General features: G+C 40.2%; 3 protein-coding genes across 4 annotated transcripts; all 3 read left to right on the top strand.

Annotated features, from left to right (window-relative positions):
* Window positions 1-38465: 38465 nt before the first annotated feature.
* Window positions 38466-154756, top strand: EPSTI1 (epithelial stromal interaction 1). 2 transcript variants are annotated; one of them, XM_081082750.1, is made up of 12 exons: window positions 38466-38636; window positions 67079-67137; window positions 69277-69360; window positions 72574-72647; window positions 73312-73395; window positions 87888-87961; window positions 110510-110603; window positions 117302-117334; window positions 119863-119946; window positions 142576-142649; window positions 147233-147332; window positions 154220-154756. In XM_081082750.1, exons 1-12 carry the CDS (start codon window positions 38470-38472, stop codon window positions 154226-154228), a joined length of 936 nt encoding a protein of 311 aa, XP_080938876.1. In that variant the 5' UTR covers window positions 38466-38469; the 3' UTR covers window positions 154229-154756. The 2 variants fall into 2 exon arrangements, with proteins under 2 accessions (XP_080938876.1, XP_080938877.1); XM_081082751.1 differs by lacking the exon at window positions 117302-117334 and having other exon boundaries at window positions 154220-154752.
* LOC308512991 (COX assembly mitochondrial protein homolog) lies at window positions 60109-60361 on the top strand (the record flags this gene model as incomplete). Its single annotated transcript, XM_081082755.1, is given in 3 exon segments — window positions 60109-60181; window positions 60184-60204; window positions 60207-60361. Coding segments are annotated over 3 exon segments (249 nt in total).
* A 24876-nt stretch (window positions 154757-179632) lies between the features above and the next one.
* On the top strand, window positions 179633-180066 carry LOC308512992 (non-histone chromosomal protein HMG-17). The gene has a single exon (XM_081082756.1). It carries the CDS (start codon window positions 179668-179670, stop codon window positions 179938-179940), a length of 273 nt encoding a protein of 90 aa, XP_080938882.1. The 5' UTR covers window positions 179633-179667; the 3' UTR covers window positions 179941-180066.
* Window positions 180067-209286: the final 29220 nt, after the last annotated feature.

Here is a 209286-nt window from a genome sequence, read left to right as displayed (position 1 = left end):
TTAACCAACAAATGAAGCCTGTATACTGTTTTCCAACTCCTGTACCGACTTGGCAGGATTTTTGCCCTTTATACCCATTGCAAAAGCAGCTTACAAGAAGAGAAATAGTTCTTTTTTCTATTCCTGAATTTAAAGTTTGAGGGTCTGCTAACTTATTCATTTAGTTACTATTATTAGCAAACCCAATAAGTTAGGGCCTATAAGAATTCACAGTCTCATAAGGAAAATAACACTGACACGAAGTAATAGCAATACATGCCAGAACATGAGCACATGCACTGTACAGAGAATAAAGAAAACTGGACTAGGAGAATGGAAGAAATCCGAGTCCAGTGTATTTTTTTTTTCTAGGCTTGTTCCTTGAGGATTCCCATTAACCTCTTCAAATTTCTCCTTATCTGTGGAAAGTGAGTAACATTTGTTCAATAGTTTAACTCAGGGAAATTATAAGGATAAAATGTACAAAATATATGGAAGTAATTTGTCCTATTGTGCAATGTACTTATGAAGAGTGTAACTGCTACAATGCTATTGGCTTTTATGGGAGGAAATGGCCTCTTTTAACCAGGGTCATCTGAAAAGGTTTGCTGGAGGCTTAGCCATTGAGATAATCAGTAAAGAAGGGGTAACATGCAGCCGGTGTGGCTCAGTGGTTGAGGGTGGGCCTGTGAACAAGGAGGTCACTGTTCGATTCCCTGTCAGGACACAGGCCTGGGTTGGAGGCTTGATCCCAGTAGGGGATGTGCAGGAGGCAGCCAATCAATCTTTCTACCTCTCTCTCCTCCATTCATCTCTCTGAAATCAATAAAATAATAATAATGCCATACAGACACCCACTATCTAAAAAAAAAAAGAAGAAGATGATGAGGTAAAATGTTTTTAGATGGAAATTATAGCTGAAAAGAAATTTAGAAGGTGGTATGTAGGACTGGGTGAAAAACACTCATCAAGACTCTTCAGAGGGAAGGAATTGGTATGTGCAAATTGCCAGTTATAAACAGTCACAGGGATGTAGACTACAGCATAGGGAATGTAGTCAATAATATTGTAATAACTATATATGGTGTCAGATGGGTACTAGACTTATCAGGGTGATCACTTCATAAGTGATATAAATGTTGTATACTGTACATGTTGTATCCTTTATTATCCATTCATTCATTTATTCAATAAGTATTTATTGAGCACCTGTTAGGTATCAGGCACTATTCTAGGCAAAGGGCTTAAGTGTCAAGTACCCAAACAAGATCTCTGATTCTTTTTGAGAGGAGTTAGAAACAGGGTTAGGCAGACAGGGTTAGGGGTAAAAGAAAGAAGGAAATATAGATGTGACCATTGGAGCCAACTAAAACTAAAGGAATGCTGGTCTTGCAAAAAGACAGAATGCCACAAGAATGCTTATCTTGCAGGTACAGAAGGTTACAAGAAGCAGGACTGGAAGAATAAAAAAAGTGTGGACATAACTGTACGGTCAAGGAGGGCCCAGCTCCAAACCACAAGAATATTTATCGTGCAGGTTCAGGATGTTGCAAGAGACGGGGCAAGAGAAAAAGAAAAGAGCCCCTTTTCTTTCCCCCTCGGAAAGAGGAGGTTGCTTTTGAAATGGTTGCTAGGCAAGAAAGGTAGAAGAAGCCAGTCAAAGAGTTACACGGGTAGACAAACAGTGGACTCAGGGTATAAAACCCCTAGATGAGTGAATTCAATGGCAACCCTTTCTTGGGCCCCCTCATGTGGGGAGTTTGTATCCACTTATAATAAATTTCCACGGTTTTGCTTACATCTTCTGGTCCATGATTTTATTCTTTAACTTCATGAGACACGATCCCGGGAAGAACATTGGCTTGCCGTTTGGGTATCATTTGGAGTTCACAGTCTGTGGGTTGGTTACAGTGTACCCAGCAGCTTGGTCCTCACAGCCACAGGCTGCCAGCCTGGACCAACTGGAACAAGACCCTCTTAGCGCAGCTGATGCCCCTGCTCAAGAACTGAAGCTTTTGGAGCAGAAGTCAGGCAAAGGGGAGAAACGAGAACTGGGCCAGGAAGAGGATAGCAAGTTGGAGGGGAGATAGGCTCAGCAGGATTGCCCCTCAGCTTAGATACAGACTTATTGAGAGCAGTTTGCTGGCTGTTCATAGACTTGACCCCTGTTCCACTTCCGCTTAGGTTATTTACTCCTATACCCGTAGCTTTAAAGAAAAATTGTCCACAATGACTATTCTCAGCCTTTGGTTTTTTGCTCAGGTCACCCTCATCTGGAAAGAAAGGATAGAAACAAGCAAGTAAGTCATCTGTCTCCCCACAGGATCTCTTCCCAACCTAGCTAAACTCACTTTCCTGGCTTCCCTAAGAAAGAAGAACAATTTTCACTGGCCAATTGTTTTAGTTATACCACTAACAGATTACATTATGTTCAGTAGAGTTTTTGAAAGAAAAGGAGACATCCTGAAATATCTCAGTAAAAAAAAAAAGTCAACATTTGTTGTTTTAAAAGACTTTTGGGGGAGGAAATATATATATATACATATATATATATATATATATATATATATATATATATATATATATATCTCCACCTCTGTGTGCCTCAGTTTCCTTCTCAGTAAAGTTGGAGGAAATAACAACACCTCCATTTTGAGAATTAAGTGAGTTTACTTTTGTAGAGCTGTTAGAATAGTGTTGGATACCTAGTAAGTTCTACAAAAGTGTTAGTTACTATTTTCTTTATATTACCTCTTTCACCTACTTGTTTCCATGTATATTTTCTCCTTGCTGCCCCCCACAACAGTTGTGTGTTTGTCTTATCTTTGAAATTATACAATTCAATTAAACATTACATAGTGATCTACATATATAAAACCCTACTATGCAAAAAACAAACAACCAAACAACCGGTCACCATGATGTGCACTGACCACCAGGGGGTACACACGGAACATGGCAGGCATCAGCAGCAGGCAGAAGAGTGCAGAGCCTGCAGGCATTGGCCACAGCGGGATGGTAGAGCAGGTGAGTGGGGGTGCCAGACCAAGGCAGGGTGCCAGTCGCTGTCATTGGGACAAGTGTGTGGTGGTTACTGAAAATTCTTTGCTCCTGCACGCCACAGTCCCACCTGGCGCTCACACCTGCTGCCGGTGCTGGCCCCGCTCACACCCACTACTGGTGCCCAGCACAGGCCCCAATCACTCAGGGCCATCAGTGGGTGTGAGCGGCGGCTGCCAGCCCTGATTGTCCCTCAGGGCTTCTCCACCTCCCCCTGTTCCTGAGGGGCGATTGGGGCTGGCAGCCACTGCTCACACCCACTGACAGGAGCTGGCCCAAATCGCTCTGAACCATTAACAGGGGCGAGTGGGCCGGCACCATCAGCACATGGGAGTGGCGGAGGCGGGAGCGGGGCTGCCAGAAGACAGGGGACTGGGGACCCCAGTGGGAGGGGCTGGGCGGGGGCACAGAGGATGGGCCAAGACCCACCCCTGTGCCCACTGCAGCCTCACAGCCCACAGTTCCTTTCAAGGTGCACGAATTCATGCACTGGGCCCCTAGTAAAGTATAAGTGTGGGGGAGATTATGAAAATGAAATTAAATGTTTTGAAATGACTTGATAAAAGCAAAATTTTTTTAAAGCTGTCAAATGGTGAACATGGGAAAAGAATCCTAAAAACTGAGTGTGATTCTTATACTGTTTACTTTTAAAATGTCTTGTTCCTAATTTATTTTAAACAAACATTTAGAGGTTAGATTATCACTGAAAAAAATTCGAAGCAGAATGAATCAGAGGACACACACCAAAATAAAAGGCTCTTGGCCCTGCAAATATGCATAGATTCCATGAATAGCTATCACGTATGTTTTTGTGGTATTAAAATTTCATAGGGGGCAGGGAAGATGGTGTCATTAGAAAAATGTCTAACAAAACTCCTTAGGGTAGATGATAAAAACAAAAGTTTATGTGATGTTTAAAAAATAATGTTTAAAGTATGTATTATGATTCCAGTTTTAATTGTTTTTCTGTTTTGTTTTCATTTGTTTTTATTAATCCACAAACACTATCCTGGTCTGGTCAGAAAAGAGAGCGCTACTGTATGACAAAGCACAGAGGGCACAAAGGAGAAGGGGCCTGAAAAGACCAAGGGAGGAGTCAGAGAAGATTGTACTCAAGTTGACCATGGCAGGATGAATACAAATTTGCTGGACTGGTAAGAATGAGGTAGGCTTGGGGGAACAAGGTATGAGAAATCATTGTATGTAAACAGGACTACCAGTAATTCAGTTTTACTAAAGCTTAAAGTATAAAGAAGACATTAAGGTTGGATAAGGGTAAACAGATAACCAGACAAAGGCCAGATATTGAACAGCTTTATTTAATAAGCAAAGGCATTTAGAATTTATCCTATAGATGAAGGCAAGACATTAAAAAATGTCAAATGTGATAGTGACATGATCAGATCTACATTCTAGGAAGGTCATTCTGGTAGTGAAATGGGAGCGATGGCCCAAAACTAAAGAAGGATCAGTAAGAAAGTTATTGCAATTCTCAGTGTGACCAGAATGAAGGGGTCCATTTACCTGCATGCATCAAAGCCCAATAATACATGAACAAGAGTTTGCAGCCCACCCTTCCCCCCCCCCCAAAAAAAATATAAGAATTAATTGAGGAGATGGCACCATGCCTGGAGTCACAGATGAGCTAATGCCCAAAGACCTGGCTCCCCAATGGCTTCTAGGGGATGGATTATACAGTATAGGAAAAAAATCATTAGTCACGGTGACTAAAGGAGTAGGGTCATGATCTCTACTGATTGGTAGGGTAGTAGGTAATTGACTATTGTGTCTGGTCTTTATGGCAGCCATAGAGTCTTTCTGTCTGATTTCTCAAAAGATCATTCTGCTTCCCTCTGAAACTAAAGGACAACTGAGGCCAAGATGTTATCTTTAATTTGATTAAAAACTCTGTCTCGGTAGTCAACAGACCCAGAACCTTGCTTCTAAGGCTACTGGATGCTGACCAATATCTCATTGTCCTGAGGGCTCAATGATTAAGCAAGGGAGAGGGAGGTGGGTGAGTCAGGGTGCTGGGCAAGGCCAGTTTAAGTCAAAGGAAAAATAAATAAAAGGCCAGATTAAAGAAAACAAGGTTTCTTCATATTACATCTGCGTAAGGGATGTTGAGGCCTAAACTAGGGCAGTGGCAGGGAATAGCAAGAAGAGGTGTAGTAACCGTTATTGGTTTCCTTTCCACACTCAGTTTCTCTTGGCTTCACCCAACGAGGAGCCAAGGACTGACTTTGTCCCCTACGCTCAGGGAGAGCCCTGATTGACAAAAGCCAACCGATGTATCCCATCATTCTAGGCTGGTGATGGTCTTATGGATGGGCATTTACCCCTTCTGGAAAATTGGGTTTATAGGAAAGGTTTGCTGGGTGCTTCCGGGAAAACAGCTTCATCTCTCTTCAGCTGCACATGAACAGCTGAAGCCCTAATTGTGGTTGGCAGTCCTTTGGCAATCATGGTGACTGTTTAATTTATCATCCAAAACTAGGTCACATTTAAAAGAAACATAATACTATAAATTATTACATTAGGGCAATAGATGTAACTGGGATTTCCGTAGCAAACCAGGATATATGGTGCTCCTACTGTTAGAAAGATGGTCTTAGATAAAGCAAACACCATTGAAAGCCACAACAGTATTTTAAATAAATTATGAAGTAAAAATTCCCCTTTTTAAAATTTATCTTTAATTGTGTATTTAAAACTCTAAGCATTTCAAAAACAGTATAATGAATCCGCACACACCAAATCCTGATTCAACAATTGTCAAGGTTCTGCAACAATTTTTCTATTTTTTAATGAGTATTTTAAACTGATACGAACAGATACTACACTTGATCTTAGCCAAAAGGCCGAGAAGCGATATTTTAATGAGTATTTTAAAGCAAATGAAGATATCATGTCATTTCACTCTTAATAATTCAACGTGTTCCTACTAAATATGAACATTTTATAACATATTGCACCACTGTAGACCCTATTAAAAATAAAATTCAACTGAGTAAATTTGAAGATCTTATTTGCTTTACCAAGTGAGTAATGAATTGGGCAGCATCACATCTAGCAACTAGAAGGGTGCCCTGAGGGTTTGTACAACATGGAAGGTTTTCATAGGCAGACAGAGGGTGGGACTACAAAGTTAAAAGAGTGTATTTTTACTGGCAACAATACCTTCCCTTAGGGGAAGGCAGGGGGTTTTATCAGGCAGATTACTTAATTCTCATGGATCAGGAAATTTCAGACTGAAATTGGTTTAAAATTCCACTCCCAAGTGAAGCAGAAACTGCAATTAGGTTGATATCATGGCTTTTGAGGACAAGTGAAGCCATTTGGGGCCTGTGGCTTTTCTTTTTAACATACCCTACAAAAAGTATTAATAATAACTTTTTGTGTTACTTAATAACCAAGTTCTTATCTAAATTTCTCTGATTGTTACCAAAAAAAACTTAAATAATTGGTTTGTTCACATAAGGGTCCAAAGTCCACAAAATGGCAGTTGATGTTTATGTCATTTTAGTCTCATTTAATCACAAAAATTCCTTTCCCCACATTTATTTATGCCCTTAACTTGTTGAAGAAACTGTCACCCAATATTTAAGCTAGGTTTTAGTTGTGTTTTCTGTATTTGCAAACAAAGCATTCTAGAGACAGAGAAGAGATGGAAGTCAGGAGAATGGGGTCATGGAAACCAAGGAAATTTCAAGAAGAATGGAATAGTGAAAAATGCCAGATACCTACAGATAAATCAAGTAAGATAAGGATAAAATATGCCCACTGAGTTTGACACTGTTAAGCTGAGCAAAAGGAGTTTCATCCTTACTAGGGAGAAAGTGATTATCACTCATCCCACATTCTAGAATATTATAGAATATATTATTTTAAAAAAGATATAAGGAGAGCAGTATGTAATCCTATTTCTCCAGGTATAGATATCAGAGAGTTTACACAGCAGGAAGAGAAGGAAAAACTAGCTAATTTGGATTTTATCATCAATCAGATGATTAGGTTTGGAAAATGACTACCTCACTTTTGGATATTCATTAAAATGTTCATGAACTTGAAGTAGGAAGACAGTGAAAATCTCTGCCTTCTTTCCCTTAATATTTCACTAAACTACCTACAATAAGGAAACACAGCTGATGAGTGGTTTCAGGCAGGACTTTATTTCTAATCTTACAGGAGATTTAAAAGACAAAGAAAGGAACTTAAAAATCACTAGGGGATAAGCCAAAAAAAAAAGTGTTCTCACCTTTAACTTCAACATGCATTTTCAGTTGCAGTTGCCTGACTGCCAATAGCTGGCAAGCTGGCTTTGGCCTATGTCAAAAGCAGTAAAGTAAGTGCCATTCATGGGGTTGTCATGGAAAATGGGTATCTATATTATGTAGATTTGCCTAATGGTCATCCAGAGCAGCATCTTCTGCTCAGGTGCCAGCCAGAGATAATCCCATGAAAGAAAAGCTGGCATCAGTACACACATGCGATTTTCTGGAGCCAATTTACATTTTGTGCTTTTGTCCATCTGAGCCAAAACAGCACAAACAATGCCAAACTCACTTTTCTGATTATTTCCAGGCTGATTGAATCTGGCACATGACATGGTTTTATCTAATTAACCCACATGTGGTACAAAACAAAAACAAATTTGAAATGGAAAGCTCTTTCTGCCTTTATTGAAAGACTGAGGTGAATATATAATTATTTTGTCCTTGTTTCTCAGCCAAATTTAGTTGAGAGAGCTCTTTTTCAATAGATAGTAAAACAAGTTTTGTATATTACCTGCCTATTTTAATTAACATGTATATTTCATATTTTCCCAAATCCAGTCCTTCTCTTTCTCTCTCTTCCCCAAAAGGAAGAAAAATGTGTCAAAGACATGTTCCAGTAGGTAGTTAGCCATGATAGGCCAGGTGCAGAGAGTTACCAGGGGGGAAAGCCCTGGGTGCCTAGAAACAGGCAAAACTGTAAATCCTTGCATGACCACTCCCTCAAGCATAAGCCCCTGGAAGATGATGTCTAGGCTTCAGCTGTGTTTCAGTTCCAGGCCCATAGAAGCTGCAAAATCAGATGGAGTTATACCATGGCCAACATTAAGACCAATTAGTGGAGACAACGACGGGGGCACACCTGGAAAGCTGGTGAATTTTATATTGGGACTAGAGGCCCAGTGCACAAAAGTGGTGCACTGGGGGTGGGGTCCCCCTGTGCCCTCTCGCAGTCATAGGGAGTGGGCCTGAACCCTCTCACAATCACAAGGAGTAGGCCTAACCATCCCTCTCGCAGTCCAGGATCCCTTGCTCCTTACCGCCAGCCTGCTCACTGCTCCTTAGCGCTGCTGCAGAGGCAGGAGAGGCTCTTGCCAGCTGTGAGCCCGACTTCTGGCTGAGCTGCACTCTCCCTGTGGGAGCACACTGACCACCAGGGGGAAGACGATCAATGCAGGAGCTGCCCCCTGGTGGTCAGTGCATATCATAGCAACCGGTTGTTCTGGTTGTTCCACCGGAATGGTCGCTTAGACCTTTATTATATAGACTAGAGGCCCGGTGCACAAACATTTATGCACTGGAGGGGGAGGGGGGGTGGAGGGTGTCCCTCAGCCCCACTTGTGCCCTCTCACAGTCTGGGAACCCTCAGGAGATAACCACCTGCTGGCTTAGGCCTGCTCCCTGGGTGGCAGATCCCTCAGTGCCTGCCCTGCCTCCCCGGGTCGTGCACACAGCAGGGCCAATCTGGAGGTTGGGGCGCCACCCCGGGTCAGGTCGCACATATTAAGACAAAGAAAGGAACTTAAAAGTCACTAGGGGATAAGCCAAAAAAAAAAAGTGTTCTCACCTTTAACTTCAACATGCATGTTCAGTTGCAGTTGCCTGACTGCCAATAGCTGGCAAGCTGGCTTTGGCCTATGTCAAAAGCAGTAAAGGATCGCTGCTGCCCCACCCGGCCACCCCGGGTTGGGTCGCACACGGACACTCGCTGCCCCGGGTCGCAGATAGCAGGCCTGGATAGTGGCAGGGCAGGCGGGATGGCGCTGTCCCGCCCCACCGTCCAGGGTCACAAATAGCAGGCCTGGATAGCGGCAGGGCAGGCGGGATGGCGCTGTCCCGCCCTGCCTGCAGTATGCAAATTAGCCGTCATCTTTGGTGGCAGTTAATTTGCATATCACACTGATTAGCCAATGGGAGGTGTAGTGAAGGTACGGTCAATTATCATGTTTGTCTATTATTAGATAGGATTCTCCCCTGAGGCCTTCAGATAAAAACCCTTGGTTATAGGGACCCAGTGAGGCTCTCCCTATAGAGCATTCCGAGCCTTGCCCCAATCCCTTTCCCCAGGTGTGTTTTTCTTCATCTCTTTCTCCTAAGCTCCAAGGGCCCTTCTTTTACCTCTGTACTTTGTTTCCTGAGCCCATTTCTTCTACCTCTGTGACTTTCTAAATAAACTCTCTTACATTTTGAGCCTTGGATCTGAATTCTTTTTTAACCAGAACTTAAGTACTGAAGTTGCTGAACCAAAGTATGGTCTGACTCCACTTTTCTAACACCTGGTGCCTTTTTCTGCAGCTATCAGTAGTAGTATAATAAGAAATATATTTGGTCTTTGTCCCTGGTTCTTGGCACAAAGCTCATAAACCCCTTTGAATTTCCAGAGTAATATATGAGTGTCTTTTGTTATTCTTAAGAAGCTCCTTTCAAGCACAGTCTGAGTATATGCTAATGAGTGCCTGAGGGTGAGGGTCCTAGCTAGTTTTGTTGTGCCCAGATTTCAAGATTCCCAAGAACCCACAGGGAGCCAGCGAGTCCGATGCAAAAGCAAAGAGTCCTTCATTTCGAACTAGTTCGGCTCCCCGACCACACTCACCGATGCAACGGTAGCCCAGTGGCCGAGAGAGAGTGAGGCCTGATGGGATTGTGGGTTTTCTAGTAAGGGCAGGGGAGGGGACTGTGGGCCCCACCGATTGGCCAGGCGCGAGTCGGGTCTTGTTACACAGGATGTGGTCATCTCTCTGGCGTGCACGTCCCTTGATTGTCATTGGTTAGTTTAAAGAAATCCTGGGCGTGACCAGCAGGGGCCTGGGCTTCCGGGAAGAAGGCACTCTCCTGAGCACATGGCGGCCGCCCCAAAAATGGAGGACGCAGGGCAAGATGGAGGGCACAGTCCTAGCCCCACCCCCAGGGCGAGCTGAGCCCACGCTGCAGGGGCCAGTCCGGTTGCCGGGGGTCCAGCAGATCGACCAGTTCCAGACAAGACAGGAAGTCCACGTCCTCCGTCTCGTTCCCAGGGGCTCCGGCGATCGCCTCCTCCTCCATCTCCTCGGGCAAGGGCACACGCCCTGCCCGGCCACCGCTGCCGCCGCGTGGGTCCGGTCCGGGGGCGGCGGGCGGGTGGCGGCCTGCGCTGGGCTCCCGCCATGGGCTGGGGAGTCTGTGCCCAAGGCCGCCAGCAGCGTGGTCAGGCTGTGCCTCATGGGGCCCGGCGGCCGGCCCATGTAGGCCCCGCGACGACTCGCCCTTTCAGTTTCAGGATGGGGCTGGTGGCCAGAAAGACTAAGTTATTAGAAGGTTGGAACAAGGTAGAGTCTGTGCTTTGCTCACACTACCTGGTGCCCATATTTAAGCACCTCAGAGACTCAATTAGAAAAGGTCACCCAACAAACTGAATGGCTACGAGAAATAAGAAAAGACCCAGCTCCATGGCTGATTCACCTGGCTGCCTTCGAAGTCACGCACTTTGTTTGATCTCTTTCACAGATTGTAATCATGATGTTGGTAGGTTTTCTGATCCTTTTTGTAGCATTCAAACTCATAGTCTATTGTCTTTCCCACTGCTTGAACTCATCTGCTCAGACTAAAAGTATGGTGGCACAAAGAATAGAAATGATCTATCAAGCCCTATCTCCTTTTAATTCAGGTGATTTGAACACTTCCTGCTATACATAAATTGCCTGCATATACATTTGGATCAAGAAAATAGACTAACTAGACCTTTAATTCTGATTGCCTTTCACCAACTGATTTATTACTTAACGCCTGCACCTTAACTCAACAAGGTCTGTTATCCATCTTAATACAAACGGAATCTGAAATGGCTGTAAAACAATGGCCAACTATAATGGATGCAGAAGTCCGGGCCAAACTCCTGTGAGACTCTTATTGCCACACTCACCTTTGGAAACTTTTAGATGGAAAATGAAACTTATGACATTGTATTTTACTTTATTTATTTTTTAAATGATTGAGCCTTTTGTTTAGGAACTTTAAAAAATGTTTTCTTTTTCTTTTTTTTAGAGAGAGAGAGAGAAAGAGAAAGAGAAATATCTATGTGAGAGAGAAACATCTATCGGGTGCCTCCTGCACATCCCTTCTGGGGATCGAGCCCACAATCAGAGCATGTGCCCTGACTGGGAATCAGATCTGCAACCTTTTGATGCATGGGATGATGCTCAACCAACTGAGCCACACCAACCAGTGTGACATTGAATTTTATTAGCTCAGGCACCCTTGCTAAATCTTAACTAAAACTCTCAATCGTTTAACTGGCTGGCATAGGAACTATTCTTAATAACATTCAGGTACTTCCACTGGGAAGTAAATGGATCATATTAAAAAATAATAGTACATAGGAAACTCATCTCATTGTCAGTCATGAAAATCAAAGAAGTAAATGGTTATGCCCTCACTTTATGAAATTCTAAATTCACCAAAACCCGATCTATTTTATCTATTCCAATAAATACTAATATATGATACATGGGAAAGGGATGTTTTTGTTGGGAAGGATTAAAGAATTTCTCTGTGATTGGTAAATAACTTCTATTGTAATTGATACTGCTATAATTGGCTAGTTATTAATAACCAGAGGCCTGGTGCACAGAATTCATACACCGGTAGGGGGGTCCCTAGGCCTGGCCAGCAATCAGGGCTGATCAGGGCCTTCCAGCTGCTGGCCGGGGCCTTCCTTCATTCCGGGGCACCCCCTGGTGGTCAGCGCACATCATAGCAAGTGATCAAACTCCCAGTCTCCCAGTAGAACTCCAGAGGGGACACTTTGCATATTAGCCTTTTATATATACACTAGAGGCCTGTTGCACAAAGAGATTCGTGCAATAGGCCTTCCTTTCTCCTGGCTGCAGGCACTGGTTTTCCTCTGGCACCCCGGACCCAGGCCTTCACTCTGGCCAGAGCCGCCTTCCGTCCTCCGTCTTTGCGGCCCTGGCCGGAGCCTCCTTCCGTCTTCCATCTTCGCTGCTCCGGCTCGCCTTCAGTCTTTGCTCCACCGCTTGGAGCTTACGTATGCAAATTAACCGCCATCTTTAATCTTTGTTGGTGGTTAATTTGCATATTGAGCTGATTAGCCAATAGGAGGCTTAGCAAAGGTACAGTCAATTACCCTGTTTGTCTATTATTAGATAGGATAGAATTGGAGCAAAGGAGAAGGCCAGACATTATAGGCATGTCATTTGGATAGCTTCACCAGGAAGCTGCAGCTTTGCGTTACCCAGGGAACCATCAGCCTATTTATTCCTTGCAGAAATGCTGGGGGAAGGGATCCAACAAAGAGAAGATACACACATGCCCAGTAAAGTTGGGGTGATGTTAGGGTCCAACCCTAGCAGGTCCAGGGGTTCCCAAAGGTGTGGACGGAGCCGACGAAGAAGAAATGACATGGAGACAGCGTTCAGTTGATCAGCAGCCTAGCCAGGTTCTCTAGTCAAGTTCTCCAGCTAGGTTCTGTCTTTATTCTCTTATTACATCTGTATTTATACCAGTTGATTTTAATCCTATCCATTCTATTCTAAAGGTTAGGGCGTTTGTTAATCTAGTTCTATTGAGTTTAATCCTGTCTAGGTTAATCTCTGTGTTCCACTATAAGGGCTATTCCAAGGTCACTGCTCTATTGATAAGCTACAAGGAAGTGATTGAAGGAGATTATCCTACCCAGTAAAGGTTATGTCCTCCCAGCCTCTCTGCTTGCCTTCCCAGGGGTATAGGCTTTGGTGCTTTCCCTGGTGGGCAGACCCCTGGGGATGTGGGCCCAACAAGTACCAAATTTATTGCCAACAGTCTTAGTCCAAGTTCTTCATAAGTAGTACATGGTATTCCTGTAACACTAGGGGGATTTACTGATTTATTCTCTTCCTTAGTCCTGTTAATCCCTAATTCCAGGGAAAAAATCCTCACCTGGGGAAACAACCTTTCTCGGGGATGTGGTCTTGTTTAAAACATATAGTGCTAAAAGGGGGAGCAAACATATTAAGAACAGTATGCCATATACGCCAGGTCCCTTTAAAAACATGCTGTGCAGATGTTTCTTCCCTGCAGTGACTGTGTCAAGCAGCAAGGATGGACCGGCTTCTGGCAAATTCCCCCTTTTTTATTTTTTAAATGATAGCGCATGTAAATCAGTGGCCCCTCTCGGATTGGGTTGTTTAAGACTCGGAAGAAGACTGGCAAGCAATGTCAGTGAGTATAGCTGTAAACACAGTGGATGGAGTGCACACGGAGCCTTTTTCCTGTAGAAGGTTGCTGGCCTCTTCAGTCAAGGGGTTTCAGCTGTTCCCAAGTCAGTGGTTTGGTTGTCCTTGTTGATCTGGCTAGCGGGCGGTGTCATTGGAGACGGGCTTCCCGAAGTGTCAGCGTGTTGAACGGCTGGGTCAAAGGGTCCATCAGGGCTGTGCTTGATGGTGGTGTCGGTGTCCGGGGAGGAGTCAGCTGTGTCCTCTGGGTCTGCCGATATGGATGATACCAGGGAGGAGGATGGAGGGGGGTGAGACATAAGGTCAGACTAGACGGTCTGAAATCCACACAGATGAATATGCGTCCTGTGGAAATATACAAGCATATCCTTGCCCCCAGGCTAAAAGTCCTGAAACTAATCCTCTCCATTTGACGAGGGAGTTGTTAACTTCTTCAGCTCACCCCATGTTGGTACCTCAGTCCCTTGCATAGCCTTCCTTTTCTTCTTTTTTCCGCTTTTCTGTCATCAGGGCAACTCTAAGTCTTTGGAACGATGGGACAAGGAGCTTCTCTGGGTCCATTGTGGTGATGCACGTAATGCTCTGGTGCCCAAATTGTCTGCACTGCTCCTTCTGGAAAGATACAAAACACAACCTCTTCCCTACATCATTACTAAATCTGGTAAAACTCTTGACTGGTTTGTGTATCCTTCTACCAGGCTGAGTCGGCAGAGGCTATTGTACAGGAGGCCTGATGCCTTTTGGCTGCTGTACAACCCTCTGCATTGTATTTTTTTAAAAAATTCAACATATAACATTCTTCTCCCCCTTTTTTGTTTTTATAGAAAAGGTTTATATTGATGGAATTGTCAATTTTTCTTTTTGTGTCAAGAGCTAACTTTGATGTGTTAAAACTGAGTAAAATGCATTTACTCAATCCAAAGCAGGCATTAAAAAGAAAAACCCCAAATGCTCTCTTGTATCCATTTTAAGAGAAGGATTGGCGCTTTCTGCTATTACCTGAGTCCTGATCTATCATTTACCTTTCCTTCCTCAGAAAAGCATGGACATACTTCTTGTATAAAATGTTCTGTCTGACTGGGAGTAACCTTAACTCCTCTGCTATCAAGCATATGTTAAAAGATCAATACGGAGTCTTCTTTCTTTGGACTCAGTATGGCACATCTTCTCAATCTAAGATCCGTACTATCCACCTTCTTACCCTACTTATCCTCTATAGGGGGGTCTGCAGCACCCTGGTGGAGTCCTATCCATCCTGAGTGTGGGGGTTCTCAATGGAGGGGGGGCTTACCTAGGGGAATCCTGTTCGGGCGCCATATGTTGGGGTCCAGCCCTAGCAGGCAAGGATGGACCGGCTTCCGGCAGGGTGACATAGGAAAGGTACTTGTCTATCAATCACACCTGGGAACAGAGATGGTTGGCCACAATGGGCGTGGCCACTGCAAGCAGGGAAAAATTTGGGAATACACATTCCTAAACAAAGGAATCCTCTATTGCTTTTGTTGCCCTTGACTCTTGGTTTGTGGAGCTCTTTTGCTCCTGCTTCCTTGCAATTATCACTATGGCCCATGGCCATGCAGACCTCATATGCAATGGACTAATGGACTACAGCAGGGAAACACAAATTAAGCTAGCCTGGTGCTGGACTGGATCCTGCTCCAACATGGAAAGGAAACCCTGGACACTGGCTCTAATTTTAGCTATACGAAGGCACAGCTACACTTCTTTCATGACTGGACTATGGTAAATAGGATTTTGGAAACCCAGGGGTATAATTCCACAGAAATAAAGCTTTCTACTATATCTCATCCTCCAGTGGGGGTCTCCGGAAATGCTTATTCCAGCAGCACCTCAAGAACCCCACTTCCACAAGCAACTGTGGGAGACGAGCCCCTCTCCTATCCTGTAATATAATGATCCTAAATTTATATTAAATGCCACAGGAATATCATACGATATTGAGGTTATTGGTAAAGTAACTTTGAGGCTAATAAAACTTAAAACAGTATTAACACTGAAATCAAATGTACTGGCAGATTGAACTCAATCTTGCCCATAACGTTATTTCTATGGAAACTGATTAGCCAGAACTTTTAGATCATGAAATAACTAAAATCCTTTTGTACATTGGCAGAACCTATCATAAGGTACAGATGTCAACAGATGAAGGAGGAAAACACATTATTAGTTTGATAAAAAAAATATGATGATGTATGTGAAGGGTTCTTTGTTTACTCCCCTTAAGCTCAGCCTTACTTAATATGTCACATTATGTTTCTAATTTATGTTACTGAACCACTGTTTTTATGCCTCTTTTGTTATGTAAATGCTATACTAGATGCATAAAGTAAAAAATTTACTTGGATGCATAAAGTAGAAAATGAACTTGCAACATGATAGCTCACAGTTTAGAAATGATCCAGATATCTTACCTAATAATAGACAAACATGTAAATTAACCATCCCTCTGCTACGCTCACCAGCCAATCAGGAGAGTATGCAAATTAACCCAACAAAGATAGTGGTTAATTTGCATACATAGGGGCAAAGCGGCAGAGCGAAGACTGAAGGCTCCATTCGGAGCGAAGACCTGGGTGCCGGGTGCCGGAGGAAAACCGGTGCCAGCAGCCAGGGGAAGGGAAGGCCTATTCACGAATCTCTTCATGCAACAGGCCTCTAATTTTTAATAATAAAGGCCCATAGGACCTGACCACCTCCCATTTACTTATCCTTTCCCTTTTGGGAAAATTTGGCCCATGGTCATAGTTTTGCCCCATCCCCAATGGTCCATTATTTCAACAAGACAAAACTGACACTGTGACTTCCTAGGAGTGAACCTTCCTATCACCATGGAACCACATTATCCAACTCTTTGGGGTGGCAAGAACTGCATCAGCTCTTAGACCAGTGGAGTCAGGGCAGACTTGGGTTCAGAAACCTTGGTACATACTTAAGTCTGGCTAGGAAAGAATTCAGAGCCAAGACTCAAACTATAGGAGAACATTTATTTGGAAAATCACAGAGGTAGAAGTAATTCATGGAAGAAATGTTCTTAGGAAACAAGTTATAGAGGCAAAGGAAGGGCCCTTGGAGCTTACAAGTGAAGAAGGTAAAGGTGAGGATCCTGGGGGATGCGGGAAAGGGAAAAGTGTGGGAGTGCTCCCAGGAGGGAGAGTGAGTTGTATTCTCTGTCCTAAGGGTTTTAAGGGTGGAGATTTAGGGGAGGTGCCAGGGGAAGATCTCATTAGAATATTCAGCAGCTTTTCAGGTGTGTCCTTTCAGGGTCTGGGTTTCCACGGATTGATTCATCAGTGGCAGGGCAGGGGAGTTCTTATTTAAGTACCTGGTCCTGAGGTCAGCCTTGCTTTGCTTGTCTGGGTTTTGTTTTTCTGGGCCTGGAGCTGAAAACACAACTGAGGCCCAGATGTTACTAGTATCTCTAGGGAGGAAAGGTCAGGGGGTTCAAACCTCATGACCAGGAATATGCTAAGGGCGGAAAGGTTACCCTGGAGATGAGATCCCACCCTACAATTGTCCTTTGCTAGGCACACAGGCCTTTTTGTCCTTCTGTACCTGGCCCATTATCCTTGCTCTGCTCATGTGTGTCTAACTGCCTACCACACAACCAAAAGTTTGCTCATCAATGAATCTTCAGATTGATTTATGACCAAACGGGCAAATTGTGAACAAAAAAGGGGCTACCTGACAGACTTGACAAGTTCAGGGATAACTGGCTGTCATGGCCACCATGGGTGAAGAGGTCTGGGTTTAGTGTATGATAGAGTCTGGGCAGGTGGAAACTCAACCAGTGAACTTCTGAGGGGCCAAGGCTGAAGAGAGATGACCCACATGGTGAATAGATTGTTAAAATAAGGGAGTTAAGCAAATAAGTAAATATTTTGGAGATTAGGAATCAGGTTATTAATTTTTGAAGGTAAGATATGAAAAAAGGGAGATTAGAAAAATGTGCTATTTTATCAGAATTAGTGTAAACTCATAGTTTTATATTTATATCAATGTCTACTTGTATAAGTTTTCTATTGCTATTGTGACAAATTATTCTAAATTTAGTGGCTTAAAATGACACCCATTTATGAGCTCATAGTTCTGTAGGTTAGTGTGGATAGAAAGGGGCCACATACTAAAACCTGACAAACTCCTGGAAGGCTGCATGGTGGCCTTACAAACTCAGAGACTTAAATAACCACCTAAGATGGTCTAAAATAAAAACTTTTTAACTAAAGCAGTTCATGGTGGGTAGTCATGTTCTAAGTCAGTATTTTTCCCTAACAAAAGTCAATCTTTACCCTAATTGTTTATTGTCTTTTTGCATCTGCATAGCATACCTTTGGAATGTCAAAGTAATTTCCCTTTTTTGGGACTTCTCAAAACACAGGTACAGCATCAGAGCAGAGACCACAAATCCCCTCATTGTTATTGTTATCATGTTAATTGTTGACTGTTAACTATACTGTATTCAACTGTCTCAAAGAAGTGTATGTCTATCATTTTACTTCTTATCCAATCCCAGAGGTCCCCCTTCCCCCTACCCCAAATCTATCACCAATCACCAATGGATTTCATGTAACCCACTTATGTCTTCTTTTCTTATTGTAAGATACACTAATAAAATTAAGTGCATGAGTGTCATTCTCTGGAGCTTAATCTCAATCCATTGAGGTTTTGCTTTCCAGCAATTGTCATCAACTTGGCTCAAATAAACTCTTAAAAATTCTCTACAAGTTTGAATGTTTCTTACATTGATATTAGAAATCCAAGGAGCACTGGTCTGGGTTCTATTCTCAGAACTCTAGGTGTTGGTCAGGCTGGGCTTTTCATCTGTAGGTCCTGAGAAAGAATTGGCTTAATCCAGGTTGTTTGCAATTGTAGGACTGCAGTCTCTATTTTCTTTCTGGCTGACAGCCAGGGCCATCCTTAGCTACTGGAGACCAGCTACATTTTTCAAAACATTGCCCTTCCATCTTCAAGCCAGGAACAGCATGTCAAACCTTGTGCTTCATGTCACTGACTTCCTTTCTGCTTCCTGATGAAAAAAACAAAAAACTGTTTTTAAATGACTCACCTGTATAGACCAGGCTTACCTGAATAATCTTATTTTGAGGCAAATGACTTAGAACTTTATATCTGTAAAATTCCTTCACAGCAGTACCTACATTAATGTTTGATTGACTAAAAGAGAACCAAGAATGTTAGGGAAACTATCTTCAGAATTCTATCTACTATACTATTTGTCAATGGACCAATAGATATCTATATGAATACAGATAGAAGTAGATATATATATGTATGTGTGTTTGTGTATATATGTATATACATTTATTTCATATATATATATATGTGTGTGTGTGTATATATATATATCTCCTATATATGTCTCCTGAAAGCCTAGAAGCAATGATACTTCAGTAGAAAAAGAGCATAAATCTTGCACCAAATGTTGGTTTCTAGATACCAGTCCCCACTAAAATGAAACAGGACTCCTTGGAGAAATGGACAATTCCATGGCTGAAGCAGGGAATGTACAAGATTAGCCTGGAACATCTTGTTATACTGGAAAAAAAGAAGTGCTATGTACATATCTGTCATCCACATACCCATGGAAGACTTGCATGTGATTTCACTATATTTGTTATAGTCTGAATATGTGCGTCCCTCATGTGCCCTCAATTCACATGTTGAAATTCTAACCCCAAAGGTGATGGTATTGGTAGGTAGAGCCTTTGGGAGGTACTTAGGTCATAAGGGTGGAGCCTTTATGAATGGCATTAGTGCCCTTTAACACACAGAACTCCTTAGCCCAGTCTGCCATTTGAGGACAAACAAGAAGTCTGTAACTTGGAGGAGGGCAGTCACCAAACCATGCAGGTGCCCTGATCACAGACTTTCAGCCTCCAAAACTGTGACCAATAAATTTCTGCTGTTTATGTCACGCAGTCTGTGGTATTTTGTTATAGTGTCTGAATGGACTAAGATGGCATCTTTTAATCGTTATCCCTTTGCTACATAAGTATTTCCTTTAAAATGCCCAATGTGATTAAACAGAGCTAGGTAGTGGAGAGAGCAGTAGAGAGTTAGATGAATTAAATTTGAAGCCTATTTTGGAACTAACGAAACAGGTTAAAGTGCTTATCAATATGAGACACACAGTAGTAGCCCAGTAACTCTGTGTGTGTGTGTGTTTGTGTGTGTGTGTGTGTGTGAGCATGTGCGTGCGCATGCACATATGCATGTGAATAATTCTGAGTTGCTTACTTTACCTTTAAAATTCATAGATTATGTCAGGATAAATAATGAGATAGCAACTGTAAAACTCCTTTTTAACCTCTCAATCCTCCTTTAGAGAACATTTATATTACCTGTGAAAATATCACCATTTCACAAATACCTGCTACAATACTACTTGCAGATCCAAATTGTGGAGTATGCTATTGTTAACTTGTTAAATAATAACTATAAAAACTCTTTATAATTTCTAGTATAAAATGATCACATTTTGTTCCAAAATCATGTAAAAGCAAATGGGTAGGACAGATGTTACAGAGAAGGAAATTGAGGTTCAGAGGCGTTGAGTAGTTTGCTGAAGATCATGTAGCTAATAAGAAGAGACAATATGGATAACTTTCCTGTTTAAAATTCATACAATACCAATGTTAGTCATCCCTTAGAACACAATTTAACATTCTGACCAGAATTAAACATCTGGTTTGAAGCAAAAATTGTCATGGTGCCTGAGAACTAATCCACCTATTACTATTTATAACAGCATATATTTGCTTAATTTATTTTCCTAATGGTTTAAAATTTGACCTTGGCATTTCAAAGCCCAGAAGCACATTTTTCTTGGATTAAATGCACCCTAAAAGGAAATAACAGCATGATGATCCAAGGCCATTTGCCTCAGGGGAAAAAAGCATTGCAGGAAAACACAACTACTAGGAAATACGGAGTAAAAAACATTGTGTTTTCATTTGGGTATCCGTTTTGTTTTGTGGTCAGATTTTTTGTGAATATGTGAGGCTTTGAGAGAAAATATGTTGAATTGCTTTACCTAAATTGAGCCCCCAAACCTCTGTTTAATACTGACATAGAACAAACTGTACTACTACTTTAGCAATTTACTTATTCTTCCTACATTCTAGTCAAGTTACTTTATGAAGAGCAAAATGGTGATGTGGGTTTGCCCTTCAAAATACTTTCATTTTTCACCACACTGTGTCGCAAAACCCATTTTGTGGATGTGACGTTCTTGCACTCCAGCAACAAGATTTGTGTGTGACTTCTTCAGGGTCAACTGCATGGGGTACAAAAGGAACAATAGTCTGACAAAGCGACATACTAGAAATGTGTTTGGAAGGAGTTCTGAAAGCACTGTCTAAACAGCTAGAAATTTCTTACATCAATAAACCATTTTTATATCCTCACTTTTCCCACATCCTGAAAATTGTCAGGTATTAAATTCAGTACCATAGCCTAGGTTTGAATACATCCTGTGTGCATATTTCGTTATTCTTTGCTCACAAACTAGCTGATGATTTTTCTGCTGTCCTCCACGATATCTACTGTATCACAAACTACAAAAAAGTCCAAATTGTCCTTCTGCTTGCATACAGCCCAATGTTCTGAGAAATGACATACTAGAAGCAATTTATAATATATAGAGTACACAGATGTCAAATTATATTGTACACATGAAACTTGTTAACCAATATTACCTCAATAAAGATTAATTTATTAAAAATATGTTTAAGACCTCTTTACACTTTGTCTACTATTCACCCTTCTAAGCTGTCATACTGTTACAGGTTAGTAACTTCTCTCTAAAGCAGCGGTTCTCAACCTGTGGGTCGCGACCCCTTTGGGGGTCAAACGACCCTTTCACAGGGGTCGTCTAAGACCATCGGAAAACACATATATTAATCATTATGCTTTAATTATGTTCAAGTTGTAACAATGAAATTGGGCGTCACCACAGCATGAGGAACTTTATTAAAGGGCCGCAGCATTAGGAAGGTTGAGAACCACTGCTCTAAAGTCTTCTTGAGCACAAAGCAAAGAGCTGCTCCTAAAAGGGCTAATAAGGGTAACTTATTAATTGTAGTGTCTTTCACCTACAGTATAAAAATAATGTAGTGTTTTTCATTTACAAGGCTGATTCTCAACCTTGGCTGGGCACTGCAATCCCTGGTAAGCGTTTAAAACTCCCAGTGTCCTGGCTGCACCCCAGACCAACTGAAATAGAATTCTGGAGTAAGACCTAAGCCTCAGGGATTCTAAAGCTCCCCAAGTGATTACAAAATATAGACAACACTGAGAATCATTGAGCTAGAATATAGAGAGCTGGATTACCAGCTGCTAGTCAACAGCTTTTCTACCTTGTCTAGGACCATGCTCCTGATGGACTTGAGATTTAGAGGTTCATATGAGTCTGTTTATTCTTACACTCTCAGTGTTGACCCACACCCCTGGGACATTGGGTTAGTTCCATAATACCCATGCATTCTTACTAACTGACCAGCCCCAGCCTGGGACTGGAGTGATCAGGGAGATAATTCTAGTTACATTTCAATGTCTTTTCTTCTCTTCTACCACAGTAATAAAACTACTTCTATAATTTAAAGCTAGGAACATGGACACCCAAATTCTTTTCTACCTAAATTCACTTGCTAGTAATCTCATCCGATCACTTGGCTTTCAATACACTCTGTTGGCTGGTGAGTTAAAAAAATTTATATTTTCAGCCTGGATATCTTCCCTGAACCCACACTTGTGCTTCAAGAACGTAACCCTCAACTTGGATGTCTAGTAGACTTAAAACTTAGCAAATCCACAAGTGAACTCATGCCAATACCTCCTCCTCAACACCCCTACCAAAAATCCCCCTTTCACAGTCTTCCTCAAGTTTGCTGATAGCAACTCCATCATTCCAGCTACTGATACCAAAAACCTTGACAACATCCTTGATTCCATAACTCATATCCAATCAGTTCTTGTTCATTCTACTTTCAAAATCCTGTCCATTATATTTTTAAAACCTATCAAGTATTGAGAAATTTCTCACTATTTCTACTTCTGTCATGCTGTTTCAAGACACCATTATTTCTCATCTGGATTATTGCAATAGGCTCTCAACTTTCTTCCCTTCTTCTACCTTTGGTCTCAGTCTATTCTTCTTTGTGGACTTTAAATAAATAATTTTTTTATTTTTAAATTACAGTGGATGTACAGTATTATATTAGTTTCAGGTGTACAATGCAGTGATTAGACATCATATAACTTACTAAGTGATCATCCCAATAACCTACCTTATACCATACATACTTACTTCAATACTAGAGGCCCAGTGCATGGATTCATGCACCAGTAGGTCCTGTGCCCTCTCACAATCCGGGACCCCACCTGTGCATGATTGGGGTTGGGGAGGGACCACGGGAGGGCTCCTGGGCATGTCCAGCTTATCTTGCCCAGTCCTGATTGGGCCAATTGGAGCCATCTCGCCCAGTCTAATCCGTGCCGATCAGGGCTGGGAAGGGATTGCGGGAGGACTCCAGGGTGTTTCCGGCCCATCTCGCCCTGTCCTGATTGGTTGGACCCCAGCAGCAAGCTAACCTACCTGTCTGCCCCCTGGTGGTCAGTGCATATCATAGCTACTAGTTGAATGGTTGAATGGTTGAATGGTCACTTAGGCTTTTATATATATTGACTAGAGGCCCGGTGCATAAAAATTCATGCACTGGAGGGAGTTCCCTCAGCCCAGCCCGCCCCCTGTCACAGTCCAGGAGCCCTCAGGGCAGGAGGTGACTCAGCAATCAGGGGAAGGTGACGCCCCATCACACCTCTGCTGCTGCCACTGCTGGCAGCACAAGCCTTGGCCAACCCTGGTTACCTGAGCCTTGGGTGGCCATGGGTGGCTGGGCAGCTGCCATCAGAGGCTTGCCTGTGCTTCGGGCCGACCCTGGGCAGCTAGGGGGCTGAGGGGACTGGGCGCCACCATCTGTGAGGGCAGGGCAGTCAATTAGCATATTCTCTCCTTATTGGCTGTGGGCGTCACCATCTTTGAGGGTGGGGCAGTCAATTAGCATATTCCCTCTTTATTAGATAGGATTATTGACTATACTAGAGGCCCGGTGCGCAGATTCGTACAGCAGTAGGGTCCCTCAGCCTGGCCTGCAGGGATTGGGCCGAAGCTGGCTCTCCCGAGTGGTCCCAGATTGTGAAAGGGTGCAGGCCAGGCCGAGTGACTACAGCAGTGCACAATCGGGGCCAGGGAGACAACACAGGAGGACTCCAGGGTATGTCCGGTTTGTCTCTCCCAGTCACGATGGCCCAGACCTCAGCAGCAAGCTAACCAACTGGTTGGAGCATCTGCCCCTGGTGGTCACTGTGTGTCATAGTGACTAGTCAAATGGTCAAAGGATTGGAGGGACAATTAGAATATTAGGCTTTTATATAGATAGACTAGAGGCCCAGTGCACAAAAGTTTGTGCACTCGGGGGGGGGAGGGGAGGGGATTCCTCAGCCCGGCCTGTGCCCTCTCGCAGTCTGGGACCCTCGGGAGATAATGACCTCCTGGTTTAGGCCCGCTCCTGGTTGGCAGAGGGCAGGCCCAATCCCTAGGTGCAGCCCCTGGTTGGGCTCAGAGCAGGGCTGATTAGAGAGTTGGGGTGCCGCCCGCTGTCATGCACAGAGCAGGGCGGATCGGGAGGTTGCGATGCCACCCTCAGTCACGCTCAGGGTAGGGCCGATTGGGGGGTTGGGGCACCGTCCCCTGTCACACTCAAGGCAGGGTCGATGGGGAGGTTGCGGTGCCACCCCCTGTCATGCACAGAGCAGGGCCAATGAGGAGGTTGGGGCGCTGCCCCCTGTCACTCAGAGAGCAGGGCCGATCAGGGCGTTGGGGAGCTCCCCCCTCTCACTCACAGAGTAGGGCCAATAGGGAAGTTGGGGCACCGCCCCTGTCACACACAGAGCAGGGCAGATCAGGGGGTTGGGACGCCGCACCCTGTCACACTCAGGGCAGGGCTGATGGGGAGGTTATGGCTCTACCCTGTCACACACAGAGCAGGGCCCATGGAGGGTGGGGGGGCTGGAGGGCCGCACCCTGCCACACACAGACCAGGGCCGATCAGGGGGTTGGGGCACCGCAGCCTGACACACACAGAGCCGCAGGGCGATCAAGGGGTTGGGGAGCTCCCCCCTATCAGGCACAGAGCAGGGCTGATCACGGGGTTGGGGCGCCTTCCCCTGTCACGAACAGAGCAGGGCCGATAGGGAGGTTGTGGCCCCGCCCCCTGTCACACACAGAGCTGCAGGGCGATCAGGGGGTTTTGGCGCTGCCCCCTGTCATGCTGATCCCGATGCTGGGAGGCATATTACCCTTTTACTATATACGATAGAGCCCTGGTGCATGGGTGGGGGCCGGCTGGTTTGCTCTGAAGGGTGTCCTGGATCAGGGTGGGGGTCCCCACTGGGGTGCCTGGCCAGCCTGGGTGAGGGAATGATGGCTGTTTGCAGCTGGTCACACACCCTTCAGTGTGGGGGTCCCCACTGGGGTGTCTGGCCAGTCTGGCTGAGTGGCTGAGGGCTGTTTTCAGGCTGGCAGGTGACTGAAGCTCCCAACCGCTCCTTTTTTTCTTTTTCTTTTTTTATTCTGGGCCAGCTTTAGCTCTGAGGCTTGGCTCCAGCTCTTAGGCCTCGGCTGCTGAAAGCAGGTATCTGGTTTGTTTGGGTTCTATAATCGAAACACTGTTTCAACTCCAGCTCTGAGATCCTGGCTAGCTGAAAGCAGGTTTCTGGGGTTTTGTTTAGCTTCTATATTTGTAACAATGTTTCAAACTGCAAGCTCAGAGGCCGGAGCGGCAGGCGGGAACGTTGGAGTCCTCGGTCACTGAAGCAAGCAAGCCTCATGTTTGCTTCAAGCTGCCTGGCTGCCAGCCGCCATCTTGGCTGGCAGTTAATTTGCATATTGCCCTGACTAGCCAATTGGAAGGGTAGTGGATTTACGGCTAATTACCATGTTTCTCTTTTATTAGATAGGATTCCCAATGCTGTACTTTACATCCCTATGACTATTCTGCAGCTACCAATTTTTACTTCTTAATGCCTTCATCTTTTTCATCCATCTCTCAAATCTACTCCCATCTGGCAACCATCACAATTTTCTATCTATGAGTTTGTTTCTGTTGTGCTTGTTAGTTTATTTGATTTTTTAGATTCCACATATAGGTGTAATCATATTGCATTTGTCTTCCTCTGTCTGACTTATTTTACTCAGTACAAAACTCTCTAGGACCATCCACATTGCTGCAGATGACAGGATTTTATTCATTTTTCTGGCTCAGTCATATTGCATTGTATATGTTGCACCACTTCTTCTTATCCACTCATCTATTGATGGACATTTAGATTGCTTGTATAACTTGTCTATTGTAAATAATGCTGCAATGAACATATTGATGCATATGTTTCTTCAATTTCATGCTTATGTTTTTTTGGATAAATACCAGAAGTGAAATTGCTGGATCCTTCTTTGTCTCATTATATAGCTTTTTCCTATTTTATCTGATATAAGTATTGCTACCCCAGCTTTTGTTTGTTTGTTTGTTTCCACTTTCATAAAATATCTTTTCCTACCCCTTTAGTTTCAGTCGGTGTGTCTTTCAATCTGAAGTAAATATCTTGTTTACTGCATATGTAAGGTTCTTGTTTTTTGTGTTTTTTGTTTTTAATCTACTCAGCCTCCATATCTTTTGATTGGAACACTTAATCCATTTGCATTTAAAGTAATTGTTTATAGATATGTATTGATTGCCATTTGATTATTCATAGTTTTGATCTTTCTTTTTCTTCTTCTTCTTAAAGAAGATCCATTAACATTTCATATAATACTGGTTTGGTGCTGAACTTCCTTAGCTTTTTTTTTTTTCTGGGAAGTTCTTTATATGTTCTTTGATTCTAAATGATAGCTTTTCTGGGTAAAGTAATCTTGATTATTTAGACCCTTGTTTTTCATCATTTTGAATATCTTGTGCCAATCTCTTCTGGCCTTCAAAGTTTCTGTTGAGAAATCAGTGAAAGGAACTCCCTTGTAGTCAACTAACTGCTTTTTTCTTGCAGCTTTTAAGATTCTCTTTGATTTAATCTTTTGCATGTAAATTATGTGTCCTGAAGAGAGCCTCTTGAGTTTATCTTGTTTGGGACTCTTTGTGTGTGCTTCCTAGATTTGTATGTCTATTTCCTTCACCAGGTTAGGGATGTTTGCTATCATTATTTTTTTAAATAGGTTTTCAATCCTTGCTCTCACTCTTCTCCTGATGTAAATGTTTGTACCTTTGAAATTGTCCCAGTGGTCCCTTATACTATCCTCATTTGTTTGGATTCTTTTTTTCTTTTTGCTGTACTGATTAGATATTTTCTGCTTCCTTATCTTCCAAATCTCTGATTTGATCCTCTACTTCATCTACTCAACTATTGATTCCCTTAAATGTATTCTTTATTTCAGTTAATGTATTCTTCATTTTTGACAAGTTCTTTTTTAAGTTTTCTCTCTTTGCTATATATATCTATACAATTTTATCGCAATTATACAAATGAAGTTAGTGTGTGGGAAATTGAAATGAAACAGTACGGTAAAAATAGCAGAGAACTGAAAAATCTAAAAAGGAAGTACACCTAAACCATGAGAATTTGACATTCATTAGTGTTTCATCTTCAGTTTTGATTGATTCTTGATGCTTTCAAATTTCAAAACTAACTTTGAAATCAGTATGACTATTCTGAGGAGATTGCAGCACCAACATTAAGATTTGTACATTCAGCTGGTTTGTCATTATGTTTCCTATCTTTTTGTTGAAGTTCTCACTAAGTTATCCACTCTTCCCCTACATTGATTGAGCATCCTTATAACTAATGTTTTGAACTCTGCATCTGGTAGACTGTCTTGTATCTTGTCTTCATTTTGTTTAGTTCTTTTTCTGGAGTTTTGTCCTGCCCCCCTCTTTTTCCCCCCATTTAGGACCTGTTTCTTTGTCTCCTCATTTTGTCAACCTCCCTTGTTTGTTTCTATGTATTAGAACTCCCGGGCTTAGAGTGGCCTTATGTAGTAGGTGTCCTGTAGGTCCAATGGCAAAGCATCTCTGATTACCAGAGCTGGTCACTCCAGATGAGTCCCCCAGAGGGAATATACCCTCCTATTGTAGTTGAGCCTTGATTGCTGTTAGTATCTCAGTGGGTTTGTTTACCCCCAGGCTGATTGGCTTCAAGGATTGGCTATGACCACCATGGAGGTTCAGATGTGTAGTGGCCAACACTATAGAACAGGACTTACATTATTGGGGCTCTGGTACCTGGCATGAGCTACAAAAAGAACTTCAGATGGCTGCTTCTTACGCTGGGCTTAGAGGTACCCAGGAGAGGCCAAGCTGTGAACCAAGGCCATCTGCCATGAGTGCTGGATCTGGGGCCACTTAGAGAGTACTATGGGGCATGCTGAGACCAGAGGCTGCTTGCTTTTATTTGTTTGTTTGTTTGTTTTGGTGGGTTGTGTGCATGTGTCTATGTGTGTGTGTGTGTTTTCAACCACAGTTTATATTCAATACCATTCTGTACCAGTTTCAGATATACATCAAATTGGTTGGACCATGAACTCTACAGAGTGTTCCCCAGCTGCCCAAAGCTCTCATCTAGCCCTGTTATCTTGACATTATTGACTATATTATCCACACAGTAGATGGAATGTCTGTGGCTATTCTGCAACTACCAATTTGTACTGCTTAATCCTTTAATTTTTTTCACCCAGTCCTCGAACTTCCTTCCCGCTGACAGTTGTCAGTCTGTTCTCTGTATCTATGAATCTGCTTCTACTTTGTTTGTTTATTTTGATCATTAGATTACACATATAAGTAAAATCATATGGTATTTGTTTTTCTCTGACTTGACTGCCTGCTTGTTTGAGAGATTTTAGGACAGTCTGAAGCATGAGTCAAGACAGGCCATTTGTATGGAAAAGCCACTGGAAATGGCTTGGGTAGGCCCATAACATGGGTTGGGTGAGTCTCCGGGTGGGGCAAATAGTGTGAGATAGTTTGATGGAGACTCAGATATGGTGTCAACCTGCTGGCTGGGTTGGGGAGGGCTCAGCAAAGGGACAATGCCAGCACTTCTATCTGGGAGAAAGCCGGTCCCGCAGCTGTCACTCTGGTGCCAGATAATTCAACTCCTCCAAGAATGTCCCCAGTGCTTTTTGAGCTGCTGTCCTAGCACTGGAGCTCTGAGCAAGTGACTCCAAGTAAGTCTGTGTATGGGCCCTTTAAGAGAAATGCCTGATTCTCCAGCTACACATCATTTTACATAGCCACAATCCCTGCCAGTCTTTACAGCCAGAAGCTATGGGGACTTCTCTTTCTGACATTGGAACCCTGTGCTGGTCTGTTATTGGGCTGGGATCTCTGACTCCTTAGCAGGAACCTTCTCAATCAAGATACCACTTCTGATTGTTAACCACCACACACGGGTGTGGAACTTGCCTGTTGCATTTCTCTGCCCCACTTACCAGTTTTAATGCAGCTTCTTCTTTATATCCTTAGTTGTAGAATTTTTTTCAGCTAAATTTCAGGGGCTCTGAATGATGGTTGTTCTGTAGTTTACTTGTAATTTCTATGTGGTTCTGGGAGGATTTGAGTACTGCATGTACCTACACTGCTATTTTGACCAGAACCTTCCTCAGTCTATTCTAAAGAGTCATTGGAGGCCACCTTGGAAGCCAGTTAACACAATATGCCTCCTGGTCCTGAAAGACTCTTATGTCTCCCACATGCAAATATACTAACCTTCTCCCAAGGCTCCATGAGTCTCATCCTATTAGAGCATCATCGAGGCTCCTCACATGTATCCAACATAAAATGGTGAGATATGCATAGAACAACCAATATAGATAAGGGGGAAAATGGGAGGCAAGTAGGTGCCACTGTATAGCAATTCTGAAATCCATCAAGGTACAGACTAGCACTTCCTTGATTAGTACTCAAGGCATGGGAATAATTCTTTGTGGTATTTGGTTACCAATCTGGGCTTTAAGTTCTGCCCTTTGAGTCATTTTTCTCCTTTCACGAAAGGTAGCCCCTTTGTGCAGTTGTACAGTTTTCTAGACTGATTTCTGTCAGTGCAGATTTCTGTTTATTTTGTAATGTAGCTCACTTTTATTCCAAACTGGTGACGATTCTGCAAATACAATTCTCTTAAAAAGTCTGAGGGTACTTTTATGAATCTCATTTGAGTTTTTCTATTGAATAAAACACACCAAGACTTTTGTATACTTTGGGCTTCTGCTGACACTGTTGAAGGAAAGTTTCTGAAAATTTTATTCTTTGATTGATTGATTCCCTGAGATACTTATTTCCTTAGATCATTCTGTCTTAACAAATGAATGAGCAGCCACTTTTTTTAGCTTCCTCTTTAGATAAGGCTTTCTTGATGGTGCTCTGAATTTATCTCTTCCAGGAGCCATTTTTTTTAATTATTATTTTTAGCATAGTTTGCCACTTAGAGAAGTTGGGAACTTTTAAATGCAGTAAGTCTGGCTCTGTTTTAAAGAATAGTCTTTCATTTAGGTTATCCCTCTCCTTTCACATTTTATTATATGCAGCAAGCATAAATTAGGAAGGATCTTCAACATTCTGCCTGGAAATCTCTTTAGTTAGTTCACTCAGTTCATTAGGTACTCTTTCCTATCTTCCTTCTTTCCTTCCTTCTTTCCGTCCTTCTTTCCTTCCTTCTTTCCTTCATTCCTTTTTCTTTTTCATTCTTCAAGTTATACTTTATTCTATTTTTTGTGTGATTTTAAAAAAAGTTTTATTTTTTGAAAAATTTTTATTTTCAATTACAGTTTACATTCAATATTATTTTGTATTAGTAGGTATTTTTCTATTTTCTATATTACCATAGGTAGTGTTGCTAACACAGATCCCTTACTCTTCAGTTCCTGATAAAATTTTCTCTAATCTTTCATGGGCAGCCCCCTCAAAGACTAATAGGTTTCTACTAACAATCTGTTTAATATTCTTAAACTTGTGTCAACATTCTCCTCAAAGTTCTTCCTGCTTCTGCCCTCTGATCAGTTCCAAAGCCAAGCCCATATTTCTTTTTTCAAAAAATATATATTTTTATTGATTTCAGAGAGTAAGGAAGAGTGAGAGAGAGATAGAAACATCAGTGATGAAAGAGAATCATTGATTGGCTGCCTCCTGCACGGCCCCTACTAGAGATCAAGCTTACAACCTGGGCATGTGCTCTGACCAGGAATCGAACCAGGATCTCTTGACTCATACATAGGTTGATGCTCAACCACTGAGCCACAACGGCGGATGCCCATATTTCTTTTTTGTTAGTCTGCACCACACTTCCAGGTTATAAAATCTTTCTTAGTTGTCTACTGCTACCTTACAATTTACTTCAAATTTGGGGTAGGAAGCAAGAATCACTGGAGGTCATCTTGAAATCTGACTACCACAGAACTTGACAATATCTAACACACTACACATTGTACTTATTTACTTTGTTAATTACCCATATAGAATGAAAGCTTCATTGTGTCAGAGCTTTTTGATGGGTTTATTCACCACTATAGTTCCAGGGCCTGGAACAGTGCCTGGTATATTCTAGGTATTCAATGAATATGTTTTAAATGACTGAATTAAGATTATATTTCTTGGCCTTTATGTAATTAGTTTGGCCATGTAAATTTTGACCAGTGAAATGTGATCAAAAGTGATGAGTGCAATCTCTAGGTTGTGCACTTAAAGAAAATGGACTTGTCTTCCAGCTTCCTTTTCTCCCTGCTCATTTGCTAGATTATTTATACATTAGGTGAAAATAAGGGAAACATCCTAGAGAAGTAACAATAACATACGGAAGCCTGGACCCTTGACACCATACAGTTACTATGCTAGCCATGGCCTGCATATGCCAGGACTGATAACAGAGAAAATTTCCAAGCTGCTTAAACCACAGTCACTATGAGTCTCTGCCATTGTAGATTAGTTACACATATAGTTTAACTAGTATAAGTTACATAAGTGAGTGGGGCCTAAATAGAAATACAATAATACCTGAAAATAGCTCGAGAAACTAAAATAGTGGCCAACTAGTACCTAGAGAATAACAAATATAGGTCTCCTCATATATAATCTCACATTGTAGGGAATACTACAATTTATTCATCTATTGCTGATAGGCATGTGAGTAGTTTCTAGTTTTACACTCCTATGAATTAATGCTCATATAAACATTATTGCGCATGACTTGGTGAGCACATTTACTGTGGATTGGCTGGATATGTAAAGGTTCAGCTTTAGAAGATTGTGCCCAACAGTTTTCCAAAAAGGCTGCACTACTTTACAAGCCCACTAGCAGACCACAGAATTTTACTTGTTTTCTTCTTTTTCACTTTATACATTCTGTTAAGTGTGTAAAGGTATCTCATTGTAATTTGCATTTCCCCCATGACAAATGAAGTGGAGCTCCTTTTTATATATTTATTAGCCACTTAAATATTTTTCTTTCTGTAAAGTTCTTGTCCAACTATTTTGCCCAGTTCAATTTATTTTTTTGAGTTTAAATAATAATGATTACTATGTTCATTGAGTATACCATGTTGGATATGTGCTACTAAGCAGTTTTTACTTAATGTATACAACAACAGTATTCAGTAGGTCTTATTACTCTTATTCCCATCTTACAGTTGAAGACTGAGCCCCTGAAATGTTCAATAATTCACCCAAATTCTCAGTTGTAAGTTGTAGAGCCAAAATCTAAACATAGGCCTATATGACAGCCTAAAGTTTGAATGGCAAACCCTTGGTAGAAAACATACAACTCACTCCCTTTCCATAGATTGCAAGTAACTTCATTATCTTAACAATTTTAAGGGATTCTCTTACTGGCACCGTAAGAAAAGTAGCCACATAGTTGGTGGGCTGCTGAGGACTACTCAGAAGAATCTAGAACTCTAGCCTATGGTGTCTGTGGGGGAATTCTCACCCTAATCACACTCCTGGAGGCATTCAAAGGCCATGAGAATTTCAATATGACTCCTTCCCCAAGTCAAATGAAATAGAGCCCCAGGTTTTAGTAGCAGAAATGAAACTCTCGTCAGCTTCCAGAAGATATTAGGGTTGAAAAAGTGTTCCAAAATGTCTATGGAGTGCTCAGTGCCTTCTAGTTATGCCCAAAGAATCCCAGCTTCCCTGGGGACTGCACTCCTAGGTACTTATATGTTGGTAGGAGGAACTATAAATATTGCACTTTTTTCTATTCCGAAATGGATTTCAAGAAAAAACACACTCAGGATATAACTCTGTAATGTTTTAGCAATTGAAAGCCAAGAGCTGCTGAAATTGAAGTTAAGAACTCTTTTAGGACAAATTAAGTATTATTAGAAAACATATATAAAGCTCTCCCATTTCTTGGCATCAAGGTACAATTTATGATCCACTTTCACATGTTATCTCATTTGGTGCTCACAGACCCCTACAGGGAAATTGGACAGGTGGTGTTATTATGATTAATATTTCCATCTCACAAATGAAGCCACCAAAGCTCAGAGAGTTTCAGTGGTTGCCTGAGCTCACAAAACTCTTAAATGGCTCTTCCAGGGTTCAAGGTCAGGTCTACTTTTTTCTTCTGCACCACATATTCTCTTACATACCTGGTGACATTTAGAAAAGACTGAATGCTCACAAAAGAGTTGGCTTAGAGATAAAACATCACAACAATTAGGAGTTCCCTAAGAGGGGGAATTTTTGGAAAAGGCACAGTGGTTGGGTAAAACATGAGCAGCACTGTGAAGAGTTTCTGTTTGACTCATTTATCACCGCTAAAGAAACCATTCAGGGGAATCTGACAGTCTTCAGAAGTTTTTCCAAACTCAAGGGAAATTTCTTTTATCCCTGCAGCCAGCAGAGATCTGTGACAGCAACTCCGCAGTGCTGGAACCCAGAGATGGAAGCATCTGTCTATCCCTCAGATGTGAATTTACAAACAAAGAGATTGAGTCACCTTCCAGAGTATAGGAAGTATCATTGGAAGCACATTTCTACATTCCTCATGTCCCCAAGTGACAGTACACATTGTCATCAGAAAAATAGAGGGAACAAATGGACATCTTCAGTAGAATTCTTTACCCAATGCTATAAAGCTTACTATTTTAGCACTATTAAAGAAAAAAATTCTAACCAAATTAGTGTTCGCTATTTATGAAAATTAGACAAAATCATTTGATCATGTAATTATGGAGAAGAATATTGGAATGTTAATGTTGATTCGATAGGTTTAGAAACTTTGACATACTGTTTTGGAAAATAATACATGGCTGCTCATTGTGAAACTTGTAATAAATGAAAAGCATTCCAAATCCTGATTTTTTTAAAAAAAAATATATTTGTCAAAATCATCTTTCAAAATGTGAATTTGGACTCAGACCTAAATTCAAGTTCTGGTTCTGCCACTAATTTGTTAGACAGTGCTGGCAAGTCACTTGACTTTGATAAGTTTTTGATTTTCCATGTCTAAGATGAGTAGCTAGATGAACTTAAACATGGATTTAGAATAACCAGGTTCTGTTTCCCATTTTGGCTGTAGGGTCTGAAAGAGTGAGTGGCATGTGCTTATCATTCACTAAATATTTCTTGCATGAATTTAAGGAGACTTATAGTTATAGTATCCCAAGGTTTTATGTTATAAATTTGAAGAATTTCTAAAGAATATGAAATTTTCAAGATACAAATATGCACACACACATACACAAACACTTAAAATTAGACGATGTCAAGTATTAGGGGAATTTTACATTACTCCTTTGTTAGAAGAGGAAAAAAAGCCTTAAAATAACTGCTATCCTTAATCTGCTGGATTAGTCTAACTTTTCACTGCAGAATCAAATTTAAGGAGGCATGACTTAGAATTCTCAGAAACTGTTTTCATTGAGATACTTCATTCATACTAATGAAGGAGTAATTTAAGGCAAATAATATACATTTACTTCCTTGGAAGATAAGACACACTTGGATATGTTAACCTTAGACCAAACTGATAAAAGTTTGTTTGTTTGTTTGTTTTTGTTTTGTTTGTTTATTTATTTATTTATTTTTATTTTAGCTTAGCTCACTGGGCTAGCTGAAATTGGTCAGTGTTGTCCTGAATACATTGTAGCCATTTTCCATCAATGTCTCATTTTACACTTTCCTTTGCACATCTTTTTAAATCATTTTCTTTAAAAAAATGTTTTATTGATTTTTAGAGAGAGAGGAAAGGAAAGACATAGAGAGAAATATTGATCAGGGATGGAGCCTGCAACCTGGGCATGTGCCCTGATCAAGAATTGAACCAGTGAACTCTTGGTTCATGGATTGACGCTCAACCACTGCACCACATTGGCCAGGCTTTGAATCCTTTTCATTCAGCTTCCCTCTTCCTTAACCAAATTGTTTTTGCTCAGATTACACTCCTTTACCTAAAGGAATGAATACATGGTTAATTCCTAGAGGTAGTTATAACTTAAAAGAAAACCATTTCTTAAACTAATCTCCAATTGACCAAATTTCAGGCAATTTAACAATCTCACTGGATTACAGGTGTTTCTCATATCCCATACAACATTTAGGCAATAGTCTGCTACAGTGGCTCTTCAAACTTGTGAAGCCATGCAACTCCTGTTTTAAACAAAACCAGACAGTAGTCCAGTTGATAGAGGAGATTGAGATGAAACTACTTTGGTGGAAGCAGGGGTGGGAATCCAGAACCTTCCCCACTCATCCTACTTCTTTCTCCAGCCATTGCTGTATAGTGCTCCCCCTCCCCAGCATCCCAACAGCCCTGGTAAAAGGCCAGCCCGGGCTCTCACATCAATGCACACACCAAGTGAGAGAATGGGTGAGTGATATATAAGTAGGCAACTTTCCAGCAGCCTAAAGGACACTTTAGATGCCTACTGCAATAATAAATCACATTCACATTTTTTATCACTTTGAGAATGTGGTGAAAGGAGAAGTGAACAGAATAAGCAACTTAGTTTTTGCCTATTATTCTCTATTTCTGTCTTATGTTTTCAAGTTTGGTGTATTACATGGTTGTGTTGTAAGATAAATATGGACAACTAAGTGTATTCCTGAAGTCAGTGATACTATTACTAGCTCCTTTAATATGAATGGTTTTCCCTTAATTTGGGTTTTCCCTTACTGGTATTTTGAATTTAATCCAACCACCAAAGCAATTGCAAAACTTCCAGCGGTGTTTTCCTAGCAGTAAAGAGTTTGAAGATGGCCTCCAGAAAGACCACCCAGATCCAGTTTTTTTACATTTCTCACCCTGCAGGCACCTCTAACCTAATAGTTTCCAAACCAAACTCTTTCACCTTCCCCCAAAACCTGTCCCTCCTCTTGGTTCTGCCAATGATCCATTCACAAAACTAAAACTTTAAAGGCACCATAAAAACAGCACCATTAAATTATAGGGGCTCTAATATAGGCATATTATCTGTCAATCAGAATTTTTCACTTCAGCACTATTGATGTTTGGGGCAAGATGATTCTCTGTTGTGGGGGCTGCCCTGTGCATTGTGGGTGTTTCACAGCATTCCCAGCAGTCTCCTCTAGGCTGCTGGAAAGTTACCCACTTATATATCACTCACCCATTCTCTCACGTGGTGTGTGCATTGATGTGAGAGCACAGGCTAACCTTTTACCAGGGTTCTTGGGGGGCGAGTAGGGGGGGCGATATACAGCAATGGCTGGGGAAAGAAGTAGGGTGAGTGGGGAAGTAGGGTAAGTGAAGCAGCCTGACCTCCAACCCCTTCTAGGCTTCAGGATAGAAAATGCTTCCAGGCATTGTTAAATGTCTGCTGGAGACAAAATAAACTCTATTTGAGAACCACTAATGTGGATTGTGTCTTTATTCTTCACAATACCCAACAAAGGAAGTATTTGTAACTTCATTCCACATTATAGAGATGTGGAAACTGGGTCTCTAAGAAATTAAGAGACTTAGCCTTGGTCATGTGTCTAGGATGTGGCAAAGCTGGGTCAAAGTACTGTACAAATGGTCTCCCCTTCCCTCTGGGCCTCTGTTGCTCAGTTCTCCTTTGCATCTATTTTTTTCTTTTCTTTTTTTTTTTAATTTAATTGTGTTAATTTTTCACTGGGAATGTCTTGATTTTGCCCCATTCTTTCTATTTCCCTTAGCTCAGACCTGTATTTTTATTACCTAGATTACAATAACTGGGCTCTTTATTTATCTCCCAGATTTCAGGTTTAGTTTCATTCTCCCTTTTACATTGCTAGCAGATAGATATTATTACATAACTGTCCCATTGAAAACCTCCCTGTCTTCCACAGTGCCTATAGCAGTGGTCTTAAAGGCAGTCCTGGCACCAGCAGCATCCCCTGGAATCTTGTTAGAAATGCAAATCCTTGGGCCTCATCCCAAACCTATTAAATCAAAAACTCAAGGGTTAGGGCCCAGAAGTCTGTTACAACACATCCTCCAGGTGGTTCTGATGCTTGTCAAAGTTGGAGAACCTCTGGCCTTCTTGATAGAGCTCTAATGCCTTAGGCGCCATGCAAACCTTTGACTTCCTCCCTCCCTTCCTACCACCCCCCCCCCCGCCCCCTGTTCCTTGCCACTTACCTTCTCTCCTCCTGTCCTACCCATGCATTTACCCTGCCTGTGCTTCAGTTTCATTCTGTCACCAGCTGTCAAACATGTATTTCTATTCTAAGCACCGTAATATAACAAGGCAATCCAGCTCCTGAATGGCTTGCAGCTGGGCTGGGGTGCTCCAGCTATACTACCCCACGTGGAGTTAGGTATACATCCTGCCATTTTAAGCCACAAGCCTCTGCCATTGTGTCTCTTTCCTGGTGAACTCCTATGTCTTTCATGGCTCATTCTCAAATGTCCCTTTTTCTTGAATTACTCAGGCTATTCCCCAGTTTCCTTGAGCGCTCACTAGCTTCACCACATCCTCTTGTTATTTCACTTGTTCCCTGGTGGCATTAGCTTCTGTTTACCTGTCCCCTAGAATACAGGTTATGTGAGAGAAGAGCCTCCTCTCATCTGTGTATAGCCAGCTTTATGACCAGGGTGATCAATGCAGCACACATCAGAATTCTCTGAGAGCTTTGTAAAAATGCCTCCATGTCTACAGGTGCAGAATCTTGCAAATCCATATGTTAAAAAATCCCCACACCGTAGTTGAATCACCGCCCAATGTCTTGCACAGAGCAGGTAGCGAATCAACATTTATTGATGTCTAATCAATTACTTAGCAAGCTTGCCTGGAGAATCATCTCTGCCCTACCCCTCAGCTTGCTTCTCCCGTTGTGTGTTTTCTCTGCTTTTGATTTCAGTTTCCATTTCCTTTAACTTCCAAGTACTTGCACAACAACCAAAGAGCAGCCATCAGTGATTTCTTAGATGATTGTAAATACTGACCTAATTTCCGGCATCTCAAGGTCTGCAGTCTCAAATACCCAGCAGTAACCTCAAATTAGGGTAACCTGTTGAATAGTCCCTCAAGTATCTCTCAGGATTCTAGCCACCTTGCGGCTACTCACTCACAGAAGAGTTACCTTTATTATCCTCTCAGATTGGTTGTGGGACTTTAACCAGACTCCCCCATAGAGGCCAAGTCAGCTCAACTCAGCACCCGGGGCGGGCGCGGCCAGAGCCGGTACCTGTGATAAGTAAGGTTGGAGGTGCCAGACTGGAGCACGAAAGGGGAAGGAAATCCCCGGGGCGGGCGCAGTTTGCAGCTGGTAGCAAGAAATCGAAACTCAGCTGTTAAAACCGCTGCCCCTGCTCTTCGGAATCGCAGCTCGAGACTCGCTTAGCGTCCCGGCACGCATCCCTCCTGCAGCGGGCCGGCCGTGGACGGAGCCATGTACACCCACAGCCGGGAGCTGGGCACCTCCCCCGCCTCCCGCCCGGCCCGGGACCCCTCTGTGAGGCGTCGGGAGCCGGACCCGCTGCCAGGCCCGCGGCAGGTTTTGGAGGCGACTCCGGAGACCCCTTCGCGGGACGGACCGGGGCAGGCGGACCCGGGGCTGTAAGTATTTCACAACACCCCTTGGAGGGCGGAGGGGGCAGGAGCCTGACCCCAAACTTACCCACCGCAGACACCTACCTTCTTCATCAGTACAGTTTGAAACCACAGGGGCCCAATAACAGGGCTTTTGAGAGAAAGGAAGTTCATTTGCCTAAACAAAAGCACATGTAAATGGAATGTGTGAGTTCTTTACATATTTATCTGAGCCCCTATTCCTTCCAAGACCAACAGTCCCCTGATTCTGGCGACTGGCTCCAGGATTGAAATACTGGGCGTGGAAAAACTGCCTTGGCTTCTTCCTAATTTCCAGGTATCTTCGGAACTCATGCTCGTTAGAAAAAAATGTCTTACTGTATCAAACATCGGTGCCCTAAATGTTGTCTCCACATCAGCTGCAAGGTCAGGGAGAAGGGGGCATGCACTAGGGGGTTGCTCCAAATGCTGCCTCCCAAGGAAACTCGAAACTCGCAGATAAATTAGTCCAAGGAGGACCAGAGGAGTTGCGGGAGAGAGTGCGGAAGTGACTGCAGTTCCTGTCCCTGACATTGATAAGTGCTCTTCATATTTACTCTTGATCTTTGGTTCAGGGACTACAGTTGGTATCCTGGAAACATTTGTTATGCAAAGTGTCAGCGGTTCTCTCTTTCTGCCCAATAAAATGAGCTTCTGTAACTCAACAGTATGATTTGTAAAGACATTATTGCTTTTGAAGTGCTGCCTCTGTGAATTGGAACTGTCCAAATGGCTTCATTGCTAGCTCCCTCTTTTCATCAACTTCCAGTCACGTGAAAGACAAATGCTGGTTGCTAAGGAACAATATATAACCTTATGACCAATAAGCAGATTTTCTTTCATCCCTTAACTTTAGGGAGAATTCATAAGTACCAGGCTTTTAATATTATTCAGTTTAGGGTTAACCTTAGTTGAGGTAGATGAGCTAGGTGGTTTCAATGCGAGATTGCTACATTTTTCTCCTCAAATAGAAGCTCATTAATTTTAAGTAACCTATATCTCCTTAAGCTGTAGCATTTAATGTATCAGAGGTCATGGGCATTTAGTTTCAGGTTGATGATAAATACCCTCTACATGCTTCATTTTCTATTAAAAATCATCTACTAAGGTACAAAGCAAATAAACACCCAGTAAAATATTGGGTGTTGATGGCCTTATGTTTATTGAACATGTTTATTGACCAAGTGCTATGCTCTTATCCTGAGGTGGAGTGTTTGTGCCTTGTAAAAGCATACTGACTTAAAACACCCACATATAAATATAAATAAATAGAATTTAAGGTAGTCTCTTAAAATGATTCCTGAGGACTGTTACTAGTAGACTCCAAGGCAAGGCTGAGTTCTTGACTGTATTTGGATTTAAATAGTTGCAAGTATATTTACTAATTCATATTGGCTTTCCCACTTATTTTTAGTTGGTAATTTTATCTTGTCTTTAAAGATAATAAGCTATCTACACAGAACTAAAGAGAAAAATGTTCCCACAAACTTCTAATCCAAAATAATTTTTTACCCTTCCTTTCAGTAGTTTGCTTGTTTGTAAACATCTTACTCACTTATTCATAGCTACATAAGTATAAGACTAAGGCCTGGGTTTTTCTGGAAGGGATTTTTACCTTGCTTTACCCAATTCTCGGCATAGGCTCTTGCCTGTGATCATAACATAGGCAGGTTCACTTCTTTCAGACACTTGAACTATACCTGGAAGTGGCCTTTTGATGCGGTTTGAAGGAAAGACATACTGAAAATGAACCCATACTTTGGAATTTTACTAAACAGTTAACTTTAACATATGTATGTACAAATTCAGTTTACCTTAACATATTTGTAGCCTGCTTTATACTACAGGAGTTTAAGAACTGTAGAGAGTTAGAGATGAGCAGTATTAATAGCAAACACATGTTGTGCTTAGTATGTGAAAGTGCATGACATATATTAACTCTTTCAGTCCTCACGGCAACCCTATAATAAGAGAGGATTTCTAACTCTGGATATTTAATTAAAAATATAGGGACAGATAACTACTCAGCAAAAGACAGGCACTAAGAAGCTTACAGTCTAACTGTTGGGGCAGACACTTATCAGATAATTACATGAATAATTCTTTACATGTGTTATAAAGGAAATCCAGGGCCTGAGCTAGACTTGGGAGCAGGAGGTGATGTTTCAGTGGCAAGTCCACAGTATAATTAGGAGTTGTGTGGGGTTTTTTTTCTTACTAATAGTCATTCCAACAACAAATAACTACAGTTCAATTCAATCCTGACTCTAACTGCTCAGAGTTAGAACAGATGCCACAAATTAAGGGTTTATTGCCCTAAGTCTGCCCCCACTTTAGGAGCAAGCCACAAGTGGGGTCTCCAGGCTACCAACATTTCTTCCCAGCTGACTACAAATTTGGGGTTCCCATCACTTTTCTCTACCTCTAGGTTCAATAATTCACTAGAATGAATTACAGAAATCATGGAAACTACAATATTTATGATTACAGTTTTATTATAAAGCATATAACTCAGGAACAGTCAAATGGAAGAGATTCATGGGGCAAATATATGTACAGCTTCTATACCTTCTCGGGGTAGGTCACCCTCTTAGCACCTTGTGTGTTCAAGCTCCCCAAGCCTCATTTTTCATTCAAGAATTTTTATTCAGGCTCCACTGCAGCATGACTGATTGATTATATCACTGGGTAGTGTGATTGAGCTCAATGCCCCAGAGGTGGAGGTGGGGTGGGGAGTGGACCTGGAACTTCTAACCATTAAATCACATGTTTGGTTTTTCTGGCAAACAGCTCCCATCCTGAAGCTATTTAGAGGCCCCCACCAGGAGTCATCTATTTCATTAGCATATAATCCAGGCTTTTGTTAACGTGAAAAAAAAAAACATTCAAACCCGTAAATAATTTTTGTGAGTTTATTTGAGTCAATCTGTTGCCAATTGCCAGGAAGCAGAACATTGAGATAATGCTCCAGAGAATGATAGGTTACATCTATATTTATACATTGCAATCAAAGGAAGGATGTAGGTGGGTTACATAAATCCATTGGTGATAGACTAGAGAGGTGGGAGAAAGGAAAGTGGGGGTTGGGGTGGGGGGTATGGGGGGAACCCCTGGGATTGGATAAAAAGTAAAATGATAGACACATACTTAGGTGGGTGCAGGAACAATTAACATGATAACAATGAAGGAATTTGTGGTATCTCTCCTGGAGTCCAGGCACATTAGGTTGTGCCCCAAGAGGTCCAGCAAAAGGGAAGTTACAAGTTACCCAGACATTTCAAGGGTATGTTATTTTAGATGCAAAAAGACAGATAGGCTCAGTTAAGGTAGAGGTTGACCTTGTCAGTGAAGATCCCGGCCTAGGATGTTACTACCCACCATAACTGCTTTGAGTTAAAGCTTAATTTCAGACCATCCTTTGTGGTTACTTTAGGGCTCTGAGTTTGCAAGACTGCCATGCAGGCCTTCCCTGAGCTGTCAGGTTAGCATGTGGCCCCTTTCGTCCACTCTTTTATCATTTGTAATTTCAGTGATTTTAGGAGCTCTGTGCCAGGAACCAGGAACAAAGACTAAAATATTTATTTATTTTTATTAACAACAGGAGTTTAAGTAGCGTCTGTGACAGCCAGGGAAACTTGCTATGCAGATCCCCATCAAAAGGACTTACTGTGAAGGGCATAGCCAATTGACAGCCTCTGTGCCACCCTTTTGGAGCCATTACACCAGTGGTTCTCAACCTTCCTAATGCCGCGACCCTTTAATACAGTTCCTCATGTTGTGGTGACCCCCAAACATAAAATTATTTTTGTTGCTACTTCATCACTGTAATTTTGCTACTGTTATGAATCGTAATGTAAATATCTGATATGCAGGATGTATTTTCATTGTTACAAATTGAACATAATTAAAGCATAGTGATTAATGACAAAAACAATATGTAATTATATATGTGTTTTCCGATGGTCTTAGGTGACCCCTGTGAAAGGGTCGTTCAACCCCCAAAGGGGTCATGACCCACAGGTTGAGAACCACTGCATTACACCCTTTGCTCTGAGAGCACACTTATTCTGTACTCTTCCCAGCCAGTGACTGAGCATTCCAGGGTATTAGTAACAGCCCATTCCTGCCCATGTGGAACTCCTCTATTGGTCAGCTTTTGCCAGAAGACTCACCATTGACCTACCCAAGATCCTCAGAACTGTATAGCAGCAGTGTGAGGCTCTTCTCAATCTCCCCTCTCTCCTTTCATAGATATTAGACCTGCTCATGTTCTCAAGGCTTTCCCTGCCTGCTCCTGCTTATTCCCCTTTTATCTTTCACAGGCATCCCCCCCCTCCCCCGCCCCCCCCCCCCCCGGAAATCTCTCATGTCTAATCCCATCTTGATGTATCTTTGATGTCGGCTTCTGGGAGAACCCAAGCAGACAGAGTCTTTAAGATGCACCTACCCCTGACCACACAGCTTCCACACTGTGTCTGATGGACTGCTTTATATGTGTACTGGGGAAACCCACTCCTTTTTCTCATTTCCTGCCTTAGAACTCGGGGGACATTCCCTAGCTTTCTTTAACGTCAGTACCTGTTTTTGGTTAATCCTCACCCGAGGATATTTTATCCCATAGATTTTTTGGAGAGAGTGGGAAGAAGGGGGAAAGAAAGAGAGAAACATTGATGTGAGAGAGAATCTACTGGTTGCCTCCTGCATGTGCCCTGATCAGGGCTGGGGATTGAGCCTGCAACTGAGGTATGTGCTCTTGACTGGAATCAAACCTGTGACCCTTCAGTCCATGGGCCGATGCTCTACCCCCTGAGTAACCTAACTAGGGTCAACACTTTACACAGCTCATTGTGCTTAGAAAGGAAATAACCCTGGTAACTAATACTCTAAGCAATGAGCCACACAAGCCAGGGCACTCATGGATGTTTCTATCTCTCCGTCTCCCTTCTTTGCTCTCTAAAATCAATGAAAACATATTAAACTAGCCACATAAAATAGTCTTAGAGTTCAAGCTTCTACAAATTTATGAGAGCCAATAAGAACCGTTTACTGTTTCTCCTTCACTGCAATGCTCCAGATTTCACTACAGTCTCTTCATATGACTGAGAAAATAAGCTTTGCCTATAGATGCTAAGTAGCATAAAAACATCAGGTTATTCCTTTTCCCTGGGAATGGAGAGCTGAATAATGCCAATGTTCCCTTTCGTGCTCTGAAACAATAATACACAAGGAGAGAAACATCTGTGATTGATTCTGATGAGTACTCTTCTTCTTCTTCTTTTTTAAATCCTCACCTGAGGATATGTTTTCATGAATTTTCAGAGAGACAGGAAAGGAGAGAGAGAAAAAAAATTAGTCAGTTGCCTCCCATACACACCCTGACCAGGGACTGAACCCACAATCTAGGTATGTGCCCTGAGTTGAATCAAACCTGCAACCTTTTGGTTTAGGGGACAACACTCCAACCAACGAAGCCACCCCGCCAGCTGAAGAGTACTCTTCTAGATGGCTCAATATAGGTGGCTATTTATTAAGGGGCTATTTAATCCAGTCTCCACGTAGGACTCATAAGTATTCAGGAAGTTTGTAAGATAACAGGTAGTATTTAACAATACTGTTTAATGATTTTCTAACTTTATGATAATGATATGGCTCAACGATTACCAGACTCTACTTCCAAACTAATCAGTGGAGCTCTGCCTGTTTAACTTATTTTTGAAATGAGAAATGCGACAAAGCATTGCGATACTGTGGTAGCATAGAGTGAGTTAGCAGTGACCTGAAATAGTTAAACTGAGAGACTAAACCAAAATAACAATCAATAACGTAAACTTTTATGTCTGGAACTCTTAATCATGTGCTAGACCTTGTGCTAATCATATTATATACTTTCTAAAATTTTTCTCTTCACAATAAAGACATTGTTACTTTTTAGATAAATAAACTGAGTTTTGAGAGATTAATTGATGTCCCAAGTCTCAGAACCAGCATTCAAACAGGAGTCTACCCACCACAGGCTGGATCCTGAACATGTTGTAGAGCTGGAGAAAGGACTGAAGTGCAACTAGTTAATTTCCTATCAATTGTCATATGTTCACATCAAGAAAATAGAACCCCTATAGGCCAGGGTTACTATAGAAACAGTAATGTGACATTTGTTTACAGCTTTACAATGATTTGGGTAGAGAAGTAGTTTATAAGAGCAAATTTTCTGTGGGATTCTTGCTGTATGTGATAAATTCTTGACATTTTTTTTCTTTTTCTTCATTAAAAGTAAATTTCCCTTTAGTGGGTGACTACCTACAGTTTGAAAAGCACAGTTCTATGCATGGCAGAAGAGATTATTGGAGTGAATGGAAATAAAAGCCATTTTTGTTTGATTAGATCAAATTTACTTTCCTGTTTATGCGGGAGGGTAGAAATCATGGTCCTGCTTAGAATGAATTTCCAACTCTCTTGCACTAGATTCCACTCCTCAGTATGGTATGAAATTGCAGCCTGCCAAGTCTTAGGGAGTAATCATTTTTATTCAAATACAATATCACCAAAAATGAGTGGGCATTTCTCAAAAAGCCTTTGACAGCTGAAACAGTGAAACAATAAATCAACAGGATGATGAAAGCTTGAAAACATGTAACACCTATAATAATCAGTAGATGTGTAGCAGAAATGAGAAAAAGAGAAACAGTTCAATTACACAGTAGGTTACTTACTTCAAAGTCAGTACAGTGCTGTAAGGTTATACATATTGTTAAGGTTAATTGCATCTATTCAGAATGTATTTGAATCTGAAACAAAAGCTTTACAGGAAAAAAAAAATCAAAGGCAGAAGACCGCATTTGAAGTGTTTGTTGTATATCAGAGAATCAACAGATGATGGTTCCTTTGTTCTGTAATGTTTGTAATCCCTCCACCCCCATATAAACACTTAAAAGGCAATCCATTACAGTCTTGAAAAACTGAAGACATCTGCCATCATTAAAACTCTAGGGCTAGTATTGCCCAGTGATTGTTTTACTATGGAACCAGTGAGAGCAGAAATTCTGTGCTACCTAATCTTGTAAGAAAATGTGAGCTCTAAATCTTTAAATGTATTTTTCATTTCAAAATCTTTGGAATATTTTTTCTTGATTATAGAAGTGAAGTCATATCTGCATGTTACAATCACTCAAACATTGTAAAAATAATATAAAGTCCTCTGCAATTCTAATCCTTAGAAATCAACACTTCAAACATTTTCGTACAAAGACATTTTTATTTTTAATGTGTAGGTTGTGCTTTTTGACTCTTTTATGCCAAGTAGGAAGTCTTAGGACCATTATACCCTTTGATTTCTACTGCCAATAGGAGGTGACAGGTATAAGAAGATATGTTCCCTTTCTAATCTTTATTTTAAAATGTGATTGCTCTATATCATATAGGCAGATACTGTTTTTTACATTGGTTTATTATTTATTTGCACAAGGAAACGACTCTAGTTCTAACGGTAGAATCTTGGATAATATCTCCTATGTGGTACTATTTCCAAAAATGTTTAACCTAAATATTTAATTGTGTGGGAAATCATTTCTCAAATTCAGATTGTGAGACATTTTATAAATTCTGTAAGACAATTTACCTGGTGTATTGGTCAGGGTTTTTCAGCAAAATGGAACTAATAGTATATATATACACACACACACACATACATACTAGAGGCCCGGTACACAAAAATTTGTGCACTTGGGGGGGTCTCTCAGCCCGGCCTGTGCCCTCTCTCAGTCTGGGACCCCTCGGAGGATGTCCACCTGCTGGCTTAGGCCTCCTCCCCGGGGGATTGGGCCTAAGCTGGCAGTCAGACATCCCTCTGGCAGCCCAGGAGCCCTCAGGGGATATCCACTTGCCAGCAGGGAGCAGGCCTAAGCTTCAGTCAGACATCCTTAGTGCTGCTGAGGAGGCAGGAGAGGCTCCTGCCATCACCGCTGTGCTCGTAGCTGTCAGCCTGGCTTGTGGCTGAGCAGAGCTCCCCCTGTGGGAGTGCACTGACCACCAGGAGGCAGCTCCTGCATTGAGCATCTGCCCCCTGGTGGTCAGTTGTGTCATAGTGACCAGTCATTCCCAGTTGTTCTGCTGTTAGGGTCAATTTGCATATTACCCTTTTATTATATAGGATAGAGGGCTGGTGCATGGGTGGGGGCTGGCTGGTTTGCCTTGATCAGGGTGGGGGTCCCGTTGGGGTGCCTGGCCAGCCTGGGTGAGGGGCTGATGGCTGTTTTCTGGCTGGCCACAGCCCCTTCAGTGTGTGTGGGGGGGTCCCGCTGGGGTGCCTGGCCAGCCTGGGTGAGGGGCTGAGGGCTGTTTTTAGGCTGGCCATAGCCCCTTCAGGGTGGGGGGCCCTACTGGGGTGCCTGGCCAGCGTGGGTGAGGGGCTGATGACCATTTTCAGACTAGCTACAGCTGTGGGCTGGAAGCAGGTATCTGCAATTTATTTATCTTCTATAACTGAAACTTTGTAGCCTTGAGTGGAGTTCAGGGCCGGCAGGGCAGGCGGGAAGCTTGGCTTCCTCCATTAATGGGAGCAACCCAAGCCTCCTGTTTGCTCCAGCTCTGTGGCTGCCACCATCTTAGCTGGGTTAATTTGCATATTTGCTCCTGATTGGCTGATGGGCGTGGCTGGTGGGCATGGCTTGTGGGTGTAGCAGAGGTATGGTCAATTTGCATGTTTCACTTTTATTAGGAAAATATATATATATATGATTTATTGTAAGGTGTTGGCTCAGTGATGGAGGCTAAGAAGTCCCACGACCTGCCATCTGCAGGCGGAAGACCCAGGAAGGTGCAAGGCGCAAGCTTGAAGGCATGAAAGCAAGAGAATGAAAGTGTCTCCCACTACAAATCTCAAGGCTCAAGAGCCTAGAGCAGTGGTCAGCAAATACATTAGTCAACAGAGCCAAATATCAACAGTACAATGATTGAAATTTCTTTTGAGAGCCAATTTTACATATATATATATATATATATATATATATATATATATATATATATATATTTATTATTAGTTAAGGTAATACAAATGTGTCCTCATCCCCCCCATTAACCCCTAACCTCCCCCCTCCGCCCCACACACTCATGCTCCCATCCCCCTGTTGTCCATGTCCATTCGTTTGGCTTATATACATGTATACAAGTCCTTCGGTTGATCTCTTCCCCTTACCCCCACCCTCCCTTACTTTCCTTCTGGGGATTGATAGCCTGACCGCTGTTTCTCAGTCTTTGGGTCTGTCCCTTTTCATCAGTCTATGTTGTTCTCTATAATCCACAGATGAGTGAGATCATGTGGTATTTATCTTTCTCTGACTGGCTTATTTCACTTAGCGTAATGCTCTCCAGTTCCATCCATGCTGTTGCAAAAGGAAAGAGTTCCTTTTTTTTTTTTTTTACTGCAGGATAGTATTCCATTGTGTAGATGTACCACAGTTTTCTAATCCACTCATCTGCTGATGGGCACTTAGGCTGTTTCCAAATCTTACCTATGGTGAATTATGCTGCTATGAACATAGGGGTGCATATATCCTTTCTGATTGGCGTTTCTGGTTTCTTGGGATATATTCCTAGTAGTGGGATCACTGGGTCAAATGGGAGTTCCATTTTTAGTTTTTTGAGGTAGCTCCATACTGTTCTCCACAGTGGCTGCACCAGTCTGCATTCCCACCAGCAGTGCAGAAGGGTTCCTTTTTCTCCACATCCTCTCTAACACTTGTTGTTTGTTGATTTGTTGATGATAGCCATTCTGACAGGTGTGAGATGATAACGCATTGTCATTTTGATTTGCATCTCTTGTATAATTAGTGACTTTGAGCAGGTTTTCATATGTCTTTCGGCCTTCTGCATGTCCTCTTTTGAAAAGTGTCTATCTAGGTCCATTCCCCATTTTTTTTTTTTATTGGATTGTTTATCTTCCTTTTGTTGAGTTTCATGAGATCCCTGTAAATGTTGGAAATTAAACCCTTATTGGTGGTATCATTGGCAAATATATTCTCCCATGTAGTGGGTCTTCTTGTTGTTTTTTTGATGGTTTCCTTTGCTGTGCAAAAGCTTTTTATTTTGATGTAGTCCCATTTGTTTATTTTCTCTTTAGTTTCCATTGCCCTAGGAGCATTATCAGAGAAGAAATTCCTTTGGCATATGTTTGCAATTTCACTGCCTGTGGATTCCTCTAGTATTTTTATGGTTTCCCGTCTTACGTTTAAGTCTTTTATCCATTTTGAGTTTATTTTTGTGTATGGTGTGAGTTGGTGGTCTAGTTGCATCTTTTTGCATGTATCTGTCCAATTTTCCCAACACCATTTATTGAAGAGACTGTCTTGACTCCATTGTATGCTCTTGCCTCCTTTGTCAAATATTAATCGGGCATAGTGGTTTGGGTCGATTTCTGGGGTCTGTATTCTATTCCATTGATTTATATGTCTGTTCTTGTGCCAGTACCAAGCAGTTTTAAGAACAGTGGCTTTGTAATACAGTTTGATATCTGGTATTGAGATCCCACCTACTTTGTTCTTTCTCAGGATTGCTGCAGCTATTCGGGGTCTTTTTTTATTCCAGATGAATTTTTGAAACGTTCGTTCTAGATTTGTGAAATATGCCGTTGGTAATTTAATGGGGATTGCATTGAATCTATAGATTGCTTTGAGTAGTATGGACATTTTCATGATGTTGATTCTACCAACCCATGAACACGGTAAGTTCTTCCATCTGTTTATGTCTTCCTCTATCTCTTATTTCAGTGTCCTGTAGTTTTTGGCATATAAGTCTTTTACCTCCTTAGTTAAGTTTATTCCTAGGTATTTTAATTTTTTTGGTGCAATGGTAAATGGGATTGCTTCTGTAGTTTCACTTTCTGTAAGTTCACTATTGGTGTAAAGAAATGCCATTAATTTTGTATCCTGCTACATTGCCGAATTCATTTATTAAGTCTAATAATTTTTTAATGGAGTCTTTAGGGTTCTGTATGTACAGTATCATGTCATCTGCAAATAAGGACAGTTTTACTTCTTCTTTTCCAATCTGGATGCCTTTTATTTCTTCTTCTTGTCTGATCGCAACGGTTAGTACTTCCAGTACTATGTTGAACAGGAGTGGTGAGAGGGGGCATCCCTGTCTTGTTCCTGTTTTTAGGGGGAATGGTTTTAGTTTCTGCCCATTGATTATGATGTTGGCTGTGGGTTTGTCATATATGGCTTTTATTATGTTGAGGTATGATCCTTCAATTCCTATCTTGCAGAGAGTTTTTATCAAGAAAGGGTGTTGGATTTTATCCAATGCTTTTTTTCGCATCAATTGATATGACTATGTGTTTTTTTTTCTCTCAATTTGTTTATGTGATGTATCACATTTATTGATTTGCGGATATTGTACCATCCTTGCATCCCTGGGATAAATCCTACTTGGTTATGGTGTATGATCTTTTTGATGTACTGCTGGATCCGATTTGCTAGGATTTTGTTGAGGATTTTGGCATCTATGTTCATGAGGGATATTGGCCTAGAATTCTCTTTCATTGTATTGTCTTTATCTGGTTTTGGGATTAGGGTGATGCTGGCTTCATAGAATGAGCTGGGAAGGGTTCCTTCCTCTTGGATCTTTTGACACAGTCTGAGGGAGATAGGTTTTAGGTCTTCCTTGAATGTTTGGTAAAACTCCCCTGTGAAGCCATCTGGCCCCGGGCTTTTGTTTGCTGGAAGCTTTTTGATTACTGTTTCAATTTCCTCCATAGTTATTGGCCTATTGAGATTTTTAGATTCTTCCTGATTAAGTTTTGGAAGGTTGTATTTTTCTAGGAATATCTCCATTTCCTCCAGGTTGTCTAGTGTGTTGGAGTAGAGTTGTTCATAGTATTTTCTAACAATCCTTTGTATTTCTGTGGGGTCAGTTGTTATTTCTCCTCTTTCATTTCTGATTTTGTTTATTTGGGTCCTCTCTCTTTGTTTCTTGGTGAGCCTGGCTAGAGGTGTATCAATCTTGTTTATCCTTTCAAAGAACCATCTCTTGGTTTTGTTGATTTTTCGTATTGTTTTTTTGGTCTCTCTGTCATTTATCTCTGCTCTGATCTTTGTTATTTCCTTCCTTCTGCTTACAGTGGACTTTTTTTGTTGCTCTCTTTCTAACTCTTCGAGTTGTAGAGTTAGGTCATTTATTCTCATTGTTTCTTGTTTCTTGCAGTAGGCTTGTAGAGCTATGAACTTCTCTCTCAAGACTGCTTTTGCTGTGTCCCATAGGTTTTGGATTGTTGTGCTTTCATTGTCATTTGTTGCCATGATGTTTTTTATTTCTCCTTTGATCTCACTGGTAACCCAGTCGTTGTTTAATAGCATGCTATTTAGTCTCCATGTCTTTGATTTTTCTGGATTGTTTTTGTTGTAGTTGATTTCCAGTTTTATGCCTTTGTGGCCTGAGAAGATGCTTGATATGATTTCAATTTTCTTGAATTTGAAGAGACTTTGCCTGTGACCCAATATATGGTCTATCTTTGAAGACGACAAATGTACACTTGAGGAGAATGTATATTCTGTGGCTTTGGGGTGAAATGTTCTGAAGATGTCAATTAATTCAATCTGATCTAGTGAGTCATTTAGGATTAATGTTTCTTTCCTGAGTTTCTGTTTAGAGGATTTGTCCAGTGGTGATAATGGGGTGTTAAGGTCCCCTACTATGATTGTATTGCTGTCAATCTCTCCCTTGATCTTCTCCAGAAGATTTCTTACGTATTTGGGTGCTCCTATATTTGGTGCATATATATTTACCAGAATTATTTCTTCATGTTGGACTGCTCCCTTTAGTATTATGAAGTGGCCTTCTTTATCACTTTTTATGTCCTTCACTTTGAGGTCTAATTTGTGATGTAAGTATTGCTACCCCGACTTTTTTTTCACTTCCATAGGCCTGAAAAACCTTTTTCCATCCTTCACCATCAGTCTGTGTGCGTCCTTTTTTCTGAGGTGGGTTTCCTGTAGATGGCAGATATATGGGTCATGTTTTCTTATCCACTCATTTACCCTATGCCTTTTGACTGGGGAATTTAATCCATTTACATTTAAAGTTATTATTGATAGAAACTTGTTAGTCGCCATTTTTGTTCTTTACCGCTGCATTCCTTCTTTGTTTCCTATTTTTTCTATTTACAGCAGACACTTTAGCATTTCTTGCATTGCTGGTTTGGTTGTAATAAACTCCCGTAGACCGTTTTTGTCTGTAAAGCTCCTGATTTGACCCTCAATTTTTATTGATAGCCTTGCTGGGTACAGTATTCTTGGATTCAGACTCTTCCTTTGCATGACTTTGTATATTTCATTCCATTCCCTTCTTGCCTGATGTGTTTCTGTTGAGAAATCGGTCGCTAGTCTGATGGGGGATCCTTTGTAGGTAACTTTCTGTCTCTCTCTGGCTGCTTTTAAGATTCTTGCTTTGTCGTTGGTGTTTGCCAATTTACTTATTATGTGCCTTGGTGTCAGTCTTTTTGGGTTCATTTTGTTTGGGACTCTGTGAGCTTCTTGGATTTGTGTGAGTTTTTTCTTCCCTATATGAGGGAAATTTTCTGTTACTATTTTTTCAAACAGGTTTTCTATTCCTTGCTCAGTTTCCTCTCCTTCTGGCACCCCTATTATTCGGATGTTGTTTTGTTTAGCATTGTCCCAGAGTTCTCTTAGGCTCTCCTCCTGCTTTTTAATTTTTTTTTTCTAGAAGCTGTTCTGTTTGGGTATTTTTTCCTACCTTGTCTTCTAGCTCGCTGATGCGGTCCTCTGCTTCTTGTAGTCTACTGTTGATGCTTTCTATTGAGTTCTTTATAGCAGTGATGTCATTTTTCATTTCTTCTTGGTTTTTCTTCATTTCCTCTTGGTTTCTACACATATTGTTGAATATGTCTTCCATTCTTTTCATCCACCTTATGGCCATTTCTCTGAATTATTTCTCTGACAGGTTGCTTGCCTCCATTGCCTCCATTTCGTTTACTTCCTTTTCTGATGATGCCTGTTTTTCTTTCATATGTGGGTTGGTTCTTTGTTTCACCATGATCTCTCTTCTCCAGGTGTTTGGTTATGTAGTTCTCTCTCTGCTGCATTGATTTAAAGGCACAAAATACAACACAACAAGGCACAACGTACAAGGCACTGAACATAAATGTATTCACGATATTAATAACCCAAAATAAAGGTGACCACCCGAGCGAAGAGAATTAAGGGATAAAGAAGAAAAAAGAGAAAAAGACTAAAGAGAAAAAGAAAAAAACAAAAAGGAGTGCCGAAATGAGATTGGGAAAAGGGAGAGAAGAAAAAAAAAAGTAAGAGAGAGAATGAAATAGAGGTGGGGAAGAGGCTATTTGTATGGGGAGAAAACTCTAATAGAACCACAACTAATCTCAACGAATTCCAGCAGCAGATCTCTGGAGATTAATGCAACTACAACCAACCACTAATATCAAGCGAGGCAAGGGAAAAGAGAAGCACAAAAATAATCAGAGAAAGAAAAAATAAGCAAAACAGAAAAATGAAAATGAAAAACGGAACAATCTCCCAAACAAGCATAAAAAAACCCCAATATAATATAAATCAAGCAAACACTAGCAAAACGACAGAGAGAGAGAGAAAAAAAAATTGGATAGTGAAGAAAGATAAGAGAGAGGTGTATATGGATTTAGTGCAAGGGATTGGAAATTAGATATATAAGTAGGGTGAAATTTAGACAGTGGGTAAAAAGAAGGAATAGGGAAAATCTAAAGCAGGAATAGGGTAAGAGAAACAGGACAACAAAAGGGGAAAAGTGAGGAAGAGTGTTTTGGCTTAAGGGTAAAGGTGAGATAGAGAGAAATGATGCCAAAGGAACGATGAAAATAGAGTGTAGAGCACTAATCCCAAAATAAAATAAAGAAAATAAAAAATAAAAATAAAATGACACTTGAAAAATAGTAAAATGATAGCAAAAATACTGGTTAAAAAAATGTCGTAATTAAAAAGGCAAAATCATGTGATAAAAAAATAATAAAATGGGTTCTTAATGATAAAAGAATTAAAAATATATATAAAAATATGCAGTAGTGAAGGTGCTTCAGATCTTCTACTCTTCTTTTTGGCACGCCTTAGTCCTGCCAGGCATTCAGGAGAGTGTTGAATTTCCCTGCAATACACTGTCCCTCCGTGCTGTAAACCACAGTCCTGATTTTAAGGCAGGTTGTATTTGTTTACCAGACTGCCTTTATTTGTATTTACAGAAGAGATAGTTCATGGCTCTGCCTCTGGGTGGCAGTGTGTCTGGATTGACCTCCGAGGCTATAAGTCCTCTCTTTCAGTAGGGTTTATTTTCTCTATGGTACTTGAAACTGGTTTGGGAAAGTCCACTGCCCAGAGCTGGTTCTTTAATCGTTACTGCCCGCTCTGTTTCCCAGGCTCCCCAAAAAGAACTTTCCCCTACAGGCTCTGCGAATGACCCCAACTGGGGAATCCCATGCACTGGGTTTAATAATCAAACGCACGGATCTAAGGGGAACTGTAACAAGAGCCTGATACGTTGTGCAAATTCGCAAGCCTCCACCTTCCAAGAAGCTGGCACACTGGCAAAATCCGAGGCTGCTTTTTTACATCCAGTCCAGCTATGGGCTTATTTTTAGCGTTCCCTTCTGCCAGCAGCCCTGTGGGGCCCCTTCCCCACTCGCAGGTCACGTTGGTCCCAATGGCTGTGGACTCTGTGGAGTGCAGATTTTGCCCCGCACGCGCAGTCCTCTCTCCAACCTGAATTGCAAACCGCACCTTTAGGGGAAGTCTAACCTTTCCGTGAGAAGAAGCAGTGCTCGTCTGAGTTCACGTAGTCATGCTGCTTGAGATCCCTTGTTTCCAAGTTAGTATCTGATCTCTGGATGCCAGTACAGCCACTCAAGATAGTGCGGTCTCCGCTGCTGAGCTGGTGCACCAGGAGAGGTTTCAGTCGCGGTCTCCAACCGTCCTTTTTTTTTCTGGGAGTTCTCGGTCTTTTTGAGAGCCAAAGTTTTTAAACTTAAACTATATAGGTAGGTACATTGTTATTAACTTAATTAGGGTACTCCTAAGGCTTAGGAAGAGCCACACTCAAGGGGCCAAAGAGCCACATTTGGCTCGTGAGCTGCTGTTTGTCGACCACGGGCCTAGAGCACTGAGGGTGGGTGAGGATCTTTGTGTCAGCTTGACAGGCAGGCAGAATGGTTTCCACCTTCCTCTGCCTTTTATTTTTTTTTTTCTATTCATGAAGGCCCTCAGTGGATTGGATGACGTCCACCCAAATTAAAGAGGGGCGTTTACTGAGTTTATCAGTTCAAATGGTTATATCTTCCAGGTAAATCCTCACAGACATATGTGACCCAGTTAAGTTGACATATAAAATTAATTATTACACCTGGACTCTTCAAAAATAAAAATGATTAGATTGTAGGAGTCTAAAAGGCATGCCAAACCATAGGAGTGTATATTTCATGATTGGATCTGGGATTCAGTAGGAGTAGGGAAGAATATAAAAAAAATTGGAGCAAGTTAGAAATTTAAATATAGACTGAATACTAAAATTCCTGGGGTATGATAGTTCTATCATGTTTAAGGAGAACTCTTTGTTCCCAGGAGATATATGCTGAAGTATTTAGGGGTGATGTGTCATGACTCTGCAGCTTACAATCATATGGTTCAGAAAAAAAAACAAATGAAGAAGAGGAAAGAGAAAGAGCAATGTAACAATTGGTACAATTAACAATTGGTAAATATAGATAATAGATATGGGTTTTTATTTTCCACAATATTTTAATTTTGCTTATAGGCTTAAAACTTAAGATTAAAAGGTGGGGGAAAGTAACTTAGATAATATCCTAAAGTTTATGGTACCTCTCCTCCCTCTTTTGCCATTATTCTTTTGGAATCTGGATAAGTTAAAAGAAGGCTTGTCATGGAGCTGTATATTTTAAAATTTGTACAGTTTACCCTGGGATCAGAACTGTGCTATTTTTAAAAATATATATTTTTATTGATTTTTAGAGAGAGAGAGAGGAAGGGAGAGGGAGAGAGAAACATTAATTGCCTGCCTCTTGCCCACCCCTCACTGGAGATTGAGCTCACAACCCAGGCATGTGTCCTGACCAGGAATCAAACTGGGAACTTTTTGGTGCACATGGCAATGCCCAACCAACTAAGCCACACTTGCTAGGGCAGAATCATACTATTTTTTATAGTAGAAAACTGTTTAGTAATCTTTAATGAGATATTATTTATCAATACCATTTTGTTTCAGTGATTCTTATTACTCCTGGGACACAACAAAGAAAAGGAAAGAATCAGGAAACGGGATATAGATGTGAGAGTGAAGAACCAGAACTAGGGATGTAAAAAAATAATCTTAAAAACTATATATATAAAACCCTAATATGCAAATAGATCGAACAGCTGAACAACCAAATGACCAGTCATGATGATGTGTGTTGACCACCAGAGAGCCAGTGCAGAACATGGCGGGCGTCAGCTGTGGTGGGCGGGATGGTGGAGCAGGGGTGCCAGACCAAGGCAGGGCACCGGTTGCTGAAAATTCTTTGCTCACGTGCACCATGGTCCCACCTGGCACTTGCACCCACTGCCAGCACTGGAGCTGCCACTCGCACCTGCTGCCATCTACTTCCCCACTCACACCTGCCATCAGCATAGCCAACACCATCAGCGCATGGGAGTTTGCAGCAGCAGGAGTGGGGCTGCTGGCAGACAAGGGACTGGGGGCTGCAGTGGGAGGGGTTGGGCAGGGGCATGGAGGATGGGCCAAGACCCACCACTGTGCCCACTGCAGCCTTACGGCCCACAATTCCTTTCAAAGTGCACGAATTCGTGCGCTGGGCCCCTAGTATTACAGGTATTGTAGAAGAAGCAGCAAAGGATTCAGTCACAGCATGAAAAAGGAGATGTATTAAGTGATTCAGGACCAGAGTCTATACCAGGGGTGGGCAAACTTTTTGACTCGAGGGCCACAATGGGTTCTTAAACTGGACCAGAGGGCTGGAACAAAAGCATGGATGGAGTGTTTATATGAACTAATATAAATTCAAAGTAAACATCATTACATAAAAGAGTACGGTGTTTTTTTTTTTTTTTTAGTTTTATTCATTTCAAATGGGCCGGATCCGGCCCGCGGGCCGTAGTTTGCCCACGGCTGGTCTATACTGTATCAATAATAATAAAGGTGTAATATGCTAATTAGACTGGACAGCCAAACTACCTTCTGGACATCATTCCAGATGTCCTTCTGGATGAAGCCATGGTGAGGGGGGAGGGGGCCGAGGCAGAGGCAGTTAGGGGCGATTAGGCAGGTAGGCAGCGAGCAGTTAGGGGTGATTGGGCAGTTAGGCAGAGTAGTTAAGGGTAATGAGGCAGGCAGGCAGAGTGGTTAGGGGTGATGAGGCAGGCAGTCAGAGTGGTTAGGGGCGATGAGGCAGGTAGGTGAGTGGTTAGGGGTGACCAGGCAGGCAGGCGAGTGGTTGGGGGCGATCAGGCAGGCAAGAGGGTGGTTAAGGGTGATCAGGCAGGCAGGTGAGTGGTTAGGGGCAATCAGGCAGGCAAGCAGTTAGGAGCCAGCGGTCCCGGATTGTGAGAGGGATGTTCGACTGCTGGTTTAGGCCTGATCCCTGCAGCAGTCGGACATCCCCTGAGGGGTCCCAGATTGCAAGAGGGTGCAGGCCGGGCTGAGGAACACCCCTCCCCTGTGCATGAATTTCATGCACCAGGCCTCTCGTGTATAAAATAAAAGTCTATTAAATTATATATGTTATATATAACGATTATAATTACATACAATAGAACTTATATCCTCAAATAGGTGTCTTAATAGATAGCTGTATTTATTTGTTTCTCTCCTATAAAATAAGTCTGAAAATAGGTAGTCTAGGGCTGATATAGTACAATTGGTAGGCAACCATAATAAAACATTTCTTTCCAAGCACTGTTTTAGTTTAAGAATTGAGGAGTGTTAGGCATAAGAGCAGAAATTAATTAAGTGATCACATTGTCTCTGGATTTTGGAAATGTAAATGGGATATTTAAATGTAATCCATATTCCTGTAGAGGACTGATTTTAGAGGACTATTGGAGTTTTCTTCTAGATATTGTGCTGTGCAAAGCTATGTTTTACACTTTGTACATCCTGCAAGATTGTTTATAATAGTTAACAATTGACACAACTGAAATGGTAAAGTGAATAATTATGTTATGATACATCTATGTTGTGAAATATTATGAAGCCATTTAATATTAAGCTTGTTTCATGTATAATTGGGAAACCACTTATAAATGAAAGAATACAGAATTGAACTTAAGATATGATTACAACTGTACAATAACTTGTACAGAATATGGATTGGGCTGAAATGTACCCAAATAAAACTGTAATTGAGATCTCTAAGGGGTGGGATTATGAGTGACTTTTAAATGTTTTAAGAATATGCATTATTTTCTATGAGCTTATGTTTCTTTTTAAAAAAATGTTTTTATTAATTTCAGAGAGAGGAAGGGAGATGGAGAGAGAGATAGAAACATCAATGATGAGAGAGAATCATCAGAATTATTAATCAGCTGCCTCCTGCATGCCCCTTATTAGGGATTGAGCCTGAAATCCAGGCATGTGCCCTGACCCCTGACTGGGAATTGAACCATGACCTCCTGGCTCATGGATTGACACTCAACTACTGAGCCACACCACTGGGTCATATGTTTCTTTTAAAATCAGAAATAAATAATGAATATCATTTTAAAATGTTCTATGCAAAAATTAGATATAATTTTCTATGTCTTGAGTTCTGATTTTTTCCTTTAAGTTACAGATAAAATTGAGGAACTTTGCTTTAAGTTATAGATAACCTTGAGGAGGTTATAATGTAATTTGCATACATAATTAGATCAGAGCCTTTTAGTAATAATAAAAAAGAAAATGTATAGCCCAGGTTTTTATGGAAATACCAATTTCCTTTTCATTCAGCTATCCTTAAAAAGAATGTTAATCCTGCCCTGACCGGTTTGGTTCAGTGGATATAGCATCGGCCTGCAGACTGAAGGGTCCCAGGTTCGATTCCGGTCAAGGGCATGTACCTTGGTTGCGGGCACATCCCCAGTGGGGAGTGTGCAGGAGGCAGCTGATCGATGTTTCTAACTCTCTATCTCTTTCCCCTCCTCCCTGTAAAAAATCAATAAAATATATTTAAAAAAAAATGTTAATCCTAAATATTCTGTTGGAAAAGACAGCCTTTCTTGGACTTCTTTCACTTTGATATGTCTTGCTGGGTGTGTGCCAGGACTGCATCCCTGACCATTTTTTATTTATTATTATTATTATTATTATTATTTATTTATTTATTTATTTTACAGAGAGAAAGGGAAAGGGTTAGAGAGTTAGAAACATCGATGAGAGAGAAACATTGATCAGCTGCCTCCTGCACACTCCCCAGTGGGGGTGTGCCCGCAACCAAGGTACATGCCCTTGACCGGAATTGAACCCAGGACCCTTGAGTCCACAGGCCGATACTCTATCCACTGAGCCAAACCGGTTAGGGCTCCTGACCATTTTTTAATCTGAACAATTTCTCGGAGTTGTTATGCAGCTGGGAACTTTGAAAGATGAACCATACTATTCCCCAGGACAAGGACCAGTCTCCAACTCAGTTTTCCTCAGCTGTAACGCAATCACAATGTTGCCCCCATAAGACTTGGGGCCAGAGAGAACCGATGTAAATATGCTGGTGTTCATGTTGCCTGCTATGCCATGAGTATTAAGTTCCTTTGTTTCTGACCTAGGAGTCTCATGACTTCTGCCAGCATCCAGGTTAGTTTTTGGGGTTAAGATTATTTTGTCAGTAAGGTCAAATCAAGTCCCCAGACCTATATTGATATATTCTGAAAATATGGATTTCTTATAGTTATTTATACTGAGGGAGCAAGTTTATGCATTTTGCAAGTATAACTATCAGTTGGTCCCCATCTCTACTTCCATCCTTGATTGGCTTTTGATGTCTAAAAGATGATGAATCTCTATAATATTGTATTTTATATATATTCTTTTTATCCTTAGAGTGAATCTTTCTTTCTTTCTTTTTTTTTTTCATAGCTTTTATCACTTATGTGTTTTAAGTGAAGAAATTTGACATTCTTCAGGTCCACCCTGTAAAATTGTGCAGGCTGCTAACTGCACAAACTTGTTTGGCTAGGGTGGTAATTTGGAGCTGAAATACAGTTGACCCTTCAACAAGAAATCCACATACAACTTTTGACTCTAGTCAGCCCTGTGCATTCATGGATTCAACCAATCATGGACCAAAAAACAGTATTTTCAGCCTTTCTCTGTCACCGAGATGGCACTTGACCCGGTAGGATAAATCCTGAGAAGTGTGTTTGCTGGGTCACATGAGAAGCATCTCAGTCATGTCAAAAAATATATTTTGATATCTAAAATAATGAGAGAAAAGGCCCAAGAGAGATGTTCTAAAGAAGTTCAAGATTTGACCAAATGTTGCAAGGAGTGTGAAATCCTATGGTAGTAAAATGTTGGAAAGAAATTCTGCATTGAAAGGATGTCTAGTGGCTTACTGTAATGATCCTGCCTTTTATGAGGAATGCAAAATGAAATACCTTAAGGAAAGGGAAGAATTCAGAAAAACTGGAATTCCTACGAAGAAAAGGCTACAGAAACGTCTAACAAGCATGTAGGCAAATATTTAAATGATAGATACCCAGTATCTCTGTTCATAGAAACTATAATTACCTAAAATAACAGACTCAAGGAAGTGTGTTTGCTTTATTCTAAATTATGAACATATTATTTTAATCTGAAATAAAGATTTTCTAGTTAAAGCAAAACAAAACAAACAACAACAACAACAACAGTATTTTCAATTAGAGGTGGGATTCCATGCTTGGGAGTGCAAAAATACTGTTTTTTATTTGTGATTGGTTGAATCTGTGGATGCCAAGGGCTGACTGTTTTTATTGAAAAACAACAATAACAACAACCATATATAAGTTGACCCATGCAATTCAAACCATTGTTGCTCAAGGTTCAACTGTATATACCAAACCATGTGTGTGACATATTTTTCTCATTTGTCTAAGTTTACTGTGTCTCATGAAGCCATGGGCCTGCATAGGAGCCCTGGTATGGATATGTCTGTGTGTGTGGACTTCTTTCTAGTTTCCACAAAGGCACCCCATCTACAGAAGCTCCGATGACCTGATGATCCTTGTTTGTTTATCTTTCCCCTTTGGGTATCTATTCAGCTCTCGAACAGAAGCTGTGAGTTATAGAACGAACCAGCTTCACGTCAGCCTCTTGGGTGTGCAGACAATGTTTTCGACTCTGTGCATTCTGAAACCAAAGAACATTCATGAGTCCTTCCACACGGGTGCTGTGGAGTGCTGGATCAGGGCTGGTGTAACAGACTTAGGGGTCAAGGATGATTTACTTGGCCTGATCTTGTTATTTTATGTTTCTTTTGGGAATATGATGTGTTTATAAAAGAACTTTTGAAAGCCTGAATGCTTCAAGTTTTGACTGAGGCTGGCTAAAAACAGTAAGGTTCAGATTCCTGCATTGAAGATCATTTAGTAAAAAACCAATATGGAAAGCCTTATCTAGAAAATAAGTCTCTATCCAGTACCTTTGATTAACCAAATCCTTCTTTTTTACAATTTCATCCAAGGATAAGATTTTCTTAAACTATGAAAACCTCAAACCAATTGTGTATAGGACAGCAGACTATGTCTATTTGTCTGCGTGAAATTACGTTTGTAACACAGTCTTCTTACTCTTTCTGAATGTTTGCTCTTGGCTGTGTGTGTGTGTGTGTGTGTGTGTGTGTGTGTGTGTGTGTAAGTCACCCAGTATTGTTCTTAATTAGAAATTTAAATTACATCTGCAGTTTCTACACACCAGGATATATATTTATGTAATACTGTTAGACAGCCAGGATATTTTTCATAATTTCAACATGACATTTTTTCATAGAGTGCTTATTGATGAGCCTTCATAAAAATTGTGCAAGAATGTATGCAGGAGAAGCAGTTGTGTAGCTCAGGAGAGACCTCACAAAGAAAACATTTCTTCAATATATTTATTTTTTTTTTTATGGTGCAGGAAAAAATTTTTTCTTTTGTGCTATTCTTTTAGATATTCTCCCTTAATATATGTCACTGCTATGTGCTGTTGGAAAGTGAAAACAACCTTACAAATTGAGAAATTCCATTAAATTTCAATGAGGTAATTAAGGAAACTCATTTTCAAAGATATACATTTATTTCAGTAGCTTGAATGTTGCTTAATCAGGAAATGACCGGAATACTAAACACTGAAAGGTTGGTTGTGCTTGTGTAGATCAGTTGCTTTGAGAGTCAGATGGTTGAAAGGGATGACATGGAGGTTAAAACAGCAGAGGCCCTTGTTGTGGGTGGAAACTAATTGGCTGAAAGCATGAATAAGTTATATGTTATTCATGTCAAGGAAAAGCTAGGAGAAAAGGGATGAATATTTGTATCTACCAAGGCATTATGCTCTGCCATATGATATAAAAAATAAAAAGCAGATCCTTAGATTTATGCTCTTCTTCCTATAGGAAGTAAGAGGAACAGAAGCTCAATTCATCGGCAGTGCTTTCTTCTGAATAATACGTTTTAGACTTGGCATTTTCAGCCAATAAAATATTACTAAGACGGTTGCTAAGAAATTCACTAACATAAAACATTTATTACTAGGACGATTGTCCTTGATCCTGGGATTATGTTTAAGTGCTTTCAATTAAAAACCTCTGATTTGTGGCTAGACAATTCTTTTCCTCTTTTCACAGCCCTCTACCATGTCTGGGTATCTGTAGCCTACACATTGGCCACAGATTGACCATAGTCCTATTTCTAAGACTAAAGATTCTAATATGATGTTATTAGACTTGAACTTAATCAGATTAGATATTGTAGAATGAAATCTTTAAAAATCATATTAATTTTACTTCCCAAATCTTTTGCAAAATTTTTATGAGACCCATGAAGCTTGGAAAATTCTCTACGAAGCTGCTCTTAGCAAACAAACTTTTTTTTTTTTTTTTTGCCATTTTTAGAGCCTATCTTTTAAGCCTCAATTTGCTATTCTTCTCTGCAGTTTTCTACCCCTCTGGGATCTCTGACTCTCCTCCACCTTGGATCTCTCACTACTTCTTTCATCTCACTTTGATGGTTGTTTGGATATCCTTGTGGTGTGTTCTCGTGGTTTCATGAATTGTTCCTGACTAAAGCATAAGCTCTGTTAAAGTGGTTGGTGTCTGTGCTTTGGTATTGTCCCTAACACGACAAGTCTATAGGTGCTCAGTTAAATTAAGTACACTACTTTGTTTGGAAATCTATCAAGAGGCTGAAGTTATGCTTTCTACACTGAGCTGAAGAGTTAGCTGCATACACCTGACAGGTCTGAGTCAAAAGTCCTGGGTTTGCATCTCTGCACTATTGCTTAAATAACCTGTGATCTTTAACATATGTGCCTTTATCAGTGGTTTCTTCATCCCTAAAATCCTTTTAGTGCAGATGTTCAAAGTTAGCTTGACTGATCTATAGCAGTGGTTCTCAAAGTGTGGTCCCTAGACCGAGAACACCAGCATGACCCAGAACTGTTAAAAATGCAAGTTATCAGACCCCACCCCAGACCTACTGAATCAGAAACTCTGCACTTTAACAAATCTTCCAGGTGATTCTGCTGTGCACTAAAGTTTAAGTATGACTGATTTGCAGTATAGTCAAATCCCTGGTATGATGAGAAGCTCCGTACTACAATCTTAATGAACATTGAGGATTGTGCCATCATTTCATGGTTGGTGTGTAAATCCATTATGTCATGTTTCATCTTTAAGACTCTGCAGAATGGCTCACTTTTGTGTCATATTCAAGTCTGCAAGGTACTGTCCACAGAATTGTAGCTCTCAGGCTCCTATAAAGTGTTGGTAATTGAGGAGTGAAAAATCTTTCTTAGGGTGAACAAAGAATATGCTGTGGACAAGGGATTAATTTTCAGCAGCAGCAGCAGCCTCCTAATTTTGTATTCATAACGTTGCATGTATGCTAGGCTACACATGCAACATCTGCTGATATACATTAGGTAATTGGGCATCCAGCAGCCCCATTTGTATGCAAAGGTGGTTGCACACCTCCATTTACAAGTCTAAAATTAAAGCCCAGTTTGAAGCTGGCTGAAGGCTCGCTGCTAGGAACAGAAATAGATAAGGAAGAAATGGCTTCTGTTAATCAGTGCTTTTGGCCTCTCCTGTTCAATCTTTGCTAATTTGTCCTTTGAAATTGTACATTCTGTGTTGAAGAGAGAGACTTCTAAGATTACCTGTTTTTGTTGTTTTTCTTTAAAGAAAACCTACATTTATAAACTGGTTGTGTTTACACATAGCATTGTCCCTAACACTGTAACCACATGTATGCTATAGTCTGTTGCTGAGCTATATTTTTGCTATATGAACTACTCATGCTCTTGTGGAACCACATGGATCATCTCAAAGAGACACCCAGCACAGACTCACAGACTGGGTGTTGGCATAATTTCATTTTAATTCAGCCCACATCCGTCAAGTAGCTACATTGTATTAGCGTTTTGCCAGAGGCTGGGCATAAACATATCCATCAAGCAGTTTCTGCCCTCAAAAGCTCACAATATTTTAACATCTTCTTGATATCCCAGAGTTGAATATTTTTGCATAAATGAAGGCTTCTCTGATAATCTCATGAATTGAAGTGACTCCTTACTTCTCTGAGCTCCTGATTATGCTCAACCAGTGTCCCAAGAAGAATGAGGGATCCATGCCTGAAAGGCTCAGAGCTCAAGCACAAGGCTGTGGCCAGTGAGCACTGAGATGGGTCATCAGGAAGAGATGGCCGCACTAATTCACACCCTTATGTTCATAACAATGTTATTTACAGTAGCCAAGATTTGGAAGCAGTCCAAGTGCACATTAGAGGATCAGTGGGTAAAAAAGCTGTTGTACATTTACACAGTGGAATGCTACTCGGCAGTAAAAAAGAAGGAAATCTTACCTTTTGCAACAGCATGGATGGACATGGAGAGTATTATGCTAAGCAAAGTAAGCCAGTCACAGAAAGACAAGTACCATATGATTTCACTTATATGTGAAATCTAATGAATAAAGCATACTAACAAAAAACTAGTAGCAGGCTTATAGATACATAGACAGACAGCTGTCAAAGGGGAGTTGAAGGGCTCAGTAAAAAAGGTGAAGGGATTAAGCAAAAATTAAAAATGAACAAACAAAACCCTCATAGACAGACAACCATATGGTGATTACCAGAGGGAAAGGGGGTGAGGAGTGGTAGAAGATGATAAAGAGGGGGGTAAATGATGATAAAAGGAGACTTGACTTGGGGTGGTGAACACAATACAATATACAAATGGTGTATTATAGGATTGTACACTTGAAACCTATGTAATTTTATTAACCAATGTCACCCCAATCTAATCTAATAAAAGAGAAACATGCAAATTGACCACACCTCTGCTAAGTCCCAAGCCATGTCCACCAGCCAATCAGAGAGACTATATGCAAATTAACCCAACCAAGATGGTGGCCGGCAGCCATGGAGCTGGAGCAAACAGGAGGCTTGCTTGCCCCGGCGATGGAGGAAGCCAAGCCTCCCACCTGGCCTGGTGGCTGCAGCCTCCACTCAAGGCAACAAAGTTTCAATTATAGAAGATAAATTAATCCCAGATACCTGCTTTTAGCCAGCCTCCACTGGGAGCTTGGATGGCTGGGGGCCATGGCCAACCTGCAAACAGCCATCAGCCCCTCATCCAGGATGGCCACACACTCATAGGGTGAGGGTCCCTGCTGGGGGGCTTGGCCAGCCTGCAAACAACCATCAGCCCCTCACCCAGGCTGGTCATACCCTCACGGTGTGAGGGTCCCCGCTGGGGGGCTTAGCCAGCCTGCAAATGGCCCTCAGCCCCTCACCCAGGATGGCCAAGCACCCCAGTGGGGACCCCACCCTGAAGGGGCTGTGGCCAGCCTGCAAACAGCCATCAGCCCCTCACCCAAGCTGGCCAGGCACCCCAGCGGGGACCCACACCCTGAAGGGGCTGTGGCCAGCCTGCAAACAGCCATCAGCCCCTCACCCAGGCTGGCCAGGTAACCCAGCGGGAACCCCACCCTGATCCAGGACACCCTTCAGGGCAAACCAGCCAGCCCCAACCCATGCACCAGCCCTCTATCCTATATAATAAAAGGGTAATATGCAAATTGACCCTAACAGGAGAGCGACTGGGAATGACTGGTCACTATGACACACACTGACCACCAGGGGGCAGATGCTCAATGCAGGAGCTGCCCCCTGGTGGTCAGTGTGCTCCCACAGGGGGAGCTCTAGTCAGCCACAAGCCAGGCTGATGACTGCCTGTACAGCAGTGGTGGTGGGAGCCTCTCCTGCCTCCTCAGCAGCACTAAGGATGTCTAACTGCAGCTTAGGCCTGCTCCCTGCTGGCAAGTGGGCATCCCCAAGGGCTCCCGGGCTGCCAGAGGGATGTCTGACTGCCAGCTTAGGCCCAATCCCCTGGGGAGCGGGCCTAAGCCAGCAGATGGACATCCTTCGAGGGGTCCCAGACTGGGAGAGGGCACAGGCTGGGCTGAGGGACCCCCTCGAGTGCACAAATTTTTGTGGACCGGGCCTCTAGTCATAATAATAAAAGGCCAGAGGCATCATGACCAAAATGACCAAACAACTGGTCACCATGAAGTGCATGGAGCACCTCTCGGTCCCTCCCCCGTGGCCCACAGGCTCCAATCACAGCAAGGCTGGCAGCTGGTGGGCCAGTGGGGCAGCAGGTGGGTGGGACAGTAAGGCAGGTGTGGTGAGATGAGAATGGGTAGGTGGGGCACGAGCGTGGAAGGGTGGCGGGTGGGTGGGGCTGCATGATTTTGTGTGCTGGGCCTCTAGGAAATTCAATAAAATTAATGTTAAAAGAGATGGCTGCATTGCAAATGGCCCATATTCATAGTTTGTGGGAACAAAGAATGCATGAGTGTTTCTTTTACTCCCCATATGGGCCAGGCGTGTGGAAGAGGATGCCCATCTAAAGCCACCTCAAAGAGATTTGCTCATGAGCATCACCTAGAGGAGCGGTGGGTCCCTGCAAATAGAATTTATCAGGAGCCAACAGTGAAGCAGTCACTTGTCACTCTGTATTTGTTTTCCTTTGACAACAAGATTGTAAAGCTTCTGGAGAACAGACCTGGGTCTTAATAGGAAGAGTACCTTCCAAAGCACATATTTGATGGTGATGATAGTAAATAGTGTATCAGCAGGAAGAATGTTTGGTGGTTTATAGGCATTAGTAGTTTCTCATGATAACAAACAATTTTTCCCTCTTCATTCTAGCATAGGTGCCTACACCTTGATAGCACCAAATGAAAACCGAAGAAAGCAGTTACAAAGGAGTATGTATATTTATTTAACATTCAGAAAGCTTCTCATGTTCTTATAGAGTATAATTGATTTGTTTTGGTCTAAAGTATTTTTATTTTCTGATTTGAATATACTCACTAGATCTCTTCAATTTTTTTCTTTAACTTTAGCAGTTTTAATTCTACCTTTTAAAATTATATACTGTTAATGCTTCTAAACTTGTTTCTCTAGGTTAAAAGCAGAACTCATTGCATGATTATAAACCTTAGATTTCTGTTGAGCTTAAACAGTTTGCCAATAGACCTTTTTCTTGTTCCTGTAAAGTTGGGTTGACTGCAGATATTTTTATAGGACTACTAGAGACCCGATGCATGAAATTCGAGCAAGGGTAGGCCTTTGCAGCCCTGGCTGCCTCTTGGCCCCTGCCCCCTGCCTGCACCCACCTTGGCCTGGCACTGCTTGCGTCTGCCACCACACAAGTTCCCTACTTCCGTGGAGCTTCCCGATCGATCGCCCCCACCAATCACCCCCCAGCTGGTGGCCTGGGCCTCCCTCTGTGGGGCTATCGTGGGGCAATGACGGGCCCCCCGACCAATTGCACTGCACCCACCTTGGCTGGCCTGGCACCAGTGCGTGTCATAGCATGGACGTCCGGAAGGTTGTCCAGACGATCTTTCTGCTGTTCGGTCGTTCAGTCGATTTGCATATTATGCTTTTATTATTACAGATGACTACTTTTGAGATAGACAAGTTATAGTTATATACTTAAAATAATTATCTACTTAAAATATATATTTGAAATAACTTGTCTCTTTCTTGATATGTTTTATCCCTTCATAATGGAATTATTTTTAAGTTTCTGTGCCCCCATACTTTTGTTACTATCACAGTCTACTCTGTTATTTTTATTTGTGTAAAGTAAGTATATTCAATTCACATTGTTTTTAGGTTCTGCAATTTCAAGTGAAACAATGTATAATAAAACCAATTTTACCATAGGCTACTTGATATAAACAAAAGCTTAGTTCCTATGGCATCTCATCAACATTATAATAAAACAACATATTGAAGGACCTGCTGTACTTTAATTTTTTTTTTTTAGATTACCACATCTTTGAGGAAGGGACCACACTGTACTCATTTTTGTGGATATTAAGATATTTAATTGAATTGCACAGCAAAATAAATGCTGTCATTTAAAATTATAGCATTATACACTCAAGTTGGAAGAAGAACTAAAATTTAGTTCACAAAGAAGTTATGAAGCTTGTTTAAGTCAATTGTGGGACTATCTCCTTTATTAGATCTTTGTAGGAAATTTAATTTTATGATTAATGATGGACATAAGAGCACAACAGGAAAGCAAACAGCTCTCCTCCTGGTGGTAAAACTGGAGGTTTCCTTTTAATATTCAGTGCAGAATATGACAAATGCTGCTATGTAGTGAGTGGGCACTGCCAACAGTTGACCAACAGAATTCCAAATGTTTTGGCATCTCACAAGCCTTTGATTTAAATACTTAAGTCTCAGTGTGCTCCGGATTTTTGAGGAGTTTCAGAAAGTTTTTTCTCTAATAGTTAAAAAATGTTATAAATGGACATTTGGAACCATCAGGTCTAAGTGGAGATTCGGGCCTGCATTGGAAGTACTGAACTAGAATCTCTGGCGCCCCCTGCTGTCACTGAGAGTATTTGGGGGAATGAGCACTGCTCTCCCAAGTGCCAGAAACCAGAGCAGGGTTGCCCAGCGGCAGTACAGAGCTCTCACATGGTATAGTTGCAGTAAGATTTGGGAACACTTAAAATAAAGAATGTGGGCATCAGAATTACTTGGGAATATATATTTACCTATGTGTGAAAAGCTCTTATTGACATGATTATTCTGGTTTTGCACACATTCTCTAGAATGGGAAGAAAAATCTTTTATTTTAGTAGGAGTTCAGGTTCTTTTCCATATTTGAACCTCCCATGCAGAGACATTGCCACAGGGGTGGGCCCAGGGTGACTTCAAGGGGTTAGGACTGAATGGTGTCTTCCTTTCCCGGATATCTCATCCACCCATGCCTGCATGTATTTAATTGCCCTCTAATGGTTGCTTTTAATGCCTTAAAGGGACCAGTTTCCTTTTAACATTCTAATGATTGATGACTTTATATTTCTCACTTGGCTTAGTTGCTGAGAAAGAGCTGGAGAACCTGGAGAAGTGGAAGGAGCAACATAGAGCGAAGCCAGTTAACCTGGTACCAAGGAGGCTAGGTAAGCAAGCAAAGTGGTCGTCTGGATAGAGGAGGACAGGGCATGTATCAATCCTGTTAGCACCTTGCCTAGGTCTGTCTTTCACTGTATCTTACAGGTGGTTGGGTCACTGTGCTTCTTGGAATGGACTGCATTTAAAATTGAAACAAATATGCAGATATATTGTTGTTCCTAATTTTCTGCAAGTAGTAAACATATGATGCCACACAGTTATGTGGGAATAAAGTGATGACTTAATTGCCAAACAACTTAGAGCCTCTTAGATGATCAACTCTGAAGAAATCTTACCTGGGGCGCTGCGTATGCCCCATCACAGCACTAGTCAGGATGGGAGTAAAAGCTGTCACAAGCATATGAATCATGGCTCTTGATGCTAATGGGGAAAAATGAATGGAGAGTCAATTCCAAAACTAAGACAGGAGTGAGCTGGGGGCCCAGTGGTTGGTATAAAGGGAAGCATCCCTTCTGTTTGTATTCTACAGATAGAGACCTTTGGGTCTCTGACACATGCTGCCAGTGTGATGAATTGTCTTGGCTGCCTTTGCCAGTGTTTGAATCTTCCAATGGGGAGGCCACCTAATGGGAATCATTCAGTCCGTTCTTCCCTTTTCTTTTCCAGCAGCAGCTAAGAACTTAGAGGGCTGGGTACAGTTTCCACAGATTTTGTTAATACAAATGTGTCAAGCAACAAGGGCCACTTATTGTCACAATAGTTTCAGAGAAATTGTTTTTCCAGGATATAGGTAAAAATAAGCTAATTTGGAAATCATGAATGGATGAAAGGAATAGTAACCATACCCCCACTATGTTTCATGAAAAGGGTTAATCTTAAGTGTAACCTGTACACTGAGTAAGCCAGATGTGAGAGGTACAGCCGGGAAACAGCTTTGTCCCTCCTAAGTGATGCCCTCAAACCAGCTCTGTGGGACTAGTTTGTCCCTTTAATATTTGGATTAGATTAGCTCTTTTTGATCTTTCTCAACTAATAAAGTTGTTCATCTAATTCTAGGCATAAAACAGTGTCATTTCAGTAATTAATCTTCAGTCCTAGCTACTGGGCAAAATTGTTACTAATAAAGATTAGAACTTCCTCCACGTTCAGCCCAGGTATATTTGGGGTAGAAAGATAGCAAAGGAATTGGGGCATAACGGAATTTTTCTCTCCAGACTGCTGTTTCCATATTCTGACCCCTCCAGAGTCAAAGGGAGAAGGGGAGGGAAGGGTGATAGGGGTCTATGGTGCACTGATCCTGGTTTCTTAGTCTTGGTATATACTTACTGTGCATCTCTCCCACTCCCCCCGGGGTCCTTGGAGTTCTTCAGATACCCTCCTTGCCTTCGTTCATCTTTGACCTAGATTTCCCTGGTAGAGATGATAAACATTCCTTCTGTCACCGTGGCTTCACCATTGGCTCTTGGTAGGTAGACTCTCTCTGTAGGGCTGCATTTGTTTCTCCAGGTGGCTCACATGGGCAAGTCCCTTTAGGACAGCTTTAGGTGAACATTCTCCTTCATGACAACTCAGATTAGGAGTACAGGAAACACAAACTCTTGGAAAACAGGCCATTTGCCATGCAGCCACCTCTTGTTGATGACCCATTAAGTAGACAACTGACAACAGCCTTTGGGCTCTGATTTTTCTAGGCATGGGTCCACTAGGTCCCTCAGTCTCTTGGGGAAATACATTCAGATCATCAAATGATTTTTCATTCAACGTCTCTTGTTCATCTTTACGTGAAGAATCCTCCTTCCCCAAAGACAGAGAAGATGAATCCACAAAGACATCCTCTGATTTCTACCTCCCTTTGACCTATTCAACCCTTTTTATAGGCTGAAGGTAGTTGTTACTACAAGTTTTCTAAACTTGTTCAGTTACCTACTTGAAGATCCTGCTTAGGGATCCAAGTACCTTGTTTTGGATTTTGGAATGGTTGGCTACTATTATCTTCAGACCTTAGCTAAAAAAGGACAGAATCTCATTTTTGACATATCTAGAAATGGCCACAGATATCTGTGTGGAAAGAGGCTAGGGGGTAGAAAAAAAAGTTCCAGAGTGTATTAAACTTTATGATGATTTTTGAACAAAACCTGTAAATGCTTTGTATATATCTGACTATCTTCATTTATTTTTATTCTAAGCTCTTCCCCTCCCTATTCCCCTACTCTTTAAAATATTGGAATAGTTTGAGGAGATTCTGAAAGTGGCTGAAACATTATATAAAAGCTTTAATAGCCCTCACTTTTTCTTTCCCTTTCCTCCATCCCCCACAACAAAGACGAAAGGGCCCAAACCAAACAGGCTTTACGTATCTTTTGGGACTCAGATGCGAAGTCCCTATGGTGTCTTTATCAGTTCAATTATAAAAACTATGGTGATGCAATTTGTTTTAATGCATCTTCTGTGAGAGGGAATCAGAGAACTGACACATTTAGTGACCAAAACACCAGAGAATTATTTCGAAGGGATTTTTATAATACACATATCATGCTTGCATAAACACTAAGAAATCCCTAAATAGCAATTCTTACTAGTAGATGATTATCAAGCTGCATTCTGGCTCCTAATTATTTTAGGTTTAAAGAGGGAGCAGGCAAATAATCTAACATTCATATATTTTTCATGAATACCTACAGAAAGAACAATAAATAGTATAGATTGACAATCAATTATGAATAATAATATTTCTACTGTACTTTTAAAAACTGGGTTATAAAGACCCCATATTTGTTTAGTGGCAAGAGCCCTGAGGGTTTCCTGAGCTTTGCCACTTGAATCAGGACAATCGGGTCAGAAGAAGAAAAGCAAGTGAAGCATCATTGATAATAATCCTTATCATGGTTAAGAAATGGTCATACTTAAGCAGGAGGAATGTTCTAGAATTTCCAAAACAAGCAGTATTTCTTATTATTTAGTATGGAACTTGCGGCATGATTTCCATCTAAAGGAAAACTTGAATATTGGCACAACTGGAAAACTCAAGTAGGATTGCCTGTTCTTTTAGGAATATGGTCTATCTGTCTAGCTCGGTCTATCTTTTAAGTGATGGCCATTATTTAATGTCTTATTAAGAAAACTGGTTATGTCCTTATTTCTAGAGGTATAAAATGTTAAAGAAACTCATTGTGTAGTCATATCATGTATTAATTAGTTTTTGATGGCTGACATTTCAGGTTAACATTCAAGTTTCAACTTTGTGACTTTTTTTTCCTTAGGTGGAAGCCAATCAGAGGCGGAAGTGAGGCAGAAACAACAACTCCAACTGATGCAATCTAAATACCAGCAAAAGGTCAGAATCCATCTCTTTTAGTTTAATTTTGGCAAGGAATTTGAGCACCAGCACTTTCTAGTAACTATGAAATAACACAGTAACTTACCAGAAACATAAAACCTTTCAAGCAATTGCAAAAGGGAACACTCAAAGGCAAAGAAATCAGGAGCTGAAGAGAGATACATCTAGAATTTCCATCCACGCCATACATTAGTCAAAGCACCCCTGGTTCAGGGATTTTTTTCCTAGTTTAACTCTACTGTGTTTTGAATATTTTGCTTTCAACAACATGGATTTGTTTACTGGATAGCAGTCATGAAATTATTAAAAAAAGAAAATATTTAAGGCGCTTAGTGATTTTTTATAAGGCACGTCATGAGTTTTATAATCAGGGAAAATTATCTGCCCACTCTTTTTCCTCCCCAACCCAGATTGGGGGAGGCAGGGTGGTGGGAGAAGACAGAGGAGACCAAGGAAGAAATACAAAGAGAAATTTCATAGGCAGGAGAAGTAGCCTGGCCAGTCTCTGTGCTCTAAGTACTTGAAATACCAACCTATAATCATGGTGAGGTAGAGCACAAACAATACTGTAATTTGCCTTTCATCATAATTTTGTGTTCCAGAGATTCAGACTGAAAAATAGTAACTGTTTTCTGTCCTCTGTAATCTCAATATATTTTAGCTAAAAAGAGAAGAATGTATAAGAATCAAGAAGGAAGCTGAAGAAGCTGAAATCCAAAAAATGAAGGCAATTCAGAGAGAGAAGGTAAGATAGCGGAGAAGATGATTAGTTAATGTTGACTGAGGGTATTTTATGTGCCAGGTTCTCTTCCAGACATGGTCATGTACAAACTCATTTAATCCTCACAATATGGTAATCCTACGAAGTACACATTATTCTTATTAGCCAAGTTCACAAATGAGGAAACTGACACAGAGAAGGTAGATAATTTGCCCAGGGCTCACAGCTGGTAAATAGAAGTAGGATTCAAATCCAGGCTGATGGGCCTCAGAGCTAGAGTTCTTAGTCACAACACTATCTTGACTCTCAGGCAAGTGATCAAAGTAGTCACTGTATATTTGTCTATAAGCAAAGCAGTTAGTAATAATGGGAATTAGCAGTGGACCACCATATTTATATCCAAACTAGAGGCCTGGTGCATGAATTTGTGCACAGGTGGGGTCCCTCAGCCAGGCCAGTGATCAGGGCCAATTGGGACCAGCCAGGAGCAGGGGGTGTGGGGAGGGGACACGGGAGGTTGGCTGGCTGTGGGAGGTTGGCTGTGGGAGCGCACTGACCATCATGGGGTAGCTCCTGCATTGAGCAGATGCCCCCTGGTGGTCAGTGCACATCATAGCTATGTCCAGTCATCCGGTCGTCAGGTTGTAATGGTCGCTTACACTTTTATATATATAGATACTGACTTTTCCAGGGTGAATGCAAAATAGGTGAACATACTCTCTTACTGATAGAAGAGAAAGTGTACATTTGCATTTCAGTATTAGGGATATGATCCAAACCTCAAAGTGTTTTTAGTGTTGATACTTATTCTGGGTTTGGGGAAATAAACCTCCTAAACTTGTTCATTTGCTAGAGGAGAAGTAGAATGTAGTGTTATTCCCCCTTACGCCTGTCTCCTACTGTCATTCCTCACAAAGCCCTAAGGTGTAGTAGGTTTTAAGTGCTGAAGGTTTAGGGGAAAGGGGTTCACTCATGATACTGACTACCAAGTATGACACCTGCTGCAGGTGTAAGCCATGGAAGCACAAGTGCTATTCCTGCTGTCTGTGTCTCTCTCCCCCTCCTTCTTTTCTCTTTTTCTTTTAAAGATTGAGTGTTGGTCAAGATCTAAACCTGGTTACCAAACAATAAATATTTTTACCAGTTAGAGTTCATGAAGCCAAAAGCTGATGACTTAGAGAATGTGTGAGAGAATATGAGCCTTTTCTTCCCCTGAGGACCTTCTACCTGCTGGGGAGCAGACTGAGTTTTTCTTGGAAGTGTCCTGTTGTGCTGTGTGACCTTGAGCATGCTGTACCCCTCTCTCAACTATTCCTGTAAAATGAGTCTATAAGCCCCACCTCCTCTTCTCCCAAGGCCCAGTAGCATCTGTAGATTTCGATGCTATAACTGTAGAGGTGTTGGTGCCGGGGAGGAGATAAGACCGGACTTATGCATGTGGAACTGTAGTGAAATGCTGGAGGTATAAGAAAAAAACATATAGGAACTTGGTTTACAAAATTTGATTCAGTAATCTATTTCCAACTGATCAGCCATTATACCTTCACTGAAAACATCTTTATTACAATAACATTTTTTAACCCATCTTTCTCTCTTTCTACTTCTCTATTTCCTACTCTTTTTTTTTTTTAAATCCAACTCCCCTCCCCAATTTCCTCCTTCAAAGGAAGGTTCACACATTGTGCTTGTAGAGGAGTGTCCCCTCACATAGAAGAAGTCTATGTGCATTGCAGGCAGAACTAAAAAATCATTAAATCATTACCAGGAACTGAATGAAGAAGTGTGCAGATCCTGAAGAATTAGTGTTGCAACCTCTTAACCTAAAAGTCATTTATTAGTTGTCATTTAATATCCAGAATCGACTGGCTTGTGGGTCATTTATAGCTCATTTCTTCATGGCTCAAGTAATGTATACAATTTAGAAATGTTAGTGGCTGAAATGGTTTCCTTTAAAATTGAGTAAAAGCAGCATTTTCCTACTGCCAAGTTATACCATAACACTAGCTGTCCAGCAATCACTAACTATAGAAATTTTAATTGGGTTGGCTTTTATAATATGACTAGAAGCCTGGTACATGAAATTTGTGCACTGGAGGTTGTCCCTCAGCCCAGCTTGCACCCTCTCCAATCTGGGACCCCTCGGGGGACATCCCTCTCACAATCTGGGACTACTGGCTCCTAACTACTCGCCTGTCTGCCAGCCTGATCACCCCCTAACCACTCCCCTGCCGGCCTGATTGACGCCTAACTGCTCCCCTGCTGGCCTGATCACCCCCAACCGCTCTCCCCTGCAGCCTGATCACTCCCAACTGCCCTCCCCTGCCGGCCATCTTGTGACAATGTGGGGGTGGCCATCTTGTGGTGGCCATCTTGTGATGACATCAGGGTGGCCATCCTGTGACAACATGGGGGCAGCCACCCTCTGATAATGTGGGGGTGGCCATGTTTTGACAACATGGGGTGGCCATCTTGTGATGATGTGGGGTGGCCATCTTGTGATGACATGGGGGCGCCCATCTTGTGACGACATGGGGGCGGCCATATTTTGACAATGTGGGGGTGGTCATCTTGAGATGTGAGGGCATGAGGGTTAATTTGCACATTATCTCTTTATGATATAGGATAACTGTAATAATTATTAGTATAAATTTGCCTGAAAGTGTGAGAAGGGAAGACAAGAGTTGATATGTATGTCCTTTCCATTCAAAATGTGGTCCCAACTAGCAGCACTGGTATCACTAGTGAGAAATACAGAATCTTGAGCCCCACCCCAGACCCTCTGACTCAGGACCTGCACTTTCACAGGCTCTCCAGCTGATCCTCATGCACATAAACATTTGGGGAGCATTAATCTAAACTACCTTACAAGAGAATGAGCAGCACTCCCGGGTCCTTGCACAGACTTGATTTCCTGGCTAATTGGCCTAGTGTTTCCTGTTGTCTATAAATCTGTGACTTTCATACTGAATGTGAGCCTATTCAGCAGCTTGCCTCAGATGTAAGAAAAATGGACATTAGCCATCTAGAAATGGTGTACTTCACATTGCCGTGTGAAAATGGCCAAGGGAAGTGATAATGGCTGTACTTACAGAGCATTTGTTTTTAAAAATGCACAAAAAACACACTCCTGGGCACCAGCCTGCAAAATACTGTCCTCCTCCCCTGGCAAATGGCTGCTGTCCAGGAACTCTGAGCCAAGTAGAGTCCAAGAAGCCCATGGCCACCTGAAAGCCTCTAGCTTGGCCTCAGGTCTTCACCCCCTTCCATTCCTCCTGGGTCTCTTTCTGATTGGTCAGCATCAGTGAGTGAATGAGGGGAGAGTAAACTGCAGTCTCTGCCAACACATGTGGGTGTCCTTTGGTCCTTAATAAGCACAGAGGTGTGATTGGCAGGCAGATATTTAGCAAGAGGGCCCAGGTAGGTGGGGCCCAGGAGAAGTTAATTCTGAGGGTGAAGGGGGGACTTGCAGAGACGCTAGTATGCTTCAAACGCATGTTCCCTATCCTAGAGTATGCTGCTGCTATGTGGTTTTCCCAGGTGTGCTGGAGCCTCCTCCTTCTGGTTCAAGAGAGTGGATGGTTACATTCTCAGAATTTTTTTGAACTAGTTGGCTTTATGTTGGGAGCTTGAAACTAACCATGTGGGAGTATTTTCACCATGGAAAGCAGTAAATAACTTTTCTCAGACTTTCATAATGCCCACAATCCACCTGCCTTCCTCCTCCCTGCTAGAGCCCGTTGTTAAGTTTATCAGCACACCACTGCTTAGTCCTAAATGAAACAAGTTCTCTCTACCCTCCCCTACCACCCACATCTCAAAGCCAAGCCTCAGAGGGCTAAGGAGGGCAAGGATTTTGTGAAGTATCTGCCACATTATGTGTCTAATACTTATTTATTTAACAATAGATTTAACCCATGTGGTAGGCAGGATATTGCCCCCTTCCTGTCCCTCCACATTCTGATCCCTGGAACCTAGGACTGTGTCATGTTACATAGCAAAAGGGGATCAAATTTGCAGATGGAATTAATTTTGATAATTGACTTACCTTCAAATAGGGAGAGTATCCTGCATTATCTAGGTAGGTCCAATGTAACCAGGAGGGTCCTTAAATTGGAAGAGGGAAGCAGATGATTGAGAGCATGGAAGGATGGGAGCAGGAGAAAGGTTTAGCCTGCCATTGCTGGCTCTGAAGAGGGAGGGAGAGTCTCTCTAAGAAGGTGGAAAAGGCAAGGAAACAGATTCTCCTCTAGAAGGAAGGCAGACCTGCTGGCAGCTTGATTTTAGCCCAGTGAGACCCACTTTGGACTTCTGACCTCTAGAACTGTATGATATTAATAATGTCTGTTACTTTAAGGCACTGTTTGTGGTGAATTGTTCCAGCAGCAATAGGAAGTTAATACAACCCGTGTGGTTTTATAATGATGTATTAATGTGTCTTCCTGGAAATCTGTAAAGCAGAGAAAATATCTCTAAAATATTTAGAGCATCAGAGTGGAAGAAAGTTATTAAAAATAATAAAACGGCAGCATACCAGATGCAACTGCTTTCTTTGCCACTGGATTTTACAGCACAAGTAGACGAGTTTTCATAAATCCTTGCAGCAGTGTTTCACTGGAATTTAGTGCTGTGGGAGTGAACCTCCACCGTGCTTTCCCGTCATGATAGCCCCTCATTTTTCTCAACTTTTATATTGCCCACAAACTTAAAAGTGAAAATCTTTCAATTCTATGTAAAAGACACTCCCTACCTCCTGGGTTCATCTTATTCTGCCTTCAAGCTACTTGTGCTTGAAATAATATTATAAAGTGCTATGTGGTTTACAAATACTTTCCCTTAATTCTCCAAACCTCTTGGGGTATCATAACCTCAAAAGGGGCAAGAAAACAGGGAGAGATCTGAGTGGCATCCAAAGCCTTTTCTTGTTCTTTCCAATAAACCATGAAGTCATATTTGGAGCACAGGAGGTCACAGTGTTTTATGCAGACAGTAGGAACTGTTACTATTTTTAATGCTATAAAGTGAAGTGGGAACTCACCAGTAAAAAATAAGGTGTACATATCAGATGCAGAGATGCATGCATATACATATTTTTAAGGAACCACATTTGCTATTTATGTCTAAGAAACTAGTAGTCACAAGGGCTAAAGGTTTAAGAACCATTTTAGGGGTAAAATTCACATTTAGAAAATTATTTTAACATTGTTTTTATAAACTAGAAAAACCAGCAGTTCCCAGAAATATGTTTCCTACATCATGTATTCCTTTGTGGTGCATTGGTGTGGACATTAAGCCTCTGGTTGTTGAAATGCTGTAGGACCCTATTAATTAACCTCATAGAGTTGGGATGTTAATATCTCTAAAATGCAGATGTAGTACTAAGAGGGCAAGCTGTTAGCTTCTTTGTGCGTCACTTTCCTTATCTGTAGAATGGGTATAATAATAATAATGGGTATAATAATAATAATAATAATAATAATAAAACAATGGGACCAGTTGGCTTAAAGGATACAATGACTAGCACTTAGTAAACACTCAATGAGGGTGCTCTAACCTAATTAATTATGCCTGTGAAGATCCCACTACTAGGAATATATCCCAAAAGACTAGAAATATCAATCAGAAAGGATATATGCACCCCTATGTTCATAGCAGCACAATTTACAATAGCTAAGATTTGGAAACAGCCTAAGAGCCCATCAGTAGATGAGTGGATTAGAAAACTGTGGTCCATCTACACAATGGAATACTATGCTGCTATAAAAAGGAAGGCACTCCTACCATTTGCAACAGCATGGATGGACCTGGAGAGCATTATGCTAAGTGAAATAAGCCAGTCAGAAAAAGATAAATATCACATGATCTCACTCATTTGTGGAATATAATGAACAACATAAATTGATGAACAAAAACAGATCCAGAAACAGAGAAGCATGGATCAGACTGTCAAACCTCAGAAGGAAGGCAGGAGAGGGTGGGGGGGAAAAGGGGAGAGATCAACCAAAGGACTTGTATTCATGCATATAAGCATAACCAATGGACACAGACACTAGGGGGGTGAGGGCACAAGGTGGGGAGGCAATGGGAGGGGGGAATAAGGACACATATGTGATACCTTAAACAATAAAGAAAACAAATAAAAAGGAAAAAAAACCCAGTGGTACATCTACACAATGGAATACTATGCTGCTATAAAAAAGAAAAACTCTTACCATTTGCAACAGCATGAATGGACCTGGAGAGCATTATGCTAAGTGAAATAAGCCAGTCGGAGAACAATAAATATCACATGATCTCACTCATTTGTGGAATATAATGAACAACATAAACTGATGAACAAAAATAGATCCAGAGACAAGAGAAGCATGGAAGAGACCGTCAAACCTCAGAGGAAAGGCAGGGGAGGGTGTGGGGAAGGGTAAGAGATCAACCAAAGGACTTGTATTGCATGCATATAAGCCTAACCAATGGACACAGATAGTAGGGGGGCAAGGGCACGTGCTGGAGTGGGGGCAGCTGGGGAGAGGTCAATGGGGGAAAAAGGAGACATATGTAATACATTCAACAATAAAAATTTTAAATTAAAAAAAAAGAGGGGACTCTTCCCCCTCCCTATGAGGGAGTCTGTACTTGTTCTTCAATAAATCTCCATCTTTGCTATAAAAAAAAAAAAAGAAGTGGTTTAACACTATAGCAGTTGACTTTAGTATATCAACCTCTTGTGTTGAACCTCATGTGAATTAATTGGCTCAAGTTTTTCATTTCCACCAAGCTCATGTGAATAAGGTTGCTGGAGAAAAGAAACAAATGAACAAAATACTCATGAATTTTCTTTTCTTTTTCCACACCAGACTTCTAGGCTTCCTTCTCAGCTAGGTCTTTAACAATGCCTAATGCCTGACATTTTTCCTTTGCAGTTTAGGCTCATTTCTAATTACCAAGGTTTTTCTCCCTTTTTAAAAATCCTCTTTTTTCAGGTTCATCTCATCACTTACCTTCTAGGAAGTAAAGGCCATCCAGTCATAAGTACCTTTGTTTTTCCATTTTCTTACTCTTTCTTTGTTATTCCTACCCCTGCCTCATCTCAGGAGGAATAAGAAAGTGATTTTCCTTGCTGCTATAATGAATTCTGCCTCCCCATCCTTACCATCTCATCTGCCCTTCCATCTTCTCAGGAACCTTGCTGCTCTATCAGTTAAGCCCCCCCTTTTCCCTGTCACTTTCTTGTTTTTTAATTTATTTTTGGGATCTCAGAATAATTCAAGTCTCTCATCTTTAAAACAAAGTGTCTATTTCTATTTTGGTTTGATTTCAACTCCTCCATCCCAATCATCAAGACTCAACTTCTGAAAGCTTGTCTACCACATGTGGTTTCCATCTGCCAGCCTGTGGACTAACCCTAACAGTCACCTGTTAGTGTTCCCAGGTGATGCTGAGCTTAGCTGGCTCAGGAATTCAGCTTCTTTGAGTCTTCACCTTTACTTCCTTGGTGGGCTGAATTTGCCTTCTGTCTCTAGTACTTCATTGGTATTAATCTAGTCAAGATCACCAATGGTGCTCTTAATTGAAAAACCCCATGAAAACTCTTTAATTTCCTAACATATTTAAACTCCTTGTAATATCCTGTCTAATAAAAGAGAAACATAGTAATTAGCGTACGACCCCTACCCTTCCCATTGGCTAATCAGGGTGATATGCAAATTAACTGCCAGCCAAGATGGCGGCCGGCAGCCAGGCAGCTTAAAGCGAACATGAGGCTTGCTTGCTTCAGTGACAGAGGACTCCAACGTTCCCCGCCAGCCGCTGCAGGCCTCTGAGCTGCAACTCTAAGCAACTATGTTACAAATATAGAAGCTAAACAAGACCCCAGAAACCTGCTTTAGTCCACCGGGCTTCAGCCAGCATGATCGCAACATTGTTTCAAATACAGAAGGTAAACAAAGGCCAGAAACCTGCTTTCAGCAGCGGAGGCCTAAGAGCTAAAGCTGGCCCAGAATAAAAAAAGAAAAAGAAAAAATGGAGCAGTTGGGAGCTTCAGTCACCCGCCAGCTTGAAAACAGCCCTCAGCCCCTCACCCAGACTGGCCAGACACCCCAGTGGGGACCCCCACCCTGAAGGGTGTGTGACCAGGTGCAAACAGCCATCTTCCCCTCACCCAGGCTGGCCAGGCACCCCAGTGGGGACCCCCACCCTGATCCAGGACACCCTTCAGGGCAAACCAGCCGGCCTCCACCCGTGCACCAGGCCTCTATCCTATATAGTAAAAGGGTAATATGCCTCCTGGCACTGGGATCAGCATGACAGGGGGCAGCGCCCAAACCTCCTGATCGCCCTACAGCTCTGTGTGTGACAGGGGGCGGGGCCACAACCTCCCTATCGGCCCTGCTCTGTTTTGACAGGGGAAGGCTCCCCAACCCCCTGATCAGCCCTGCTCTGTGCCTGATAGGGGGGAGCTCCCCAACCCCCCGATTGCCCTGCGGCTCTGTGTGTGACAGGGTGCGGTGCCCCAACCCCCTGTTCGGCCCTGCTCTGTGGGTGATAGAGGGCGATGCCCCAACCGCCCCCCACGGGCCCTGCTCTGTGTGTGATGGGGTAGAGCCATAACCTCCCCATCGTCCCTGCCCTGAGTGTGACAGGGTGTGGCGCCCCAACCCCCTGATCCGCCCTGCTCTGTGTGTGACGGGGGGAGCTCCCCAACCCCCTGATTGACCCTGCTCTGTGCGTGACAGGGTACTGAGCCCCAACCCCCCTGATGGGCCCTGCTCTGTGAGTGACAGGGGGCAGCGCCCCAACCCCCTGATTGGCCCTGCTCTGTGCGTGATAGGGGGTGGCGCCGCAACCTCCCCATCAACCCTGCCTTGAGTGTGACAGGGGTCAGTGCCCCAACCCCCCAATCAGCCCTACCCTGAGTGTGACTGAGGGTGACATCGCAACCTCCTGATCTGCCCTGCTCTGTGCATGACAGGGGCGGCGCCCCAACTCCCCAATCGGCCCTGTTCTGAGCCCGACCAGGGGCTGCACCTAGGGATTGGGCCTGCCCTCTGCCACCCGGGAGCAGGCCTAAGCCAGCAGGTCGTTATCTGCCGAGGGGTCCGAGACTGCGAGAGGGCACAGGCCGGGCTGAGTGACACCCCCCTCCCCCGAGTGCACAAATTTTTGCACTGGGAGAAGGTGCAAGCCGGGAGAGGGACCCCCCACTGCGCAAATGTTGTGACCCGGGCCTCTAGTATGATCATAAGTCCCTTGGGGAATCAGAAGAAGGCTATGATCCCAATCTGTAAAAACGAGCATACTCCTAACCCACAGTTCATCCATGAACCTGAGGTTAGAAAGCATGTTCCAAGTGTTATTCAACTACATAGTAGTCCAGCATGGGGTCTGCTACTTAGTAGGCACTGAAAGAATGTTTTGGGAACTGTTGAAAGCATTTTCCGATGACCCACTTCTGTGTTTTTTCTATGTGTTTGTATTACATTATTTGTAAACCTCTATCTTCTCATGTATTTTACATACTGCCATCATTGCTTTCTTGTCTACGTCCCCACATAACTTCTGAAATTTTTCAGAGTAGGCACTGTTCTGTTCATATCTGCATTCCCAGCATCTAACATAGTACAGGGATATATTAGGCATTTGGTAAGTGTTTGTTGAGATTCAGTGATATTAAATGACTTAAGGTCACTCCGTCAGTGATAATGAACCTAAAGCTGATTCCATAATTTTTTCTTCTGGATCTCATGTTCTTAGATATTTTACATTTCTGCATTTGTGTATATATGTGTAAATATTTTTGGGCGATTCCTTAACTCATTGTAAAACTGAAAGAAATAAACAGTCTAATTAGGTCCAAGTAGTTGGGTACCTGTACATTGGTAGGTATTGTATACAATTTTTCAAATACTTCGATATTTTGCAAAATATTTCTCCTATAAACTTCTGAGGAGTAAACAGAATATATTTTATTGATTTTTTACAGAGAGGAAGGGAGATGGATAGAGTCAGAAACATCGATGAGAGAGAAATATTGACCAGCTGCCTCCTACACACCCCCCACTTGGGATGTGCCCGCAACCAAGGTACATGCCCTTGACTGGAATTGAACCTGGGACCCTTCAATCCGCAGGCCGATGCTCTATCCACTGAGCCAAACCAGTCAGGGCGACAGATCTTTGTTGGATGGAATTTAGCTACTTTTTTTTGTGTGTGTGTGTGAGATGAATTCAATAATAATCTATTAATGAAGAAATTAAACAATTTTTAAATTTCTAATTTAGCTAAAGGAACCCAGCCTTGGTCTCTAGATGCTTGTGGTTCTTCTTCACTATTCTCAAAGTAGCATTACTAATACTGGTTTAATCAATACCTACTGCTTGCTTGATGTCTTTTACCCTTTTCCCCCCTCAGAGATGTAGGAAGTTCATCACAATTGACCACTTTGGGTTTCATGAGTCAGGACTTTTTTATAGATTGGGATCATATTTATTCAGTTTTATAATTCTCTATTAGTTTTTTTCCTAGAACTATGTTTCATTAATAATCCAGTTGCCTTGTATCATAATTGATTTGTATTGGCTGTAGTAAGTTTCCTTTGTTTTTTTTTTTTTCTGAAACTGAAATCATCCACTTCACCTTCCAAAATGGGACTAGTAAATTGTTCTGCATGAATGAAGAGTTTTATGGAAATGAACAATATGAATATTTCTACCTCTTTGAAAGGTGAATCCAAACTGACATTGGGGTTTGGAAGTGATGATTTCTATCAGTTCCCTTTTCCAGGTCCTCCTGCTGGGCAAACCCAACTCTTTTTTTTTTATTATTATTATTTAATTAAATCTTTATTGGTCAGATTATTACATTTGTTCCTCATAACTCCCCTCCTTCCAGTTCCCACCCCACCCTCCGCCCTCACTCCCCACCCACTGTCCTCATCCATAGGTGCACAATTTTTGTACAGTCTCTTCCCGCATTTCCCACACCCCTTTCCCCTGCAAGAATAGTCAGTCCATTCCCTTTCTATGTCCCTGATTCTACTATAATCAACAGTTTATTCTGTTCATCAGAGTATTTATTCACTTGATTCTTAGATTCACTTGTTGATAGATGCATATTTGTTGTTCATAATTTGTATCTTTACCTTTTTCTTCTTCTTCCTCTTCTTAAAGGATACCTTTCAGCATTTCATATAATACTGGTTTGGTGGTGATGAACTCCTTTAGCTTTTCCTTATCTGTGAAGCTCTTTATCTGACCTTCCATTCTGAATGATAGCTTTGCTAGATAAAGTAATCTTGGTTGTAGGTTCTTGGTATTCATCACTTTGAATATTTCTTGCCACTCCCTTCTGGCCTGCAAAGTTTCTGTTGAGAAATCAGCTGACAGTCGTATGGGTATTCCCTTTAGGTAACTGAGTTTCTTTCTCTTGCTGCTCTTAAGATTCTCTCTTTGTCTTTTGCTCTTGGCATTTTCATGATGATGTGTCTTGGTGTGGTCCTCTTTGGATTCCTTTTGTTTGGGGTTCTCTGCGCTTCCTGGACCTGTAAGTCTATTTCTTTCACCAGGTAGGAGAAGTTTTCTGTCATTATTTCTTCAAATAGGTTTTCAATATCTTGCTCTCTCTCATCTTCTGGCACCCCTATAATTTGGATGTTGGTATGCTTGAAGCTGTCCCAGAGGCTCCTTACACTGTCTTCGTATTTTCAGATTCTTTTTTCATTTTGCTTTTCTGGTTGGGTGTTTTTTGCTTCTTCGCATTTCAAATCTTTGACTTGATTCTTGCGCTCCTCTGGTCTGCTGTTGGGAGTCTGTATAGTATTCTTTATTTCAGTCAGTGTATGCTTAATATCTAGTTGGTTCTTTATCATAACATCGAGGGTCTCATTCGATTTCTTGAGGATCTCATTAAGTTTATCGGCGGCTTCTAGACAGTTCTTGAGAGACCTTAAAAGTGTGGTTCTGAACGCTATATCTTCCATTGACAATTTTGTCCTGTTTCTTTGTCTCCGCATTTTTTTTATGCAAACCACCCTAGTGGTCTTTGTGCACAATCTTGTTGTAGTTAAGCCTTGATTATTGTAGTTAATACTGGGGGGATTTGACCTCCAGGCCAACTGGCTGTGAGAATCAGCTGTGTCTGCAGTGGGAAAACTTCTGTCCTCTGGGGAGGTGCTAATCTAGCCTTTGCCTGAGGCTATCTGGCAAATGGCTCTGTGCAGGGCTTGGGCGGGGCGGGTCGCACGGGATCAACAGAGCGGGTGGAGGGAGCAGTTATGGCTGCTCTCAGTCCCATCCCCAGAGGCTCTGCCTCTCAGAGTCCCAGCAACCGCTGCAAAACTCGGAGAGAAAGCTGCCCTCGCATTCTGACCGATGCCAGACAGTCCCGCTTCTCCCGTCTGAGTCCAGGTCCCTAGAGACTCGCCCAGAACTGGAGCTCAGGGCCTGAGACTCCCTCCCGATTGAAAATGACAACCGCGCCCTCAGCCACCAGCCTGCTCCGCGCGTACCTCCGCACCTTTGTATTTTCCACACTGCGCCTCCTCTGTGTCTCGGTATGCTGTTCTCTTTCCTTCTAGTTGAAGAATTTCCCCTCAGCCAGCTTTCCTGTAGTTCTGGGTGATGTCCGTTCCGTCTTTTAGTTGTACTTTTGAAGTGGTTGTGCGAGGCAGCATTCTCCGGTGTTTACCTATGCCGCCATCTTGGTTCTATATCCCAACTCTTTATATTAAAGCAAACACAGCTGCTCATGTCTCCCTTGGATTCATTTAAAACTTCAATATCTCCTGTGTTATAGAACTTGTTTCAACTCCCTATTAACTTTGTTGTCTAGGAATTTTACTTGTTCATAGGCAAGATATTTTTTTAAAGACAGTTGTGTCATAGCAAAAAAACCCAAAAACAGTTCTTAGTTATTTAAGTTGGATTAAAAATGTCAGAGCCATAGTGACAGTAATATCAAATATAAAGTTCTTTGTCTCTAGACTCTCCAAGCAACCACTTTATTTATTAACTATGGGCCCAGTGCACGAATTTGTGTACCTTGAAAGGAACTGTGGGTTGTGAGGCAGTGGTAGCACAGGGGTGGGTCTTGGCCCATCTTCTGTGCCCCTGTCTGGCTCCTCCCACTGCAGCCCCCCCATCCTCTGTCTGCTGGCAGCTCCATTCCCTCCACCGCCGCTCCCACGTGCTGAAGGTGCCAGCCCTGCTCACACCTGCTGACTGCACAGAGTGACTGGGGCCGACGCCAGCAGTGGTTGTGAGCAGGGCTGGCACCATCAGCAGGTGTGAGTGGCGGCTGCTGCCCCGATCACCCCTCAGGAGCAGGGGGAGGTAGAGTAGCCCTCAGGGATGATCAGGGCTGGCAGCTGCTGCTCACACTGCTGATGGTGCCGAGTGATTGGGACTGGCACCAGGCACTGGCAGTGGTTGTGAGCGGCAGCTCCGGCGCTGGCAGCGGTGCGAGCACCAAGTGGGACTACAGCATGGGAGCAAAGGATTTTCAGTAACCCCCAGAGGCTCACCCCGATGACAGCGACTGGTGCCTGCCTTGGTCTGGCAACCCTGCTCACCTGCTCCACCATCCCACCATGTCCGACACCCGCCATATTCCATGCACGCCCCCTGGTGGCCAGCGCACATCATAGTGATGGGTTGTTCGGTTGTTCCAGTTGTTCTGCTGTTCGGTCTATTTGCGTATTAGCCTTTTATTATATAGGATTTACTTATTTATTTATTTATTTATTTATTTATTTATTTATGTTTAATTTTTTTTATTGATATCAGAGATAGGGGGGAAGAAGAGAGAGATAGAAACATCAATGATGAGAGAGAATCATTCATCGGCTGCCTCCTGCACACTCCACACTGGGGATCAAGGCTGCAACCCAGGCATGTGCCCTGATTGGGAATCAAACATGGCCTCCTGGTTCATGGGTTGATGCTGAACCAGTGAGCCACACTGGCCAGGTACCAAACAACCAGTTTATAAAAAGAATTCGTTTCTATTTAAGTGATGGCTTTTTAATGGCATTTTTTCTGTTGAGTCTCTCAGCAGCTTTAAGTGTCTGATTCTAAGTCAGAAGGGAGTTGGGTTGACTCACTGAAAATCTTTTTCTGAATGTTTTAGTATATGTAAATGTTGTCTGAACTATTTAACCATTTATTATAATTTTAATTTAACATACTTGGTGTGGAAATTTCATGTTTTCCTTAGAACATTTTAAAAACACTGCTTAAAATATAAATGTTGTTGTCATTTAAACTAAGGAATAAAAATTTGAAATACTGATTGTGTAATTATACCAATCAGGTTGAAAGAGGGGGAGCCAATGAAAGAACTGGCTTCTCCTGGCTTTCAGTGTAGTACCCATGGGCCGTAAGAGGGATGCCATCTTGGAAGCCCTGGTAGTAGCGTATTAGACTATTGAGGCCGCTAAAGCCTAATGATTTTGGCCACTGGGTAACGTGAACACCATGATTCTGTTTAAGTTTCTCTAATAGATTACATTTTTATATTTATAATTTCAGAGCAAAAAACTAGAGGAGAATAAAAGACTTCAAGAAAACCTCAGAAGAGAAGCATTTAGAGAGCATCAGCAATAGTAAGTTTATGCTTTCAGAGCTTTGTACCTTTATGACCATATTATTCGTTCTGCTAGGTGGTGGTAACTTTTCAAAACATCTGGTATTTGATTATTGGCTGTTATATTAATTATGTAATTGAACTTCTTCATTATGTAAGCGAGGTCCTAAGGTTGGAAATATCTATACTCACCCAAGTATTAAAAAATACTACTAAAAAGTAGTCATTTGATTAGAAATATTACTGCTAACTCTAAGGAATTCTTCATTATAAATAACTTGGAGGGCTTTATTTTTTGGTGACTTGGGGTACTTCTGATTATATTGAATTTCAAGACACTGACATAAGGAAGTGGGTGTTTGAAAAAAAGAACCAACACAGAATCTAAACTAACTAGGCATTTATCTGATGGATTGAGGACTATCACACATGGGTATTTTTGTAGACAAGAATTGAGAAATTAATTAGAAATTATTGGCAAAACTGCCAATTGGTGGTCATACACTAAGGTACTTTTTCCAGTGTGATTTGTGAATAACAGCAGCTAACACGTACAGGACAACTAACTACTGTGCTGTATGATGTAGATAATCTACTCTGTTATATAGGCTTTAAAGATAGGCTTGTATGCTAACTCTATGTAGTTAGGTTACCTGCATACTGCTTAAAAGAGTAGACAAAACCAAAGGAACATATTTCCTTTGGTTAATTCCAAATGTGGTAGAATTCAAACCAAGCTGATCTGGGTTCAAAGTCCTAGTGCTGTTTCCAAGATAGGACCCTCGACAAAACTACTAAACCTCTTTGAACTTCATTTGAAAAAAAATTAAGTAGGTTTGATAATCTCCCTACATAGGCCTATCTGTGAGGATTAAATAAAATATCTTCTGTAAAGGGCATAAAAGTGCCTGTATATTTTAGGGACTTGAAACTTTTTATAGAGGTCCTTGTTGAATGGGATCAGACAACTTTGATTTTGCCAGGACTGTGCAGAGATTTTTGGCCCATGAGACCTAGTCATTGGCCTAGTACACTTTCACATGGATTGCTCTCTGACTCCCTCCTCTCTTCTCTTCCCATCATTGTACCTCCTTTTCAGAATTTAAGGTTATTCTGGTGTTGGGGTGAGCATATATAACACCCTAAATCATGCTGCTCTTATAAGTACAGCGTGTTCTTGTTTTCTCATTTCACTGAAATTATTCTGCCTCTTCAGTAAGCAGCTCCGTCTTGCTTTAAGACTCAAGAGGTAGGAACTGGGAAAGAACATTGTCAGTGCTTCACTTTGCCCCTAAGCAAGTTAGGTACTTGGCCTCTAGTACCCAGGCTAGAAAATGAGTGGGGGATGAAATGGGGTTGGGTGGAAGTACTAATGAATGACATTATCTTTTCTAAGTTAAAATAGGCATTGCCATTTTAGCCGGTTTGGCTCAGTGGATAGAGCGTCGGCCTGCAGACTGAAAGGTCCCAGGTTCGATTCCGGTCAAGGACACATGCCTGGGTTGTGAGCTCAATCCTCAGTGGGGGTCGTGCAGAAGGCAGCCAATCAATGATTCTCTCTCATCATTGATGATTCTATCTCTCTCTCCCCCCCCCCCTCCTCTCTGAAGTTAATAAAAATGTATTTAAAAATATAAAAAATAAAATAAAATAGGCATTGTCATCATTTGAGACATAGAATTCACACCTTGTCTTTCCCTACTCTTCTTCTAAGGTAGGCATGTGGGGTGAGGGAGCTGGTAGAAAGCTAAACACCAGAAATTCTCTGTCTTAGAGAGATTGCAGAAGAGAGGCAATAAATGAGGGACTCTATTATTGAGCTCTATTTATGGGTAGAGAATAGATGAGAGTTGTAGCCTAGAGATACAATAAGAACAAATATATTTATCCTGTGGCATCCTAGTTTTACACTAGGAAAAGGGGAGGCATGCTTACCAACGTGGGGTTGTAGGTAAGGACTGGGAAGTTGAATGAGTCCTTTTCCTAGAGAGTTTTAACATGGTAAGGTGAAGGATGAGCGATAGTTTCAAAGGACATAGAGATTGTGTCACCCAATTCCTTTCTTTCATAGTCTTCCAGCTTCTTGAATTTGTGCTTTACTGAATGCCAGAGATCAATCATCCTTTTTCTTTGAAGAAAAATGTTATACCTGCAGCCACCTCACAACCATCAGTGGAGCTGAATTCAATTACACGCACATTTCACTCTTGATCTTTCTTCAGCTTATTGTGAGAGTCCCAGTTAACCAGGGAAAAGAGAAGTTGGCTAAAAATGTGAAGTATCTCAAATTGATTTTTAAAGCCTATTGAGAAACACAAGGAGTGTATATTTATAAGTTTTTTAAAGAGTATTTTTAACTATTTTGACATTAAAAAGACCAATAGTTCATGAAAGGAATGACCATTATAATAACTAAAAATATGAAAGGGACTTCTTAGAAAAGATGGAAACTCTGTATGAGAAATCTTTGTAATACCTTCTTAGAGTCAGTTTGTGGGGAAAATTTTTCTAGGAGAGCTGTTAGAATTTTAATAGCGCAGAGATTTCACCAGGCTGTTCTTCATCTTCCCCCCACCTTCCTACCCCAAAATTAGATTCTCATAAAACTGTCAAACCAAAAAACACAAAATAGAAACACAAGTAAGAAATTCTTTCAAACTAGTCAATACCTCATGTCCTTACCATTTTCAGCGTGCTGTGATATGTGGTTCAAATAGCAAACAAGAAATGTTTTTGTTGTTGTCCTTGTTGTTTTTCTGTAGAGAAGGGTGATCATGGACTTGAGCAGACTGTAAATCCAAGTTGCTAGCGAAAAAGCTCATGATGGCATCTTGGGGCACCACCCCGGGAATCTTAATGTGCTCTTTCTTAACACCTTGTTCCTGACTTCGTTCATTTGCTTCTGATTATTTTTAGTGTTGTCAATTATTTAGCTAACAGGCAGAAAACTAGGCTTTTATTGACATCCAAAGGGACTCTCCTGAGTGTAATAATGAAGGCAGTTTATTGAATGCCTGTGAGGTTGCTTTCTAATTGTATGCATTAATCTGCCCAGGCAAGCTGGCTGAAAATACCCCAGCAGATTGCACGTGCAGATGGAGCACACAGGATGGTTTTTATGAAAAGACCTCTGGAATGTACTTCTGCAGTACTCTCCTTTCCTTAAAAATCAAATGACTGTGAAAATTTCAATTGGCAGCTGAGAACAGACCAGATTAATGGTGCATTAAGTCTGCTACTGTGGCTGGGACAGACTCAAATTTCACAATTTAGCATTAGTTCTAGGATTCGTGAGCATGAAAGTGAAGGGTAGAAATTGACATTTAACCTTGGTGTAGTTTTCACTATTATTTTTACTCTCTGTATATATTTACTATTTATAAAAAGTCAAATGTAGTACTTTTCAGCATGGCCTTTTCTATTATCAGTATTACTAGGTTTGAGGTTTTTGAAGCAACAGTTAGTGAAACTTTTGTTGTGGATATTTTTTTATATATCAAGGGAGGATATTGTGATTTAGGTTATTTAAAACATTAAGTAAAACCTTAGCGTTAAAAGTTTTAAATGGAATTTATATTGAGGATTAGAGTCATCTTTTAATCATTTTTTGATGGATGTAGAGAAAGTTTAAATTTTGAGCCTATTTAACTAATAGTGGGGTCTCAGGTAGGATTTGTGGGGAGTAGTCAGATACATTTTGTATGTGAGTGTTAGGAAAAACAATGTTTTCTTAGGGATTTGCTGAAAACATGAGAATTGTGCATCTTTTAAAATGTTAATTCACATCTAATAACCATTAAATGTAATAGGTTATACATTTGTGTAGTGTTTTTGCAAGTATAAAGTACTGCCCTGGGCAGGTGGCTCAATTAGTTGGAGCATTGTCCCATACACCAAAAGGTTGTGGGTTGGATTCCTGGTCAAGGCACATACCTAGGTTGTGGGTTCCATCCCCGGTCAGGGTGCATGTGAGAGGCAACTGATAGATGTTTCTCTCTCTCTCCCTTTCTCTCTCTAAAATCAAAAAACATATCCTTGGGCGAGGTTTTTTGTTTTTTGTTTTTTAAGTGCTTGGCTTAGTTAATTTAAATAACCAAAGTAATAATAAGCTGCTGCTGTATCATTAGGGACCTGTGGAGTGTCAGGTATACTATGCATAACATATATATTTTTCATTCGATTTTTAGATTAGCCCTACTAGGGCTATATCATCTTTATTTTACAGGTAGAGGATTGGGTAATTTAAATTGCTCAAAGTCGCAGAGACAGTAAGCAATGTAGCCAAATCTTGGTCTAGAGATGTGAAGGGTTAGGGAAGAGAGGTAATAACATCTGCCCAGGGTGGGGCGATAAGCCCTGTAGCCACATGAGCGACCTGTGGAGAAGACTTTAGTGTAGGTCAGTGCAGAGAGGAAAACTTGGGCAAAGTTGACTCCTGTTTCTTCCTACCAAGATCTAAATTTTATCTGGCCAAAGGAAAACTGAGGAAGCATGTCTTTTCTGATTTTTCTTATATGTAAATAAAATCCTCTTCCAGATCCAACACTGGGTTAGTACCAAAACTAAACTTACTTGTAGGATGCATGAGTTTTTGTGACTTCCCTGCCTATACTCTACTCCTAGGTACAGTTTCCAATATTTCTAGGGGAGAAGGAGCTCAGTTCTTGAAAGCCAAGTTTGAAAAATCTTGGAATCAAGCTCATTTCAAAATAGTTCCTGTTTCTAAACTGCCAAGTGCCCCCTTGTGCTGAGCCTGTGGATTGTAATGTGGGAAGTTTTCTGCCATTGGAGCCATGCATTTCTTTTATTTCCATTTGAATAATAGTGTGATTAATTCCTAGGAGGCACATCTTCATCTATTTTAGTTTCTTAGAGCAGAGGAGCTAGACAGGTCTGCTGAATATGCATAACTAGGCCTCAAGTTTGCCTTCTAGTATGCTCACAAACTTCTAATGCCTTTCATGGGAGCTTCCAAAAGACACTTAAGGGCTAAATTGATCCCTTATCCATATGGTAGGCTTAAATCCAACCTCACATTTTATAATCCAAGTAAGGTGAATCAAAAGTCATGCTTTTCATAACTATCTTATGCTAATGAAGTGAACTTATAGATACAAGAATTTTCTATTTTGCTCAGTATAAGACTGAACTTTTTATGGGAAATCTGATCTGTGAGAGTCTCTGCCTCCTGAATGTTAAATCATGTTGATGGTAAGATCGTATCAAAATTTTCACCCACTCTCAGTCTTCCTGCTGATGTCCTAGTGCACCTGACCTCATTTTCATTCTGCTGCCACCACCGTCACATAGGTATTTATCACATGATGCTTGCATTGTGGCTTCTGTGTCCTCGTCATCCTTTGGACTACGGGAACAGAGTCAGAACTGTCATTGTCAAGAGTCTCCTCCTCTTCTCATGATTGTCTTAAATGTTTTGTCAGATTTCATTTCCTAAAGCACAACTTTGGTCATGTCCGTACCCTACTCTAAAAGCCTTGATTATTTCCCATTGCTCATAAAATGAATTCTCAATGCCTTAGCCACACGTGGGCCACCTTAGTAAGAAGGTGTCATGGTCACTGTAGTAAAGATGTATTAGAAATGATTGATAAGACAGAGCTGGCCCTGGGTCAGGTGATGTGGAGGGAGGGTTTGATGCAGCAGGGCTTTGCTCAGGAAGCAAGGGTAATTCTCTTTTGGTATCTTAATCAATTTTACCTAAAGGGAGGGGGAAGACGTGAGTGAGATTAATTCTGTAATTGATACAGAGGCAGTAGTCACTCATATTAGTCAGAATTTTGGGGTGTTTGGTCACTACTGTGGTTAAGAAAGGTTCTTTTTTTTTTTTTTTTTTGCTCAGACATGTGATGGAATAGTCTTATTTTTCTCATGACCCATCACAGTCACAGAGTAACCTCTTTGGATGTTGCTATTGTATGAAATTACTTTCAACAGGAGAGCACGAGGGCCAAGCTCTGAGTGCCTGGCTGTCAGGAATTGTTTCTGTCTTTCTCAGTATGTAGTGAATAAATGGTAAAAGATAAAAGTTTATTTCAAAATCATTTCATTTAATTATCTCATCACTGGAACCTGGTATCAGTGCTACCCTCTTGGGAGGACAGATCTGGGATTAGACTGCCTATTTGGGTTCAAATTTTAACCTCTCTGCTTACTAGTTGAAGAACATTATTTAACTTCTGTGAACCCCTGTTTCCTCTTGTTTAGCATGGGGTGAGGCTAGAAATTGTTGCTAGTGCAAAAGAAGGTTAATCAATATAATCCATGTTAGAAATCTAGCTTAGTGCTTGGAGGGCAAAGTGAAGAGAAGTATGAAGGGATCCAAACAGGCCAGCCGAGGAAGTGAGAGAGAGGGATCAGCTGACTCTGGCCCTTGCCCCCAAGGATAGAGCCTAAGAACTTGTGGACACAAGATCATTCACTAAGAAGGCCCCGGGGCACTAAAAGTGCTCCTGATAAACATACTATCCCTGGGGAAATATGTTTCCCCCTCCCCCCAACACAAGCTATCTGCATCACCACGTTTATCAGTTGTATGTGAGTTCTAAGATCCTTACTGAAAAACAAACAAAAATACCACAAAAGGAACTCTGGTCAAACAAATAATGCATCCAAGAAGGAGGAGGAGATAACATACCAGAACAATTCTGAACAAAAAGACAGTGACAGTTCTGGCCAGTGTTGCTCAGAGGTTGGAGCATCTGCCCGCACGCTGAAGTATGGAGGGTATGATTTCAGGTCCAGGGCACCTACCTGGGTTGCAGATTTCATCCCCAGCCCAGGTTGGGGTGCACACAGGAAGCAACCAATCGATGTGTCTCTCTTTTTCTTTCTCTCCCTCCTTGCCTCTTTTTCACTCTCTCCAAAAATCAGTAGAAAAAATATCCTTGAGTGAGGATTAACAATAAAAAATAGTGATTAAAAAAAGAAAGACAGCAACATTTATGGTCAAGTATATGATTGTTTTATATATTTTTTTAAAAAAAATTAAGAATCAAGATTAGGTAAAATTAAAATCATGGAAGATTTTAGTCCTAGAAGAGGCAGAAGGAAGAGAGGGGCATAGGAAGTAAATATTTGTTTCTTTGCATGAATGAATGCTTGTAAATTGTAGATATTGATATAAAAACATATATAATTATGTATTTTTATGTTTAATTATATATGTATAAACAGGATATATAAAATAAAGACTTTAGGAGAAAAAATACAACAAATGAAAATTTGATCATTACAACAAAGGCAACAAGGTGGGTGGACTTTTTATACGCAATAGTCAACAATCACATAAAAGGCATGTAGGCTAGCTTTCTTGTTAAAAGAAAAGCTCTTAGATTACATTAAATAAAACTAGCTATATGCATAGAAAATAAATATCTAGCTATAAGCTATGATAGGAGTTATCTATAAAACAAAATAGTTGAAAATAAAGGTATGGGCCCTATGTTCATAGCAGTGCTATTTACAATAGCTAAGATCTGGAAGCAGGCCAAGTACTCATCAGTAGATGAATGGATAAAAACAGCTGTGGTACATTGACACCATAGAATACTATGTAGCAGTAAAAAAAAAAAAAAAATGATCTCTTACCCTTTGAGACAGCATGGAGGGACCTGGAGAGTACTGTGCTAAGTGAAATAAGACAGTCAGAGAAAGATAAGTATCACATGATGTCACTCATATGTGGACAAAATACACTGATGAGCAAAATAGATCCAGAGACATTGAAGCATGGGACAAACTGTGGAACCTCAGAGGGAAGGCTGGTGTGGGTCGGTGGGAAGAGATCAACCGAAGAACTTGTGTGCATATATATGCATAAACCATGGACACAAATAATAGTGTGGGGAAGATGGGGTCAAAGGGAAAAAAGGGGACATATATAATACTTTCAATAATAAAGATTAAAAATAATAATAAGTAACACACTAAAAATAGGTATGGAATATATATCCATAAATGCTAACTAAAGGAGGCAGTTGTAGCAATATTAATGAGACAAAATTGAATTCAAGGTGAAAAGCAATAGGATAAAGGATATTTCATGTAGATAAAATATATAATCCAAAAGATACTGTGAATTTTAAATCTTTATCAATATAGATTTGAAATATATATAAAAAACTGCTGAAGTCTATAATATAGGTGGGTTTTCCAGATTTCCCTTTTATTTAACTAATTCTCCATAGAAATAAATAGATTAAAATGAATTAAAAGGAACTGCTTAAGGAATATGTGATTTGAATAACAATAATTCCACAGTATTAGGTAGACACAGTTACAGTGTTGTAACCAGTATGTGAAAATGCATATTCCTTACAAATACCGATTTAACTACCTTACTACCATTGGCCATAACTAAGTCCGCAGACTCTCTTTAAATCCCAGAAAAAAACCCCAAATCCTAGAAAGTCACCATTCTTAAGAAAAATGTAATAAAATTAGATATTAAGCAATAAGAAATTTAACTCTATCCACTTAAAATATTTTTTTGAATTACCTTCTGAAATGAGCTTTAGGGTAAAAAAAATGAAACCAAAAATTAAATTACAAATTACTTCGATATTAAAGAATATAAAATTTAAAATATCCCATGCTAAAGTGATAGACTGTGGCTATAAAGTGATTTACAAAAAGTAGGTTTTTAAAAGTATTTAGTAAAAATGAAAATAAAAGAACAAGCACTTTACTAAAATAGAATTATAACCATAAAATAAATACAAATAAATAAAAGGAAGGAATAAATAGAGAAATTTTTAAAAACATGATGAAATAGAAACATTTTTATGATCTATAAATTAAACTAAGGTTTTTGTTTCTTTGTTTGTTTTGGAAATTCTGATAGAAGAGACAAATTTTGATTTATCTGAGTAAGGGATAGAGAAGAATTCCAAAGACACAAAAGGAAGCATAATCAAAATTCTGGAAGAGAAAAATACTATGCTAATTTCTAACTGTTTAATTAGGAAATGTGGGTGCAAAAATTATTTCCTGGAAAAATATATACAACTAGACTTGATGTCTGATTAGAATAAAAACTATAAATGGAAGAGAAAATGTAGTTTGACCTTACCTAAAAAAGATGCTAGACCAGTTGGTTTTATCTGTGAGTTCTACCAAACCTTCAAAGAAAGTGATAGATTTTGTTTGAAATCATAAAGAAGGCAGCTTCCCAGTGTAGTCCAGAACAGGATGGCATGAGTGCTTGCTGTTACTGACCCTGATTTTTAGATAGATAATTAGAGACAGTTTCTATTTCTAAGAAAGAAATAAAGAACTAAATATTGGAAAAGAAGAAAGTGCCTCTGATTTTCTTTCTGAAACTATCCCAAAGGGATCAACTAAAGAATTATTAAAACTAATACAAATAATTCAACTCAAATGAATTAATCTCAAATTATATTCCGACATTTCTGTCTTTCCTATATGCCATAAAAAGTCCATTATGAAATGTAATTGAAAGAAAAATTTTATTTGCAATAACCATGCACACTATAAGACAGGTACATATAAGTCTAATACATAGATGCATATAAAATAAAATACCTAAAAGAAGATGAAAATAAATATATACCATCTATTTACTATAAAGGGTGGATCAAATCAAGGATGATATTTCCCTTCTTGTTAACGTTTAAATTAAACAGGACTTCTTGTGGAATTTGATAAGCCACTTTTAAAGAGAAAATATTCAAAAATAGACAAACTTAAACATGAAAAATTGAAGTGACATGACAGAGGCTTGTTGTACTAGGTATTATATATACTGTATAAAGATATGATAGTAACAAAGTGTTCTTGGCATTGTAATAAGTAGATTTATTAAATGAGAGTCTATAAACAGACCCCAAAAATGGGAATTTAGTATTTAAGTTATTGTTAAGAGGTCAAATCCATTTCAAAAGGACTGACAATTTGACAAGTTGTATTGAGTCAACACAATCAAATATAATGAAGACTGTGTAGAAACTTTTTTCTAAGCCTTATATATAACTCAGAAGCCATAAAGAAAAAGTACAGATTTGACTATAGAATAACTTAGGATAGACATCACAGTGAACAAGGGTACAAGTAAGTGATTGACTAGGAGAAAATATTTGCCTCAAAACTAATAGACAAAGGCTTAATTTCACAAAGAACTTTTACAAATTAATAAAGAAAAAGACAACTCTAGAAACCTTGGCAAAGGGCTTGAAAAAGCAGTTAAGAGAGAATAAATATAAATCAATGAAAATATTCAGCCTCACCAATTACCAGAGAAACACAAATACAATTTTTATTTCTTTACACTGACAAAAACACAAATGAGTTGGTAATAGTTAGCATTAGGAAATATGGTTTCATTTATTCAACAATGAGCACCTGGCATGTGGTTAGCACTGCATTAGCTTAGTAAGTTCTAGGTGTGTGTTGTGAATAGAGAAAACATGGCTCCATGATCACATGTGGAAATTCTGATAATAAACAAGCTAACAAAGAAATACACAGCATAACAGACTATGATAATTCCTATGAGGAAGCATAGTGGTAGAGATCAAGAACAATGGGACCGGGAAGGGAGAATCTCCGTAGGATGATAGGGAAGTCCTAACTGAGAAAATGGCATTTGAACTGAAGATAGAAGCATGAGAAGGGACCAACCATGCTGAGAATCAAGGAAGGGAGCACTGGGCAGAGGCACCAGAGGGAAGCTGGTGCCGGCAGCCGGGGGAAGGAAGGCCTACTCTTGTACAAATTTTGTGCATCGGGCCTCTAATATTTCATAACCTGAGAGAAAGTTGGCATATGTGAGTTGAAGTGGAAAAAGAAAAGAGAAAACATGAAGTTGACAAGTTAGAAAGGTGTCAGACATCATTCAGGTTGTGGTACAGGCTTGAGCCTGGATTTTATTCAAGCCACAAGGATAAACCTTCAGAAGCTTTTTATTCTTTTAAAAGAAATGACTACTCTATTTTGCTGTGTTGAGAATAGGTTTGAGGAGACAAAAATGAAAATGGAGGAGCCAGTACAGGCATAGCTTGTTTTATTGTGCTTTGCTTTATTGCATTTCACATATATTGCGTTTTCATCAACATTCAGGCAAGACCCTACACCAACAAAAAGATTACAACTTGCTGAAGATGATGGTTAGCATTTTTTAGGAATAAAGCATTTTTAAATCCAGGTATGCACTTGTTCTTTTTTTTTAATCCTCACCTGAGGATATGCTTTTATTGATTTTTAGAGAGAGAGAAAGGGAGAGAGAGGAAACATCGATGTGAGAGAGGAACATCATCAGTTGCCTTCTATACACACCCCTACCAGGGATCTAACCTACAACCTAGGTATGTGCCCTGACCAGAATCAAACCCATAATATTTTGGTGCACAAGACAATGGCCCAACCATCTGAGCCGCTGGTCCAGGGCTGCACATTTAAAAAAATATTTTTATTGATTTCAGAGAGGAATGGAGAGGGATAGAGATAGAAACATCAATGATGAGAAAGAATCATTGATGGGCTGCCTCCTACATGACACCACTGGGGATAAAGCCCAAAACCTGGGCATGTGCCCTGACTGGGAATTGATCCATGACCTCCTGATTCCTCGGTCGACATCCAACCACTGAGCTACACCCGCTCAGCTGGCTGAAAATTTTTTAATGTTATTGCACACTTAATAATCTGCAGTATAATGTAAACATAACTTTTATAAGCACTTGAGAGCCAAAATAGTTTGCCTAACTCACTTTATTGTGGTGGTTTGGAACCAAACTCACAATATCTCTAAGGTATGCCTGTACAAACATCCCTGCAGTAGTCAGGTAAGAGTTGGCGGTAGTTCAGATTAGGGCAATGTCAATGCGGAGAAGAGTAATACCGCAGTCTCTCCTTATCTTCAGTTTTTCTTTCCTGCAATTTTGGAACGATGGTCCAAATTTTCAGAAATAAACAATTTGTAAGTTTTAAATTGCACACCATTCTGAGTAGCGGGATGAAATTTAGTATTATCCTGTTTCATTTGGCCTTAGATGTGAATCATCCCTTTGTCCAGCATATTCATGCTGATTATGTTACCTGCCCATTAATCAGTTAATAGCTGTATAGATGATCAGAGAGAGACCACATGGGCCCTGCTCTGTGTGTGATGGGGTAGAGCCATAACCTCCCCATCAGCCCTGCCTTGAGTGTGAGAGTGGCGGCGCCCCAACCCCCTGATCGGCCCTGCTCTGTGGGTGACAGGGGGCGGTGCCCCAACTCCCCTATCGTCCCTACTCTGTGCATGACAGGGGGAAGCTCCCCAACCCCCTGATGGGCCCTGCTCTGTGCATGATAGGGGGGAGCTCCCCAACCCCCTGATCACCCTGCGGCTCTGTGTGTGACAGGGTGTGATGCCCCAACCCCCTGATTGGCCCTGCTCTGTGTGTGACAGGGTGCGGCGTCCCCCACCGCCCCACCATGGGCCCTGCTCTGTGTGTGATGGGGTAGAGCCATAACCTCCCCATCGGCCCTGCCTTGAGTGTGAGAGTGGCGGCGCCCCAACCCCCTGATCGGCCCTGCTCTGTGGATGACAGGGGGCGGTGCCCCAACTCCCCTATCGTCCCTACTCTGTGCATGACAGGGGGAAGCTACGGATACTATCAACTTCACACATACTATGTTTGTTCCTAAACATACATACCTGCAATAAAGTTTAACTTATAAATTAGGCACAGTAAAAGATTAAAAAACAATAACTAAGGGCCCTGCTCTGTGAGTGACAGGGGGCAGTGCCCCAACCCCCTGATTGGCCCTGCTCTGTGCATGACAGGGGGTGGCGCTGCAACCTCCCCATCGACCCTGCCTTGAGTGTGACATGGGGTGGTGCCCCAACCCCCCAATCGGCCCTATCCTGAGCGTGACTGAGGGTGGCATCGCAACCTCCCAATCCGCCCTGCTCTGTGCATGACAGGGGGTGGTGCCCCAACTCCCCAATCAGCCCTCTCTGAGCCCGACCAGGGGCTGCACCTAGGGATTGGGCCTGCCCTGTGCCACCCGGGAGCAGGCCTAAGCCAGCAGGTCGTTATCTCCCGAGGGGTCTCAGACTCGAGAGGGCACAGGCCGGGCTGAGGAAACCCCCTCCCCCCCGAGTGCACAAATTTTTGTGCACCTGGCCTCTAGTAGTAAATAAAATAAGACAGACAGAAAAAGACAAATATCATAGTATTTTGCTTATATGTATCATCTGAAAACAAAATAAATGAACGAAAGGGAAACAAAGTCATAGATATAGAGAACAAACTGATGGTTGCCAGATAGAAGGGAGGTTGAGGGAATGGGTAAAATGGTGAAAAGGATTAATAAGTACAAATTGCCAGTTATAAAAATAGTAATGGGAATATAGTCAATATAGTACAACACAGGGAATATAGTCAATATATTGTAAATCCTACGTATTATGCTAGATGGGTGCTATACTTATTGTGGTGACCATGTCATAAGGTGTATACTTGGCTAATCACTATACTGTATACCTGAAACTAATATGATATTGTATATTAGCTATAGTTGAAAAAAATTGTTTTAGTATCTAAAAAAGAAAAAAGAAGTTGTGAATTTAAGAGGCCCACCAAGTACAGAGGAGTTCTACAAATTAAAGTTTAGATAGATTAAAAGAACAACTGAGAGGTAGGGTAAATGAAGAGTGTGGTGTCATGGAAATCAAGACAGATGTGTTTCCAAAATTAGAGATGAGTCAATTCTCCATGGCCACTGAAAGGTCATAGGAGAAGAGGACCAGTGAATATAGCTGTAAGGATGTCATTTGTGATCCTGACAGGAATAACTTGGATATGATGGTGGGGGTGGAACCTTATTAGAACAGATTCAGAAGTAGAAGGAGATATGGAAATAGAGATGGCATTTATCAACTAACTATTGTTTTAAGTAATCTGAGAAGGTGGGCAATGAAATGAGGCAGCAGCTGGATGAGGTTGTGGGATCAAGGGAATTTTCTTTTCTTTTTTTTTTTTACTTTTTCAATTGAATTTATTGGGGTGACATTGGTTAATAAAATTATATATGTTCAGGTGCAATTCTATAATATATTATCTGTATATTATATTATGTGTTCAACACCCAAAATCTAGAAGGCAGAGTTTTCTTAAACCGGGTGTGCATGGTACTGATAGAAATAAATCAGTAGAGGAGGGAGAGGCTGGACAGAATGGAAATGGCAGAAGTAATAAAGACCTTGAAAAAATTTATATGTGGTTATGTTCCTGCGCATATGCAATCAATGGATTAGCTAACAGTTAAAAAGTACTCTCTTATACTTGTGCTTTTATTTTTTTTTTTATTTTTTTTTCTTTAAAGTTTTTGTATTTTTTTTTAATTGATTAAGATATTACATATGTGTACCCTCTACCCCCCCCCCCCCCCCGCTCATCCCCTCACCCCCCCGTTGTCCGTGTCCATTGGTTAGTCCTATATGCTTGCATATAAGTCCTTTGGTTGATCCTTCCCCCTTGCCCCCACCCTCCCCTACCTTCCCTCCAAGGCCCGACAGTCCAATCAAAGCCTCTCCGTCTCTGGATCAGTCCTTGTTCATCAGTTTATGTTGTTCATTATATTCCACAAATAAGTGAGATCTTGTGGTATTTATCCGCTCTCCAGTTCCATCGATGCTGTGGCAAATGGTAAGAGTTCCTTTTTCTTCTTCCTCTTCTTAAAGAATACCTTTCAGCATTTCATATAATGCTGGTTTGGTGGTGATGAACTCCTTTAGCTTTTCCTTATCTGTGAAGCTCTTTATCTGACCTTCAATTCTGAATGATAACTTTGCTGGATAAAGTAATCTTGGTTGTAGGTTCTTGGTATTCATCACTTTGAATATTTCTTGCCACTCTCTTCTGGCCTGCATGGTTTCTGTTGAGAAATCAGCTGACAGTCGGATGGGTACTCCCTTGTAGGTAACTGACTGTCTTTCTCTTGCTGTTTTTAAGATTCTCTCTTTGTCTTTTGCTCTTGGCATTTTAATTATGATGTGTCTTGGTGTGGTCCTCTTTGGATTCCTTTTGTTTGGGGTTCTCTGCGCTTCTTGGACTTGTAGGTCCATTTCTTTCACCAGGTGGGGGAAGTTTTCTGTCATTATTTCTTCAAAAAGGTTTTCAATATCGTGCCCTCTCTCTCCTTCTGGTACCCCTATAATTCTGATGTTGGTACGCTTGAAGTTGTCCCAGAGGTTCCTTACACTATCTTCATACTTTTTGAATCTCTTTTCTTTTTTCTTTTTCGGTTGGGTATTTTTTGTTTCTTTGTATTTCAAATCTTTGACTTGATTCTTGGGATCCTCTTGTCTGCTGTTGGATCTCTGTAAATTATTCTTTATTTCAGTCAGTGTATGCTTAATTTCTAGTTGGTCCTTTTTCATGTCCTCCATGGTCTCACTATACTCCTTGAGGGATTCATTAAATTTATCGGCGGTTTCCATAAAATTCTTGACAAACCTTATAAACGTGGCCTTGAACTCTATATCCAGTCGTCTGTCTTCCTCCGTTTCTGACAATTGTGACCTGTTTCTTTGTCTCCGCATTTTGGCTGCTTCCCTGTGTTGATAGAGTGGCCCTGCGCGCCAGGTGTCCTGTAGGGCCCAGTGGCTCAGCCTCCCCAGTTACCTGGGGTGGACACTCTTGGTGCACTCTTGGTGCCTTGGTTGATGTAGGATCACTGGGAGGAATTGACCTCCAGGCCAATTGGCTGTGGGAAGCAGCTGTGTCTGAAGTGGGAGAATGGTCCCCCTCTGACCACTGGGTACAGTGGCTCCTGGATCTAAGGAGGTGCTAATTCAGCCCCTGCCTGAGGCCTCACAGCCGGGCCACGAAGAGGCTCAGCTGTGAAGCAATGCAAGCTGCTGCGGGGCCTTGGGCCTTCTCTTGGAAGTTCCGGGTCTGGCTGGCCCGGCTGCAGTTAGGTAATTATCAGGTTGCAAAGGGCCGGGGCATTCACATGCAAAAGCCTCTGCCGCAGCCTGGGTGGGGCGGGGTCTCAGGGAGGCAAAAGGGCAGAGAAAGAAGCTATGGCTGATTCTCCGTGCCCGGAGTCACGCGTCTCAGTGTCCCGGTAACGGCTGCAAGCACCTCTGAGGGAAATCCGCCCTCAAGTTCGCCCGCTGCCGCCTGACAGAGCAGCCTCTGCCCGTATGAGTCCTGGGTCCCCAGAGACTTCCCAGAACCGGAGATCAGAGCAGTCGGGAGCTTGTGATTCAAAAAGACAGCCGCGTCCTCAGGTGCCACCCCCTTCCCGCGCGCGCGAGCCACCGCCGTACCTCTGCACTCAGCCTCCGCAGCTCCTCTGGCTCTCAGCGTGCTTTTCTTTTCTTCTAGTTGCAGAAATTACACTCAGCCAGCCTTCCTGTTGTTCTGGACGATGTTTGCTCCGTCCTTTGGGATATTTATCAATTGTTGTGGGAGGCGACTATTTCCCGGTGTTTATCTATGCCGCCATCTTAGTTTCTCTATACTTGTGCTTTTAAAAGAAAATGGAGGCAGAAACAGGGAGACTTGAAGACTTGGTTTGGGGAAGATGAAAGACCATGCTTTCGTTGTTCTCACTGACGTATGAGGGGATTGTCAGATGAGAGTACATTGTCAGGTGGAACAGATAAGATATTGAGTAGAATTCATAAGTGAAATAGAATATAATTATTGGGTGAAGCTGGAGTTCATGAATTTCATGGGAAAACAATTTGTCACACTACTTCTCCACCCCCCTTCATACCTGTCATGCCAAACTCCTGCTGCGTTATTTTCCCCAAGTTTGGTTCACTTGCTCTGGGGCAAACCCAGAGGAGGCAGACAATTGACTTTATCTGGTTTGTTTTTTTTTCAGGCAAATATGATAGAGAGAGAGAAAGGAGGGAGAGAATTGAAGGCATTTGTAAAGGAAAGATTGTGAGAATGGACTACACTATCTAAGTTGTACAATGAGTAAAGAAAGGTGGGAAAGAGGAGGACACAATGGTTTGGAAAATTGTTGTGGTGAGGTGTTTGTGTAAAGAACATGAATGCTAGAAAGTTCTGTCCAAGAGAAGGATTTTTCACTTTATATTTTGCAGGGAGGACATTTGTTAAAGACAGAAAAGTCTATGGTGTGACCTCTAGGAGTGTGGCTCAGGCAAAGTGAAGAGCTATTAAAGATGAGGATATCAGGAAATAGCCTAGGGCTGAAAGGCAGGAGGAGGTGGAGCATATCCCTGTTGATGACTGTAAAGATAGAGGGGAAGGTCTTGAACAAAGGAACAGTAGTTGACCAGATGGTTGGGAGATGACAATAGCAAAGAGGATGGTGCATACTGATGTCTGGAATGATATAGGCACATACATTTTTTGCAGGTGATGGGGGAATAAGTAATGGTGTAGAAGCAGCATGGGGAGCAAATAAGATGTCTGCTTCACCTGTAGGCACTGAGGAATATGTGTAATGTGAGAGGAAAATAGCTCCTTTTAGGGAACTATTTTAAGGAGATTTTTCTCTTTTACTTTTGGAATAATTTTCTGCTTAGAGAAAAGTTGCTAAATAGTACAGTGTTTTCCAGTAAACTTTTCACCTAGCTTCCCCTAATGCTATTATCTTATGTAACCATAGTACAATTATAAAAACCAGGAAATTATCATTGGTAAAACGTTGCAAACTACAGGCTTTATTAGAATTTCACCAATTTCTCCCCAGAGCTCTTTTCCTATTTCAGGATCCAATTCAGGAGCACATAATATATGTAGTGGCCATGACTCAGTCTCCTCCAATTTATGACATTTTTTCCTCATCTTCTAATTTTTTGTGACCTTGACACTCTGGTTAGTTACTTTGTAGAATGTACCTCAAATTCGGGTTTGTCTAATGTGTTCTCATAATTAGATTGAGGTTTAAAATTTCAGAACACTAAGAAGTGATTCTGTGTCCTCAGCATCATATCAGAGGGTACGTGATGTTAATATCCTTATTACTGGTGATGTTAACTTTGTTTGGTTAAGGCACTCCCTACTGTAAAATTTTTGTTTTTCCCTTTGTAATTGATACTTTGTAATTGGGGAAGATACTTTAAGACTATTATTATTATTCTAATATCCTGTTATCCTCAAACTTTTCTCCACGGATTTTAGCATCCATAAGATCTTGCCTGCAACAATTTTTATCTTAGAGTTTGCCTAATAGTGATTTTGTATTTTAGGAAGACTTTCTGAAATGAGATTGGGATATAGAATTGTTGGCTCTTTTCATATCAAGAGTTTGCTGTCCCTGTGGAAGAATTTGGGAGGGTAGATGAGGGTGTGGACTACAGAATGGCAAATGTATGAGGTGCACACAATAGAGAGACAGTGATGATGGGTGAGGTGGGCCACTTGGAGGCGACTGAGATAAGCAGAAATGTGTGGGACGGGATGGGATTAATACTCAGAGGAGGCAGGCTGTGGTTCTGAGTTGTACTTTCATACAGTTAATTTTTGGTGAAAATATAAATTTGTATAGAACAGCTTGGCACTCACCGTCATGCATAGCTTAAACATATGCATATATTTATAAGTACATCTACTAAAGACAATTCTACTTATAGGTGTATATCCTAGAAAATTACTCATACATGTGCACAAAGATGTATATACCAGAATATTTTTTGGAAACAATATAACTATCCATTAGTAGGAGTGTTTTAAATATATTATTTTTATCCATATTATAGAATGCTGTACAGCTGCCAAATCAATAAGGTAGCTGCCTGAATGGGTCATCTTTTTGTAATTAATTTATTAGATCTTTATATATTGTTCACATTAATAATTTTATTATTTTTATTTGTTTATAAATATTTTGGGAGTTTTTGCATCTCATAGTGTCCCACCATTTCTTTTCATGTATTAACACAAATATTTTCATGCAGTTATAAACTATAAATGAAATAATATTCTTTAGTGATTGAAATAAATATGAAATATGCTATTAGCAGATATACATAAACCAGTATAGCAACTATCTCTTCAATACTAGAAACCAACCTTGCTTGTCTTTTCCTTTTTTTAAAATGAATATAAAGAATATGTAATTAAGAAATGCACAAGCCTGGACATGCAGAAATAAAATCACCTGCTCACAGACAGGTGGCCTTTGGGGCCACATTTGACCTACAGAGTGTGTGTGTGTGTGTGTGTGTGTGTGTGTGTGTGTGTGTGTTTTGTTTGTTTGTTTTTGTTTTTTGCTTGGCAAAGTGTTAGCCCACCGCGTTTCAAAAATTTTTGTATTAATTGCCAACCTATTTCACATTAAAAGTTGTTAGCATTTTTATTCTTCCTACAAAAACTAGGATCTGGCAATGCTGGCTGTGTCCCCATGGGGCAGTGACAGCCTGGAGCTGAGTAGCAGATGACCCCTTTCTAGAGAAGATCATGCTCTAGTTTGTTAAAATCCTCTCTTCTCTCTCTGGTCGCCCCAACACTGACCTGAGTGGCAGCTGCTATTTATCATTGAGTCCGAGCTCCTGTGCCTCATCCTGGCCCACTTCACTCCCTTTACATCCCCTGGCCACACCCTGCAGACTTCTGAGTCACTTGAGATGAAAGAAGGTAAAAATGCCCCATCTACTCCTAACAAGACAGAAGTACCAGGCTTTGTAACTGGCTTTTGTTTTCTCCAGAGAAGGAGCTTTTCTAATTACGACTGTTTAGCTTTAACGTTTTTATGTGCCCAGTTGTGGTGCAAAGTTGACAGATAAACAGAGCAGCTAGAGAAAGGTGCTTAGCCCTGAGGTGTGGTGTGGCAGGTGCCTGACTCATAACCTCCTAAAGGTCTAAGTTAATTTTTTATTCCTTCTTGAACACTAAAACCCTAATGTTCTTTTCTAGCCACAAAAAATAGCCTTATAGGAATTGTCTTTTGCAATGCTGTGCTCGTAAAATGATCCACAGACACACAATCCACACTCTGTGGCCTTTTCTATATTTTTTTGTCCTTTCAAAAAGGTCAAAATTTTTTTCACTGATGAATCTCCATTAACAGATTTTACATCTTATGGAATACTAGAGGCCCGGTGCACGGATGAGGGGATAACGACACATATGTAATACCTTAATCAATAAAGAAAACAAAAGAAATTTTTTAAAAAATCACACTTTCTTCTTGGAAAAAAACACACACACACCAAAACATAATCACAAAACTTCTCACACTTAGAAAAAGTCAACAATTCCTTAATATCATTAAATGTTTAAATGTCTAAAAGTTTGTGCTGGGGTTGTCTCTTTCACAGTCAGCCAGGAGGGGGAAAATGTATGGAGGTGCATGCCTGGGAAGTTTACAGTCATTTGGTCCTGGAAGTGGTGGTGTGCATCACTTCCTTTCACTTTCCATTGGTGAACACTCAACCACCTGACATTGCACTAATAGTAGAACAATACCAGTTAGTTTGGTAACTTGGAACTTGTCTTGTTTGCATAGTTACTTGCTTGGGAGTAATCCACACTCTCCAGAGATTTCTCACGTTTCTGTGACAGTCCTGTGGCCCTGTCATTGTGATTTAATCTTGTGGCACAAGTGGGGCGGTGACATTGGCACAAGGGCCAACCTGGTGGTTAGATACCCAGCAAGCTGCGTGCTGGAATTGGCAGATAAAATGCAACCGTCAGAACACAGTGCAGGGCTGCCAGTCAACTTGATCTGACGTTTCTCCCTTGCTTGTCTTGGTGTTTCTTTTTCACTGCTTTCTCCTGTGGTTTGCACTCAGCTAAGGATATTCAGAAATCTCATCCAAACTTGCAGCAACTCTCTTCTCTTTATACTTTTGACTGATGATTTCATAAAGCTCCAGACACTGGGGCAGCTCCCAGACTCGGAGACTTCATTAGTCTCCTTGTCTATTCTTGGCAAGATAAGCAATCCTAGACAAATAGGAAGGCTGCTTGTCTCAACTGCCGAAGCCTTATGTTTGTTAGGGCTATGTACATTATTGAACTTTGAGCTCTTTCTTTCCCAGCTCAAGCTTCTGAACTTGTTCAAATGACATGCTCCACTCAAATAATTATTTGAAATGATGTTGGCATCTCTGTTTAATTTCTAATTCCTTGTTTTGATTTTTACCCCACTAGATATCATTTATTTTTGCCAGGCCATTTGTGTTTTCTCTGATGTTCATGCCCTAAGTGCTTGGTGAATTGGATCTTAGCATTAGACCTAAAATATTCGAGGAAAGCAGAGGGATACCAGAAGGAAGGAAGCAGATAGGGAGCAGGCAGGAAGGATCTGATGCACTATACATCAGGCCTTGATGAGATATTTGGTTGAGAATATGGAATAGAGGGGTAACAAATCCCATAGATAACATGGGGAAGGGACAAAGGAATGTAAATAAATCAATGGTAGGTAGAATGGTAGGTAGGATCAATGGCCAGTTATGCAAGTAAGGCCAGGAAACAATTTCAGTATTCTATGTGTGATGTACATGAGAGGCAAAATCAGGGTGATGGTTTGTATTTTCTCCCCATTACCATTGATCCCCTCTATGCCCTCTTCCACTTCCACGCATTCACACCTCAAACCCTCCTGCCCCTAATCACCACACTGTTGTTCATATCCATGAGTTTTCTCTGTCTTTTTTTCTTTTTTGCTATATCCCTTTCCCCACCTCCAGCCCCTGAGCTGTCTGCCCGCTCTCAATGTATGAGTATGTCTCTATTTTGCTTGGTAGTTTCTTTTATTCATTAGCTTCCACATGTAAGTGAAATCATGTGTATTTGTTTTCTCTGACCAGCTTATTTCGCTGAGCATAATGTTCTCCAGGTCTATCCATGCTGTCAAAGAACCTCTCTTTGACATGTCCACTTACTCTGAGGACATGTCTAGGCCAATCTTTCATGTCAGAAATGCAGACCAGAACCACAGCACTTCTTACACATCAAATGCAAGGGTGTGTGTGTGTGTGTGTGTGTGTGTGTGTGTGTGTGTGTGTGAGAGAGAGAGAGAGAGAGAGAGAGAGAGAGAGAGAGAGAGAGAGAGTAAACAGAGGATCTATTTCTGCTTTCAGAATCCCAAAGAGGTCCATGTTCGATGAATGGCTAAGAGTTACTGGATTAGAGGGTCTGTGTATCCTGAAAGTAGTTAAAACCATGCTAGAAATGAGATGACCAGGGAAAAGAAGGTGAAAGGCTCATGTAAAACCAGTGTGAAATGAGATATTATGAGGGATTAATGTTTCATTTTATAGTGAAGTCTGAGTGTCAAGCTTTAAATGTGCAGATAGGAAATTAGGGCCCCATACTTTAGAATCTGAGAGAGCATTTATTTCCATGTCAAAGTACAGGAAGTAGAAAAATAAAATCATAGGTTCAGAATCTATTCCTCTAGGTTCAGTTTTAGGACTTATACTTTTCAAACTAATGTTCTTCAATAATGCAGTTTTGTAATAGCATTTTGTTTTGATTTTCTACTGTACTCAAACTGTTCTACCTATCACCTAATACAAGCCTAGGCTAGTTTCCAAAGGCACAATAAATAATGATATTTCTATTTTTATGAAGACACTAACACTGACTTGTGTTTCTGCTAGCAAAACTGCTGAGTTCTTGAGCAGACTGGAGACAGAGTTGCCAAACAGAAGTACCTATCCAACTGCTTGCCATAACCTACAATCTTCGGCTTGGGTAAGTGGAATGCCATGCAGGGTGCTGTCTGGCATTGCAAAAGAGGCATTTAGTGAATGAAGATTAAGAGCATAGAATGACCTGTGAAACATAGAATATTGGAACTAAAGGCAGATGGCCTAATCTGAAACTTCAATTGTTGCAAGAAAACAGTGCACTTATTACCTATACTATGGGCACCTGGACTAAGTATACATCAGCCTTACAAAAGCCTTTGATCTCACCCAGTCATCCAATCATCTATCCATCTCTCAAAGTTTTTTGTTTTGTTTATATAAGGTCTACTGTGTGTCTACAATTTCTGCCTAGAAGGACCTTAGTCAGGTGAGCGAGAAAAATCATAGAATGCAAAGTAGTGAGTGTAGAGCATATAACAATTAGAAAGCTGAAGTTTTAAGATAAGTCAATAAAGTGAAGAGTCATTCCAGGTGTCAAGTGAAATTAATTCAAACAGAAGCAAGAATTAAGGTATAATATCAAGAAAAGGCATGGTTGTGTTAGGGAAGAGGAGTTTTGTGTAGCTGCAGTCTATGAGAGTACAAGTCTAGAAGAGCTGCAGTCTAGCAGGCTGGGGAGGTAGGCAGGGCCCATGAGCAGAGTTTCTCCACAGTGGCATTCTGGGTGGGATGGTTCATTGTGTGAGCTGTCTTGGACACTACAGGATGTTCAGCATTCCTGACCCCTAGGCACAAAATACTACTACCATCCCCTAGACATTGAGACATCCAGAAATGCCCCACACAGGAAGCTGGTGGTACTCCTGGTGGAACACCACCTCAGAAATATTCATGTCACATTGGAGAACTTGGATCTCATTCCATGAGGACTAAAGCTTTAAACAAGGAGGGTTCAAGGTCAGATATGTACTTTAGCTGAATCATACTGGTAACCATGTGAAGGATGGATCTAAAGAAATAGGAAGGCAGAGAGGCCTCTGAGACTCTTCTGTATTAGTCTAGATGAGGAATGATGAAGACTTGAAGTAGAGTGGTGGGTGAGAGGATGGAGATGAGAGTGAAGTCAGAGAACTGCTTAGCAGGTGAAATTGGCAGGGCTTGGATATTGACTGGCTAATTGTGGACAACAAAGTAAGTGTAATTAAGGATGAGTCTGGGAAAGGGTTATAGTTCAAAGGAAAGATGGGTTTAAGTTTTAAAAGGTCATTGTTTCCAGAATTTGGGCAGGTAAACAATGCATTGTTAGAGAAACCTGATCTTCATCTTCTCGCCCACCACCTTTCTGGTTAGTGACCACATTTTAAAAATGCCAGGAACACATTATGACACTCCTTGGGAAAAGGCCATTTTACTCTTTCCCATTAACCTTTGTTTGATTATTATTTTTTTTCTGTTGCTAATGTGATGTTTCAAAGCGCAAATTTGCTAGTGTGGGCTCCTCAAGTCATCAAATCTGTCATCCTCTCCCCTCATTGCAGAGCTCCTGGAGGAGAGGGCTGAGAGGCTGTGGGTAGTAGAGTTAAATCCTGTGGAGGGGCAGTCATTGACATCTGTCCAGACACCCTGTGGCAGTGAGGCAGGGGAGGGAAAACAGGAGTGTGGAGCCTTACCAATTGGGTGTTTATCTTCGAGGACAGTCTTGGTTTCAGAGCTTCCTGACCCCTATGGTTTGAAACACCTGGTGAAACTGTGTTTGCTTGTTCTGTTGATTTTGGCTCAATTCTTTAAAACTGTTGTCCAAAGTATCAGTAATGTTTTGTCATCCAGAGCCTCATGTTTTGTGTTTCGATGAGTGCATTAGTCACACGGTCCTGAGAAAATTGTCTTTCTTATGCTATTCACAAGTGGATCTGTCACGGGCAGGTAGGAATTTAATACATTACTATAGAATTATGTCAGGGAAAAAGACTGCAAGAAAATTCCTTTAGCTGTTATACAAGAGAACTTCAGACAAAAGATTGCACAGTAAATTGTTTCCAGGCTCTGGTTTGATGTCCCCTGCTTCCTCCTCTTCTAAAGAGAATAATAATTGTTAAAACTCTCATCCTGTTGTTCCACTGTTCAGTGGCCTCTAAAGATAAAGTCAAAATACCGTAACTTAATCAAAAAGCCCTACCTGCTTTCTGATCTCTTCCCCTCCAACCCTGCTCTCTCTGCAGTCCTAAAATCTAGGTCTTTGTCACTCCTGGTATGGTCCATGGACCATGGGCATCACCTGGAGCTTATAGAAATCTAGACAAATCTCAAGCCCCACTGCAGACCTAAATCAGAACCTGCATTTTTAACACAGTCTGTGGGTGACTTGTGTGCACATTAATGCTTGCGGAGCACTTTCTCAATCACTTATGTCTTTATGGCCATATATTTTCACTACTTTAAACACTCAATGAAGCTTAGTTACTTTAATTTTTATCCACGTGTCACATTCTTTAAAAAGTCAACACTTAAGGGTATATGTCCCCTGTTAGGCCTTCAATCCCACTTTCACTCCAACACTTTAAACTATGTATTAATTTCCAATTGCTTATAAAATAAGTCAAGAAATTTAATGTGAGGCATGGTGACTATAGTGAATACTCTGTCATATATTTGAAGGTTGCTAAAGAATAGATCTTAAAAGTTCACATCACAAGAAGAAATTTTATAACAATGTATGGTGACAGATGGATGTGAATTAGACTTACTGTGGTGATTATTTCCCAATATATACAAATATTGAATTATTATGTTGTAGGCCTGAAACTAATATGATGTGATATGTCAATTATAACTCAATAAAAATTTTTCCATTGTTGCAGTAACAAATTACTGTATCTTAGTGGCTAAAAAACAACACACATTTATTGTGACAGTCCTGGAATCAGAAGTCAGAAATGAGTATGAATCATTGTCAGCAGGGCAGTTTCCTCCGGCGACTTCAGCCAGGAATCTGGTCTGTGCCTCTTCCAGCTTCTCTTGGTCACCACCATCCTTTGAGTCCTCAGCATGTGGCTACATCACTCTGATCTCTGCTTCCATTCCCACGTCACCTGCTCTGCACTATTTTACTTTGCTCTCCTCTTAAAGGGCCCTTGTGATTATATTAGGCCCACCTGTATCATCCAGGCTCATTGCCTCATCTCAAGACCCATAATTTCTGCAAAGTCCCTTTTGGAAGGTAATATTCACAACTTCCAGGGATTAGGACGTGGACATTATCATCCCACCATATTCTCCTAGCTGTTTCTTTTGTTATTTGACTCTATATATCTGTTAATGTGTATATTGCTATCTCATGACCAATCAATTTTCTTTCTTAATAATAATTTATTTCCCCTATTCTCCTAATATAACTATTCAGTATTTCATGTGTTCCCTTATTATGACGATGTAAATATATTCTCGCTGCCAAGCCAGTTACATTTTCTCTTTTTAAAAATTTCGCTTTATCTTTGCATTTTCTTAGTTTCCTTTGAACATTTGAATGCCTTCAGTTCTTGTTCTGAAACTTTCCTTTCACAGAATTCTCAGCCTTGTCTGCACATTGGAGTCACCTGGGGGGCTTTAAAATTCACTGATGTGTTGGTCATACCCTCACAGATTGTTGCTCCGTGGCCCTGACTTCAGGGCTTTTAAAGTTCCCCAGGTGATTCTAATGTGCAGCCAATGATAAGAATCACTGCTTTAAAGTCACCTGGGGCAGCAGTCACCAACCTGTGATCCGTGGACACCGGTGGTCCGTGAGATCCAAAAGGCGGGCCACCGCTGATCTGAGGAGTTACTGCTATTGCTTTCCTACATCGGGTCCCCCAGTTTCTGGGTCTCATCTACATTCTTGCTTTATTTTGTTTGTTTTGGTAGATATTATTTAGTATCTTCTTAAGAGAAGATGCATGTTCAGGTCCTTGCACGTCTGAAATTATCTTTATTCACCCCTCATTCTTAGCTTGCAATTTTCTGGTAAGAATTCCAGATTGGAAATAGTTTTCCTTCAGAATTTTGAAGGCATTGCTCTTCTAACCTTGAGTATTAGTTCCTGGGAACTCCAAGGCCATACCAATATCAGTCCTCATAAGCAGGCTTTCCCCTACTTTTCTTGGAAATACTTTAATATCTTATTTTTTTCTGGTATTCTGCAATTTCATAGATGTATGTCTTAGCGCGGGATCATTTTTATTCCTTTTAAAGAATAAAGGAAACTCATTTCTAGTTCTAAACGATTTTCTTGTGTTATTTCTTTGATTTATTTATCTTCATTTTCTCTTAATGGAATTTTTATTATTCAAAACCTAGGCCTCCTAGATTTATCTTCTCACATTTTGTAAAAAATATCTTTCTCCTCTAATTTATCTTTGACTAATTCCCTCCTCCTCTTCTTGGCATATTGAGTTAGAAAACCCCCCAGTTCTTTCTCTTCCTTGTGTCTCATTTGCTGTCACACCACCACACTCTCAATGCTTCTGATACCAGATGGGCAGGTTTCTTCTCTCACAGTAAGCAATGCTGGGACACCAGCTAGGTGCCCTACAATTAAACGCAACTGTGACACTACCTACCTGGATATAGTGTCAGTTCCCACAGGTTAAGGGCTCAGTCCTACAAGCCTGCCTCCACTTCAGGTGCCAGTTGCAACTAGTAGGTCCCCAGGTTCCTCACAACCTTTGGTCCAGCATGGCTACAAATTGGAGGTTCCTTGGGCTTGCTTAATTTGCTACTGCAGCTTGCAGAACTCTGAGTAACACATTGTCCTGTTAATTAAGGATATAATAAAAATAAACAGCCCGATAAAGAGATACATAGGAAAGGTCTGGGAGGGTCCTGAACACAGGAGCTTCGGTCCCCATGGAGTTGGGGTGTGGCTACCCTCCTGGTATATGGATATGTTCGCCTACCTAGAAGTTCCCCGAATCCCGTTACTTTTGAGATTTTTAGAGAAGCTTCCCCACATAGGCATTTCCAATTTAGTAGCTCCATATCCAGCTCCTCTGCCATCTCTTAAGGACAGGGGGAGGTGGGATTGAAGATTCCAAGCTTCTAATTATGGCTTGGTTTCTCTGGTGACCAGCCTCCATCCGGGAGCCCTCCCAGAGTTGCCTCATTAGAACAAAAGATGCTCCTACTGCTCTTATCACTTAGAAAACTATAATGATTTTAGGAGCTCTGTTTAAGAAATTTGGAGCAGATATAAGAAAATACATGTGAGATAAAAAAAATATATATTATCTTCTAAATATTTTACTGGTTTGTCTTTTGTGGAGGGAGAGGAGATATTTTTAATCGCCAAGAGCTTCTTTTTTCTGCATTGCTATTTAAAAATAATATTTTCTTGTTTCATGGGTAAAATATCCACTTTCTGCCTCTCAGAGGAAAGTGCAGAGAGCATGAGAGGCTCACTACTCAGTATGCTGGATTTCACAGAATCCTTTCATTCTCAACGAGGTATCTGACCACTGCTGCCTCTGTTCCAGGCCTGCCTTGCTTAGTTTATGCAGAGAATACACTTTTGATTTCCTGTCAGGATTGGGAGAATTAGTACATGAATTTTCAGGTGGGAGCAGGCATAGGCATCTTCCCAGCATCCTTCAACCTTCCCTAATACTGGCTCCTCACATTGATCTGTGGAGAAGACTGGCTCCTTATGGGTGTCCTCTATCCCCGGCCAGCAAGTCTTCAGCCACGCTCTCTTCCGCTCTTAGTCACTTGCCATTTCTCCATCTACTCTGTCTTTATAGATTGCTGTCTGGGACTACAGCTGTCTCTCAGTTTTCAAAGACAGAGTTTGTTTGTTTTATTTCCTCTTCTGTTTAGGGTAATTTTTGAGAGAAGAAAGGAGCATAAGCATTTTTATTCCACCGTCTTGAAACAGGAATTTAATGCTTGTCATGGGGTGAATTGTGCCCTCCCCACCCCCAAATTTAAATTTAAAACCCCCAGCACCTCAGAATGTGACATAATTTGGATATTGGGCCTTTACAGTGGTAATCAAGTGAAAGTGAGGTCATGAGGGTGGGTTCTAATTCAATAGTAGAGGTGGCCTTATAAAGGGGGAAATTTGGCCATGGAGGCGGACACAGAGGGAAGATGATGTAAAGGACACAGGGAGAGGACACATCTCCAAGCCAAAGGGAGAGGCCTAGATCCTTACCTCATGCAACCAACCTTGCAGATACCTTGATTTTGGACTTCCGGCCTCTAAAACTGTGAGACATCAAATTTTTATTGTTTAAGCCACCCAGACTACGATACTTTGTTATGGCAGCCCTAGAAAACCAATACAATGTTATTTTCCATTTGTTCAAATTCTCTTCCCCCCACTTAGTCTTATTCTGATTCACTCTTTAAGACACAACTTAGTGTCATCTACTTTGAGAAGGCGTCCTTGATCCAGTTTAATTAAATGTCCTTCTTTATAGCTTCCTCTTTCACAATACCTATCATGATGTACTATAATGATTGATCTTGTCTGACTTCCACCCTAGGCTTTAAACACTTGAGGTCTGGGATTATGTCTTAACCATAGTGCTTGCACATACGAGGGTTAAATATTGTTTACTGAATACCTATATTATAAGCATAGCTTTGGGAGAGGATGGGTCAAACTGTGTATTGTAGTTGAGTAACAAAAATTTAAGTTTTAATATTACGTTAAATTCATATTTAATGTTAGAAAAAAATATCTGAATACAATGATATAGAAATTTCTGGGATTTAAAACTAAGAAAAATAGTGATCAAAACTGATTCCTCCCTTGTTTTTGAACAGAAACTTCCTGTCCTGCCTAGGGATCACAGCTGGGTAAGCACGCATGAGGATTACAAGTAACTTTGAAGTCTTCATAGTTAAGGTGCCAGGTGACTTCCCAGTTTTAAATGACACTTTATGTGTCTAACATTTTTTTTTTTTCTGAATCCAAAACCAGGAGCCATATTCTGGTAAATGAACAAGTGGTTAAGTGTGTTTTTTTGTTTATTTTAAATATATTTTTATTGATTTTTGAAGGGAGTGGAAGGAGGAGGGATAGAGAAATAGAAACATCAATGAGAGAGGAACATCATGCATTGGCTGCCTCCTGAGTGCACCCCTACTGGGGATTGAGCACACAACCTGGGGAATGTGCCCTGGCTGGAAATCAAACCGGCGACCTCTTATCAATGCTCAACCACTGAGCCACACCAGCTGGGCATCAAGTAGTTAAGTTTAAAAGGACGGTATACAAACAGAATTTAGGTTTCCCACTCAAATCATAATATCTGTTTTAACTAAATATTTTACTCCTTTTAATCTCTTGAGTAGATGTACTCCCTTATCACCTCCCCGCAGCCCTGCTAGGTTTTCTGTGGAATATTTGTGATGAAGACTAGCTTTCTCTAAAAAAACGAACCACTCCCATCTTCTGTCTTATCACAGTCTCCTGGTGTTGAGGAGACATACAAGAGAAAGTCATAGGATGTTTGCCCATCTGATGTAGCAGGTTTGCATATACAAGGGCTTTCTGAACACATCCAGAGCTCCACTATTCTAATTAGTAGTGTTTTAGATGATACAATCCCTCTCTGGCAAGTATGTCTTCTTATTTGATGCAATATGGGTTGTATAGTGACAGAAATGGGGGAATGAAGTAAGAAGTGCTTGAGAAAAATTATAGTAAGAGGAAAGGGGGGCCCAGCCTACATAAGCTTTCTGGATTGTTAGTCCAAAGAACAAGTCCTGAAATAAGCAGCCTGCTGCCATGATGCTGCTGGTGCTTTTATGAGAAAAATGAAATTTCCTGCACATTAGCTTACCAGGCTGGCCTCTCTGCCTTACAGAGGCTGGGCTACAAATCAATGTGTGAGAGAGAAAGTATATGACCAATGAACAGACAGAATACTTGATAGCTCATAAATTCCAGAGTATACGATCTCTATGCCAGTGTGTGGAAGCCTGACCTGGTGGGTCAGAGGGACTAAAGACATCCTGCTGTGGGTGCTGGCTCTCCTAAGGCTCCCCAGGGGGTGCTAATTCAGCCAGATTTATGACTTCTGTGCTCCTTAACAGGCCTTGTTTTTCTGCTCAGAAACAGAAATATGCTTCAGGTACAGACTGGGGATGCAAAGACTTAGAAAGAAATGCATCTCTGGAATCCTGTAGCAGTTACCAGTTGACAGGCTTTTTAACAGGATCCATTAATGAGCAGTAGACATGTCAGTGCTTCTAAACTCAGCGTCACTATTGCTTGTCTCTGATATTAACTAATCAGCTGATTGGAATATTCTTGGAAAATATTTAACTTTCCTCTATTTAAAAGCCTTCTCATTAGAAAAAATATACACTATGTTGACTATCTCTGAGGGGATGTATGTATATATGTATGTATATATTTATTTTGCATGGGGTAATTTTGAGAAATAGAAGTTTAGTTTGAGCTGAGGAAAGTCATAGGGAGTAGGCTAGAGAGGATAAGTGGAAGCCATCTGATGGTAACATGAGTGTCAGACCAGAGGTTAGACAGCCGTGAGGTATAAGTCTCTGAAAGGGGTAATATTTACTTTTGGCAATGACTAAGAATTCGACAAAAAGGCTGTGCCCCAACCTCTGTTGCTCAAAAAGAAAAATGGTCCCTTGTCTTTGCATCTAGTTACATTTCATGGTGGACAATTTCTCTCTTTTTTTCATTCCCTTAGTAGTAGCAGTTTTCAGGAAAAGTGGCCCAACACAGTTCTTGTTTAGCAGTTCTAAAGAAGCAATACAGATTTTTTTTATTTCTGCAACAATTTTTTCTCCCTCAACTTTCTAACAGGAAGGTGTTACCATTATTCACTTTCACAAAGTGTTCTCAATGATTTATTAGCTGAGTTTCACAACTGTTCATTGAGAAAGCGAATTTGCCATTTTGAAACTTTAAATAAATTATTTTCTTTTACATTCTTTTTCTATCTCCCTTTCACCCTTGCAACTTTCTTTTTTTAATTTTTATTAAATTTATTGGGGTGACATTGGTTAAAAAGGTTATGTAGGTTTCAAGTGTAGATTTCTATCTGACATCATCTATATATTGCATTGTGTGCCCACCACCTAAAGTCAAATTTGAGGGGATATTTTTAAAACCCAAATTAAACAAGTATTTAGATCATATAAAATGTGCTTATATTAGCATTCTTTTTTATATATCCCAAGGGACATCTTCAGACACACACATAAATAATTCAATAGTTAAGTCTGTATGAAGAGTTTGCTGAATGCTTAGTACAAAAGTTGAGTTATTAAAACCAGATCCATGGTAGGCAGACTAGTATATTGTGGCAATGCTTTTTCTTCTGAATTTCCCCCCAATATCTTTACAGGCCAGGAGACAGGCTTATAAGGATTCTCTAAAGGAAGAAGAAAATCGAAAACTACAGAGGATGAAGGAAGAACAACACCAGAAGGTATTCCCAAGACCCTACTGGTCATTTTGCTAATTATTATTGACTTCTGACAATAGATCATTTCAAAGGGTTTCTGAACAGAAATATTTATATACATGAAAATCTTGAAAAATAACACAATCATTAATACTGAAAGGTGGATGTGGGGGTGTTTTAAGAGTATGGTGGTGTGGTGGTGTGGTGGCTAATTCTAGTAAAAACTATCAGGATACTTCATCTCAGAGGGCTACAGTGTGTCTGCTATAATTGGTACCAGCAGTTCATGGAGATGATGGAACACTTGTGAAATTCTCACTTACGGAACATAACCAATGACACTGACATTTAAAAAAAATGATTTTAGAATAGAGGAAAGGGGGGAGAGAAAACAACAACATAAATGTGAGAGAAAAACATTGATCTGCATGTGCCCTAACTGGGGATAAAACTCACAGCCTGGATATGTGGCCTGACTGGGAATTGAACCTGGAACAATTTGCTGTATGGGATGACACTCTAACCTACTGAACCACACTAGCCAGGGCAATATTGACAGTTTTTAAACCGAAGATGTACATACGGTACTACAAATAGTGCCCAGATAATTTTATAATGCACAAGAGAGTGGGTATACACATTCATGAAAATGGCTTGAATATTCACTTAAAATGCACAATATAATAAAACATAAAGATACTCTACACATGTATACAAATATGTGAGGCAGTCCAAAATTTTTGAGCCATAGGAATAAAGTGCAATGAATGCAGAACATCCTAAGAAGAGTGGTGGAAAGGGCAGTCCTCATTAGAATATGAAATCTCTGGCATGGTCACTGGAAACATTCAGTGTTCGGACTTGATGGTCAAACCTGCCTTTCATACATAGGCTTTGAAGGCCAGCAGCTCCTCAGCATGGGCTCAGAAGGACGAGGAATACCAGTGGTGAGCTCCAAGGTGCCACTGCATTCCAGATCCTTTAAAAAAGCAAAATAAATTATTCAGCTAGTTGGAGACCATTATCTTCCCCATAATTCTTATTTTCCAACTTTTATTCTTACCATATTGGTGATTGGTATATCCTATCCCTTCTTCCAGGATAGCCCCCAAATCCATTTCTTCAATTACACAATGAACTTGGATTCCTATTTTGATTTCCTTGTTTTGGTTTAATTTGTTTCCATCCTTGTATCTTTACCACACAAAATAATTTATTATAGTAATTGTGTGTGAAAATCACATTATGAAATAGACTATATGTACTAATTATTGTTGCTATAATTTGATTCCTTCCAACAGTGATCAATCCCTTACTCATTCGGTTTCACCCACCTCTTTAGTGTCACTGACCTCTTTTGTGCACGGTATGCAGTAATTAAATTGTTGAAAGAATAATGTAAATTGTAAATTTAGCTTCTATATAAGCTATGAAGAAACCATAAAACTTTTTTATTCCCTAATGTTTTTTTAAAAAACCCAAACATATTTTTCTTTTGATAAAGGTCATATTGAAATGCACAATAAAATAAGCAACATTATAGTAATACTAGAGGCCCGGTGCACAGATTCATGCACCCGAGGAGTCCTGCAGGGATTGGGCTGAAACCAACTCTCTGACATCCCCTGAGGGGTCCTAGGTTGTGAGAGGGCAGTTCTCAGGTGATGCACCCCAGAATTGGGCTTCCTCCTCTCTGGTTCCAGGTGTGTCACCCAAGAACTGCAGCTGCCAAGTCACTGCAGCTCAGCAGCTCCTGCATTGAGCATCTGTCCCCTGTTGGTCAGTGCACATAATAGCTACTGGTCGGCTGGTCTCTTAGGCTTTTATATATATAGACTAGAGGCCCAGTGCACAAAAATTTGTGCACTCGGGGGGGAGGGGCTCAGCCTGGCCTGTGCCCTCTCGCAGTCTGGGACCCCTCGGGAGATAACGACCTGCTGGCTTAGGCCTGCTCCTGGGTGGCAGAGGGCAGGCCAAATCCTAGGTGGAGCCCCTGGTCGGGCTCAGAGCAGGGCCGATTGGGGAGTTGGGGAGCCACCCCCATCATGCACAGAGCAGGGCGGATTGGGAGGTTGCGATGCCACCCTCAGTCACACTCAGGGTAGGGCCGATTGGGGGGTTGGGGCACCACCCCCTGTCACACTCAAGGCAGGGTCAATGGGGAGGTTGCGGCGCCACCCGCTGTCACGCACAGAGCAGGGCCGATCAGGTGGTTGAGGAGCTCCCCCCTGTCACTCACAGAGTAGGGCCGATAGGGGAGTTGGGGCACTGCCCCCTGTCACACACAGAGCAGGGAGGATCAGGGGGTTGGGGCGCCGCCACTGTCACACTCAGGTCAGGGCTGATGGGGAGGTTATGGCTCTACCCCATCACACACACAGCAGGGCCTGTGGGGTGGGGGTTGGGGCACCGCCCTCTATCACCCACAGAGCAGGGCCGAACAGGGGGTTGGGGCACCGCCACTCTCACACTCAGGGCAGGGCCGATGGGGAGGTTATGGCTCTACCCCATCACACACAGAGCAGGGCCGATCAGGGGGTTGGGGCGCTGCCCCCTGTCACACACAGAGCAGGGCTGATCAGGGGGTTGGGGCACTGTACCCTGTCACACACAGAGCCGCAGGGCGATCAGGGGGTTGGGGAGCTCCTCCCTATCAGGCACAGAGGAGGGCTGATCAGGGGGTTGGGGCACCTTCCCCTGTCACGAACAGAGCAGAGCGGATAGGGAGGTTGTGGCCCCACCCCCTGTCACACAGAGCCGCAGGGCGATCAGGGGGGTTTGGGCATTGCCCCCTGTCACACTAATCCCGGTGCCGGGAGGCCTCTCGGCTCCGCTGATCCCGGTGCTGGGAGCATATTACCCTTTTACTATATAGGATAGAGGCCTGGTGCACGGGTCGGGGCCAGCTGGTTTGCCCTGAAGGGTGTCCTGGATCAGGGTGGGGGGTCCCCACGGGGGTGCCTGGCCAGCCTGGGTGAGGGAATGATGGCTGTTTGCAGCTGGTCACACACCGTTCAGGGTGGGGGTCCCTACAGGGGTGCCTGGCCAGTCTGGGTGAGGGGCTGAGGGCTGTTTTTCAGGCTGATGGGTGACAGAAGCTCCCAACCACTCCTTTTTTTCTTTTTTCTTTTTTTTTTTATTCTGGGCCAACTTTAGCTTTGAGGCTTGGCTCCAGCTCTTAGGTCTCTGCTGCTGAAAGAAGGTTTCTGACCTTTGTTTACCTTCTTTATTTGAAACAATGTTGCGATCCTGCTGGCTGAAGCCCGGTGGACTAAAGCAGGTTTCTGGGGTTTTGTTTAGCTTCTATTTTGTAACATAGTTGCTTAGAGTTGCAGCTCTGAGGCCTGCAGCGGCAGGCAGGGAACATTGGAGTCCTCTGTCACTGAAGCAAGCAAGCCTCATGTTCGCTTCCAGCTGCCTGGCTGCCTGCCGCCATCTTGGCTGGCAGTTAATTTGCATATTGCCCTGATTAGCCAATGGGAAGGGTAGCGGTCGCACGCTAATTACCATGTTTCTCTTTTATTAGATAGGGTAGTTAGCAAGTGAAAGCTAACTAATATCCTAGTAGTTAGCAAGTGAAAGCTAACTAATATTTTCAATGTCTGTCAAGTGATACAAAAGTGTTGATCTGTTTCTGTGATCTTTTAACTTAGTAACAAGTTCTGAAGTTGGAACAGAGGAGAGTGTTATAAAGTCAGTGTACATATGATTTATTTTAAAGTAACTTCTAGTGAATTTTAAATAGTGTTTTTTTATTCAGTTTAGTGTATATTTTTGGAATGTGAAAACCATTAAAAATAGAACATTTTATAAAGAGAATGCTCAACAGATTAGAAAATTAGATCTGGGATTTAATTTTCAGGTTGAACAATTATTTTAAACAGTAAAAATTAAACTTTTTATTTCTTAATCTTGTTTTTTCTTCTGGAGTTAGACAAATATTGATACATACATATTTTTCTGGTTATTGATTGAACATATATTTTTCTTTGACATAAACTGTTTCTTTACTTACTGTTACTTTCAGTAAAATGAATAATGTTAGCACATAGATAATTCCATCATTAGGGATTTAAATAACGATAGAATGCATAAGGGTATTCATCATATTTTTGTTCAATCTGTTGTTAAAAAATGTTCACTAAAGGTGTTCCCTGATTGGTACAATCAGTCATTCCTTATCACATCAATGATTTAGCTTAAGAAATTATGAAAAATCATGTCTATGGTAAGAAGATACAGAAAACAACACATTTATATCATTGCATCTATTCATTTGTCTATTCATCCCATTCATTTAACAAATATTTATTGAATACCTGCTCTGGAGTAACTTGTAAATAGATCATCTAGGGTATGTTGAAGTTACAGCACATTTATTTGGTTCTCTATGTCCCTTACTTGCACATTTTCCCATTACTCTAAATCTGGGGACAGTAGATTCTTTCTTAAGCTTATATGTGATTAAGTTGCCTCTTCTAGAAATTTATTTATAATTCCCCTTTTCCCTCTATACCTTCAACATATTTTTATCCACTGACTGATACTTGTATTTTTCTAACTAATATGCTCACTCTTGCTATTTTAAAATGAAGAAACCAACAAACCCCTTTCTTGATCCTGTTATCCTCACATACGTATATCACCTATTCTATTTCCACCAAAGTAATAAAAATAAAGACAAAGGCAATCTTACTGTAATCATATCTTTATTACCTACTTCATCCTTAATTCTTTATGTTCTGGTTTATATTCAGTGAAAAATCTAGTTTATATTCTTACTAGAACAACTCTCTAAAGATAAAATCCCTTCTGAACATTCAATTCAGTGGACTTTTCGGACTCCCTATAACTCTGTAACAGTATCTAACACCACTTTAAAGCTTTCCATTTCTGGCTTTTTATACTGCATTATTTTGATTGAATCACCTCAGAATAATCTATTTCTGTATTCATTCACCTATCTATCCATTCATTCATTCTATCAACAAACATATATTGAACTCCCATTATATGTGCTGAGCCTTGTGTAGAATGCTAGAGCTTCAATTAAGAACAGATAGTCTCCATATACAAAAATTAACTCAAAATGGATCAAAGACCTAATTATAAGACCTGAAACAATCCTATATAATAAAACCCTAATATGCAAATCAACCAAAAGACAGAAAGATGGGCAGAATGACTGGTTGCTATGATTTGCACTGACCACTGAGAGGGAGGTGATCTGTGGCAGTGATTGGGGGCAAGACTGGCCAGGGGCAGCGCCAGGCCACCAGCCAAGGTAGGTGCCAACCGGGTCCCCCCCCGCCCTTCCCGATCGCCCTGTCTGCAGGTCTCTTCACAGATCGGCACTGATCGCTGTCCAGGCCTAGTGACCTACCCTGTATATTGGGAACAGTCTCTTAGATTTAAAAATTAAAACCTGACAAGGCTATTCTAACACCGAAAAAACAGGATGATGCAGTGATGACATGCATGGACTCTGGCTTGCACATTTTGTGGTCAGCCCTTATTCTGACACTTATAACTGTGTGACAAAGCCAGTTACCTAATTTCTCTCTGCTTCAGTTTTTCCACCCATAGGATGGGGAAAATGGTACTACTGCCTCAGAAGGATCATGTTATGTACTACTTTTTATAATCAGGGCAAAAAAATGTAGCTGCCCTTACAACAGCAAGATGTCTTTCACCTGTATGTAAAGTATGGTCACTAGTGCATGCAGCATCCCGGATTGCGAGAGGGATGTCCAACTGCTGGTTAGGCACATGCCAGGCTGAGAAATCCCCAGGTTTGTGCACTGGGCCTCTAGTAAACTATATAAAAGAAAACATAGGTACTAAACTTATAAACCTTGGTTGTAGAGAAGATTTTATGAATTTGACCCTAAAGGCAAGGGAAATAAAGGCAAAAATAAATGAATGGGATTATATCAAACTAAAAAGCTTCTACACGGCAAAAGAAACTACCAACAAAATAAAAAGGCAACCAACCAAATAGGAGAAGATATTTGCAAACAACAGCTCTGAAAAGGGGTTCAATATCCAAAATACAGGGTAGGGCAAAAGTAGATTTTGTATGCAAATAATACAATAATAATACAAGAATAAATTCTGTGTTTTGCATACTCAGAATTGTAAACCTACACCCTGCCACACCCTGTATATAAAGAACACATAAAACTCAACACCAAACAAACAGATGGCTTGAGAACTTTGAACAGACACTTCTCCCAAGAAGACATACAAATGGCCAACAGATATATGAAAATATGCTCAACTTCACTAACTATTAGGGAAATGGTAATCAAAAACTACAATGAAATACAACCTCACACCTGTTAGAATGGCTGTTATTAACAAGCAAGTAATAAGTGTTGGAAAGGTCTAATAAATTACCTAACACTACAACTAAAAAGAATTAGAAAGAGAACAACAAGAAAGCCCAGAGTAAGCAGAAGGAAAGAAATAATAAAGATCAGAGTAGAAATACTTTACATGGAAACAAAAATAACACAAGCCCAGTTGGTGTTGCTCAGTGGTTGAGCAATGACCTATGAAACAGGAGGTCATGGTTTGATTCCCAGTCAAGGCACATGCCTGGGTTAGGCTCGATCCCCAGGGGAGGCATGGAGGAGGCAGTTGATCAAAATTCTCTCTCATCATTGATTTTTCTACCTCTCTCTTTCTTCTTCCTCTCTGAAATCAACAAAAATATATTTTAAATAAAGCAATACAAAAGATCAATAAATCCAAGAGCTGGTTCTTTGAAAAGATAAACAAAATTGATGAACCTTTAGCCAGACCCATCAAGAAAAAGAGAGAGGACCCAAATAAATAAAATTAGAAATGAAATAGGTGAGGTTACAACTGACAGCACAGAAATACAAAGACTTGTAAGAAAATACTTTGAATGACTATATGCCAATAAGCTGGACAACCTGGATGAAATTGACAAATTCCTAGAAAAATACAATCTTCCAAAACTGAATCAGGAAGAATCAGAAAGCCTGAATAGGCCAATAAAAATTGATGAAATTGAAGCAGTAATTAAAAAACAAACAAACCTCCTGGCAAACAAAAGTCCTGGTCCAGATGGCTTCACGAGGGAGTTTTACCAAACATTCAAATAACTAACACCTATCCTCCTCAAACTATTCCAAAAAATCCAAGAAAAAGGAATACTTCCAAGATATTTTCACAAATCCAGTATTATCCTAATCCCAAAACCAGATTATTGCAGGCCAATATTCCTGATTAACCCAGATGCTAAAATCTTCAACAAAATATATTAAAAAGGCCATGTTCCATGACCAAGTGGGATTTATTCCAGGAATGAAAGGCTGGTATAATATTCCCAAATCAATAAATGTGATACATCACATAAATAAATTGAAAGATGAAAATCATATGGTCATATTAATAGATACAGAAAAAGCATTTGACAAAATCCAACACACATTTTAAATTAAAACTCTCAGCAAAGTGGGAATAGAGGGGTCATACCTCAACATAATAAAGGTCATCTATGACAATCCTACAGCCAACATCATACTCAATGGGCAAAAACTAAGACCATTTCCCCTAAGAACAGGAACAAGATACTGATGTCTGCTTTCACCACTCTTTTTCAACATAGTACTGGAAATCCACAGTGATCAGACAAGAAGAAAAAATAAAAGGCATCAAAATTGGAAAGGAGAAGTAAAACTGTCATTATTCATAGATGACATGATATTATACATATAAAACCCTAAAGACTCCACCAAAAAACTACTAGATTTAATAAATGAACTTGGCAATGGAGCAGGATACAAAATTAAAACCATTTTTATACACCAATAACAATCTTTCAGGAAAAGAAACTTAAAAAATCTCATTTACCACTGCAACAAAAGTTAAGATACTTTGGAATAAAATTAATCAAGGAGCTAAAAGCGCTTTTTTAGGAAAACTGCAGAAGGTTGAAAAAGAGGTAGAAGATATAGACAAGTGGAGGAATATACCATGATCATTAATTGTTAGAATTAACATCATTAAAATGTCCATACTGTCCAAAGTAATTTATAGATTCAATGCAATCCTATTAAGATACCAATGGCATATTTCAGATATCTAGAACAAATACTTCAAAAACTTATATGGCACTAAAAAAAAAAAAGACTCTGAATAGCTGCAGCAATCTTGAGAAATAAGAACAAAATACGAGATATCAAGCTATACTACAAGCCACTGTACTCAAAATAGCCTGGTATTGGCACAAGAACAGGCATATTGATCAATGGAACAGAACAGAGAACCCCAAAAATTGACCCAAGCCATTACGCTCAATTAATATTTGACAATGGAGGCAAGAGTATACCATGTAGTAAAGACAGTCTCTTCAATAAATGGTGTTGGGAAAATTGGCCAGATACCTGAGAAAAAAGAAACTAGACCACCAACTTACACCATACACAAAAATAAACTCAAAATAAATAAAAGACTTAAATGTAAGTCACAAAATCATAAAAATCCTAGAAGAAAACATGGAAAGAGAAATATCAGCTATCTCATGTAGCAAAATTTTCTAAGACACATCACCCAGGGCAAGAGAAACAAAGTAAAAATAAACAAATGGGACTGCATCAAATTAAAAAGCTTCTGCACAGCAAAAAAAAACCCAACAACAAACAAACCAAAAGAAAACACAAAAACAAAAAACACAAACAACAATAACAAAAAAAAAAAATCCCACAGCATCAAAATGAAAAGGGAACCCACTGTATGGGAGATCATATTTGGCAATGATACATCTGATAAGGGGTTAATTTTCAAAATATATAAAATACTCACACAACTCAAGATAAGGAAGACAAACAACCCAATTAATAAATGGGCAAAGGACCTGAATAGACACTTCTCCAATGAGGACATACAGATGGCCAAGAGATATGAAAAAATGCTCAGCATCTCTAATTATCAGAGTGATCCAAATTAGAACAATGAGATACCACCTCATACCTGCCAGAATGGCTATCATCAATAAATCAACAAACAACAAGAGCTGGTGAGGGTGTGGTAAAAAAGGAACCTTAGTACACTGTCGGTAAGAATGCAGACTGGTACAAGCATTATGGAAAAGTATAGATTTGGAATAAAATTAGATTTTCTTAAAAAAAAAAGAAAAAATGAATTGCCATTTGACCCAATGATCCCACTTCTGGGAATATATCATAAGAATCCTGAAACACCAATCAGAAAGAATAAATGCACACCTATGTTCATAGCAGTGCAATTTACAATAGCTAAAATCTGGAAACTGCCCAAGTGCCCATCAGTAGATGAGTGGATAAAAAACCATGATACTTTTACACAATGGATTACTATGCAGCTGTAAAAGAAGGATCTCTTACCCTTTGAGACCGCATGGAGGGACCTGGAGCGTATTATGCTAAGTGAAATAAGCCAGTTACTGAAAGACAAGTATCACATGATCTCACTTATATGTGGAATCTAATGAACAAAATAAACTGATGAACAAAATAGATTCAGAGACATTGAAGCATGGAACAGACTGATGTGTTTCAGAGGGAAAGGGTTGGAGGGGGGGCAGGAAGAGATTAACTAAAGAACCTATATGCATAACCCATGAACAGACACTAGTGCAGTGAAGGCCTAGGGAGGGTGCAGGAGTGAGGTAGAGGGGGTCAATGGGGAGGGGGGAGGAGAGGGACATCTGTAATACTTTCAACAATAAAGATAAATTTAAAAAATAAGAAAGACAAGTATTGGAGAGGTTGTGGAGAAAAGGAAGCCCTCATTCAGTGCTGGTTGGAATGTAAACTGGTACAGAATAGAGTTACTGGAATAAGAATAGAGTTGCTGCCCTGGCCAGTGTTGATCAGGGTTAGAGCATAAGCCCATGAACTGAGGGGTCTCGGATTCAATTCCAAGTCAAGGGCAGGTACCTGGGTTGCACATTACATCCCAGGCCCCTATTGGGGCTTGTGCAGGAGGCAACCAATAGATGTGTCTCTCTTGCATCAATGTTTCTCTCTATCTATCTATCTCTCTGCCTCTCTCTCTCCTTTTCTCTCTTCCACTCTCTCTAAATCAAAACAAAACAAACAAACAAAAAGCAATGGAAAAAATATTCTAGGGTGAGGATTAACAACAACAAAAGAATAGAGTTACCATATGACCCAGAAACCCCTCTTATGGGTATCTACTGAAAAATTTGAAAACATTTATGTGCAAAGATATGTGCACCCCTATGTTCATTGCAGCATTATTTACTGTGGCCAAGACATGGAAGCAACAAAAGTGTCCTTCACTAGACTATTGGATAAAGAAGATGTGGTTCATATATAATGAAATACTACTCAGCCATAAGGAAAGATTAAATACTGCCATTTGTAACAACATAGGTGGATCTTGAGAATAACATGCTAAATGAAATAAGCCAGACAAAAAAGTTAGGAACCATATGATTTCACTCATATGTAGGATATAAAACTGAAAGCTACAAATGAACAAATAAGAAAATTAAATAAACAAAAAAGTCATAGACACAGACAATACAGTGGTTACCAGAGGGAAAGGGGTTTGGGAGTTAGTGAAGGGTAAAGGGTGTCAAGTATATGGGAATAAAAGATGATTTGACTTTGGGTGGTGGGCATATAATGCAATATATAGATCATATATCATAGAAATGTGCACTTAAAACCTATATAATCTTATTAACCAATGTCAGTCCAATAAATTTAATTAAAAAAAAATAAAAACAAACAACCAGAATAGAGGAGGTTCCTTCCCTTCTGAAGTTTACTTTTTAATGGAGGATAGAGGCAATTAAAAAGAGATGAAATAAAACATTGCACTTTTAATTCCATAGCAATTAATCACTTTGCAATAATTCTGCAAAAGAAATAAATTGTGTCTTGTGATAACTTTAGAGTAGTGTATAAAATATTGTAGGTTGCCTAGCTTTCTCCTAAAATCCTAATTTTTGTTCATGTATCCACCCTAGTTAGCATGACCTGTGTTTCAGAGAAGACAGACACCACCCAAGTCCCAGGGATGCAATCCCATTGGAATTCCAGTTTCCTTGACTGTGATTGGTTCAGCCATGATAAGGGAAGTAATTCCAACCAATGAAATTTATTGGAAGCCTGCCCTTTCAGTACAAATTTTCATGAATATGAAATATACTACTTTTCCTATTTAAAGATTTTCAGCTGGATTTCTTTTTGTCTTTCTATTTTATCTGACTCCAGGATTTTCTCTGCTAGCTTATTTTATTAGAATGTATGTGACAATTTTGATTTTCATCACTTAATTTTAACCTCTCTTTGTCACTTGGCTTAAATTAAATTTCAAGTGACAAAAATGGCTGATTTTTTTTTTCCTAATTTTACAGTCTCTTAATAGGTAAATTTTATAAAGTCTCATTTATTGTGACTACCAGTATATTTACACATATTCTTGCTACATAATTTATTTTTTAACTATGTTTTGGGTTTTTATTTTCTTGGTTCCTTGAATTTTCTCTGTTCCACTTATTTTCTTTTGCTATTTTCTCTCACCTCACCTCCTCATGATAATAAATTTCAGTGTTTTTGTTTTTAATCTCGTATGACCTATTTAATCTTAAAATATATATTTCCAGTTCCAGAAAATTTCTATTTTCTTTTTCCATTTCTTCCTGTATATTGTCTCTGGTCCCCATTTCTGGGATAGGTATCAAATAGACTTTGGAAATTGTAGATCTGTTTTCTATATCTCTACATTGTTTTTCTTACACTCCCTATTTCCTTGGATTTTTCATTACATTCTGGGAGAAACCTGTAGATAGATCATCCTGCTTACTAAATAATTTCATATAGTCTCATTCATCTTATTTGGCACATGTATTGAATTTGTTTATTTACCATTATTGCTGATTTACTTTTTCATAGCAATGTTCTGCATTATGAGTTCAATATTCATCCTGATTTCTTTATTCATAGTAATTATACGGACATTACATTTTCTATTTACTATTTCCATTTTAAGTTTTATTTCTCATGGTTTTCTTTTTTGCTGTTGTTGTCGTTTTAATTTATCTTTATTGTTGAAATTATTACAATTATCCCCTTTGAGTTTTTTTCCCATTGACCCACTCCACTCCGCACCTGCCCCTCCCAAGCCTTCACCACACTATTGTCTGTGTCCTTGGGCTATGAATATGTGCATATAAGTTTCCCAGTTAATCTCTCCCCACCCTCCATGCCCTCTGAAATTTGTCAGTCTGTTCCATAGTTGTATGTCTCTGGATCTGTTTTGTTCATCCATTTATTTTGTTCGTTAGATTCCACATATGAGTGATAATCATGTTCTCATGATTTTCTTAAATGTTTGGTGATTCTTGGTTATTGTCTAATAGTTCTTTGGGCGTTCTGCTAAGTGAGGTATGCAAGAGCTTGTCTTCTGGATGTGGCAGCCTCTTGTTTTCCTGTAGTCACTAGGTTCCTGGGACATTGTCCTCTTTCTCTGAGCACAGACATCCCTTCTCCATTCATTGTTCACCTTGTGGGCCATGTCAGTGCTATCTCAAGTGTAGTGTAGAGTAAAGAGAGCCCACTGCTAAACTGCTTTCAATGAAGTTCTCCAGCTGATCATCTAAAAAACCACATCATTTGGAGCTCATTTGGAAGCACTGCTAACTCAGCAACAGTTTATCCCACATATTTGTTTCTCGGTACAATTTGTCCTGTCTCCTTTCTATCTTTCATGGATTAAAAAAAAAACTTCTGGTAGGCTGATTCCACTGACTGGTTTTTACATGGTTATTGATTTTATATAGTCATTTGAAAAACATAAATAAGCCAAAAAATAAAAAATATTATAGAACTCATAGCAAATTATTGTGAGGGCACCTTATGAAGAATGTGTGCAAAGCTGTAATCTGAGACATTGTATTCAGAAAGATCATAATTTTAAATCAAATCAGTACTAAAAAAAGAAATGGATTAAATATCCAGTCCAATAATTTAGAACAGGAACAACAAACAGTTACTGAAAGAAGTAATTAAGATAAGAACAGAAATTAATAACAAAACTTCAAGAAACAGCTGTTATAAAAATCCAACAGTTTGTTTTTTGATAAGGTCAACAAAATGAGCAAGTCACTGGCAATTCTAATTAATAAGAGATTAATAAAAATGCAAATACACAACATTAGAAATGAGGGACTGAAACCATAGATTTATAAAATATTTAACTCTATATGACTATAGATAATACTATGCTAACAAGTTAAATATGTGAATTAAGTAAATTATTTCATAAGAACATATAAAACTCTAAAATAACTCAAATAATTAAAATATATGAAAACAAATAAAAATGCAAGTAATTTCTAAAGTTTTCTGAGAATTACGTTTCCCTAACAAGCTAAACTTGGATCATTTTACAGTCAAGTTCATTGGAATTTACAAGGAACAGATTTTTTTCCTATGCTTTACAAATTGTTTTATGGGGAGGAAAAGACAAAATAATTTAGAATCAATATTATTTATCTATCATCCCCATGATGTCACAACCAGATAAAGGGAGAAACTTATAGAGAATAACATAAAAAAATTAATTAATGGTACTTTTCTCTTAATTTATCATAGTAAAGTAAGGTTTATTCTAGGAATGCAAAGATCACTAACTATATAACTTTTTATATCTTATTGCAATAAGATAGGTCATGAGAGAAAATAGTGTTTGACTACCTCTTTAATTGTAAAAAAAGATTTTGATAAATTTTAACCTGTACTATCAATTTAAAAAAACTAGTGAATTAGGAATAAAAACTTTTCTTAGCATTCATATAGTCTTCCAATCCAATAACCAACACTGGACTCAGTGGTGAAACTAGAACAGTGGACAACACAAGACTAACTGCAGCCCCTCCGCACAGCCAGTATTGTTCTGGAAATTCAAACTCTCAAAATTATTCGACGAAAAAACTCTTTTCAGCTAAAAAAAAATCTCTTAATATAAAATGGAACAAAGTTGAGGAAATGTTTTAGCCAACTTGATAAGATAAAAATTAAAAAGGAGCTTTTCTAGTTATTGGAACTAAGTATAGTTATCTATGGATGAGAGCCATTTGCTTGCACAATCCAAGAGAATCAACTGAAAAGTGGTTAGAACAAATGGAGTTAAATAAGCAGGAGTTGGTTATAAAATATATATACAAAAATCAACAACTTTATCACATATCAGCAAAAATTAATTAGACAGGAGAAAACAAGATGGCGGCATAGGTAAACACCGGAGATTGCGGCCTTGCACAACCACTTCAAAAATACAACTAAAAGACGGAACAGACATCACCCAGAACCACAGGAAGGCTGGCTGAGGGGAAATTCTACAACTAGAAGGAAGGAGAAAAGCATACCGAGACTCAGAGGAAGTGCGGTGCTGAAGTAAAATACAAAGGTGCGGAGGTGCGTGCGGAGCGGGCTGGCTGCTGAGGGCGCGGTTGTCTGTTTCAATTGGGAGGGAGTCTCAGGCTCTGGGCTCCAGTTCCGGGTGAGTCTCTGGGGACCCTGACTCAAACGGGAGAAGCAGGACTGTCTGGCATCGGTCGGAACTCAAGGGCAGCTTTCTCTCCAAGGTATTTGCAGCGGTTGCTGGGACACTGAGAGGCAGAGCCTCTGGGGACGGGACTGAGAGCAGCCATAACTGCTCGCTCTGCCCACCCTGTTTATCCCCTGGGACCCGCCCTGCCCAAGCCTTGCACACAGGCATTTGCTGGTTAGCCTCAGGCAGAGGCTAGATTAGCGCCGCCCTAAAGATCCAGGACAGAAGTTCTCCCACTGCAGACACAGCTGATTCTCACAGTCAATTGGCCTGGAGGTCAAATCCCTCTCAGTGTTACCTACAACATTCAAGGCTTAGCTACAACAAGACTGCGCACAAAGACCACAAGGGGGTGCACCAAGAGTGTCTACCTCAGGTAATTGGGACATTTAGCACAGAAAGCCACTCTATCGACACAGCAAAGCATAAAAAATGCCGAGACAAAGAAACAGAACACAAATGACAGAAATGGAGGAAAGCAGCCTGCTGGATATAGAATTCAAAACCACACTTTTGAGGTCTTTCAAGAGTCTTCTAGAGACTGCTGATAAACTTAATGAGATGTACAAGAAATCTAATGAGACCCTCGATGTTGTGATAAAGGACCAGCTAGAAATTAAGCATACACTGACTGAAATAAAGAATATTATACAGACTCCCAACAGCAGACCAGAGGATCACAAGATTCAAGTCAAAGATTTGAAATGCGAAGAAGCAAAACACACCCAACCAGAAAAGCAAAATGAAAAAAGAATCCGAAAATACGAAGATAGTGTAAGGAGCCTCTGGGACAGCTTCAAGCGTACCAACATCCGAATTATAGGCGTGTCAGAAGATGAGAGAGAGCAAGATATTGAAAACCTATTTGAAGAAATAATGACAGAAAACTTCCCCTACATGGTGAAAGAAATAGACTTACAAGTCCAGGAAGCACAGAGAACCCCAAACAAAAGGAATCCAAAGAGGACCACACCAAGACACATCATAATTAAAATGCCAAGAGCAAAAGACAAAGAGAGAATCTTAAAAGCAGCAAGAGAAAGAAACTCAGTTACCTACAAGGGAATACCCATACGACCCTCAGCTGATTTCTCAACAGAAACTTTGCAGGCCAGAAGGGAGTGGCAAGAATATTCAAAGTGATGAATACCAAGAACCTACAACCAAGATTACTTTATCCAGCAAAGCTATCATTCAGAATTGAAGGTCAGATAAAGAGCTTCACAGATAAGGAAAAGCTAAAGGAGCTCATCACCACCAAACCAGTATTATATGAAATGCTGAAAGGTATCCTTTAAGAAGAGGAAGAAGAAGAAAAAGGTAAAGATACAAATTATGAACAATAAATACGCATCTATCAACAAGTGAATCTAAGAATCAAGTGAATAAATAATCTGATGAACAGAATGAACTGGTGATTATAATAGAATCAGGGACATAGAAAGGGAATGGACTGACTATTCTTGGGGGGGAAAGGGGTGGGGGGATGTGGGAAGAGACTGGACAAAAATCGTGCACCTATGGATGAGGACAATGGGTGGGGAATGAGGGCGGAGGGTGGGGTGGGAATTGGTAGGAGGGGAGTTATGGGGGGGGGAAAAGAGGAACAAATGTAATAATCTGAACAATAAAGATTTAATTAAAAAAAATTAATTAGACAATATAATGGGATAGAAAGATCTCATGAAAAAGCCAGTATGTAAAAATTTGCCAAAAACAAAACCCCTGAAGTTTCCTGCAATCCATGACTGTCAATTTGAATAAAGTAGAGATGAGTGATCCATCAGAGTGGTAAAATTCAATATTGTAATTACTGCAGTTCTATCCAAATTAACTTGTGAGTTTAATGCAAATCCAATAAAAATTTCAATGGAATTTGAGGCAATTTGAAAAAATCTTTCTACATTTCAACTGGGAGAATAATCATGAGATTATAAACAAGAGGCTTTTGAAAAATATGGATAATAATTTGTGTGTTTGCTGGGGCGAACAGACCTGACATGATTAGCTATTAAAGTATTTCACACTTGCCTGTACTGCTTCTGGTGAGAGGTGAACTGAAGGGCTTTCTGACAACATCAAATTCTGAAGCATTTCCTAAAAGTATTAGATCTTAAAGATGTATGTTTATTTTGAGGAAATAATGAGGTATCACATAAGATGCATGTACGAGGTGGTTTATTTTTTAAAATGGTAGTAAATGTAAAGTTTGAAACCATTTGGTCAGCAATAGAGGATTTAAAGATGACATGTGGAATATTGTGCAGCAATTAATGCCATGTTTTAGTGACATGGGAATATGCCCACCTATATTAAAATGAAAAAATAAAATAAAAATTCTGAGGGAGTTTGGAAATCTACCTCTTCTTACTGAACTGGTATAAATTACTTCATCTCTAAGCTTCATTTGTATGTCTGATAGTGATGTTATTACCTCATGACATCACTTCTAGAGTTATATGAGAGTAAGTATGTATAGAATTTCTACTAATGCCTAGCACATGGTAGCTCTGTAGATATGACCTGAAGTGATGGTAAAGTATCATCTATGTGTATAAATTAAGACATAAAGGAAATCTGATGACATGTTGAAGAGCTTATCTCTGGGTAGAGAGTTTCTAATGAGTGATTACTGTTTTCTTTTATAGTTCTTATACTTTATACATTTTCCCTGCCGTGCGCGCGACCCGGGGAGGCGGGGCAGGCACCGAGCGATTGGGCCTGCCCTCTGCCACCTGGGGAGCAGGCCTAAGCCAGCAGGTGGTTATCTCCCAAGGGGTCCCAGACTGTGAGAGGGCACAAGTGGGGCTGAAGGACACCCCCACACCTCCTCCCCGCCAGTGCACAAATTTTTGTGCACCAGGCCTCTAGTCCTATATAATAAAAGGCTAATATGCAAATTGATGGAACAGCAGAATGATTGGTTGCTATGATGCGCACTAATCACCAGAGGGCAGACTCTCAACACAGGAGCTGTCCCCTGGTGGTCAGTGTGTTCCCACAGGGGGAGCACCGCTCAGACAGAAGCCAGCCTCTTCCGCCCCCTGGGGGAGTGGGCCTAAGCTGGTAGGAGGACATCTCCCGAGGGGTCCTGGACCATGAGAGGGTACAGGCCTGGCTGAGGGACCCCTCTCCCCCAGGGTATGAATGTTGTGTACTGGGCCTCTATTATATTATAGATGCTAATTTTGACTCTCCTACTTTACCCATTAGTATTTATTTTCTTTGATTTGGTAGATTTTCTCAGTTTGGGGGGTAGTTTCTAATTTTTCTCATAGCCAAGGACACCTTTGTCCTTCTGGGTGAAGGCATTACTGTGGGGAGCAGCAGAACCTAGACTTCTCTAAACTGTCTCCTCTCCCCTCAAAACTCTCCCCTATTTAAAAAACAACAAAACATTCAAAGGAGGAGTTCTTTAACTCCCTGTCTCCACTGTCCTTTTCCCCTGGTAGAGTTGAGAGGACATCCTCTCCTGGGAGAAGTGTGTCCTTCCCGGGTGATGACACTTTAATGCTTACATAAAGCATCAAGCTGAACCATATCAGAACACGCCTCGCTGGGATTCAGACATAATTGGAAAATGACCCTATCCTGGTCTTCAATTATTGCACCACAGCCTTGCTGTGGAGCATGCCTTTCACTCTAGCTAGCCTCATCTGGTTTCTCAAGTGTCCAGCCCTGCACACACCTGTCTGTTGTATATTTAACCTTTGGGTAAATGGGAACACAGAAGCGATTTCTACAACTTCTAGCAGGAAATGGTGACCCCTTTACTTCTTGCTGTCAGCTGGGGCCCCAGCACTGACTCTTGGTGCCCACCTGCAGCTCCCCTGCACAGCCGCCTTTCCTCTGGCGAGGGCAGCCCCCGCGGGGCACACACAGGCAGCAGCAACAGTTGCAGTGTTGTCCTCATTTACCACATACTATTGGCCAATGTTTACAGGAAGGTCTGTGTTTGGCATCTCCAGGACGATATTCTGTTTATCAAATTAAGTACTCTCTTTGAGTGACACCCCTTCTGAAGGTAGGGAGTTGTGTAGAGCAGTGAGAAGACTCTCTTTCTTCTGGAAGTCTTCAGGGGCACACTTAAAATATCAAGCAACACCCAAAAACATTTGCTCCTTATTTCTCTTGTTTGTCTTCCTTCATATTCCTGTGTCACACTGCTTGAAATTGTGTTCAGCAATGCATTTCTTTCTGTCTTATATCGTGGTTGTTTCTGGGTCCGTCTCCCTCACTAAACTGTGATTTTCCTCCAGGGTGGAGTTGTGTGTATTTGCATCTGTACCTTTAGCATGAACGTAGGTGTCTGAAAATGACTGGTGCTTATCAAGTGTGTGTAGAATGGTAAAGGACTTGACAGTGTCTCGGATGCTGTATGTCATGTCCCTCCTGCTCAGAGCATTTTGATTTTCTTAATGTCCAAAGCTCAGTCCTTGGAACAGAAACAACTTATTTTGTATCTGTCCAACCAGGTAGTGCAGTTCTGTATGAGAATCCAGTAAATGAACCAGAAATATGCTCATAAGGCATGTGAATGCATCTGTAGAGGCAATTCAGCAGAACAAATCCATTAGTTGAAATTATCCTTCATGGTACCAAACGAAAGCCACCCTGTCCCTAGTAAATGTGCTTTGCTAGTTGTAGATTAATAATCCTGAGTGCAGCAGATCCACAGCTTCTCCTTCTGCCATCTGGAGCAATGTTCTTGCATGACGAGGACACATCAGCTCCCCATCCGCATTTCTCTCCTGCCCTGGGTGTTTTCCCGGCACCCACCCTTGGCCTCTGTCAGAGGGCACTACTGCGTGCTTCTCTCTCCCCTCTTCTTTTTTCCTCCCTGACAGTTCTTAGCATCATAATGCAGTCCTTTGCTCTTTTACATCTTTAAGTATTAAAAACAATCCTTGTTAGGATTTTTAAACAAAGGAAAGCATAAAGAAACAGAAATGGTGTCCCACACAGATAAACCTCTGTTGATAGTATGAGGAACTACTATATTCATGTGGTTTCAAGAGATAAAATGATATATGATGTTTAAATTTCCTACCCTGCCCATCTACCTTCCATGTTTCTTTCCCCAGTGGTAATTCCAGTTAATATGTTAGGTGTGTTTTCCCATAAAAATGTTTTAAATATGCACACCAACATTAAACTTGAAATGGATTTATGTGTATCTTTTCTGTTTACATAAAACAATCCCAAGAAAGCTGCTCCGAATCTATCTTTTATCATTTAATATATTGTATATTATTTATGTCTCTATTGCTGCCTCCTCTCTCCCCATCTACCTTATTTTTATAACCGATGCATAGTATCCCAGTGTGTGGATGGTCTAAGTTATTGCACCAGTTCCTTATTAATGGGTATTATGTCTTGTACTTGAATTTTTACTATTTTGGTAGTACAACTGTGATGGTCTTTATACAGACATCTTTGAACACTTCTTCAAAGGATGTGTACATTTTACATGTTGATGTTATTGCTATATTGTCCTCCAAAAACTAAATTAGTTTTTACTACCTTAGATACTCCCCCAAAGTGCTTGAATGTACCTGATTATCAGAGAGGAAGGGAGAGGGAGAGGGAGATAGAAACATCAGTGGTAAGAATCATTGATTAGCTGCCTTCTACATGTCTCCTACTGGGGATTGAGCCAGCAACTGGGACATGTGCACTAACCTGCTGGTTCATAGGTCAATGATCAACCACTGAGACATACTGTCCAAGCTGAACTGCTTCTTTAAATTTTTTTAAAATTTGATTTTAGATGGAGGAAAGGGGAGAGAGAAATAGAGGGAGAGAGGGAGGGAGGGAGGGAGGGAGAGAGAGAGAGAGAGAGAGAGAGAGAGAGAGAGAGAGAGAGAGAGATGTTGCTTCTGGCACACACCTCCAACCAAGGAACAACCTGAAACCTAGGTATGTGTCCTGACCAGGAATTGAACCTTCTGGTGGCTGGGACCACCAATTGAGCCACACCATCCAGGGCTGTGAACTGCTTTTTCCTATCCTTTGGCTCTTACTGGTTCATATGGGGTCTTTAGCCACCTCCTTAGACCTTTCTTGAGCCTCTATCTAAAATAGTAACTGAGCCACTGAGCCTCACGTGGCTGGGTTGATTGACACATCTTCCAGTACAGGGAAAAGGTTGTGGGCTTAATTCCCCGTCAGGGCACATACCTAGGTTGCTGGTTTGATCTCTGGTGGGGTGTGTGCAACCAATAGATGTTTTTCTCTCACATCGATGTTTCCCTCTCTCACCTCCTACCTCAAATCAATAAACATCCTCTGGTGAGGATAAGAAAGAAAGGCATAAGCCAATAAGAACAAGCAGTTCAGGAGACTGCCATAAAGAAAAGATATCAGCAATTTTGGAAGCTGAAACCTAGAGAAGGAAAAGTCAGAACTCATTTGCAAGAAGTCATCCCAAGGCAAGTCAGGAATTATAGGCACCTGGCACCTCTGATGGCTGGCATTGAAAAGAGGAGGTGAATTGGATGTCTAAAAGAGGAGCTCCTCCCACCACATTGTAAGTTAAAAAAAATATATAGAGAGAGAATTGTAAGGGTGAGAAGGAGTATGGTGATGTACTGGGAGGGAAAGTTGGGGTTCGGATGGAGGTAGTAATAGAGCCATAAATCTTCCTCCATAGTAGGAATTCAAAAGATAATACAATTGAAAAATAAGAGATAGAAGAATATGCATGCGATTAAAGAGGTAATTGAACATGAAACCATCCACAGTACTGAAGTGATTGTGGGGGCCAGGGTGAGGACTGTAGTAGTACTGTAACCTGGCAGACTTTTAAAACTATGTACATATATTATAGTGACAGAAATTAAGATGAAAGCGTCTTTAAGCTACTGTGTAAAAGTAAGTCTCTCTAGGACAAGAGTTGGCATTTGGTATTTTGTGAATGTGTGTGGAATGGTTGAATGAATATCATTCAATTATTTAGAAAACTCTTTAATTTTCCCTTATTGTTGGTGATATATTGGAATTAGAATTAAATAATCTACTTTAAGGATTGATGAGTAATGTATTTGTAATATCACCATATAAGAAACCAGTTTTTTTATTTTGGGAGCTATAGAATGTTGGAAGATCTTTGAATAAAGTTTTAAAAAGATGTAAATTTGGACTTTGAACTTATTATATACTTTTCATCAAGGACATTTGGAGGTTAAAAAATACGTGTTGGTATATGTTTATCAAAACATGGCAGTATTTTCTATACCAGACAATCTCTCTGGCTCAGGCACTAACATAGGACAGGAGCTTATAATCCTTCCCTGTGCCTTTTTCTTTGAAATGAGGTTAAAACTCAGTCTACCTCGAGGTAGGTAGTTGAGTATTAGAGAAACCCTGGCACGTAGTTCTTTGGATTAATACTGTAAACATAATAACTGAGTTTGGAAATTGTACCTCTTGCAAGAGGATAATCAGAATGTCAGAAGCTAGAGATTAAGTTGTAGTAAGATGATCTCCTTTTCAAAGCACAGTATCTCCTACAGAAAGTTCAAAGTTCTAATATTAGAAGTAACTTGTCAATGATAGGTTGAGTGATTATTCTCTAGGATGGAAAACATTTTACTAATGGAATTGCACTATAGAATTGAATCCAATATTTATTTGTAAGTTCCTTCAGATTTGTTGGGAAAGAAATGCTAGAGAAATGACCAATAAATAGTATTGTATGGCATTATTTAAGGAAAACAATTGATTTCTTTTACTTTGTAAGACACAGGTAAGTTTGACTCACATTGTGATTCCCTCTGTGTGTGTTGTAATATCTTGATCTAATATCTCAAACATGCACATTTGGCTTTTTAATCTCACTATTTTATACTTGGAGAGCTATTGTTTGATTAAAGCATAATTATTTTTTGCTACCTAGTCATATAAGAAAATACTTTCACATGGAAACGGTACTTAAATAAAAGTTTCAAAAATGAAAGATTGCATCTGCTAAGGTTAAACATGTAATTGATTTGGCTGTCTTCTGTGTAACCAAGTGAATTGAAAACCATATTTTAAAACTTTTTTTGTTCCTAGAGTGAATTACTGGAATTTAAGCGACAACAACAGGAGGAAGAAAGAATCAGAACCCAGCAGGATGAGCACAGGAGGTATAAATGGCTCATAGCATAGCATCTTTGGTTAAAAACATTACCTATAAATTGCTTGCAATGTTTTAGGCCAGCACTATAGTAATATTGAATGCAGTTTTGAAATGCATATTATCTTTTATGTGAGGATGACAGCTGCTACACATTTGTGTACGTACACATACAATACCCATTTTTTTTTCTGGATAGGTGGCATACATTTACACTAGAAAGCTGAATTGTGCTCTCAAGCTATATGTTTATTTAGATTATATTTCATTTGCTTGCCATGGAAGAAAGTATATTTTTTGAGATGATGCATGGCCATTTGTAGTATTGAATACAAAAGCTTGGACAAAAACTGCCATAAAGTTATTTTATATTGACTAACATATTAGGAAAAAACTTAAAATAGAACCAGTAAGGACTTTTTAATAGTGTAGGTATTCTCTATACAGTACCCATTAAAATATCATGTTGGTGTTGGGACAGTGTTAATAGCCACCATATCTGTCATTGTTGTGTTAGGATTTTCCTGAGGGGCACTTGGGTTATTGGAGTTTATTGCAATGAGCTTGAGTGTCTTGGAATAATTTAATGCAAAGGCTCTCATGATTTAAAGGAGTAAATTCTTCTTTTGAAACTTAGTAGCTTCTTTTATATGTTTAAATTCCCCCTACCACTAAGGTGTATCTTTAACTGTGGCAGTTTCATTTTGTAAATGAGACTTTAAAAGGTATTAATAGAAGCTTCCAATACTGTAGCCACTGTGGATGGTGCGCCTATCCTTTTGACTGGATTATGTTGCTTCTGTCATACAGTCAAAATAATTGTAAAATGTCAAATGTGAATCCATGCATTCGCCTCTGCTTATAATAAGACATCAAAACTCTGATATATTGGTTAGACTATTTTGTTGGGTAAGGGGACACCATTACTGCTGCCTATTTTTATAAAATAGGCCACAAATTAGTTTGGTCTTTTATAGGTTAATCTCATTTTTCTCTTTAAACATCTTTCTATTAAAAAACCTGATATTATATAACACCAGTTGTTAGTATAACCAGTTATTTTTTTGGATTTTTGAGGATTAATTGGGTTGTAAAGCTTTAAGCATCTTAAAGATAGCAGCATGTCACATTAATAAATGCTGTTGCTAAGAAATTAATCTTCAATGGGCATCCAGTAAAAATGCAAATTATTTGATTAGAGGTGGAAAGGATTACTTTTTTTTTTTCTTTTTTGTTATCGGAACCTTGATCCTCATTCTTTAGATTTAGTTCCATACCGCTAACTACTTAAATATTGGGGGGTATTCATTTTTTACACCTTATTTTCTCTTTCAATTGATTCTAGTTAAGTGTGGATCTAAATTCAATCCATGAAGAAATATCTCTGAATAATAAACTTAATAATCAGTTTAGAAATAATTGATTGAGTCTTCAACCACATTTTAAAAATATTCTGAATCAATTTCTGAAAATAGTTGATATTAATTTTGTCTTTTAGAGTTTATGGTGAGCTTTTCCATGTTATCATATGAAAATACTCATTTAGTAATGTCTTTATGAATAAAATAGCTGTGCTCATTCCTGCTGCGGACTGCAACACAAGCTGCATGGTCTCTGTGGAGGGGACATGTTCGCTTTTCTCCATGGGCATTCATTCTATTAGAGTAAAAAAGACAATGTGCTTTCTACTGTTTAGAAGTTCACAAAAAAGCCAAAACTCAGGCCTGACTTTAATAATAGAAAGCTTGTGGGATTCCTCACAGGCTTTCAATGAATCCTGTCATGATTGGGCTTGAGTGCACGTACCTGCATCTGATTCGGTGTAACTTTTTGAGTAAGAGAGGGAAGTTTAAACTCCAGAGAGAAAAGACGGAGACCATGGAGGTCAAGGACTTGAAAGGAACTGGACTGTAAGCTGAAAACTGGAATGAACTGAATTGATTTATTGAAACTTGAACCATCCTTGAATAACATTTTTTTTTTATCAAAATTCACCCTGAGAAGAAAATTTAGAGCATGAGTTTGAGAGCAATAAAATGTATGCACTTTCTAACATTAGTAAATAAAAATATATACTGGTACTTTTTTTTCTATTTGAATTCTCAATAGAAATTGAGAAAAATAATATCTTTACCACCCATGATCTCTGGTTGACTGCCTCTGCTGTCCTAGTAACAGGTGCTCAATTGCATCACTTTGCATTAATGACAAGCCATCAGTCTGCACAGTGCTTGAACGAAGTGAGAGCAGTGGACAGTGAGCAGTTTTGCAGCCTGCCTTCACCACCATTGGTAGTTTCATGATGCAGCTGCAGCCACAGAAGCAGGCATAGATGAGGACCATGCACCTGGATAAATTATTCATTTACCTTTAACATATTAGAGCAGGTGAAAGCTTTGTTCTCAGCACTGGGAATAGACTAAGCAAGGCAGAGGTCCCTGACTGCTTGGAAATTACAATCTGGAGGAAAGAAATAGAAGTCAACAATTTAACAGTAAGATTACTTTACACAATGATGCATACCATGAGGACCACACCATAGTGTGATGTTGGAGAGATTGGAGGTGGTAATTCCTCAAAAGAGAGGTGACATCACAGGACAAGAGCTAGTCATGCAGAGACAAAACATATGGATGCCCCATATTCAGGCATAGGAGCAAATGCCAAGGTCCTAAAGGGGGAATGAGCTTGGACTTTTTGAGTCCCCAATCACTGGAAGAGAATAATATAAAATAGGGTAGAAAACATAGGCAGGAGCCAGAAGATACAAGATTTTGTAAGCCAGTGATTTTATTTTAAGACTAATGGAAAGTCACAGGAGGGTTTTAAGCAAAAGGAAGGCATGATCCCTTTTATGAGTTAGTAAGCTGGTTATATGGAGAATGGATCACAGAGGGCAGGAGTAGAAGCAGAAGCAGGGTGAGAGAGGATAGTGGTTTGGACTAGAATGGTGGTCATGGAAGAAATGGGTGAATTCTGGATGTGTTTAGTGGGTAGAGCCAACAGTCCTTCTAGTGGTTTGGATATGGGGTGGGATGGGGATGTTGACAGAAAGCCCATCTTTGTTACTGGCAAAAAGACTGGATAAAAACAATCCTAGGTGCCTGTGCAGGCCAAAATACCATTGGTTGTATTGTTTAAAGGGGAGCAGGGGAAGCTTTCATTTTCTTAATATGCGCGTCTCCAGCTCAGTAAGATACTGTTCGATCTGCGTGCTGAGAGGTCCTGTAAAGGTGATTTAAACTTGAGCTCTGCAGTGAGCCAGGCTTTCCAGAATATGACTTGGGTAGATATTATGGTGAAAAGAAAAAACTTTTCTAATAACTAAGATGTAATCAGTGCTTGGTGGGACTTGAAGTTGTTGAGAAAAAAGCAACCTAATAATCCAGAGATCCAACTAGGTCAACATGCAGTTGGCATTTTAGCTAGTTAGCCCTGAGCAAGCACAGACAAGTAACCCTCTCCCACCTATCCCAAGAGCCCAGCCTCTGACTTTGCCACCCAGCAGTCATCATCTTCAAAGTTTCCAAACCGCCCACAGTCATGGACTTACAGCACCCACCATGTCCACATTTTCCTAATCTTCATGATGGAAAAGGAGGTTATTGTGATGGGCCAATCTGCCTTTCCTCCCATAAATGTGTATTGAGTAGCTGGTATGCACCAGGCATTGTGTTGCTTACAAGAAGCTTATAGTCTTAATGACACCATTCCTCAGTAATTTGCTGACAAGGGTACCTGTCACAATGTTTCTCCAGCCATCACCTCCCTGATTCAACTCATCCATACCAAGGCAACTCAGAACAGGATGTTGTCTTTAATTTACTTTTTTTTTTAATTAAAAATTTTGTTAATTACATTTTTTAGTAGAGCAGGAATATCCAAGCCCATGAAACAAATATTTAGAATGATTATTTGTAAAGTGAACAACCAGGTAACCAGCTCTAGAAATAGAATATAACTATTACCCTACAGTTAACTTATATTCTGACCTTTATGGAAACCACTTGCCTTTCTTCATGATTTTGCTTCCTATGTGTTAAATTTAATTTCTGGAATTGGTTGCTGCAAGCATGTCTGAACATCAGTGAAAGATGTACCCATTCCCTCTTGAAAGTTCGGGTTCCCCCTTTCCCATACACTTGTCCCATTTTTCTTCTATTTTTCACTTGTGAGATTTACATTAGCAAGACTGACAATGGGGTAAGGGAATATGGGAGGGATGTCTTTCTTGCAACAACTGTGTCGCAGAGCTATTTTTGATTTCTCTTCATGTTTTAGTTTTTGTGAGTTCTATCTTTCCCCAGTCTCTGGGGCCAAGAAAGATCTTGATGAACTGGTAGAAGATGGACCAGTGAAACTGAAATTAAGAACTGTGTCCCTCTGGCCTGAGCCACAACTGGCACCAGGTCCAGCAAAGGGCTGTTAACAGCATGGCATGTGGTTAATGTGAAAAGAAGTTTCTGTAGATTTCTTCTAAGCTGAAGGGAGGAAGCAATCCCCATAGGCAGTCATACAGCACAATAGGCTCTCAAAAATCGCTCAACCCTGCAGCAGGCTTTTTACTTACACACATTTTTCATTGTTTTAAAGGGTAAATAATGCTTTTCTGGACCGACTCCAAGGCAGAAGTCAACCAGGTGGCCTGGAGCACTTTGGAGGCTATTGGAATATGAATGGTGGTAACAGCTGGGTGAGTTTTTCGTTTTCTCTTTAAAAATATCTTTCAAATTTGAAGGATAAAAACAATGAGAATTTAAAAAATATGCTGTGGCCTTCTCCCCAGATATTTTTTTGTGCACTGTTCAGCTGTGTGATGGGCAGTCAGCCAGGGTGATTGCTGCAAATTCCACAATAGCCTCCGAGAGAGGGAGAAAGTCCTGACTTCAGCTCTGGCCAATTACAATAAAAAATGACACCTGCCTTGTTCTCACCCTGATTGCCTGAACTTCAGGCTTTTTATCACCCCTGGCCCAGACCCACAACACAAACAAATGAACTTTTTGTCTCAGGAAGATTTTAACTGAAATATGGTTATACAAATAGTAAGCATCCTCCAGTAATACAGTTTTTTCAGTGAAACTAGCATATCAAAGAAACTAAAGTTTATTTTTTCACTGTAAAATGATGTTTTTAAAAACCCTACAGCAAAAGGCACTTTTTGCAAATGAAATGTCCTTATAGATTTCTGTGAAGAAAACCTTGCCACTTGTAATACGTATTTAATGTGTTTTGTGTGCATCATATATTATTAAACCAGCACCAGGACTTTGGAATGCTGGACTACATATGTTTATGGGGTTTACAATGTGTATAGAACCAAAACTAACTACACTAAGCTTAACAAGTACAATTTAATCGAAGCCCAGGTACATATGTATCTATTTTTCTTTTTTTTCAAAAAAGGAACAGATAGAAATTTTTAAACTGGTAAAATACAGCAAAATAATCAAGTGCTTGCTGTAATGGGGTGACCCGAGGAGACGACCACCAGGACTCAGATCAAAATTTTAGCCTTTATTAAGCTGGCCAGCGACTACAGTTACAGCACCCTGCCAAAGCAGAGGCTGAACTGCACCGCTAACTGCAGGAGTTACAGCGTTTTTATTTGCAAAAACCACAAAGTTACAAAACCTTAGTTCCCGACACAGTACAGCATCATTACAGTGATTACCTTCCTATCTATGTGTTCTAGGAAGAGAGAGCACAGCATGCTGGGAAGGGGCCATGAGACCATATCTCAAGGCCTGGCCTGATGTCAGCACATTCCTATCTATGTGTTTTAGGAACAGAAAGCAGAGAGCTCCCCATCTGGCCCAAGCGCCAGATATGAAGCCCAGCACACTTGCTGACTTGGAAACTCTAAAGAAGATCCCTCTTTAATTAATACCTGATGGACAAAAGATCATTTTGAAAAGATAAGCTGTTAGGAATGTTACACACATGTTTTCTTAAAAAGCATCTAGTAGTTAAAATTGATAGATAGATTTCACAAACGTATATATAGTGAAGAGAGCTGAAATCAGGCAAATTTGCAGAGAATGCATAGTGGCTGTATCTATTTACCCATAATGTATGCTCATGTGTATCACTGTAGCATTCAGAAAAGAGGTAATATGGAAGAGAGAAAATAATCTAAACACACTGTTTTTGCATCATGTGTTGCAATTTACAAATTATTGACTTCTACAAATATGTGAGGAGGAATCATGTGGAAAATGGGGCACAGTGAGTTTAAGACATTATCCACGTTCATGGAATTTATGTTATGAAATGTGATTGAAACTCAGATTTTGGATAGGACTTAGAAACTTGCTGCAGATTTTCTCCTCTACTCAACCATTCCCCAAATTTAGAAAGAACCTTGAAAAATAGCTGAGATTGAGGGGAAGATGATGGGAAAGTAAATTAATACTGCATGGGCTGCTGCTAAGAGAATAAGCATTGGGCTTACCAATGACTATTGATAGGCCTTCTGTAAGTGAGCTATGAACCTTTGCTTAAGTTCCTCACTGATTAAAAAGCTAGGAACACACCCTGGTCGGTGTTGCTCAGTGGTGGAGTGCCGACCCACGAGGAAGGGTTGTGCCTTTGATTCCAGTCAAGGGCGTGTACCTGTGTTACAGGTTTGTTCCCCAGTCCCGGTTGGGGCACATGGATGTTTTTTCAGTGGGGCAGGCATATCCAAGTCCAAAATGGTTATTGGCTCTTCCCACATCTGAAAGAAATGTGACAGAAAGGTGAGAACTTCCTCAGGTTCCCAGCTCTAACTTCACCTGCCCTTCCTTTGGACCACTTTCTGTCTTCTCCACTGTCTGGGCGACAGTCATCAGGTGTTCCATCTCAACCAAAAAATTTCCATCAGCATAAAACATTAATAAATTATATTGTTAACACCTTTCCTCTTGATATTTCTTTGTTCCCCTTTAAAGCAAAACTTTAAGAGGTGTCTATCATTGCTGTCTCTAATTTCTCTCCTCCCACTTCTCTTATACCCACTCTAATCAGGTTTTAGACTTTACCAATCCAACAAAAATGCTCTTGTCATGGTCATTAACAATGTCCACATTGCAAAATTCAATGTTTATTTCTCAAACTTTATTTTTTGACCTGTCAGCATCATTCGTCATGGTGAATCACTTCCTCCTTTTTGAAACTTTCTTTACTTGGCTTCTGGGACCCTATGCTCTCCTGGGTTCCTACCTATTTCATCAGCCAAATCTTTCATTCTCCTTTGCTGAATTCTTGCATCTTTTTGTCCTCTCAACATTGGAGTGCCTCAGGGATCTACTGTGGACCACCTTCTGAACTTTATGTTTATTTAATATCTTGGTGGCCTCATTTATTTTCATAATATTACACATACTACATGCTTATTATTCCCAAATTTTAATTTCCAGCCTACACCTCTTCCTTCAAACTCTAGTCTTGTATATCCATTTATCTACCCAACATCTCTACTTGCATATCTAATATACATTTCAACCTTAACATATCTAAAACTTAACATTTAATCCCTTTACCTTAATGTTCTATCGGCACTTTTTTCTGTTTGCATAGTGATGCAGCCCATTTTTCATATCTCCCCCACAGATGATACAGCAGGAAATATTCTTGAATCTTCCTTCAAAATATATCCAACCCAACAGCTTCTCACCACTTTCACCACTATCATCCTGCTTCCAACCTCTATCCATGCTCATCTAGATTCTTGAAATAGTCTCTCGGTGGTTTCATTGCTTCCACATTTCACCATCTAGAGTCTGTTCTCTATATGAGAATGACCCCTTTGAAACAGATCAGATCCTGTCACTCTTCTGCTTAAAGCTCTCCAATGGCTCCCAAGACTCTCCAAATATCTCGGAATAAAAGCCAAAGTCCTTACAGGAACCTACCAGGTGCTACATGATCTAGACTCCACTTTACCCTCTGGGGCTCTCCTACGCTGCCTTTCCTCATTCTTCCTAGGCAGGCTTCCTTCTTGCTGTTCTTTGAAAAGTTGAGGACCTGGTGCTCTCACCTATGGTCTTCACACTGGCTGTTACGGCTCCACTCTTCTCCAAAGTATCCATATTAATTGTTCTCCTTCAAGTATTTTTTGAATTCCACCTCAGTGAGGATTCTTTATTCGTTTATTTAGTGCTTCCACCTGTGCCTTTACACCTTTTTCCCATAGCATTCTGTCATTTCTAACATAATTTTCCAACATCATTAATTTATATGTTTTGTTGGATATTTACTCTTACTCTCTCCCTGTGGTGATTTATGTTCCATATGCCATCAGAGCAGGGCCCTTTGGTTGTATTCCAAACATAAAACAGTGACTAGAACTTACCACATGCGCAAGGAAACAGGTGGCTGTGATTGAGGGTCGACAAAACAACAAAGATTTCGAACTAAATGATGTGATATACTAAATTGCATTTTAAAAAGCTATGTATTAAACATTTGATGAAATAAATGTTGGATTTAAGACAATGAGCCAAAACAAGAGACAATGCCAACCAAGCAGATTTGAAAAAAGAACAAAACAACTTTTAGGAACAAAAAACATAGTCTTTGAAATTAAAGCACTCAGTGAACTTATCATAATAAAGGGAAAACAAATTAAGAACTAAACCGTAATACTATTTCTCATCTATTATTTGGCGACTCTCCCCGTCCCCAGATGAAAGATTGACAATATATTCTGTTCTCTCACACATTGTTGGTACAAATTCAAAATGATGCAAACACTATGTAGGTTAATTTATTACTGTCTTCCCATAAAATAGACATATTATAGCAGTTCTACTAAATTTTCTAGGAACAGATGATTTCAAATGTCTGAAAATATTTTTCAGATAAATGAAAAGGAGGAAATATTCCCCAAAACGATTAAGCAGGTAAATGTAACTTTCAATCAAATTCTGGCAAAGACTATACAGAAATAAATGATAGAACAGTCTCCACTTATAAACATGGATTTAAAAAATCACAACATTTTGATGGATTCAATAGTGAAGTTTTTAAAAGGGATAATATGCCCTTATCAAATTGAATTTATTAAAAAATGCAAACTTAGCTTATCATAAACAACTAAACAATATAAAAATAAAATAAACAACAAAAATTTACCTCATAAATTAGAAAAAACACCATATAATCAATCACATCAATAGTTACTGAGAAAGCATTTGATAAATTTCAATGCTTATTGAGGTAAAAACTTCAAGAAAACTAGGAATGAAAAAAAACTTTTTAACCCGTAAGTCACCAAAAATCTATAATAAAGTATATCAATAATATTTTTATATCATACTAAGGATTGAAAAAGTTTATAAATCACAGATGATACAGAATATTGACACTGATAATATCCATTGATCTTATTTAGATTTTCCCAGTTTTACTTTGTTGTGTGTGTCTCTCTCTGTGTGTGTACTTAGTTCTATCACATATGTAGGTCCCTGTATCCACCAGAGTAGTGAAGATTCTAAACAATTCTATCAACACAATAGTGTTTCTCAATATTAGCATTTTATAACCACACTTATCTCCTTTTTTAGAATGAGTACCCATACGCAACTACTGGGAACTACAAGACTGTCTTCATTTCTAAAATTTATCATTTCAAAAATATTAATATAAATGGAATTATATAGTATGTAAATTTGGGGATTGGCTTTCTTTTACTTGAAATAATTCCATGGAGCCCTAGCCAGTTTGGCTCATTGTATAGAGCATTGGCCTGCGGACTGAAGGGTTCCAGGTTCGATTCTGGCCAAGAGCACATGCCTGGGTTGCAAGCTCGATCCCCAGTGGACATGCAGGAGGCAGCCTATCAGTATTCTCTCTCATTATTGATGTTTCTCTCTCTCTATCCCTTTCCCTTCCTCTCTAAAATCAATAAAAATTATATATATATATATATATATATATATATATATATATATGAAATAATTCCATGGAAATCCACCAAAGTTTTATCATGTGTCAAGAGTTTATTACTTTTTATTGGTGAGTAGTGTTCCATAATATGGATATACCACAGTTTGTTTAGCCATTCATCCATTTGAGGACATGGGTTTTTCAGTTGCTGACTAGTATAAATAAAGGTGCTATGAGCAATTGTGGAAAATAAAATAAGAACATAAATAAACCACAGATGATACAATTATCTGCCTAGGAAATACAAAAAATATATATCCAAATTTTTAGAGTAAATAGGAGCTCAGAAATGAATATGTTTTTAAATAAAAAGTCAACAAATGGTTAGTATGTAGAATATATTAAAAGTGTGTTACTTATTTAGAAGTTTATAGATGATGGCTGAGTTTCCCTGAGGAATGAGAGGAGGAAATAATGAAACCAGTAAAAAGACAAAGACAAAAGGAAAGGGAGAAGGCAGAAAATATGATGAGAACCAAGGAAAGAAAAAATAGTTTCTTGAAACATCATATAGACCAGTGATGGTGAACCTTTTGAGCTCAACGTGTCAGCATTTTGAAAAACCCTAACTTAACTCTGGTGCTGTGTCACATATAGAAATTTTTTGATATTTGCAACCATAGTAAAACAAAGACATATTTTTGATATTTATTTTATATATTTAAATGCCATTTAACAAAGAAAAATCAACCAAAAAAATGAGTTCGCGTGTCACCTCTCACACGCATGTCAGGTTCGCCATCACTGATATAGACACTTAAGCAGTAGGCCTCTGATAAATGTATGTTGGTAGACCAATTAGATTGATCTTTCTTTTGAAATATTTTAAAATTTAAATCACATTCTTCTCACATTACTTAATATATATTTTTTATTTGATAATTTAAAATTCCTCTTGTATTAAGAAATGCACTTTTTTCTGAGTTCTCTATTAGTATTCATGATACACCTAGGGTGGGACATTTAAAGAAACACTTCAAGTGATCTTTTCTTTGATACCAGTAGGTGAGACCCTTTTGAATATGATAAAAATTCTAAATCCTTTGCCTTCAAGGACAGTAAAATATTTGCCATGACCTATGAGATAACCTGAGATTTTAGTGTCCCAGTGTGTTAGAACAGTGCTAGTCTGAATCCCAGCTATAACGTGGTCCAACTCTCTGGATGGCTTGGTGGAGATTTCTTGACCTTTGCACATAGTTGGCAGGGAGGGGACTCATTTAATCAATCCCCTTTCTCAATGTCTTCTTAGAAGTCACCTTCCTACTGCCTAATACCATGCAAATATACTCCATATTTTTCCATTTAAATTGCTCTGCTCCACACTATTAATCCTGTCCTTGCTGTAACTGGAGGTGGGTGACAATATTTGTGAACATTATTATTTGGACCCATGTTAGCCTATCTCTAAGAACACAGACGATGAGCTATCACTCAACAAGCCATTACATTGTTGACAGAGACAATTTTGTGAATTGGATGAATGGAACTCTAAAATTAAGTCATTTCATTGGGACTTTAAATCATTAACAAATAGTCACCTAAGCCTGATGTAGTAAGCGTGTTCTTCGTAGGAACTTTGTTGTGGGTTACAAAGGCTTTGAATTTTGTTTTGCTGCTTGTAGTAATTTTGTTTTCTTTTTCTTTCAGGATTTATGAGAAATGTTTACTTGCATCCAACCTTTGTCAACTGACCTTGAAAACTGCCATGAGATGCTTTTTTAGAACTTGGTTTTATTCACCTTCAGTGCTTTTACCTCGGCTTGAACTGCCCACCCACACAGCTGAGCCGCCGGGATGACAGGGTCTCTCTGTCATTGTTTATGTGTGTTTGCAGGAGCTGATTATTGAACTCATATTTAATCTCTACTGTCAGTGAAATGTTACAGTATTTTTCTAATTGGTTTTGCCTCTTATTGGAAGTATAATTACAGCAATGTTAATAAGAGAGAAAATGAGAGGATCATTTGATGCTTTCAGGTTGCTGGGAGCTATGGGTGGGTGCTGTATGCTTGTCTCTCTAAGCAGCTAATTCTCAGATCAGGTTTGGGGAAGCTTTGGCATCTTTTTTGGATTTTAATCCCTACTTTCTTAATTCACTGTATAAACATGAGTAAAAGATGAAAATAAATGTTTTAATCTCTTTTAAACAAATTTATAAATAAATTTTGAACTACCTTTGCATACATGGTTTGGTTTGCTTTTATTTTTAATGAAAAGCTCTTGAGTTTTTCTCTCTTGAGGGGTCTCACTTTTATATTCTCCTTTGTAATCCATATAGATAAAATATAATACCGTAATCACTATGAGATTGGCTTTGGTCTTGAGCTATTTACTAATGACTGTTCTTCTGGTTTTTCAGAGTGGGATAGTTAATTTCCTGAAAGGCCAATGTTTTCCTAAAAAGCTACTAGACAAAAATGTTGACACCACATGTATGGTGTTTTGGACACTTGTCTTTGCTGTTTGCAACCTATTTTCTATTGCTTAGTCAGCTTTAAAAAAATATATATCTTTATTGTTGAAAGTATTTCATATGTCCCCTTTTTCTCCCATTGACCCCTTTTGGCCCACCTGCCCCGGGCCTTCACTACCCTACGTCTATGTCCATGGGTTATGCATATATGCATACAAGTTCTTTGGTTGATCACCTCCCCCTCCCCCACCCGCCCCCACCTTCCCTCTGAGATTCCACAGTCTGTTCCATGCTTCTGTGTCTCTGGATCTAATTTGTTTATCAGTTTATTTTGTTCATTAAATTACACATGTGAGTGAGATCATGTGATACTTGTCTTTCTCTGACTTTCAGTCCGCTTTTTTATTCTACTTTACAACCTTGAACCAGTTTGTAGACCCCTAAAGTACAAAACCCCAAGAATATTGATTTTCCATGCTGTATACTCCAGCCCCCTCCATATTATATAGAGAAAACATTGCATTAAGTCTTGGAATGAAGGTTGGATAAATGAATAATTTTTGCAGCTGGATAACTAATAATACTTTGCAGCATTAAGAGATCTTTTGTGTATTCCAATTGCTCTGTTGAAATTAACTTTCCATATCTCTGTATTCAGGGAAACAGTGGGACTTGAGATTCTTGGGCCAAGACTAGGGGGCGGGGAGCTCTCAGAAACAGGGCAAGTTATAGAAAGGACCACGTTCGGTGGGAGTGGTGGTGGCAGAGGACAGATGGTTCACAGCTAGTTTCTCTGGAGTAAATAATGCCGATGTCCGTGGTTTCCCTCTCTCCTGCCAGCTGAAGCCACGTTAGTGCTGTTGACGCTAATATCAAATGTTTGGTCCATTTGAAATCCTTGCCAATTCCTTATCCTGGGTTGGAAGCGCCTCCTAACTGATTATAAATGTGTGACTGTTGTGGGCATTTTACTGTTGTGGCGTGTGGCCACCTCAGTCCTGCGCCTGCCAATCTGGCTGCCTCACAAGCCACTGTGGTGTTCAGGTGTTTGTGTCTAGGCTCAGCATTCCTTATTTACTGCTATTTTCCTGTGCCACCAGGAACTGATGTAAGGGAAAAGGATGCTTTCTTATTTCGGGGGCTCTTGGGAAAGTTGGAGTCAATTTCTCTTTCACCACCTGCTATATCCTGCGTTCCCTAATGAAGATATTTTATTCAGGTATCCTTTTTCATTTTTTGAAACAGTTACATTGTGCTTCTATGGAGAATTATGACTTCATGGCCAAAATTATCTAGAATTTGAATGGGGTTGTAAACATCTTCCTTGAATAATTCTCTGTGTAGGTGAAAGTAACCAGAAAAGAATCAAGAGGTTTTTCTGTGTATGTAAGGGAGCGGACCATTTTGTTTTTCACATTTCATCTGCCCTGTTGAATCACTTAAAATAAAATTTGACTTGAGGGTAACTCTAGATAGGAACCCCAAATTCCAGTCACTATCTATCTCTATGCTTTTAAAGTTCTTTCTTTTTCTGAAAAAGAAAATATAAGCAAGACACATTGTTACAAAAGTAATAGCTGTTTGTTATAGAAACTTAGACACAATGATAAATAATTAAAAGAAAAAACTAGTGATTTTTTCATTTTTTTTCTGTAGATAATCAGCATTAATATTTTGGTATGCATTCTTCTAGATATGTTTCTATCTGTATGTGTGTCAAATTCCCTGCAATAAAAATCATTATATACACTTTCTACTGATCAGATGAGGACAAACACCTAGAATTGGAACTTATAGTTCTAATTGAAAACCTGTTTAGAGGAATTTTGATATATATAGTCAAATTACTTCCTAAAAGATGTTACCAATATCTATTACCATCATAAGTATGCCCTATACTCTCCCCAATACTATTAGTGGCTATGCTGCGTGAAAAATGTCATTTGGAGAGATTAGAAATACATAACCATAGAGATAGTGAATATAAGCTTAATCTTAATTTCTAGGATATTAAACAGATGGGTCATGATTAGTTGGACCTTTTCCTGTGAAAGGGTGTGTTTGGAAGTGTGGCTGCCAGAGGAGGTAGTAGAGATGTGTTAGAACCGCTAATAGGGATAAGAAAATAGTAAAATTGTGGGTTTATTTATTTATTTATTTTTTACTTAGTGAGCTGGAGCATATAGTAGCTAGCTCTTTGCCGACGTGCATGAAATAAGATTGAAGTACCAGTAATCTATAATTCATGTATACGATGAAAAAGTATGCCTTTCAGTTACTGTAGGATTACAGAGAAAGTCTGTTAGTCATTTTTTTCAGGAAGAGGCTCTGTGTTGAAACGCTTTCCTTTTTAAATATTTCATTGTTTAACAATGGAGTTTAAAATGGATCATAAAAAGAGAATATATTTTCACTCATAATTATATGCCCAAAGTAAGGGTTTTCATAGGCATAGCAAGGCAAATGGAGGGAAATTGTATTACATTTATTGCCATGCCATTGTGCCACCTGCTGGGGCAGAGGACACCAGGAGACTTGTGCTGCGACAGTCACATCCCCTAGGAGGCTGATTATTACAAGCCCCTTGCTTTGCTGCTCAGAGCTGGATGCAAGTGCCCATCGTCTCCCTCCTATATCCTCCCCCGCAGAGCACTGCCTATAGCTGTGCTGGATGATTTGTTCAGTCATCAGAGGGAAGACATTTTATTCTACACAAAATGTTATATGAGTGATCAACATTGGATTACTAACTGATTAGACATTTTAATTTATATATTTTAGAAACCATAATAGTTCCAAAAAGGATCAGAAATTGTGCTTTAATAATGAGATAGAACAGATAAGAGAGAAATATTTGAAATCAGACATTATGAACTAGGAAAAATCAGAAATAAAAATTTAAACATAATATTTTTATTCTTCTCTGTTTTGAATATGCACTATGGAGGCACAAAGATAAGTGGCACAGTTCCTGTCCTTAGGGAACAGAGCAATCAGGATTTCAATAAACAATCCCTCTATCCCAATGGATGGTAATGTTTGTATCTTGCTTATGCCACACATCATGCACAGATCAGCAGAAAATTCTGCTTATCCTTGTCGCTCAAGAACCCAGGCTGATGGGTGCTCAGTTTCTTCTTGTATTTTCCATATAGCAAGGGGCGAAGATAGTGGCAGTATCTTGCACTGGGTGATTAGATGCTTTCACCTTGGAAATGGCACATGCTATTTCTGTTTACATTTTATTGGCCAGGACAAATCACATGACTATCTCTCACTATAAAGGGAAATAGAATTCTACAATGTTCCCAGAAGAGAATTGGAATATTTGTAAATAGCCTTAAGGACTACCCCCAAGAATGTACTTCTAGGTTAAAGAATCAAGACACAGGCACATAAAAGCTTAAGATTAAAGATGCACATATAAATGCAAACAATAGTAGAAGCCTAGTTCAGTTCAAAATTTATTAAGGGGATAACATATCCCAGCCACTGTGCTAGGCATGGAGACTACAAAGATGTAAAAATCTGCCACAAAAGAATTCTATTTTAGGATACGGATATACACAGAGATATAAGAAAAATATGACACAGCAATGAGGTAAGAGATGTAAAACACAGACTGATCACATGGGGCTTTGGGCCATATCAAGTAGCTTGGAACTTTGAAGGGTTTGAGCAGGGAATGGACCTGATTAGATTTTTGTTTTAAATAAATCATGAGTAATCCATGGAAGATGGATCTAAGGAAGGCAGGGCCAGAGACAGAGCAGCTAGTTGGAGGTGATCACATCAGTCCTAGTGACCCAAGGTGAGAGTTCTAAGCGAGAGTGTTGGGTGGAGATGGGGAGAACAGAATGAACATGTGAAGTTCTTAGGATATAACAAAGCAGGACTTTTATAAGTGACTGAATGTAGATGGAGAGTGACATGTCAGATATGAGTTTCATATTTCTAGCCTGGCTGAGTGTATTGATGGTGATGTGACCACAAAGACAAAGTCTGTGGCATTTCAAAGAAAGGGGAGTCCTGGTGTGGTCAATAGAGAGTTTCAAGGACTGTTGATATAAACTCAGGAAAAGTGAAATAGGTTATCTCTGGGCATCCTCTGATCGAACCAGAGTGAGAATGCAGATTCGTGTCCATGTACTACTGGACCAGCCCAATGTCGAAAGTGGTGAGTGTCAGAGGCTGTGGCCTGCTGAGATGGAATTTAGTTTGCAGGAGTTTGTTAGGAAGTGCTCTTGGGATCACCAGCTCTGGAAGGAAAAGGAGGAGGAGGACTGTGCAGAAGGAGAAGCTGGCCTGTGAGGCAGCCTCGACACAGGCCAACTCCACGGGGAACTCAGAAGCTTGGCAAGGGGCCAGACCTTTGTGACTCCACATATACCAGTCATTGGACATAGGTACGCTGGGAAGAGGTTGTAGCATGGTTGAGATGACACTTTATCTGAAGTGATTCTGATGGGAGTTGACAGCTGGGGTTTTCTGCCAGAAGCCTTTCTGGGCAGCTGGGAGACACATCCTTCAGTCCTGATGGGGCTCTGAGCGTCACATTACAGCAGCACACTTCTACTTCCTGTGAAGTCCATTAAGTCCATCCTAGCAAACTCTAATGCCATGCATATCATCATCATCATCATCATCATCATCATAACAATAAAAGAATACATGACTTAAAGATTTTTGAGTAAATACTGAAAAAATTAAGAGCTCAGACAACAGTTATAAACGAAGACTGCCTCCAGGCAAATCAGAAAAAAAAAAAAGGTCACCCTCTCGATAGTGGTTTTCAAGGCAAGATTTCTAGGAGAAAAGAACAACTTACATTTGATGGCCCTGAAGGTAAGATGCTGATTCAGTAATCTTTTGAGCTGACTTGCTTGAATTATCACTTGAGCTTCACTCAAATGCCAAAGGATTTAAGTAGATTATTTAACCCATTTTTTTTTTCTAGAGTGTAGTTTGGCAGCGCTGTTTTATTTTCCAGTGTCTTCTTTCATGTTCAGCAGACTGCATTTAATCACTGTGCCTGCTGCCCTGTCCTGATCTCTCAGCAGACCCCCCTACCACCCAAGGCTCTCTGGCTGCAGGTTCCAGCATGCTCCATGCCTGATTATTTGGCTCCCAACCTTCACACAGCCATGCTTTTTTTTTTTTTTAGCTGTGAGCAGAGAATTTTTCACAATTATAAAACAAAGAAACTCACCCACACCAATCCTTACGAAGAGCCCAGGTAGCCCAAGCTATTCCAAATGAGCTGCTTCAGGCAAAAGAGCACAGGAAAGCGACTGTGGCTACAAGAGAGGCTGCTGCCTTTTTTTTTTTTTTTTTCATTATGAACTCAAACCAGGGTTGAGAGGAGGTTAAAATACCTTTATTTGGCTTTCAATCATCGTCACAGCTGGCTCCCAGTGCTGTGGACTTGTGAGGGAGGGAGACATAGAAGGACCTCTGCACTAGTCATCAGCCCCTCTTAGCCCCTGTCATGGATTCTCCGTGGATCAGGGCTCATTTGTCTTACCGGTCCTACTACCCAGGAGAGCGTCCAGTTCATAGCGGGTGCTCAGAAGTGTGTGCTTTTGTTTTAGGAATGTTTTCCTCTGCTGAATATGTGGCAGGATAGTAATAAGCTAGGAAAATTCCCAGACAAATGGAATGGGGAAACTGAGATAAGAAAATTAAATAAGGCCAAACAGTTTGGGCAGCTTATAGCCAGCCTGTGAATCACAAGACCTTAACTTCCCCAGTCAAGGTACTTGAGAGCAAATGGTTTATACCTCTCCTCACTAATCAGGGAATACATAGCTTAAATCACCCTGGCCTGGGAAAATAGAAAACAAAGACCCCATTAATGCCAATTGTGTCAGCTAAACTGAGGGACAGATGAAGTCTGGGGAACAAATAACAAAAAAACCAAAAACATTTGGATGGTATCACTTGAGGCAGGGAATACTAGGCAGGACAAATACCTGCTAGGGCAGGAGGAGGGAAAGGCAGAAAAAAAGAGGGAGTTTATTTCACCAACTGAACAAAGAAGTCAGCAGTCTTGGGATCTTCCAAGATAAAATCACCAGATGTTCCCAGAATTTATGAGAATGTTCTGGGAAAAGCCACAACAATGTAAAAGAGATACCTTGAAATCTAGTCTATCTAGCAGGGGAACCTTGAAACCTTTGGGGGGTGGCGGGGGCAGGGGGAGGAGTATAAAACCCTTAAACCCCCACCAGGCAGGACACTCAGACTAGATATGTTGCCCACTTGTTCTTTATGCCAAGTGTATTCTTTTTTTTTCAATCCTCACCCAATGATATTGTTTTCCATTGATTTTTAAACAGAACAGAGAAGAGAGAAGAGAGAGAGAAAAAGAGAGAAAAACATTGATATGAGAGAGACACATCAATTGGTTGCCTTCTGCATGCACCAGGGGCCAGGGATCGAACCTGCAACCAAGATATGTGCTCTTGATCGGAAATCAAACTTGCAACCCTTTGGTCTGTGGGCTGATGCTCTAACCACTGCTCACCAACCAAGGAATATCAAGTTTATTCTTAGTAAATTCACTTGTTTTGCTTCAATGCTGCTTTCTTTCACTTGTCTGAATTCTTTCTTGAGACTGTGACAAGACCTGAGAGTGGAGAGCTCCCTTCAATTCTGATGGCTCTCTGATAAGAGATATAGCTTGCACAAAGAAAGAGTAAAATAGGTGTGGAAAGGCTAAGGAGTTACAAATGTTTTTCATCCCACACTGCACATTCCTCTACCCCCATCACCCAAAGCACAATACCCTTTTTCTAACATTGTATCTTGCAACCTAGTGGAAATCTCCCATCATCATGTATCTACCTTAGGGGAATATTCGGTCTAAATTTGTTTGGACATGTATTCATACTTGGACCAAAATGTATGGAGTTCTGTAATTAAGAAGACCTAACTATTGCCTTTTCACAATTCTCTACTTCTTGTCATCCTGTGAGATGTATGTTGAATATCTTTTTCTATTCTTCATGTTTCTTAATCCCTCCTGCATAATTTACATTTCTTTGTAGTTGATTGTGCTGCATTTTGTGTATTTTTTAAATGTATTTGTAGTGTACTAATTTTCTCTTGAGCTGGTTACATCTGCTATAACCTACTTATTGAACTTTTAAATGAAAAATTTTTTGAAATAATTTATTAAAATGTAAACTTGTCCCTAAAACATTTTGCTGTGTTAAAAAAACACATCAAATAGCATGAAAATTACCTTCTTAGCAAATTTTTAAGTATGTAGCATTGTTAACTACAGGCACAAAGTTGTATAGCAGATACAACTAGAACTATTTTATCTTGCATAACTGAAATTCTATGCCCAGTGAATAGTAATTCCCCATTTCCTCTCTCCACATAGAAGCAGCCACTATTCTACTTTCCACTTCTCTGATTTTGAAAACTTTAGATATCTCATATAAGTGGAATTATGTAGTATATGTCTTTTGGTGACTGACTTATTTCACTTAGCATTATGACCTCAAGGTTCATCCATGCTGTAGCAGATGACAGGATTTCCTTCCTTTGAAATACCATTGTAGAGATATACCACATTTTCTTTATTCATTCACCTGTTGTTGGGATACTTAGGGTGTTTCCACCTATTGGCCATTGTGCATAATATTGCTGGGGGTAAGGACACATATGTAATAACTTAATCAATAAAGAAATTTAAAAAAATTAAAAATTAAAAATTAAAAAAAATAAGGACAATCCAAGTCCAAGAGAGGGAGAGAAAGAGAGAGAGAGAGAGAGAGAGAGAGAGAGAGAGAGAGAGAGAGAACAGATATCCTGAGATCCTGATTTCCTTTATTTTTAAAATAAATATCAGAAATGGTATTTCTGGATACTTTGATATGCTGGTTCTTTTGGTACTACTATTTTTAATATTTTGAAGAGACTATACTGTTTTTCACAGTGACTGCACCAAATTACATTTCTTCCAATAGTGCATAGGGTTCCAATTTCTCAACATCCTTGCCAATGCTTCTATTTTCTGTTATTTTGTGTGTGGTTTTTTTTTAGAATGTCCATTTTAACAGGTTTGAGGTGATACCTCATTGTGGCTTGATTTGCATTTCTTCAATGATTAGCAACATTGAACATCTTTTCATATGCCTGTAGGTATTTATATGCCACCTTGGGAGAAGTGTCTACTTAAGTCCTTTGCCCATTTTTAAATTAGGTTATTTGTTTTCTGCTATTGAATTGTGGATGTTTGTTAATATTTTGGATATTAAGTTCTTATCAGTTAGATGGTTTACAAATAGCTTTTCCCATTCTGTGGCTTACGTTTTTACTCTGTTGATTGTTTCCTTTCTGTGCATATTTTTAGTTACATGTAATCCTACATCTATTTTTCCTTTTGTTGCCAAATCCAAGAAATCGTTATTAGCACAAATGTTATAAATATTTTCTTTATGTTTTCTTCTAGGAGTTTTATCATTTCAGGTCTTATATTTAAGTCTGTAATCCATTTTGTGTTTATTTGTGTGCATGGTGTAATATAAGATTCTACTTTTATTATTTTGCATGCAGATATGCCATTTCCCCAGAACCATTTTTTGAAGATACTATCCTTTCTTCATTGTGTAGTCTTGACACCTTTATCAAAGATCATATGACCACATATGCATGGTTTTATTTCTGAGATTTCTATTTTGTGTCTTTATGCCAGTGCCATACTATTTTGATTACTGTAGCTTTGTAATATGTCTTGACGTCAGAAATGTGAGGCCTCCCACTTCATTTTTTCTCAAAATTGTTTTGGAATAATAATTTTTAAAATGTGTTTTGTTTTAATTTTTCTTCTTTTTCTAGAACCCAGCTCTTTTCTTTTAGTTTCTATTCTTATTTTATAATCTCTTTAGGACTTTTTTTTATTAACTACTCTAGAACTTGTGGTGTTAAACCTACTGATGACTATTTCTACTGATTTTCTTTCAAGTGGTTTCATTTCTTGTGTGGTTTGTAATATTTTACTGTAAGTTCCTGTTTAACTGGAGTTGGTTTTTCTATGTAAGCCATGCACTTCTTTGTAGCCCAGTTTTGCAATGTATTTGCTTGGGCTTCAGGGATTCACTAGTACTAAAGCAGTTTTTATAATCTCTTAATTTGCATTTGTTATACTCATTGGGCATTGTAGCTTCTGATATCATATCTCTGTGGGGTTTCAATTTCATGAAAAATTAAACTCATTTTCCACACAGATTCCCAGCAATCTGCAAACTTTCTATATATTCCATTCCCTGAGTTGTGGATGGAGTTTTTCTTGTCCTCTTTATCCGACAGGAAAGTCCTTTCAGGAATTTGACTCTATGCAGATTCATATTTTCAGCTTCCTGCCTCATACTGCCCCAGAGCCTGATCTCCTTTCCTACCTGCAAGGCAGAGTCCCTGCCCTTAGCATCCAGGGTTGATACTGACACCTGTGAACCATCTTATCAGATGTCAAAATTACCACTCTCAGAATTCTTTCCATCATCCTGGTTTCTTATGGTTTTTCTCCATTCTTTGTTCTCTGCTTCTTTCATTTTCTCCTTCCATCCCTTCCTTCCTTCTTCCTAGTTGACCATGTATTCTGTATTATTGCTCTATGCTTCCACCTAGCATTCATGTGTTTTTTCCTTTCTTTAAAATTTATCTTTATTGTTGCAAGTATTACAGATGTCTCTTTTCCCCTCCATTGACCCTCTCCACTCCGACCCCCCACCCCCATAGCCTTCACTGCACAAATTGTCTGTGTCCATGGGTTATGCATATATGCATATAAGTTCTTTGGTTAACCTCTTCCTGCCCCCCTCACTCCTTCCACCTGAGATTCATCAGTCTGTCCCATTCTTCCATGTCTCGATCTATTTTGTTCATCACTTTATTTTTTTTTATTAGATTCTATTTTAGTGAGATCATGTGATATTTGTCTTTCTCTGACTGGTTTATTTCACTTAGCATAATACCCTCCAAGTGCATCCATGCTATCTCAATGGATAAGAGATCCTTCTTTTTTATAGCTTCATAGTATTCCACTGTGTAAATACGCCACATCTTTTTTATTTACTCATCTGCTGATGGGCACTTGGGCACTGCTATGAACGTAGGGGTGCATATATATTTTCTTATTGGTGTTTCAGGATTCTTAGTATTTTCAATATAAGCAATGGTATCTATGTGTGGTGCTGATGGTGGTAGAAGGATTCAAATGAATTTAGCTCATGTTTCCCAAGAAACTTGAGTGATATTTTAAAAATGAAATAGATCTTGTTACTCCTCAGGTTAAAGTTTGCCAATATTTTGCTATTGCACTTAGATAAAATAAATTCCAAGCTCCTTATTTTGGTTTAAAATATTCTATATTAGTTGACTCTTATTTCCCTTTGTAACCAGAGCTCAAGGTACATTCCACTTCATTCAAATCAGTCTTTTTTCTTGCCTGACAGCCATTGTTCTAACTCTTCCTCTGCATAGAATGTCTGGTCCCTAGATCTTTGCATGGACATCTCCATCCAGACATCCAAATAACAGAATCAAACCTTCCTAAAAAATGGTTTCCTTGACTGCTCCTTCCCTCTCATATCACCCCATTTCACAGTCTTCATGACACTTATCAGTATGTTAATTACTATTTTTAATTTACACGTTTATCTCTTTATTGTTAACTAGAGGCCCAATGCATGAAATTCATGCAAGAGTAGGCTTTCCTTCCCCTGGCTGTTGACACCGGGTTCCCTCTGGCACCTGGGACCTGGGCTTTCCCCCAGCCACCAGCAGGCACCCAGGACCCAGCTTTGTTTGGAAGGACGGAAGGACTTCCAGAAGGATGTCTGGTCTAATTAGCACATTACGCTTTTATTATTATAGATTAGGAAGCCAGTCTAAGTGATTGCTACTGGAGAAGGAAAGAAATAATCAAGGATGAATCCTAGATCTGGGGCTTGAGCAAGTGAGTAGGAAGAAAATCAAGAGTTCTGTATTAAAAATGCTTATGTTTGAGGTTCCATTCTTCATCCTGAGGGATAAATCAAGCAAGAAGTTGGTATAAAAGTCTGGAACTTAAGCACAAGTTAGGGACAGAGATATAAGTTTGAACATCATTAGCATATAGATAATATTTAAAACCATATGAATAGATAATGTTACCCAGGGCAATACAGAGTGTTGCTAGAAAAGAGAAGGTAATACATATTCTGAAACAATTAATTGGTGTGGTGTTGTCAGGGAACACCATTCAATACTTTATTTGATTAGCTTAACTCTTGCTTTTGTCAGACAGAAGTTTGCTGCACAGAATCTCTAGTGATGAAATTTCAGAGCAGGAGAAATAAACTTCCTCCACTCTCTCCCCAACAAGACTTGATTTCCCCAAACAAATGTACACAGGATTTCATGAATATTGATTCTTTCGTTCTTTTCCATAGGGATGGATGTGACAGAGATGACACGTGGGTATTATTCAATACAAACAGTTATGTTAGGAATCTTTGGGAAGCTTTTTCTTGGCGGTCTCCCTGAAGGCTACTGGGAAGGTCCAGAAGAGAATTTTCTTCCCTCTTTAGTTTGGGGAGAATAAATTATTGAGCAACTTATTTGTACTTCAGAGGAGCAGGACAATATTGTTAAATTTCTTCAGACAATTTAGTTCAAGGTGGGAATTAGGGGCTCAGATGTTTTGAGATATGCGATAAGATTGAAAAACAATCAGCTGTGGTCCTGGTAATAGAATGAACAGGCTCTCTGTCTGCTTTGGCTTCCTTGAGCCACAGATCACCACCTCACTTTTAAATCTAAGTTGCGTACTGTTCTTGTTGTCTTCTACACTTATTTAGGCTATAAAAGGTTTGTCTAGAGATATAATCTTTTGTGTGCAGATTATGTGACTATCCCTGTGCAATATATCCTTGCCTTTGCTTTATGATTTCAGTCTAAACAAAATTAAAGATTCATAATCACCCTTATTCAGGGAGCAATGATGGGTATCTTAAAATTTATATTTTAATTAATCTTTTGTCAAGAATAGGACTGAAATTCCAAGTGAGGTGCATTTTCTATAATGCATGTAGTGCCCCATCCTGAAATAACGATTGTTTTTGTCATTATGATATCCTGGGAAGACTGTTGGAAATTAAACAATAAAAAACATGTGTTTGTACATGACATTTCATTTTTGGATAACCAGCAACCACAATTCCCAGGCATTGGGATTAGTGTATTCATCTCCATAGGTTTCCAGAAATGAAATGTCACCTAAGCAGTAGACACACTTCATTGCTATTACACCCCAAACTTTCCTCCAGTAAAATATTTTATTAAAATTAAATGAAAAACCAAAACCTGCACCATGGTTGTTCAAGCAGATTTAATAGGCTTTAGGATAGAGCACACCCCTGACAATTCTTCAGTGGATATTTTATTATGCACAAGACAGTTGTTTGAAGAATATTATATGATTTTTTCCCTCATCTTTTGGCTGTGTGTTGGATCAATTAAATTGCAACTTATAAATTTCTGCTTAAAATATATGAGAAAATGGCTTTTGTTTTTACTTATAGGTGCAGTATGTACTTCCTGAAAATATTTTCCCACTCGCTGAATCATCCTCTTCTTTCTTATCTAGTTGTTCATTTAGCAAATATTTATTTATGTGCTGTATCTCTGTGTCCACTCTTAAGGTGACTATTGTGAGCAAGACAGTCAAGGTCTCTAGGCCCTTATGGAGTTTATAATTTAGCCAAATTGACAGATAACAACAAAAACAATAGCAACAACAGTACCTTCTCATACTTATTAAATACTTACTATTTGCCAGATACTGTCCTAAGTGAGATTCTATATTAAATAATTTAACCATTACAATAAGATGTGAGGTCTTATGAGATAGGTTCCATTATTATCCCCACTGTATGGAAAAGGAAACGGAGGCACAGGGAAGTTTAAAATATATTACCCAAGATTACACAGCTAGGAAGTGGTACAACAACATAGTGAGTGTTGCGATGTGGGATATTGTAAAAACAGAAAGTAGAGGCTCCTAAATTGGTGTCTTAGTCAGCTGGGGTTGCTGTAACAAAATGCTAGAGACTGAGCGGCTTAGACAATAGACTTTTATTGTTGTGTCCTCACATATAGGGAGAGAGCAAAGTCTCTGGTGTCTCTTTGTACAAGGGCACTAATCTCATCATGAGGGTTCCCTCCTCATGACCTCATTTAAACCCAGTTACCTCCCAAAGGCCCCATCTCCAAATAATATCACATTGGAGGCTTCAACATTTGAATGGGGTGGGGAGGGCGATAATTCAGTCTATAGCACCCAGTTTTAGAAATTTTCCAGGTCAAGGATTACAAAGCCCTTTCTAGATCAGAAATAATAACTAATGAATATGAATGAGACTTTAGAAAAATATATCTCTACTATATCCCAACAGCATCACAATAGATTATTATGTGACCATGAGCTTTTTAAGTCCTTTAAGTCTTGGTTTTCTCATCAATAATTTGGGAGGAAAGTTATACTGTTATACTTACGTATATATAGCAAGTTTAGATGAGAATGGTCTATTTTTCCATAAATGAATGCATATGTGAGTGGTAATGTGTTCATATGTGTTTGGGGGATGGGTCAGCAACCTTTTTTGGCATATTATATGTGCAGCACTTTACTTTCAAAAGCACTCTCTAAAGTAGATGTATATTATCTTGTCTGATCTCATTTTTACATGTGTAGAAATTGAGGCCCAGAGGTCAAGTTTCTTCTCCAGGGTCATGTAGTTGGTATGTGGCTAAGCAAGGGAAGGCTTCCTGGGTCAGTGCTTTCCAACTCTTTGGTGCCAATAATGCCTGTTATGTCTGATACGTGGGCTCTGAGAAAGATAGTTATTCTCTTCTGTATGCTCAGCTGACATTTCATTTTGTTTCCTTGCCATCCACGACTACAGCACAGTGGGGAGTGTTTCCATGCATTTTTGAAGTATTGATCTCTAGTCAGTCCCATTCCAAATGCTACCACACACCCATTTCTATTTTCCCCACTTCAGCTCATGACATGATGCTACCCAAAGCTCCTGGTTTGTTCTTGCTCAGCTAATGTACAGATTTGCATTACTTTACTATAGTTAACAGGGCTACTGCTAGGAAAAAAGCTGAGTTTTAGAAATGTGAGGAGATTTTGCTTTTTTTTAAACTTAAAAACAATCTGCTTTATACATGTAGAAATGCATGCATTTATATTATTTCATGTAAATCCACACATTGGGTCATATCAAAATGCCTTTTTAATTTTTCTTTATTTAATTATCTACTATTTCCCCACCCATATCACTCTCCACCCCTAGCTAGTCCATGTTTCTAATCTAGAATGTGCCCTTTGAAATAATTCTCAGTGCTCATAAAGTCATATGTAAACATACATATATGTATATATATGTGTTGTGCCCAGATTTCAAAGTTCCCAAGACCTCCAGGGAGCCAGTCAGTCCGATGCAAAAGCAAAGAGTCATTTATTTCAAACCTAGGTTTGGCTCCCCTGCCACACTCACCGATGCAACGGTAAGCTCCAGTGGCTGAGAGAGAGAGAGGCCTGATGGGACAGGGGGTTTTAAAGGGGGGTGGAGTGAGGGCAGGAGCGGGGACTGTGGGCCCCGCCGATTGGCCAGGCGCGAGTTGGTACAGGATGTGGTCATAGTGATGGCGTGCACTTCCCTTGATTATTATTGTTTAGTCCAGAGAAATCCTGGGTGTGGCTAGCAGCGGCTTCTTCCTGTGAGGAAGCACATGGCACCGTCCCAAAATGGAGGACCCAAGGCAAGATGGAGGGCGCACATGGCTCTGTCCCAAGATGGAGGACCCAAGGCAAGATGGAGGGCGCAGTCCTTGTCCGGCTCCTGCTGCTGCCGCTGCTGCACTGGGCCTGGTCCGGGGGGTAGGGGGGGAGCGGGTGGGTGGCAGCCTGCGCTGGGCTCCTGCCGTGGGCCGGGGAGCCAATGCCCCCCCCCCCCCATGGGGCCCGGCGGTCGGCTCACGCAGGCCCCGGTCCCCCTGACCGGGCCCCAAGGGCTGCATGGACCCCCGGCCCCAGTGCGGGCAAGCGGGGAGCCAACCATGGGGGAAGGGAGGAAAGAGCCAGGCGGTGATGCCTTCCACTCCCATGACCTCCCCCGTGGTTGGTCGCCGCCCGGCCCCACCCCTCGGCCCGCCGCCGCCCACACAGCCGGTCCGGACACTCGGATCCGCTCTGGGGAGGCCAGGCCCTACGGCGGGTGCAGAGGGATTTCAGAGCCCAGCGGCCAGACTCCTCCTCCCGCACCACCCGGAGAGGCGGGCAGCACGCCTTTCATATGTTACATAGTTATATGTGATTATATGTATGTGTGTGTGTATTTTACAAAAACAGATCATTGTTTTACAAAACTATGTTCATATTATTACTGTTTTTCAGTGTATACTTTACTTCATCTTGCTTTTTTCTTTTTTTTAAAATATATTTTATTGATTTTTTACAGAGAGGAAGGGAGAGAGATAGTCAGAAACATCGATGAGAGAGAAACATCAATCAGCTGCCTCCTGCACATCTCTTACTGGGGATGTGCCTGCAACCCAGGTACATGACCTTGTCCGAAATCAAACCTGGGACCTTTCAGTCCACAGGCCGACGCTCTATCCACTGAGCCAAACCGGTTTCAGCTCATCTTGCTTTTTTCACTCAATAAGAAATCATGGAATTGCTCCAGGTCAACTAGCAGAACTCTAATTTATTCTTTTATTATGTTTAAATTAAAAATGGAATATTGAAAACATATACAAAGCTGAAAAAAATAATATGATGTGTAGGGCGCGGCTATAGGGTTAAGCCTGGTACTGACCTGTTGGCAAAGCCACAAACAAGTCCCAGCTTAGAGGGCACAGCCCTCATAGCATAATTAGGCTTGACCTTATGAAGCTCCCTAGATCTTATCTGGGGAGCTAATGGGCTGAGGGAGTTGTAGCAAGTGCTGCCAAAACAAGTGAAACTCACAAGAACATTGTAACTATGGTGACCACTACCTTGTTTATTTCTGGCTATAAAATAAAGGCTCAGCTTGCTGTCTGGATCTCTGTCTGTGGAAGATCCACCTAGACCCAGCTTATTCTCTCTGTGTTTTCTTCATCCTTCATCACTTCCCCCCACCCCCTGCCCCTCAGGCTTGTCAAACCCTTGGCTGAGCTGGCTCGGCACAATCATGAATCACTATTACCCATCACCTGGCTTTAACAATTATAGGCATTCTGTCAATCTTCTTTCATCTATTCCACCTGACTTTTTAAATTTTTCATCTATTTTTTGCTGGGGTATTTTTTAAACAAGAAGTTTTTTAAACAATAAGGCAATTGACTTGAAGGAAAAACTATCTAGAATTCATTTCTTTTAGGGTAATTTATCCCAACCTACATGCAACCGCTACATTCAAAAAAGTTATAAAACTGTCCTTGTTTTTACAATGATAAATGAAAAGCATTAAAATTCTCCAAAGGGATGTGAGGACCAGGCACCTCTCTTGTGAAGTTGTGAAGTGGCAGCCGAGGAGACTGAGTGCTCGCCTACGGAAAGCCCAAGGAAGGAGTCAAGACTGAGCACAACAATCATATTAATTTGAAGGCGGCGGGCAGGTTGGTTCCCGGTGCAGCTGAAGATGGAGAGGCATGCGGCTCTTCGCAAACCAATGAAAGCCTATTGTGAAGGGCAGGGCCTGTCTGTCCGTGAGGCAGGTCAGATTCTGATCTGACGGGCAGCCAGTCACTGACACAGACACACCTGCGCAGCTGGAAATGCGGTGAAGATCCCGCTGGTGAGTTCCGGCAGCAGACAGCAGGTGTCTACTAAAAGGGGAACCTGCTACTTACCCAGAACTCTGTTCCTGCAGACCAAGAAGAATTCCCAGTTAGAAAACCGCCATTTGGCTTCACAAGCCCAGACAGTATAGTTTTCTCTCTATTCTTTCATTTCCTCCTTCCCCTTTCCTTTATTGTACATTAAGTACTCTATGCACACAAGCATTTTCATTTTTTAAATTAAATGACTAGTGGTATATTTTGATGGACATCAAATGGAGATGGGAAGGGGGAAAACACTGGTTTTGTAAAAATGGCTGTTTTCCCCATTGGTGGCATGCTCGTGCAGCTCTTACCTTTATTTTTCCAGTAAGTTATTTTGTTGGAATATGTAAAGCAAACCCCAGACTTCATGTTATTTTTATCCAGTAAACACTTCAGTATGTATCGCTAACAGAGATTTTAAAAAACATAACCGTAATACCATTATCACTTCAAACAAAATTTATAATAGTTCTTTAAAATCATGTAATATCTTGTCCATATTCAAATCCCATTGATTGCCTCAAAAAATGTCTCTTTTATGATTGGTTTGTTTTATAATGATTCAAATGCCAAACATTGCATTTTCCTGATAAGTCTTATAAGTCCCTTTTAAATTTACAGATTTGAATGCCTTTTAAATGTCTCTATTTATTAAAGACACTAGGTTATTTTCCTTGTAGAATTTCCCACCTTCTAGATTTGGCTTATTGTATCCTTATGGTGTCGTTTAACACATTCTCTACCCTGTGTTTTCTTTACATACTCAGTTGAATATAGAAGATTGACTGGATTCAGGTTCAATTCTTTTAGCAAGAATATTCACTAGCTGCTATTGTGTATTTCCTTTTGCATCACCTTGGGAAAAATTGAACGTTAGTTTTCCCACTTTTAGTGACACTGAGATTGATCAGTGGGTTGAGGTATGGTCAGTTTCATTTCCTCAATATAAACTTCCCCATCAACATTTCCCTAATGGTTTAGCATTCAGTATTGGACATTATCTACATTGATTATTTCATTCAGAGTTGAAAAATGAGAATTTTATTAATCTATTATTGCTCTTTATTTATTAGCTAGAATTCTTCCATGAAGAACTCTCCCTTGTCCATCAATGGTAATCCTGAAAAGCAGTTTGTATAGGAAAGGCAGAATAAAGGCTTGATTCTTTTCTTTTCTTTGTCAATTTTCTGAATAATGAATTGGTGCTGTAATAGCACCCAGTAATAATCAATTACATTTTTGGACTCATAGATTTTTATATCTGTGTTTTAGTTTATTGAAGTTATTGTGTGATTTGATGCTTAAAAGGTCTCATCCTTGGCAAATGGAAACCTCTTAGACTTTTGTTTTCTTTTGAAAAAATCCCAGTAGTTTCACCTGCTTTCTGGCACAATAAGACACACTTGATTTACCCAGTACATTTTTTTACACCAGACCTAGATTGCATTGTTTCTCCAAGGAGGAATGGTCCCTTTAATTGGGAAATGATGTTTAGAGAGCATAATCTTGATTCTGGAAGTTAATTTATTATCTTTTTATGGCTGCATGGTACTCTATGACATTCCATGATATATTTAACTATTCCCCATTACTGGCATTCACTTTACTCCCAATTTTGCCAGATTCTGCCTTTCACTTGTAAAGGCATATAGAAGAAATGAGAAAATTGTTCACCAACTTGCTATGGCCCTTGTTTTACTAACAGAAATTGTAAGATTAAAAAGCAGGATAGTTGGAATTCTTAATAGAAATTTTGATAACTCAACAGTTCTTGAGAACAAAAGGAAAATAAAACTCCTTCAGATAGAGCTACAATTTCTCCTCTGCTTCCTGGAGATGATCTTTAACAAATGAAAAGCTGATACTCTTCCCTCCTTTCATCCCTTGGTTGGAGAAGAATTTTCCTTCTCTCCCTTGATGATCTTAGAGGAAACTTATTTTCTAAAGGTGCTTCTGGCAAAGGGATGCGCACTAGCTCTCCAAGGCATGTAGCAGCTTGGACCCCTCATCCATTCTTAAGTTTGGATAGAGGTGCAGCTGTGTGCCATATTGGCAGCACATTCTCTTCTCACAGAGGGCATTCTGGCTTTCTTGATTCTATATTTCATTTCTTTGCCAATCATCAGATGGGTGCAATAGAGGAAACAAAATTTATGGAGATCTTGCAGCTCTGTGAGTAGCAATAACCATTTCTGGCTGGCTACAAAGTTCCCCAGATGCACCATGCTATATATAACCCTGACTTCCTAGTTCATTGTAAATTCAAAACACTATATAAACTCTGCAAACTTCTCAGTATCTACATAAAAAGCTCCTAGTAACACTCTTAGAGTTGATAATGATTATAAACTTTACAAAAAACTTTTATTGTAGTGCAATGCATATTAGAGAAAAGTATGCATAAGTGTACAACTTGATGAATTTTTACAAACTAAACACATAACCAGCATTTGGATCAATCCTATATAATAATAGAGGAATATGCAAATTAGCCAGGATGCCCTTCACCGCTGCTCAGCAGGAGGCATGCACAGCAGGAGCGGGTGGGCGGGGACTGCCATCACCAGGAGGGCCTCCTCACGGCCTGCCTGGGGCAGCCCCCAGCGGAGGCGGCCCCCTGTGGTCCAGCCCGGAGGCCACCTGGTCCAGGGTCAGCCCCTGGTGGAGGCGCCCCAGTGCTGCCCAGCACAGAGGCCGCCTGGCCAGGGGTGCCCCCCGGCGCAGGCGGCCACCAGTGGAGGTGGCCACTAGCGGAGGCACGTGCAGGTCCGCTGTGCCAGTCACTCACCTGACACCCTCTTCAACGTGTAAGAAGAATCAAATAAACCAATACAAACATCCCCCCGCCCCAAGAGATCCGGGACTGAGGGGCCTCCCGCCCAGGCATTGCATACCTGCTTCCCACCCACTTCATCCAAATGGACAGGTTAGGGGGTTAAGGGGAGGAGGAGGAATCTCTCAGGAAGGGGATCCCCAGAACCGCACCCCTGCCCTCCCTCCAGACCTGATCTCTGGGAGCACAGGGCCTGACCCCGCCCCCAGCAGATTTGCATATCCCAGACCCTCCGGTGCTTCCAGGCACTGGGCATTCCTGCATCTTCTCTGCCTCCCAGCGGCTGACCCTCACTGTCTCCTAGCCCAGAAGCACTCTGTCCTCCCCAGCTTTCAGTCTTTATAGCCTAAATGCATGGCGGGCATAGTTGCTTCTCCATGTATTTTATTTAATAAGAACCCAGCAAAGTTGCTTAGCAAATGAGCTGCTCAAACTTCATCAGGGACAACGAATGACACACCTTACTTGGCTTTGATAGCACAGCAATCTTATTCTTTTATTTTTATAAAATAGATTTTTATTGATTTCAGAGAGGAAGGGAGAGGGAGAGAGATAGAAAAATCAATGATGAGAAAGAATCATTGATTGGCTGCCTCCTGCATGCACCCCACTGGGGATCGAGCCCACAACCCAGGCATGTGCCCTTGACCAGAATTGAACCTGAAACCCTTCAGTCCTCAGGCTGAAGCTCTAGCCACCGAGCCAAACCAGCTAGGGCAAGCAATCTTATTCTTACAGACTTGATTTTTGTCATAAACAAGTGCATTTGAATCATATCAAACCAATATACATTTTTTAATGAAATGTCTCTTCATTTCTACTAATGCAATTTTACCTTAAAGCTTATGCTGTATAATCTATACTAATAAAAGGGTAATATGCTAATTAGACCAGACATCTTCCGGACATCCATCCGGACAGCCTTCTGCACAAAGCCATAGTGGGGGGCTGAAGCAGAGCTGGTTAGGGGTGACCAGACTGGCAGGGGAGTGCAGTTAGGGGCAACCAGGCCAGCAGGCAGAGGCAGCTAGGGGTGGTCAATCAGGCAGGCAGGTGAGCAGTTAGGAGCCAGCAGTCCCGGATTGCAAGGGAGATATCCCCCAAGGGGTCCAGGATTGAAGAGGGTACAGGCCGGGCTGAGGGACACCCCCTCACACAAATTTCGTGCACCGGGCCTCTAGTAAATAATATATTATAAGCACCCCAGAAGCATCTTTGTTATTGATTGATTTTTTAATATGTTAAAAAATTTTAATCTTTTTAATTATTTTTTTTTAATTTTTTCTTTATTGATTAAGGTATTACATATGTGTCTTTATCCCCTCATTGCCCCCCCCCACCCCCTCACTCATGCCCTCATGCCCCCTAACTGTGTCCATTGGTTATGCTTATTATATGCATGCATACAAGTCCTTTGGTTGATCTCTTACACTTACCCCCACCTTCCCCTACCTTCCCTCTGAGGTTTGACGGTCTGATTGATGCTTCTCTGTCTCTGGATCTGTTTTTGTTCATCAGTTTATGTTGTTCATTATATTCCACAAATCAGTGAGATCATGTGATATTAATCTTACTCTGACTGGCTTATTTTTCTTAGCATAATGCTCTCCAGTTCCATCCAAGTATTGCAAATGGTAAGAATCCCTTCTTTTTTACAGCAGCATAGTATTCCATTGTATAGATGTATCACAATTCTTTAATCCACTCATCTGCTGATGGGCACTTAGGCTGTTTCCAAATCTTAGCTATTGTAAATTGTGCTGCTATGAACTTAGGGGTGCATGTATCCTTTCTGATTGGTGTTTCTAGTTTCTTGGGATATATTCTTAGAAGTGGGATCACTGGGTCAAACGGGAGTTCTATTTTTAGTTTTTTGAGGAACTCCATACTGTTCTCCACAGTGGCTGCACTAGTCTGCATTCCTACCAGCAGTGCACAAGGATTCCTCTTTTTCTCTGCATCCTTGCCAGCACTTGTCATTTGTTGATTTGTTGATGATAACTATTCTGACAGGTGTGAGATGGTACCTCATTGTTGTTTTGATTTGCATCTCTCAGATGATTAGTGACTTTGAGCATGTTTTCATATGTCTCTTGGCCTTCCTTATATCCTCTTTTGAAAAGTATCTATTTAGGTCCGTTGCCCATTTTTTTGATTGGGTTGTTTATCTTTCTTTTGTTAAGTTGGATGAGTTCCCTGTACTAAATGTTGGAGATTAAACCCTTATTGGCGATGTATTCCAGGGATGCAAGGATGGTACAATATCCGCAAGTCAATTAATGTGAAACATCACATAAACAAATTGAGAGATAAAAGTCACATAGTCATATCAATTGATTCAGAAAACACATTTGACAAAATCCAACACCCTTTCCTGATAAAAACCCTCAGCAAAATGGGAATAGAGGGATCACACCTCAACATAATAAAAGCCTTATATGACAAACCTACAGCCAACATCATACTCAATGGGCAAAAACTAAAACCATTTCACCTAAGAATAGGAATGAGACAGGGATGCCCACTTTCATAACTCTTGTTCAACATAGTACTGGAAGTTCTAGCCATAGCAATTAGACAAGAAGAAGAAATAAAAGGTATCCAATTTGGAAAAGAAGAGGTAAAATTGTCATTGTTTGCAGATGACATAATACTGTGCATGGAAAATCCTAAAAACTCCATCAAAAAATTATTAGACTTAGTAAAAGAATTCAGCAATGTAGCAGGATACAAAATTAATGCCAAGAAATCTATGGCATTTTTATTGATTGATTTTTGAGAAAGAGAGAGAGACATTGATTTGTTGCTCCACTCATTAATGCATTCATTGGTTGCTTCTTATATGTGCCCTGATCCAGGATCAAACCTGAAACTTTGGTATATTGGGATAATGCTCTAACCCAGTGGTCGGCAAACTCATTAGTCAACAGAGCCAAATATCACCAGTACAACAATTGAAATTTCTTTTGAGAGCCAAATTTTTTAAACTTAAACTATATAGGTAGGTACATTGTTATTAACTTAATTAGGGTACTCCTAAGCTGGCCTTTGCTAAAAACATCCTCAATCTGATTGAGGTACATTCGCTGAGGTTGACCCCTTCCAATTCTCCCATCCACACTCGTCTTGTATACTTGTTTCGTCTATCTTTTGCCACCCCCGCGCGATTTGCGGACGCGACTAGCACTAACCACTGCACAGTGAGACTGCTGACTGGCTCACTTAACTCGTGCATGAATCGCGCACGCCTCCCCCATGCTGCATTGCCCATTGCCCAACCAAACGACACCCCCCACTTCTTCTAATGCCACTTCTTCAAAATACACTCGCCCAGGCCGAAAACCGACTTCTGCACATAGGCCACAAAGTTTCAATTGCACTGTACGTGGTATTTTGTGGAAGAGCCACACTCAAGGGTCCAATGAGCCGCATGTGGCTCGCGAGCCGCAGTTTGCCGACCACTGCTTTAACCAACTGAGGTACCTGGTCAGGGCCCCAGAAGCCTCTTGATGCTCCTTTCAGTGTCTCCTCTTCTATCTCCAAAGACAACTACTATCACTCTTTTGCATCTGGCTTAGTTCTCTAAACATTTCTGACATCCAGCCATATGAATATGTGTAATTGTAGGTTGTATATTCTAATTGTCTTATAGGATTATATTGTGTGTCTCTGCTACGAGTTATTTATTCATTTTCTGTTGAGAATTTGGGTAGTTTTGGGCTCTTACAAGTAATGTTGCTATCAATATCCTAGTACATGCCTTTGCTGTGCAAACATGTGGATTTCTGTTGGATATACACCTAGAAATGGATTTATGGTCATAGTGTATGCAGTATGCTATGCTTTATTAGATAATGCCAAGTAGTTTTCCAAAGTGAAAATAAAATAAGATTGTACCAATTCAAATACCCACCAGTAGGTGTTAAACCTCACCAATACTTGATATTTTTTTCATTTATATGTATATACTTTTGAGTTGAAAGATTTACAGAGTGGACTTTCTCATACCAGCCTCTAGGTTCTGTCTTATCTATCTATCTATCTATCTATCTATCTATCTATCTATCTATCATCTATCTATCTATCTATCTAGATTAGACTGGCCTTCTGGCAACATCCTAATTTACTTCATTGATGATAGAGAATGGATCAGATGGATACATACAGATTTACATATAATCATGGAGAAGAAGCCTATGACTTTAGTGACTTTGGAGTAGTCAACTGTTTACTCCTGCCTGATGTTTATTATCATATACATTTTATAACAAAAATAAAGACAGTAAAAAATATATCATTCACAATCCATAACTGTGGATCATGCATATCACTAATAAATTTTCAGTTCCCTTGTTCACAAACATATCTAAATTTTATATGGTTGTAATAATAATGTATACATAATTTCATATTATGCTTTTTTAACTGAATGTTATATCTATAACTCTGTCTCATGTTGTTTCAATATTTCTTTATTATATTTTTAGGATGTTTCCAAAGTTTTACTATTCTAGAGAGGTCTGTACAAAATATCTTCACCAACTTACCTTTCCTTTTACTTAAAAGTTAATCTTTTAGTCAAGTCTCTTTCCACCACCATTTATCACCCCTTTGCCCTCTTCCACCATCCCCATCTTCTTTTCCCTCTAGCAATCACCATATTTTTTTTTTGCTTAATCCCTTTACTTTTTTCACCCAGCCCCCCAATCCCTTACCCCCTGACAGCTGTCCGCCTGTTCTCTGTATTTATGAATCTGTTTCTATTTTGTTCATCAGTTTATTTTGTTCATCAGATTCCACATATAAGTGAAATCATATGGCATACATGTATGCCTTCCTGTAATGGCTTATTTCACTTAGCATAATACTCTCCAGGTCGAGCAGTGTGAGGAGACGAGATCGACCCCCGGACCGAGCAAGGCTCGCGCACTGCTGCATCCCCGCGTCCCGCTCGGACGTCCCGCCACCATCGCCATCATGCCCAAGAGAAAGGCTGAAGGGGATGCTAAAGGAGATAAAGCCAAGGTGAAGGACGAACCACAGAGAAGATCTGCCAGGTTATCAGCTAAACCTGCTCCTCCAAAGCCAGAGCCCAAGCCTAAAAAGGCTCCTGCAAAGAAGGGAGAGAAGGTACCGAAAGGAAAAAAGGGGAAAGCTGATGCTGGCAAAGATGGGAATAATCCTGCAGAAAATGGAGATGCCAAAACAGACCAGGCACAGAAAGCTGAAGGTGCTGGAGATGCCAAGTGAAGTGTGTGCATTTTTGATAACTGTGTATTTCTGGTGACTGTACAGTTTGAAATACTATTTTTTATCAAGTTTTATAAAAATGCAGAATTTTGTTTTACTTTTTTTTTTTTTAAAACTATGTTGTTAGCACACAGAACACTTCATTGTTATTTTTTGGGGGAAGGACATATAGTACTAATAGAATATCTCCAAAGCTGGACTGGCATAGGGGGGAAATACCTTTCCCTTCTAGTTTTGAGAAACTTCCTCTTGGTTCCTGGGAGGAGGGATCTCTTGATGTTGACACACATTAGCCATCGTGGCACAAACACCTTGTCATGTGGGAAAACTAAAATTCTTTTTTATGTCCTTTTCTCCCTCTCCACTTTAAGCATAGACTTTGGCTCTCTTAAGCCCAGAGACCTATTGGGACCTGACCCAAAAAAATTGATTTCCAGTATGTTGGGCAATCTGACTTTCCAGTGTCACTATTGTGATGGCACCCTTCAAAAGAGCAGCAGTTCTTTTTTGGATTGTGGATCTACAGATTGATATTCTCTGCCATTTTCATTTCATTTCCTGAAAGTCAGGGTCGGCTTGTGAAAAGTTGTTAAACAACATGCTTAATGTGAAATGTCAACCCTCACTCTAAACTTTCCCTGTTCAGAGCATCAGATGAAGACTTCATTGGGTTTTATAGTGGCTTTCTGATTTTGGTAGTTCATTGAAGAAGGGAGTTTGAAGTTGTTGTATACTGTTAACGATTGTCTGCCCATGTCCTGCCTGAAATACCATGATTGTTTATGAAAAGTATCTTTAATAAAGCTGGATACAGTTTGGCTTGGAAAAAAAAAAGAAAAAAGAAAAAAAATACTCTCCAGGTCCATCCAAGCTGTTGCAAAAAGTAAGATTTCCTTCTTTTTTATGGCCAAGTAGTATTCCATTGTGTAAATGTACCACAACCTTTTTATCCACTCATCTACTGATGGACCTTTGGGCTGCTTCCAAATCTTGGCTATTGTAAATAATGCTGCAAGGAATAGAGAGGTGCATATATCTTTCAAATTAGTGTTTTGTGTTTCTTTGGATATATTCCTAGAAGTGGAATCACTGACTCATAAGGCAGGTTTTATTTTTTAATTTTTTGAGGAAACTCTAAACTGTTTTCCACAGTGCCCCAATTTTTGGGTACTGAATGCATAATGCAGTATGCAAATGATATGTTATGAAGATGTACACTTGAAACCTGTATGCTTTTATTAACCAATGTCACCCTAATAAATTAAATTTAAAAAGGAAAAAAAATTGAAATAAAATTTACCTTGAAGATACACCTTCACCAGTACAAAAATACATATGAACAAGGTACATCACTGTTTGTAATGAAAAAATACTGGGGAAAAACACTCAGAGGTGATTGGTTGCATAAACTATGATACATTCACACAATGACATACTATGCAACTGTAAATAAAAACTAAAGAATATGTGAAAAAACATAAAATAAAAAATTAATCATTTAGTTTAAATTTCTAAGAGTGTGATTACTGAGTAGAAAATTTATGGTTCACTTTTTGGCTCTTAATTTATCATGTATCTTTCTTCCTGAAAGTTTTTCCACCATTTATACCAGTGGAATCCGCTTCTTGAAAAACACAAGAGCTTAGATTTACTTACAACAACAAATACTTTGTTAGTTCATGAACAAATAAAATATATAGCACGTAATAAAAGTAAATTTTTTGCATTTGGAAGATTTAAAAGTTCTTTATTAGTTTTATTTGTACCAAATCTGGAATCCAAGTTTCTACCAGAAGGTCAATAGATAAACAAATACTGCTACAACCATACAATGGAATAGTATTTAGCAATTAAAAGGAAGGAATCGTTGACACATGTGACAACATAGATGAATCACAATATAATTATGCTGAGTGAAAGAAACCAGTAAAAAAAGATTACTTACTGTGTGATTCCACCAGACATATAAGACTCTATAAAATAAGAACTAATCATAGTGATAGGAAGCAAACCAGTGGTTTCTTGGGGACATGAGGTGGGGGTGGGGAGGAGCAAGAATGAGGGATTACAAAGGAGCACCTGGAAATTTATTGGGGTGATGGATATATTTACTATCTTGATTGTGGTGATACTTTCATGAGTATATACATATGTTAAAACTTAACATTTACACTGTAAATATGTGCAGTTTATTATATATAATTATACCTCAAGCTGATTCAAAAAGTAAAATGTCTTGCCCAATATTTCCTTGAAGATCAATGAGGAGCATGGGTTGCTATTAATTTATTATTATTATGTATTATTGTCAGTTTAAAGGACACAGTTAAACCCATTATACAACATAATAATAGTAAAGCAAAAGAATTCATGTCTCTAATTTTTTATCCCCCAAAACATATGTTCAAGTCCTAATCCCCTATGACTATGAATGTGATCTTATTTGAAAACATGGACTTTGCAAATGTAATCAATTTAAGATGAAGTCATTCTGGAATAGCGTTGGCCCCAAATCAGATGATTGGTGTTTTTATAAGAGAGGAGGATGCACAAGCAAGACACATAGAAAGAACTCCATGTGCAGATGGAGGCAGAGTTGGGAGTGATGTCGCTACAAGCCAAAGCACACCAAGGACTGTTGGGAACCACCAGAAGCTAGGAAGAGGCAAGGGAGGATTCTTCTCTAGAGCTTTCAGAGTGGGGATGGGGGTGGACTTGCTGACACCTAGATTTCAGACTTATAGCCTCTAGAACTGTGAGAGAATAAATGTGTTTTTTGAAATTATCAGAAGTGATCATTTGTTACATCAAGCCTTTGGGAACTAATGTTCTTTTATCAATTAGTTTACTGTGATTTTTTTTAAAACTAGGTAATACCCAGGGGAAAATACAAGGTAGAAAATTTGTATTTAAAAAAATGGACTTGCTTTTGTTCTCTCCTTGTTTCTGTTTGCTGTCCTAAAGCCAATATGTTAACATCATGATTTTATATTAATATAGGAAGATAGTTGTTATCAAAGTGTTATCTGTGGATGCCTGGTGATTCCTGAGATATCCCAATGGGTCTGTGAGGTCAAAATTATCCTAAATTTTGCTTTTCTTTTCACTGTTTTAACATTTGCAGTGAGAGTGCAAAAGCAATGGTAGGTAAAACTGCTGACATCTTAGCAAAAATCAAGGCAGTATCACCAACTGCACTGGTAGCCATTTTATTCTTGAGTACATGTCTTTTTAACAATCTATGTTATGAGATGGGAAGTACAAATACAGTCTTTCTGTTATATACAAAAGTGCAAAAAATTCACAACACCTGTATGGTTGAGTTATGAACTGAACCAGCAGCTTTTCCCATGAATATCAGTTTTATTTGATAGACAGGTTATTCAGATTATTCAGACTTGAATAATTGGCAACATGCCTTTTCATGCTCAGAGATACTCTTTCAAAGACAACAATCTTAGAGATTACGTTTTCTTTACCAAGAATGACGTCCTGTAAAAGTTTAAGCACAGGTCAGGCTCAGGAAGTCATAGGGATTCATTTAAGACATGGTAGAAACCAGGCTCTCTTACCTTCCCACTACCTTCCCATTCCACTAAACAAGACAGATGGCTATCCATATTTCATACATCCTCTCCTTGCATCAGAGTTAATGCTGCAAAAGAAAGAAATTCCAGGTAGAAAAACTGTCAAGTCAGATATTACACAGCCACTTAATTTTTATTTTGTAATTTTCACAATCTGAGCAACCAAGTAGAATACATACAGGAGACACTGGAATGTGGCATAATAAAATTCATTTGATCAGGAATACAGTCATCCATGTTCTTATCTCCAGCTCAGCTTTTATTTATTTATTTTTCTCTCTCTTTCAGTTTTAATGTCAACTGTCTTCTGGGTTCAGCACTCACTTTGACAAAAGCTACATTTAGTTGCAAATTGAAACATGGTGCATAGCTGCTATGATTAAGGAATTCAGAATCTTATCAAATATATAGTGCCTTGAGGGCAAAAGGAAATGCTGAGGGAAAAACATTTCAATATTGCAATGTACAGATGAATGCCTGAAGTAAATATTAACTGTTATTTCTGCAAACTTTCCCACTGTTTCATATACTTCATTTCCCCCCCATTTGTGAATCTACAACGTATTTGGGCAACATTATGGGCTTCTGCTCATGATGAGTCTTCTCTGCAGGCGCTGGGTCAGTGTTTGCAGCTCAGCTGGCTGGTGCCAGAGCAGAGAGCTCCTCTGATTTGATTCCACCCCAGGCAATGAAGGATTTTCAAGGTTTTCCTCTTAATATTTGGCTTTACTTGATAATCCTAGAGCATGCTGGGAAATCTCAGCAAGAGAAAAAATTTAGTAACAACAGGGAGGCCTGCTTGGAGAGTTGTGGGTAAGTATGAAAACTTGTGAGTGTAACTACTAATGGCTCTTAAATATTCTGCTTTTCATAAGGTTTTCCTTTTTTTAAAAAAAAAGTATGCGGGCTTTGGAGGACAGGAGGTTTTAGAAAATCCAGCCATCCCCAGAAAGACAAACACATGGTTGAGTCATTTTCCAAGAGAGAAGCCTCTAGTCAGTAAGGTATATAGAACCATATGGTCTAGCTTGCAATTTAGAATTTCAAAATACAGGAGTTGGCAAAGGATTACATGGGTTTTGGCCTCACATCTTTATCATCATTTTTCTTTCATATTTGTTGAGCATTGACATAGGGCTTGGCAGATGCAGGATAGAGGGCATGCTATCTACCTCTGATAAACATTGGAGAAAGGACTCAATTCAGAAATAAGCTTTGTAGCCCAGAAGGTGGCTAAATCCCAAAAGCTTGAAGGATTTTATTGTGCAAACCAATTTCTCATGTGTTTTCCTTTTTATTGTTTCTCCTTTTTTGTTGTTTGTCATTGTTTACATGTGATCACTAAGACTGTCTTGGAAATGTTAGCAAAATGCAAGATTCTTATTTGGCCTGGGTGCTCCAGATGTGAACTGACACCAAAGAGGCAGTGGTGAGGATGGGCCTTTGCACCGTGCACTGGGGGAGAGATTTCATTGACTGGGTGATAAGACTTTGAGGGAGTTTGTACTTAGAAACAGCTTTCTGAACATGCAGCAAGTATGTGAGGTAGCTGCTCTGGACATGGAGGGAATCCAGCCACAGGTGATCTGTGTACAACATGTCCCATAGAAGTATAAGAAGGCTTCCTCATGACCTTGTACACATAGGGCTAATAGATGTGACAGCTAGAATGACTTTGGGGAGCTCTATCTGCTGGAAATAACTTCACCTTAACTTAACTGAATTCAGTTTACTTTATTAGGTTCCTATTAAGAAAATTGCATGAGGCTTGAATGTAATTAATTCTTGATTTAGATAGTATTAGCCTCATTTTAAATTTTAGGAAAGAGAATTATGACAGTAAGTGGTTTATCCAAGTTCATACAATTGATTCTTCTTGCCAGGTTATCTTCATTTTAAAAACAGAGATGACTTTCTGTAACAACAAATCAATCTCTAGCCCTGATTAGTGACTCTATAGCTTTCTTTTTTAAAAACATATTTTTTTCTAGAGTGCTTTTAGGTTCACCACAAAATCAAAAGGATACAGAGATTTGCCACATTCATCCTGCCTCTCACACATGCATAGCGTCCTCCATTGTTAACATACCCTCCAGAATGGTACATTTGTTACAATTGATGAACCTACATTAACACATCATTATCGCCGAAACCGGTTTGGCTCAGTGGATAGAGCGTTGACCTGCGGACTGAAAGGTCCCAGGTTCGATTCTGGTCAAGGGCATGTACCTGGGTTGCAGGCACATCCCCAGTAGGAGATGTGCAGGAGGCGGCTGATCGATGTTTCTAACTCTCTATCTCTCTCTCCCTTCCTCTCTGTAAAAAATCAATAAAATATATTTAAAAAACAACCAAACAAAAAAACCCCACATCATTATCACTCAAAGTCCATAGTTTACACTAGGGTTCACTCTAGGCATGGTACTTTTTATGGGTTTGGACAAATGTATTATGATACAGATCCATTATTATGGTATCATATAGAGTACTTTCACTTCTCTAAAAATCTTTTGTGCCGTAGCTGGTTTGGCTCCCTGGATAGAACGTTGGTCTGTGGACTGAAGGGTCTCAGGTTCGATTCCGGTCAAGGGCATGTACCTTGGTTGTGGGCACATCCCCAGTAGAGGGTGTGCAAGAGGCAGCTGGTCGATGCTTCTCTCTTATCGATGATTCTAACACTCTATCCCTCTCCCTTCTACTCTGTAAAAAAAAAAAAAAAAAATCAATAAAATATTATTTAAAAATCTTTCGTGCCCTTCTTATTCATCTCTTCCTACTGCCTTCCCCATTCCACACCTGGCAACCATGATCTGTCTCCATTGTTTTACCTTTTCTAGAATGTCATATAGTTGGAATCATTAGATGTATCCTTTTCAGATTGACTATTTCCACTTAGTAATAGGCTTTTAAGGCTTACCCATATCTTTCCATGGCTTCATAGCTCATTTCTTTTTAGTGTTAAATAATATCCTATTGTCTGGATGAACCACAGTTTATTTTTCCATTCGCCTACTAAAGAACATCTTGGTTGCTTCCAAGTTTTAGCAACCTTAAACAAAGCTGCTATAAACATTCACATGCAGGTTTTTAGTGGACTTAAGTTTTAAACTCCATTGGGAGCACAGTTGATGGATCTTATGGTGAGACTATGTTTAGTTTTATAAGAAACTGCCAAACTGTCTTCAAAAACGGCTGTACCACTTTGCATTCCCACCAGCGACTAATGAGAGTTTCTGTTACTTCACATTCTCACCAACATTTGGTGTTGTCACTTTAGGATTTTGGCTGCTCTAAAATTCGTTTAGTGATTTCACTGTTGTTTTAATTTTCATTTCTCTGATGACATATGATGTGAAGCATCTTTTCGTATGCTTATTTGTCATCTGTATATCTTCTTTGCTGAAGTGTCTATTAAGGTCTTTGCTCATTTTTTAATTGGGTTGTTCATTCTCTTGTTGTTGAGTTTTAAGAATTTTTAAAATAAATTTTGGATAACAGTTCTTTTTTTGTTGTTAATCCTCACCCAATTCATTGATTTTTAGGGAGAGTGGAAGAGACAAGGAAAGACAGAGAGAAACATCGATGTGTTTAGGGACCAGGACAGAACTCAGGATCCTTTGGTCTGCAGGCCGATGCTCTATCCACTGGGCAAAAACAGCTAGGGCTGGATAACAGTTCTTTATCAGATATGTCTTTTGCAACTATTGTCTCTGTGGCTTGTTTCCTCATTCTGTTGACACAGAGCAGTTTTAAATTATAATTTTATTTCTTTGTTTTTAAGGGGATTGATTTTCTAATTCCTTAGGTTGGACTCAGTTTATTTATATTCAGCCTTTCTTTCTCTTTAATAAAATTACTTATGACTACAAATGTTACTTCAAGTACCTCAAATTTTGATAGGTATTATTTTTGTAATTGTTTTAAATTTTTAGTACAGTTTCTCCATTGACTAATGAATTATTTAGAAGTGTATTTTAATTTTTTAAATACTTGGACTTTAAAAACGTTTCTATCATTGATTCCTCATTTAATATTAAAATCAGAGAATGTAGATTATGATAGAATTCTTTGTCATTTATTCAGACTTTCCCTATGTGGTCAGTTTTCATAGATAGTTTGTGTACACTTGAACAGAATATTTATTCTCTAGCTATGTTCCATAAATGTATGAATATGTTTTTTAATATGTATATTAACGTAGGAATTATTAATTGTATTCTTTAAATATTCTATAGATTTACTGATTCTTTGCTTGCTTCATCTCTAAATTACTGAGAGAGTGTCCTAAAATCTACTATGGTTGTTAATTTTCCCCTTTCATTCTATAACTTTTTGTTGTATATATGTGAAGGTATTTTATTGTGTGCATACAGTTTTATAATTTTTACAGTTATCTGGAGAATTAACTTTTCATTAATATGTATAAGCCCTCTCAATTAATATAATGATTTTTCCCCTAAAAGCTTATTTTTGGCTTGATATTATTTTGACTACACCATATTTTTTGTTTAGTACATGCTTAATGTGTAATTTTTCTATACTTTTAATTTTTCTGTGGATTTTTGTTTTAGATGTTACATTTGTAAATTTTGTTTTAAAAGTGACTATTTAAAAAATTATAGTTTAACATTTTTTATTTTTTAGTTGAGCAATTGAATCCATTTTCATATACTTAGATCTACATTTTTTTGGTCCTTTTTTGTGATTTTTGTTTGACCAAACTCATTTTGTGTAGTAATAAGTTTGAGCTTTTCCCCTTAAGGCAGTGGTTCTCAACCTTGGCTGCACATTAGAATCACCTGGGAATCTTTTTAAAATCCTGATTTCTGGGCCTCATCCTCTGGAAATTCTGTTTCTTTGTTATGGGGTGGGGCCACAACATTAGTAAGAATTAGTAACATTATAAGAATCTATAAATTCAAACAGCCTGATTTTTCTTATGGATTCTATGAAATTTCAAGATAATCTTTCCTTCCACCTTAGCTCACTTCAGCAGCTTTCTAGGCCCAGTGTTATGTTCCACTGTCCACGACATAAAACTTCCCCAGTCGTGTGGAGGCTTCCGATAAGAGCTCTGAGCTTGAACATACCATGAGATTCACATTAAGTGGCTTCGGTCCCCTAGTTTTTCAAGTGTAGGTGATTAATGTTTCGATAGAGTAAGCTGCAAAATCGGTTTTCAAATTGTAATGTACATATTTTAAAAGTAAAAATCCTTTTAAATTAGCAAAATCTGCAATTCTAGGTCCTAAATGAAAAGGCTGAATTTCACTGTGTTTCAGGGGTAATCTAAGTTACCAAAATAGGATGCTGATTGTTGATGTCCCTTCTGTTGTAGGATCACCTCTATTTTATATTAGGACTAGTGTGTCAGTGCACTAAATTCGTGTACTGGCCAGGGGGTCCCCCAGCCTGGCCTCTGTCCTGTCACAGTGCGGGAGCCCCATGATCAATCGCCCCAAAGAGGTAGGCCCTGCCCACCCATCCGGGGCTCCTTGATGGATTGCCCCAAAGAGGTAGGCCAGAGCCGTGGACCCCCAGGCCTCTGTGCCACATGGGGACCCGCCAGACCCACCTCCTCTGTGCTGCGCAGAGTCCCGGAACCCACACTCCTGGCATCGCGGAGCTGGGAGGAGGTGGGACTCCCAGGCAGGCTCCGTGCCATGCACGCATCATCAAGCCCAGCCCCACCAACCTGCACATGCCCCCTGTGCAGGCAGCCATCTTGTGATGGTGTGAGGGCATCACATGTGAAGGCGTGACAACTACTTAGCCCTTTATTAGTAAGGATGGGAAGAGGGTATGGTCTGTGAGATATATCAGTTAAAAGATATTGCTTTTAACTGGTCTTCTTACTTCTATTCTTGTTCTGGCTAATTTATGTACATATTGCCATTGGAATAATTTTTAAGTCAGTTGAATCTTACAGATAAAGTAATAACTTTATAGTTTGTATTAAAAACTATTTCCCAGTCCAATCCCCACCTGTCATTCTGATCTCACCTCCATTCCTTCATTGCTACCTCCAAACACCCCATTCACACACACAGGAAGTTTTAGCCACACATGGTATCTGCTCGCTCTTCTTTTGCACATGCTATTGACACTGCATGAAATACTCAGGACTCTGTTTCTAACTTTATGATCTCAAGACCCAGATTAAATATCATGTTTTCTTTTGAGCCATACGGAACCTACCTCCTATAGCTGTTCCCTCCTCTGGCTCCCAAAGCACATTAGAAATTCATCATTTGATGGAATTTACCAATCATAGTCTTGTATTACGTAAGTTCAAAATATTGCAGCAGTGAACATTCACAAGAATAGCTACACAGGGATTAACGTTTCTTTTTCAATTTACCGTCATTGTTTTTGTCACTTCCAATCTTGCTTCTACTTGGCTCTGGGGTGAAAAGAACAAAGAAAAGAATTACTGACGAGGAGCCATAGACTTAAGTAAATAAGGGAGAAGGTAAAGATGACTAGTACTAAGGAGTTACAGCAAGGAGAACAGAGGGGATGTCTACCTGGGCCTGCTGTTCTCAAGTGGCCACCTGTATCCAGGGGATGCACAGGAAGTAGGCGTATGTGAACCAAAGATTCCCAGCATAAAACACAGTGTGCTTAAGTCTAAGAAAAACCAGGATTATATTAAGCATGTGAAAAAACAATTACCTTCCCCAAGTGTTGATATTTCTACAAACCTCACATTAAAATATTCATTCAGTTTTTACTTAAAATTTGTATAAGTGTAATAATCTGCTAACCAAAATTTTTTTTAAAAAATATATTTTATTGATTTTTTACAGAGAGGAAGGGAGAGAGATAGAGAATTAGAAACATTGATGAGAGAGAAACATTGACCAGCTGCCTCCTGCACACCTCCTACTGGGGATGTTTGATTCTTGACCAGAATCAAACCTGGGGCCCTTCAGTCCGCAGGCCGACGCTCTATCCACTGAGCCAAACCGGCTAGGGCAAACCAAACTTTTTAAAAGATGACTGTTCAAGGCTATACAGTAGTCTGGTAATAATAGTAACAGCTGCCATTTTTTCAATGTCTATTAAATCCCAAGCACTGTGAGGGATGCTTCACAATTATATTTTATTTTTATATATTTCATTTTGTTTAATCTGCACCAAACACTGGTAAGAATTTAGAACTGATGCCCAAGCCGCAAAATAACTTGTTCAATGTCACCCAGTTTGTGACTAGAATGAAAATTAGAATTCCAGTCTTTCTGCCTCCAGGCACATGCTCATTCTATCATACTAGGTTGCCTCACCCAGTAACTTCTGAGAAATATCATCTGTGAAGAAATAAAGAGGCTCTCAAAAGCTGGGCCTGCAAACAAACACCTATAACTCAACAGCAAACAATTCTACTAGTTAAAGAAAATGTATTTCAGAAGTCAATTTGGCATCCCTAAACACAGGCCTACCACAGAATAACTGCAAACATACTTGAAATAAATGATCCAATGTAGTTATCTCTTGAGGGTTTTCCATCCCCGTCCAGCCCTACAGGAGGCTCTGACATCAGGCCAAGGGCACCAAGTGAAAGTTGTGACCTGACACCTGTGCACGACTCTATCCCATATCACATTCTTCTCTCTGCTTCTCTTGACTTCCTGTTTCCTGTCCCTGTGCCTGGTCACAGCATTCCATGTACAACTTTCTTTATTGCATTCTAACACACTTAACTCGCTGCCTTACACAGGGATCTATGCCATCTTGGCATAGACTTGGTGATTCCCCTGACCTCTAGTTGGCAGTGCAGACCCAGATGACCTGGACAGATATGCCTGTAATGTTTATCTGAGAGTGATTGGAAGACTTCTTCTATCCAGATTACATTGGCTTATAAAATATTTGAGTTGAATGAATCAGGACCTTTGGTGAGTGGGGCCTTGAATCTGCACTTGGACCAGCTTTCTCACTGATTCTCATGTGACCAGTGTTTTATAAGTACTGCCCTAAGTTTGATGTGATCCCTAGGCATCCCTGTCATTTTTGTTTTCCTCTGCATGACACCCCACATGAGAGGACTCCTGGCCTGACCCAAATACACCATTACTCTGTTCCATTAGTGTGTTTAGCTGCAGGTTGTTTATATTGCTTGGGCCTTTTAGAAAATGATATACTGAGAGTGATTGCCTACCCTTTGCAATCAAAAATGTAATTTTTTTCTTTACTTCAAACATAACCTATGTTTCCCCAAAGCCTCACTTGTTTGTGGGTACAAATAAACCACACCTACCTAATACAAGACCTCAATTCCCTGCAAAATTCTCCCTGAGTATTTCTGAGTGGTTTGGGAGGTGCCTTGCAGGTGCTCTCAAGCCCGCTTCTCCACGCTGTGCTGCTGGTCAATATGTGTAGCTTTTGAAGCCATTTAGGCTATGCCTCTGCATGAATCTAAGGCTGGTGGCCTCCCTGTAGACGAGAGATCTCCCTCTGCTCTCATAGCCTCAAACCCTAGGGAAACTAGGAGCGGGGCGGTGCTCCCAGGCATCCTGACCATGATGGAGCCACTCTGTGCTTGGCATAGAGGTGAGGAGGATGCTGTTTGCCTTCACTATGTGTTGTATTTATTTTTTCCATCTAAGCATCACTTTTACTCTCCTGGGTCTTCAAAGTCCCTTATGAAACCATTTCATTCTATTTTTGAGTGTAGCTCCTCTCTCCAACAACCCAGACAAACACTAGCCTGTATTTCCAGCCCAGTCATGTCCCTGAATGCCCAGTAGTAAACTGTATACCCCAAACAAAACCTCTGTGAAAAATATACTCCTTATGGACCCTCTTACAAGCTCATCACACATCTCAATCATGTCTGAATCAGTGTTAAGTTAGGTTAGGACTCTTCCCGCTACCCAACACACATGTGCTATGTTTCTGATTCCCATGATTCCAGTTTGAGAGCCACTCTAAAGAATACCCTGTGAATAGCTTTAAATAAACTTAGAATGTAGGATAGGCTGTCAGAGTGAGAGAGCCCAAACCATACTGATCCTGCAAAGTACTTATTGTCCCTTTACAATAGGACAACTGATATTTAATTGGAGGATATGAAAAAAGAGAGAGAACTGAACCACAAGCAGAATTCAGCATTCTAAATGGAACACATTCTTCCCCACCTTCTTGTTCTTTTACCATACAGTGCCAGCTGCCACCAAAAACTGTTTCTAAACCAATTACCTTTTCTTTATCAGAAGGGAGGATAAAATCTTAACAAAGGAACAGATGAGTGCATTGCCATCGGTTCTCATGATTCCATAACTGCTTTAGAAAGGAAGTTGCATCTTTGCAGAATTATTATCAATCAGCCTTTATTGCTTCAGCTTTCTTTATTGCATTCTAACACACAAAGTAATGAAAACATATAATAAAGAGAATAAAACACGCAATGCATCACTGTGCAGATATTGCAATCATAGCAAATCCAATGTAAATGCCCTATGGGGAATACTTGAGCCTTCCAATACATTGCTAATAGTTTGCATGATACTACATCACATTATTTATCTACTAAACCTGTCATGCTCTGCTAAATATCATGCCAACACCAACCCCAAATAGCACTGCTTCTTCCCATCCTCCAAACGGAAGGCATATTTCTTTGCTGTCACTCGTTTTAATGTTTTCAAAGAGTCGCTCCAGCTCCTGAATAATTAATGCATAACGATTGCTAAGCTACGGGTAGTTTACTATTCTAGCCCCTCTGGTCTTAGCAATGTTGCTTGCTTTAATATGCACTTCGAATTGGAACCAAGAGGTAGTAAAAGTCATTAAGACAGCATGAAGCTCAGTCAATAATGATTTACAGAGTTTGAAAGCATCTCGAATTTTTCATTCTTGGCTCTCAAGACCCATCTGCTGCTCATTTCTGACGTGGTCTCCCTTTTGCCAATGCTTCTCTGATGACAAGGTTTCCACTTACTTAAAAGTGTCAACACTCAAGAGTTCAGATCAAGTATACACTTCCTCTGCAGTATTTCCAACTCTGGAAGAACATTGGCAATGACTAAATACACTTGGAATATTTTTTGTCAAATATACACGTCAAGCAGCTTCATGATCTCACACAGTATGGGTACTTAGAGTAAATTTTAAATAATAATAGTTATAAGGGTGATTTACCCTAAGGACCATAGAAGGGACTTAAAAAGCTAGCTGAGAGGGCTTTAGAGAGAAGGAGCAGGAACTTTCTCATGTTTAGAATGCAGAGTAAGAACATGAAGACTGGTGCTGCTATGTGCTGTTTGTGGTTTCTGCTCAATGAGATTCCTACAGATCAACTCAGACTTTAATGATCCCCATGTGCTATAAGCTGTTTCATCTCAAATGGCAGAGATGGGTTATTTTAGTGCCCTTGCCTGTGACCTGGAATGATCAAATGCTCCAGAAATATCTAACGAGAAGACATACTATGGCAGGGTCAATTCCCCTTGGGTGGGCATCAGAAAAGAACTGATGCTTGGTTGCTTCTGGAAGGCCAATGACTCAAACTTTATTCTCCTGTTGTTTGGTCTGGGGATGAACATACATTATACAATAGAAAATGAGTCAAAATATGTGTGGGATGGTGGTAAATAAAATAATATGTTGTAAATACCATGCCATGTTAACCAAATTAACCATTTACAGCTTAATTGCTCAGTATCTTCTTTTGTAGAATATTATGTCTTTCCCTTCCTTTGGGGGTCCCTCAAATGTCCCCACTAAATAAAAAAATTAGAAATAAATATATGAAGGCCTTGAATCTAGTTCAAAAGATTGAAAAAAGATCTGAATTTGCTTATGGTAGGAGATAGTGTTAATTCTTTAAGGTGGTTCAGAAAAGTGAACCCTGGTGACCTATATGTTAGCATGAGTCTAAAAGGTCAAACTTTCTATTTCCTCTTCACCCAGCAGACCAAACCTTATGTACTGTAATTGGTGCTTTGCCCTTTCCAGCTCTTTAAACTGTTGCTAGATGTGGCATTGGGTTAAATGAATGAGACCCCTGTCATTGGTAGAGTAAATGGAAGTGAGACTAAATGTGTGCATTGCTCCATAACTGGGATTGGTTTGCTAATGAATCATTTGTCAGAGAAGGGCGGTGCGGAAGAGAAATATCTGCAGAATGACCTAAGAAGCCCCCACAGTATGTTTGTAATTAAATACCAGTCTGAATATCAAAATCTCTGAGTACTTTGGAGAAACAAGACACTGACTACAAATCAACCCATTAAGTCAGACTCCTTAAAAGTGAAATAACCTCCACAGCTTACAATGTGCAGTGCGGCCACTGGATGCATTGTTGGTCTAATGGTTGGTTGCTGATTGCTATAAAACAAGAGTTGGGGTGAAAGTATTCAGGGAATCTCAGGGGAGGACACAAAATGCTTTGGTTCTGCCCTAGGGACTCTCCTTACCCCATTGCTCTACCCCTCCAGGTGGCAGAGCCTCACTCTCTTTCCAGTTGTTTGTGGTTACTTTTCCTTGTGACCCATGCCATTGAAGGTGTGTGTGTGTGTGTGTGTGTGTGTGTGTGTGTGTGTATGGGGTGGGGGTGGGGGAAGTTACTACCCATATCAGGTGATTTGAATGGAACAGAGAAAAGGTCAAATGAGCTTCACTCCTGCTTGTCAGCTGTGACCTGAGTGCTGGCTCTGCCACCATGAAGCTCCCCGGTGGTAAAGCCAGACAGCCTCTCAATGGTCCCCCATTTCTGCACAGCTCTCTCCTCTTCCTTTCTCCCAAGAATTGAAATCATTTCCTGGACTGAGTGACACGGGGGTCCAAAGATACTGTTTTTCCAGATCTGTACCTACACTTTAGCTTGTCAAATATGAGCGGTATCTTTAACCCTATTGTTCCCTCTCCTCTGCTTTAATACTTAAAAGCCTTAAGTTGGAGGAGACACCTTGTGGAGCATATGAAGAAATTCCAAGGAGGGAGAAAGTTGATGTAGAAGGGAGATTGAACACAGTTAAAAGTAAAAATAATGTTATTCTGCTATAATTATTACTAGATATGCAAATAACTTTCTAAAGTTTGTGTGACCATGGGTAAGTCATTTAACCTGTCTGTACCTCCGTTTTTGTCATTTGAAACAGGTATAACAATTGCACCTAACTCCTAACATTTTGAGTGTTGAAAGATGTAATACATATAAAGTACTTCATGTAGTACTGGGCATGTCACATAGAGATTGGTAGGTTGCCGTAGGAAGAACACACGAGGCCAGAGTGGTGAGGGATTATGAATTTATTTGATCATCCACACACCAGGTGGCTGAGCATGGATGGCTCCAGCACTCAGTGAGGGGAGTCTGCAGCTTTTAAGACTTTTGGCAGGATTTTTCTGGGCGGAGACTTCTTTATGCATACCCGGAGGGGAGAGAATGGAATGTGGTCACCACAAGTGAAATGTGGTCTTCAGCAAAGGGAATGTCCATAGTGAAATAACCTGAAAAGCCAGTTCCCCTGGGAAGGGTATCAACTCAATTGCTCCATCAGACCTAACAGAGATACTCTTAATGTAAAGGAGTGAGCCATTCTTACCACTTTAGAGGGCTGTAAAATTAATACAACTTCCGAAAGCTCCTAGTCATGGTCAGGGATCAGGTCATATTCTGTGACACAGAATATGGGATTTAATATTGGGATTTAAAGTCAGAGGACCTGGATTTGAATCCTGGTTGAATCTCTTACTATTACTTGACTTTAGACCAATTTACCCAATATGTTTGTTTCCTGTGCTGGACAAATTATCACAGACTCTGTGGCTTAAAACAACAGAAATTTACTCTACAGTTCTAGAGGCTAAACGTTCCAAATCTGTTCCGCTGACCCCAAATCAAGGTGTCAACAGGGCTGTGCCTCTCGGAAAGCTCTAGGGGAGAATCTACTTCTTGCCTCTTCCAGTTTCTGGTGGCTACTGATATTTCTTTTTAAAAAATATGTTTTTATTGACCTTTTTAAAGAGAGAGAGAAAGGGAGAGGAAGAGAGAGAAAAAAACATCAATGTAGGAGAGAAAAATCATTGGTTGCCTCATGCATGCACTCTAACCAGGTATGCAACCTGGATATGTGCCTGGACCGGAAATTGAACCAGCAACATTTTGGCACAACAAACGATGCTCAAGCAACTGAACCACAATGGCCAGGACACTGCCAGCATTTCTTGGTTTGTGGCAGCAACACTCCAATTTCTGGCTCCATGATCACATTGCTTCTTCGTGTGTGTGTGCGTGTGTGTGTGTGTGTGTATGGGTGTGTGTGTGTAACCTCCCTCTGCTTCCAGTTTATAAGAACCTTTGCGATTGTATTTAGAGCCCACTGGATATTCCAGAATAATCTCTCCATCTCACACCCTTAATTTAATCACATCTACAAACATGTTTTTTTCCTCATAAGGTAACATTTATAGGTTCCAGGGATTAGGACCTGATATTTTTGCAAGGCCCTTACTCTGCCTGATACCCCTGACTTCTATTAATGTAGCTATTTCATCTGTAAAATGGGAATAATTATACCTAACTCACAGGTTATTGAAAGGATTTATTCTGTAATGTGAAAATTTCTTATTAAGGCTAATGTGCTATACAATAACTGTTGAGAGAGATTTTCAAAAACCCATTTAGACTATTGCCCATGGTCCTGTGGCAAGGTGTAGCACACAGTCTTAAGTCTTCGAAATGGTGTCAGGATAAAGTTGATAATCATAAGAAGCTGTCAGCTTTTGCTCATTTCAGATACCACAGGCCTACTCTTTACTGGATACTCTTCTAAGGAATGAAATGACAAAGATAAAAAAGCCATGACCCCGAGGAACTCGATTCCTGATCTATACCATTTGGTGTGCACAGACATAGAGTTTGGGTACATTGTGATAGGTGGGATGATAGGATGATGCTATGGTATGGAGTGGGCATGGCAGAGGCCAGGGCTTCTCCTCTTTATGGACAGAAGCATGGGGAACACTCATCTTGTCTATAGATCTGGTCCCCCTGGGTTGCTTCATAGTCACAAGTCAAACAGATCATTCCTATGCCCTTTGGCTCTTGGATTTTGGAAGGGAATGGATGGCAATGTTGTAGAATGGGGTAAAGGCATGGACTTTGCTGCTTGACTTTTCTCCAAAGCTTGGGGGGTCGCAGAGAGTTGTATTAAGGGGATGCTTTCAATATAGCACAAAGAGCCCAGGAAGGCTCTCTGTTCTTCTCTTCCACTTTCCAATTTAAACATGCCTGAATATGTAATCATTAAACCAAATAAATTATGAAATACCCAGTGACAGCTGGTGGGTTTGATGGAGCTGGCCCTGGAAATAGATTTGTAATTCTGTTGTATTGATGGGAAGGAAGATGTTGATCAGTATGTTCCTAATTCATTTTCATGCTAGCAAAGGCTGCAGCCTCATGATTTCCTGTCAGATCCCTTGTTCAGCTTGCAATAGAGGTAGGCATGGAAATGTGTCATTCATACCTATTGGGAATAAATGTTGTTTTCTCTCTCCAAATGTATTGTTTCAGCACTCTAATTATTATACGAGAGCTGACAATTAGAGTTCTGGTTTCAGAGAAGCTGATAAATTATGCGGATCCTATTGAACAGACAGGGCATATTTATCAAAAGGTAACAATTCCTGGCAGAATATTCAAAAATAGCAACTGATTGGCTCAGCCAAGGAGTTTTAAAGACACTTGAAAGAGGGTGGTGTTTGGGGGAAGCTTCCAGAGCTGAGAGTGTTGGCAGTCCCAGGAACATAGTAAGAGTGGCAGGAATGTGCTGATGTGCTTAGGGCAGTGATTTTCAACTGGAGTGCCACAAGAATTTTTAAAACATGCAATACCTGACTATTTAATCAGGAGCTCTGACCTCTTTTTTCCTTAGATAGTCAAATAAAAAGAATGACAAGAGCCAATGCAACAATAACTTTCCAATGTGAATGTGGTCTTGAACCATAAATATGTAGGTCATAAAATAGAGTTGAATCTTATTAGTCATGTTGCATAATAAGGTTGTGTCTGATTGGTTAATTCTTGGTACCAGAAATCCTTATATATAAGTAGAGGCACCCAATTTTTTAAAAATTCAATTTGGAGCAAAAAGTGAATTGCTTTTTTTGGTAAATCAATCAATTTGAATATTTTTTGCCAACCCTTTGATTGGCTTGCAATATTTCTGTTGAGAAATCAGCTGACAGTTGTAGGGGTGCTCCCTTGTACAGAACTAACTGTTTTTCTTTGGCTGTTTTTAAGATTCTCTCTTTGTCTTTAACTCTTGGAATTTTAATTGTGATGTGTCTTGGTCTGGGCCTCTTTGAGTTCATCTTGTTTGGGACTCTGCTTCCTGGACTTGTATATTTATTTCCTTCACTAGGTTAGGGAAATTTTTCTGTCATTATTTTTTCAAATAGGATTTCAATTTCTTGCTCTCTGTCATGTTGATATGCTTGAACTTGTCCCAGAGCTCCTTACACTATTCTCATTTTTTTGAATTCTTTTTTTTCTGTTTGGATTAGCCATTTTCTTTTTCCTTATTTATTCCAAATTGTTGATTTGATTCTCTGCTTCATGTACTCAACTGTTAATTCCATGTAACTTATTCTTCTTTCAGTTAGTGTTTCCTTCATTTCTGACTGGATCTTTTTAAAATGGTTTATATGTCATTTTTTATGCAGTTAAAGTTCTCACTAAGCTCCTTGAGCATCCTTATAGCCATTGTTTTGAATTCCAAATCTGGTAGTTTGCTTGCTGACATTTCACTTAGTTCTTTTCCTAGAGATTTCTCCTGTTCTTCCACTTGAGAACTGTTTCTTTGTCTCCAAATCCTTGTTGCTTCCCTGTGTTTGTTTCTATGTATTAGGTAGGGCCACTACATCTCCCAAACTTGATAGAGTGGCTTTATGTGGTAGGTGTTTTGTAGGGCCCAGTAACACAGCCTCCCCAGTCACCTGAGCTGGGCACTTCAGGTGTGACCCCTGTGTGGGCCATGTGCACTATTCTGTTGTATTTGAGCTTTGGTTGCTGTTAGCACATCACTGGGAGGGATTTATTCCCAGGACAATCAGCTGTAAGGATCAGCTATGACTATAGTAAAGGTGCTGTTGTGGAGGGGCTGATCTTATGGAACAGGACTTGCTTCATGGGGCTTTGGTTCCCACCGAGTCTGCCCCTTGAATATGTTGCTCATGGAAGGGGTAGGGTTGTAATATTTTGTGATCTGAAGCTGTCCACTGGGTGCATTGGCTCTGGGGCCTCCTGGGAGGTGCAAGGTTAACCACCACTTGTGCTTTGCCTGGGGCCACTGAGCTCAAGCCACAGAACAATCTGTAGATGGCTGCTACTTGTGTTGAGATTGGAGGTGCCCTGGAGATGTCAAGCTGCTAACAAAAGCCAGTCACTGCTAGTGCTGGGCCTGGGGTTACTTAGCAAGAGGTCCAGGGTACACAGAGGCCAGATGCTGCTTGTTTGAGATATTTTAGCAAACTCCAGAGCATGAAGCAAAGCAGGCCAATTATATGGAAAAGCCACTAAAAATGGCTTGGGTGGGCCAGAATGTTGGGTGGGGCAGGGTCTCAGGCAATCATCAGGGTGGGGCCAACAGTGAAAACCAGGTTGATTGAGACTCAGACATGGTGCCTGCTTGCTGGCTCTGCAGAGACTGGGCTCAGTAAAGGATCAATGGTCTCTGCCAGGACTTCTGTCTGGAATAAAACTGCCCCTCCAGCCTTCACTCTGATGCCAGACAATTCAGTTCCTTTCTACATGCCCCTGGCTCCTTTCAAGCTGCTGTCTCAGCACTGGATCTCAGGGCAAGTGAGTCTGAGTAAATCCTTGCATGGCCCCTTTAAGAGGAACTGCCTGGGACTTCAGCAGCACTCTGTCTCACTCAGCCATAATCACCATGGTTTTTACAACCAGAAGTTTTGGCAACTTCTCTTTCTGGCAACAGAACTCTGGGCTAGGAGTTCTGGTGTGGGATCAGGACACCTTGCTGCTCAGTGGGGACCTCCACAGCCAAGATATTCCTCCTGATTTTTGTCTGTCACATGTGGGTGTGGAATCAGCCTGTTTTCAGTCTCTGCCTTTGCTAACAGTCTCAATGTGGCTTCCTCTTTACTATGAATACATAGTTGTAGCACTTCTATTAAGACAGATTTCAAGTGGTTATGAATTATGGTTATTCTGTAATTTAGCTGTAATTTGATGTGGTTGTGGAAGGTTTCAAATACCATGGTTACCTCTGCCACCATCTTGACCAGAACTTAAGGGCACTTCAAAAACTTGCATTATATATTCTTTATTTGATTATTATTTTATATGAAACTAGAGGCCAGGTGCATGAAATTCATGCACTCGCCGGGGAGGTGGTCCCTCAGCCTGAGCATCCTTAGCGCTGCTGCGGAGGTAAGAGAGGCTCCTGCAACCACCTCTGTGCTCACCAGCCATGAGCCCAGCTCAGGGCTTCTGGCTGAGCAGCGCTCCCCCTGTGGGAGCATACTGACCACCAGGGGGCAGTTCCTGCATTGAGCATATGCTCCCTGGTGGTCAGTGCACGTAATAGCAACCGGTTGTTCTGCCATTTGGTCAATTTGCATATTATATAGGATTGGCATAGGTCAAATAGAGCTGTTTATTCTTTTTGCTTACTCTTGTTTATGGTGGCCTATTTCCTCATATTTTGTAATGCTTTTTAAAAATTGAATTTATTGAAGTAACATTGGTTAACAAAATTACACAGGTTTCAGGTGCACATTTCCACAACCCATCATCTGTACACTGTATTGTGTGTTCACCACCCCAAGTCAAATATCTTTCCATCACCAATTATCCCTCTTACAACTTCTTCTACTTACCCCATCACTCCAATAATTCTTAATCTGTAAAAATCCAAAGAAGTGTACTCTGAGTGACTCTGGGGCATTTCCTATCTGTGAGCATTCAAAGTTAATTTGTCTCCATGGCTCTTACTTTTTCTCTGACTTATCCTTCAGTTATCTAGTTCTTTCTTAAACTATTTCTACTCTTCTATTACACCTATACATTAAGTTAATTTCACTTTTAGAATTCTTTCTTTTTCATTTTTGAGTTCTCTGCTGAAATTCTCAATCTCATCTTCTTAAACATATTAAGTATAATTATTTTAAAATAGCTCTGATAATTCCGTTATGATTTCACTATTGATCTATTTATATTACATTTTATTTCCCTTTAATTTGGTTCACATTATCTGTCTTTGTGTGTGCTGGTTATTTTTTATTTAGCACTAATCTTTACTTATAAAAATTACAGAAATAATTTGAGGCCTAGGGTAATTTTATCTTCCCCCAGAGAAGATCTACATTGGTTTCTGGCAGGAGAGCAGGGATGTTAGCCATCCCAGACCACCCTGATTCAATTTCAGAGTTTCAGATGACTCAATGCTGGGCTTAAATCCATATGAGGTCCAGTTTATTCTTAAGTCATCTTTATTTGCAGAGTCTATTCATTTTGTGAATATACAAGTCCCCTCCTTTGGTTCCCAGACTCCAATAAATATGTTTCTACCCCACAAGGTTGCCAGAGCTCTACTCACCTTCTCAGCTGTGTCTTTTAATAGCAGCAGATAGCCCTAAAGAGAAAGCATCTCCAAATGTGTGCCTCACTTCGTGGGGTTTCTGTTTTCTCCAGACCTTACTATTTAATTCCTCATTGCCCGGTAAGTTCTCTGAATACTTTTAGCATATATGCATTATATGTTTTCAAATTTTCTAGTTGTCCTCAGTGGGAGATTTAGTTTTAATGACCTACTCTGTCATTATCAAAAGGAATTTTTTTTTAACTTTAAAACTTGTTTTAAGGTCTACAGGAAATGTTTTCTGCCAACTTATTATGTCTTTGAACTCATAATAACTAAAATCATGTTAATAATAGTCCTAAGATGGACAGAGGATGAAATAACGTCTAATGGTCTGAACAATTAGCAAATTAAGAAGCTACCAATAGGTAGCTACATGAAATCTGTAGAGAATTCTAAGAAATTTCTGAACAAAATGAAACAAACATTTTAAAGAGATAAACGTGAACATAACAAAAGACATCAATAAATTTTCTGAAGAACAACATAAAACCAAGATAAAATTACAATAAACTTTCAATTTTTAAAACTATTAGTACTGTTGGAAACTCCTAGGGTTAATACTGGATAAAACTTTAAAACAATAGTACAACTAACTATAACTTTGGAAGTGTAATTTTAGAAAACTTTTTTCCAAGAGAATTTCTTAATTTTTTGCTAAAATCTGTTCCAGATTTTCCACCAGTTCTCCATCAGTATTGGTGGTTATCTGATATGCTAGTCTACTTTGTCTGCTTTTGTCTGGCTACTGATTCCCTTAAGTGTATTTTTATATAAATATGATATAATATATATATGTGTACTGCTATAAATATAATGTGCATTTTTATAAATAAATTAATTGCATTATATATAAATACTCTATATAAGTATTTTATATAAATACTATAAGTACATAGTATTTATATAAAATGCAATTTTAAAAAATATATATGTATATGTATGCATATACATATATATTTTATATGCATATATATATTTAACTATAATTTCCTCAACAGTTGAATCAGATTGTGAGCTTTCTAGCTCAGCTTACAATTAGTAGGAGGTAGTAGAAGGCACAGCAATGCTATTCCTGTGGACCATCGGTCAGCAAACTGACCTTGGAGAGGAAGCTTCCTTACAGTTGGGTCTCCTTGGATCACAAGTATAAAGATGGGAGTCATTTGGCCCACCTGCAATTTTCCCTTCCAGTTGCACTGTAAACGGAGTCACAGGCCACCAGCAGCTAAGATATCTCAGAGAACTATAAAAGATCAGACTTAGACCTTGGAATGAAAGAGAAGGAAGCCCTTGAGAACATGTTTAATTATTTTGCTCTCATCAGAGAAGTGGAGTTTAATGCCAGCTCTCTGCCCCAGACTTCCTGGGAGCATCCTCAGCCTCAGCGGCACTCCTTCGGCTCTGGCTGCTTTCTTACTCCGCAAGGGGAGTTTTCCTGAAGTCCCTTTCATTTCAGAATCCTATTCTCTTTTGTGAGTCTATTTTTATGGTCCCAGCACTTTATCTCTTCATAAAATGTGAAGAACACTGGTGTTCTTCATTTTCCAACAATATGATAAAGATGATGACAGCAATAATAATGACAATAACAATAGCTGGATCTAGTTATTGAGCACTTAATAAATGGCACCTATATCACCATATGGCTTATATATACTGCTTCATTGAACTCCTTTAAAAATTTATAAAATGGTTTTTATTTCTCTTTATGACTATGAAAATTGAGGCTTAAGAAGGTAAGGATCTGTAGTTAGTAAGTAGCAGTGCTAGAATTTTAACCATTCAAAGAACACCTCTTATTATTCTAGTACATTTTCCAAGTGAAAATTATGTACATATGTTGTGATAAATAATTTTTGACTTATATATTTATTTTTGTAATAGTATTTCAAGTAACACACTTAGTATTATATTTAACTAACCATTTAAAGAATCAAAGCCCAAAATGTAAAGACAATCTTAAAAATTTAGCATCCATTATTGCAAGACTTTCAATTTCTTCTCTACGACTAACTAGCTATAGAAACTTGAGAAAAATACATGACATTTCCAAAGGTCTGTTTCTCAAATGTATAATGAATGGAATGACTTGGATTGTCTCTCTCTTCTTGAAATCAAAGATTTTTTGCATTTAAAAAATCATATAAGTCAGATGACTTTCAAAAACACATTTTAATCTCTTTACTCAAGTAGAATTGCCCCCTTTATTTTTAAGTCATATTTTAAATACATATAGAGTGCTTTAAACAAGATACAAATTTTCTTATATAGATAACATTCAATTTTGGATGTTGGGGAAAATGTGTGTGGCAGACACTATTAGCTGCCTTCCTTCTATCTATTTATTCGCCTTTTTATCTCATGACAGAAACTTATTTATTTATTTATTTATATATAATTAACATATAACTCAGTGTAAGTTTAAGGTGTACAACATGTGGTTTGATACGTTATATATTGCAATATGATTGTCACTATAGCATTAGCTAACAGCTCCATCACCTCATGCAATTATTATTTCTTTTTTGTGGTGAGAACAATTAAGATCTAGTTGCTTAGCAACTCTCAAGTATATGATGCAGTATTGTTAACTATAAAACAATGCTGTGCATTAGATCCCCAGAACTTATCTTCTAACTGTAAATTTGTACCCTTTGACCCCATGTCCCCAATTTCCCCACCCCTCAGGCCCTGGTAACCACCATTCTGCTCTCCATTAATAAAATGAATTTACTTCAGCATGGCAATGTGCCCAGCTATAAATTTTAGCTTCATCATCACACATCAAAGGGATGAGCATGTGGCATATTAGTACTGGGCAATAAAATATAAAGTGACACTTTCTGGGAAGAGTTTGCTTTCCTGATTTAGATACCTCTCATTCTTCCTTCTTCCTCCTTGAAATGCTGACACAGGTTTACAGAGCAGCAGCCATCTTGCAACAAGTAGACAAAAGCTACATGCTAAGAATGTCCGGGCAAAAAGAAAGAAGTCCGATCCTGATGGCAGTGCTGACAGGATAGTCGACTTCCAGATTTTTCTGTTACATGAGTGAATAAACCACCATATTCTACATCATCAATATAGGGTTTTACTGCCAAATGAGTTCATAACTGATAAAGCAGGTATTGATTTTAGTCTACAACCTTACAATGAAATATGAAGTACATTCCTTTTTTGTTCTCAATCAAATTTAATCTGCTCTGAGTGTCCACCTACCTGGTGGGTGGGAAATTTGTCCTGTCATTTTTGTGATTCTCTTTTTTTTGTCCTCTCAATAACTCCAGACATATGGAGCACTTAAAAACACAAACATGGGCAAAAAGCCAGATCCTTAGTCCACAGTGGCTACACTCACTCAACATTTATTTAGTTGAGTGAGCGTATTTGACAAGAGCTATATAAAGAAAGGGAATACACAATGGATATACCTTTAGCTACAAATGTGTTGTTGAGTACTTGTCTCCAGGCAGATTTGGAGATACCCACCATATCCACAGACTTACTCCCAGAATTCTTGGCCCTGGATCTCCTCACCAAGGTGCAGAGCCCTGGATTCAGGTATCCTTCCTTCAGTCTCTAATCTGGGTCTCCGCCACTAGTGGAAATATATAAAATTATATCCCTATACTTGTCCTCAGGACTCTTAACCTTCTCTGGGTTCTAGAAGCTTCTGCTTGGTCCAAGTCAAACAGCCCCTACCACTCCTCTCTCTATAGAAGTAGCACACTCAATTCTTAACATAATAGCAAACACTTTTGTGCTATCCCACACAAAACTGAGGAACCTGAGGCACAGATGTCAAAGCTAACATCACTCAGCTAGTAAGTATCAACCGCAGAATCTGGGTGCAGATGGCCTGGCTTTAGTCCCTCCTCCTAACCACTATAATCTGCTACTCTCTGCCTGTATACAAAACTCTTCACTTCTGCTCAGCCCTGGATATGAGCAAACATGCCCAACTCTTAAAAATACATCATACCTTTTTCCTGGATGCAATAGAAGAAGGGGTATTAACTCTCAGTATTTTTTTTGTAAGAACTTAGTCTGTTATAGAGCAAATAAAAAAGAATATGTTGCTTTTAAAAATTGTGTTAACTTAAGCTCCCTGTGTCTTAGTTTTCTCATATTAAATTGGGATTAAACTATGACTTTGCCTCTATATTTTACCTCATCAATATTCAGTGGCAAGATAAAGAAAGTATTGCCTAAGAAGGTGTTTGAAATCTTCAGAAAAACCGGTGACGTTATAAAAAGAAAATTGATACAACAGCCGATACCATAACTGGTAAAAGATGCTCCATATTCAGTTCTTAGTAAAATATATTTCAATCTAGAAGAAAATGGGGATTCTGCCAACTGTTATTAGTGCTTGCCTGCCTCTTAATTGAAGCACACTCTTGGAAAATGTTGTATATATAATGGAGAAATATTATGCATTCAGCATAAGAATAAATATTTTTGAGTGGGTTAGACCCAGGGATTTCCCCCCCACTTTTCAGTCATTCCACCATCTTTCTGGCTTATCAGCTCCTTTCTCTTTGCTAAGCAGTAATGGTAATGCATACATTTGCCTTTTCCAGTAAATCATCCTTTTATAATTTGGCTTTCTTTCAATCTCAGATTCCCATCAGAAGGGTTTTACCTCGAGGCATATTGCAACCAATTTCCCTCATAATTAATGCCATATCTGCCTCAGAGTCCATTTCAACTCCCGAATGAAAATTGATGAGGCAGCCAACCACAAGTAAAGCTCACATACCACTGATTAAACTATCAGTCTAGTTTCTAGGCTATCACATTATAGTGCTGGATCATAACCAGAGGGTGAATTTTCTGATCTTTTGCAATGTATATTGCTTATAGTAAGTGTCCATAAATTGCCATTAGCAGATGAGGAGAGGGATTGTATATATCCCCTTTCAAATTCTACCAGAAAGACTAATGATTAAAGAGGTTTGTGTTACAGGGACTAAGATTGCACAGCACATGAAAAAAAAATGTGTCTAGACTTGAAAAAATGAGCCACAAACTGTGACAAGAACCTCTAGGAAAAAAACTACCACTTAAGTGTTTCTCATTTAGGTGGAGTGTAGATGGCTGAATCAGATGCTGCATAGCTCCTAGCAAACATGGGGACCAAATTGTCTCCCCACTAGCCTTCAATTTCAGAGGACAGATAAGTAAGCAGATTATTCAATACAGGGTATTAAATGCTATGGGAGAAGTAAGCATGTGGTACTAGTCAAGTACGCAGGGGTGTGTGTGTGTGTGTGTGTGTGTGTGTGTGTGTGTAGGGGAGAGAGGGGGTGGTGGTTGTGAAGGTTTCCTAGAGGATTCACTAGAATGCTCAATAGATGAAGATAGGTAGCCAGGTAAGAATCAGGGCAGGACAGGGCATTCAGGCAGTGAAAGCAATTTAGGCCAAGTGAGTGGAGAGAGAGCATGACTTGTTTGCTAACTTTGAAAAGTTAATCAGGGCTGCAGCAAGATGTGAGGAGAGTTTTTTCAAGGAAAAATAAAGACTAGAGGAAGGCTGCCAAATGTTCTTCCCTAAAATGTGGGAACATGCCGAAACCGGTTTGGCTCAGTAGATAGAGCATCAGCCTGCGGACTGAGAGGTCCCGGGTTCGATTCCAGTCAAGGGCATGTACCTGGGTTGCGGGCACATCCCTGGTGGGGGATGTGCAAGAGGCAGCTGATCGATGTTTCTAACTCTCTCTATCTCTCTCCCTTCCTCTCTGTGAAAAATCAATAAAATATATTTTTTAAAAAAATGTGGGAACAGAGTGGAAATGGGTGCGATTATGAAAACATATGTGCAAGTGTGAGTACATATATAAATCTATATATATAAAAGGCTAATAAATCTATATATATAAAAGGCTAAGAGACCATCTGACCAGCCAACCAGCTCATGATGTGCATTGACCACCAGGGGGCAGATGCTCAATGCAGGAGCTGCTGAGCTGCAGTGACTTGGCAGTGGCAGTTCTTGGGTGACACACCCCAGAACCAGAGAGGAGAGAGCCTGATTCCAGGATGCATCACCCAAGAACTGCCCTCTCGCAACCTGGGACCCCTGTGGGAATGTCCGAGAGCCAGTTTTGGCCCAATCACTGCAAGCTGGGCCGAGAGAGCCCACCTGCCAGAGAGACCCTGCTCACCCCTCAGATGCCCTTTGAGCCGCAGTGCCACCCCAGGTGCAGCCGGCCAGGGAGCCAGGGAGGGACTGCAGGAGATTGGCTACAGGGCGTGTCTGGCCCTTCTTGCCCAGTCCAGTCCCGCAGCTACTTTCTAATTAATTTCCTTTCAATTTGCACGAATCCGTGCACTGGGGCACTAGTATATTGATAAAGGTATTACATATTTCATTAGTAATGTGTGCATGTGGAGTACGTCTCCTCTGACATATTTATTATTTTTTATTTTTTATTTAATTTATTTTATTGATTCTATTAGAGAAAGTAAGAGAAAGGGATACAGAAATAGAAACTTTACATTGATGAGAGAGAAACATTGATTGGCTGCCTCCAGCCCGCAACCTGGGCATGTGCTCTGGCGGGACTCAAACCCTGACCTCCTGGTTCATGTGCCAATGCTCAACCACTGAGCAACACCAGCCGAGCTTGACACATTTTTTAAAAAAGCAATTTTAAAGATTAAATTCAGGACAAGAGTAGCTATAAAACCTACCCCCAAAGGACTGTTTTTTATACTCTCAAGCAGAATGCTTTATGTCCAATTTGATCTGACTTTGTTTTACCTCACTAATATCTGTAGCCGGTCTCTGAAGTAGTAGCAGAGCTGACACAAAAAATCTCAGAGCTCTTTCCTATTAAAGAACAACCTGCACTTAGTGGAGGTTTAAATCACTTTGATTTACTGAATTAAGAAGTTGATCTGCCCACCTTTCAAAGACTTGGCCACCTGGTCCAATTTTTCAGCTGCCCAGAACCACTGAGTAACACAGCTTTTAGACTGTTGTCATGAACCCAAGGAGGGACCACATATGGCCAGCTTGTCAAGTATGCCCCACAGAATCAGTGGATAGTCAAAAAAGGACCCGGCTTAAAAAAATTAATTAAATTTAAAAATATATACAGTGGGGCCTTGACTTACGAGTGTCCCGACTAACAAGT

The sequence above is a fragment of the Myotis nattereri genome (assembly GCF_964212035.1).
Source record: "Myotis nattereri genome assembly, chromosome: 2".
NCBI lineage: Eukaryota > Metazoa > Chordata > Mammalia > Chiroptera > Vespertilionidae > Myotis > Myotis nattereri.
This window is presented reverse-complemented; position numbering and strand designations above follow the sequence as displayed.

Bases quoted from the DNA above. Each gene is read 5' to 3' on its own strand.
- EPSTI1 (XM_081082750.1), top strand. From the start codon at position 38,470: ATGTACACCCACAGCCGGGAGCTGGGCACCTCCCCCGCCTCCCGCCCG. The intron at 69,361-72,573 runs GTAAGCAAGCAA...TTTTTTCCTTAG, and splicing joins CCTGGTACCAAGGAGGCTAG to GTGGAAGCCAATCAGAGGCG. The intron at 117,335-119,862 runs GTAAGCACGCAT...ATATCTTTACAG, and splicing joins TGCCTAGGGATCACAGCTGG to GCCAGGAGACAGGCTTATAA.
- LOC308512992 (XM_081082756.1), top strand. From the start codon at position 179,668: ATGCCCAAGAGAAAGGCTGAAGGGGATGCTAAAGGAGATAAAGCCAAG.